At 41.1% G+C, this 243,793-nt stretch overlaps 1 protein-coding gene and 1 long non-coding RNA gene across 5 annotated transcripts; one reads left to right on the plus strand and one right to left on the minus strand.

The window, feature by feature from the left end:
• Nucleotides 1-103,123: 103,123 nt before the first annotated feature.
• Nucleotides 103,124-104,984, minus strand: LOC132252491 (uncharacterized). Its single transcript, XR_009464406.1, has 2 exons — nt 104,548-104,984; nt 103,124-103,897 (listed from the first exon to the last, which is right to left on the minus strand). It is a non-coding gene; the product is annotated as an uncharacterized LOC132252491 (long non-coding RNA).
• Nucleotides 104,985-105,042: 58 nt separating this feature from the next.
• On the plus strand, nt 105,043-241,881 carry NR3C1 (nuclear receptor subfamily 3 group C member 1). 4 transcript variants are annotated; one of them, XM_014597503.3, is made up of 9 exons: nt 105,043-105,168; nt 106,744-107,953; nt 193,694-193,857; nt 197,224-197,340; nt 215,189-215,467; nt 218,816-218,960; nt 231,327-231,457; nt 236,593-236,750; nt 237,463-241,881. In XM_014597503.3, exons 2-9 carry the CDS (start codon nt 106,758-106,760, stop codon nt 237,613-237,615), a joined length of 2,343 nt encoding a protein of 780 aa, XP_014452989.1. In that variant the 5' UTR covers nt 105,043-105,168; nt 106,744-106,757; the 3' UTR covers nt 237,616-241,881.
• Nucleotides 241,882-243,793: the final 1,912 nt, after the last annotated feature.

Here is a 243,793-nt window from a genome sequence, read left to right on the forward strand (position 1 = left end):
TAAGGACCTGAACCTGATTCAACCCACTCTTATTTAATCAGACAACCCAAGGACTAGTAAAGCATTTGTCCTGAGCTTAGAGTTCTGCAGTGCCCCTTTTCCTTGTTTCATAATCAAGTAAAACTGAAAAGTAAACCTTGCCAAATGATGGGATTTCTGCAAATGTTGACATGTTTTCACCAAATAATTAAATGTAAATATACCTTTTCATGATGTCGTTATTATAGGTCGATGAATAGCCCTGCAAATATGCTTGGTCAATTTTTATGCTTTTTTCAGTACAACTCAGAATCATTTCTCCATCATTCATTCTACTCAATTCACTTTATATTCTTTAAATACTTCATAGTGACTTTCTAACTATTAATATCCAATTCATAGTAAAAGGTATATGATTGGTGGAAATATAATGTAAAGGAAATAACAGGAAACAAAAATTCTTAAGGATGTCCCTATTTGGACCCATGTATTCCTCTCATTTTTGCATGCTTTTTCTTCCAGTCTTAGTGAGCATATCTATACATGCATTAAGACACTTTTTCTAATGAGCATTAAATTTAGTACCTCCAATGTGAGGTACTAATGAAATGTGCATTAGGCTGCCTTAATGCACAGTAACAAATGTGCACAATTTTTAAGTGACACTTACTGCGCAGTAGCCTATTTTACTGTGCATTGGCATAATCATATGTTTTTATGTGACACTTTAATACTCAGTAAAATAAGCTACTGAGCATTAAAGTGCACATGGAGACATTTCCAGTGTGAAATATTTATATTCTGAATACTCAATTTTGACACCAAACTTAAGAAAATGCAATTTTGCTGAATACACTAAGATTGTATAGTGCATATTTTCTTTCTCGCTCACTTTTGAGCCACCATAGTTTGAGGGACAGGAATCCAAAATTGCAATTGGAATAAACAATTAGAACAGGTGTCCATAACACAGTCACACGAAGGGGTTGTGGAACGACATGGAACACCTTGGAAAGGCCTAAAGAAAATAATATTGCAATGAGTTTTATTTGTGGGAAAATTAAGACATTTGTATTTAATGCAAACGTACTGAACATTTTTCCAATCTCTATAACTGACTGAAGGATATGACCAAGGGCTTATATTCATGCACTTTAGTTTGATTCCTAATTTTATGGTTTAAATAAAACCAAAAAGTTTTGTTTTTAATCGTTTTTCTTCATCAGTAGTTGGCATCTGATTTTCGTGAATGAAAGAAGACTGGCTGTTCTCCCTTAGTTAATTTATCTAGGCCAAGTCGAGACATCTGGTCATTATTATGAGTCCTTATAGATATATTTGTTAGAGGTTGCCTGAATAGTTGGAAGACAGAATTTTAATATCCTCTTCATCGGACACTTTCAGAGGAAAAAAATTACTTGTTTAGAAACTGAATCTAGGTCTTTCCATATTTTTACACTCAAACCATAGAACTGTCTTGCTTGGCCCTGACTTTAATCCTAAACTGTTGCAGGCAATCCTAAACTGACCACATACCTGGTTCAGTGATCACAAATATGTTGCATTTTGCATCAGTTGAATGCTCATACAATATGGGATTAGAACTGAAGAAAACAATTAGACTGCCCATTACAACTGAGCTATGTTTGTGCTTTTTCGGATGCAAGCATTTGTTTCTCTTGTTCACTGTATAATAGTCCCCTCCATCCTCCCCCTGCCCCCCCCATCTTGTGTTCTTGCCTCTTTTTCTTCTTAAATTGTCCTTACATATTGCAACTCGTTGCAAATCAACTGGAAACATTTTGAAAGCTCTCCAGCCTTGTTTTATGTATGCTAAAAGCACAAAATGAAAAGAAGTGCCTATGAAAGGGATCAAAAAATAACCATGATTGCATAAGTTATTGTTTCCTGACTTCTAAATATATACTACTGGAAACTGGATTTGCCTATTTACCGCCTCTGCTCTGCCTTCTTTTGAGATCATACGACTCTTTCACCATGGCTAGACTTATAATTCAAGTGGTTGTCAACTTCTGTGATCAGCTGTTTGATTTCAAGGTGCCTACATCTAAACATTTTTAGCAAAAGAGGTATTTAATCTACTCGGTTCATTTATATAAACATTCAGTGTGGACTCTGGATCTCCTTAGGCCCATAAAATATTTTCATTTAATCCCTTTATTGCATATATTTCTCGGTTAACCAAAGCAAAATGACTCACTATATTTATTTGTATTTGTGTATTACAATGTTGTAAGAAGGTTGTCTCTATTTCATGACAAAATAAGTCATTAATACTGAGGTAAATTTTTCTAATCCTGTGAGTTTACACCACAACTCTTCATTTTAGGGTTATCATAATTTTGCATTGCGCTGAACTGAAGTTATAGAAGGGACACCAGCCTCAACCTTCAATTTTGGCCAGTTCCCTTTCCTGCCAGGGTAGCATGTGCCTTAAATTTGTATATCAGGGGTGGGCAAAATACAGCCCGCGGGCCGGATGCGGCCCGCAAGGCCCATGGGGCCCCTAAAAAATTTAGAAAATTAATATTTATCTGCCCTTGGTTCCTGTCAAATATGACAGGAAACAAGGGCAGTAGGACCCAGGGGAAGCCCAGTGGGCTCCCACAACAGCAGGACCCATCCGGCCCCGCCCCACCAGCTGGAAGCCCGGGTGGGGGCTTCTGGCCTGGGACCACATGGCTACCCTGTGCCAGAATCATAGGTAAGGGGGAGGGAGAGGAAGGGCAGAGAAGGACCCCGGGCAGGAAAGGAGCCCAGGGAAAAGTGGCCTGGGGAAAAGCTGAGCGCAGGGGTTGGGAAAGTGGCCCCTCACCTGCCCCATGCCTGGCGCCCCATGCTGCAGCCACTCACAGCCCACCTGGAGCTGCCTGTGCCTGCTCCAGACAGCTCCACAGGCTGCGAGCAGCTGCAGCTGGAAGCGCTGGCCACGGGGTAGGTGAGGGGCCACTTTTTCCTGGGCTCCTTTCCTGCTCCTTCCTGGCATGGAGGAAAGCAGCCCATCCCCCACCCAGTGACCAGCGCTCCCTGCTGCAGTCGCTCACAGCTGATGCAGGGTTGTCCAGAGCAGGCACAGGCAGCCCCATGCGGGCTGCGAGCGGCTGCAGTGCAGGAGGCCAGCCACGAGGTGGGCGAGGGGCTGCTTTTCCCCCCACCCCACACTCAGCACCACCTTGTAACCCAGCCCCACTGCCAGCCTGGGCCCCACACGGCTCCAGGCTCGCCAGTCAGGGCTGCATGTGGTGACAGCCACTGTGGCCCCCCCTACTTGCTGCGCCGGGCAGTGTTTGCCACTGCCGCCTGTGGGCTGCCCAATGCGTGCTCCGGGCAGGCAGCAGCCAACACTGCCCAGCGTGGCAAGCAGGGGAGCCACAGCTGCTGCTGCCACATGCAGGCCCAACAGGCGGGCCCCGAGTCGCATGGGGCCCAAGCTGGCAGCGGGGCTGGGTTACAAGCTGGTGCGGAGCGTGGGGGGAAAGCAGCCTTTCACTTGCCCCATGCCCAACACCCCACACTGCAGTCACATGCAGCCCTCATGGGGCTGCCTGTGCCTGCTCCAGACAGCCCCGCGTGGGCTGTGAGCACCTACAGCAGGGAGCACTGGCCATGAGGTGGGTGAGGCACTGCTTTTCCCCACGCTCAGCAGCAGCTTCTTCCCTGCCGGTGAGCAGGTGGTCAGGGCTGTGCACTGCCCCTCGCCTGTACTGCAGGGCTGGGAGGCACTGGGAGTGAGTGGGCAGGGAGCCAATGGGAGCATGGGCTCTGCACCAATGTCCCGGGGCCAGTGCCGGTGGGGCCCAGAACAGGATGGCAGGAGCTCTATGGAGGCGAGCCAGCTCCCCTGTCTCCCTGCTGGTGCAGCCCAGCCCAGCTCCACAGACCCCTGCCAGCCTGTGCCCCACTTTGGGCCCCACTGGTGCTGGCCCTGGGACATGGACCAATGTCCCAATGTCTTGGGACCAAAGACATTGGGACAATGGTCCCAAGATGGTAAACAGGGGGCAGGGCACCTGTTAAGGGGTGGGCACCTGTCAAAATGGGCTGTGTTCAATTCAGATTTGGATTTAGATTCGGCCCAAATTGGAGACAGTGATTTGATTTGTTGATTCGGATCACTGTCATGATTTGATTCGGCTGAATCCAAATCTGACAATTTGATGCTGATTAGGAGAATCAGTGATTCAGCCATAGACACAGCTTTAAAAGTCTAAAGGTCGCTGAGCCGGGGGCAGGTCTCATCATCAAATCTCTCTGAATCAATTTGGAGGGTTCCAATTCGACTTGAAGAGATTAAAGGGTTTCCTGATTCAGTTCAGATTCAGAGATTCACCCACCGAATTGGCTGAATCGAATCAGTGACTGAAACTTCGCACAGCCCTACTAACCACCACATGCACATGCCTTGCCTTCTCTACCACCACAGTATCCCTCCCATTCCTTTACCCTTTTCCTACTATCCATCCCAAATGATCTTCTTCACCTCACAAAACCCTCTTTCACTATTCTCCCCTACTGCTTTGTTTCACAACCTCCCACTCCTTCATGCATTTTCATATGGAACTTTTTCTGAAAGTGTTTCATCACCTTCTGAATTTTCTGCTCTACTCAGATTATGTTAATTGGAAGAGGGAGACTATAACAGGAGATGATCCTGCTCTTTTCCAGCCCATAATCAACTTTGAAGCAACACTGGTTGGATATAAGGCAAGCTTAGAAACTATTCCATGACCACTTGATCTACTCAGTTCATGTAAAAATTGGAATGGTAAAAATCCTTTGGGTTACTCTGTTCATGTGTGTAACAGTGCAGTCCATATGGTTTGCAAATGAGGCTCCTGCCCACCTGGAAATGTTACCTCTTTCATGAATCACCTTCCTGTCATGGTTCTGCAAGAGGAGTGCCTGATATGCAGTAGATGGAGTGATTGTTGAGTGATTGTGACAGTGTTGGACACAGGAATATGTTCTGATGAGCACGCACATGCAATTTGCAGCACCACAAACCTATTTGAGGCACTGCAAACCACACATGATGCACATGCACGTGTTTGCTGCACTGCTAATTAGCCACGCAGCAGTTTTTTTGACAGCAGGAGATTCCAGTGTCAAAAAAAACTGCCACTAAAAAAAATGGCATGGCATAGCACACACAGCAGCAGTGTGCACAGCCAGAAACAGAGCCTGGCTGCCAGCCAGGCTCCAAGTGGCTGGGTCAGCAGTACTGCTGCCCCAGGAAGCCTCCAGACCCCAGGTAAGGCTGCTGCCTCCCCTACCTCACCCAGGGCGATTTGCTGCATGCCTAAGTGCACATGCAGGGACTTGCCCGGGAACAAATAGCAGCAGCACAATATGTGGCACTGCTGTTTGTCCCATGGGAAATGTGCACCCCTGCACATGTGTACTCATCAGGATGTGCCCAGGCAGTTTGATCTCTAAGTGTGGCCAAAAAGTTGATAGAATTTGTCAACCCTAAGGAAAGTGTGGGGTTTTCTATCTTAGCTTTGCTTTCATTTGGTGCTTTTTCAAGTTTTTTAGATCGATATATCTAGACTCCCTGGCTGAAATAACCCCACATGTATACTATTAGCTGAGCAATTCTAATTCTATCTAATAGGGAACAGTGGGATGTGGGTATTCTTGAAGCAAACAGTTATTGTTTGGAGAGCAGAAAACCCATCAGAGCTCACTTATATTGCTGAATCACCTAACACATCATCAGTTTTGCTAAGGTGTTATACTCCTTCATCTAATAATCATTTCCTCTTATGCCATTATGTTCTTTTTATTATTGCCCATAGCTTCCAGTGATCTCATATGAATTTAACTGACATTGTGTTTTTCCAGGTTTTTTTAATGCCTTTTAGAGTATCTTTATCGAATGGCTGCTGAAAAGGACTTGTAGACTTCCCAGACATGATCATATACAGAAAAAGTAAAAGGAAATAGGAGGCTGCATCATAGTAACTGCACAAACTTTGTATCAGTTAATGATTTTGAATAAAGCTCTATTGAGCAGTGGCCAAGACAACAAAGACCATTTTCTCCCTCGCACAGATCTTGTGCATAACTTTTGTATTAATGAAGAATGAAGACTTATAACAATAAAACTATACCCTCTACTCGAAGATCATGAAGTGCTTTCACACTTCAAAGTCACAAACAATTAATTTACTGACCTACTAGGGTTCTTATAGAGGCAGTATAGTCCAGATATGACACTAGAGTGGGAGCCATGAGATTTAAGTTCCACTCCTTTGTCTAGCCTATTGTGTGAATTTTTTGGACATGTCATGTCACTTCTCTTCCTCACTGTCCCCAGCTCTTACCTAGGGACAATGATACTCATATTTTTTCCTAAAGTGCTTTGCAATTTATATAAGTGGTTTTTCATTTCCCTCAATATCACAATACTTCAACATCTTGTGAATGTTACTGAAACTTCTTTGCATTATTTCCTGTATTTTACAGGTGAGGCAATTGAGATGCATTGAGGAACAAAGACTTGACTAAGGTTAGACAAGAACTCTATTATAGAGTCATAATCTGAATCCAGAAATTCTGGGTCCTATTCCAGTGATTGACCACAAGACAACTCTTCCTGTTGGCAGCCAGGTGTGAAAGACAAAGTCGGTTAGATAATATTTGTCAAGACAAAACTCGGGGAGGCCTTGTCTGGGTTCACACACCAAGTCTTTCCTGAATTCTTAGAATGTGTGTGGCACTAGTAAATATTTGATGAAGAACTGAGATAAATGTTGAGCAACCAAGGTCATTACTAGGATGATCAGAGCTACGAAGTGAATGTCAGGTGTGTACAAAATCACACTGCTCATGTCTACTGTTTTTAGGATTTTTTTTTTTCCCCAGGAAAACTTTACGTGAGGAACCCTTGTCCAAATGAACTCAAAACTGGATCGCTAACCCACCCCACACTGCCTTGAGACAATATGAGTAAGCGTGCGGGTTATTTGCAATATGCAAACTTCTAGACACTATGAGTAAGCGTGCGGGTTTCCAAGTGCTTGGGATGTTGACCTTTAGACAGAAAAGCCTTCTTGGTGAGCACTGACTCCTACAAGAAGCATTTTCCTTTCTGTTGAAAAAATGAGAAATTCACTGAAAAAAAATCCCTGTGTTAATGCTGAGTTAAGGCTTTTTGCCACTTTCTGGGATCTCTCCTGCTCAGGGAGGAAAGCCACAGCTTAAGCTTTTGAGAAGAGCCTGGAGATGCACAGAACAGGCACAGGTCAAGCAGCACGGCAGGTGCAGACGGCGCAGCTGGCTTTCCTTTGCTCTTGACCTCTGCCATACTGCAATCTGATGGGTTAGCTGGGACATACAGGGAGTCTTGTGACTATGAGGAGAAAGGGGTTCTCTGCTAACTACGAAAGATACTGAATTACTGATGGTGTAGAGATTTTCAAGAAACTTTCCCCTCTCTTTCTTTTTCTCCTTTACGTTTTGCAGCCCCGAGGGGTTCTTTTCCGCCGCTAAATGCAGGCTGGCCTGTCTTTAATGCAGGGATGCTATGCTGACAATCTGTGGATCTCTTATGACAAAATCTCTTACAACTAAAAATAGGAACATTTATCTGTGCCTTAAATGGCAGTTTCCTTTCTGGTCCACAGATCCAACTCTCCCTGTATAGACTGTTAACTGGGGTAATGGACACTCAGACTGGTAATTATTCACTGAATCTTTCCCTACAGGAGAATTGTTCTACTTAGTGTTAATCGGCATGTCTACACACAACGCTAACTGCGCAGTCACCAAATAATACTACTCGATAAGACATCACAGCACAGACAGTGTTAATATGCCACTGCACAGTATTATTAGGTGTCACTAAAAAGACATTTGTTGGCTGTATGGTGCAATAATTCCGGATACTGCGCGTTTACTCATATTTAGTATTTGATTATGCAAGTACCAAATAAATGTGCAATAGCCACTGCACGTTAGCATCTCATGTAGACACGCTCAGTCTTTAATTTTCCTTACAGATGGAGAGTGGTTAGAGATTTTCTGATTTATGGAAGTGTCTCAACCAGTGGTCTTTCAGCCATATCTCCCCAATCATTGGCTTTCAGGTCTGGTCAGCTTCCAAATGCCATGGATTTGTGTGTCCTTTGTTATGGAGAGTGGTTAGAGATTTTCTAACGTATGCATGTAAAGTAGTGGTCTTTGTTATGAATAAGAACAGAGATTTTTGTTCGAGTATTTACTATCCCTCCAAATTGACCTTTTCAGCTGTGAATAAAAATATTTGTAAATCTCAAAAAGACTTTGAAATTCCAGTCAGAATCAAGTGGCCCACTCCTTGCCAGCTTCCTATGAAAACATTTCAGTCGTCCAGTCAGGTTGTAGAGATAAAACTTAATGACCTGTTATATACTAGCAACCATGGATAATAAAAACAAGCTATTGCTTTGCTAGAATAGAAGAGACTATGGCTCTATAAGTAGCTATGAATTTGTGGATATGTTGTTCCAGATCCTTAGTGTAGCACGTTGAGGTCCCACGGGCAGCCGTGACATCCCCTGGTGGCTCCACAACCCATGCCCCGCTGTGCCTCTAGAGTACCATCACTTCCTTCTTGCCTGCCACACCTTGCTGTACCTATTGTTTGGAAAGGGAGGCAGCCTTGAGAGTCCTAGAGTAAGCCTTTCTTTGTCCAATAGCCAGCAGGTCCCTCCTGCATACCACTGGCCCTGACCTAGCTCTTGAGTTGCGTGCATGTTCTCCACCCTTCTATGCCTCCAGGCCACCTATAAGACTTGGAGGCTAATTGTGTGGCTCCATTCCTCCCCTACACTGCACCCCAAGCCTCATGGGTGTTGCTGTACTGTCACTCTCTCCTGCTGGGGCTTTGACCTCCTCAGCTTCTGCCCCTTTCCTCTAGCTGGGCCTTCTAGCCCAGGCCAACCATATTGGATCTGGCTTTGAGGCACCAGCCCTAGTCTTTCCCTTTCAAGCACTGGGTACCTGGCCTTTGTCTTCCGGGTGACAGGCCCCTGTCTCCCCGCCTCTTCAGCAACAGGCCCCTTGGCCCTGCTCTGAACTCTGCTGCCACATGCTCTGCCCTGCTCCAGGCTCAGCACTCCCTTTGCCCCACTGTAGGGTCAGAATTTACTCAGCCTTGAGCCTGTCCCTGGCAGGGCTCAAGGCAAATGCATGTCCCTAGGGCACAAAGAGGACCTTCCAATGCCACCCCTAACAGTCCCAACCCATGCCACCTGTTTTAAATGGCAACCACACAATAAGTCCCACCCCAGGCTATAACATAAACTCTCTCCTCTGGGCCCAGAAACATCAACAAAAGGGGAAGCAGCACACTGCCCCTTTTAAAAGGGCAAACTTTCCCTTACCTCTGGTACCAGAATAACCTCCCAGAGCCTCACTGGTGAGTCAAGGTAGTACCTCAGTCTCTCCAGCATTCCCTGATAGCTCTCCTGACCAGAAGCTCCTACCCCTGCAGCTTGCAGGCCTGGACTGCCTTGCTAGCTCAGGCCCTGGGCTTATATGTCTGCCAGGGCCCTTCCCCCTTCTGCTCAGGAAACCACCCTGTGCTGCCAGTAGGTGCCTGCTAATTAATCTTGTTGACCAGTTACTATAGCAACCTCTAGCATCTGCCCTTGCCTGGCCTCCAGTACTCCCTCTCTAGGCTGTTCCCAGGCTCTCTGTTACACTTAGGTAGTTAATATTTACAGTTGAGAAAAATGATCCTGTTTCAAAATAATTTGCTCCAAGTTACATTGTGAGTAGATAGCAGCACTGGAAATAGAACCTAGTTTTTTGCTAATTCCTAGTATTGTGCTTTGCTCCCTAGCCTATGCTACTTATTAGCAATTTAGTTTATTAAACCATTCCACCCTTGTTTCCTTCTTTTTATTTCCACAGTTCTTACCAGATGGCCAGTTTAAAACAAACTTTCAGAAATGCCTCTAGCCTTTCTTTGTTCTTCCGTCTTTCCAACTTTGCAAAACTTGTTGCTTGTAAACTTTCCAGGATTTGCTTTTTCTTGCTTTTTATCTTTTTTTTCTAAGCTCTCCCATAAATACTAATATGCTTCTCTCAAATACAGAAATGTTATGCCATATTAAACCTAATCTACAATTTGATATTCTTGATTTAATAACTTGGAGCATGCTTGAGGAAATGAGATTGAAATACTAGCATATTAGGTTTCATGACATCAGCCACATTATAGGTAACAATATGGCAATTATTTCTCTTGAATAAATTATCAGACGGTTTTATAGACTTTGTACAATCTCCTGCATCCCAGCTGACCTTTTAAAAATCTTCTATCAAATTCTAAAATGAATCATGCCGTGTAGGGAAGAAGGGGTATGTGTATGAGAGGCAAAAGAAAGGTTCTTGGATAATTATTATAATGATGCTACTTAAAATATTTAAATAAATGTCAAACATGTATTTGGTCATGCCATACTTTGATTCTGCATCTTGAATCTTTTCCACTTCAAAGCCTTTCCCTTATTTAGCACCATCCCTCATCTTTACATCATTTTTTAGAAGTGTTCCTCCTCTGCTGAGAGAGTTTCCTGAGTGGGCTTCTTTTTGCCATTGGCCTTGTTGAGCTGCATCATTATTCTGCTTCTTAACTACACTCCAATCTTCTTCCTAATTACATATAGTGAATATTTTGGAGTTGACAAAAGTACATGAAGACCTAATAATAAAGATAATGACTAAATCCAGTCTTCCCATTATACCCTATTAGCTCATCTGGTTGGCAACTATTGAATGTAAAAATAGCCATTATTACAAATATTCCATGCTATCAAAGCCTTTTTATCCTCCACCCAACTTTGTGTCTCAGCTGTTGCCTCAACTGTAGTTTCATCCACCACAGTCTTTGCTTAGGATTGAGCATTTAGGGGCAAATTCTTAACCTGTTAAAGTAATTGGAACCAGGATTTATTCCTTCATGGAAAAGTGCTAACTGAACTGCATATGGGCCTATTCTAGGGAGGTGCTCAGACAAGGACATTCTGTGGAATTTGACAGGAACTGAGGGTACTCGGCATTCCTTGGCATCAGAACCTGGGTTTCCATAATACATTTAAAAAGTATTATTCATTTGGGGATGGAAAGAGCTTGATTTCTTCAGTTACGGGGTTAGCATATTCTCCTTTACTTCTGTCATCTTCGAAAAGACTTTGTTACCATCTCTGTATAACACAGAAGATCACAGCCATAGCAAGATCTTGTTTTAGTGACTGAAATTCTCTGCCTTCTTACTTTCCAGCCACTTAGAACTTTCAAATTTAGACCTTTAATGTCAATTCTGGGTGTCACTTTAGGTAATGATTCTTGCATTACAGTATGTGCCCCTCAAAGGTGGGAAAAAGCTAAAGATTGCTAATGCCAAATTAAAAAGAATTTTGTCTTAAAGTTGGGCTTCAACCATTAGTTTTGAATCCAAACCCTACCAAACTTCAAGTGAATGCCTAGCAAGGAACAAAATCTGAACACAGAAAGCAGTAATACAGGTTTTTCTAATTACATAAGAATATGTAAGAACAGCCATTTACTGGATCAGACCCTAGGTCCATCTTACCCAGTATCCTGTGTCTCACAATTGCAAAAAGCAGATGCTGAAGGAGAGCGAACAGGGTATGACCAGGTGTTTGTCCACTGTTCCTCTCTTGCTTGTAGCCTCCAACATTTTGGATCTAGTAAGTTGTGATTCAGAGGCTGCACCCTAACTCCCATGATCCCTTAGTGCAGGGGGCTGGACCCAATGATCTTCCAAGGTCCCTTCCAGCCTTACAATCTATGAATAGCTATGAATGCACCTTTCCCCCAATTTTTTTCCAATCCCTTTTTGAATCTGGCTAAAATGTCAGCTTCTACAACATGTGGTGGTAGAGTTGCTAATAAAATGAGTTGATAAAGCGGGGTTTTTCAATTTTCCAGAAGGCACAGAACCCTTTCATATCACTTCTTCAGCCACAGAACCCTATGGGCCACGTGAGATGGCACAGAGCCAGGCAACCCAGCCTAGAAATGGTGGTGCACTGTCTCCTGGTCTTCTCCACCATTACCCCCAGTTTCTTTGTGGAACTCCTGATGATCCATCCCAGAACCCCCGAGCTCCGTGGAACACAGATTGAAAACTACTGGAATAAAGGGAAGCCTTACTATCCTCACCATTCCTGATCCCCTTCCTTGCTATTCCTTTGTTAGAAGGAGCCCTCCAGAATCTGAAGGAGATGGTTCAAAGGCACCCTCTAAGAAGAGGGAAACATTTGCTAAAGGGAACATACACAGCCAAACGACAATGCAACAAGTGAACCCAGCAGTCAGAAGTCACTGTCCACCCTCAAGCTGGATCAAGGGAACCAGTCCTCAAGTGGCCAAGAGAAATCCAGTGTAAAAGTGAATTCATTCCAACAACTGCCCATCTCAGGGTAGACCAGTAGCAACCAGTTTTAATCTAATTCTTTGTTCAAATCCAAATCTGGGGTGAGGAAACAGATTTATTATCCACTAAAAATTAAGTAGCCTTGCTTTCCATTTTCAGTGAATGACATTAAGTGCAGATGTTGAGTCTGAGCTCCTCATTCCCAGCAGACTGCATCATTCCCAGAATGGCTTCTCAGATTTAGCAACCCAGTTTACATTTAACTTCCAGCTTCTGGTTTGCCTCTCTCCCATCTCTCCACCACTGACCATAAACCCTACTGCCCAAAATCACTCTCCCTGCCCTGGAAAGAGATTTCCAGCCCCATGCTTGTATGGCCTGGGAAGCCATTTCCCATAGTAACACTAATAGGAAAATGTCAAATTAAAGGCACTCCCTTGTGAAGTGTATTTTGAAGCGTGAGTGTGATCAGACTGAGTGATCACAGATTAGTTGCTGAGTGGTGGAAATGAGACTTGTTAACAATTCTGCTGTTCCTCACAGGAAGAAAAAAATGGCCCTAGGAAGATTCAGCCCAGCTGATCTTTCCTAAAGACAATTATAGGATGCAAATATTTATAAGTCACACATTTATTTTGCACTGTTCGGTGTTTTAAAAACAAATTCTGAGTCTCTAATAAAGTTCAAACAAATCTGCTCATTAACTCCCTTACCCCAGCTGCTGCTGAGTAGGGAATCCAGCAGAAGCAGAGAGATGCTGTTTGTATTGAACTCCAATATGTTTCCTGAAATACCCCAGTTTTACATGTCACTTCTAAAGTGAGAGCAGTTGGGGTAGGCAGTTCCCTACCACAAACCTGCCACCTGTCCAATTTAGCGGTGGTAACGTTCACCACCGCCTGCATCTTTCTCTTCTGCCACATGTAGGCAGGAAGTCTGCTCTTAGGATGCAGGAAGAAAAAAAGAGATCTTTTTATACTGAGTAAACTGAGCGCTTTGTTGCAAGAGCAGTAATTATAATTGGCACTGAACAATCCCCCCAGGTCCATAAAGGATTATCAGGTGCCTCAACACAAATGAGAAACAAATATAAAACCACTGGCCAACTTCCAGTCTGATTAATAGCATTCTGCTTACCTCAAAGCCTCCCCCCAACAGTTCCTTGTGGAGTTTTTCTTTGCTTCCTGTCCTAAACCTATGTGTAGTGGTCCTGGGTGCTGCTGGAGAGCTGCTGCTTCTCTGCTTCTGCATATCAGAAGGGAATCAAATTGGCCGGGTTATGAATAGAGTTTGGAAAGTGATTTGTGAACCTGTGTGTGTTATGTAAATGGAGGCTTCCTTAATCCCATTCCCTAAGACTCATGAATGCATTTCAGTTGAAAAAATGCATAGCCGGCTTTCAAAACAATGGCACATTATTACAGACAACCAGTTCGGCTGCTTCACTGGAAATGTCAATTTATTTCCAGTCAGCCAGGAATGTCCTGAAGAGATCACCCATTTTAAGTATTACGGAGCTGCACAAGGAAAGCTTTCTTTGACTGACTGGTTTTATGTATTTGACTGACTGATCCTCTGCCTGAGCCTGCTGCTGCATTTTTATGGGCCCAAAATTCACATTGGTTTCTCTTTGTGGTGAGAAGTGCTGGATCAGACAAAGGAACAATAGAATAGTACAATTCATACAGCTACACGAGTTGAATAATCTGCCCAGAATAAACGGCAGTGCTTAGCCAAGGTGACCCAGGAGCAAAAGTACTGTGGCTATGGCAGAATCTCCTCCTTGCTTCTGAGGGAAGTTGACTATAGCACAGTATCATAAAGAGTGAGAGCCATATTTCTCTCTTCCCTGCCCAAGTTCTGCAAGGTTTCTATTCCAAAAGTTTTATATAAAAATGTACCTAGGTCTTCCAAGCGGAGACAGTCCAACACCCCACTATCCAAAGGTTGTTCTAATTATGTCCTTGGTTTACAGCCAATAGTGAAAAGCTTCCAGAATGAGAGCAGCTGGGGTAATACAGAAACGAACATAAAGCTGTCAAACCAGTGAGCAATGGGAGATTTGGCTAATGTCTAAGCAGTGTTTAGATGCTACTGTAACCAGCAGATAATACCTGGAGCAGATGACTTCACCCCTCAGCCCTTACTACCTTCCAGCTAGTTAGCTGCAAAGGTGACATCTTCATGAGTAATAGGAAACCAGTGTCAAACTCACCTCTCTCCCTGGGCCAGATCCTGAATGCAGGGTTCCTTGTAAGCTGGATCCAGATGCCACAACAGCAGGGCAAGGTTCAGTGGCACAGGAGCTAACACAGCCATCACTGTCCCCCTGCCACCGACATGCACTGCTAACAGGTCTCCATGTCCTGAATTTTAGCAGCAAGCCACACTTCCACTCCCCTGTCCTTGAATTCCTGAAAAGCAGAACTGGCCCATGGGCCAGAAAACACAGCTCATGAAAAGCTGTATGTCTCAGACCAACACGGCTACTGACTACAAGTACACTCTTAATCTGGCCGTGGCATTGGGAGCAAAAAGAAGGTACCGGGTAACGTGGGGCCTCTGCAGGACATGCTAGGAAACCTGGTCGTCACACCAGACAGCAAAGCTAACCTATTTAACAATTTCTTTGCCTCCATTTTTCTGAGTAGGGACCTGATCATCCCCACACTGGGACCCCCATAGGCCCCAGAGGCACACCCAGGCCGAGGGTCAGCGAGGAACTAGTCAGGGAAATTCTGGAGGGACTGGACGTATTTAAATCAGCAGGTCCTGACGATCTCCACCCCAGAGTGCTGAGGGAACTAGCAGAGGTCATTGCGAGACCCCTGGCACGGCTTTACGAGCACTCATGGTGTTCTGGCGATGTGCCGGAGGACTGGAAAAGGGCCGATGTGGTTCCCATTTTCAAAAAAGGGAGGAAGGAGGACCCAGGAAACTATAGGCCAGTTAGTCTTACCTCTATCCTGGGGAAGTTTTTTAAGAGAATTATCCTGGCGCATTTCCGCGAGGGGCCAGCAGGGGAGGTTATGCTTAGGGGCACCCAACATGGGTTCATTCGAGGCAGGTCCTCTCAGATCAACCTGGTGGCCTTCTATGGCCAGGTCACAAAATCCTTGGACGCAGGTGTCACAGTGGATATAGTCTTTCTGGACTTTAGGAAGGCCTTCAACACTGTCTCTCACTCCATTCTCATTAAAAAACTAGGGGACTGTGGCATTGATGCCTACACAGTCAGATGGTCACTAACTGGCTGGAGGGCCGCATCCAGAGAGCGGTGGTGGACGGGTCTTTTTCAACCTGGAGGGATGTGGGCAGTGGGGTCCCCCAGGGCTCGGTCTCAGGCCCACACTGTTCAACATCTTCATCAGCGACTTGGACAAGGGGATAATAAGCACCCTGTTCAAATTCGCAGATGACACTAAGATGTGGGGAGACGTGGGCATGCTAGAAGGGAGGAATAGGCTGCAATCGGACCTGGACAGGTTACAGGTATGGGCAGATGAGAACAGGTTGGGTTTCAACACTGGCAAGTGCCGGGTGCTGCACCTGGGGAGGAAGAACCAGCAGCATACCTACAGGCTGGGGAACTCCCTTCTTGTCAGTGCAGAGGCAGAAAAGGATCTTGGAGTCATTATTGATGCCAAAATGAGCATGGGCCGACAGTGTGGGGACACAGTCAGGAAGGCCAACCACGCCTTGTCATGCATCCACAGATGCATCTTGAGCAGGTCCAAGGAGGTGATCCTCCCCCTCTGTGCGACACTGGTCAGGCCGCAGTTGGAGTACTGCGTCCAGTTCTGGGCACCGCACTTCAGGAGTGATGTGGACAGCATTGAGAGGGTCCAGAGAAGGGCCACTCGCATGATTGGGGGCAGCAGGGCAAGCCCTACGAGGAGAGGCTAAGGGACCTGAACCTGTTCAGCCTCCACAAGAGAAGGCTGAGGGGGGATCTAGTGGCCATTTACAAACTGGTCAGGGGGACCAGCAGGCATTGGGAGAGTCCCTGTTCCCCCGAGCACTACCAGGAGTGACAAGTAATAACAGTCACAAGCTGGCAGAGGGTAGATTCAGACTAGACATCAGGCGGCGATACTTCACGGTCAGGGTGGCTAGGATCTGGAACCAACTTCCAAGGGAAGTGGTGCTGGCTCCTACCCTGGGGGTCTTTAAGAGGAGGCTGAATGAACACCTTGCTGGGGTCGTTTGACCCCAGTACTCTTTCCTGTCATGGCAAGGGATTGGACTTGATGATCTGCTCAGATCCCTTCTGACCCTACCAGCTATGAAACTATGAAACCCCTGGTCTAACTGATAGAAAGCTCTTCATGTTGGGGTAAACTAGAATAGCCTTTTTTGGCCATCAGGTGACTCAAGTATTGGTGCCAGAAAAGTACTTTCTATTCCTGAATCCTGCACCAAACACAACTCAGTTAAACCCAGGGATCTGGCCCATAACTCCCCTTGGGCCAGACAACACAGCTCCATGGGCCAGATCCAGCCCATGGGCTGTGCATTTGACAGGGCCAAATTAATGCATAGGCAAACTAGGTGCATGCCAGGGCCCTAAGTGAAGAAGGAGCCCAGTTGTGCTTATTTTACATCTAATAATTATTGAATGAAAAAGAGTAGAAGCCCACAAGTTTGTTTGCCTGGTGCCCCACTAAAGGGTTAATCCAGCCCTCTTGGTTCCAAAATGATACCTTTTATTAGACCAACTGGTTCTAGTTTTTTGTATGTCTCAGACCAACACGGCTACCAAGTACACCCTTAATACAGCCCTGGCATTGGACACCCCTGGTCTAACTATCCCCCTTTCCCTCCACCCCACTCACTGGCTGGTTTGGGGCTCCCGTTCTTCTTGCATGAAGTATCATGCTACAGTTTAGCAAAGTACCCCTCCCTGAACTCTCACAGAAACTTGCCCCAGGCTCTGCTATTTCATGCTGCCATATATTCTGGGGTCCAGTACAAGAGAGGCTCTCCATTGTAGCCATGTTTTGCAACAGAAAGCCAACATCGCCACTGCTGAGATTTCTCCTGGATTCCTATCCAGTTGTTAAGACAATATAAACTGGGACATATATTCTCCTAATGTCTTTTGCTTTGTTTTTACCCTGCCCTGTCTAAGGACTTGTCTGTAATGCTGAGCTCTCTCTTTTACTGCTACTGGCATGGCAACCTTTTGTTTATTGTTCATGTCATTAATTCAGGCATGGTTTAATAAATCCCGTTGACCACAGCCACTGAGTATGGCAATCTGCTGGCATTATTATTGCATTAGTATGGTTGGTATGCTAATGAAACCACCATTGTGCATTTTGATGGTTATAATTATTTCTAGCTACTGTCCACCATGTGCATCTCTTGTCATCTTGTCTCCTCAGAGGAGTGCTCATCTTCAGATCCCACTGCCAGGAACAGGCTCTTGGTACTCACCATTATCATCAAAATATCATCATTAGTTAATGTTTATCACACAGATAGCTACGATTCCAAAGAATTTCAATGTACTTAGCCCAGGGACGAACTGACAGCTGCTGACAAATATTGAAATTGTAATGGTCCATCGAGTAGAGGGCCATGGACTACTTAAGAACAATTTCTCTTCTGCATATATTTGGGGTCTGAGTTTGATACCAATTTTTTCACTGGTATAATTCATTCTAGTCATAATTTTCAGCAGCTTGGGTGATATCAAAATCTGGTCTATTCTGTGTTATAAAGAGTGACATTATGGGCCAGATCCCTGGGTTTGACTGAGTTGTGTTTGGTGCAGGATTCAGGAATAGAAAGTACCTTTCTGCCACCAATACTTGAGCCACCTGATGGCCACAAGGCTGTTCTAATTTACCCCAACATGAAGCGCTTTCTATCAGTTGGGAAATCACTTGAGGACAATACATCCTAGCTAGCAAGGGACGACATGCAGTGCGTTATACTAGCTTCAGGCCAGTTGCGCTTTCTCCGACAGCTTTCCATAGACCCAGTACTACTGAATAGGGGACTGCAGGTCTGACTTTCTAACTGGGCTATAAATCCAAGTCAAAACTATGCTAATGATATCCAAGGAGAGAGCGTTGATTTGTTCCTTTTAAACCCTAGTCAATTATCATTGATTTTCTTTTTAGTTCAGAATTTGATTGACCCTTCAGACTTTTAAATAAAAAACCTGGGTTGTTTTTTTTATTATTTCAAGGTGCTTCATAAATCACTGCTGTACTTTCAAACCATGGACATTTGATAAACACAGCTCTATTTTGTTTTCCTCCCTTGTTATCCATCCATCTTTTCTGTATTTTTATTACAGATGTGCCAGAGTACAAATGCACACTGTTTGTAGGCACTGCCAAAATATCTACAGACTGAATCATTCAGTCTGCCCTGAACCCAAAAAGTATTTGGGTTTTTTAAAAGATCACTGCTGGAATTAATAACCTAATTCCTCTGAGACTCACCATCATATATGGAGGCTGCCAGGCCATTTACTGTATGTACAGTACCTCCCACATGACACTGTTTGACCAGTCCAAGGACAATAGCAAACTGGGGCCTCATCTGGAACAAGAAGCAGAATTGGCATAGCAATCAATAGGTTGTGTCAGATTCAGCTCTTGACTTCTTACTCCTTGGAGTTGAAAGAGGTTACCATATACTTAGATGTTTGTTCTACTTGGTCAATAAAAGGCTGGAGGGAATAACTCGTTTCTGCTTATGTTGGAATTACCTTCCTGAGTTGTTATGGTTGAAAAGGGAAGTTGCTTCATATTTTTGTGGGAACCCTGATGATTCTTTTTCCCTTTCTCTTTTATAGCTGCACCTGCTAGGCACATGGCAGTCACTGTCCTTCCAAATGAAGATATTCAGAAGGATAGCCATTCAAGCCTCTTAGAGTTGCCTACTTAGTAGCTAGGGCACTGTTGAACAAAATAAAATGCTCCCTTTCAAGAAGTGCTGGGGATATCAGCAGCTGAGCATGATGCCACCACATTATTCCTGCCAGCCAGGGAGTTGATGACTATGCCCAGGGATAGAAATGCTGCTGCCTTTTCCTTTGATCTTTTGATGTTTTATTGAGTGTTGCTTAAGGTTTGAGGAGGATTGCTTAGAGAAGGTCTGTTTATTCAATGGACTTGTGTTTCAGAGGGTCTGTTCATGATCATGCTATGCTGGAAATCTTTGGGTGAACCTCTATTTAATTAAATCCCTGCAACCACTGCAAATATTTTGGAACTGTTTTGTTGGATTGAGGCACTTCAGTGTATTTGGGGCTTGGTTTATCATAAGTGCTTGCACATGTGTGCAAATGATATCTTAAAGTTGACCGTGTTTATAATATATTTGTCTCACACTGTATCTAAGTGGGTAATTAGCTGTCGATAATGTCTCAGAGGCAGCCTTAGGATGTGTAGATCATAATGCTTTGTTTCACAGGACACAAAATGCACACGAAACGTTGAGAAATAGGGTTATGGAGTCTTAAGAAAAATGAAAGGGTCATTCATCAGTGAGGCCCACAGTGACTGTGAATGTGTCACAGAGAGAGAAAGAGGAATCTGAGGTCCAAAAATCAAAGAGAGGAGCTGAGTAACCATGAACAAAGGAGTAAAGAGGCACTTTGAGCAGACTAGGAGGATGACAAAGCCTACAGTGAGCAGAGAGAGGTAGATAGCTGTGTCAGGCACAAAGCAGGGTAGATACCTTATAGACTAATTAATCAGAGATGTAAAGCCTACAATGACCAGGCTTAAGAGCTTGCCCCATGGGAATCTTTACCACAGTAGGGACAACTCTGCATCCAACGTGCATGTCTCTGGGGTGAGAGAAGGAGGATATGGGGCACCAGCGTCATCTACCAGGGAACCTAGCCACGAGGCTGTACCTTACCTGGGAAGGTAAGTCTTCCCTTCTCCTCACTTCCATCCCCGCACTCAGGGTTATAGTGGTTGGCATGGCCCCGCACTCCTCCCTGCCTCAGGCGCTACACATCTGTCTAACAGGGGTTTTGTAATGAACTGAAACAACCCAAGTGGTGGATTGCCAGCTGGGATACATCACAACAAAAATTGTCAGACTGTTAATGAAAGAAGAGGCAGATGTCCAAGTAGTCAAAGACTAACACAGTCAGAATTAGTACTACAAATGCAGGGAAGTAAATACAAATCACAGAGGCTAGTCCAGGAGAGCAGTTTTGGAAACACCACTATCTTCCTATTTATTCTTTACTGGAAGGTATAAACTATTGTGACATCTACTTAGTTGCACAGGGGGTGTTTATGACGCCCCAGACAAAATATCTACAATGACTTTAGGTGGGTAAGAAATAACAAGAGATCTTGAACTCTCAAAACAGAAAAATCTTATTTTCTTGCCAATATCCTCCTTAGCAGAAAGTGAAAAGGAAAACTGTTCCAGAAAAACTCTGTTGTATAAGCCACAATTCTTTCTTAAATAAAGAGAACTGGTCTTTAAAAAAAAATCTATGATGTATCATCTGCTCCTTAACAGCTCCTTGGAGAGAAGGAGGGTTATCAAGGGACTCAGGGGGAGCAAATATCTGACCCCAATCTTTAATAAAGAAACTGGAAGGGAGTCAGGAAATTATACAAAAGTAGGGTTGATCTCAGTGGTAAGCAAAAGTCTACAAAGATTAATAAAGGATGAAGTCATACAACAGCTGGAGAAGTTTGAGCTCCAGACTAGTCTGGATGGTTTTTTTTAAAAGTGGGAAATATTACCTGACGGATTTGCTCAAACTTTTCCTTGCAGAGCACTGAGCTGAAGCATAAATCAGTACAACAGCCTATTGTCCTCAAAGTGAATGAGTGAAAGGCAAAGTGCATAATCCTAGAATGGATAAAGAACCAGTAAGATGACTAGCCTCAGATGTCATGCAGACTTCAGCACTGCCATTAAAATTAATCCACCCAGAAACAGAACTTATTCACCTGCCCTGTTCATGATTAAGAAGAAATGGGCAATGTTGTAAAAACATTAAAAATACTTGTCCAGATGACATGGATTAATGTCATTTCAGTGAATGGCAAAACTTTAGGGGGTAGAGTAAGGAAATGATGACTCTGAATAGAGTTCTGCAAGGATCGTGCTTCTCGGTCTGTACATGAACTGATGTAGAGCAGTGTCTCCAACTGTGAGGCTGACCCTTCTAGAGAGGCCTGTGAGGTTCAAGCAAGGCCAGGGGAAATAAGATATATATTGAGGAGGAACTCCTGGCTTCTTTTCAGCAAACACAATAGCAGAATTTCCTCTTGTGTTCTGAATATTTTATAAACTGTTATGCAAAGTTAAGCCCTTACGGAAAATGAGTTTGCATTTAGGATTGGGGCCAGCTGATGTCTGTAGGGCTTCAGTAATAACTAAGTTTGGCTCCCAAATACATACATGGTTTAATCTGACAGATAAGCCTGGAGAAGGGCTATCATTGGTACCAAGAGGTCCAAAGAGTTAACATTAGGGTAACCCCAGGTCAAATTTCTCAGTTGGTGCTGGGATTTGGGTTGGGGTCACAACAGGTGTCTTTACACATGCTCTGGGAGTGAGTGGGGAGGGTGCTTTAATTAGGGCAGCTCTTGGGAGCTGCTCTAATTAAAGCGCCTGCAGCGTCTCTCGTATTCAGTGTGCTGTGCTTCAAAATGGAAGTGGAGGTGTTTTAACTAAAGCTCGTTCAATGAGCTTTAGTTAAAGCAGCCTCACCACCATTTTGAAGCATGGGGAGACTGAATACATGAGCCACCAAGGCTGCTGGAGCATGCTAGTTAGACTCAATTAATTAGCATCCTCCAGAAGACTCACTTAACTGAGTCTGCTTTGACATGCTGTAATTACATGTAAAAACATGGCCCATTCCAAGATTAGGTTTCAGCTGAGGCATGTGCAGATGCACGTGGTAAGATTTTAGAGCAAATTGAATTGGACTTTTAAAGTAGAAATCTGGTCTATGAGGCACTGGTACAGTGAAGAAAAGAATAGTTCAAGGAGCCCCCCTGTACCTGTATGGGATCAGAGCAGGACAAGGCAAGAAATCGGCTTTTTGAAATGTTAAACTGTAGCATCACTAACAACATTTTATTGCCTTCAGTATCAGTGTTGCCAAGTCTACAATTTTATTACAAATCATGGAACACATTTCTAAAAGTGCCAGCTCCAAAAGTCAGATGGTAACAAAATAATCTGCTCCCTTCCCCTTTTCTCTTTTTTTTAATGAACTGCACTATTTTACTAGTGTGACTCTAGTTTAGCCCTTAACTTCCAATAAAATGTGCAATTGTGAAATTCTTCAAAAAGGGAAGTCTCAGAAAGCTCTCGGATAGAGCTGGGTTAACTATTTGTAGCACAGAATTTGTAGCCCATTTCAACTTGCTAATCTATGGAGAAACTGATTTGGATAAATCCTTTCCACTGATTATAAAACTAAAGGTGCTTGGCCAGAGTGCTTTGTGAGCCCCGGTGAAGACAATGAGGTTCCACGCAGACCATGGATACCTCTAATGCAGAATAAGGTTCAGGATTCAGGACTTTACTAATGTTGCAAGGTTAAAGGGTTTAAATGCTTTCACCAGAGGGTGTCCTTAAGCTATGTTGTTTAGTTATGACTGGACATCCAGATCATATAGTATTACTTCTGTGCCATGAGTGGTAGAGAACAATTCTTAAAATCAAGTATCTCCTACAGTATTTCCAGTGGTGAGTTGACATTTTCTGTCTGTCAGTCTCCTTTGACACTTACCTACCATTTGCACTTGCTGCAGATATTCATGCCAGTGCACTCATTCATCAAGATATTTGCAAAACACTGTGCTACTGCGTACAGATACAGGTGAAGCAAATTCAGTTTTTCATTTAAGTGAATATTCATAACACCATATTTCCAACCTTGCTCGTTTGTCACCTACACTAACAACATGCTTTGGCAGGAGATTAAATAAATCTTTTGACCTGTTCTGTAATTATTGATATTATTGCAATTCACTGGTGAGTTTCAAATACTTAAATGCATTTAGTGGGCTTTGCAATTCAGTAGTGAACTGGTTCACTGGCACTATTCTTTTCTCTTAGCTAAAGGCAAACACAAGAACTGGTTTGCAAAAGTCAGCTCCACATGACATCTTCCTTATTGCCAAACCAGTAGCAGTGAACACTATCTCAAGTAGCGTTCTGTTTTCTGCCTCTGGTTGTTGTGTATTTTAGTTGTTTTACTTTATGAAGCCCGTGGAATGAAACTAATTTAATTTGGGAGGTAATTCTTTTCTCCATTTTCAGACAGTTCAAACAGAGATTCCTGAGACACACTGTATTTCTTCCCTGAATCATTTTCTGTTTCCTACTCCCTTTTCTCACTGCTTTGAACTATGCTCATTTTCACTCTATTTTCCATCATCCTTATTGTAAATTATTTTTACACTTTTGCTCCCTCTCTTCTCTTCATTGAGCTACGACAGATGTAAAAGGCTTTCTAACCCATTACTAATTTCTTAAACCATGTTGGTGATTTCTTAAAGAGATATATATATCTCTTTATATGTATATGTATATATCTCTTTAGATGTATATGTGTGTGTGTGTGTGTGTGCACGCACACACGTGTGTGGGTGTATGTATATGTGTATATACATATACATACACACACACACTGCTACAAATCTAACTGAGAGAAGAAATGATCCCATTTAGTAAAATATAAAGGGTGGGTTTTCTAGTCTTGAGTGATTAGATTCATTTACTAGTCTTTGAAGTTCTGAAGCTGACTAGTTTATCAATGCTGGTCTTTCTTCCCTGTTGAAATGAACAACCACAAAGAGTGACACAAAAAAGCCATTCTTCTCTCCCTAGGAAATTTTCTGTATTGCCAAATCAGTACGGTAAATATTGGCTCAGAAAAAGCTTTACTTCTCCTTCCAGTCATTGTGTGTTTTAGTTGTGAAATGGAATAGCTTTCAAGTGTGATTTCAATAAAGCTGGTTAAAAATAGAGAGAAAGGAGGAAAAGAGGATCAGCCAAGGGAAATGGTTAGTACTATTTCCTGTGGCTGTAAGTGTTTGTTTCTCCATGCATCTCCAGAATATTCAGTAGCATGGGAACTATTACAATAATGGCATGGTCATTGTGGGTAATATATCAATAAAATTACTTACTCTTCTTCAGCTTTTGGTTGTCTCCCTCTGACCTTTTTTTTTCCTCTTACCCCCTGCTCTCTTCCCCCTCCCACCCCTCTCCTGCTTTACCTTTTGTCTTGCTTATCTCTACCTAGTTACATTGTCTCATTCCTTGGAGTCTCATACCAGCAGAGACTTCCTATGCCTGACGAAGGGTGACTGAGCCCAAAAGCTTGCTAAGAACTTTTTTCCAACTATTCAGTTGGTCTGATAAAAGATATCACATCTAACCAGAGAACCTTGCCTTACTCTTCTTCACTCACATATCTTCTCTTATGTTATGCAGGACAAGCTTCTGAGCATACCAGCCAGGATTTTCAGTAAAGTGGCAGTAATGGCAGTACAGTGCAGTACAGCTAGTAGTAATGACATAAATAATTTATTAAGCTATTGTTTTTATTTTGAGGTGGGGTAAGTTCTTTTGCTCATTCCCTCTGAGTATGCAAAACGTTGAAAGGGAAAAGAGTCATACGTACACATTCATTTACGTATAATTTTGTGAATTTTGCTACAGGTGATCTGGTGCCTAGCAGCTTGACACAAGTGGCTTAGTGATTCTGGGTTACAAGTACCTCGAGTAACTTTAGGCAGAGCAGCTAAAAACTGCTACAAGTTTGGCGTTGGCTGTAAAATGGTTAACACTGGATTCTGCCCCTGCTGCTTGCTGGCTGAGAGAGAAGCAGCAGTCATTTTGCAGTACTGCCTTGCCATGAATCAAAGGCAGCTCTAGGCCACGACTACATTCTGCCTTCCAAAAACAAGGAGTGTGTCTTATTTGGGGGTGTATGGTAGGAGTGTGAGAAACGGGCCCTATTCATTTCGGATTCAGATTCGGCCTGAATCAGGAACACTGATTCAATTTATTGATTTGGATCACTGCCCCCAATTTGATGCCACCAAATCTAAATCTGAAGAGTCGATGCTGATTCAGAGAATCAGTGATTACACCATAGACACAGCTTTAAATTGTTTTTTTACATACCTCGGTGTACCAGGCTCGGCTCGTGATCGTTGCAATGCTGGGGCAGATGGAGCATCCCACAGAAGCATGGAAGGCTCTATGTTTGAATCACCAAATCTGTCCAAATCTCTCTGAAATATTCGGAGGGTTCCAATTCAATTTGGAGAGATTAAAGGGTCTTTTGATTTGATTTGGCTTTGGAGATTCAGCCAGCGAATCAGGCCAAATCTCTGCCAAATCGAATCAGGGACCAAAGCTTTGCACAGCCCTAGTGTATGGTATGTGAGAAAATATGACACATAAGACCAGAAGTTAGAACTAGAGCCAACTGAAACCCAGAATTCCTATTCCTTGGAGAATTCCAGCATTTCAAAGAACATTTTGTACTAACCAAGAAGGAAATCTTGAGTTTGCTAAACTTCCTGTGGAAAATGACTTTCATTCACTTTTTTGTGAAACAAAATGGGGCACCAGTTGCTCCAAACTCCCAGGGACATCCCAGAGTCCAAAGCACAGTGAGGAAAACTCTCCTTTAGAAATGGGAGAAGTCCAGAGTCCCTCTGAAATGAGGGGGAAATCCCTTGTTTCAAATTGGCCAGCCCAGAGGCCCTGTAAACCCGCTCTGGGGGCTGTCAGAACTGCTAGACCAGTGACAGCACAGCTGGGAGCCTGGAAGCTCCCAAAGCACTGACTTGAGCTAGTTCTCAGGGTTTCCGAAGCCCTAACGAGAGCCAGACATCTCAGGACTTCCAGGCTCCCAGTTTCAGGTTGGCCTGAAAATTCTGGCATCACTGATCCTGGAGCAGCCCACGTGAGGGTAACTTGAAACGCCAAGGCAGACCATGTAGTAGGGGTGCCCTAGATCTGAACCCTGGAAGCTCAGGCTCCCAAGCAACCCAGCAGATGAACTGGAAAGAGATTAGGCAGCTTTCCAACAAACCCCACTGCAAGTCTGTCAAAAGCCAAACTTTCTGCCAAATGTTTTGATTTGAGTGCATTAGCCTTGTCTGAAAATGTTTAATCAGAAAATTGCTGAGCAGCTGGAGTCATGGATCCTGAGGTCTAAACCGAGGTCTAACCATGCCTCTAGGTTCTGGTCCCCAGCCCCTCACTGTGGTAGCTGAGTACTTTCATTTCACCTCTAAAAATGCATCTCTCCGTCCCTAAAGTCCAGATTATTCTTGTTTATCTCACCAAGCCAGCACAAGATTACCATTTCCTTAGTATTTAAAATGACTAGATGCTGTCCATTATTAATGAGAAGCCTACTTACTAATAATAAAATATATTCTGAACTGAACACATAGAAATGGTAGGATCCACTGGCTTTATGCAGCATTTTCCTCTGCCATCCTTTTCTTTTTCTAAAGTGTGGCAAGACGCTATTGAAAATGTCTAATTCAGTTTGCTGGAGAGAATCTTGAATGTTGCCGGGGATAAAAACAAAACATGGAGCCTAAAGGATATGTGCTCTTTAATATTTATCCAGATATTAAAAAGCCAATGTGGTAGCTGAGATGAATGCTAAAAAGTTTAATTAAAAACAAAACAACAACGCTGTCTTTCAGTTACCGTAGCAGCGGAGAAAATGGAGGTAAACAGCCTCATTTCTGAAAAATGATCTTGTTCCGAGCAAATCCTACACCCTCCTTTCCCCAGATAAATGTATCTTTTTGTTGAAGTTTGTTTTTTAAAGCCATGTTTCCTGTTGATGAGTCACTTAAGCAGTTGGCTGAAAAATAAATTATTGACATCTAGAGTGCTGCAAAATTAGGGATTGCAGATGTACCACTGACGTAAGCAAACTAATAATGATAGGCTGAGAATTTAATAGGAACACAGGAATTTAATAGGTATGACTGTGTAACACTACAAACTGAGCTTATGACAGACGCTTCGTTACTCTGCTTAGTTATGGACAAACACCTGCTCTTCCAGCCTTCTTCAGTTGCCTGGCTAAAGAGAAGGTGCTCTGCCACTACTTTATTAAACCTTCAAACACATTTGATTGTGGTGAACTATAAAGTGACTTGATTCAAAATATATCAACATCACTGGAAGTCTTGCCATTGATTTTGATGGATTTTGGTTCAGGCTGTGATTGTAGGGAGGCAACATCATTTTATTTAATGAATTAGCAAGTTCACCGATGCATAAGCTTTTTATACAGGTTGCTCCTTTCTTGGCAAATATGTTCGAGTGTGATAGAGAGGCATGTACACCTTCATACAGGCATGGACACACACTCAAAATTGTAAAACTGGCAAACTTGTTGCAGCGACCTCTAGCTTTTAAGATTGCTGCTGTCATCAGGGAGGGGTCAATTTGTCATCCGCTAGAAGCAACAATGAAACAAATGGCAAAAACTAGCATGAAAATATCTGTGCAATTTTTGTTTAAAAATCTCACCATCCTATAACTAGCCAAAGGAAACACAACACAGTTAATTCTTCCTAGTTTACAATAACCACATTTCATCAAATTAAAATACTATTGATATTGATAATATAGTATAATATAAAAGAACTACCAAGCACCATTTCTTTCTTTATGGATTCAGATTTCTGGATGGCCCCCCCTCCTCCTCCCCCCCCCCCACACACACACACAGGTGTATAATATGCATGTACTTTCCTACACATTCTGAATGAAAGCCTGGCCCCACAGAAGTCAATGGTAAAAATCCCATTGGTTTCAGTAGAGCCAAGATTTCACCATGTGACTCTAGAAAGTGATCAAGAGACATGAACATGGGCCAGAGAATTCTGAGCTCCCAACCTTTAACATTGATTTTGATGCTAGGTCTGTGCAATATGTTCAGCCAGACCCACCTGGAGTAACATGTTGGCTAAATCTTTTTTAACAATCTGCTTGCTTACTGCTTTCTCCAACCTGAGCAGATGTCATCTGCATAATCCAAAATCCTCAGGCCCTCCTACACAGCTGCTGCCCAACTGTATGGCAACAGCAGAGATGGTCATAATGAAATTGTGAGGTTAGCTTTGTGCCTCACATGGATGCCATTAGATATCAGGGAATGCTTTTGCCTCCCCTATCTCTGCCTATGTTGACTATGGTTATTTTAGAATCTGGAGTGTCCTCTTGATTATTCATTATTGCCTCATTACACTAAATTTTGATTTTTATGCTGGACAAGCTCTCTCCTTTATGTCATCAACTACTGAACCCCACTTCAAATTCTCAAGGAAGAAAGTACACTCTTGTTCCTCTCATGCCCAAACAAGGGATTAGTCTAATATCAGAAACAAGGATATCTTGATGCAGATAACCACTAAAAATGTGCTTTATAGTGTGAGAAGTCTGAAGGGTAAAATGAAGGAAAAGGACCTGAAAGCAATTTCCAGGCATAGAATCACAGAAAATCAGGGTTGGAAGGGACCTCAGGAGGTCACATCTATTCCAACCCCTGCTCAAAACAGGACCAGCCCCAACTAGATCATCCCATCCCAGCATGCTGTATGAAAAGTGTAATTGCAGTCTGCCATCCTATGTTGATAAGAATTGATTTCCTGGAAAGCACAAGGGAAAGATGTATTGTGAGTATTTTTCATGTATACTTTGCCCATATATTCAGAAGCAGCCTCAAATTTTGGAGGACTTGCGTTTTGAAGCTCCAATTTTAGATGCTTTGATTCTTAAAAGTGCCGAAAACCTACCAGTCTCTTTGAAGTCAATTGTACTTTAAAATTCTCAGTGCCTCAAAAAAAGAAGCCACTAGCATCCCACGTTGGGCCCCCAAAATTAGAAGCCAATTTCAAGAGTTCAAACAATACCAGTATTTTAAATTTCATGAAAAATAACTTTATCCCAAGCATTCAAAAATACCATATGACCTAACACATTCCCCTTTATCTTCACCCAGTGCAAATTTTTAAGAAATTGCTTAACTCTACATAAAGACTTACTGATATAAAAACAATGAATGTTAATTTTCTTAATGAACAACTGCAATAGGAAAATACAGTATTTGCATTTCAACTTATTTCTTACTAAAGGGTTCTATTGTAGCAGGAGAATATTAGTCAAGTCATAGGCCTTGGCATTTCTCTTTCCAACTTGGCCTTCCTTTTATAGGAAATTCAGAGAACTGTAAAATTAAAAATTCTTTTCCAAGCTAAGACAATAAAAATAAATTTGTTAATACAGTACTCATTTCACTCAAGACGTTTGTATCTGAGATAACTGGGGCAATGTGACATATTACATGTTATATATGATGTGATATGTTAAACAGCACCTGGTAAAACACTTCTCAACTTACTTTAGCTCCAGATAAGAAAGAATTATCTACATCTTCCAAATATTCCCACTTAATCATCCATAGGCAAGCTTCTTTGGGTAGATGTGATATCTTTTATTAGATCAAGTGGGTACTTGGAAAAAAGTTCTTTGCAAGCTTTTGGGCACAAGCACCCTTCTTCAAACACAGGGAGTCTCTGCTGTTCTGAGATCTCCAAGGAATGAAAGAAGCTAAAAGTTTGACAGGATGTCAGCACTTAATCATCAGCACCATTAATTTCCTAATGCTCATTTCCTAAGTAATATATGCAATTTTCAACTCCATTTTATCACTCTGGATGTAGTAATGCTACAGGACAAAACAAACTGGGGACAAATTGAGGAGGGCCATGATTAAAGTTATCCAAATTATTGTATTTACCATTATATGATTTGATTAAAGATGAGTTTGCACTGTCTTTGCCCATGTAGTAGAAACCTACCACATAGAGCAGGTGAATGGGCCATTAGCACTTAAGAACATAATCTGTTCAACATGAAAGAAGAAGCTTGGAGAGGTAGTGTGGTGATGATGTTTACAGGGAAACATCTTCCACAGTATTGAGCAAGCAGTGACCTTAGAGCAGGGGCGGGCAATTATTTTGGGCAGAGAGCTGCTTACTGAGTTTTGGCAAGCCATTGTGGGCCACATGACAGGAAGCCCAGGGCAGATAAATATTAATTTTCTAAATTTTTTAGGGGCCCACGGGCCAGATAGAATGGCCTGGCAGGCTGCATCTGGCCCCCAGCCCACATTTTGCCCACCCCTGCCTTAGAGTCATCTGAATTGTTCTGGATGATCCATGTAGAAAATAAGTATAGGATCTCTAGAGAATAAGCTTAGGATCATGGCCACAATGCTACAGTCCATGATTTTTATGAATAACCATTTGGGATGGGAATTAGTGTTAGGCTTGCTTATCATGCTATTATTAATTCATTAACTCATCCAGTTTGAAGCCAACAAAAATCTAATTTGCAAATCTCTCCTGTGACAGGCATTGGAGAGTTGTGGGGGCCATTATTGTAAATGTCTCTATGAGGGACAGCAAAGAAACAGCTTCTCCCTCTTGATGCAAATCTCAACCCATTTCAAAGTCTTTCATTACTAATATCATAAGAAGTGTTTTCTTCTTTTCTTTCTTTTCTTCTTCATAACAGGTGTCATCACCTTTTCCTTTGATTACTTCCCCCCTTCTCATACCTGCTTGCCAGCTGAGGATCTTGTTTTTATAAATGATAGGTAAGTTGTAACACATCTCACCTCCGAGGGATAGGTTTAAGAGCAATTGTTTGGGACTAGTAGCGTGACATGCTTTTAGTGGCATGCACTAAACCAGCACGGAGAAATGTTGGGCAAAGCTATGGGAATGACAACCAGGAGCAATGGCAAAGAAGCTTTAATTCTCTCATTTCTTGGAAGCTTGACAGCAATGTAGATAGATGTCCACATTCAAAATAAAGGAGAGAATAACGTATGAGGTATATTTTCCCACTGGGCCTCATCTGTTCAGATTCTGAAATGGTGTTAAAAAAGCTTTCATATCAAGTAGTTTCACTAACCTATTATGAAACACTTAATTTCAGTGTCTTTGGAACTGTTTGTACGCAGCTTTCCACGGGGAGATGAAAACATTCAGAGCACATTTAAAAGTCAGCCCTTTGCTAAAGGACAATTATAAAGAAATTATTTGTGGCAGCAAGTGCCTACTGTTGACAGTCACTTACAGTCCTGTGGACAATGCTTTTTGATCTTATATTAATGGCGTTCATGCTTTTAAATGACCATAAGGATATGAGAAGTCTGAGATACTGAATATCAGATTAAAACTAGCTAAAAAAACAGCCCCCTGAAATTATGCAAATAAATGATTGAGAAGTATGATAAAAGATGGAGTTTTTTCATTTGAATATACTGAATAAGTTATATTTGCAGAATTATAGGATCTCTTGGGGCTTTTCTAACATTGTGGTTTGTATGTACTACACATGCATAACTAGTTGTCTCTGTGTCGGGAACATTTTTTTTTCTTGATAAATGACAAGATTTTGATTTCACACCATGATTGTGTTAATACTCCAGTCCTTGGAGAGCATTTTAATATGATAACAGCAGTTGTGGTACTAGCTTAGTCTGTCAATCCCATGGCTCCTACATTTTCTCTTCTCCTGTTCAGTCTCATTAGAATTATATTTACAATTGTGTTTATCTTAGTATCTATATCTAAATACCATTGATGAGCCTTTAGGAATGAAATTCAGGAAACAGTCAGCCTAAATGCAGTGTTTGCTGGTCCTACATTTTTATTTAGTTTATCCTTGGGTGAGGAGTTGCACAGTTAGTGTGATGTCACTGCTTTTATTCTTTTTCTGCGCTCATTTAATGTCTAACCGTGCTGGTGTTATCACAGACAAGCAGCCAATCTGTGTCCATTTCAGTGAAGGCTTTTCCAAATAAATGAAACCCTATGTACTACCCCTTGGGGATTTTACTTCTATTAATGTTTGGATTGATTATTCTTATTAGTCTAAATTAAAAGTAAATTCTGGCTGAAAGTGTCTCTTTTTCTTGGTTTTGGAAGAAAACTGATGAGGTTCTTGGCCTAGCAAGGGAACTGTTAACACTTCAGCCTAGGAAGAGTCAGCGCTCCCTACAAAAAATGGTAGTGATAGTCAAGTGGTCACATGACTGGCTAGGTCAGCTGATAAGAGGCTGAACAGCATCCTCAGAAGGAAAAAGACCTATTAGAGAGGACAATGTCTTTCCTACTAGAAAACCAGGTGGGTTACAGGAAGCATAGAAAAACTCTTTGCAGGGAGCCAGGCTGAGGGCCGTAACGAGGAAGGACTGGGGAGAATAGACTAGGAAAGCCTGGAAAGCCTCTAGGAGGACCTGGGAGGAGAGAGGTTACAGACTGGAAACATTGGACATACAGCTTGGAAGGAAAGGACCCTGGGAAGCTAGAGTCAGATGTTTAATGCCCAGGATACAAAGTTTGCATTTATTTATTTAATTAGATGTCAGATAACTTTAAGATGCCTGTCCCAGGCTCAGGGCACCATAACAAATCATTAGCCATACACGGACAGTGAAACCCCCATGCAGCATTAAAGCCATCATTTCAGCAGGATCCCAGATGAACCTCTAGAGAAATCCCTCCTTACGTGGAAGAGTACCCTTTCCAAAAACCCGGCTGTCAGATGTCTTGTGTAGAGTGTCCAGAGATTTGGTCTAATTCAGATTAAATCTGGGGGTGAAAGGAGACAATGTCAGAGAGTGCCCTGCCCACCAAACCTATTCTTTAATGAGGGGGATGCAACACAGGAGTCCACAGCTAGAAGGTTCCCTATCTTTTGTTGCCACCAAAGAAAGCTATCTGAAAAGGCTCTGCCCTTACAGGTGGAAGGATCCCTGACAATGAAGTTGGGCTGAAGAGCCAGCATAAAGCTATTCAAAGCCTGTGTTTTGTTGAACTTTTTGTTTCTCCTGGAAGAGGTGCAAACGTTCATTCAGCTAGAGGAGCAAATCATTTGTTAGCCCTGGATTCTGCCTATCCCAAAACAGAAAACCGATGTACCTGGAGATGGAAGAGGAGACAACGAGGCACAGAACACCAGGTACCAAGAATTATTGGTTTATGTTCTGTTTTAAATTTCTTGGGGCTGTGATTTTTAGTATATCTTTTTTCATGATGCTTGTCTACCTGTCTCATCTAGCTGATTGACTTTTTTTCACTAGTATTCCCAAAGCAGAGGATTCTTGCCTCTGGCAACTCTAGCATAACTATTCTAGAAGCCAGGAAATTTTTCATATTGAAACGGACACAAAACTCAGTATCATTACAGACCAGCCTAAATCGGACTGACCTTTTTGTGCGTGAATGTATATATTTAAAGCGGCCAAAGGTATTGCCTTAAGAAAAAAGAATGCCTTTTCTACTTGTATATATTTTCTGGATGTCAGCCTTATAAACTGGCAAGATATGAATATACTGGTATCTTGTGTTAGCACTGTCAGTGTCATCTGCTCTACAGAGTATCTTTTCAAATGAGAAATTGAAGGTCAGGAAGCTTGTTCTTATTTTTTTGTTCAAATATGAGCAGTAACATTGCAGATGAGAAGGAAGCAACTGCTTAGGATGGGGAAGGAAGACTTTCCCTGCAAGAGACAATTGTCTTCAGATAATTTTGTCAGGTAATACAATTAATCCGTTCCTGGCTCATTATTATTATTTATCGAGGGACTCGCGTGCACATCGCATGTTAGAAAATACATTAAGAGCTTGGGTTCCTATTTTGAACAGCTTTCAGTCTAACTCAAATATAATTCATGGAACAGCTGTCCAAATACAAGATCAGCGTTCAGATTGCATGGGTATACTGAGCCGTGACATACTCACATATTGTGGTTATTAATGCTGGCTTATATTAGCAAGTGAGAGGGAAAGCTGATGAGAGGGGATTTACCAATACTTTCTTTTCCTGTCTGTGGACTGTTGTGGAGGCAGCCTCAATGGAGAAGTTAATTTAGGAAATGGGTTTCAAAGAAGAGTGGTAGGCTCATTACCAAAGGCTGTTAAATGCTCTGTAAAGTGTTTAGGCCAAGTATACAAATTGCTCATTGAAACTGTCAAATATGTCATTTAAATATTAAATCCCATCTGGTCTTCCCTCTAATGTTGATGTTTTGACTTTCAAACTATTATGCCTTTTATCCAGGTATCTCAAATGGTATTACAAACAAAAAATAAATGTAAATTAAGATTCTCTCCTTTGTGATGAAGTAATTTCATTTCAGAACAAGGTAACAAAGGCAAAGAAGTTATGTGATGTGTTCAAAGCAGGATCTTGTCTTTCAGCCCCTGGTCTAACTACTAGATACATTTCCTCTGAGTTCCAAACTCTAGGGGAAATTAAACCCAATTTGAATTTCAATTTAGAAAGGATTAAGCAGTGTGTGGTGTGGTGTGGGTAGGGCATTAAGTAAACTTGAACCAATAATACAAACATCCAATAGGCTGAAAATGTCATGTCTCAAAATAAAACCCTGAAGAATAGTCAACTGTGAGGTTTCTATACTGTGCCAGTCTCCTTAAATGTCAACAGCTGAGCACCTGTGCTCTTTGGTATGATGTTACCTGGTAGAATAGGATGTGTGGAAGCTTCCTGAGCTCACCTTAAGAAAAGTGTCTTGAACTTATGGTTTATGAAGTGTTTAAGATGCAGTGAGGAGCTGCACACTTATAGAAGGAGGCAGCAACAGGGCTAGGAAAGGAACCTAATAATATGGATTCATACGGCTTCAACAAATTCAGGGCACTTGCTGCACCCTGGGGTGATTTGAGGTAGCTTGAACCCATTTTGACATAACTAACATCCTGTTTGCAGTATGTGGGGGGTGAGACCTAATGAATTAAGTATGTTTCTTCCCACCATAATTTACAAATGACTGGTCATGTCTACATGAGACATTTAGCTGTGCAGTCCACAGCAGGATAGTACTATCAAGTACTATCCTGCCGCACAGTAAAAAAACTCCACAGCAGCATATGTGTAGATACTGGAGGGACTGGCTGGGGCACCAGGGTGCTTGAATGTGGGGTCTGCCTGTTGGCTTGCCCTATGCTGAAGCTCCCTTGTGCTCCAGTGAGACCGTCCGCAGCACATTGAGCCAGGAGGAGCAGGCCCAGGCTGGCAGGCTAACCCCCAGAGCCCCCTACCAGCCAGGACTCCTCCAACCTAGCTCCACATGCTGTGCATGAATACACTGTAGAGCGTATTGCTCCAGAGTTAATTGCTCCTGAGCACACGTTCAAATGGCGCATCCAGGAGCAATGAACTGTGGAGCATATAAGCTCCACAGTTTATTCATGAGCCGTAAAAGCACGCATGAACGCACCCACCATCTCCTATCTCTGGCTGAGTGGGATGCTCAGGACTAGCACATGGACTAGCACATGGATTTATATGTACAATTTCTACATCCTTTACATTCCTGCATTGATAAACAAAAGACGGGATTTGATTGCTTCTCTCAGAGGCAAGACTTATTTGAATAGCTTTACACTTTTAGTTAATAATGCAACTTCTTCGCCCTCTCACTTTTAGACCAAAAATATTATAGTTTCATTCAATAGAGGAAAGTTTTGCAAGTGAGCCCAGGTCCCAAGTTCTCTTTCACTTGGAGAATTTGTCTATTGCTATCCCATCATGAGTGCACAGTAAAAGCCTATGGGGTGTAGAAAAGCAGAAGAAATATTTGCAAAGCTCTTCAAACCCTCTCTTTTGTCAAAGAATTTAAACATTCAGTCTCTGACCTGTAAATATTTTGGAAAATCTTCCCTGAGTAAATAAAATGCCTTCCAAAATGACCTCACCCTTTGGCAACTACACGCTTGTATATGCTTTCCCTACTGTACATCCTCCAGAGGATTCAGTTAGGGCTCAGTGCTAAGTGGTGCTATATCCCCCTTTGTTTTCTCAGCCCTTCTGTTGAGCCAATTGGAGCGTAGCAGACTTACATCCTTGACAAAGGGCCTGGAAAATGTCAGCATTCTTAGAGTGAGTTAAAAATCTTGCTGTAAAAATTCTTCTCATATCTTAATCCCTTCTTTCTTCCAGGAATGCCTCTCTGCCCAACACCCAGTCCCAATCATGTTTAGTTAAGCATGAAGCCTCAAGAAATCAGGGCCAGGTTGAGACTAGTAAACTAGATGCCTAAAACAACCTAAATACCAAAGCTGCAAAAAGTTGAAGACAGGAAGGCCAAATCACAATTGGATTTGCAGCTAGCAAGGGACATGAAGGGTAGCAAGAAGCGTTTCTACAAGTATGCTAGCAACAATTGGAAGGTCTTCTAAATGGGGGAGACAATCTAATGATGGGTGATGAGGAAAAGGCTGAAGTATGCAGTGCCTTTTAACCTTGGTCTTCACAGGCAAGGTCAGCTCCCAGACTGCTGCACCAGGCAGCGCAGTGTGGTGAGAAGGTCAACAGCCCTCAGTGGTGAAAGAACAGGTTAGGGACTATTTAGAAAAGCTGGAAGTGGACATGGGGCCAGATGCAATGCATCCAAGGGTGCTGAGGGAGTTGGCTGATGTGTTTGCAGAGCTTTTGGCCATTATCTTTGAAAAATCATGGCAATCATGGGCGGTCCTGGATGATTGGAAAAGGGCAAATATAGTGCTCATTTTAAGAAAGAGAAGAAAGAGATTCCAGGGAACGACAGTTCAGCCTCACTGCAGTCCCTGGAAAAATCATGGAGCAGGTCCTCAAAGAATCCATTTCTATGCACTGGGAGGAGAAGAAAGTGATTAGGAACAGCCAGCATGGATTCACCAAGGGCAAGTCGTGCCTGACCAACCTGTTTGCCTTCTATGATGAGATGACTGGCTCTGTGGATGTAGGGAAATTAGTGGATATGATATACCTTGACATTAGCAAGGCTTTTGACTCCATCTCCCACAGCATTCCTGCAGGCAAGCTGAGGAAGTATGGTTTGGATGAATAGACTGTAAGGTGGATAGAAAGCTGGCTGGATTGTCTGGTTCAATGGGCAGTAATCAATGGCTCAATGTCTAGCTGGCACCCACTATCAAGTAGAGTGCCCCAGGGGTTGGTCCTGGGGCCAGTTTTGTTCAATATTTTCATTAATGATCTGGAAGATGAGATAGATTGTATCCTCAGCAAGTCTGCAGATGACGCCACGCTGTGGGGAGTAGTAGATACACTGTAGGGGAGGGCTAGGATTCAGAGTGACCTTGGCAAATTGGAGAATTGGGCCAAAAGAAATCTCATGAGGTTCAACAAGGACAAGTGCTAAGTCCTGCACTTAGGACAGAAAGATCCCATGAACTGCTACAGCCTGGGGACTGACTGGCTAAGCAGCAGCTCTGCAGAAAAGGACCTGGGGGTTACAGTGGACAATAAGATGGATACGAGTCAGCAGCGTGCCCTAGTTGCCAAGAAGGCTAACAGTGTACTAGACTGTATTAGTAGAAGTGTTGCCAGCAGGTCAAGGGAAGTAATTATTCTATTCTATTCTGCACTGGTGAGGCCGCATCTGGAGTACTGTGTTCAGTTTTGGGTCCCCCACTCTAAAAAGGATGTGGACAAGTTGGAGAGAGTCCAGTAGAGGGCAACAAAATGGTTTGGGGGATGGAACACATGACTCGTGAAGAAAGGCTGAGGGAACTGGGCTTATTTAGTCTGGAGAAGAGAAGATTGAGGGGATTTAATAGTAGCCTTTAACTACCTGAAGGGAGGTTCCAACAAGGATGGAGCTGGACTGTTCTCAGTGGTGGCAGATGACAGACCAAGGAGCAAGAGACTTAAGTTGCAGCAAGGGAGGTTTAGGTTGGATATTAGGAAAAACTTTCTCACTAGGAAGGTGGTAAAGCACTGGAACAAGTTACCTACAGAGGTGGTAGAATCTCCATCCTTGGAGGTTTTTAAGGCCCAGCTTGACATAGCCTTGTCTGAGATGATCTAGTTGGGGATGGTCCTGCTTTGAGCAGGGGGTTGGACCAGATGACTTCCCAACCCTCATTTTTCTGATTCTGTGCTGGAGCGCAGCAATTGCCATGCTCCAGCAGGTTCAATTAATCGAGTCTGGTCTGACACACTGGAATTCCAGCACATTGGAGCAGCCTCGGTGCTCGTGTATAGGTACCCAAAGTGTTTTGAAAACAGTGGGCATCTAATGCCAGCCCCCCATCTGCTGTAATAATCCAGATACAAAGAAGTAGGGCAGATGTCATATCAAGGGAGTTTGCCTCCAAGTGGTTCCAAAAATGTGGTCCCTTCAACAACCTTTCACTCTAGAAATTGTTTCCTAGGTCAGTGACCCCTCCCTACTCAGCACACTTTAAGCACTGTTGGGCACAAACTCTTGCTTCCAGCTATGCTCCATTTTTCCAGGCACAGAGGCAACAGAAAACAGTAGCATAAAAGCTATTTTCCAGCTCTATGCTGCTACAGATAGTTTTTCCACTCGGCTATTTAAGCCAGCTTTAGGCCCAAACTGTGCTAGCTGTGAAAAATAAGGAAAACTGGTCCTTTAATTTCCCACTGATAATCTGCCGAAAGACTTTTGTAACAGGGACTTTTTTTCTGGTATTAGCCTTTGTACCCTGAGACGTGTACGTGTGTTAGCTGATGAAAAGCACTTCCACCTTCTCTAATATTTTTTTCATGAGAACATTAATGAATATTTCCTAATAAGCATCATAAAGTTCAGCTAAAAACTGTCTTCAATGTTTCCACAAAAGAGCTAGTTCTTTCTGCTAATCTAGTTATTAATCTATTCCTTTTTGTTCAAGTTTGAGAACAACATTAATAGTTTGAGAAAAGTGATGCTATTTTAGCAGTTTCCTGAAATGTGTTATTTTAAAACTGATTTTATTTCCCAGCTAGTTTATCCATTGTTGAACCCTGCCCCCTGGACCTCACTGTGCTATCTAAGCACTACAGGAACTGGCACAGTCAAGAACGGGGCAGAAAAGAAGATTTCTACCTTGTGAAAAAATGTTGAGGTTTGGAAATAGAATTAAAAGTTTTCAACATTTTTTATAAAAACCTTGAGACAAAACATCCCATCTGAGAACAGTCGGGGGATGTCCTGGATTCTGTGGAAGTCACAGCTCTCTTTCATTTTGAACCAGGACTTGAACCTGGGTATCCCATATCGCATCCACTGAGCTACAGTCAGTCTCTCTCTCCAAATATTCTGCTGGCTGTGTCCTACTTCGATTAAATTAATATTAATAAATTCAGTATAAATTAGATTTAAAAAAAAGACTGGTGAATATAGCTGTTACTGCAGATGTAGGGGTTGAGGTTCAAGTCCCTTTGCCGGATCAGACAGAACAGGGATTTGAATGCCAATCAACAGGCTATTGCTGGGGGCAGGAACAGCATCTCTTTTGTATAGCTCTATACTGGATTTATAAAAACCTCCTGTATGAAATGTCCTATGAAAATCTGGATTTGGCTAAATGGCATTTCCTGACAGAAAAAAAAATCCCATCCAGTCGTAGCATTGAGCGTTCCCCAAGAGTTATTCTAGGAGTCTCCCTCAGCTTCTGTTGCATGCGATTGTGTTAACGAGAGACTTCCTATTTAAAAATAACAACTTTGATTGTCAAGTGTACTGTTGCTACTAGTTACTTGCCCCTTCAAGGCCTTCACACTGCACTGTCAGACATTGAAGCCAGGTGCAGCCATTACACTTTCACTGCTATAAGTGATCAGAAACCAATCTATGCCCATAATAGAATATAAGTTTGGTGCATATAGACTGGTTTAAAAATGGTGTCACATGGTCTATGATTTGCCCCCTTACCAAAGGGCAAATGTGTATCCTTTTCACTACCGATCTAAACTACATTGCTTCCAGAAAACTGCATAACTGAGAGAAGTTCCGCCTCGGGCTTTTTGAATGTCTGTGCCTAGCCTACATGGAAATGATTTATTATAAACAAGCGTATTTACTGGGACTTTTGTTGAAGGAACATTTTTTTCTGGTATTAAGAGAAACTTTTTTGAGAGAAGAGAAAATTTAAATTTGTCTAATCAAGATGTCATTGTCCATTAAATTCATTTCCCAGCTGTTTGTTAATGGCACCCTACCATACAAGGTTATCCAAAGGATTCTCTGGATCCTTTCCCTCCACTGTGCCTCCCCACTAACTTCAATAGATTGGTTCCTCTTTTGACTTCCACTTTAGTCAGCTGCATTACTTGAAATACATTCCTGTGCTCCATAAGCCACTAATATTTGCACAATTAAAAAAATAAAAACAACAGCTAGCAGTTTATTGGAGAAAGATGTGTCCTTAACTCACCCAGTGTTGTCTACAGACTTAAGGTGGAATACTTAACATCACATGTTTGCATCTGAGTTCTGTAACATGGAGGTGTAAGTGGGCAATTTGCAGACAAGGTGACAGGCAGTTCAGGATAGAGACTCACCTTTTCTCAGTGAGTGCACTTCCTTTAGTTAGTGCCATGAACACAGCATTTTATTTGATAACTGTAGCTCTTTGTCTGTGAACAGGAATATTCAGGGGGTTGTAACTGTGTGCTATATTCTATTTTAATTGTTTGTGAGAACAATTTGTGCTCTGTAAACAAGAAGCATTACATAATAACCAGCAGGAAAGAAATAGCATGTAAATAGTCTCCTTCCCACTATGTATCTGAAGCAATAGAGTGAACCATCTTGAATTCCTGCTCCGTTTTCCTTTCTGGCAACCTCACTATGAATGGCTATTGTACTGGATGTAAAACCCTGGGACAAATCTTTGCCAGCTGTAAAAGGGACATAGATCTTAGTGGAGCCAACATGATCAATTCATCAGAAGGGAGCCACTGCTGAATATTAGTACATCTAAAATCTGGCTGTAGTGTGATACCTCTAGAAAAAAGAAACACATCTTGAGGCAAGAAGGTGAGGACAGGGTGCTTATGGAGACACAGGCTTCATTGTTTTATATGACTTCGTTCTGCCAACCAAGGCTGCTTTTTATCCTCTCTGGGGTTGAAGGAAAGGGTACAGATCATAATTTTTTAAAATCAGTTAGTGAATGTTCACGGTAGAATCCAACCGTAAGCAAACAAGACATAAACTGGAACATGAATGACCTGAATCAGTCTGTACATAAATTTGGCAAACTTGTCAGACACATGTTTTTAAAAATCTGATCTCCAAAACCATGGAGAATGGGTCCATATTGAGGTCTATTAAAGAAGAACTTACTTCCCATAAGCTCTGTTCACTGCTCACCCTGCCTTTTACCATCCTCTCTGGGGGCCCTGGTCTGCTTCCCTTAACCCTTCTTTCTCAGTCCTAGTGTTGAGAATATTATCAAAAATTAAATGAATGCATGAATGAGTGAATGAATATGGTATCAAGCATACCCAGTCTACTGAGAAAGCAGCCTTGAGAAGAACAAACAAACCATCTACAAGAAGATAAGGACCAAGCTCTCAAGAAGGGAGCTCCAAGACACCTTGTCTCCCCTGTCTCAGGATGTTGTAAGTCAAAGTAACTCCTTACCATTTTATCATCTGCATGTCTAAGCCATAAGGTATGTGACTAGAGCCAGTTCAACAGCAACAAGGGGCACTGCAGCAAAGTCTGCCTAAACTACAGTGAAGACCAGGCCCCGACGACATCGTATGCCATCCACATCAACTCGGGAGAAAATGACCAGAGTCCCTCCCATAAGATCATTGTGCCTGCCTCTGTTCTATCAGGCGTTCTCTTGCAGCCTTGGCCTGGACTAACGATCTTGTCTGTCCCGGGCCTGCGAGTGGACCCCAAAGGCTACCCCGGCTTACGTTCGGGGGTCCCCTTAACTCGTCTGCCACGACTTTGAATGGAACCTCAGTGGAGGGGTTCCCCTTTGAGGCAGCTTTCAGGGCTGTCACAGCTCTTAGCAGGCACTCACGGGGCTCCGACCTCCCCTACACCCCGGCCACTCGCCATCTTCGATCGTGGGTCTTCTGGCCCTTTAGCGTCCCTGGTTCCTCTCGGTTTCTACCCTGGCCTCCTGTGGCTCTCCAGCCACGGGCCCCCAGTGACCCTGGGTCACAGTTCAGGCGTGAAGGCTTCGAGGCCCTTTTGTCCTAGACTCATCTATCACTAGTCCCTAGCTGCCTATTCCACCCATATCGTGACTCAATGTGCAATCCCCACCACCGTGACTGCTGGAGAGATGTGACCAGCAGGCCAGGAGGCCCCGAAGGAATATAAAGTACCCCTCAGTCTATGGGTCCTGTGTTTTCCCAGTGCCTCAGTACCCAAACCTGGTTGCTTGCCCCACTCAGGGCTCCTATATGTCTCCTAGGCTTGACCCTACTCCAGGGATGGCGTCCCGGTTGACCCGGGTCCTATGGGCCGTGACTGATTCTTCTGGGAGATGCTGCAGGCCCGTCTGAAGGCTCCCTTACTCCATTAACCAGTCCCACTTGGGGTCTTCTGCCGCTCACCCCACAGCTATCCCAGTTGGGGTTCCTGTCGGCCCCACCCTCTTTACCTCTTCTCTGGGCTTCCCCGTAGATGCTCCGGCTTCCCCAGCACTCATCTCCACCTCTGCTCTCCCCACTCACCACTGCTCCCTTCATCAGCTTCTCTGCCAGCTTCTCTGTCCAAGTTTGTGGATGACACAAAGCTATGGGGAGAAGTGGACACGCCGAAGGGCAGGGAACAGCTGCAAGCAGACCTGGATAGGTTGGACAAGTGGGCAGAAAACAACAGAATGCAATTCAACAAGGAGAAATGCAAAGTGCTGCACCTAGGGAGGAAAAATGTCCAGCACACCTACTGCCTAGGGAATGACCTGCTGGGTGGCACGGAAGTGGAAAGGGATCTTGGAGTCCTAGTGGACTCCAAGATGAACATGAGTCGTCAGTGTGACGAAGCCATCAGAAAAGCTAATGGCACTTTATCATGCATCAGCAGATGCATGATGAACAGAATCAAGGAGGTGATACTTCCCCTCTATCGGGCGCTGGTCAGACTGCAGTTGGAGTACTGTATGCAATTCTGGGCACCGCACTTCAAGAGGGATGCGGATAACCTGGAGAGGGTCCAGAGAAGGGCCACTCGTATGGTTAAGGGCTTGCAGACCAAACCCTACAAGGAGAGACTAGAGAAACTGGACCTTTTCAGCCTCCGCAAGAGAAGGTTGAGAGGCGACCTAGTGGCTGCCTATAAGTTCATCACGGGGGCACAGAAGGGAATTGGTGAGGTTTTACTCACCAAGGCGCCCCTGGGGGTTACAAGAAATAATGGCCACAAGCTAGCAGAGAGCAGATTTAGATTGGACATTAGGAAGAACTTCTTCACAGTTAGAGTGGCCAAGGTCTGGAACGGGCTCCCAAGGGAGGTGGTGCTCTCCCCTACCCTGGGGGTCTTCAAGAGGAGGTTGGATATGCATCTAGCTGGGGTCATCTAGACCCAGCACTCTTTCCTGCCTATGCAGGGGGTCGGACTCGATGATCTATTGAGGTCCCTTCCGACCCTAACATCTATGCATCTATGAAACAATCTTGTTATAAGCTGATGCAGGATCTCCTACTGGGTGTCCCTGTCCTTCTGGTAGGTTTAATTGCAAGAAATGATTGGGCAGCATTGGCTTTGCTTAAGAAGACAGGGGCTTGAAAATAGTCTTTCACTAAATTCTTTATACTTGGAAGAAGCCAAAATGTATGAATTATAAACCAAAAATGGAACAACAAAAAGATGGACATAGCAACTTATGGTACAATTTAGACTGAGATTTCAGAGCCAGCAAAGGGCTTTAAATTTATTTGCATCTGAAAAACCTAATCTGATAGCTAAGATAATGTGGAAGTTTCTTCTCCATGTAGCTGCTGTCCTTCCATTTAATTCCTCTTTCCTCTCTTGTAGCAATGTTTATGAAGCTTTCTGACCAAGATGGCAGGAGGCAAGACCTCTTCCAAAGCTACCATTCAGAGTATTGGGAAAATCAGTTACTAGAGAACATTGAAAAGTATTTTTACACACATTCCCCATGAAACTAAACATGAGGTTCAACTGGAATATCACTGCATCATGAGTGAAATTCCCATTGCTGTCATGGGAACAAAGGCCAGACCTTAATTCCTAGGTAACAGTCTGATTTCTGCATTCTTAGATGCAAAAATATCCTAGAATATCTCAAAAGAAATTCCACCTATGTTTTGTCACAATCATTTTATTTAGAAATATGAAAGCCTTACTATATACAAGATCATAATATTAGCTACATTAATATTGTCAAATATAAATAGTTTCACGTTATAAGAAAAAAGACTGGAAATGCCTCTGTTTGCGTAAGTTTTACTACCAGGGTGATGCTACTAATTCATCAGCAGTGCATTTCTTAAAGTACTTGTTCTGCTATTTGAATAAAACATCGTCTGAGAAAAATAGGAACGCAGTTCAGAACAATTATAAAGATTAAAAGTGGGTCTGGCCAGACTTTTCCTTCAGTTTATTTTTCTAATGTCAAGACAAATGTCTACATGTTTCATCTGGTGACATTTTTCTCAATTTTTTTTTATTCATTAGAAAAGAAACCCACAAAAATGAGAACTTGGTTTGTCTAAAACCAACAAAACATTAATTATCTGACAAAATCCAAATTATTGATGGCAGAGTCATTTTCTATAACCTGTATATAAATTTCTGAATCCAGACCTAGTCACGCACTTGAGCTTCCCTAAAGCCCACTTGTGTTTAGATCCAGGCTGCATACACACATTCAAATGATCTAGGAGAATTCACCCAGGTTTCTTCCCCTGGTAGCAAAACTTACCCAGAGGCCTCATCTACATGAGCAGTGGACTGCACAGTTGTTACTGCTCATTTAGTATTTGCATAACCAAGTACTAAATGACTGCGCAGTTACATCGGTGTTACTGCGCAGTAGCATCCCTGCACGGTTTTCTTCTGACTGTACTGTGGAGTAGCAATGAGCTAATGCACAGTATTGTCTCACGTAGACATGGCCAGAGACACCTGAGCAAACATTTGATTGCTGAGCTCCTGAAGAGCAGAGATCTTGCAATGCCGACACAGCATAGCCAAGGGCAGGCGGGGGGCTGTGCACATGTCTCAGCGTGCTCTGCAAGCCCTTCCCTGGAGACCAAAAGAGAGCAGTGCATATGGCAGTCTGTGTCTGCCTGCAGTACAACGTGGGGATTGTGAAGGGGTAAAGGGGGTGGGGGATGGTCTACAGTATATGAACAAGGGTTAATGCAAGGAATTTTTTTCATTTTTCAAATATTTTCTTACATAATCATGAGTACTATCTCCATGTTAGTAATATTTTAACTTTTACAAAATTAATCAATAACATATATTTACAGGAAAATTTTATATGCAATTAAAAAAACAAATCCACATAAAAATAGAATTTATTCGTCTTCACTAAATCCATGGATATTCTTAACTGTATGCAAGTTCATGTACAGAGCCCATATTTTCTTTAATATTTCTGTATGTTCTTTCAAATAATACGTAATACATTCCAGTGGAATAAACCATTCATTTCTTCAGAATTTCTTAGAACTTTCCAACACTCATGGGATGGAGTTCTTTATCCAACTATTCTTCTGTAGTATTTTTTTTCTTCCCCTGCTAATTATTGCAATACTCTTAGCTCTGAAAAAATGAAATGCATTTAATATTGATTTATACTACAATAATCTCTTATGCATGTCCCAGTTGGAAAGATTTTTCTGGGCTGACTTATATACTCTATGGAATCCTGTTGGAATCAAATGGCATTTAAAAAAAAAAGTCAATGGAACTACACTGTAAGTCATTTGAGCTTTAAGAAAGTTCTTTTTTTTTAATGCGTAACTACTCCAGGCATCCCCACACAATTTTGGGATGAAGCAAAGAATTCTACGTCCTGATTCAGGGAAACAGGCCTGCTGAGGAATGCACTTCACCTTTTTTTAAGCACATGCTTGGATTAAGTATAGGCTTAGTGCCTTCTTGAATAGAGATGGAATTAGCATGTACTGAAGTGCTTTCCTGAATTTGGGCCCTTGTCTGACCCTGCTCTCTTAGTAACACAACTTTCATTTCCTGCAATGGGAATAGGAGCAAGGCCAAAGCCTAAAATAACTTTGGTCAATTAATGTTATATGTCAGTTGGGTTAAACATGTTTTCTTGCCAATAGTAAAACTGGATAAGACTTGTAAGCTTCCTATAGCTCTAGAGTAATAATTTATAGCAGTTATCTGTGTCTGGGAAACATTATATCCAGTAACAAATGTGTGATTTGAGAGGTGTTCTAATCTACCCACAAGCATCAAGATTATGGCAACAGAATGGCCACGCACGTATTGTTTCCCAGTGGGGAATCCGGAAACCACGTGAAAATTTCCAATTCGTCAAAATGCACAACAATATTGTCTCAAGCGGATATAAATTAAGGGACCTATTGTTTAGTTTGAAGTTGTCTCTAAATCTGGAGATTTGGTGGAATGCAAAATGTAATACATCCGTTCATGTGGCAAAATATTTTTCAAAACAGAGAGGGTGACATGCCTTAAACACTGACCACTTATAATCACTAACACAGAGCCAAATCAGCTTCTGGCTCTCTCAAGCTAGGTAAAAAGTTTCCTGCTGTTAATGGTGCTAGGGTATTTTAAATGAAATCTTTCTAAATAGGGGTCCTATCTATTTGGCACAGAAGTTAAAGATCCCAAGGCATGTTTCAGTATGACAAGAATTTCCCCCGTTGTCCTATATTTTTTTTAAATGCCCCCCCTTCCTCCCTCTACTCCTGCTGTTGGGTGGTCTCGTGTCATTTTCTGATTGTGTGATTCCTTTATGTTTCAATCCAAATGTTGCAGAATATGTTGGTCCAGTACCGTCATCCACCCTGGCGATCTTCAAAAAGCGTCTTGACACCCATCTTGCTGGGGTCATCTGATCCCAGCAGTCTTTCCTTCCCAAGTTCAGCGGAGCTGGACCCAGTGATTTGTAAGGTCCCTTCCAGCCCCTAACAACTATGAAAATATAGAGCGTATCATTGGGGTCTGTATCCATTTTATGACTTGCACAACAGTCTGCAAATGAACTAGTGGGACTCATAAAACAGTCAGACTCTTCTCTGAATCTGCCATCCCTGCCTACTAGGGCGGTGTGAAATTTCAGCAGCCATTTCATTTTGGAGGTTTTTCGGCCCATTTTGGAGCCCGAAACACTGAATCTGAAATGAAATGGAAGGCTCTGAAACATCTCTGAAACTAAACAAAACCATCCAAAATGTTTCGGAAATGTTTTGGATGTTTTGGAGGCACCCCCCAGGAATAGTCTGGCACAGCCCCACAGCCCTCTTTTTAAAGTGCCTGGGGGGATGGGGCCAGGCAGGAAGCTATGGGAGCTTCTCCTACAGCTCCCCTCACCCAGGGAGAGGCAGGCACAGCTGGAGGAGCTGCAAGAGATGCCCCCATGGCTGCCCTGCCTGGCCCCATTTTCCTGGCACTTAAAAAAAAAATGCCCTGCACTCACTGGCTGCAGCAGCAGTGATCAGAGATTCTGAGGGCTCGTGGCAGAGCCCGCTGGCACAGCACAGGGCAGTGGGGGGCAGCAGGTATGGCCCCCCCGCTTGGCACCTGTGTGACAGCTGTCACATCACGCAGGTGCAGCATGGCTCGTCAGGGTTCTGCATGCTGTCCAGGAGCTGGGGTGGCTCCAGCAGTCAGCCAGAGCCTGGCACCGCTCAGCCCCAGTGGCCTCAGCTCCCAGACAGCATGCGGTGCCCTGCCGAGGTGTACTAAACCTGCACCAAGGGGCAGCTGCTGCGCAGGTGCTAGATGGAAGGGGGATCCCTGCTGCCCCCCTCAGCCCCCACTACCCCACGCTGTGCTAGGGAGCTCTGCCACCAGCCCTCAGAGGCCTTGAACCTTGCTGCTGCATCTGGTCAGTGCAGGGCTTTTTTTTTTGCTTTTTTTTTTAAGCACTGGAAGGCTGGAGCCAGGCCAGGCAGGGCAGCCATGGGGGCTTCTCCCATGGCTCCCCCCACTGGGAGACAGGCACAGCCGGAGGAGCCGCAGGAGAACCTGTACCTGCCCAGCTGTGCCTGCCTCTCCCCAGCCAATCTGAATCTCCAAAAGAGCATGGGAACTCCAAAACAGATTCAGCCAAATCAAAATGGAACAGTGATCTGAAACACCAAAACGAATCACTGTCCTCTGAAACAGCCGAATCCAAAACCGAAACAAAGCATAGCCATTTTATACAGCCCTACTGCCTACCATTCAACAGTGTGCTAACAACAAGGGCTGCTTGCCTCCCTGATACAACTCTTCCCAAGAGCTATCAAATAGCTGTTGCACATGCTGGTTTGCACTGAATGCTGTAGTTATGAACAGTGGGGACCAAATTCTGTTCCACCTATTGGGTATGTGGCTGATCCTGTTCCACCTGCATTAGTCCCGGAAAGCATTAACATATCTATTTCTGTAACATGCCTTCATGTGAAACCTTAATATTAAAACAAGCAAGAGTTGCATTTGATCTAGTAGAAGCCATTTTATCCCAGGATAAATTGCGATGGTTCAGATGGTCATGTCCGTTGTCCTGGAACAAACCCTAAAAAGACTCATGGGACAAGAAGTGCTGGGCGCATCGGCATGTGCATTAATGCTCCTTTCCAAATGCTCATTAAATTTAGTACCACCACTGTGAAGTACTAAATAAATGCACGTTGGGCTGCCCTTATGTGCAGTGCCTAAAGTGCACAGTTTTTAACTGAGGCTTTAATGTGCAGTAAAACAGGCTACTGCGCATTAAAGTACATGTGTAGATGTGCTTACTAACAGTTTGTCTTGGGACATCACAAAGTGCATCTGAACAGTTGTCCTGAGATTTGCATTATTGAATCAGTGGCAGAAAAGTGGCAATACACTTAGCTGCTCACTAAATCCTGACTGGAAGGGCAATTCATGTACACACCAGTCCTGAGAGTTTTCTATTCCAGAACAAATACAGGCACAACTTGACCCAGGACAAATGCAATGTCTATCCCTAGCCTAAGTCATAAAAGAAGTCAGTGATGAAAGAGGAAAACCCACCCATCATGTTAGTGGCTTTTCAAGGACTGGAGAAAGGTGGGATTATACTTTGTCATTAAGACTCTGTCTCCTGGTGGAACAGGTATCTGACAACACTTATATTTCACGGCACTGGCTGGCATGAGATTTGTTTCATTTCTACCTGGGAAAATTGTAAAGAGTGGGAGGTATTACAGTAACAATCTAGAGACAGACTTGTGCTTATTCCACTTCAAACTCCCAAAAGTTTGGGGAGAGTTTATAAGAGATTTTTAATTTAGAGCCCCTACCAGTAATAGTCTGTTACAATATTTATTTGATCAAACAATTAGACCCTTCATCAATTGATACTGAGCCAGGGAAGAATTGTATTGATTTTTATAAAGGAATTAAATATAGGTAAAACCTCAGGAAGGATTTTAAGACTTGGCTCCGTACTACTGGAGGTGATCTCTGTACAGTTATATTAAAAACATGTGTTTAGTCTTATAGCTAACTTGAAAATGATTTTGACTAACATTTTCAGTTATGACTTTTAAACTGGAAAAAAAATAATTAAATCCCCCTAATTTCTGTGGTGTAGTGTTACCCCAATTTCAGTTGGTTTCCTCACCAGAAAGAATACTGAAGGAACCAAAATTTACTCAATCATATAAAGCATATGAACATCACATAGGTACCGTCATTAGAATTATACACAGCAACTCCACTTATGCAATATGAGAATATAATATAAATACCATGTCCTGTTAATCACACATCTGTATTCATTTTAACAGGAACAGCAATTATTCCTCTCTCACACACAGTTCTGTTTAATGACCTCCTAATGTGCCAGAGATAAATTACTCAATAAATGTTTAAATATACTGGCAGTGGTCAACAATATATTGCATTGCATGCCCCCCACCCCTTTAGCCCCTGTAGAACAGTTAATACATTTTGGACGTGTTCCAGTGAGCTAGCATTGGGAAAGTAGTAAATGCACTAAGGTTTGAATGTATGTAATACAGGAAGATCTAGTTACCCACCACTAGTACAGTACATCTGAAAGCACATGTTCATCTTGAATAAATTACTTCAGAATGTAAAAGGCATATGGGTAGGCTTGATAGAGTTCAATTTTTTAATTGGTAAACATCGATAAATGTTGGTTTTACCTCACTTTCACAGACCGATGAAAAAATATTTCCATCATTAATAATCAAAATTTATAGAAAGGGGTCATAAGAAAAATGATGGCTGATGGAGTATGCGATGACAGGGGGAGCAGTCCTATAGAACCGTGCTAAATGTAGTCTGGACTGCAACTCCTGGAAACCCCAGGGGACTGGGACCAAAGGAAGAGGAAGTGACAAAGCAGACAAGAGAGCTATGGGCAAGCAGAGCTGGGATTGATGGCAACTCTGCTGCTCAGCTGGCAGTCATCCTACAGTGGTTATGTTTGTCACAGCATGCAGTTAAGCTGCACTATAATAATAATATACTGTCATTAATAAATTGTCTGCCCCTCACACCCCTAATTTCATGCAATCCTGAAAATTTAAATTGATAAAAATTGAAATAAATATTTAGAAATAAACATTTAGGGTTGTTGGTTGTACCTGTGTTGGCCTAAGGCACAGGGGTGGGCAATTAGTCCAGGTGGAGGGCCGCTCACCAAGTTTTGGCAAGCTGTTGAGGGCCGCATGGGTAGTCCCACCCCTTGACAGGTACCCCGCCCCCTAGTGGCCATTTTGTGGCCAGAAGTCCCACCCCCTAACCTCCGGTCTTTGCCACCAGAAGTCCCTCCCTTTGCCCCCAGAAATACTCCTTTCAGAAAGGGGTTTTGCCATCTCAGAACCAGAAAAATACCAAATTATATTCTAAAAATCAAACATCTACAATATTCATGAATTCGATTTCAAAAAAATATTTTTGTCTTGATTTACATGCATTTGTGTAGTATACAGAGATGATCACACAATAGGTTAAAATGAAGTCTTACTGTGGGGGGGCATGGCTGGTGGGTATAGGTTTGTGGGGGGCTGTGGGTATGTGGGGTGTGGGGAGAGTGTGGGCTGTGTGGGGGGTTTTGTGGGGAGTGGATAGGTCTGGGGTGTGGGTGTGGGGTGAGGGAGCATGTGGTTATGTGTGTGGATGTGGGATATGGGTGGGTATGGGATTTGTGGGGGACTATGTGGGGGGATGGTGGCTGGGGTGCATGAGGAAGTGTGGGGATGGGGGCCTGCATTTATGGCAGTGCAAGGGGGGTTGTGGGTGCATGTGTATGGTGGGGTGGGGTGTGATGTGGGGCTTGCCCTATGAACACACTCACACACACACACACACACACACACACACACACACTCTCCCCGTCCCTCATTGCAGGGGCACAGACACACACTCGCTCTCCCTCATTGCATGGACACACACAAACACACACACACACTCCCACTTCTGGCCCCATGGTACCAGTGTGATCCTGTGCTACCATGGTCTGGGGATGCAGCCCAGGACCACATGGTGCTGGAGCAGGCGTGCAAGGAAGCAGTGAAAGCCGGGGCAGGTAGAGGGTTCCATGGGAGGGGACTGCAAAGGCACCTTTGACTAAACTTTAGTCCCAAATCAGTCCACACACCATTAATGTACTTTAATGCCTGCACGTGTAGATGCTGACCTATTCCTGCTTGCTGCATATTAACTTACTATGCAGTAAATTTAAGTCAGCGTAAATGCATGTGTAAACATGCCCACTAATGATTACTCTGCTGTCATGGTATTGCCTGATGGATACGACTGATTTTGTTCTGTATGAAAGATCTTCATGGGCTATCACCACAGGTCAGTAAACCAGACTCAGGCACGAAGGATCACATTTGTCTCCAGCTGAGCCAGCACACACAACTTTTCTCAGAATTATTTCTATCTAAGGTAGTGATCACTTGGCAGATAGGGGGATTCTTCCTGAAACAATAATACACTTGACAGTCACCAACGCATCATTCTTTTGGTATTTCCTATTCAAGTCAAATGCATTAAACACTCTGCATTGCATTGGTGGTACATGGCATGTAATTAATTGGTTTGAAACTCTAGCAGCATTTTAAAGAAAATCCATGTCACATACCTGATCTGTTCAATCCTATGCAAACCTTTCCAGAAGTGTTTTGGTGAAGTCTCTTCTTTTCAGTCACACACAGAAATCGAGTTATTGTACAGGTTCAGACAGAAAAAAATCCATCTGTTTGTTTATATATATAGCAGCTTACTTCTAGTGAGAAATGTTCCTGAATTGGCTTTGTGTTATGCTGAGCAAATGGATGCCATTTTTCTTTATAAGCACAATGTAAAATGCCTTTCAGAGAACTGCATGTAATATTGTACCCAAGGATGGTGACGGTGTCATTATTTAAAAGGACAATAAATTAATCACCAGGGCCAAAAATTAACCTTGGGTGTTTTTATCCATAAACCTATGATTAAAAAAGCACCTAAATAAATATATATCCTGTTACTGAGGTCCCGTCAGAGCAAGGTACATGCAAGAAACTCCACAATTACAAACCAGCATGTGTGCATAGAAGGGAAGACTGATTTCTAAGAAAATACGAGATGCCAGTAGCTGAGAGGGAAATATGCTGTAAAAAACAGATATTTTAAAAAAATACATTGAGTCCTCTTAACCAAATATACTTTGTAATCCACCCATTTACTCCAAGTAGGAAGCAGCAATTTTTGTTGGTTGTATTGTGCATCCATTTCCTTTTTAGATTTGATTTCTTTTCCCCCTACCTTTTCCCCTATACCATCTACATTACATACATGCTTTCTGGTAAATTCATATAGAAAATGATTGTTCTTGCTGCAGTCTAGGACTCGCCTGCTTATATCAGCTGCTTGACTAGTGTCACTCTTAAACAAGAAACTACCAGGTGACTTCAGCTCCTATCTAGATGCTCACTATCAGTTTGAAGTGACACTGCAAACAAACCAATCTGACACCCGTGAAAAATTCTTTCAGTGCAACAGCTTGTTGGATTGCTGCCCTATCAGCGCTTCTGTTTGTTTTCAAAAATACAAATCCTTGCCATAGTATTTATGAGATATTTTTTACAATTCTCCTTCAACTAAGTAGTTCCTTGTTCTGCCAGCTGTTCTTCTGAAATCAGTGGCTCAGTACTTAATTAACTAATGTTTGAATAGATAGGCAGTGGGCAGCCATACATTGCATTATGCGGTCACTCCTGTTGCGTCTTGTGGAATAGCTCATGCAATAAGATCCTGCTCAGCTTCAGCAAAAGTGGCACAATATGGCCCTACCTTTTTTAAGGGAAGTTCTACCTTTCATTAGTTTTCTTTTCCTCCCTTCTACATACACTTTATCTTTTACAAGTGCAAAGCATCTCACTTCACCAAGGTAGTTGCACTTCACCTGAAACAATCTAAAGCTATCAGTTAATGCCCAGTCTACATTTAGGCAAGATCCCTGTTGAAGTCTGTGAAACAACAGCTGGGACAGTGAAAGTCCTGTAGTTTTAGACTCTACCGTCGACCTCTCAGGAAGTTTCCTTCTGTATCAGTGACAGCTGGTGATGTGGAAGATTCACTGGTGACAATTTTACTTCTGTGATATTTTCAAGTGTTTGAATACAGGATGATTTACAAATAGAAGAAATATCTCCATATACCCAATGATTTTTCTTAAGTTTCCCTTTAAGTATCAGAGGCTATCATTATACCAATCTTTCAACTGCCATAATTATTTACTGTTTTCAATCCCCAGCAATATTGTTTTCAGATCTAAAGAATCTTTTTGGCACATACCTGTCTTGTCCCATCCTATGAATTCTGCTGGAAGACATGAATGATACATTGGTTGCTTTTTCCATTATCGTTAATATTTGTCTATCTCTGTTTAGCATCAAAATGTGATCACCCTGACACAGAAGTGTTTGTTTTACAAAGATGAAAAGCACAGAGTTTCCTTGGAAGCTTCTTATTAAATATCTAATCTTGCTGAGCAAAATCATTATTTAACAAGTCTAGTCTTCTATCATGGATTTGGTTACCTTTGATTTCAGTAGCATTTTTAGAGTTTTGTTTTAAACACTTGGTAAGTGGGAAAAGAGACATCTATATCTCACAGATTCTTTTCCTCGTGCTAATTGCCTTTGGAAAGTTAGAATTTGATTTTAAAAATTCCGATTACTTTGTTGTTCAGATATTCCTCACAAAGGATTTTGTGGAGCTTCCTGCTTAAAAAGTAAGATTTAACATGTTGTCATTATAACGAGGTCTTTGCACAGTAAAGTCTTTGCATATAACTTGCTTATATCACAGGATCTACAGTCTGAGAAACGAGTGGAGGAAGAGAGAGTCCGGAGATGCTGGAGTATATGCATTCCTCTAATCTCTTATTCAAACAAGGGTTGCATACAGACATTTGGGGAGGTTAGGGGGAGGTTAGCTCTATCTAAGTCTGCCTGATGTAAGGTAAGTTGGGGTGGGGGAACTAGCAGGGGGGGTTGGGGGGAGGGGGGGGTAAGCAGGCTCCGGGAGGAAATGAGGAATCAGGTGCAGTCTGAGGAAGCTTTGGGGGAGGCAGGGGGAGTCTGCAGGGCTGCTGGTAGGATCTGGGAGGATTGTGGAGTCTGCAGGGAGATGGGGCATTCTCTCTGCCACCTCACCCCCCCAGGACCAGGGGCTGTTTTTAGCCCCCCAACGTCCCACTCCACCTCTAGACAAGCTCCCCCAGGGCAAACCATTCTCCCAGGGAGAAACTCAGGACTCTAGGGGCATCCTATGACTCCCAGTGACACCTGGGAACAGCAGGGATTTACTTAATAGTGATTTTCTTTGTACTAGAACATAAGTGCCATGGTGGATTAGCTCAATGGCTGATGTTGCTCCGTGTCCCGTCTCTGAGAGTAGCAGGAAGCAGGGGCAGATCTCTCAAAGCTCACCAACATGTCAGTGCAGCTCCTTCTGGGAGCTCCCCATGTGTTGTGATCTCAGAGAGCTCACTGGCATCCAGGATCATAGCAAGGGGTTGGGGCCACAGCCCCTTCAGCTGTGTAGCATGTGCAGTGAGCCCTCTTCACTGCTTAAGACCCACACAACTGAAGGGGATGTAGCCACATCCCCGTCACCAAAATCCTGGATCCACATATGACAGGAGCAGATACCTGAGAGGGAGAATATATGAACAGGATACATCTAGAGTGATTTATGCCCTGTTATACCCACCATGATATCCACCATCATTGGTTTAGAGTAGCCAGAAGAAACATCTCCGGCTGTTCTGTTTAATATCTGTTAATGGATCTATTGTCCATGAAGTTATCGAGTCCCTTTCTGAACTCAACTATTCTAGCTGCCTTTACAACAGGGGTGGGCAAAATGCGGCCCACAGGCCAAATGCAGCCTGCCAGGCCACTCTATCCAGCCTGCGGCGCCCTAAAATATTTAGGAAATTAATATTTATCTGCCCCGGCTGCCTGTCATGTGGTCCTCAATGGCCTGCCAAAACTCAGTAAGTGGCCCTGCACCCAAAATAATTGCCTGCCCCTGCCCTACAACCTCCTGTGTTAATAAGTTCTACAAGTTAATTATGCAGCATATAAAAAAAGTACTTTCTCCTGATAGTTTTAAACCTGCATCTTGCTAACTTCAGTGAGGACTTCCCCGTTCTTTGTATCCTGAGACTTGGTCCACACCCTTTATGGTTTTATACAGACCTCTATCATACCCACCGTCTCCTTTCCAAACTAAAGAGCACCAGACTATTTAGTCTCTCCTGCAGGATTTTGTCCAGACTCTTCATATTATAAACACCACATATTACCCACATGCACTTTTTAATAGTAGTAATCCTTTAATTTCTCAAATCCTAAAATTGTGATTTCTTGTCTATAAAAGAATTATTTAAAAGTCATTATATTAAACTAAACACATAACTGTATTTAGGTTTTATAAACAATATCCATTGCAATTCATAATGATCACTCAAAGGGAACAGCAATGGGGAGGAAGGAGAATTATGCTGAAGTGTCCGTTGTTTGGGCAGTTAACCCAACTAATCTCTCTTATTCACTTATGTGCCTAGCAAATTATTCTATTGCTGTAGTAGTTAAGCACTCAATAGCAAAATTAAGAACAGCTCTTTTTCTTATGGAACCAAAAATCTTCTTCCTTTCCTCACTTTAATCTACTCCCCAAGTAAGACTTCCCATGATAGATCAGGGGTAGACAAGGTTTTTGGCCAGAGGGCTGAAAAAACTACAATGTCTTGTAGGGTGCTGGAGTGCCAGCTTTCCAGAAAAACAAACCAGGGAGGGGGTAGATGTCAGGACACACTGCATATTAATATAGTTAATAATCATAAATGTTGCCTCTTTTTACCAGTAAATATCAGGTTTGCTAACAAGTCTAAACCTTGAGGCAGTGCAACCCTGGCCCCTCCACCACCATCCACCCAGAGACATGCATACATGTGCTGCCTCAGGCCCCACATCACACATGCAGTTGCCACCAGTGTGGAGCTGATGTCGGGACTCCAGAGCCATGGCTCCAGCTGTGGAGGTGCTGGTGGTGACTGCACACGCACCTCAGAGTGGATGGTGGGGGAGGGGTCTGGGGTTGCATTCCTCAGGCCCCTCCCCCACTGTCTTCCTAGTGGGGTGTGTGCAGCTGCCCCTGGTACAAAGCCCAGCTGGGGCTCTGGAGCCTGATGCACAGGGCCAGCACTGGGGAGCTTGGGGGGGGGCTATAGCCAGCCTAAAATTTGCCTTAGTACCCCTGTAGCCACCCCTCCAGCACCACCCAGGCTGCCACCACCCACCCTGCACTGCTGAGCCCTCCCCTCCCAGTGCCGCCAGGGCTGCCACCACCACCCGCCCTGCGCAGCTGAGCCTGCTCCTCCCAGTGCCACCTGGACCACCACCACCCACCCTGTGCAGCTGAGCTCACCCCACTCCTGCCTGCAGTGCAGGCCCCCTTCAGCTCCCCTACCAGGAAGAGGCTAGCACCACCCCTGCAGCCGACCATGGAGCTTGGGCTGCTTGCAGCAGAGCTTGCAGCCTCCCAGCCACCTGCTGGGAGCAGCCTGGACCCTGTGGGCAGCTTGGGCAGGCAGTACTGTCCCAAGCAAAATGGACTTATGTGCCAGTGTGTGCAGGGGGGAGGAGGGACATGCCTCTTGCTGCTCCATACCCCCTGGGAAGGCTGTGGACTGGTGGGTTGTGTCAGGCTCTTCTGGGGGTGGTGCCCCCAGATCTGCACACAGGATGACAGCAGGCTGCCACTGCAGGCTGGAGCTGGTGGCGGCACCAGGCTGACTCTTCTCGGTGCTCAGGGTAGGCACACTGAGTGCCAAGAACAGCCCAGTGCCGACACCAACTGCCTGCACCATGGCATGGCATAGCCCAGGAGCTGGGGTGAGTGGGGACAGGTGGAGTCCAGGCACAGGGGGACAGACAGAGCACAGTGCAGCCCCGGGAACAGCACCCCTCCCCCCACCCCTTCCCTAGTTCCAGCCTCACTCCCTCCCTCCCTCACCACCTTGGCAATCTATTTGTAATTTGTTACATTATAAAATGAGTTCACTTTATGCAAGGGAAACCTGTATAGCCTATGGCCAAATCTCTGAACTGGCCCCAAATCTCTCCAAATTGATTTAGAGGCTTCCAATTCAATTCGGACCTCTTAATGGGTCTCCTGATTCTATTCAGATTCGGAGATTCAGCAGCTGAATCAGGCCAAATCTCCTCCAAATCAAATAGGCTACTGAAGCTTTGCACAGCCCTAATAACTACCCACTGCAGGTATTAATAAGTGTCTGAAAAAAATCTTATAAAAATATTTATAATAAGCATACCATGAACCTTTAAAAAAAAAACAAATATTTTTTTACCATCTCTTACATTCCATCACTAAAGATTTAGAAGCCCTAATGACCTTCAGGACTGTCTCTCCAGCAAAAGAGTTTTTTTATCTCAGAAATGGAAGACTGGCATGTAATAAGAGGGTTGCCATGGCAAATATGCATTTTTTATGAAATCACAAAGAAAATAAGTGAATAAAGTCATGCAAGTCACTGGTGCATAAGTTATTGCTGCTCAAGGCTGCAGTAACTTTTCCTCTTTCCTGAAATATGTTCAAAGTTCTTTTTGGTCAAAAAAGCATATTAGATTATGTGTTAAATATAGACAAGGTCCTTTTGAAACTGACTTCATTCCCTTTTTTCATAGTTTTGGAAATGAGAGGTGTCAGCCTACCCATGTTAGAAAAGAAAGATAATACTTTATCTATATAAATTTACAAACTCTATAAAAGTATTTACAGAAATAGCACTTCTATATTTTACTACTTTTTCCCCTTAAAGAACCATGCTATAGCACGTGTACAGTGGGAGTCCAAGAGTCTACATGAATATGCTTACATAATTCTTCTTTAACAACAGCAAATTGTTTTCCCAGTGATTTAAACTCTCATAACTCAGCCCTCACAGCCTACTTTAAAAATCTACTCACCCATCATACACTCAATTACAGCTTGTCAGACTTTTTCAAATGAAAATAGTTTTAATGAAATATGGCTTTTTAATGGACTCTTGCTCAAACTTCTTCTTTCAAAATATTCCAGTCTTAGAAATTGTCTAATTTACAATGCAAAAGTTAAACAAAACTTATTGTCATGATTCAAAAAATGTTTTATTTTGTTTTCTGGTTGTAATTTTGCTGGGGTGTAATTTGTAACGTAGTCACTTGATATTAAGTTATTTTACAACTTAACTTTTTTCATTTTGAAACTCTGCTCAGTGTCTCTACCCAGGTGTTGTGTCTGCATAGTAGAAATGGCTTAGATAATGAATTACTAGAACAATGTGAAGTGAGGTTGATAGAGCTGGTTAAGTAAGCATCTTGGATTTTTTGCTGCAGAAATTTTTGAGTCTGTATCAAAAAACAAAATTTTTCAGGCAGAAAGCAGTTTCCATGAATCTTTGTTTAATCAACACCAAATCTCCATTGGGAAATAATTTGACCGGATGGAACATATTCAACCAGAACTATTGATTATGGAAAAAGTTAGTATCAAAATTAGCAGTGGGGCATCCATGCTCATCAAAGCTGTATGAAAAACTGTGAGCACACAAAAATCTATCATAATTATAGGTTTAGGATCCAATTTAGGAGTTTAGTGGGACAGTTGCATGTTCAACTGATTCACTAATTTCATAAGCAAACTACCTATTTGTGTGTGTGCATATAGCAAGCTCTAATAATCTGTGAGTGTGTCCACACATGTCACTGTGGCAATGTTGCTACTGTGCCATGATTTAGTACTTTCTTTTGGAAGTACTAAATCACGGTGCAGTAACAGCCTGTACTGCACCATACGCACAGCACAGTTATTTTTAGCAGCTACTTTGCCATACCAGGGGACTACATCACCTGAGTAAAGTAGCTGCTGGTCACATATAGACAACCATGGATGCTAGATCACCGTAGTGCATTGCTACAGTGACATAGAACCACATGTAGACACACGCTGTGTGTAGTAACCTGATTTGTATATGAAATCATTATATACACAAATTAGGTGCTTAATTGTCCATGTTATGCTTCTTTGCATGTCTCAGTTCTAAAATATGGTCTGTACTATTTCCAAACACAGTACTAATATTCTCTAACAGACTCACATATAAGTTACCTTTTAAATTACCTTTTAAATCGGTGGTTCAGCCTGAGATACTTCAGTACATTTTGGAAAATAGAAAGTGTGCTTCTGCATTAATTGCCCAAGGAAAACCTAAGTTCCACTTCCAGGCAACCTGAAGTTTTGGGTTGCAGGCCAGCCCTTTTTTAAACTATTATTATTATTCTGAATTCTTCTGAATTTGTTCATGGTCACTGGATCTAAATAATTAACTTCTGATTTTGCATACCTGAGATTTAGAGATGAAGCCTCAAGTTTTATAACTCTACATGAATAGCATTTGAAGACTTTCCTGTCTTCATTAAAGAAAATTGTTTTTTCTATGCAGTAACCATGTGTTTTGTTATTGTCCTTTGATAGCTTTAGCAGTATCTGCTGGTTGCAGTATTGCTTATTCAAACCTGTCTATTTTTAGCTCATTCTTGAGAATTGTGCACACAGTCTCCTTAACTAGGCTTCAAATTTTCTTTTCTGCTTCATCATCAAGTCTAAATCATTGACTCCTTTTGGTGAACATACCTTTTGATGATTACATTTTTTCTATATCTGGCTCTAACAATATAGGTGTGTATTGCTTATCCTGCTCTTTTATTTGCTCTCTCCCTGCATTGTTTAAAAAGTCTCTGAAAGGGCAGCTAGACAATTAGCTTACTACTTACTGACAGACACTGTAACCTGTTTCATCTCTCATAAATAAATTGATTGTAATTTAATTTCTTCTTTGTGACCTAGAATCCATTCTCCCCTTTAACAGTTTATGGCAGGAAATACAATAAAGCCAGCAAAAGTAATTACTCTTTTCACCTTGGTTTCCAGTGCAGTGTAGTCACAATATGTTGCACGTCTATGGCACCTTCTGTCCAAGGATCCCCTAAGCACTATATACATAAGATACATGTTTAACAGGTTTTTTAATTATCATTACATAATTGGTGATCCTGCAGCACAGACACAGATGACATGCCTGTAGTACAGTGCTGGGGACCACTGCAATAAAGTATGCCGTGACAGCTCTCTGCATGCTAACTCCCAAAATGGAATTAATATAGTTGTCTTAGTGTGATGGTGGGCACACTCCAATAAGTACTTTTTTGAGAGAGCTTACTGTTAGTGCTATACTAATTCTCTTTTGAGAAAAAGCCCGCACCTTGCTGCAGTACTGCCTAGCAGGTACTAAGGCAGTAAGGACCTGATACTAATCTGGCTAATACATACCAAATTGAACTTAGACATCTAAATACAATCTTATTCGCCCTTTCTCAAGGGCCTGGACAAGTGTTACCATGCCTACTTTTTCAACCTGTTGTCATTATAGCCTTCAAACAGTCACATAGAGCCACAAGCAAGAGGAGAACCCAAGTTCACAGTTTGAACCAAAATGTATAACTTGTACAAATTCTCCAAATTGGCATAATAATGTATTGTACAATAATGGAGTTATGATCTGACCAACTCCAGCAATACTGCTTTGGATACTAGAAAAAAATAATTGAATATTCTTATAAATATGCAAACCTGCTTCCCCAACACACACAATACTACCTGAAGGTCATTTTGTAGCAGTACAGCTCTGTACAGACCCTTCCTGAGCGCTTTGCATTAATAGCATAGAGTCCAGCTCAAAATGAGGTAGAATGTACAAAGAGTCTGAGAGTATAAAGCATCTCAGTGCCTTTCGCAAGGCAAGATGAACAGAGCTGTTAGAATCATCATATAATGCTCTGCAGCCCAAAATGTGACACCATGCTTACTGCAAGAAGTTTTTCTTATAAGAAAATAAGTTACTCTGAAAAGATCAGAGGCTGGCCTCTCTAGACCCTGGTCCTTTTGAAGCTATTGCCTAAAATCCTGCTAACTTCAACAGGACAAGGATTTTGGCTCAGAGGTGAAAGTTTACCCTGTTATTATATAATTGATTGGAGCAGAGAGATTGGAGGGGGAAACAAACCTGTTGTAGTTTCATATTTTTGGCTGGTGAGAGAGAACTATTTGCATGAACGTTGGAGCATCCTCAAGAGAAGTAACTAAATAAATACTATTTACAAGTTCAGCACTCCAGATACTTACAACAGAGGAGTCCTTTAATGAACCTTAAGTATAATTCAAAGAGTAATATCTTCATGTTCATAAACATGAACAGTGGAAGCTCCTAGTTACCTACTTATAATGGAACATTGCAGCTAATAGAAATGTATTGAAAAATTACAGACCATGGAAAAAGGACCGTGTTCAAGCATCTTTAGCTCACTCTAAAACACATGAAACTGGTAAAGTGTAGAGATGGGCCCCAACTAAAGCCCCAGGTCTTCATAGTAGGTGGGAGAAATGTTAAAATCTGAATGCCAAGTGAATTTAACCATAGTGTTTGCATTGTGAAACCAGAATCAGGCCCAATATATCAGTTTGATCACAATTTCATTCACTCCTTACACAGGAGAGTGACTCTTGCAGTAGCCCAAAGACTTCTATGTTGGTTGTGTGGGGTAAAATATATTTGGTTTTAAAACACCACCTTACTATCTTGTTCCCTCTCTGAATAACTTTGGGGCCTTGCCTACAGTTGCTGTTGCTTTGCCTACGGAAGGGTTTATCTTGCTGAAACTCGGATGGGATTTCCTACAGTAATAAAAGTAAAGTACATCAATAGAAGTGTCTTATCAGGAAAGCTGCCTCTCTGGGGAAAAAAGGAGAAGGAAGACACCAAACAGAAGATCAAGACAGATTTTTTTAGTTTTATTTCTTTTCGGAACAGAGCTGAAAAAAAATGTCCAAGGAAAGAAATGAGGTAAGAAACAGCTTGTGATTTAGATAGACTTATTGGAGGGATGGGGCCTTAAAGGAGACATTTAACCTCATTAAGTAACTTCACTGTAATGAGGTGGAATAATGTTTCAGCTCCGTTATGCACAATAACGGGTTAGGAGACAAAAGTGACAACCCCAGCAGAGCTATTAAGAAAGCTCTTATCTTGTTAGTAGCAGATTGTTTCTGGAAACGAGGATATTATTGTGCAACGGGACCGGCAGGTCTTCCCAGAATCCTGGGTGCTGTACAAAAACACTTTTCTGGTTTAGATGCAAATGCGTGAGCAAAATAGAAGTGGATCTTTTGAGAACAGACAAATCCATTGGAAAGCTGCAGCAGTGTAATCATATGCACAATATTTTAGTAGCTTTTTGGTAGGGGATTTTTAAAATGCTCTCAGGGATACGCCTTGTCTTTGTAAATCAGAGGTGAAGGTGCACCATGTATGAAGTTGCTCAGGATTCCCAGCTGCAATGCCCTGGCACCCTGGGGTGACATGAAATCCTTTTATGTGTGCTGTGGCACCTGGCCCTGTGCAAGGAGAGAAGTGCTCCTCTCCCCCACCCCCATTTGATGGGGTGTTGCTAACCTCAAAAAAGTTATGGAGGATGTCTTGAGTCTAAAAAAAATGTTAAAACCGGTTGTCTATCAAACTTTCAAGGGAAAAAATAGATATGTGATTTACCTCTCAGCCACATGGATGGCTATTTCATTTTAGCTGTAGGACAAAGACAGCGATGGCATATAGAGTTAGTTGAGGGGAGTAGAGGAAAACCCTGGAGGTAAATAAATGCTTGAAATTAGGAGTGCATGCATGCATTTAACTAAGTACTTATGCTCCAAGGCAGAAGAATCATGCATCTCAACCATTCTCATATGTGACAAGTAATCCTGTTTAACACAATCAAGCAACAATTCATGGAGGCAAAGCTTACAAGAAGCTGAATTGAAAGTGAGGCAGACTTCATATGATTGTTATGGGTCAGGTTCAATATCACTGAAAAAGTGAGTAGTTGAATAAGAAATAGTTATTCTGCTGTATGGAACAGGCATTCCTTTCCCAAAAGCACGGGCACCTGTCACCACCCAGAAGAAAGACACATACCGGGCTCATAGGTGAAGGGTACAGGTCTGTGCATAAGAGGAGCAAGGAGTTAAACTGGTCTAGGAAGCCTGTCTGCATTACCTTAAGGGAAACAGAAGACATGCTAGAGATTTTTTAAAAATGGCAAGGAATAAAGTTTATTATTATCAGGTTTCTTAAACATTCACTTTCGGAAAACTTCTCTGGAGCATTGGACTCAGACCTTTCCATAAAGGTTTTATGGGATTAAGATTTATGGCAGAGTTTAGAATGAATCCTCTAATTTATTGGTAGTAACTGGAAGGGAAATAACACTCTCATCTCTGTTTTGTATGGCTGTATAAAATAAAGAAGTTGCTTGGTTTATCAAAATTTGTATCAAACCCTACCAAATATCTTTAAAATTATTGCTTTCCCCCTATCTACTTTGTAAATATTTGAGATATGAACTTAACAAATGATTTTCCAACATGTAGCCACAAAATCAGATGCATTACATTCCTGCAACCAATGTTTGCAGTGCTTTTTCTTTGTCTCCTATAAGGCATTATCTTTCTTAGATGCTAGTTTTAAGAGTTCTGCTTGCATAGTTGATACAAGAGGTTAACATATGTACAAGCCTGCTATATTAGGGCATGAAAACGCATAACTTCGAGTTGGTTTATAGAATTTTCACAGAACAGAACAGTCTTAATATGTCAACAATCACTTTACATAGATCAAAGGCGTTCTGAATGGTTCCTTCTGACTTATATGATTAATAGATCTATGTCATGTAGAATGAAATGTACAGCATTTCAAATGGTAAACTGATTTACCCGAATAATCTGAAGCTCTGATGACAGAGGCTCTTTAGTCTACCAGACAAAAGAATAAGAAGATCCAACGGCTGGAAGCTGAGGTTAAACTATATAAAATTAGAAATGTACAAACTCGTAAGAGCAGCTTGCCAAGGGTCACTGTGGATTCCCCATCAGTGGAGATTTTTAAATAAAGATAAGGTCCTTTCACATAAAAATGCTTTAATTCAAATAACAATTAAACTGGGGAGATCATATGGCCTGTATTCCATAGCAAATCAAACTAAATGATGACACTGGCCCTTTATGGCCTTATACCCTATATAGCACACAGTTATCATTTTAACTCTTTAAATTACCTGCTGAACACATACACTATACAACATGCTATTTGTAGCAGCCTTATAAATATTCATTCCCATTGACAGGGAGCCATTAAAATAAAGTGTGATTCCTTTTTAAGCAACACTCTCACAATGTGTCAATATGTTGATCCTATGTATCATTCCTGATGCATTAGACCTAGTTCTGCAGTGTTTTACTTCCTTTATAGTCATTTCTGACATTTTTATCTCCTTCAAAAAAAACAATTTTTGTGCTTGTTGATTCTTGCAAAATGAGATTGTATCTTGTACCTAAAAGGAGATCCACAATGGAAGAAAAGCAGGATTGTACCATGTATCTGTTTTCATTATATCTAAAGAAGGCCTGGAAAGACATTTTTCCCCTCTCCAAAAAGAATGTCTTTCCCCTTCCTTTTCTTGTTTTTTTTCATTGGAAATTTAGTCTGAAAATCTTGATGATGAAATAGCACCTTAATCAAGAGCGAACACAGTTAAAATTGCGGGAGAAAGAAATCAGCCAGACTGTTGGATGCTCTTTAGGGATTTTTTGGTTGTCTCTGCTGAGTTCCTGTTGTCCTGTCAGTGCACAGCCAAGGTTCGAATCTCCACTCCTAGAAGTGCCCCAGGATGAAACATTTTGGAGATGTTCAAATAATTGATTCCAGAAGCTCGTTCTAATTTTCTTTTCAGCCGGAACTATTCCGTTAGCTTGACCCAAATTTGCAAGCAGTTTTGACCATCTGAACACAGCAAAATTCGTTTCTGAAAAAAAAATTGTCTGGATCCATTTAGGATCTTTTGCATTCTTTCAATTGCAGTTTGTTGTTGTGGCTTTCTGCTGCAGTCACAAATCTGCTGCTGGTTGTCCAGCAATATGATATCTGCCCACTCATTCTCCTGTTGCATATACAGCAGATATTAATTCTACATTGGATTCTGTTACCTTCTTGAGTAAGTTAATGCAACACATGGTCCTGGACCCTGCCATATAGGTTGCATCATAGCCTGATTTCCCTTGATTGTAGCAGTGTGTCCTCAGACAGACATGATAAAGCCGGTTAAAACTCAGCTGTGTTACTGAGCTACTCCGAAGCACAGTGTTGTGCTGATATTTTTTCTCTTGCCCATTGCTCTATTTTAATGCCTCTGCCTGCCTGCAAGTACAGCTACTGTCTTAAGAAGCTAAAGAACGTTAGAGAGGGTCATCATGTCTTATGGTAGCTATATATTTTTTGCTCAGTTTGTTTTTCTTTAAAATGCAATCTCATCAATTTTCCTGTTGCTCTTTGTTGTGACAATACATTCATTAACGTGTGAAAGATGCTTATAGCCTTTTTTATGGTGCTTATTACTGTAGTAGCAAAATTTAAAATATATATACTTAACCTCATATACAAACTAAGGCTGGAATTTTCCAAGTAAAAAATGGAAATTAAATGCCCAACTCCTGCTATCTCTCAAAAGGCCCAGCCAAAAGAAACTAAATCTAGATTGAAGAGCGCGTTCACTCTATGAATAGGAAAATATAAAAACCTCCACATAGTCCCCTTTCCCTTCTACCTGCTCCACCAAGGTGTCTGTTTTAAGTTGTTTTTGCTTCTTTCCCCATTGTCCAGTTGTGGATAGCGTTCAATTCGGGAGGAAAAGAAAGTGTGCTGTTTTAGAGCTAATGTGCGATGCATGTACTGTGTAACTCCGTACTCTGTTCCATTTGTGCTTGTCAAATAGCATTGGGTAAGGTAAGTGGCAGATTGAAACGATTGCAATATTTTCCACTTGGAAAGCAGAGTTGCTTTAGCCAGATACATAAAAGAATGTATTTTCTTTACTATTAAACACATTCTAGTTTCATTTCAACCCAAAGAGAAGTCCCAGAGACAGCTCAATCAGCTTCTGTACAGCTGTCACAGCAAAGAACATGGCAGCCTTTCTTTTCAAAACTAGACAAGGAAGAAAAGAAAGCTCTTGTTAGCCTTCAGTTGATGATGAGTGCTGATTTCAAGCAGTTCTACACAAGTCAGAGGTGATTAAGAGAGGGCTTTAGGGGGAAGTGCATGGAGGGAAGAGAAGGACAGAGAATGCAGCACTGTGAAAAAGAAGTCATAGGTTTCCATAAAAAACATACTGCTTCAAAGTTACTGCTGGTTTTTTTACCCCATCAATTCCTGATAACACCAACAAATGGATGAACCATTCCTAACATATTTATCTGGGCATTTACACCATGCACATAGTATACAAGTGCTACTGTTTGCATTGGCTTGCATTAATGTAGCCTCTTATCATAGGATAAAGTCTATAGTTTGCATTTCTTGATTCTGTATTTATGGAAACAAGTTAGGGATGAGGGTTCCCTACAGTCTTCTGTAAGATGTATTAGAAGCCAAATCCGGACAAGCACAGATGTGCAGTATGTCACATCGCAGACCCATCTGCGGCACCACACACTATACATGCAGGCATTCCCCATGCTGGTACCTTGCAGTGAAGGGGGTTTTTTGACCCTGGGAGATCCCAGGGTCAAGAAAATCCATGCCTTAAAAAAAGTGGGGCAGTGCACATGGCAACAGTGCGGACTGCCCAAAACCGGAGCCTGGCCAGCTGGAGCCACATTTTGGCTGACAGCCAAGCTTCCTGCCATGGGCACCCCCAAAACCCCAGGTAAGGCTGCTGGAGCCAGCACAGTTGCTGGATCCAGCCTCCCCAACCCCACCTGGAATAACCTGCCGCGCACCAGAACACGTGGCACAGACATCCCCAGAGAAACAAACATCCACGCTCATCTGGATGCACCCAGAGTGTTCAAATATAAAGGTTGTTTTAGAATCATACTAAGTCATCCAAACAGAAGGAAGTGGGAGGATAAAGGTTTCCACCCTTATAGACAGATCTTCATCTGCTTAACAAAATATAATATGTACATTATTTATTTAAAATATCTTTCATTAAATGTATGCCCTAACAGCTTTATAAAATTGTGTGTCATGCTGTCTCTCATGATCACACATCGTTTTACACCTCCTCCAAAAAGAGCAGTTCAGAATCTCCTCTCAAGCTGGTGCACTGGGTCACTATTGGACTTGAAGGGATTAAACCCCTTTTGAACCAGCATCAACATCCCCTTCAAAATCTAGGTGTTCCCTAGAGCTCTGCCACCCAGCCCTTGTCACCTTGTTGCAAGACATAGGACTCCAGAATAATACAAGAATATATTAAAAAATAAGTAATTTTATTTGTGGACAGAGACATAGAACATAACAGCTATTTTCAACCATATCAAAATCTAACATTACTAAAAAATGAACCTGATTAACTCTTCTTAAAATAAAAACATTCAGGCAGGGTGGATCAATTCCATACACCTTCAATGGCACCAAATTAGTGGTAAAGTTCTTTATGAACCTCAACACTCCAGAATTCTGTTATTGAAACAGTAAATTTTTCAGGAACATATTACCTGACAAAGCTTTGTTTTGATACTTGTATTCACAGACATCACAATTCAGTTTATTTGCTTTTTAAAGACAAATTAAGGCTATGATGCTGCAAAAAAAAATATGCACGAAAGCAGTTGAACTTAATAAGGTTATCTATATGCAGAATATTACCCAAGTGTTATTTTTTTAAGGATGGGATTCTGACTTCATTTCTCTGGAAATACTTTGTTTAGTGTATTGTATCAAATAGCATGTATTGCAGATATGCTTATCAATAGGGCCGTGAGAAGCTTCGGTCCCTGATTCGATTTGGCGGAGATTCGGCTTGATTCAGTGGCCGAATCTCCAAATCTGAATTGAATCAGAGAACCCTTCAGTCTCTCCTAATTGAATCAGAACCCTCCGAATTGATTTGGAGAGATTCGGAACGATTCAGAGATTCAGGCATAGATACAGCTTTAAATGTTTTCCTACATTTAAAGGTAGCAGGGGCTCGTGAGTGCTGCAGTGCTGGGCAGCAGACGCGGAAGTGGACCAGAAGCACTTCCAGTCCATTTCTGGGTCTGCTGGGGAGCATGCACACTCCCACCCCCCATGCCTTCCCGGCTCAGGGACTGGTGCCTCCTGGGTCTGGCTGTGCTCCTTGCCACCATGTGCAGTGCTGGCTGGAGCCATGTGCTGCCAAGCAGCAGCTCCTGAGGGAGCCACAAGCACCCGCTGCCTGCTGCTGCTGCTGTTGGCAGCAGGGGTTTCATAGTTTCATAGTTACATAGTAGGTAGGGTCGGAAGGGACCTGAGCAGATCATCAAGTCTGACCCCCTGCCATGGGCAGGGAAGAGTACTGGGGTCAAATGACCCCAGCTAGGTGATTATCTAGCCTCCTTTTGAAGACTCCCAGGGTAGGAGCGAGCACCACTTCCCTTGGAAGTTGGTTCCAGATCCTAGCCACCCTGACAGTAAAGTAGTGCTTCCTGATGTCCATCCTGAATCTACTCTCGATCAACTTGTGGCCATTATTCCTTGTTACTCCCAGTAGTGCTCAGGGAGAACAGGGACTCTCCCATTCCCTGCTGGCCCCCCCTGGTAAGCTTATAGACAGCCACCAGATCCCTCTCAGCCTTCTCTTGTGGAGGCTAAACAGGTTCAGATCCTGTAGCCTCTCCTTGTAGGGCCTGCCCTGCTGCCCCCTAACCATGCGAGTGGCCCTCCTTTGGACCCTCTCCATGCTGTCCCCATCACTCCTGAAGTGTGGCACCCAGAACTGGATGCAGTACTCCAACCACGGCCTGACCAATGTCACATAGAGGGGAAGGATCACCTCCTTGGACCTGCTCGTGATGCATCTGTGGATGCATGGCACGGTGCGTTTACCCTTACTGACCACGTCCTCACATTGGCGGCCCATGTTCATCTTGGAATCAATAATGACTCCAAGATCCTTTTCTGCCTCTGTGCTGATGAGAAGGGAGTTCCCCAGCCTGTAGGTATGCTGCTGGTTCTTCCTCCCTAGGTGCAGTACCCTGCACTTGTCAGTATTGAATCCCATCCTATTCTCATCCACCCACCCCTGTAACCTGTTCAGGTCTAGTTATAGCCTGTCCCTCTCTTCTAGCATGCCCACTTCTCCCCACATCTTAGCGTCATCTGCAAACTTGAACAAGGTGCTTTTCACCCCCTCGTCCAAGTCACTGATGAAGATGTTAAACAGTGCGGGCCCGAGGACCAAGCCCCGGGGGACCCCACTTCCCACATCCCTCCAGATCGAAAATGACACCTCCACCACCACTCTCTGGGTGCGGCCCTCCAGCCAATTTGCAACCCATCTGACTGTGTAGGTATTGATGCCACAGTCACCTAGTTTTTTAATGAGATTGGGGTGAGAGAGAGTGTCAAAGGCTTTCCTAAAGTCCAGAAAGACTACATCCACGGCAACACCTGTGTCCAAGGATTCTGTGACCTGGTCAGAAGGCAACCAAGTTGGTCTGACAGGACCTGCCCCTAATGACCCCATGTTGGTTGCCCCTAAGCATAATCTCCGCTGCTGGTCCCTCGCAGATGTGCTCCTGGATAATTTTCTCAGAGAGCTTCCACAGGACCAAGGTAAGATTAACAGGTCTATAGTTTCCTGGGTCCTCTTTCCTCCCCTTTTTGAAAATGGGGACCACATTGGCCCTTTTCCAGTCCTCTGGCACCTGGCAAGAGCACCATGAGTGTTCATAAAGCCGTGCCAGGGGTCCCGCAATGACCTCTGCCAATTCCCTCAGCACCCTGGGGTGGAGATCATCTGGACCTTCTGATCTGAACACGTCCAGCCCCACCAGAAGTTCCGTAACTAGGTCCTCTCTGACCCTAAGCCTGGCAGTGCCTCTTCTGAGTCCGTCCAGAATCCCTGCTCAGAAAAATGGAGGCAAAGAATTTATTAAAAGACATCAGCTTTGTCATCTGGTGCAACTACCAGATTGCCAAGCATGTCCTGCAGGGGCCCCGTGTTACCCAGTGCTTTCTTTTTACTCCCTATGTATTTAAAAAATGACTTCTTGTTATCTCTAATCCTGGATGCTAGTCCTAGTTCTGTCTCCACCTTAGCCTTCCTAACAGTCCTCCTACAGTCTTGAGCACTGGAGGTATAATCCTCCTTGGTGACGGCCCCTCCCTTCCTTTGGGTGTACACCTCCTTTTTGCCTTTGAGACATTCCTGGATGCTTTTGGTGAGCCAGGGGGGCTTTTGAGCACTCTTGCCCCCTTTAACTCGTATTGGGACTGTCACCCTTTGGGCTCAGAGGATCATCTCCTTAAGGAACGACCACTCGTCTTGGACTCCCAACTCCCCTACCCTCCAGGACCTCAGTGCCTCCCTGACTAATCTCCTTAGCTCATTGAAATTGGCCCTTTTGAAGTCAAGGGCTGCTGCCTTGCTGCAAGCCTTTGACACCCTGCGCTGGATGGTGAATTCCAGTAGGCAATGATCGCTATTGCCCAGGTGGTCAAGAACCTGCAGTCCCCTCGCCCGGTTATCGCTTGTGGCCAGGACCAGGTCCAGCAAGACATTTCCCCTGATGGGACTGTGCACCCCTGTGGGTTAGGTGGAGGTCCTGTATCTTGGCTAGGGTTGTGCGCCATGAGGAGAGCATGGAGGGGGGTTCCCACAACCCCCCACCCTCCCTCACACCTCACAAACCTCACACACTCTGCCTGCATGCCCCCCATATATACACATATATAACATACCCTATTACCCCCCCCACACAGCCATACCCCCTTACAAAATTACCTTACAAAAGTACTTTTGAAAACATAGATTTTTCATATTTATATGCTGTATTATATGTTCTATAATATGCAAACTTTAATAAATGTATACTGAATGTTGTTGTTATGCTGCTTTATTGCTATCTTGTTTTCATTGGCATCTGGAGTCCTGTGAATGTTCAAGTGTTAAAATGTGGTTGTATTGGAAAACAGTTTGGGAAGCACTGGTTTATGCCCAGTTAGAACTTGATCAGGCATAGACTTAAGACTTCTGCAGTGCAGGGTTTCAATGGGCAATGGAAATTCCATATTACTACTGGAAGTAATACATTAGCTAGGGGCAGACATTCAAAAAGCCTGAGCCTGAATCAATACAACCTTTGCAGGTTAGCCTAACCTGGCTAGGCTGAACCGGTTGCCAACCATACAGACAATCCCTCTGGATTGAGGAAATTCAGGCACAAGTCTACAGTGGCTCAGGCTAGAAGCTGGGGGGCGGTACTAGAGCAGCCCTCCATTCTCTTGCACAAAGTTGAGCTGAGGGGAGGTTGTGGCCAGGCCCCAACAGGACTTTCTCATTAGGGAGGTCTGCCTGCAAGGTCCCAGGCTTTTCCCTTATGGCTGCTCAAGGGACAGGAGAGTTGTCAGCCCCCAGATGCTTGCTAGCACTCAGAGGCAAGGGGGTGTGTGCTGTGCATGCATCTGTTGATGATATGGAGCTTTTCAATCTCCCACCCTGCTTCTTCAGACTGTCTGCAGCAAACTGACAGGAGAGCAAGCCAGCCGGAGAGCTGATAAGAGTCTTTATCACCCTGATAAGAGTCTTTATCACCCGATTAGCAAAACAATAGCCTCTCTCCCATTACTGCAAACTTCTTAAACAGATTACCAGGCTTTTAATTAGCTCCAAAAGCCCTGTTCTGTCTGCCTGCCTGTCCCAGTGAACTTCGAGAGAGACGCACACAGACTAGCTAGCATACCATATGCCTAGGGTCCATGGGACTGGGGTCCGTGCTGTGGGAGATGGGAGAAAGGGAGGGGGGGATTTCCTGCTTGAGCAGCGACAGGGGATAGGGCAGGGGGAAGCCAGGCAGACCCTGCTGTGTCTGCTCTTTCTGCCGGAGTCTCACACAGCATTAGCTAGCATACCACACACTGGCTATGGTCCGTGTTGTGGGAGAGGAGAGGAAGGGATCCCTGCTTAAGCAGCAAGTGGTGACAGGGGAGGAGGAGGGGGGCATGGGGAAGCCAGCAGACCCTGCTGTGTCTGCAAGTTTGTGCCAGAGGAGCTCTGCTCAGGGAGCAGAGGGTGGGAATAAGCCCTGTTGTGAAACAGAGAGCCCCACCCAGCCCAGAGAGCATTCTGGGATGTTGGGGGAGTCTGGTTTATCTTAAACCACCAAGGGGTCTGGGACAGACATTGCATAAACTGGTTGGACCCAAATCAGTTAAGTCTGATACTACATTCAACCAGGCTTATCACAAACCAGTTTCAGCCATTTTCAGACTGGTTTATGTGCACTGAACATTTGTTCTGTTACAGGTTTAAACCAATGTCCGTCCCTAGCCATTATGTCTCCAATCTTCATTATTTGTCCTCATAATGGATAAGGCTTCAGTAGTTCGCAGATGGTGTCCTGAAGTTACTTTATGTGCATCTATTGCTCCACTATTTATTAATATGCAGAACTCCAAGAAAGCTAACTGAACTAGTGCTTTAATTAGGATTCAGAATAAATTGGAAGCACCATAACCTTGTTAGCTTTCTCTTGGCCTTCTAGTATGGTTAAACCAGGTTAAGAACAAGGACATTGGAAAAAAACAACAACAGCAACAAAAATGAACTTTACAGGAAGAAGCTGCATTTTACTTCGACCCGGCTCTGCAGCATCTGTATAGATTGGGAGTTTCAGCAGGGCTTTTTGGTGCTTTATTCTAAAGCTGAGTCAATCAGCTATCAGATAAAAGTGCTCAAAAAGCCTTGTGAAAGTGCCAATCTATACAGACATCAGGTGAGCCAGGTCCAACTAACACACTGCCTCTGCTGGGCATGTGGTAGGCTTGGCGCGGGAGCACATGTGGTTTAAAGCACCAGGGGATTTTTTAATGTCTGCAAGCAGACAGAATGGCCAAGGAGAATAGCAATATAGCAACCATGTACTGATATAGTCCTTCCCATGATTTTTATTTCAGTATAACTTTGTTCCTATTTTGGAATCATAGCAAGCTATACAATATAAAAAAGTGAAAGTATTATTGAAATAACATTCAGTACCAATGATACAAGAAATGGAAGACTTTGCTAGCTATGGGGATTTTACTCTTATTACTCTGTTACCAGTATTCTTGTCTACTTATCCCCATAGCAAAATGGAGTTAGAAAAAAGTATGTGGATATAGACTTCTTTTTTTTATTTGAACTTCTGCTCTCTGGTATAGTGAAATGTAACAGCTTATTTTCCTGGGCATTCAGGAAACGGTGAATGCATGGTTAATGATTGCATTAAAAGTGACATCTTGAAAATAGTTTTGTTTTGTGCAGACAATACAGTGTGCATATAACATCAATTTTAAAATGTTACTAACATCAACAAATTCTTCTATGCAGCTTTAAAAGCTCTGGCAAGGTTTCGTGAAGCAAATAAGCAAATACTTGCAGAAACTTTTCAAGGCAGGCAGTTAAAAGGATCTCTGAAAATTGATTACATCCATCTGGCACTAAATAAGCAAACAACATTCCCCTTTCACTCCACACTCCCCTTTCACCCTAAATTGAAGGATCCTAAAAAATACAGAACTAGGTTAACTAAAACTAAATGTGAAATTATTGGGATCAGTCTCCTCTTAGTTTATTAGCACAATCATATTTACAAGATAAAAACCAATGCCAGTTCCTTTTTACAACTGACTACAAACAATTCAATTTCTTAAACAAAATTCAATAGTATTATAATATTAGCAAATCTCTCTATATCTTACTGCATAGAATGCATCTAATTTCTGCAATAGGTATGAATAGTCAAAAAAATTAAACGACCACTAAAAAGATGCAAGATGTAAGATACCGTATTTACTCAAATATAATATGACCCTGAATATAAGAGGAAGAATAAGTAAGATATGTGTACTCTCACAAGGCATTACCATATAGCCCTGTCCCAGGCTATTTTTTCCCAGTTTGTGGTGTCAATGCCACACTTTTTAATGTTCACTGTGAGGGTGTCCTTGAAGCATTTCCTCTGCCCCCCATGTGTCCTCTGCCCTTGGCTGAGTTGAGAGTGTAGCAGTTGTTCTGGTGAACATGCATCAGGCTTGCACACGCAGTGCCCTGTCCACTGCAGCAGAAGTATAATTTTCCAGGTATAGATTCTAAGTATTGGAGGCTTGTCTTGAATTCCTCCTCCCCTGGTGCTACAGCAGAGACAGGAGTGGCTGTGGGGAGGGGATCAGGTGCCCCCCTTGCCCTCTGCCCTATCCCTTCTTCCCCCTGTAGCATTCCTGCACCCCTGCTACCTGTACCACCTCCCTTCACCTCCCCACAGCCTCTGCATCTCCCCCTGCTCCCCCCAGTCTCTGCCTCTTCTTCCCCAATTCCCTAGTCTTTGCTCCTTCCCACCCTTTGCCCCGCAAGTCTCTGCCCCTTCCCCCTGCTTCCTAGTCTTTGCATCTTCCCCTCCCCTCCTTACTGTCAGACTTTGCTTAGACTGCTCCATCCTGGAGCACAGCACATGGAAGTTCAGCCCTTCACTGCCTGAGTTTGTAGCAGTGTTGTTACTGCTGATTGGCCAGGCAGGGGAAGGACTTTCCATGTGCTCAGTGCCCATGAGAGACCCCAGCCCAAGCCAGAGCCAAGCTGTGCCTTAGAGGAAGGGAGAGGGAAGGGGGTGGGCAGAAGCTGCAGAAGGAAAGTGGAGCAGGAGGTTCCTGTGAGTGTGACTCTGGCCCCAGCCCAGGCTCAGGGCTAGAGTCCAAGCCATAACAGCCATCTGCTCCCCCTCCCGCTTATTATAAGATGAGGGGCTTTTCTCTCCATGCTGACCGGGGGGGGGGGGGGGGGACGACGACTTTGTCTTATATTTGAGTAAATATGGTATTAGCATACGTTCACAAAGATAGTCTTCACCAATGACACGCAAGATCTGAATTGCTACCAGATATTATAGGCTTATTTTCTGATATATGCAGGATTAGTTTCTCCCATAGACCCTAACAATAGCATGACATCTCACTTTAATCAGTGGTGTCCTGCATGAAATGGGTTCTTCTGAATGTATCTGACTACGCATCCAGGTGTATGATAAAACTGGGCACATCTACACATATGCCTGACTGTGCAGTTATTACTGCTCAGTCATTTAGTACTTGCTTTAGCACAGCAAGTACTAAATGGCTGTGCAATAACTACCGGTACTGCACAGTCCCCACGCTACACGGGTCGTTTCTGACTCTACTGCTCAGTAGCAACAAGCTATTGCACAGTAGTTCATTACTACTGTGCAGTAGCAGTGGTGTCACAGTTCGTGCCTGCCGACGCTATGTCACCATAGCTCGTTGTTACAGCGATGTAGCTTCTCATGTAAATGCACCCACTAGGAAGAAAAGGTGATGGCACTTGCACTCCCCCTCCCCCTCTCTACCTGCATAAGGCAATGAAATGAGATCCGGTTCACAGTACATTGTGTAGATGTTCATGCTTTGCTGAGCTCCTTCGTCTGGACTTCCCTTCAGTGGGGCTTGAAAATGGCTTATGGGCTTTGCCTTTTTTCTTCCACTTCATTTAGTAGGGCCTTAAGTCAGGGATGGAATCTTTCAAATGCCACCCGTTTGTGGCCCAACGACCCCATCAAGACCAGTAAATGGTGTGAAACTACGACAATCTTTCTTTTTTCTTATAAGAGGAATGCAATAGTTAAACATTCAGACTATGAAAACTATCACTGGGTTATCCCTCTTAATGCCTCACTGTGGTAAACAAGGCAGTTCACTCTTCTCGGACATAGTATTTCAAGCTCTCTACAGATTCTTCCCAATATTTCTATTTTATTGAGACTGTTCTTTTTGTCTGTTTGGGGGTTTTTTGCAAACATAACTAATACAGACTTAATTTTTGTAATGAAAGTTGAGTCCGCAGAACTGGAGAGCTTGTTAAGAGAGGCAGTGATACAGCATACTGCACATACTGGCTGAATCAAAGCACTGAGTAATGTAGAATCTACTGCAGCCAGAAGTATGTTCATTGGTATGTAGCCTCAAGGCCAAATTCAGCTTTTGGCTTCTAAGCTGTACTTAGTAGCCATGTAAATGCAGAGTGAGAACAAAGCTGATCATTTGAAAGCTCTTATTCTTAGCAAACAAGTAATTTCTGTTTAATGCTCTGATCAAAGAAGACAAAAGCAAGAATTTATGGCTATTTGCTTGTATTTGTTTTCTTTTTTAAAAAATGCTGATTTAAAGGCCAATTAAATACAGGCCCTAGGCTTCTGGAAAGTTGCCAGAAATGGCCTCTGAAATTGCAGAAGCTTCTGCATACTGCTGCATCATACACCACGACTGAGCCACGCCACGTAAACAAGTACTGATAATAATCATTTATCTAGTTATTATTGAGCTTCACTGGAACATAACAACACAACGAGCCTGAATTACGAAGCTTGATTCCAGCTCTGAAGTTTCACCAGGCTTCGGACCACTTGTATTTGAGATTTTTCCAACCATATTATAGATATGTCCAAGCCACAGAGCTCACATCCATCTCCCTCTTTGGAAGGGAATTTTTGGAAGTGTTTTAATGCTCCTTTTATTCTCTGAAAGGCCCCACTTTGCAACAACCAGCTGAGAGATTGGGGAGGGCAGGAGGGCAGTAAATGCCTCCTTCAGATCCCACCAGTGATGTGCGTGTTGGTTGGAAGGAAGGAACAAAAGACCCTCCTTCTGATAAGGGCTGAGTAAACAGGTGTGGAATTCAGTTGTATCTGTATATAGAGCAACCAATTCTGAATTAATTGGGAATCATAGAATCATAGAAGTAGGGTCGGAAGGGACCTTGTAGATCTTCAAGTCCGACCCCCGAATGAATGCAGCAAACAGCAGGTGCTGACAGATGTGCATGCAGCTCCCTGCTGTAACTGAGACCCCTTTGCAGGAAACATTCTGAGTTATAACGATCCCCCCAGACCAAACAGACGTTCATTGTTGGCTCTGTGGGGGGGATCTAGCTGCTGGCGGGGAGCCTGTAGCCAGTTTTCCTTAGCACAGGCCCCTCCTCCCTGTGACCGTGCACTGTTTGCAGAATGGGAGGAGGAAAGGGAGCAGAGGGACCTCATACTAGGAGTTGCCCAGCCAGTGCTGGAGGGCAGGTTGGGCGAGTTGGAGCCCTGCATCTCAGCAGGGGGAGGGACAACTCCAACACACCCACCCCACCATCCGGCAGGGGCTAAAAAAACCTAGACTTAACTCCCTCTCCTCCCTTTCCCCCCTCCCACTTTGAAAACAGCAACAGGCTGGCAGGCAGCACAGACAGAAGTTACAGAAGACGCTGTGTTTTGAAATGTCTTCATCTGACCCCTCATGCAATGAGGGTTCAGATTTTCACCCAATCAGACATTTTGAAGCAGTCCACAGCCATGCATTCGTGTTTGGTGACAGCAACAGAATGCTTTTTGTGACCAGATTGGGTGAAAACTGTCACTTCCATCTGCACCCAATGTGATTTCACGTTTCAAGCTACCATTTGCAAAGGCAATAGGCTCACACAAAGGATTGTGTGAACTGCACCTACCTATTCTTTTTTAGTCCTATCTACCTGCTCCTCCACCCTTTGCATCTGCCTCCCCGCACTCCCTTGACACTGTCTGTGGTTGATCCAAGAATCTTCATACCCCCCCCGCCCCCGTACTTCCTTTAATCTAAAATATTCTTCGATAATCTCCTTCCTTGACTCTCCATTTCTTTTTTAATCTCAACTAAAATCACTGGGTCAGCTTGTCAGGCAGTGTAAATCAACATAACCACATTTGCCACAGTAAAGCAATGTTGATTCATCCCACCTGAGGATTTGACTTATCTATCTCCTTTGCTTTTGCCTCTTTATGTATGTATGCCTCTAGTATTATTTACTATTTAGATATGCAGTCTTACTGTTTGACGTTGTGAAACTATTTTGTCTCGTTGTTTGTACAAAGTGACTTTGGCTGCAATGCAAAAAGAAAGTAAAACAGATCTCTAAGTCATGCCTGTATCCTTCAAATCTGAACTGAAAGGATAAAAATAGCTGTTTAGTAATGGTGGGAGATACAATTTAGGTGTCCAGTTAATTAATCTACCAAATTACTCAGCCTAATGTTTCTGAGTTTCTGAAGTACAAGTCAATAATTCAAGAGGTCAAAAGCTTTGGGCAAATCTATAAAGACAGCTCAACTATGCTGGCCCCGTTCCATTGCGTTTCCCATGTCCATGTCTTTTTCTTTCTCTTTTTGATGGACACGAGGAATAGACTTTTCTTCCCATATCAACACATTGTGTCACTTCAGAGATGCACAATGCCGAGAGCATTGTCCTGCAAGTTGTTGAGTGCCCCCTTCAGATGCTCATGGACTTTAATAGGGGTTGTGGTCACTCAGGACTTTGTGTGATTTGGCAATTGCGAGTAAGTTTGTCTCGCTGTTCAGGTAAGTAACATAGTTGGCATAGTCTTTGCATGTAAGTTATTGGTGTAGAATCAACTCCTGTTAAAGAATTACCCTAGCACGGTAGGTATTTTACCATTTGACAAAGGCAAATTACAAAACTCAGGGCCTGGTTAAAATGTGTATAAAGCAGGTAGGTAAAGTAGCATGGGGCTGAGATTGATGAGTTTTTTGTTTAGATTGATTGGCAGTAGTTCTTGTCTTATTCTCACTGAATAAGAATTTTTTTTAAAAAAGAAATCTTCATCTCCATCAGACAAGCTATAAACACACTGGATAAATTATTTTCATTCAACTCTCCTCTCCCACATCTAACCTTCATCACATAATCACGAATGAAAATCATTATCTATTTCATTCACATCTGTTATTAATTTTGTGGAGCCAGCTTAAATGTAATTGTAGCTTCTCATCTAAATCAAGCAAATTCTGAATTCAAGGCTAGAATATATTGACTAGCTTGGTAATTCAGATAATATTGTTATTTTGCCTCCATAATTGAATTTGTACATTGATTTGTGTTTCTGTATTACTGTCCAGTGATTATTATTAAGTGTTTATGTAATGCCAACAGCGTAGCATCTGCTTTGTAGACACTTGCAGTAAAGTGCTTTTCAAGTGAATATAATCCATATTTTCTGATTCTAGCACAAGTAGTTTACCTTGGGTATGTTGTATATCTTATTTGCAATGCAACTGTAATACGGCCCTTTTTTTTTTTTAGAACTAATCAGAAATGCTATTATAGCTCTTAACAACTGACTATCGTGTGACATGGAGTGACATGAGAAAGGTGTCTTTTCCTAATTTTGATAGCATAGCCTGTTTTGACCAAAAACAACAGTCATAAAAAAAATGCGATAATTGTAATATATCATACCTTTGCTTAATCCAAGTAACTTCATTAGTTTGGGTTGCCTGAAAACTCCTGAAACAATACACACATCCAGGCTAATACACAACTGCGATTCCCATTTTCTTTCTCAGTTATTTGGAAAGTTTGTTATAAAAGTGCTCAGCATAAAAGGTGTTTCTCTCCTAATTGGGAATGTCCCTTTTCATCAAACCCAGCACCCCAAATACAAGCCTACTGAGAGGTTTTCATACTCCCTTCTCTGAAGATTCAGTTCTTTTGGGCCTCAACACCTTTCATTCTCTTCCTGAATAGTTTTACCTGCACTCTTTGTAAGCTAAGGATGAGTTGACAAAGAGTAAATTAGCCACCTCTCAGTGTTGTTAAGGGTGAAGAGGAGACTCTCAAATACTGTGACAGCTGGGTACCCAAAATCAGCCTGGATAAATGTCATATTAAAACAAACCTTATTGAAAAAATGTCTACCAGCTGACTTCTGTGGAGCAGCACCACATTCATCATTTTAAGCATTATTATATAGAAAAGGTTAAAGGGATGCCTGTCTCATAATAGCTGCTATCATTAAGAGGCAATCGAAAGTCTTTGGAATCTATAGTTAGTTACTACTCAGATAAATATGAGATACAGGCTTTTGCCATCTTCAAGCCTTTAATTTTCTTGTTTCTTTATTCCTGGTCTTCAGGAGCAGCTATGGTTTTCTCATCAGGATATTTTTAACTATTTCCCTTTATTTCTACGCCTTGTCCCTGATTAGAAAGTCAGCTGGGGGTTATGTGGTTATCTTACATTCAACTATAAAGGCCATGTCCAGGTGAGTGCAGCCGTGCGGTATGTGGCACTGCAGACCCATCTGCGGTGCCACACACCGCACATTCAGGCATTTCCCTTGCTGCTACCTGGAGATCCAGGGGTCAAAAAAACCCACGCAGAAAAAAGGTAGGGAAGCACACGTGGGGACAGCGTACACCACCCAAAACTGTGTGGCTTGGGCTGGCCAGGCTCCAAGCTGCAGGAGCCACGTGGCTGCAGCTTCCTGGGCCCTGAGTACCCCAGGTAAGGCTCCTAGGACCAGCACAGTTGCTGGCCCCAGCCTCCCCTCCCCAACCTGGGGTAACCTGCCATATGCCAAAGGACGCATGGTGCAGATGTTCCCCATGGACAACTAGAAGCAGTACAAAGTTGTCCCTGAAGAACCAAATGTCCATGCTCATCTGGATACCACCAGAAAGGCCGTTTGTGGCAATATGGTCAAATCTAAAAATTCCTATGATTTATGTGCATAGTTCAGCTGTAGAAAAAAATGCAGCTTAGACACTGTTCTTCTAGAACTCTTTCTTCTTCACAAGAGCAAAACTGCTTCTGGCAGCTATTTATCTTCATCATTCATAATACTCTTCTGGTCTTAGAGATCTCAGAGCCTTACAAACATTAATGATGCAGGGGTAAGTTTAGGGACTTGCTACATTTTCAATGAAAAACTAACTGAAATACCTGAAGTCCTGCTTCTGCACATGCCCAGAAGTATTCCCATCTTGGCTGAGCCAAGCTTTTAGGCATCTGTCTAACACATACATCTGTTTGGGATTCACAGACTAGCTCTCCCTGTGTCAAATCTTTGGAGGGGTCTGATTAGTCGTGCTCTGATACTCGGAGCACAATACCAAATTGACAACATTGGGGTAGGCACCCACCTTGTAATATAGTAGTCCAATGTTTAGAACACTTGCCAGGAAGTGAGGGTCCTACTTGTAGACCCCATCACCCTGATGGAAACCCACATCTCCCTACAACATGCTGTAACCACTAGGCTATGGGATAGTCTGGCTGGGTCACGCTCTGACCCTCCTTTTGAAGCAAGGCACTGGGCTACCAGGAGCGCAAGACTGTTGGGATCAGAAAGAGAACAAGCAAGAAGGAGCCTGACTTTGTAGCCCAGAAATGTGGACTGTTCTGAGAGAGGGGAGACTTGGTTGTCGCTGTCCCCGCTCTCAACACTGCTTATGCACTGTATCCAATGCCTCTTTAATACGCAATGTAAAAAGTAGCTACAGGGGTATAGGTTGTAGCTGTGTTGGTCTAAGGTCATAGGCAGACAGGGTCCTTTGGGTAAATTCGATATCCTTTATTAGACCAACTAAAATAGTTGGAAAAATTCTTCTTTGCAAGATTTAGGTACAAACACCCTTCCTCAGCCTGATGAAGGGTGTTTGTATTCAAAAGCTTGCAAAGAAGAATATACATATTTTTAAGCTTGAGAAAATATCTTAATAGTTATTCCAAATGTTCCTGGACAGACAGAGAATTGTCCTCCACATTCATAACTTTACAGTATTCCCAATTCTGTTCATTCTTATGTATTCTCTTCTAACAAAGCTGGTTTCACTTCCCTTTCTTTGGTTTTATATTGCAGTCCACAAATTGATCAAATCTCTAATGGTCTGGATCGATAATATAAGGCAGTTAGCATTTCAGTCTGCATCTCTAGTGAAACCCAATACAAACTGAGAGTACTCGCTGAATAATTTGAAGTGACTGTCTCCATAGATCCAATGACAGAGGACAGATACTAACTAACATAACCATAAAGAGCAGTGCTATGAAAACAAGTGATTTTTAAATATTTTGTTTGGTTTGCAATGAATAATTTCCCATTTCATTCTGTTTTTATGTTATTTTGTCTTTCATTGTAAGCCACCCACCCTAAGCTTTTTAAGGGAAGGTGTCATATAAATCTAATAAGGAAATAAATAAGTAAAGAGTGATAGTATAGTTATAGATATTTTTTGTTCAGAGCATTAAACTTGTTCTACATGATCTGGTGGTCTCTGCAAGTTAGAAGAAATATGTGCTTCCATAGCCTCTTCTGAAATAATGGATACAGTAAACCTGTGGGTTTTATTAGTTGTTTTTCTTACCCCCATGTTAGATATGTAGCATTTGTATCCTAGAGAACTTTGTACAAGAAATGTTTGCAATAATTTACTGAAAGTAATATCTCTGGACCTTTCTCCTGCTACTGTAAGCTTCATAAATCATTCCCATGCATTGTACTTACATTACACTACCTTTCCCAGTGTGGCAGAACGGTTGCAACCTTCTGCTACGTTTATATTATCCAGTAGTTTCACATAATGCATGGAAAACAATGAAACAATGTTTTTTTTCATTGTAGAAACAGCTTTTTTTAGGGAAGTTTGTCTCTGACATCAAGAATGGAAGCCTACAAAATCTACATTAGTAAAATAATCCAAATGACTTCAATAGCACCACTACACCAAATCCTGTTGCCAGTGACAAAGGAGTTCAGAATGTGACATTTTTCATGTGTTATGAAATGCTGCTTTCATTTGTACCAGTGTAAAGCACAGAAAACCACTGAAGTCTGTGAAGTTACTCTGAATTCACCCGTGTGTAACACAGAGCAGAATTTGGCCTTCTGTGCACTTTAAATATACCCTTTATGTTTTAAAGTCAGATTTGTTCCCCTTTATTGCAGCCTTTAACTCTTGAATACTTTTGGTTTAGTGGTGGTAAAATATTTGGGACCAGATTCTCCATTGGTATAAATGTGTGTAGCTCTGGCTTCAATGATACTATGCAGATTTACATCATATGAACATCTGGTCCCTGATAATTTGCAATAATATATTTATAGAGAGGAGTGAACACACACACCCCAAACAAATTAAAAGCATACATCCATATGCTCTCGGCTTCCTTGCTATATCTTGAAAGTACAAGATAACTAGTACCTAAACATAACTGAATTATAGCATTACAAGTCAGTATAAACTAGGCTTGAATATTTGAACTGTCAAACAAAGTTTGGTCATTTGACCGATAAATGTTGGTCAAAAATTGTAAAAAAAAAAAAAAAAAAAAAGTGCCAATATGTCCAAATAATACACAGAAAAGGCACAATTGTCCATTAAGCAACAAAAATATTTCTGTCAAGAAAACTACAAAAATGTAGGGTCTTTTACTAATCAGAAAATAGGTAGTCAATTGACTGGTCAATTGACAATATTTGACCAGTCAATTGACCAACTTGCCACCCCCCATATAAAATGCTACCCACAAGTCAAAAAAACTCAGTGTGCAACTGCAACCTCCCCCAGGGTAAGACAGAAGTGCTGAAGCTTACTGGCTAGTCTGTGTTCAACCAAACGAAGAAGGGGTTTGGAGGAGGGAGTCTAAAACCATGGCTCTTTCGCAGAACGCCTGCTAGCAGAAGCCCCTTCCCATTGTTTGCAGCACAAGTACCTGTGCTGTTGTCCCATGGGAAGGTACAGAGTGGGGAGGAAGTGTTTAGGTTTTTTTTCTGGTTAAAAAAGATCTCAGAATCAGCAAGAAATCTCCAGAAGGAGCAATTCATTATAATGATATCAATTAAAACAAATGTAACGGAGCAAAAGGATACTCCAATTGGGCATACATCCCAGAACTCCAAATCACTTTTTTTAAGTTTCTTTCCAGACACATTCCAGGAGCACTTTCTGAGCAAGTAGGGGTGGGGAGAAATATTCCTTCAGGCGGCATTATACTGCCATACACATGCTAGTCTTAATGTTAATGTTAACACAGTAATTTTGATGTTCACTTTGGTCAGGTTACTTCCACTACACCACATGCAATAAAGCACCTTTCCCTTCCTTCCTTCTCAGCATTGTGCTGCATTGTTAGCTAACATTTGGCATAAAGATCACAGTGGGCAGTATTATCTCATGCAATTAAGTAAATAATCTTCTTGAGATATTCACCCAAGGATGTGCTACGTTCACCATAATAGTTTTGATAGTAGAAAAGGCTTCTGGTATTTCAGTTCAGTTTAGCTCAGGGGCTCTTCCTCTCTTCTTCCATATCTTTGCCTCATTACGCTTTCCAAGTTGCAAGCTTTAGTTAATTTTTGCATGCTTCTGTTTTCCTGGTATAAGTGTTAACCAAGGGAAACAACAGATATGGAAACCTTGGATTTCACAGACCTCTTTCTTTGCTCTGTGATTTGCAGTTACAATTTGAAATCTGTTATTTTATTCTTTTTTTTCTTGCTACAGCCAGTCACTAACACTTGTAGAATACTCATTTTTGTCAGTAGTTTCTTAGACTACTAGTTTTTGCTGCTGAAAATAGCTAGGCTGAAGGCCTAGCAGTTAAATTACCTATTTTCTTATTGGTTTTTCAAAAACTTACTCAGAACCAGAAACTATTCTGTCTTGCTGGGAAAAAAAGTCTCTAACGTGTCATAGCATAACAAGGATAGAAAGCTCAAATCTTTCAGCAACAGAGAGAAAGTGAAATATGCAATATTTTGAGCTGGAAGCTTTAATATTTTGTCCATGGAAATGATCTGCTCTTTCTGGTTTTTAACTTACTTTACTAATACATTCACTTTGTTTTTACTTTGTATTGATCTGATTGAAGATATGACTAGGTTGGTTGTTTCATGAAAAATATTTAAAAATTTTAGTTTTCTTCAAACATCTGAACAAAAGTTTTAAGAGTTTACTTTGGTCTGTGTGAAAGAATCTTTTTTTTCTAATTCCTCTCTCCCCAGCACTTTTCAGTGCCAAAAGCGGGGGTGAGGAGGGAAAATGAAGAAGGTCAAGCAATCCCTCTGAATAAAAACAGAACATTTTCCCTATTTTTGGGGTGTTGATTTTTTTCATTTAAAATAAGAAGCTTTTTGGAAGGGGAGGGAAAATAAATGTTTTCATTAATATTTTTGTTATCGAAGAAAAATGCCATTTTTCACCTTTTTTTAAATGTCTGGAAATAGAACTATTTGAAATGTTTCAATGTGGAACAATTTTTGTCTTGATGAGACAAGTTTTTACTTAAGCGATACTTTATTGGCCTGATGAAGCTATGACTAAGCATAATCAAAGTGCAAGAAACAAAACTCCCATATATCTCTGCTTATCAAATACTTATTGCTGTAGTATCCATTTATCACATCACTGTTTAATGAATCCATCCTTAAAACATTCCAGTGAGGAGGGGAAATAGTATTTCACTTGTACACATGGGACTGGAAGCAAAGAAGCTAGTTGACTGGTGTAAAAAGGAAATATTCTGGTGTGGATACAGATAATACTGACAAAGCTGTGAAATACAGTTTATTCCGCTGTCCTTCAACATAACAAACTACCAGTAAAATGAAGTTTCCCCAGTATGATGACTAAGATGACTCCTAGCTCAGTTGTGTCAGTCAGGGATCATGCTTTTTCATACTCCTCCTGACTGATGCCGCTATGTCAACAGAGCCTAAGCATCTTGAACAATTCTCACTTCTTTTTATTCCCCTTCCAGTATCTCCCAATGTGAATACAATCCACACAATAGTAGTTTCATTGTATATTTAGAGGTTCATTCCCCGATGTAAGTTCAGCCTTATTGTCCTTTTCCGATTTGGTGGAATTTGCTAGGTGGTGAATGGTGCCAATTCTGCAGTATCTTACTCTTCTCCTAGAGCAGAGGTGAGCAAAACATGGCCCCTGTGCTGGATCTGGCCCATGGTGGGTCTTTGTCTGGCCCATGGCAGGTCCCCTGCCCGGGCACAGTCCAGCTGTGGCATGTCCTGCCACCCCATGGGCATGTGGTGGGGCTGGGGCAGCTGCATGACTGCACTGTCTTGCTAGGTACCCCAGGTGGCATTTGGCTTCTTCTAGCTGCTGCCACTGCTGGCCCCAGCCCCGCAATACCAGTAGGGACTCATGCATACAGCCCCAACTCCTCACACCCCATGCCTGCTCCAGGTTTTCCTGCCCAGGCTCAGCAGCGGTGGCACAGGACAGAAGCTGTTGCTCAGTGCAGGGGGAAAGCAGCCCCTCCCCCCTGCTGCTGCTGGCAGTTCCCTGCTACAGCCACCCAGAGCCCAACCCTGGATTGCCCTGCATCTACACCACCATCACCGCTGCCCCTGGGCTGCCCCACAGAGCAGCAGTGGCAATGCAGAGCAGATGTAGGGCAACCCAGCAGGGGCTCTGGGCAGCTGCAGCAAGGAACTGCCAGCAGCAGAGAGGGAGGCACTGCTTTCCCCCTGCACTGAGCAACAGCTTCTATCCTGCACCACCACTGCTGAGCCTGGGCAGGTGAGCCCCAAGCAGGTGCGGGCAGGGTCAGGGCTGCACCCATGGGTCCCCACCGGTACCATGGGGCTGGGGCCAGTGGTAGCAGCAGCCAGAAGGAGCTGCCACCTGGGTTGCCTAAAAAAGGCAGTCCAGCCACAGAGCTGCCCCAGCCCCACTGTATGTCTAGGGTGGGTGGCGCAGGGTGGGCTGAGTTGGAGCTGTGCCCAGGGTCTGGCTGATCCAATCCAATGGGACTGAGTCCAGAGCAGGTGCCGGGTGCTCTGGGACTGCACATGGCTGGATGTGGTGGGGATGCACCACAGGGTGCGTGGGCTCTGGGCTGTTGCAGACTGAATGCCTCAGGGGTGTGTGCAAGACCTACCATGCACACCCCACCATACCCACAAACCTTCCCCCACAAACCGCACAACCACACCCTCCCCCCACACACACCCCACAAACACTGCACCCACCCACCCACATTCTCCTCCCCACAAACTCCACACGCACCCCCCCACACACACACACGAGTGCACTTCTGGAGGGAGCCCCACTCACTGCTATGTACACAAACCCTGTCACACATGCACCCACACTCCTCCACACACACCCCACATACCCCCCAGCCACCCTCCCCCTCCACACACCCCACAGACCCCATACCCATACCCACCCACACACCCACACATCCCCACAAACACTCCCCCCACAAGCCCCCATACCCACCCACCCACATCCTCACACACCCCCACACCTCACACACATACATAGCCCCCCATCCCTCCACACTCCCCTACAATGTACAAGAGTAAGACTTCATTTTGAACTATTATGGAATCACTTCTATATACACCGCACAAACGCATACAAATCAGGACAAAAATATATTTTTAATAAAATTAAAATATGTTATTGTGAATGTTTAATTTTTAGTATAACAATTTGGGGTTTTTTTGGGATACAAGATGACAGACCCCCTTCCCAAAAGGAGTACTTCTGGGGGCAAGGGGTGGGACTTCCAGTGGCAAAGGTCAGGGGTTAGGGGGTGGGACTTCCATTTCCAAGATAGTGACCAGAGGCAGCCTTTGACAGCTCGCCAAAACTTGTTAAGTGGCCCTCCACCTGAAATAATTGCCCACCCCTGTCCTAGAGCAAAGGCCTTCGTTCAGTATGACAATTAAACTTTTACCTAATTTTAAACAAAAAGTCAATGACAATACTCATGCATTTGAAGTTAGGCACATATTTAAGTACCTTGTTGATCAAGGCCTAAGTCAGGACAGAATTTGTCCTTCCTGCTCTATGTTGCTTCTGCGCTGTTCTTGTATTGAACATTCAAGAATTTGCTTACTTGTCTGGACAGTTATATAAAGATATTGCTTCTCCCATTGAACAGAGGAGTATGTGTTTGTGTTTCATGTACACAGCATTCCCCCTGCCCAAACAGTTCACACTGGTATCAGGAGGTCTCGAACTCACCCCAGAGCAAACATACTACATAAAACACTTACATTAATGAAGAATTTTTCCTCCTTTGGCAAAGAGGAGGAGGTTAAATGACTTAGTTCTCAGAGGGAACAGACATGCCAAGTTTCAGGTTTTTAAATGAAGAAATATTTGAGCCATCTGAGCCTAAGAAAGCATCAAAGCATCTTAAATTCAAAATTTGGCCAAAGAAATCACAGTAAGACTCATTGAGACCAAGATTGGAAATTTTCTTCCTGAAAGAATTATTTTGACAAATTTATTATCACTTAAAAAAATATATGTTTTGCTGAGAAATCCTCTCTCAACCTTGCTGTAACATTGCTGGTAGAACACTGTGATAAATATATAGAGCTAAATTCACCCTTGATGTAACTGCTTTGACGCCAGTGAAGCCACACAAAAACTGGTAATTTTATAAAGGTGGTGTTATCCATATGACCTAAAGAGGGCGAATGTTAAGAACTAGAGTCACCCCCCTCTACTGAGTTATGAATTTAGCCCTGAAAGGAAAAAAATAAATCAGTGAAGTTTTATGTCAAGTGAATTACATGCCTTGCAACTGCTGGGTTTACAACTAGAGGAGGAATACGGGCATTTTCTTGCAGTCATCATTGCTATCTCATGGAATCATGGCCTGTATTTTTTAATGCACCTTTACAAGAATCTACGTGTGTGGTATATTCTTTCAAGGTTACATGTCTCTCACAGAGAACAATAGCGCTATTCTATACTTAGCTTTGATGAAAGCCATTAGGTTAAGGGGTGGGCCTGTTACAAGGTTTGCTGCTGATGTCTGTAAAAGCCAGGCTTTCCAAGAACAATCTAGCCCATTAGATTCTGCTGTAGAATATCTGTAGTAGATAGTGTAGAACTAGTCTATCAAGGACTCCTTGCCAGAATAGGAGGGGTATTTTCAGGCAGTGCCAGTGTTTGTGAATTAATGAACCTCTGGACTAAGCATACTGCCAAGATGCTTTGGAATCAATTCGATTTTTATAAAAAATTTCAGGATGAATGGCTGTGGCCTGGCATGGTCTTTGTGCATCTTAGTTGATATTCTGCCACTCTCATTGCATAAAAGGCTCTAAAGCATCTTGCTCTACATTTTCAAGGCCTCATCTACCATAATCCCTTATCTTGAGGCAATTGTTGTGCACCTTGAGTATCTGAGAAGGGAAATGGAACATCTGTCCCTTTAGGCTAAATGCAGACATTCATGGAGATTAGGGAAAGGTTAGAGTATGTTAAAAATGGCCACCTGATCCAATTTAGTTCTCCCAGGTGTGGACATTACACTTTGACCCAGTCGCAGTGATTGGAAATTAATCTAAACCCCATAACAGAAGTTCCAAGCACATAGATCAGTCTAAAAATGGTGGGACCCAGTCTAAGATAAACCTGAATTGATGTAGACTCAAACTTAATGAGCCTAGGTTAGACTGGTGAATTGAACTTCAGTACAGTTATCTGTGCAGCCCCAGGGCTGGGAAAGCCTCGCCACTGGTCCTCAACCCAGGGCTGTGCTTTTTCTATGTACCCCACTGGCATCAGGCTATTTTTAGCCCCTCCAGCCCTTCAGCACCCCGTTTGCAGACCAGCCAGCGCCCCCCCACCCCAACCACCCATCCGCTGCCAGGAACCTAGGAAGTAAGCATCAGTGGGGAAAGAGGAAGGAGGGATGGCGGGGGTAGGTTTACCAAGGGGTGGATGGAGGGGCCAAAAATATTCCCTGCCCTCCAAGCCCTCCTGCAGACCCTGTCTGCTGCCCTCATCCCCCCCAATCCCTTCCACAGATCCTGCCTGCCCCTACATCATTTCTGTGGATCCCACCTGCATCTCGGATCCCCCTAATCACTCCCACAGATGTGGCCTGCCCTCCTGATCCCCCTGCTAATGCAGCCTGCTGCCCTATCTTCCAGTCACTCCCACAGATCCCACCTGTCCTCCCAATTCCCCCAGGGATCCCACTTTCCCCCTTTCGACCCCCTGTGGACCCCTGATTCCCCTTTGAGCCTGCTTGCCTCACCATCCCTCAACCTCCCCCACTAGCCCTTCCCATGCTGACTTACATTAGATCAGGTGGCTATTTTTAACGTGATCCAACTTCCCCAAATGCCCCCAAATAGCCCCACTTAGTTTTAGTGAGAAAGGAGTTCTTTACTTAGGCAGGCTTTACTTTTTTCCTAAAAAGCTTTCTACTTACATATACATGGTTATAGGTAGTTATTGAACAAATTTGTATTTCAGTTCTCATTCTGGGAATGATTCAATGCCACAGATATGGTATAAAACACAAAGGAGTAAATCAAGTCACTGGAATAAAAGAATCAATTAAAAATGTAGGAAGTATTAGACATGCTTGGACCCTGGTATTGCAAGACGCTGACTGTCCTTGAGTTCCAGGCAAATCAGTTGTAATTCTGCGTGCTCAGCATCGGACAGGGCCATGCCTCCTACCTTCTCTTATACTTTAAACGCCAATTGTGCTAAGTAGGAGAGTTGGAAGGTCCTAAAGGATACAGAACAGGGACTCTATATTCCATTATGAGTCTGCACAGAGAAAAATGCTGTTGACTGTGCTATTAAAAAAACAACTCCATAACTGTATTGCAGTTAAGGCCTAGGAACTGGGACTTCCGTGGAGTAAGCCCTGTACAAAATCAGGTCTTTGCTACAGGAGACTAACAATGTCAGCTTGTCTAAGTTTCTTTTCATTTCTTTTATTGCTTTTATTTTTAAGTATTGAGATTGCACTTTCCTCCTGTTTACTGGAGTTAATCCTTTTGATATCACAGAGGTTTCTGTTATCAAGCAATAGTGATGTCAGTTTGCAACACCAGATGGCATAATGGAAAGAGATGTAATCTTAAAGCCAAGAACTCTTCAAGCCACTAACCTTTTGGTACAGCTTCTCACTTATATTGCCAATGGCACCTGTTTTTTAAATTGACAGCCTATCAAAGCTTTTTTCTTGGAAGCATCCTAACAATAGTACACAGAAGAGGAGTAACACCAAAAAGGGGCATAAAGTTCCCTCTTTATACTCAGAGCCCATTGGATATAATAGAAACGTTTGCACTGATTCTGGCAGTGGTTAAATCAGGTCCTACGTCACTAGTTTACTGCAGTAAGTGTGTTACAATTTGGATTGTTTTTTAATATAAAGAGATTTTACAGTTCTTCCCAATTTGCGGTAGAGACGGCTGCTTTTAAAAGTTATGTGACATTTCAGAAAATGCACACTAATGATTACAACATTTTGTCTATACCTTTTTCCACACCTACATATTTTACCCTGAGCCTGAATTTAAAAGTTGCATGATGTTACTTTCTGGAATTCCTTTCAGTAGCAAGCAAACAACTCAGGTACTTATAACTCGAATGTTGACAGGCCCCAAATTGATTAAACTTCTCTTGAACTTACTAACGTAGGACAGTAGAACTTGCTTTAAAACAAAGCGAGTAAATACCTACTGGATTCTATATTTCTGAATTGTATCATTCACATGACGATTATATTGCAATGCACAAGTGTATATTTAATTCAGATTTCTATTGTGTTTACATCATAGCTGCTTTTGAATCTCATTTTATTTTCCCTTTACAATACTGTTCTTACTAAGCCATTCCAGGTCCTTCCATGGTAGCAAATAAAACAAAACTCAAATGCTATTTTTATCACTTGCACTGTATTAACTTCTAACACATGGCTTCACTTGTAACTCACCAAATCCAAATAAACAGACTAAGGCGTTGATCCCCCAATGGGATCACACTTTTAAAGTCTTGCACCCCATAGAAGGCAAGGGCACTCTGTCTGGGTTTCCCGTGTGGCTCTGATTGCATTATCAGAGTATATGTGCAACATGCCTGCTCTGAACTTCAAATACTGGTAACGCAGTTGTGCAGGTGCTATCTCCCGAACCACAAAGCTGCTCTAGACCATTGGCGTCTCCTCCACCAATTCTTTCTACACCAGCATGTTCAGAACCAGCACAGTGTGCAAGGGGTGTGAAAATCTCCATGCATAGCCAGTCTATTCCTTGCCCCACTACACCAGATATTGGCAGGTTTTTTGCAGCATAAAGAATCCTGTGCAGTCCCCTGCCAATAGCTCAGCGGCATCAGTAATGCCCTGCAATCCTAAGGGATACTTTTCCCATGTTCTCCACTGGCTGTTTTCCATAAGATGCCCTATCACAGAAAGCATTAAATGTGGACATAAAAGCGGCTACTCTTTTCCAGGCATCCTGTAATTAGTCAGAGTTTTCATCTCTTTGCAGCAAACTTTTATGCATAAAGCAGAAAAGTTTCCTCTTCACTGCAATGTTGTTGCCAGATGTTTCCACAAAACTTAAAAACAACAAAGTTATTTGTGTGTGCTTGTCTATGACTTCACCCACAGTGTCTGCTTCAAAATGCTGCTGCTTCTCCTCCTCCTCCTCAAGTAAACCAATTAGTTTTCATCCAATTTCTTTATAAAGGCTGTCTATTCTTGCATTTGTCATAGTGTCTTAGGATTTCACTGATGTGTTATTGTACCAGACCACAGTACTCAGAAATACTAGATAGAATTGAAACCTTTTCAGACTAATCTTCAGCAGTTCCGATATCTTGTATTTTTTACAAAACAAGAGTAAAGTCTACCCCAGTCATTAATGTTTTGACAATACAGACCCAGTGACAGCAGGATACGGCGTACAGAATTTTTCTTGCTGCTTCAATAAACTCGACAGGCCAAATTGTCTGCTGGTGTAATTGGACATAGCTGGAGCCGACTGCATCAGCAAAACATTTAACTAGATGCGATATTTTGTTAGCCACATATGAATTTAATTTTTTTCAAGGCTGTTATGATGAATTTGGGACACAGGTAAGTTTGGATTCAGGTTCTTGCCAGCACTTGCACTTTGTATTTGGTTATATCATTACATTTTAAGTTTCAACATGTTCATTTTCATGTCTCATGACCAATTCCCTTTTCCTATGGTTTTACTCCTTCAGGCCTAATGTCAGGAGGGGCCAACACTTTCATCTTCCATTTTTCAGTGTTCCACACTTAAGTCCCTTAGGGATGTATGCATATACACTCACATGTCCACACACACTCACACATTCTTCACTAACATATATGAAAGAGAGGTAGCAGAAAGGTAGAACAACTGAACTGATGCATGTGGGTGTAAGGAGTTGGAGAGGGGGGGAAAGAGTGATACACAGAAGAGAAGGATGGGTGAAAGCGAATGGAGACAGGGAAGACACGGAGAAAGTAGGAACACACCAAGTGTTATTAGCCTAAAGAAGGCAAGAGCCAGGGGTTGCCAGTCCTTCCTCTGTGTCTGGATAGTGTGATCCTGCTCTTCCAGACCCCTGAACCTCCCCAGAGCGCCCATGGAAGTTAGCGGGACTCAGCATGGGCTGAGAGGCCCGCTCATCACATATTCCTAAGGAAACTTGCTATTCTGCCTGCAACAACAGCAGCTGGAGAACATTCTTTTTCCATTCTAGCTTAGTTGGAAAACTACTGCTGGACTGCTGCGACTGACTGAATGACTTTTTTGATGTTTATTCAAGAGCTGAACAAAGTCACTTACAAACTGAAAGGAAGTAACACTGACCTCTTGGTAAGGCATCTGGGACCCTGAAGATTATTGCTTGTGTAGAGTGTTAGAAATTGTACAATTTAGATCCTTTTCTCAAGAGACAGAAAATTTGCATGACATTCATTCACATACTTTTTATTTTTACATTGTTTTCCATGCACTACCCCTTCCCCCCACCCCCATTGCAAAACCATAGTTCTATTCCTTGCTGTCCTTGGCACTCCACTAAATTTAGAGGGCTTGTTTTTTAAGTCATCTGCTAGGCAGGGCATCTTAACAGTGGCAGTATTTCCTTCTGTTTGGATGTATTATTAAGAGCCTAAGGAAAATGTGATTGATATATTATTTTTGCATATTACTGAGTAAAATGAATTAACAAGACTACAAGTTCAACTTTGTTGCTCTCTATTTATACCTCATTCCTGGCACTCTCAGAAAGGGACACTCCCAGACAAACCCAGTCACCAGCTCCCACTCACTCACGCCAAACCCAGAAATGAGGTGGTGAAGCTAAACTTGGGGCCACTTTTGGATCTTTGTCTCCAAAGGGCTCCAAGGGGGGAGCAGCCATCATTCCAGGTGTGGCAAATGTTAGTGGGAACAGGTGGGCAGGACAGGCAAGTATTTCATCAATAGGGCATTCTTACTGCTGTTGTTTCTGTTTAGTCAAAATGACCGGTACTGGGTGTTCAACTATCTTCTTTTCATTCCCTTTCTTTTTAGATAGGTCTTGGTCTCCAGCATCTGGTTTTGCATTCACCATATCTTTACTAATTGCTGAGGAAATCAAAGGTGTTGTCAGTAGCCTGTGCCTTTACCTTAAAACAGCCTCATATCTAACAAATTCTTCCATCCTATCCGACTAAAGTGGACCTCATCAACCTAAATTTAACCCCAATTAATTGCTAACCAGCTTCTGATTTCTTATAAGGCATATAAGGCAGTTGCTATTCCATTTCATGAGCATCTCAGTAAATGATTTATATGAAAAGGTTCAATCAGGTTTTTCTACCTTGCTGCTAGCAAATGTTTTACTTCAAATCTTCGGTGGCATATATATGTTTGCCAATAGGGACTCATGTGTCAATTTTATACTTATTGGACCTGTCATCAGCCTGTAACCAAAGAATTTTCCTTCAGTATTTAAACATATTTATATATGATCACTTTACTACTATTCGTTTCCATGCTTCTGGTGTGGGTTACATTTTTCCAGTCTGACTCAGGGCCTTCTTTTATACCTACACATTTCCTGTGGATGACATGATGCATTTTTAAACTTCAAAATCATGTGTATTGTGAATTATTTATCTTAGGGTTTTCTATAATGCCCATGATAATGATGAAATACACAAGCAGATAGACTGAAATGGCACTTTTGTAATTTCCAGTGTCCACAAGGGTCTCTCTCAGTGCTTCAGAATATTGTTATAATATTTGGGTTGAAACTTTATAAAAATACACACACATCTAATCTGGATTCTTGCTTTCAGTTCATCTCCCAAGTTCTTCCTCTGTATCCTTAATGATCAAAAGGGATCTAGACTATAGGGTAGCCAACATATCATACACTTCACAGTCAGATTTTTGCTTAATGACCATCAAGTGTGAAGTTCATCAATTACTCTCCTTGGAATATCGTTATATTGTGACTAATGTTGTCTCAAGGAATATCTAGTCAAGCTATTAGGCTTAAAAACTAAAGTATTAATCAGCGACAAATGCAAATCAGCCTTCTCAAATCTTCAAATTATCACTAGAACTTACACCAGAATGTTTCACTCTAAATATTAACCAGACTTGAGATCCCTGTGTGCATTAGGTCAGTTGTGACAGATTTTTAATGCTTTCTCAAAGCTATAGATTGATTTGCACGCTATAGGCCACATTTTTCAAAGATGTCAATGTAGTTACAAGATTGTAATTAGAAGTCAAATCTTAACTCTGTTCTTCGTTGGTTTATTTGTTTCATGATATTTATTAGGCCTGTGTAAAGCGGCTAGTATTCGCTTCGGATTCAGATTCAGCTGATTCGGGGGACAGTGATTTGATTCAGTGATTCGAATCAGTGTCCCGATTCAATTCAGCTGAATCAGCCCAGTCAGACCCATCCTGGGGCTTTTCTCGGCTGAGTTCCGGAGCTTTTCTCGGCTTTTTTTTTCTTAAAGGACTGGAGCTGGCCCAGGTGGGGCACCTGTGTGGGGGCTGGAGGAGCGAGGGGAGGTTGGGGGGTTGTGGCAGAGCCCCCCATGCAGCATGGGGCAGCGGGGGGCAGCAGGGATCGACCCCCTGCCCGGCAGCACCCAGTAAGCACTGGGGCTTTTTTTTAAAGTACCAGGAGCTGGGGTGGGCGGGGCAGCCATGGGGGGAGCTAGGGAAGTGGGCAGGGGTCGGGGGGCTGGGGGAGCAGGGAAGCTGGCAGGGAACCCCATGCTTCCATCCCCTGCCCCTTGTACTTACCAGCTCGGAGTCAACTGCAGCTCCCTGCTGCAGCCACTGGGGACTGTCCGAATCATCAAAGCTCTCTGAATTTTTTCGGGAGATTCAGAGAGCTTTGATTCGATTTGGACCTTTAAATTGATCCCCTGATTCGATTCGGATTCAGAAATTCGGCAAGCAAATCAGGCTGAATCTCCTCCAAATTGAATCACCAACCAAAGCTTTGCACAGCCCTACTATTTATTACCTTCCTCTCTGATTATCACTTCGAAACTTGAGAACAGAGCTTTTTTGTCCTGTGTTCTCCACATATATTGTACTGTATTTTACTACCTATTTTGCTCCACATATATTCTGTGTATTTGTTGTTCTGCTTCTTTGAAAAAGTGCTATGATAAAAAAATTCACTCTTGCAGTTTAAACTCTTTAATTCCTTTCACTTGTCATTTATTTATAAAATAAATCAAGATATTTGTATTTAGAATGTTATATTGTATACATTTTATATAATGAGCAAATGGGTTTAGAATGTTTGTTTTCCATATGAATGCCACAATTCAAATTAAATATATGAATACCAATAGCATCCATGTTGCTCAGGTTGAGTAGGTAAATGGAGGAGGATGATAGTAAATGGAGAGTTTGAGAGGATGGTTGTTCTGTGGTTTTTGTTAAAAGAATTTGTTGTTATATGACAATTGCTAACAGAAAGGTGTCCCTGTTGGAGAAGCTAGTATCACAAATGGAATTTACCAGCACTCATGTAGGCAATCTCAGCAGGACAAAGAAACGGTATATCGAATTGATACAGTATTGAACTGAAAACTGCCTACTCACTCTTTTCTTAAAATCTCCCAACATGGGAATTCCATCAGTACAGCTCTAGGTTGGTATCAGTGGTAGTAATACTAGTGTACTCAGTTCCCTTGACACAGTGTTGAGGTGCTTTGATAGAGTAATGTCAGGAAGTGGATCAACAGATGATTTAACTGACAGCCTTTGTAAGAGCACTACATTCAATTTTAAAATATAAGGATAGTTTTACTATAATCAGGAAGTCAGGTATTTAATCCAGTGATTTTTACCATGAACACTAATTGTTGGTGAAACCAAATTTAGATTTAAAAATTAATCCAGCCTAATTGAATCAATCTGTCTTTATAATCTAGTAAAGACAAGGTTTAAGCATGACCTGCTAACTTCTCTCTGCACAATTTTAAACATTTTACACTAGGATTTAAAATGTTAATTAAAATATACTGGCTAACAAGTTTTCAAAACTAGAATATATTTTCTAATCTAAAGCACTTTGAAGGAAAAGAGCTAAATCATACTGCATTTGCTCACCTACGTTGCTCAACTGTATATGATTCCTCACCTGTATATGAAGGATTTCTTGAAAACCAGGTTAGCAAAAAGGGGAGGTAGGGCTAAAAAGAGAATTTCCCACCCAGACACAGCCTTTTATTCTGGGATCCTACAGACTACAAGTCCAATGTCCTTGTCCTCCACTAAACACCTGTGAAATATCTGAATTAACACTTTGCCACGGGACAATCAAAACTAATTTGACTTAATTACCGTTCGGTCTGATAGTGTTTTCATGCAAGTCAAAACCAATGAGTCCGGATTTAACTGGTAGTCTGTTTTCACCTCAGGACAGTGTTATATCTCCTCCACTGCAGAGGATTTCCTGTGCATGAAACAGTGGGCTGTGCACCAGCCCAATTGCAGTAACACTTGTAGCTAACAACATAGCTAGTCAGTGACAATCTTTTCCCTGGAAGCAGGCGCAGACATATCTGAACCAAGATACAATAAATTTTTCATCTGCTTTACTGAATACAAAGCTATTAAGAATTAACTATTTGAAAAGCTAAATGCATGTGTACAGCAAGACAATGAACAAATAGGAACTTCATATTTTACCTGGGACAATATGGATTTTTGTTTTGCTACTGATTTGCAGCTTTCTGGTAAATTGCGAGCTTTACGAACCATGACCTTGTAACAAATGTTCTAATGTTTAAATAGTAAAAATCCCAGTAATGCATGATCTTCAGAAAACTAGGAATGTTAGTCTTACTATCCCGACCAAATCCAGTCTCAGAATATTACATTCTGGTCTACCTAAATGTCGTCTTCATTTTAAAATGGGTAAGATTTTTTTTGCTTTCTATCCGACACAGTTGTATAATGTTGCTGAGTGATGCTAGTATATATTCTGTAAAGGAATTTAAAGTCTGGTTCTACTGGATAAAAGGGGATTCCAGCAGATGAAATTATTATTCATATCAGAATGAAAGCTCTACATCTTAAAGTGCAAAAATAGCTGCAATAGAACATTTTAATGTATTTTATAAAATATATGCTTTGTTGGACAACCTGGAGAGATTAACCACTAGAATGAAAGTAACAGAGCCAATGTGCTATGCTCTCTCTCTCTTTCCTCAAGTCAACATATGCCTCTCCATACATGCTCTGTATATGAATAGCTGAGTACCCATTTCCCCGAATAGTCTTTCAATATTCATGCATATATATATTTTTTCCATTTCTACAAGACTTTTTGCATGATGAAAGAATGGAGTACCTGTATCTCTCTGGATTGCAAATCCATTACATCATTTTAAAAAAGTTTAAGGGCCCATATTGTAATGTCATTTCACATATGCCTGTTCAAAATTCCTCTGAATTAAGCAAGATTATACAGTAATGTTGCTAGGTTTTAGACTGCCTTTGTCTAATAAATGTGATGTCAATGAATTTGAAAATAAGACTTTCTGTTGCCTTTATTCTGAATCTTTAGATCTAATTAACATCCTCTTTGAAAATAACGTAACATTTCAAAAACATCTGAGAAAAAAATGGCTGTTAAGAAAAGAAGCCTTTATCTAATTGTCAATTTTTTGGCTAAGGAATAATACCCAAGTCAACAACTAAACACGTGGGAGAGACAAAAATGATTCTTTGTGTGGCTGTGTGTGCGTTAAATTCAACTGCTACTAGAACTAGCACTTCCAATGCCTGACACTTACGTATGTTAACAGCATGATTCAAATCCAAACATTATTTCAGAAAATCCTTTCAGTTTTTCTCTGTAAAAGAAAAATCATTAGTCAGAGATCCCTGCAGACTCAGCCATCACTTTTCTGGACAAATCAGGCTAGATTAAGATGGTTTTGTGACTTACTATGCATGCACAAATATTGCTACATCTTAGTTGATAGCCTATGGATGTGTACAAGCAAAATGTCCTGATTTTAGCTGATTGAAAGTCAGCCTCTGAAAGCAAATGCTAATGGCTTGTGCACTTCTTTACTTAAATGAAATAATTTTTAAAATATATGAAAATGATGGGCAGTTTTGTCACAAGCCATATGAGCCTACATACCTCTAGCTATGTTTTTAAAGTAACCTTTCTCAATGTTTTACAATAAACACTCCTTTTTATTTAAAATGTAACTAGGAAGGGGTTCTGACATTAATGAAGTGTGAATTACAAGAGGTCAAGATACCACAGTGGTTGGGGTCATCTAAGTGCCTAGACAGAATTACCAGCTAGATTTTCAAAGGTGACAAGTGATTGCTTGCCTAATCTAAAACACTTTAGAGGAACCTCATTATCAAAGGAAGCAGAGCACTCATTAGTCATTACCCACTTTTGAGGACTGTGGCCATTATCTGCATATTAGCTTGATTGCACCAAATTAGATTGATTATAGCATCTTCATAGTTGGACAGCTACTGCTTTTCATATAGCCACATTTCAATCATCCTCAGGAGCTATAAAAATTCTACAAGGAAAAGAATTACATGCTCGTATTATCACATTTCTAAAGGGCAACCTGTTTCCTAACAATTTTTACATACCTCCCAGGGGGCATTAGACTCTGAGGATACTGCTGAACTTCAGTTGGTTTTTTTTCTCTAGTTTTTCCTTTACTTTTGCTCTCTTTATCAGCCCGTTTCCTGCCTTACTAGAATGGATGATCTTGATAGGCTAGTTGGGCCCTTAATTTCTGTGATTCACATAACATGATTCATATATTTAACAGCAAGTTTGAAGGACATCCGAGTATGTGGTGCATGTGTTTTATCTGAGCAGTGTTGCTACCTTTCCCTCCTCTAGTTCCTCTCTTCAGAGTATGTTATTGCTTCAGTGAAAACACCATACTAAGGAACAAGCTATCCTTTCACATGGGAGGAGGACCCAGTTAAGTCAGAATTTCCCTTCTCCGAGATTCCAATTGACCCAACAGAGCCGAGACCTAAACATGCAGATTCAGATGATCTGAAGTGGATAAAAATGATACGTGTATGCACAGTTTTTCCTTTCCTGTTGCCACTGACTAAAACCTTCTACAAGTGCTTGGTAGCAGCCGCAAAACTCTCAAATGGCACAAGTGGATCAGAACCATCAACTCCCAGATGGGCTTCTAGGCAGAAATTTGTCCAGCCAACAAATTATCCAGGGGATACGTGCAATAATGAAAGAGGACAGTGTCCTACTTCATTCCAGCACTACCCCAAAATTCTCTAGAACCCCAACTCAACGCGTAACATCTGTTTAGTTCCCAAAATGAGAACTCTAAAGGTTTAGGAATTCCTAGCAGGGAGAAAGCATAAAAAATGTGTCCATGAAAAGGATGTTCTAGCCCCGACATTTTGCGTATTCACTGTATTTCATAGGAAGACTCTAGATGAAATGTGACACTTACCCCAGCAGCAGGACTGTTAGAAAAGATAGAAGTGAAAGAAACACTGGTGCACATGGACTGTTTTAGATGAAAAACAATCCATCAGAAGTGGTACTTGGAAGGAAAAAAACGTGGTTTCATCAAAGCTAATCTTCAAAGTTGCTACCAAATCACCAGAAGTGATAGCGGGCTGGTATGGAAAACAGCTCTCCTTATAGAAGAGAAAAATGTTGGGTAAGACTTTCCTTTCCAGTTTTATTTATCCTGTATTCTCTTCCCATCCTCAAGGCCTTCACAATGTTCATTTTAATTTTCACCATCTTGCTTCTTGATATGTAAAGCAACTTGGAAGTTTTGTTTTGGTTATATCTCATCTGTTTTCTGTACTACAAATTCAGGTACGCTCTAGCTGAGAAAATTTTGATAAAGTAAGGACCAGTAGACTGGAGACATCTCAAGAAAGTACAAAGCAGAGCAACTGTGGTGGAGAAGATTCTCTCTTAGACAGTTTGAAACCCTAAGAGATTGTAATGCTTTTTGCATATTGAAAAATAAGGCTTTGCTAAAGAACCAACACATTCACTCTGTCTTTTTTTGTGCTCCAAAACCAGGGAAAATCAGATCTTACATCTCTGTGGCTTAAGGTCTACACAGGTTCGGTACCAATTTAACTCTGTGTGTGTGTGTGCATGTGTGTGTGTGTGTGTACCAACATATTTAAGCCTATATAACCTCGTAATGGGATGCTGTTACACCTTACAGGAATACACTACCTGGCTAAAGGCAGCTTGTATATTGTTCTGAGTCTACACTAGGGAATTATTTGAAATCAGTAAAACAGACAAATGTTGTGCTGGAAAACAAGTGATAGAGAATTTTAGTAAGAAACAAAACAAACCTCTCAGGCCATCTTGATGTACCAGGGAAATGCCACTAATCTGTTTAAAATAATTCTTTCCACTTACTCTTCCATTTCTTTAACTGTGTTTTCCCTCTTCCTTTCATACTTGGCAAACATCTCATGAAGTGAGCTTGAGTTCACAAAAGCTTATTCTCTCTATATATATAATCTTATTTAGTCTATAAAATGCATAGCTACTGCGCCTTCAAGCTCTCTCATCAACCCAATCCTGCTTGAAAGAAATGGATAGCTATGCCCACTGCTTGTAATGGGTTGAGGGGGCTTTATTTTTCCCTCTCTCTACATCCTATCCACAACCTTGGTCTCTATTCTGCTCCAAATTATCTTCCTTCTTCCAAGATTTAGACGCTTGGAGTTTGTGCACCTTAAATTTGCCCAGGATTGTCTCTTAAGCCTGCTGCCTGACTGCAATGACTATTAAAGGCTGACTCTTTCTAACCAAGTGCATTGCCTTTCTTTACAGGGGTGTAGGTTGTAGCGGTGTTGGTCTAAAGACACAGGCAGACAAGTGGGTGAATCTGATATCTTTTATTAGACCAACTTAAATAGTTGGGGAAAAACATTTAAGCAAGTTTTCGGGTTTAAAAACCCTTCGTCAGGCAAAGGAAGTCTCTGCAGTTGATGTGTGCTCTTGCTGGATGGAAGGAATAGTAAAGAGGCCAGAGGCTGGGCTGCAGCAAGACAGGCAGTCAGTGAAGATGTAAATGGAGGAGTCAGTAGGTGAGAGACAGGGCTGGGGCAGGGGGGAAGGTGGATGAATGTAGCAGCTAAATAGTGGAGAAGTACCTGGGGAGTCAGATGTCAGGCAGGTTATACTGTATCATAAATCCAACGTCTAAATTTAGTCCATGATTTTTTGTATCCAGGAGGTTGATGAAGTGGAGTTCATAGGCTCGTCTCTGAGGAGTGTTTTGTAAGTTCCCTCGGAGGATTAGAACTGAGAGATTGGAGATAGGGTGGTTTTCTTGTGAGAAATGTGCCCCCACCGGTAATTGGGTATTTTTGTTTTTAATAAATTTCCAGTGTACGTTCATTCTGGTGCGCAGTTGTTGTTTGGTCTCTCCTACGTATTTTCCATCAGGGCATTTGGTGCATTGGATGAGATGTATTACATTTCCGGAGGTGCAGCTGTAAGATGCAGGGATGCTGACGGCTCTGTTGTGGGGCGTAGTAATTGTGGGGGTGGTGGGGATGTGTTGGCAGGTTTTGCATTTCTTGTCATGGCACGGTCTGGATCTGTTCGGTGTGTTCTGGGCTGTAGGAAGTTTAATTCTGGTGATCAACTTCCTGGATACAACAAATCATGGACTAAATATAGACACTGGATTTCTGACACATTATAACCTGCCTCACATCCGACTCCCTAGGTACCTCTCCACTATTTAACTGCTACTTTCATCCCCCTTTTCTCTCCCCCCCCCGCCACCACCCAGCCTGTCTCTCACCCATGGACTCCTCCATTTACATCTTCACTGACTGCCTGTCTCGCTGCAGCCCAGCCTCTGGCCTCTTTACTCTTCCTTCCCTCCAGAAAGAGAGCATGCCCAACCACAGAGCCTTCCTCCGCCTGACCAAGGGTTTTTCAAACCAGAAAGCTTGCTAAAAAAAAGTTTCCCCCCAACTATTTAAGTCGGCGTAAGAAAAGATATCAGATTCACCCGAAGAACCTCGTCCGCCTTTTCTTTACGCCTTCACTAGGCCGCCGACATGAGGCAGGCGGTCGGTGTGGCTCACTTCAGGCTCCCCTTCGTGCTACCCCCCATTCGCGCTCGCACGGCGTCCAGCAAAACGTGGGAGACGGGCTTCACGCGTGATCCCCGCTGGGCAACAGGAGGGTCGGCCACAAAGCACCCACCGACTTCGCCAAGCACAAACCCCTGCCAGCAAAGAGGGGCCGAGACTTGGGACAGGGGGTGGTGGACCGGGAGGGCACAAACCTCCTCCTCAGCGTGGACACGGCAGCAAAGAGGGCGGAAACGTGAGGGGCAGGGGGATGGCGACAGGGACTGGAGAGCAGGTGGCAGGGTCGGGACAAGAGCCCAGGCAGGAGCTGCGTGCGGGGGCGAGAAGGGCTGAGCCGGGCCGCAGCGAAGGGCCGCCCCGCTGCCCTCAGGCTGAGCGGGGGAAGCCCGGAGAAGTGACGGGAAGAGCCGGGAAGCGGCCTGCAGTTGCCCTCCTCAGCCAACAGGTTGCACCGTGCCCCCGCCCCGGCCCCGGCCGCTGCCCGAGCCCAGCCCGGCGCTGCCTCCGCCTCCTCCTCCGGCCGCCGCCGCTCCCTCTCCACAGCGGGGGGGGAGGAGGGAGGAGGCTGCCGCCGCCGTCCTCCATTTTGTGGCAGGCAGGGGCGGAGGCGCGGCGGGAGCCGCGGGCAGGACGCGTTGGGCGGGAGGGAAGGAGGGCGGGGGCCGGGGCCGGGGCCGAGCCCGCGGGGGCGCCCGCTCAGCTGCGCACGGGAGGCCGCCGCCCGCGTCCCGCCGCGCCGCACCGCGCCGCTCAGTCCTCGCCGCGGCCGCGCCATGGAGGGCGGCGGGTAGCGGAGCCCAGCGCCCCCGCACGCGGTAAGACGCGCGAAGTTTGGCTGGTGCGGGGCTGAGGGAGGGGGCGTGCCGGGCCGGGCCGGGCCGTGCCGGGGGCAGCGCAACAGGTCCAGGAGCCGGGGCTTTCTCATGAAAAAAAAAAAAAATCGGCTTTAAAAAGAAAAGGAAAACAAGGGCGATTTTTTTTTAAATTGGTTTTTAATGTGTTTTCCTTTCGTTTCCGTCGCGGCCCCCGCTGGAAATGGCCGCGCGGTGTTTGGGGCCCCCTTGCGCGGGGCGGGGAGGAGCCGGTCCCGCGGGGAAGTTGGGGCGGCCCCAGGCCGGGCCGGGGCCCGAGCGCCGGGACGCGGACGAGGGGCGCCGCCGGTTGTCCCCCGCGCCCGCCGCTGCCCGGAGCGAGTGGAGCCCCTTCCCTAGAGAGAATGAGATGACTGCTGCCACGACAGTACTCGTATCGCTCCCCGCTTACTCCTGATAGCGTTCCTCTTGCCATCTCCGCGATTATTTTCCTTACTAAATTGTTTCGTTAGCAAACCCGCACTTTGTTTGAGCACTTTTTGCTGTCATTTTTTGTTTGAGCATATGTCTGCCGTCACTTTTGTTTCTGCGTTTGTTATACTGTCACTTTTCTTTCGGCGTTTTTTATGCCGTCATTTTTCTGTCGGTGGTTTTTACGCTGCCGTCCTTCAGGCGCGCTGTCCTGGGGCTGTCTGTCGCGCGTGGCTCCTGGATTGCAGTTGTTGCAACCAGAAGGAAAGAGTTGAGAGAAGTCCTCGGTTCAAATGTGCGGCTGCTCCTAGGAGCTGAACGCAGATCGGCAGTACGTGGGCGCAGCCGGCGTTTGGGAAGCGGTCGGAGCTGAGCAGAATTAGATCTTGTTTTGGATTTGGGTGTTCGCCGGGGGGGATCCGGACTTTGAGTTTGGGTGCGGGGGGCACCGGTTCTGCTTGGAAAATGTGGGGTTGGCAGCCCGTGTCGTAGGAAGTTAACGGACTTCGATCCCGTCTTGTGTGTGTTTTCTTGGGGAAGAATTACAATAGATCAATGGGCAATAGCAAAACATTTGGGTAGCGTGCCTGTCTAGTCGGTGGGTGGGGAAATTTGTCTTGCGCTGCTCTTACCACACCAACTGATGCATCTGAACTGTCGAGAGAGAGACATTTGTAAAATTGTATTACAGCACTTTCAAAAAGGGAGTGTGTTTCAAGCTTTAATTAAGCTTACTTTTAGGAATATGTTGCACGGGTACTTGCAGCCTTTTTCATATTCCTTTGTTTGGCAAGAAAATTGTAGAGCCTGATGGTTCATTAAGGAAACTGGCTTGTTGTGTTGCAAATAGTTCTGTGGTGACAGGGGGTGATATGACTTACGATTTAACCCAAGTCTAGAAAAGCTTTTAAAAATAGTTCTCATTAGTTCCAAGCAACAACATGTATATTCAGTGACAGTGAGAAATGTCAGGCTTGTGTCTGGTTTTTAAATCCATCTGCTCTGCTGTCTCCCTTGGAGAAGCTGAACCAGGTTTGCCTTGTTGCTTATCAGGTTTTTTGTGCTGTTGTCATGCTATTGCTAACTTCAGATATTTTTCTTTTTTAGCCAATGTTGAAGGAATGGATCCCAAAGAATCGCTGAACTCCTCAGAGAGAGAGGAAGCAGGGAAAATTGTGCGCTTCAATGACAAAGGAGGGATTGTGATGGATTTTCATCCAACCTTTAGGGGTGGAGCTACCGTCAAGGCTTCTGCGTCTACATCTCCCCTGCCTGCGTCTACATCTCCCCTGCCTGCGTCTTCTCAGTCAGACTCCAAACAGCAACCTGTTTTGGGTGACTTTTCAAAAGGATTAGTAAGTAATGTGCCTCAGCCAGATCTTTCCAAGGCAGTGTCGCTCTCAATGGGACTGTACATGGGTGAGACAGATTCAAAAGTAATGGGAAATGACATTGGATTTCCGCAGCAGGGCCAAATCGGCATCTCTTCTGGAGAAACAGACTTCAGGCTCCTGGAAGAAAGCATTGCAAGCTTGAACAAGTCCTCTGGTCTGGCAGAGGGCACTAAGGGGACAGTGTCTTCTGGGTTGTCACTCAAGCAGGACTTCCCAGTCATGACTAACTGCAATGTCCCTTTAGAGCCAGGAACATTAATGCAGGGCCAGATTGGCTCTAGTGGTGGCAACATGAAGTTGTTCTCTGAGGACCAAAGCACCCTGGATATTCTGCAAGATTTAGAATTGCCACCAATCTCGCCGGGTAAAGAGCCAAATGGAAGCCCGTGGAGACTTGACCCATTACTAGATGAAGGTGGCTTGCTTTCCCCTCTAGCTGCAGATGAGGCATTTCTCCACGAAGGAAATTCAGGTGAAGACTGCAAGCCACTCATCTTACCAGACACTAAGCCTAAAATTAATGAGCGTGGAGATCTCTTGTCCAGTCCCCCAGTGCAGATGCCTCAAGTGAAGACGGAGAAGGAAGACTTCATTGAACTCTGTACCCCAGGCATAAAGCAAGAGAAAACAGGCCCAGTTTATTGTCAAGCTAATTTTCCTGGGTCTAGTGTACTGGGTACTAAAGTGTCTGCCATTTCTGTCCATGGTGTCAGTACCTCTGGAGGACAGATATATCACTATGACCTGAATACTGCCTCTCACTCACAGCAGCAGGATCAGAAACCAGTTTTTAATGTCATTCCATCTCTTACTGCCGGTACAGAAAATTGGAATAGGTGCCAGGGATCTGGGGATGACCCTCTATCTCCTATGGGAAATTTGAACTTTTCTGGCAGATCTTCTTTCTCTAATGGCTATTCAAGGTAATTAGATTTGCATTTTCTTATAATAAAACACTAGAAATATAGCTATTTAGCCTAGCAATGTACATGTCGATATTTTTTTTTTTACATTGGCTGTGTATTTGTATCGTGTTGTCATCTCACTTCATTTAATGTACCACTTTTACATGGTATAGTAGAAAAGTGACCAACCAAGTGTTTAGCTAGGGGGTTTGGACAACCTTGAATCATGTTTTAAAGGTATGACTTAAAGGGAAAATATGACCACTTGACAGAAAGATCAACGCCTAAAATACTTCAGACTGATTTACGCATATGCAAAAGCCATTATACTCTGAGAAGTTTAGGGGTTAATTCTATTCCCCCCAATATTACTACAGATGTTCTGTATAAAAATAACTTGGTGGTTGTGTACATTTTTTAGTTAGATTTTTAAGCTGAATTACAGCATCAGGTTTACCATGGAGCTTTATTGACTGTACATGGATAACAAGACTTCAAGCATGAAATCCCTAACTGCTTGTCTAACAACAACATTTACAAGAGATAAGAGCATTTGCAAAAAGATTTAACTGTACCTAAAAGTCTGTACTTACTGGCAAAATTTAACTCTTGAAATGAATCTGAGTGCCTGTTTTATAATAGATTTATTTTCTTAAAATGGACACCAGCTACCCAATATGTTTGGGATAGCACTTTAAAAAATAATTAAATAAAGTGAATATTGAGGAAATATAACTAACTCCTTTTACTCCCGGAGGAGAAAAATATTGTAGCACCAACTTTCTCAGTGAGCAGCCATCTATTTTTTCTTATTTGTCAGTCAGATCATAGATCCTTGACCTGATCTTAGTAGTGATACCTTTTGTAAACGGTTTAACTTTGTGATACCTTTTGTAAACGGTTTAACTTTAATAGGTCTCTAGTTGATTCCCGATCCCTCCCCCCCTCCATCTTTCAGTCAGTATTATGGTTAGATGAGCATTTCTTTTAATATTGACTGTTTCACTTAATCAGGGGCTCTCACTGAGCTTCTTTGTAGTCTGTTTCAGGAGATACATCTGTTGGCTTTATGCACAAAACACAACCAAACTTGGTTTTTCTTGGGATCTTTGCTTTTAATTTTTTTTTTAGTATCTTACAAGATACAAGTTAGTAGCTGGAGACTGGATTGATGGACAGAAAGAGTGTTACAGGCTACACCTTTTCTGTTTGAAGTGGGAGATGTTTATAATGTTAATTAATTTGTTTATAATGTTGAGTTTTTGCATTGTTTCAGTAAGTGAAGTTTTGCTAGTTTGTTTCTATATTTCCTTAGCAATGTTGGATTTGTAGTGTAAAAAAACCTGAAAGTTTTGGAGTAAACTACTAAAATTGTATCAAAATGGGCTTATTGCTGTATGAATATTTAGTGTACTCTGTAGTATTCCTTATGTTGAATTGGAAATCTATTTTGTTGTGACTGTTGAGAGAGCTTGTCAGTACTGTAATAGTAATGCCTTCAGTGGCAACTGGTGGAAAATCTATAACCTTGTATGAAAAAGAGTTTTCAAATTTAGGATACTAATGTCAGTGTGCGCACAGATTATTTGTATGGAGCCTGACGGTGAATATGTGTAAATAGTTATTAATATAGAATTAGTTTAAGGCCAACTGCTAGTTTTTTCTGAACCTGTAGTGGATTTTATCTTCTTTTTTTCATTTTGAAAGGGTGATTGTACTTGGTTTTGACTCTGATATGAATTGTTTATATTAAAATGTTTATAAACTGTACATGAACTGGATGAATTTCAGGCATGCGCCTATATTTTTGCATGTTAAATTTGTCACAACATGAGTCGCTTTTATAACATGTATAGAATGTTTTTAATCCAAAAGGGACAACATTTGACAGATTTTGTTGTTGCTTTTGTGAAGTCAAGCTGAGCAATTTGTTTAAAATATTTAATTTGGAAACAACTTTATGGTACTAATTAAACTCTTTACTAAGTGTGTAAGACAGCAGCCTGCAGGATTAGGCTTATACCAGACGGGTATGTCGGTCAAGGCCAATATTTGGCTACAATACCCACAGAGTAGAGCTAGCTGGTAATACTGTTCAGATGATGACAAGTTTTCTTTAAAGTGCTGACATCCTGGTCTTCCACAGGACTCCCATGTGTTGTTAACTATTTTCCGTGCATTGTTTCAGAGGATGGATTTTTTTCCTACGTGATTTTGTTTGAAATACAGACAGGAAAGTATTTTTTTAATACCCATAGCTGAATGTCAGTCAATAACATTCAGTTTCCAAATGGTCTATTTTGCAAGTGGCAGAGATAAAGAAAGTAGTTCTTGCTTTCCAACTTTGACTTTAAGTTGACCACAAAAATTGACAGTTCACAGCCAGAAATACTGTTCTGTGTCTAATTTTCTTCTCTTGAAATTGCGGCATTATAAGAAACTCAATTTTTTAAATACTTTTAGAAATCCTGTCCTTTGTTAACTGGTCTGTCATAGGTTTGCAGTCCCTGTCTAACTGGTTTAAACTGGTAAACAAACATAATTTGGCATGGCTGGTCATCTGTCTTAGAAATAAAGGACTAGTTGGCAAGAAGCCCATATCTCTCTATTTCTAGAGAAACTGGTTTGCTTAGGTCAAGGTTGGGATCTTGACTGTACTTAATCTGTCGAGGGGAGGAGAGGAAGAATTGCTACATCTGCATTTTTGACAAAACACTTTGCCAGTGTCTGGTTCCTTGTTTGAGCATAGATAAAATGTTAATTATATTTAAGCATATGGGAAGGAAAGCTAAGCTTTTGTTCTGCTGTTCAAATAATATTTAATCCTGGTTAATGAAAATGCCTAACATTGACTTGGTCCTTAGGTATTGCAGTTGTGAGCTAGTCATGCAGTTTTAAAAGTTTTTGTTTTTAACCTCTTTAAATGAGATATGGGATAATTGAGGCTTGGAAAAAAATGATTTGTCTGTGGAGAGTAGACGCTTTAATGTCACACACTTTGTAAATTCTACAGATTCTAGCTTTAATTTCACACACACTCACTCACTCTCTCTCTCTCTCTCTCAGCTGGAAATAACCTTCCAGTTCTGAAGTGGGCATAACTAATGTGGCACTGTCTCCCCAAGTCTGCAAACAGACCACTTCAGTACTTGTGCTGCCGCCCAAAGCTTTAAGGTGCAGCTTGACATTTTACTACTGATGGGCAAAAACATTGTTGGTAGCACTGAAACTTACAAAAATCACATCAGTTTCACCCTGCTGCTATTTATGAAAGCTCTTAGCAGGAGAAATCCACTTGAACTATTCACTGAGCAGGATGTGCCAGAAATGAAACAGACAGGGAGGTAGAGGGAAAAACTGAGAAGATATACTATTATTGATCTCTGTAAGCAAGGGTGTGGCAAAATCAGAGAGAAGAATATGGCTAGTCGAAAGTATTTGGTCAATTTTTTTCAGTTTCACTGAGTAGTTTGACATTTTGTGATTTGTCTATCTCAGGAGTTTTCAACCCGGGGTATGCATACCCCCAGCCCTAGGAGGTATGAACGGGCAGGCGAGGACGGAGCGCTGCCCCGCACTGCTGTGCAGGCGCTGCCCACCCAGCCAGACGCAGGGGGCAGGGGAAGTTCACACACAGCAGCTGCCACGGCTGTGTCCTGCTGCATGCCACCTCTCCTGTTCCCCCCCGCCCCACTCTGCAGCCGGGGGTACACTGCTCTGTGTCTGGCCGACGGGTACAATGATCCAAAAAGTTTGAAAACCCCCAGTCTAGCTCTGTAGCAAGTCAAATAGTATATGTCACTGTATTCTACAAATATCAGTGAAATTTTTTTAAATGGCTTCTTTGTAGGGGTTGTTTGGGGGTTTTTTAAAGTGAGAATAGTCTAATGCTAGACTTACTTGTGAGAGAAGTAGAGACAGCACAGGTATTTTTCATCTTGGTGTGGAGCTACCAATTGTGTGCATTGTTAGGCTTTCTGATGATATTGATGCACTGGTAGTGCTTCTAGCATTATAATCTGGAGTTGCCAGTAAATCCAAAGCTAGAAGAGGGTAAGGGGGAGAGTGGGAGATAATGCCAATAGCAACAGAGAGATCACAGAGACAGAAAAAATGTAAATATATTGCTTGTTAGAGAGTGCTCCTCTGGTCTATTGCCATCAAAAATGTTGCTTCCAGAATAAAAGTGACTTGGGTATTAATAAGATAAAAGGAACAAGTGTGAGAGGTGGGCCATTTTGTTAGGGGAGAAAAGAAACTGGAGTCCTAACTTTGTTTTTTTGATTTGTGGCCAGTTTTCTTAAATGAATTTTCTCTGCTTTCCTCATATAGTCCTATCAACTGTTTCTCCTCCTCCTCCTTGGTTCTCAGGTTCTGGCAGTCGCTGCCCTGGTTCCATAACTCTGATTGTTTCCAGAATTCAGTCTCCCAGGGTGACAGGGATTTTTAGAGTAATTAGTACTAAAGAGAGAACTGAGTACTTGGCGAATTACTGGTTTTCTGCATTTTATTTTTGTAGCCTCTTACACTGTTGGATATAAAGCAGTCTGCTCGATAATGGAAACTCTGACCCACCATACAATCTAAGTAATATCTTACAGGTTTCTTGTAGACTACATGAGTGGATACACTGTTCCTTTATGTGTATTGTGGGAGTTGTTAACCAGATGTGAATGCAGGCTGTTGGACAGAAACTTCAGCTTCTACTTGGGGGTCAGCATTTGCAATTACATAGGGAACTGCAGTGAGTTTGTCTTCGTTTCCTGTCCTGTAGTTTGTTCAAAACCGCAGTCTTCCATTCAGTCTCTGTCATCTTTCTCTCTCAGGGTAGCACCTGTTAGTCTTCAATTTTTAGTAACCCCTCCACTAGGAGTTGGTAGGGAATTCCAGGGAACCCATATAAAGCAAGTTGTGTCAGCTTCTCTATAGTCTGTAATTTGTTTCCTGCATCACATCCTGTAAGTGTCTTCCTTTCATCACTTCCCAAATCCTTCATCAGGTACACATGCAACTCTTCCAAAACCAGGCCACTGCAAGAGCCCCTTTTAGTGGTTCTTCCACTTCTCTGAGCTTAGCCCTTACACCCCCTTCTCTTTAGATGGACTCCAGTGGCAACATTTTCTCCAGCTGCCTGAACACCAAGTACTGGGCACTAGTCAACACAACTCAGAAAAGATGGTGCTCAACCTATCTGGACCTGCAGGCCACATAAGTGGCATGGGATCGGTCTGCGGTGTGATCAAGTGTGCCGACCCATCCCCACGCACCTGGATTTGGCTGCGCATTGAGATAAATTTGTTGAAAGAACAGATTATGGGAGCATATGTTTAGGATACCTGTTATGCAAATTTGGAATACAGTAGGATTTTTGGCCAAAGGGAATTAGATGTGGAGTGTTTTATGGCACATAATCTAAAAACCATTGTGCACGTAAGGGCTTTTCCATTAGTGATCAGATGCATAGTTTTAATCCATTTTTGTCTTCCAGTGTCCAGTTATAGCAGGATGGGAGCTAAACAGGTTTTTATGAAGTGCTGCATAGGCCTGATTTATAGTTGTATATTCTGTTAATGTTGCTTGCATTACAGTGATCTATGTTTAATTCTATCTTTTAATTATGGAGAACAAGTTGATTTTGTTCCATGCTGTGAGTTTACACTTTATCCATTTTTAAATAGTAATTGAACTTGATGTAGTGCTCAGTTATCTTTTTCCATTGGGGGATTGTCATAAAGGTACATTGTAAACAAATCCTATTTACTTGTAATGTTTTTCATAAGAGTAAAATGTGTGACGCAGCAGTTAAAATGTTGCATATAAAATTACTCTCAAATATTACTGGGTTTACAGTGTTTGACTTAATTGTATGATGAAGGCAGACAAGTTTCCACTTAGGCTTTTCCTGTCATTCTAATGTGTATTCTTTAGATGACATGTGGGTTTCTAAAAACATGAGCATGACTCATTTTCCTTTACTTAAGAGTAACTTAAACCAAGTTGTTAATTATTTAGAGGTATTTGCAAAGGATTGTAACTCATACAAAATAAGGATTTTAGATGTGATCTCTTTCAGCATCCACACTTTCTTTATGGGTTTCTGGATGTCTGTCTTCATGTAGATTTTAAATACCCATTAGGTGGAATCGTGTCCCTTACTTTCAAAGTAAATAAAATGGTAATCAGTATATCGCCACACCCAGCTTCACTTACACTAGGAAAATGAATGGAATTGCACTTTTTAAATTCTTTTGGGTTCATCTTTGGTTTTGTTTTACAAATGTTGTAAAATGCAAATAAAAACAGGTGTTTGAAATCAGTTTTGCTAGAGGTGAATATTTTGCAGCCTGAAAACAATGCTCCTCAACTTGGGTGGAATTTAGAGTATTACATTGAGAGAATATTTTGGCTAGGGACAGAAATTGCACATAAACCTGTATAAGTAATTGGAAACTGGTTCAGATCTGTAACATAACAGAAGTTCAGCGCACATAAAGCACTTTCACAATGGCTGAAACCAGTTTAAGATAAACCTGGATAGATGTAGTATCAGACCAAACTGATTTATTTTAAATTGGTTTATTGAACTTCTGTGTCAGATCCCCTCCTGATTCAAGTTAACTCACAGTCCCCCAGCACCCCAGGAAGCTTTACACCTCCCCCACAAACCCTGCCTCACAGAGTAGGCAGGCTAGCTATGGCCCAAGCTGTATGATCCAGCATAGCAGGGAGGTGTACTCTAGTGCCACTTGGCTTCTGGCCTGAGCCACAACAGGCATGTGACTGGCTGTCTGGAATCAAAAGTGAATGCCTGTTATCTTGCTTATTGGTTCAATCTGTGCAGTTTAAACTAACCTGCAAAGATTGAATCAATTCAGCCTCAGGCTTTTTGACTGTATTTATCCTTTATGTGCTGTGTAGTGTTGTTGCAAAAAATATGATTTTGAATTTATTCAGTCAATAGTATTGTTGCATTTTTTGCCTGAGTAACTTGGGGCCAAATTCTGTCACTTTTTTCACAGTGACTAGTCCCATATTCTGAGAGTAGTCTCATAAAAAAAAATGGCAAACGCCTAAGATACGCAGGGGTGGCAGAATCTGGCTCTTTGATCAATTCAGGAACAAACTCACCTATGTATTAGTAGGAAAGTATGTAGATTTATATTCTCAAATCAATTTAACTAGTTTTGGAAGCCATAGGTGAGATTCTGGCCCCAGAAATATCCCTATTTGATGGTCTTGAGGGCAGAAGGGCTGCAAAAATGGCACAATTTATTTCCAGGGTATTCACTTGGGGTAAGGCAATCCCATGTGGGATAAAGCTGCAGTTGCCATTTCTGGGTATCTCTGAAGTAGGTTATATGTGATAGTATGGCTGGGTTGGCTTTGTGTCTAGAGTTAATTGTAATCTGGCAATCCCCAGCTGCCCTAATGATCACATCTGGGTGTACATTAGAACAACTTTAAGATTGCTATATCTTATATGGTGGGGTACAAATTATAAAGCCAACATCCTCAAAAATTGGAAGGGAAATCAGCTACACTGGAAAATATCATCTTATAAGATATCTGTGATTTTTTCCATGACAGGAAGAGTGACTGTGCCTTTGATGCATTTTTATTATTTCTTTAGCTCCAACAGCATTGTTTTCACTAAGTAACAGAGAGAGTCCCCGACTCTCAGAACTTACTAAAATAACTTTTACGTTTTTAAGGAAAAGTGATGTCATGACCATACATTAGGTCAGGGGCGGGCAAAATGCGGCCTGGGGGCCGAATGCGGCCCGCCAGGCCATTCTATCCAGACTTCAGGGCCCCTGAAAAATTTAGAAAATGAATATTTATTTGCCCTGGGCTGCCTGTCATGTGGCCCTCAATGGCTTGCCAAAACTCACTAAACGGCCCTCTGCCCAAAATAATTGCCTGCCCCTGCATTAGGTGCTTGTCCCCCAGCATGGTAAAAAAAATTAAAAAATATGGAGAAGCAATCTCTGATTTCTAATTTTGGTTTTTGTTTTAGGTTAAAGTTGGTATGGGATATCTCTATCAAGTTAAGGGAGCGTGTGCATATGTTCAAAAAAATCATAGCAGGTGCAGTGAATAACTTTTAAAGAATCCAGAATTAAAGTTAATGGGTATTATATGCACGTATTTAAAGGAACACAAGCCAATAAGCGTCTTTTACAGACTGAAAAGTAAAGCTACGGTTTTATGAGAATAAGTAGCCGTTTGCTGCTGAGCATGGAGCATTAGTGTTTTTTTCATTGTAAGCTAGAAACATTCTGACAATGTTATCTCTGCCTAGATTCTTTTTCAGAGCATTGGCACAAAGTGACTATTCACGATCAAAATTAAAATAAAATTATGTATTTCTTGCACTGTTGTTAATCTTTTTTCTTTCAATGTCATATTACTTGAATTACGTTTATTATGTCAGGAAAAATACTGTAGGGTAGGGGTTGTCAACCGGGGGAAAGAGGCTAGGGGATATGCATGGATGGGCAGGGACACAGCACCGTCACCCACCATGCTGTGTTGCGGGGTGGAGGGTGGGGGGCAGCTCCCCTCCGAGGGCTATACAGGTGCCGGCCGGCCGTGGCTGGGGGGAGCTTGCACATGACAGCAGCTGCTGCTGCGGTCCACCACCCCATGGCACTGTGTGCAAACCCGCTCCGCTGCCACCCCCCCGCTGTGCGTCCAGCTGCTGCCACTCCCCCTGTCCTCTTTCCCGACCCCCACTCCTCCAGAAGTGTACCCAGAAGGGGTACACTCCTTAAAACAGGTTGAAAAACCCTGCTATAAAGAATGATAAAGATTGGTTCAATATCATTTTGCAATGAACACATTTTAGTCCTAATGTCTTTTGCATGTGTAAAGTTTGAGGCAGTACTGAAGATAACTAAAACCACTAGGGACTTTCAAAATTAGTTTATTATATTTCTATTACTTTTTCCATTAAAAGTAGAAATCAATTACATTGGAAAGGAAAGATGTCTATTCCATTTCAGAACGAGCCTGTTGGTTTAAATATAACTCTTAAGCCTGACCCAACTCTTGAATTCCAGGCATGTTATAAAAATTATTCTTTATTGCTACTTGAAACATTGTTTAAAGAAACAGCTTTTTAAAAATAAAGAGTTTTAGTTCTTTCATGTGCTGGCTACAGTTTTAAAATTATCAGCTAGATAGGATACCTGTTTATTGATCAAACTCTTATAACTCTTAAAAATAATGTTTTTTAATGCACTAGTGTTCTGTTTGTACATTGAGCAGGAAAAATATGAAAAAGAGAAAATTTATCTTCAAATATTTTGGCTATTTTGTCTTCACTATTTTTATGTGTCTTAAATATGTGTTTTTGTAACCTTAAAATACTTAAAAAGGTTTATCTTTCATTCTGTTTCATGATCTCTAGTATCACTTAAGATTAGAAAAGTTCATTTGATGACCAAGATTCAAAAGCTGATATGGAAATTGCTGCTTGTCCACAATTTGACTAATCACATTTTGGTTGGAAAGAAAACTCTGCTGATTATATTTTGAAACTAATATTATATTGGCTTGTGCTATAGGTCACAGGCTTTGAAACTTGGAACATCAAAAATTGACCCTGACAAGTTTTTCATTTATATAACATATTTGCCTACTATACCGTTAAATGTATGCATTGCTTTTATTATCCTTTTGGAGGCCAGGTATTCCCCTTAATAATTTTCTCCCCATTCTGATACAGTATTTAACACCCATAAACACGGTCCATGAAAGAGAGATAATTACCATAATCTAATTTTCAAGGTGCCTTATGTTGCTACTGTATCATTTACTAATTAACATGCCACATTTAGTCTGAGGTATAAAGGGGGAGAGATGTGTTTTTGCATCAATGATTTTGTATATTTAGCCAGTGACACCTTTCATTATTTAATTTAATTTGAAGAACTGGCTAATTCCCAAGATTTGGCCTAGAAAAGTGGAAAATGTTTACTGATTTGAATTTTCCCCCTCCTCAAATATGTTAGTCAGTTGACAAAATATTAACTGGACTCCTTTCAATTCTGTCTCCCTTAATGATGTATACTATTATTTACCTCTCTCCTGAAAAATCTGTTTATTACATTCACTTGTAAGCCAACTGGATTTACTCTTATTAGGAAGCTAAAATAAACTTTAAAAATAACCTGTAATAAATGGCCATATTTAGGATGCTTCTTGTCAGAAAACATGGAAATTAGGTGTTATCCTATACAGTAACTTTATTGGCAATGGTCAAAGGAGGCACATCTATGTTTGCACTCTTGAGTTTATCATAGCTAGGTCTTCAGGGGAATCTGTTACAAAGAACTGATGACTTGACTGCAAGATTTATCAAGAGTGAACAATGTAGCATTAGGTTCATTTCCTCTTGGACAAATTCCTGGATATCTTGCTGTGTAATGCCTCCTCTCCACCAAGAGCCCTCAACTGAGTCTTGTAAAGTATAATTCTATTTACACTCCATGTTAGCATAATTGAGACTGCCCGGAGATGCTCCAATGCCACCAGTATGTTACAACCATAATTTTCTCTTCCATAGGCTCATCCAGTTCCATCATTCATATAACAGGGTGTCTGAGATGATAAATAGCATGGGGAAAGAAGTAGCTGTTTAACCCATGTCCTAGGTAGAAGGAAAGTGGCACTTACAGAGTATCATAAATTGGAAGCATGGCTAAGTAGTTCTAAAGAAGAAGAATTTACAAGACATATACTGAAGATAATTGTTAGTCTGGAAAAAATTTAAAATGCACAGGGCAATTTTTATTGTAGGGAATTGTCATGCTGCTTAATACATGCTTCTGATGACCTTAAAATAGGGAAGAACAGCATACTAGAATAAAATTGGCCATGATCATTTGAAAAACTGTTGACTGTGGTTTAGATGAAAGTGATGCTGGTAAGATGCTGGTACTTTTCTGCCCTTTACCTTGCTGTAAAATTGTGCTGAAACGTCTTGATTTAGTTACAGGTGTCATAAATGACGAGGATTACTGTTCTTATAATTGAGTTTTCATAAAGCTTAATGCAGTGTTGTTACACCCCAAAGGCTATCAGAATTTCAGTTTTTCATTTAACTTTTGTAGAGTTTTTTTTAAACTTGGAGAAAGCAAATGGAAGTAATAATCCAGAAGATTAACTTCAAATTGAACCAATCTTTACATTAATTGTGTGTTCAAGGAAAAACTGTTCTTTCTTCTGATATTTAATAAGCTTTGCGCATGTTATGAGAATCAATCAACTCTGAATTCTATTCTAGCAAAAATATGAATATCTGCAAACAACATTTTAGTTATGGCTCAGTTTTAAACAAATTGTTCTGCCCATCTTAAACCAACCAAACAGTATTACCTAATTGCCTTGTACCTTCAGTGAAGCAGTGGACATTGGCAATTGTAGGAACCAGGAGAGTAGACTTGGATTTTTTCTACCTCCAGAGACCTGTGCTACTAGGAAATTATTTGCAGGAGTTGTTATCAAGAAGTATTTCCTGATCAGAAATATGTAAAAGAGCTGCCACCCCTTCTCTGCTTCTCTTGTGTCCTACCTTTTCATCCGGTTTTTAGTGCTTAGAGAGATAAATTGTCTTTATTCAACCTGCAGATTGGGTACATATACTGCCAGTGGTAGAATAGCCACTAATTTGAGGATTTCCTGAAGGGATGAACCAGAAGAGAGAGCAGAAGGATGCTTCCCAGTAATTAACTGTGGTTAAATGCATATGTAGACACTGACAACAGGCATAAATTGTGCCTGGTCGGCCCAGCCAGCAGGGACCCAGACTTCTGTCTGCCACCTAGCCACACAGCTCTGCATTTTCAGGACCCTTGTGCTCAGCTAGCCCCTCTGCCTATGTCCCCTGCTGGCCTGGGCCTGCTCTACCCCAGCTCAAATTTTGGCTGCCCTAAGTACATGTGTAGATGCTGAGCCTGCAAGTACTTTACTCCAACTCAAACTGCTCTGGAGTTTATTGCTTCAAATTAATTGCACTGTGTATGTTGGTTCTAATGCTTTGGAAAGATCAATGTCTACTTTTTGTGAAGACGGTGCACCCGGGAAGCTTTTTCCTTATACAGACTGCTGTCAGACTCTATATGCACAGTGAGTGCTCCCTGGGAAAAATGATGTCTTCTGAGCAGTACTAGGATTAGAATAGTAATGAGCCTATCCAAAATGGTGGGGAGGGAGAGAGAAACTCCAGCTTTGCTGTAGGTCTGGACTATGTATACCTTTCTATCGCTAGAGAAAGGTCATTCGTGAGCTTTTTGTTGTGCCTCGGGTGTTGAAGAAAGTCCAGTCAAAGGCCTTCTAATTCTGACAGCCCTAGACCACCTCTGAAGATTGTTGTATCAGATATTGATGGTGAATGCTTGGAAACTTGTTCTTCCCCTTCCTTTTCTGTATTATCAAGCTTTTGGCACTAGTAGCTTGTGGCATCCTGACTACCTGCACTTTAAAGCCTGGTTTGTAAGATAGCAATAGATTATTTAAATTAAACTTGTTGAAAACTTAGTTCCTGGGGTTTCCTTGTTTTCTCATGTTGGTCTTATCTTATTTCTCAAATACTGGGATTCTTTCACTAAGACTTTGAGAGAAATGCAGTACTTAGTATGTTTACAGGGTAAGGCTTTATAACACAGGCCAGTACCACTCCATATTACTCTTATCACTAGAGACTTTCCATTATGAGACTATGTTTCTGTTTGACTTGAATGTTGGTAAACTTTAATCACATGTATGTCTGCCTCAAGCTGAATTTCATTTTTGAAAAATTTGGTCAAAATGGTTCAGCTATTTCTGAGAACAAGGTTAGAGAAAATAACACTTTTCTGTATGAACAAAATTCTGGTGACCTTTTATATGCAAAGCTTAAGTGGACCTTTACTATGAAATAAGACTTCAAATACACACCTCTGTCAAATTTCATCTTGTGGATTCTGTATGTTTGTTATCTCTAAAAAATTGTCATTTCTAGATGAGTAGAACTACCTGTTAACAATCAAGGACGAGGTGCCACCATGTTTGATATCTAGTGGAGTTCTACAAAGAAGCTCTTCACAACCAACATCTTGTTTCAGTTGAACCACAGATTTAGAGATGGCTTGAGTTAAATATTGTTTCCTGCTAGTCTCTGTCTCCCAAATCCTGAAACTGTGGATATTAGAATTAAAGTTCTTTAGCGCACTGAAGTATTAATGTAATATCTTGTTTAATACATGGGTTATTCCAGCTGTTTTCATTCAGAGGTATCCTAATGTAATGCAAAATCTCTTGACACTACAGCATGGATTTAAACAGCTAAAATGTTCATGTGTTAGTCTAAAAATTGACATTCTGAGTTCCGGGAATAATAACGATTTTGTAAATGGATAACCACACCCCCGTTAGATAGAAGTGAACTGGTACAGCTAGAATGTCTGGCATATCAACCCTTTAAAACACCTCCTGAAACCCTTAAGTGTTTGTCTTCTGGATCACATTCTTTTGCCCTGACTCATCTGTACAGAAGCCTTAAAATGGCAGACTGAGAACCTCGTCCGTCTTACAGTGGGCAGATTACTGCAATGGGGTAATCAGCCCATGGGAATGGGTGTCATGGGTACCTGTTCTGCCTGGAGCAATCGCACATCCCAAGCAGATGCTTAATCAGTAAACCTAAACCCTAAGGACTTATTCCAGTCAAGTCTGCACTGTCCAATCTGTTGACTAGCCACTTGATACTGCGACTGTCCGCAGAGAAAGTGGCACAAACCAAAGATCTCATACTAAATTTGGTGTTGTTCCCAGAACTGGTGGGATCCTTTTGAAGACCTTACCCCAGTCCCTGAAACAAATGGGAAGGGGGATGCACCTAAGTTTGGGGCAGGAACTCAAGCAAGAGCTCAGGTCACCTTTGAACAGGAGACATCAAAAAACATTGATGGATAAAACCTCCACGTCTTACTGAGTACTGAAGACAAGCAAAAGAGGGTAGACAGCAAAGTAACAGGCTCCATCCTCTGGGCCGAGTCTAAGCTCTGCTGACACTGAACCTAGCACTGGAGGACTGAGCAAAGACCCATTGCAATGTGTCTTTTATTGTGATGACCTCTGATACTGAGACAGGTTGCTGCAGTGCTGGCTTCCTTACTATGCAAGAGATCCTTGCCCAGAGCAGAAAAAACTTCTTCCTAAGATTTATTCAGCATAATGGAAAAGATTTCCTATACGGGCAGCAAAAACAGTGTGTGAAACTGGCAGATGTTCTCATAACAAAAATCCTGGCCAGTCTGGGTAAGCTTTTAGCTCCTTTATGGTCCACCTGGCAGCAGTATTAGACTAGAAGACTTTTCAGTCCAATTGCATCTGGTTTTCTTACACCCTTCCATGCATAAGATTCCTCAACATTTATTAGTACATTGAGAAAGTTTGCCAAGTGCACTGCCTTGACAAGGATCATGACATTTAAGAGCAAAGTGCTCAACAACATAGCAAGTTTGGAAGGGCAGTATTACAGCCATTGTTTGACTGGCCAACTATGATGCCCTAATGTCCAATTCAGGGAAGTTATTGCTTGGTAGTCACAGTGTCAAGTATGCTGTCATTTACTTGAAGAAAGGTTACTTGCCTGAAGTTCTTCAAGATACCGTCAATGGTAATCCCACAAATTCTCCATCTATGAAATTGGAGTCCTGGGCTCTTGTGGGCTTTGAGTTGTGAAGAAGCTGTTGGGTACTTTTGGCTGCTCCACACTTTGTGCACTTGTATGGAAGCACAAGGAGGTGAAGGACACATGCATCTCCCATACAAGTTGCTGGTTTGAAGAATCTTGTCTTGGGGTTATGTACAGTTGCTGCGTTATGATTGCATCGTTTCCAAGATCTGCAGTTACTATAGGAAAAGTACACTGTACATTGAAAAAAACAGGCTTTTTGTGTTGACCACTCTCTCTCTCCTTCTGTTAAATCTTCTAGAAAAAAATCCCTACTTTGTGTTCTTTGGGAAGTTCCAGTATTGCAATATTCCTTTGGAGATTGGGAAAGATTATTTCACAGGTCATCAGTTTTGTTCTAACCTTTACTACAAAGATTTTCTTCTGTAGACAAGCCAGACACTGCTTAGTTTTATATACTGAGCTAACAGCCATGTCTTATTTGTTAGCATGTTGAATATACCAGAGGACTGCTCATTATTTCTTCAATGGAATCAGATTTCACTGCTGGAGAGTAGGCTGAATAAGGCATCTTCAGAAATTTGAAAGTAGCAGAGTCACGAACTAGTCCTTCACGGTCATTCTGTAGGAGTGGAAATGATTTAATCTTCCTTGGTGTTTAACAAACTGTTTCAACTAAGGTTTTAAATCACTTTTTGTAGGGATTATTTATTTTATTTCAGAACACATCTTTCCTGTCAGTTTGGCAGAAGTGTGCACAGCCTAATTAAAATGTGGTGGAGTGTAGATTTTTTTTTTTAAAGCTTTCAAAAGTAATCCATCAGATCCCAGGTAGAGTTAGCCCTTGAAACTACTCTGAGTGGGCATGCAGGGGTTGCCAAGACTCCCAAAATGTCACCCACCATTAATTTTATAACAAACTGTCTATGCCAAGCCAGCTGTCTCTTTCTTCCCCCCCCCCACATCTTTTTAAACTTTTTTATAGCCTCTTTTTTTTTCTAACTTCTCACTCTTTCTCCCTCTCCTGCCAACCTTTTTTTTTTTTTTTTTTTTTTTTTTTTTTTTTTTTTTTTAAATCCTTGTCTTTGGAGTTGGGAATAGATAAGACTTTCAAAGAACTGAAAACAGGAACTCTTCATAAATGATAAATTAGACCTGGGTATGTGTGATACACTAGATCATCGAGTGGTACAAGTGCTTTTAAAAAGGATATCTTGAATTTGTTTTTCCTACTATATATCTTCATAAATGTTTAGGTAGGTCAGATTGTGTACTTTAAACTACGTGAGTGTTCATTTCCTCTTTTTAGTTGGCTTTTCCAAATAAAGACTCTGGCTGTGCTTTAAGCAGTATGCCCTTCATGAATTAAGTTCTTTGCTACCATAATTTATTTAGGAAACTCAGTTCCAGAATTAGATTTTACAATAGTACATTCTTCATGCTATGTGATAGATTTTTACAGTTACTTTGTGTGTCAGACAACAGCTGGAGATCATGATCATATTTATGCATTATGGTCACAGAAGATTTAATGTGAAGCTGTTTAGCAGTATACAGGGAATAATTTACTATCCAGTTACTGTAGGTACTTGGATGTTGTGCTGCATTCCTTTTAATAACATTATAGATTTTGGGAAGGAGAAACAGTTGGCTTGCACTGTCTGACAGAATTCAGTCAAAAGTTGTTTTTCTTTTTTAAATGTGGTATAAACTTGGATCACAAATGAAAGGTGCCTACATCACAAAACCAGTGCACATCATTGATACTGTTCAATACACAATCGATTCCCATTGCTCCTCTGAATAGACTGTATAGTTACAATTTGATTGTTCAGTTATTCATTTATCAGATATTATTTTACTTTTTTCAGAGGTTCTGGACATCCACAGCTGTCACTGCTCACTATTTCTGAAAACTGGGCCAGCAACCTAATCCTTCACAAATTAACATTTTTCAAATTGTACTTTGTTAAACAGCTTATGCATAATTACATTATGGAGTTTTGTTTTTGAGTTATTTCACTAAACTTTCTTGTTTTCTGCCATTCTGTGTCTATTTTTGAGTATTTTAGTAGATGCCTCTAATGAAACTTTCACTGAGAACCAGACTTTTATAAATCTCAATACCCTCCTTGTTCACAAGAATGGAGTAGTCAGGCAGAGAGGAGGGAGAGTGCAGAATGCACATGCACATTTGTGATCACAAACACACTCAGTTCCCTTGGTTTGTAGTTGGCAGTTAGCCCAGCTGGGAAGCTGAGATTTTCTTCTGTGCTGTTTGCTCCTTTCAGGGTTCCTGTGGATTCCCCCTCTACCCCCACCCACAGATAGGAGGGAAAATAAATACTTCTGAGCTGGTAAATGTTGAAAACCCTTTTACCAAAAATTTTTATGATCTAAGCATGCTTGCAAATACTCTAATCACAGTTTTTATTTCTCAGCCCTATAAAGCAAACACATACCAAGCAAACTTGAGTGCTCAAGTTGGATGTGCACTTAAGCTGCTTACCCGGACAGAATCTAGATCCCCAAAAAGAGTGGGAGTCATTGCCTACAGATCCTTTGGCAAGATTAGGGCTGCTACAGATTTCATTTCTCAATGTATATACTGAATAGTTCTTACATATTAAAGGGATCTGACAAGTGCTTCAGGCCTAAAATGTCAGCTGTTAGGAGGACAGGGGTATAATTATGCTAAAAATTTGATGTTTTCATCTAGAAAAAAATTCTAAAAATACATGACATCTTTTGAATCTCTTCACCCATTGGCTTCATTGGGTAAGCTTTGGCAAGTGACTTTATTTGTCTGTGCCCCAGTTTTCCCATTCACATACAGAGAAAGGTACTTGCTGTTTTTCCTAAAATTATTGAATCTACAAATGAAAACAGCTATGTAAATGGGAGGCTGTGACTTTGTAAATGGTAAAGAGTAAATTGATCTTTCAAAAATTATTTTTACTACAAGAAATTTAGCCGGAGTTCAGTTATCCCACATGATCTGTCCCAACAAGAGTTGACGCACTGAATGCAATTGCTGAATTCCTTGTCCGTGATTCACTTATGCTGATATTGGATGTCTAGCCGCTATAAATGGCTACTAGTACTGTATGTCACTGTTTACTGCGTGTTGAAGGTTCAAAATAAACAAAGTTACGGGGGGGCGGGGAGAAGAGAGTAAGATGTAACTATTTTTAAATGCGTTGTCATTTAAGTCTTTTCAGTGTAAAAGGTGACACCAACACCCCGCTTCCCCAAGTACTGCATTGGTACTGGAGATTTTTTTTTCTGAGAAGAACTGACTGTCCTGTATTATTTGAAAATGCATGAAGCCAACAGTTTGTTGCAAACTGCTTTTTAATTTAAAAAAAAAAAGCTTTTTAGATTGTTTTCTGTACTAATTTCTATAATTATCTTACCGATTTAATGAGACCAGTGTGGCTTACTTAGGAACTATAGATAATTACAGGTTCTGCTGTGTAGCTACATAATTTTGTTTTGTTTTGCTTGCTTGTCCTGCCTTCCAGATCCAGTGCTTGAGAGCATTTAAATGCACTGGACATAATAAAAACTAAAAGTATCAAAACTATTCATAGGGTGCTGACAATATTTTAAGGCAGAAAAGTCTAAAATGTTTACTGGAATGTAAGTACAGACTTAAGTTTCAAAAGATGTGTTTGATATCCCAAGTTAAGGTGCCACCCTGCCCTGCCTTCTGCTAGCTGTTAATTGTCACTTCTATAAAGCTTTTCATTTTATAATCTTAGTTTGCCAGGCATTGGTGAGTTAAGCTTTTGAACTTTGGGAGAGAACTGTTTTTAGCAATATGTAAAAGAAGAGTGAGAGATTGTGATTTACCCATCACACAAGAATCCTGTGGCAGAGTTGGGAAAATAACTTCTTTTGAAATAGCTTTCCTAATAAAAAAACATATATTGCAAAACTAAAAGTTATTTTCAGAAAACACCTTTGAAAACCTCAAAATGCAATTTAAGTTTCCAGCTTTTTCATTTTATTTTTCTTTTGTAATATTCAGCACAGTATTAGTAGTGTTCATGATACAGTATTTCTAGTACTGTCATATATTATGACAGTAGTTGAGGTGTTTTTTTAAAAAATCATTAAGGTCAGTTATGTATCAGACTTTCATTATAGTACAAACAGGAGACATTTAAGAATAGAAAATTATGATGTTTCAATCATCACTAAGTAGCAGCTGCCTTAAATGGTATTAAAATATTCTCTTTTTTTAATAATATGCCAGAGTGATTTGGCAGTAGTGGTATAAATTGTATCTAACTGCTATTTTTGCCATATCATGAAAGGGGGAAGGGAATTAAAATTGAATTTTACCAAAACTCAATGCTGTTTGGAAGTTTCATTCCATGGGAAATTTCAAAAATATTTATTTCTGTAACACTTGGTTTCCTCTGAAACTGAACTTCAGAGCTGTTACCAGCTCTACCCCTATTTGAGGACTTTCATTTTCACGCTTTAACCACAAAAGTTATGTTGCTTCACATGTTGGCTTTGAAAATATGAAAATAATTTCCTTTTCAACTCGTCATTCTCTGACTGCATCGGTGGATTGCATCACTGACGAAGTTGTGCAGTGAATGTAGCTCCTCCGTGTGTGCTGTTTTAAATGTCAGTCAAGTCTGGCGCTTCAGGAGTATGATGGCGTGAGGAAACATCACAGGTCCGTAAATCCTGATACCAAATGGTGCATTCAGCCTAGACTGCAGCATTCACTGATGCAGAATGTTCAGAATTTAAAATGAACTGAAATTCATAGGTTGTACGTAGATCCCCCAAACAGGTATCACATGCGAACTGTAATCAAGAATATGTCTGCATAAGATATTTGGTGCAGCCTTGGTGCGAACTCCAGTGACTGTTACTTCTAATGTAATGTAATGTATAAATCAGTGTCTCTGTATATACTTCTAAACTTTGAACTTGGTATACTTCTAAACTTAGTATACTTTGAACATTAGGTTAGAAGTGATGAATTTTTAACTGTGTAATGATCTGTAACAAATGTGAGGTACGATGGGCATGTAACAATGTAGGAAATGAAAGAGGTGGTTTTGCCAGCATCTCAGCCTAAGTTGATCTATGTTTGTGAAAGCTAAATAAAGTTCTGCAAAGGAGAGAGAATTTTCCTCTAATTTAATTATTTTGGTGTCTTGGATGTCAGATGTCAGTGGAGGTTAACAACAAATTGGGAATTTCTTTGCTTTCTCATGTTTGACTTGCAGGATGAGATACTGTAGTGGATAGAGAAACACCCTCAAACTAAGGCACTTTGATACCAGCTGCAGGTGCCTAAGCCTGCTAGACAGGAACTCCTGCAACTGATTCACACTATACTAATAGGCATGCACTTACAAAGGCCTAGACAAGGCTACTGGCCAGAGATTTATAAAGAGGTAAGAGATGCCTCCTCATTTTCCCTGGTCGACAAAGGATGCCCCAAACAGCATAGATCAAGCCTTATTTTCAGTTCCTTCTCAGAAAGTAGGAATGGCTACAGTGTACCACTGAGAAAGGAGTGCCTGAAGACACAGATAGACCTTGGTGCTCAGGAACTATTCTATCTAGTATCCTAAAGATTCGAACATTTAAGCAAGCCACTTTGCTAGAGAGAACCTAATGTAGGCCGAGGCCCAGGCACAGCAGTGCGATAAAGGAACTGAGACTGTGGCGTTTCAACAAGCAGAGCAACCACTGCTTCCTGATAGAGAGAGCAAGCTCTTAGCTAAATGGCAGGGATATGCAAATTCTGTGTAAATTTGCTAAAACTCTTGAATAGTACAGTAGGGCCTATTCATTCAGTGTGAGGAAGAGGAAGGGTATATGAAGCTTTGAGTGGGGGTAAGAGATAACATGGTAGAAACTGAAATGAAAACAAACTGAGAAACCTCCTGACGGTCGGACAAGAACACATTTTAATAGTGGCCTAGAAGTCCTATTGAATTGGCACCTTTTTAGGTTACTTTGTAAGTGGTCTCATTATTTGAATGTTCTTGTCTTTAGCAGCTTCCTGAATTTCACTGTTTTGAAAGATATCTTCCTAAAACTTCTCAGTCATTTGAGTCCCCACAGAGTTTGTGGATCTATGATTGGATTCTGTACTTTTAAACTATATTTTAAACCTGGACAGAGCACTGGAAAATGCTGTAGAGGGCAGTTCTGTGTGATGGGAGGATAGATTCAGTTTCCTAAGCTCTTTGCCATCTCTGATTTCTGTAAAATGAGTTTATTTCTCTGCTCTTCAGCTTGCTCTGCATTTCTCAGATTTTTAGTCTTAAACTTAATGATTGCTCTGAGTTCTAAAACTGTTCCACCGAAGTAAGTGAAATATCATTTCAGTTTCATTGTTATATTTTTTTTAATTTTTTTTATTTGTCTATCATAAGGTCGAGGTTTGTCAGCAGTATGCGTTAAAGTAACATATTACATCTCATGAGTGAAGATAGTAAAACTACACCCATAAAACCAAGTAGACGTTTAATTAATTAGAACTTTTATTCTGACCAAATTGTTTTTCTTGATTGTGCTCTGCTAGTAACTTAAAGATGAACAGCATCAATGATAACACCTGGGGAGGGAAGAGGAGAAATGAAAAAAGAGAATGAGAGAAAGATAAATTAATTTGCTCCAAGACAGCAGAGCTAAACTAATTTGTTTTCAGATGTATAATGAATACCAGTATGATGGAATAGAACATGTTTGTATATATGCTTGCACAAATGTGTTGGAATGAGTAATCTTATTCTCTGTTAAGTTTCAAAAAGCCAGCAAAACTATATATAGTTCTTTCACCAGATGACATAATCTCATTTTAATCCAAAATATCCAGAAGATGCAGTTTCCAGTTTTTACCATTATTATGTTGGCCCAGTTGCTATGACCATTGAAAGACACATTTTTTAATGATGAAGTTAGAAAAGTTTGTCTCCTGTTCTTAAAAAGTATCAAATTCAGTCTGTAAAAGTGGATGGCACCAGGAGGGTCAATTACCTTTTCATTGCATTCCCCTCTACAGGAGAGGAATGATTACCGGTATTACTTTGGGACCACATGGTAGTCATTACATATTAATTGTCCAGATTGCTTGATAGAACAGGGCTGTAAAAACAATTATTACTACTTCTTGTTTGGTTGTCTACCAAGGTAAACTGAAATCAATAAGAGTTATTATACCATGGTGTTCCATGTATGAACTTGGTCCTGGATTATCTTGAATCAGCTGTTAGCTAACTTAAATTAATTTGTAGATAAGAGCAGAGGATATGCAGTATGCTTTTATTGGAAAAAATCAGTAATTGAAGAATTTGGCTATCATATTAATGAGTCTGCAGAAAAGGGTGATGCAATATTATATCATCTCTGAGATACCATTTAAGAACCAACTATGTATTTATAATGCCTTTGCTATCATAAATATTAAATGAGGTGCTTTGTGCTTTGCATTTCTGCTTGATAACTTTTTGGTGAACCAGAAGATCAGCCACCTGCATCTTCACACAGCTAAGCTGTGATCTTACTCACTTCTTCTACAGGGGGTTCTTTTTTCTCTAGAGACAATTAGTCTGACTGACAAAAAAAGATTACAAAAATGGTTCTTCCTTAAACAGAGAATTTAATACTGGAAAACATGTGCTTTCTTAAACTGGGTGTCCAAAAGACTGTTTTGAACATTGCAGATTAGGGAAGAGAGAATTACATTGAGGAGTTAATTTCCAACTTACATTAAAATATTATCAGGGTGTATAGTGAATAACTATATGGCTAAGTACAGATATTCAAAAAGCCTAAGTGTGAATCTTTTCAATCTTTGCAGGTTAGTCGAACCTGCGTAGATTGAATTGAGAAGCAAGTGAATAGACATTCACTTTTAATTCTGGAAATTCAGCCACATGCCTGCAGTGGCTGAGGCTAGAAGCTGGGGCAGGGGGTAGGGTTAGAGCAAATCCTCCCTTCCCTTCAGCAGTGGCCACAAGGCTGGAGGGGAACTGAGTTGTGGGGGGGAGGGTGTGGCCACCCCCCAGCAGGCCGCTGAGTATGATTGGGGAGGGGCTTAAACCACCACCCTGGCCTAAATGGTCCCCAGCTGGGGTGTCCCTGGAGGGGGGAGGGAAAGCAATCCCTGCCAGGCTTTCCTCCTGCTTGTCACTCAAGTGGCCAGATGCTGGTTCCTTACTAGCATGCTGAGGTGAGAGGGAGAGGGATTTAATTCCCCCACCTTCTCCTCTGCCACTGTCACAGGATCCCAGCCAGGCTTTGTCTGGCAGGGCTGCAGCAGCCCCTGCCAAGCTTCCCCCTCCCACTTACCGCTCAAGTGGCAGGAGCAGAAGGCGTGGCCAGATGCCAGTAGCCTAAGGCTAAGGAGAGGGGTTGTTTAATCCCCATCCCTCCCCTCTCCCACTGGCACAGGACCCTAGCCAGGACCCCAGCTGGGGTCCTGAGCCAGTGGGGGATGGGAGGGAGGGGGCATTAACCCCCCCACCCTTTCACCTCAGGTTACCAGTGTCTGGCCATGTCCCCCGCTCCTGCTGCTTAAGCAGTGACCAGGGGTGGGGAAGCCTGGCAGGGTCTGCTGCTGCACCCCACCAGGCAGACCCTGGCTGGGGTCCCATGCCAGTGGGAGGGGGAGGGTGGGGGGATTAACTCCCCCACCTCACATCGGGCTACCACTGTCTGGCCAGACCCTCTGCTCAACCGGGAGGAGGGGAGGGTGGAAACCTGGCAGGGGCTGCCTTGCAGTGATAGTGCTCCAGCTAGGGAAGAGAGGGGTAGGGCCAACCCTGCTCTGCTGGAGCAGACAGCACAGTCCAGCCTAGGGCTGCAAAGCATCCTGGATGCTGGGGTTCTGTGAGTTAACTTAAACCAGGAAGTGGGTCTGAGGAGGGGGGTCTGGGACAGAAGTTCGTAAACCAGTTTGACCTAAATCTGTTAAGTCTGAAACTACATTCAACCAGGTTCATCTTAAACCAGTTTCAGCCATTTTGAAAACGGTTTATGTGAACTGAACTTCTGTTCTGGTACAGGTTTAAACTGTTTTTTGATCTCTTAAATCAGTTTATGTGTAACTTGTGTCTCTAGCCTATGTGATTTTTTTTTCTTTTTTCTCTTCCTTTTTTTGTGAATTTGGAATTTGTAAAATGAAAAGCCTATTGATTCATGTATTTTGATCAAGTTGTAAGTAATACTCAGTGTTGCCTTATAACACATTGCCAAAATGTTATCATTTACATTACAATTTGTTTTTCTCTGAGCAGATTTATTGAACGCAAGAATGTTGTAAGACTTTTATTTTGAACAAGTAGATTTAAGTTAAAAGGGGATCTGATGTCTGTGATGTACACTTCAGCAGTGAGAGATGCATACTGCACTCTAAAACTAGTTGAATTAACAGGCAGTCTATTTCCCACTGTCCATAAATACAGTTTTTTGGAACCTCAGAAAAATTATTGGCTTGTGGTAAGGAAAGGGCTCTAATCTTGAAGTGAAAGAAGCTGTGTCAGCCTCAAGGAGGAAAGTAACATAAATGATAGGGTTGGAAAGGACCTCCTGGGTCATCTAGTCCACCCCTCTGTGCCTGCTGTCTTCCTAATAAACACAAGTCCCACAGTCATTTAAAGAGAAGTTATTTTGTAGGAACAAGACACTGTACAGTACTCTTTCTCTGCTTTCTAAAGTGGAGAGTAGAAATGGAATAATAATTATGTAACTTCCATCTTTAAATCTTCCCTTTCCTTGTTCACGGTGCCCACTGAGTCAGATTTAGACCCTTGTCCTTTCCCTCAAAGCCCTGCAAAAAACATCTTGGATCTCTTCTCTTGCGTTCCTTCACACCTCTTCTTAGCTTTGCCAGTGAATGCCAGTCTTGATATCCTGTGTGCTTTGGGGGGTTGTTTTGTTTTTTAAATCCTTCTGTGCTCTTTGTGTTGTCTTCTGTACTAACCTTTGTGCATTAATTAGCCTCCTCTCTGAAGTCATCTTTTCTCTTACTTTCACCAACTATCCTCTCACTGGTATTCCTACTTCACTTCTGGGAGGCCCGTAGCATTAGTGTGTATCAGCTAATAATAAAAATTATACCAGGATAACATCTTTCTTTTGTTATTTCCAGAGCTTTTAGTATGTCTGTTCTTTAGACTGCATGGTCTATTGGATGGTGTTTGCTGTTATCTCTTGTTGGAGCATGTTGACATGTAATAAATGTTATTAATAAAAACCGACAAACTGGAAAGTTGGTATTTTAATATATTGTTTTGATCTGACATACCAGCTTTATTAATTCTGTTGTGGTTGGTATTTGGATTTACCACAATTTCTAGTTGATCAAGAACTGTGATTAGATATCACAGAATTACTTTTTTTCTTTCAGTTTTGATAGATTTTAATTTTGCCTAGAAAATTTGGCATAACTAGCTTTCCAAAAGCTTCTCATAACAAGATTATCCCGATCTAATCTGTTTTAATTTTCTTTTTGAATGAACCATTTGGCTAAGATATTCAGAGGAAAATATGTTTCTGTACAGTTTTTACGGTAGGGCAGGAGTTGATCCTCCAGGACCTGATAGCCACGCTATTAAACTACCTGCCAAAACTACTTTCCTTTTGTTTTTTCTTCTTTTAGGTGCGCCAAAATTACATAAGGTTGAAATTTCTTATTGGGAGAGACAGACAAGATAGGTTGGGTTTTGAGCAGTACTGTCCAAAGGCACAGTAGAGAGTTTTTCTGAGCTAAAGTTGAAAGCTGTATGCCTCTTCCTTCTGCCTTTCCCCAGTCCCCACAAAGGAGCCTAACTTTTAGTAGACTTAGAAACAGGGTCTCCTATAAAATGTCATGCACCATTTGTTTAAAAACTAGTAATTGATTGATAGGTTGTCATCCATTTGAGGCACCCATAGAGTTAGAATGGCGGGGTGTATGAAGTGTTTTGAATATGGGATCTCCATCTTGAAAGGGAGGTCTGAGTAGATTGATTTAATAATGGACTTTCCATTGACTTCAACAAGATTTGGATTAGACCCTATAAGAACGTTACAGTCTTACTTGCCATGAAGGCAATAATGGTTTTAAACTAAGAACAAAATAAAAGAAGAAAACTTAGAATAGTATTAAGCAGTAATGCTTATTGAAAGACAGAGTAAATTATTCCTAAGACTTCTCCCCAGATTGCTGAGCAAGCAGAGATCAAATTCAGGTTTATGGGAAAACAATAATACGCTTCCTTTATGATGGCCGTTATTCTATCATTCTTCATATTATTGGATATTATTTGAAAAATAGTTTTAACTTATGGTTTGTATCTGACTTTATTTACTGTGAATCAGTAATAAAGGAACCTGGTTTTCTCTGTTTAAAAATCCAAAATTCTCTGATAAAAATGCCAAAATCCGCATTTCCCCGTGATTAAAGTGAAACGCCACTATATATGTAGGTCTCTGTTGAACACAACACTTTATTGATATATTCACAATTTTAGAGCAGTTCAGAAGCCTACCAGTGCCTCAGTCATTACCTAAAATTGCTTAATTAAACTGTATAAAAGATGGAAGAGACTTCTCTTCTTCCATGAACAGCACTGAAGGAGAGTGTTTTAATAAGCAACATGCTGCCTCTCTTCATCCCAAAAAAGCATAATACCTAACCCTTTTTCAGTTACAGTTTGGGCCCAAACTTCTAAAAGGGTAGTTAGGCACTGCAACTGATTAAAAATCTGGATTGTTGCATCAGCTCTTCAAACTGCCATTTTCTCATCAGGGTTACTAACCCTGAGAGGTTACCTATTTCCAGTCACACCTACGCTGGGGCAGATCCAGAGAGGGTGTAGTAGCATGCTCACACCTCACTTTTGGACCATACCATGGGAGCAGCAGCCAGTGACTTTTTTTGAAATCTCCAAAGCAGATAATAATTGCTCACCTGCTCCCTTCCCTTCCATACTTGGCAGCATGCTCCCTCCCTTCACATCCCCGTACCTCCCACCTACTGCTGCCAAGGCCGTCTGTCTCTGGCTGACCTGCATGTATGGGGAGCTCCAAAACTGCTCCTGCCCTGCTCCATACCAACACTGTCTTTATCTCCCCAAAAGAATAAGCAATCATCTAATTCTAGTGTTGCAACCTATAGCCAGTGTCCAGTTTCAAAATATCATCTACCCAAAAATTAGGAGGCTAAAAGATTTCTTATGAGTTAACTCCCTACCTTTCAAAGCAGGCAAGAATGTTCAGATAGCCCCTAACTAAACATTCGGTACATAACTACATATAAATTAACTTCACTGCCAACTCTTGCAATGAAATGTAAAGGTTACAAAAATGCTTATGCTTGTCATCCAATATAAAAATCTTGATATTTCCAGTAGCAAAGTTAAATTTTGTCTCTTGTTTGTGCAAATCTATTTATTAAATGGGCAATTATGCTGAGGATGCCTGTGAGGTTACATGCTTAGTTGGAGTAGACTTTTTGGTAGCTGCTGTCAGCCAAGTAAGAGTTCAGATGCGTGTGGAAACAGTGAACTGTCTTAAAGGTTTTTCAAATGTTTGTAATGCTTTTTTTAATTATTTGGATGACATTTTATTAAGTTTCCAAAGAAAAGTCAAAATACAGTAATATCAGTGGGCTTGTCCAAATGAGTGCACACCTGCATTTTGCAGCACAGCAGACCCGGTCTGCAGTGCCACAAACTGCACATGCAGGCATTTGCTGCGTTGCTGATTTGCAGCACAGTGGGTTTTTTTTTGACACCAGGAGATCCCACTGTCAAAAAAAAACCTGCACCAGAAAAAAAACGGGTCAGTGCATGTGGTGACAGCAAACACCACCCGAAACCAGAGCCATGCTCAATTTGCCAGCCAGGCTCTGTGCACCTGCATCAATGTTGCTAGAGCCCCGGAAGGCCCTTAGGACTCCAGGTAGGGCTGCGGCCTTTCCTGCCACACCTGGGGTAATTTGCTACGTGCCAGAGCATGTGTGAAGGGACATTCCCCAGAGACAGGTAGCAGCAGCACAAATATGTGCCGCTGCTATTTGTCCCCGAGGAAGTGTACATACCAACTCAGGACATGCCCAGTAGTCACAAAAGCGAGTTCATTTAGTCTGTCAGTCTATAGACCAGACTGTATGCTTAACATGCAGAAAGGCATGAAAGAAGGAAGAAGTGTGATGAGTCCAGCTATCTGCCAGCCAGTGAAGAATGGTAGAGGTCTAGTCAAATTAGAACACTCTTACAGTTTAAAGAGAGGATTGAATATTGCCATCGGCCTCGTTACACTAGCCAAAAGTTAGGTCTCCATCACCTCAAAATTCTTTTTCCATCTGAAGGGGCCAAAAAGGAATCCTCCCCCCAACCTTCCTCCCCATGGGTTTTTTAGTGGCTTGCTTTGAAGCATTACATATGGTCCACAGCTAAAAGTGGAAGTTTTCCCTGGGGCATAACCTCTCGGGTTGAAGGGCTTGTGTTTCAGGGTGAAAACAATCACCAGAGTTGGGGTCAGAAAAGCATTTTCCACCTAGGTCATACTAGCAGGGAGCACAGGTGGAGGTGGATGGGAAGCTACCTTCCTCTGTAGCTTGAGACATAGTCCTTGATCCTCTGAGCATATGTTAACCAAATTACCTCTCTCAACCCTTACTGTGACAGGACATTAGTGGTGTCCTTGTTTCCCTTGCTTTTTGCATGTGGCAGACTTGCAGGGTATTTTTGGTTCAGTGTTTGTATTCTGCTTTATGACTGTGTGTGAGAAGTAGGAGTGGACGATTTTTAGGACACTCGACGAACGGCTGCTTGCAAATGCAGGGGACTGGACATAGGCCTCTTCCTGTTTTATGTTCCTAAATAAAAATCCTGCATTCTTTCCACATTAGAGAACACCTAAAATTTATTGGAAATGGATAGCACAGTTTGTGTTTTTGAAGTTGTGTAACTGATTTACATACTGTGCTTTAAGAATCATGTTGACATCTCTATTTCACAAGCCATTACTTTCTGCATACTGATGATGTTCAGCATTTTCTGGCTTGGAATGCACTATACTTGTTCTTAGTTTGGGCACAAATCTTGTTTCTTTTTGGATAAGAGAAGTCCCTTTCACCAGTTTCTAATTAGGCTTGGTAGAATGTATTTTCTCTCTTCTTTCTCCAATTCACTCCAGCGTCACAAAGAACTGTTTGCACAGATTCTGCTTTTAGAAATGAAAAGGACATAAATTCCTGCCTGCACTTTAGAAGGTAAAATATGGATGGGAGGGTCCTGAAAACATCATGTTAAGCTAGCTGGAAGCAGCTATAGTTCAATTGGCTTTCAGCAAAAATAATGCTTGTTGCTAGACTCAATGTTGGGATTTTTGAAACTTTTAGGTGGGGGCAGGGGGGAGTTCATGCAGATATGCACTTAAAGACACAGGCTGTGTCCAGATGTGCAGAGGCGTGCGCTTCCAGCAGCCAAAAATAGTAATGGCACAAATTTGTGCTGCTACCTTTTGCTACCACACATGCCCCTCTACACGTGCTTGAGGGAAAAATTGTCCCACTTCAGGCAAACTGCGTTTGCCCAGCTTCTCCTGGCATGCTGGAGGAGCTGAGCCACAACTGAAGGTGTTGAGATGCTTTGGCCAGAAGGCAAAGTGACTCCCTGGAGGACCAAACCTCCATATCCGACAGCACACATTCCTGTTACGTGCACCACACTGCGTTTTTTCCCAGCGCTTTTTTTTGCTACCAGGATTTCTTGGTAGTAAATTTTGGCCCTGCACTGCGAAGCTGCAATGCGGGGCAGGTTTGAACTTTTCCTGCATGCAGTTTGTGGCAGCACAAACTGTATGCTCCTGCTGATCTGGACATGGCCTCAAGGGTAATTAGGCACTCACCTCATGTTTGCCTTGGAAATCTCCTATCTATATTCTTGAAGTTTATTTATTGAAGAGTGATTGGCTTTTGCAACTAAATGAAATATTTTTTTCTTGAGCTTTGACTGACTGTTTAGATCTTAGTAACAATTCATCATTAACAACTTCCCAGGTCATAATATAAGACGTCCTTGGTTTATAATTTAGGTAAGTAGAATTTCATAACTAAAGTCCAGGCTGTTTGGGAAATGGGGCATGTTTAGTAATCAACATGTTCAAGGAAACAAGAATTCTGTCATACTCTAGTCTAAGTAGATTTATTTCTGCAGAATGGAAACAAATATGTTTCTGTCTGTCTCTGTCAGTTTGTTATCCTGTATAAACATCCCGATTTTGAAATTTGCAATATCAGGGTCTTCGTTTGAATGCTAGATGCATGGGTAGGAAAGATTCTAGAGTAATTTCCATGGTCATTCGCAGTAATCGTTGAAGGAAAAACAATATTTGCACATGGGTTTTAATGTTTGACTCAGTAAATCAGTATTTTCCTATTGAGTATTTCCTGTACCTCAGAAGCCATCTCTCACAGAAGGCTGACATAGATGAAGAAATCCAGTATCACCTTAAAAGTGGAAGTGCAGCCTTTGCAGGGGTGTAGGTGGCACCTGAGGAAACTGGTATTCAAAGATTGCAACATCAGATTCAAAACCAAGATCATGGTTTATCAGGTAGTCGTGATCCCTAACTTACTGTATGGAGCTGAGACATACAGGAGACACCTTAAGTTGCTAGAGAAATACCATCAGTGCTGCCTGAAGAAGATCCTTGAAAGCCAGTGGGAAGACAGACGCACCAACATTAGCATCCTCTTGCAAGCAAACACCATGAGCATTGAGGTGATGATCATCTGACCAACTTCGTTGGGCATGCCATGTCATACAGATGTCTGAGTCCAAACTCCAAAAGCAAGTTTTATAATCCCACCTCAGTCAATATGTATTCTCAAGAGGAGGGCAGAGACAGTGTTTCAAGGCCATCCTCAAGGCCACCTTGAAAAAATGCAGCGTTGACATCAACTTATGCGAGACTCTCACTCAGGAGCTCCACAAATGGAGGAGGAGTCTGCTGCAAGGATCTCAGTACTTTGAAACCTTATGACAACAACAGGAGACAGAAAAGCGGGAGAAACAGCATGTCGCGGACTGAATCACGAATCTGGTGCCACCCACCCTGCACGGAAACACGTGCCTGAATTGCAACAGAATCTGCTGATCCTGGATTGGCCTCAGCAGCCATCTTCAGACCCACAGAGAAAACATTCATGAAAGACAATTGTCCTCAACTGTGAGGGATTGCCAATGATGAGTTGCACATGGGTTTAATGTCTGACTCAGTAAAAATGCTAATCCTTTTTGTTCAGTGCAAGACTAAAGACTGGCATGAAAAGACTCTGAAGACTGGCATGAAAAGTATTTGAAAAAAAAAAGGTAAATAAAATCATATTTTCTGTACTTACTCCTTGGTTGCAGTTATGAGGAAAAATAATATGGAAACTCAGTAGTCTGTCTGCAAGCTTCTTTGTCACTTTGCATTAAAACTCAAGTGTGAACCTTTACAGTTTCCTTTAAAAAATATAAGCCTATAAGCCTAACTTCAACAGTCGTATTTCCAATATATTGAGTATCTGTAGCACCCATTGACTTCAGTGGAAGCTGTAATATGGATTTAGAACCATTGAAAGTTAAGACCTTAGAAAATCTGTTATTCTTGATTTTTGAAAAATTTGGCCTCTTATTTGGGGACCTGAAGTAATTTCCTTTGAATTTGTAGTGAAATTTGTAATCAGGATGTACGCATCTTTAGGGAAGCAAGTAAAAAAATCTCTATAAAGATGGTAATAGAAAAATACATCCTAAAGTTTATAGCATGATTTCAAAGTTAAAAGCTAGGAACTGTTTTGTAGGGAGCAAAATAAGTTGGGGCAGATAAAGAACTGCATTGGAGCTTTCAGGACGTTCAAAAAACCCCCTGTATTTAGCTTTTTATTAAAGTGTTGTGGTTTCATGGTAGGTGTACTGTTTAATTTGCTGTGTTAAGTTCTTGCCACAAAGGAGGGTGGGGGTAGAACCCAACAAAACAGCTAGTGGAAAATTTAAATAAAATCAAGATGCTGCTTTAGGTTTTAAAGTTTGAGACAAAGCTGCAAAAATAAAGCTAGTGGGAAACAAGTTAATTGTTTGGGGTCAACTTAATTTAAGAAGGTTGTGTTAGGTGTTGAAGCCTTTAATTCATATGTCTTGATTCTGCCCTGCTGCCCCTCCCAACTGTAGCAATGATCGCAGACTTCTCAGAGGCAGGTAGATGTCAAACAAAGAGCACTCCTCACGAAGATGGGCCATCACAGGACCCTTAAAAATAGACTTACAAGCTAAATACAGATGGTCAAAAAGCCTGAGACGGAATCAGTTCAATCTTTGCCTGTTAATCTAAGATGCATAGATTGAACCAATTAGCTAGTGAGCAGATATTCACTTTTGATTCAGGAAATGCAACCACATGCCTGCAGTGGCCCAGGCCAGAAGCTGGGGGGTGCGAGAGCATGCCTTCCTGCTTGGCTGGAGCAGACAGCCTGGGCAAGTCTAGCCCACCCACCCTGTGAGGGAGGGGGGATTGCAGGGGAGATTCAAAGCATCCTGGGATGCTTGGAGACTGTGAGTTAACTTGGATCTGGAAGGGATCTGGGACAGAAGTTCAATAAAATGATTTAACCTAAATCAGTTAAGTCTGATACTATATCCAGCTTTATCTTAAACCAGTTTCAGCCATTTTTATAGCAGTTTATGTGCATTGAACTTCTGTTGTGTTACAGATTTGATCACTTACACAGTTTCTGATCACTTATACTGGTTTATGTGTAATTTCTGTCTCTAGCCAGAAGGTTAGAGAAACCAAAGGTGTTATCTATGCAGGAAAACCAAGTCAGGATAGTTATCACAGAAGAGATTATTCTGGAATAGTTCCCCATGTGGACATTTTGTTTTAAGAACATTTTATTCTAAAATAATTAGTTTACTGATAAAATGTTCACAATTTGCTTTTCATTCTGCAGTTAGCTGTGGCATATTGCATTTTAGTTGTAGCTTTTAAAGGAGTGTTTTACTAATCTTTTTCTTGGAACCTCTTTGGTTTTCACTAAACCAACATGAAAGCCTTAGTGCATATGCACCAAGAAGTAAGTAAAAACAGTACATGTATTATGTGTTGCACCACAACAAGCATTACTCAAGTTCATATCAACTGTTCATAAAACATGTTAAATGATTTTGGGTTTTTTGATAACTGAATTTCTTATTACATAACACTTATTTATGCCAGTTAGGTCTTGAGGCCCTATTGAGTTTAGATACTTACATAAACACTTATTAATAAATGATCCTTGCCCCAGAGCTTTTATAGTCTAGCTAGACTAGCAGTTGACACCCTTTTCAGAGTAGCCGGCTGAAGTAATGCAATTCGGTTTGAGGCACTTCTGACCCAGCTTCTACTGCTGCTTCTCCCCTGTGCTAAATTGCCCCTTTGCCAAAATGTTGCTAATATTCAGGTTTTGTGGGCTGGATGGAATTGCTTGATGGGCCCGATCTAGCTCACTGCTTATAGGTTGCTGACCCCTTAACTACACAGACTGGGGGGAAAGGGGTCAAAAGGGATACAAGCAAAGTGATCAGAGTATTTAGGAGAAAAAATTTGTTCTTTGCAGTTAACTCATTAGCGTAAACAGTAAATTATTAATGAAGGAATTTTTCAATTTTTGAGATTTTTTTTTACATAGCCTTTTCCATCAATCATAATATAACTTTCTGTTTCTTATTTTAATATAGCTCACCAAATACTTATTATTGCTTAAAAATGGCTTTCTGCCATTTGCCTATACATCCATTTTTTAAATCTTTCCTCAGCTTTGCTGATCTGTTCTTTCTTTGGTATTTATACTAGAATGAATTTTAGTAAACGTTTTTAAAGGGTTCCCCCCCCCCTTTAAATTACCACTGCAATAACTTCAGTAAAAAATAGGATTCAAGTCAAAATGCTTAGGAAAGTTTTGCATTTACCCATAATACAGTTTTATAATTCACATGACCATTGTGAGGGTTTCAATACAATAAAATAACTATTACTAGATTCACTAAACGCCACAACTTTTTTATCTTTTTTATATATAGTGAATTGCATTTAAGTTTAGGTGATCTGTTGATTACAGAGGGTTCAAAACTCTGCATAGAAAATACTTTTTGTTTTGAAGGGTATGCCTTACTGCTACTTTTTTATGTAATAGCTATGGTTCCAAACAGATCTAAATAATTAAAGTTCTCCTTGATCATAGTCCTGGCCATGTCTATCCTGATTTTTTTTCTTCAGTTTCTGCCTTAGATGGCTGAACCAGTATTAAAGAATCTTTATTGTTCTTAACTTCTGTCTGCCTGGGCAGTGTCAGCCAAAAAAGTCATATCACACTTCTCCAGATTTTAATACCTTCCTTTGCTGATGTTGCTGCCCCTCTTCAACTCTTCTGTGCCATTTCCTTTTCAACATATACTGTGTCCTGGCCCTTTTATTCAAGAAAAATAATTTATGAGTTTAAACAATGTTGAGGTAATCCTAACAATCTCATTAACTTCATTTTTTCCCTCCCAAAGTAAATAAAAGGAAAGAGATTCAATTTGATATTAAAAACTGCTCTCTCTTTTGTGAAGCTGATTACAAGTTAGATTTTTTTGAAGCAGGGAGGATGACGAGATGGTTGTTAGGATTTTTTTTTTAATGTAGCCAAACGGGCCCCTGGTATCCAAATAATTAGTTAATAGACATGTTACACTGTGATCCAGAGAGTTCCTGTGTAAATCCTCTTCTCTCATCACTAATCTAAGAAAACTGGCCAGATAATTTTCCATATGTGCAGCCAATATACAGTAGTTTACATTACATATCTAGCTTCTCCACATTCATGCACCTAAATCAGATTTCCCACAACTGGAATTCATACAGTAGAGCTGCCTGATACATGCACGTGGGACATAGGCTTGAATTTCTCTGCTTCACTTTCACTGGGGCTTTGTTTGTTTGTTTCTAGATGAGGGTGTTTTCCTAATTCTTATTGAGGTGAAAAGGGAAACTGAGTAGTAAACATGCTACATTTTTATAAGCAAATTAGCAAGCACTTGCTTCCTATTTGCTGCCACCTTCAAGTAGGCTTGGCAGGACTTGATTTTTATTGCTAAACATCAATAAACACCGTTTTCACCTCACACTCATAGACCGATGAAAACATATTTCCATTGGTAATAATCAAAATTTATAGAAAAGGGACATAGAAAAAAAATCAGAGATGGGACTAAGGAAATCTGGGACACAGGAGCACAGGCGTGCGCACACGCATGCACACATACATGCATGCAGGCACAGACATAGGCGCACATGGGATGGGGAGAGCTCCTCAGGCGGCCAGTGCAGGAGCTGGGAGCTGTGCTGGGGGGGGGTTGGTTGGATGGATGGATGCACACTGCTGTGGGGTCCTGCCGCTGAGGGGCAAGGGCTGTTGGTAACCAATGCCCAGTGCCACTGCCCATTCGCGTTGTCCCAGTCCCAACTGGGGGATCAGGAACCACACTCCTGCTGAGCCTGGCCTGATACCTATGTGTTTGGGGCAGGATGAGCAGGAGTACCACTGCAGCTCAGCTGCTGCCTCTGCAGCACTCGGAGAAGCGGGAAGCTGTGGCCATCAAGGAGCCGGGCCACACCCTCCATTGGGACCTGCCAGGCGGGGCTTGCCCCTTAAGGGTCTGCTGAGAACTGCTTCCCTCCAGGAGTCCCCTGACAAGCCTCCTCCTGCAGCGAGCACCAGCCTGTAGCCCCTTGCCCCCATGCTCTGCTCGGTGAAAGCAAAGGCTCCAGCCTGGTATGAATGTACTACTGAATGAACAGAATGATTTAAAGCAGGAATACTTTATTGATTTATGGATATTTACTTTTTATCTTTTTGACATGTGGTTTTTATAAAGCTTTTAACAGTATACTGTCATTACTAAATTGTCTGCTGCCCACACCCATAATTCCGTGCAATGCTGAAAATTTAAATCAATAAAAATTTAAATCTATGCTTAAAAATAAACACTGATTTTAGCTGTTGAATTTTTAAAAAAAATAAAAATCGGATTCTGCAAAGCCAATTCTCAAGTAACAGCTACATCTCTGCATACTCTCCAGAAGTTTTTAAAAATCTTACCAACTGTCAAGCACAGTATCTGAAGTTTACCAATTAAATCAGTTAAAAAGGAAAAAAAAAAAAAAAGATGCTTGCACATGGAGAACTTAGGTTGTTAGCCCAACCACCTCCCTTTGTTCATTCAAACCCTCCTGAAACTCCTCTCCTTTGCTGGAGGTTAACAAAAAAAAATTAATCTCATGAGCAATATTTGTGCATGTGTTCATGCATATATTGTGTGTATGTTTATGAAAAATAATGTGGCATAATCTATTAAAAATAAATCCTTGATTCACGTATCCTTTGTATTTTGGTCTGAGTGAATTAAATAACATGCACAAGCGTAGTAACCTTCAAAATATGGGTTTTACCCATTTGCAGGGTCATCTTTGGAATGGGATGTTGACACTTCTGAAAATGTTACCTTTTATCTCTTCCTTGGGTTTTGTGGGCAACCTAAAATTAGAGAGGATAAATGGTCCATCCAGGAGCTAAGGTAGTCTGAGACCCAGATTGAATTCCTTGCTCTACCACAGGCTTCCTGCTTGATCTGGGCAACTCAAGGTCAGGAAAATAGTCCTTTCTGATCATAAAGAAAAGTTCATTACAGATATATTAGGCACATGTATACCATGGTAAAATGAGCCATACATGCAACTCAAATAATGCTCAGGGAATATTTATAATGAGAACAAATACAGGAAACTTAAGAACGTGGCTTTAAAGTGTACCTTCAAGGGGTCTTATTATTAGGCTTAATCTTGTTATTGATTTATGAGAAAGAAATACATAGGTAATATCCTGCATGAATTTCATTGGGATTGCTTACAGAGCTATGTAAAAACAACTCAGTACAAAATGAAGGCAATGGTATTAGATGTGCTTTTACTATCATGCATACAGTGCAAGTGTAGCGCTTCAGAGTTTTCCTAAGGAAAGTTGCTGTATAAACATCCTTTCTTGAATATGTAGGTTTATTCTGCAAAGACGGCCAATTATTTACCTGCACACTTGGGAAATACTAGAATTAATTCATTTCCTAAAATAGAATTAATCATTTCAAAATCCAGGACTAGGGCCATAGTCTTAACTTTGTTAGACGACAGCAGATAAATTTTGGGGCTAGATTAAAAAAAAAAAAAAAGGCTCAAGTGAGAAATAAATGAACCATAGGACCATAGGTTCAGAGTTGCAAAACTGCTTGGTTTCTATTATGCATGAGATACCTACATATCACAGACACCTTATTTTTAAACTGTTAAGTCTCCCAAGGTCCTGGCTATGTGCCTAGATGTGAACAGCTCAGTGCCTGCTTGACACCAAAGCTCAGACAGAATCACCAGATTAGTTGTTTCCGCACCTAATTCCCTGTGGGGCTTGGTACAGTTAGTATTCTCAGAGCATATCTCATTCACCTGCATAGGACTGAGCTCTACACAAAATATAGTTAAGTCCCAAGCTGTCGGTTCTTCTGGAGCAGCACTGCTCTCCACCCCACTTCTGAAGCTATGCTGATGCGAAGAAAGGAAGTCAGTGCGTGCATTTGTATAAATGGCAAAATGTACATCAGCACTGAGAAAATGGTTGCAGCGCACTTTTGAACTAAAACACCTAAAACACATCAAAGGTGTTTTAGTTAAAAAAAAGTCCCATTTTCTCAGCACTAATGTGCATTTTGCCATTTATACAAATTCATGAAACGTAGTGCCACCATCAGCTGGCATGTGGAGCAGACTTGATTAATTGAGTCTGCTGCAAAACACGGATGTCCAGCGCTTCAGAGCAGACAAATGTATGTGTATAAACGCCTGAGGTGTTTAACACAGAGTTCTGGATTTTCCTGGAGGCGCCAAGCACCTGACTTTAAAGTATCTGGACTCTTTGTTCCATTTTAGGCCTTAGTCTTTAGTTAGAGAGTTCTGAGCAGTGATGATATTTCTTAAAAATACACTTTTTCACTTCGGACAAAATAGCGAATGATGTGGATTTCTCTAGATATTCTCAGATAAATGTGAATACATGGATACATGACATTTAATATTTATCTATGAAGTAGATGAATTCAGCATTTTTACTTCATGGATTTTATGACCTATATAGAAGCAATCGTTGATATAAATGTTTGTTTGCAAAAGCATGTCAAGTACATTTGACATTTTTGCTTTTTAAGTTAATGTGGTGTTTAATTTATTTGACTCATCATATTTTCAAGAAATGGCTGTAATTACAAATGAGACTGGGCCCATCAATCACTAGTGCCAATGTTATCCTGATGTTATGCTTAACTGTGGCACAAAATATCACCTGATATGGTATTTGAGTGAATAATGCAAAAAACCTTTTTCCAGAGTACAGTATTTTAATGAACTCTCACTTTAGACACTGCCAGTTCATGTTTGTGCAGCTGGTATCTTGCAAAATGTATTGCATGTTATGTGTGTTTATATTTATATGCATATACATTTAAAAATATCAGAAAAGTGCTTTATTATCCTTGTAATTCTGTTTATAAATGCTTGAGTTCTGAACTTTGGGAAAGGGGTTATAATTCTTTATTTGTTCATCTTTTCAGTTATGGTCTGTTAAGGTTTTCCTTTGTTCTGTGTATTTACAGAATTCTTTTCCGTTTCTTTCAATTTTTGTAGCTATGCCCTCATTATTTAAAGTCTGATTTTTTAACTAGTTTATATCTGTTTCAGTCTTTCTCATTTCTCATTTAAAATTATTTTGTTTTAATTTCTTTCACTATCCTTTCTACCTTCCATATTGCTTTAAAGAAATCTTCCAGGTATGATGTAGTTGTCTGTGTATTATTTCCTGTGACTGTATGCATTATGTAGAATATGGATTTGATCTCATAGGTTTGCAAATGGATGATTTGTAGCAGTTTTAAATTGACTATACTGTATTAACCTGATGGTGGTTTCTGACTTTTTAGTGTTTTGCTGCTGTTAATATTGCAGCTGTAGAGGAAGTAGGGTCACTTCTTAGCTGTAAGTGGAGTTATCTCCCTAGGCTCTCTCTGCTGTATTTATTGGCACTTCCCTTATCCAGAATTTTATTTTTAGTGCTTTAGAAACATTCTTTGAGACAATCTTGGAGTAAAAGTAGTTCTACATAATGCAACTGGGGAGAGAACAGAAATACTCTGGATCTGCAGGCAGCCTAACTCTGCCTCATCCCACTCCCAGGGTATGTCGTTATGCACTGATATTCCTGAGCCGTGCTAACACCACAAGAACTGCTCTACAATTCTTACATAACCCAGCGACATCATCCCTCATTATGTGCACTAACAAATAAACTACTTAGCCATTACATAAGAGTTATCCATCTAGTCTCAGACCTTTCTCTGGTTCATCTTCCCTTTTGTATTCCATAGAGAGGTCATCTCTCTTATCTCCTTTCTCTATTTTAGCTGAAACTGAAAGTTTTCCACATCTTAGCTTTCTGCACGTAATTTGATAGCCTAAACATATACCTTTCCACCATAAGCTAAAAACCCTGTTATAGTGACAGTTCTCTATGTAAGAGAGTAGTGGTTGTCTTGGTCACCAATCTGACTTCTGTCTAGCCTATTTAGAAAGGCCATGTATCAGAATATTCTGCTGAACATCCCGTGTTGCTGACTGATCAGATAGTTGTCATAGTTGTCACAATCCCACTACCAAATACCAGGATGGTATAAGCATATGGAGTCTAATCAGAATCCGGGCATGACTGTGATCTTGGTCTCTAAGCATGTTCAGTTAGTATCCATCACCTTCTCCCTGAGATCTCCTGTATCTGTCCGTAGGATCTAGATATGACTCTTTTAGGCTCCCATTGTAAAAATAACCCTTTCCTGCAATCTATCTGAAGATGTGAATCTCAAGGAGACATAGATGTAAGTAAACTCAAATGAAGCTACAAATAAGTTTTTCAAAGTTACTACATATACCAAAACTTTATTTACAGTGCATACGATTACAGACTGTTACAAAACTTTAATGCAAGTGCCCCTTAATCTAGTTCATCTTTCCCTTAGTAAACATGGGCTGTCCATTGTTTTTTAGGAAACCATGAACTGTCTGCCTGCCTTGTTTTGATCAACAGCTCAGTTACACCCATCCCCATCCTTCTTCACTTGCACTTAAAAAAAAAAAAAAAAGGCTCAGCCTTTTCCCCTTCTGCCCAGAACTTCCTGTGTGAATCTTCCCCTGAGAGCTTTTAACCTACTCTTTCATCACTGCTGTCTCTTTGTCTTGTGCCTGTTAACTTTCCACTGCTCCAAACTTCAGCTGTCTGAAGACAAACCTGGCAGATGTGGTTCACTTGGGCCTTGGGGAGCATATTGCCCCAAGCTGTTTCCACCTCATTAAGATTTAACAACTAACGGTTGTCCATAGTCTTACAGGTACAGAAGGCCTTGTATACTACATAAACACATTGACGGTTACAGCTATTTTCATGTAAAAAACAAAAACTATTCTCTCCATAATATATTAACCAGAATAGATACGTTGTGCTGATTCCCCAGATTGTTACAACATCGGCAGATTGGAATTTTTTGCGCTTGAGTGATAAACTCTTAGTGTCCTTACGGGACTGCAGATGTCAACAGGGAAACTAGCAAGAGGCTCGAGCATAGGAAAGGGTTGTACTATTTTCAAGAATTCATATAATTCTAAGAAGGTCTTTAAAAGCTATACTAGTCTTGGTCTTTGATAAAAATATGTGTTTCTCCCATCAGTATTTGTTTACAACAAAACTTTTGTTGTGAAAATATTATCAATTTACTGGAATTAGCATAAGTTTGGGTGACTAATGCCAGCCTACAGTTCTGTGTAGTCTGTGGCCTATGTCCAAATTTGTCTTCAGCAAACATGTAAAATACTACATTTGAAACTTAATCAGCATTATTTTGAATGTATTAAAGACAGTAGTTCTTACCGCTGCATTGACTTTTCTGTGGTGCTTTCTATTATAATTGTGATTTATGTTGCAAAATTACATTCTTAATGTATTCTTAAAATAGATTTTAATTATAACCATTGTGAGAGCAGCTTTGTATTTTTCAAACTTAGAATGGTTGCTATAACTTGATCTTGCACAATATGGTTATAAACATAGATTATGAACAATTACATGCCTTATTAGTTGAGTAAATGGGTCAAATCCAATTTACTAATACAGTTTTTGTATGCTCTCTAGGGTATTGCTTTTCATTCCAAAATGTGGCATAATTTCAGAATTAAAGAGTTTTTCTTGTCTACGCTCCTCTGTAATTAAACACAAGTCAGCAGTAACCAAAGGACACACAACATGAGGAAGTAAATGACACATTCATATTTTCAGATTTTACACAGAATTTTCTTATGCTCAGTTTTATCCTAGCAATAGAGTTAACCTCTCCCTAACACTGAAGTAAAATGGTTGCTTCCATATTTAAATTAGTTCCTGTTAAGAGTATTGTTTCAAAGGCCCATTTTTTAAATCCCCTTTTCAGAATGCAGGTATCTTGCAGTTATTAGCTTCTGTGGGGCATCCCAGACAAACTGAAACCATGTAAATTTCCCTTAATTTTCACAAATGTAAAAATTAGGTTTGAAATCATTTTAAATCTTGTTGGAGCTGGCTTTGACAGCCTCCGTGTTACCATAGAGGCAGAAGGTTCTATTTTATAGTACTTTTATTAATACTTTATTTTGAAAAAATCAACTAGAAATCCCAGGACCCCTCCTTCCGCAATGTGGAATGTAACTTGACTAGTATTGGAATGTTTCAAGATGGTTTTATGAAGATGGCACTGATACAGGTAGAATAAGATTTCTGGCATTGCCACTTTTAAATATGTTTTTCCCTACTGAGTTGCTCTGCTGCTTTTGGACACCTCGTAAGAAATCTAGAACTCAAGAGTTTCGAAACATGACATGGGCACATAAATTACTAAGAGGTAAAGGAGACCAGGAGTACATTTTTCTTCTACAATAACTGCCTATGTGCACACTCATGCCCCTGTGGTAGGTAAAAAGGTAGGTAAAAAGAAAGGACATTTAGAAGTCTGGGTACAGAGGAGGTGAGGCACTGGAAATCCCTTTACAGTAACTTGTTTGGTATCCATGCCTCTCTGCTCTCAGCAGGGTGATAATTACACTTATTAAGGTTTAGCAGATGTGGCACCTATACACATGATGGACCTCTGTTAATTAGCACGTGTTGGAGCAGACTTGATTAATTGAGTCTACTGCCAGTCTGCCAGAGAGTATTAATTGCCGTGCTCCAGCAGCCTCTGCATCACGTGTATTCAGCATACCAACGTTTGAAAATGGCATTGAACAAGCTTTAGTTAAAGCATCTGTGCCACCATTTTGAAGCGCAGGATGCTGAATACACGTGACACTGTGGGCATTAATTAGAGCGGTTCTCAGAGCTGTTCTAATTAAAGTGCCCCCTTCTCAACCCCCAGAGCACATGTATTGATGCCCATTGTGTTAGTCACTTATTCTTCAAAGTGAAAAGAAATGCTCCAAGAGAAACTCACTGAAGAATGCTTGTACCTTTTAAATCTTTCTAGTTGTAAAAAATGTATTGTGAATATTACTATATGAGTATCTGTAATCTTCACATCATAACATATGCCCCAAAAGGCTTGTGGTCTATGAATTAGGTGGCATGCCTAATGTTTAATAGTAGCAAACAATTACTATGCCGTCATTTTCCTGGTACACAGAGACTCCAGCTAAAATCTGGAAACTTGCATATGAAATGATGGTGCTGTCCCCTACCTTGGGTGTCTTCAAGAGGAGGTTGGATAGATATCTGCCTGGGGTATTATGAGCCCAGCGCTCATTCCTGCCCAGGGCAGGGGGTCGGACTTGATCTGTTCAGGTCCCTTCTGACCCTAGAAACTATGAACCCGTGGTAAAATGTTGTTGTTTCATCCACTGACCAGCTCATGGTTGGTCCATGGACAGACCTGGCACACTGGGCCCAACCCAGCACACAGTCCACGGAGCCAGTGCACAGGGTTGAAACCAGCATGTGGTCCAAGTGCTGGTGCTCTGAATTGAACCCTACTATGAGGCCTTGGTGTGACAGGTTGGATTTCGCCCCAACCCCAGGGACCCCAAATCTGTGGCACTTACCTGTACTTCAGGGTAAGATTTTTTTTTCTTTCTTGGGACCTTCCAAAAGTAGGGCATGTGTTACATGCGTGAGAAAATCTGGTATGTATTATGTACAAACAGCGCAGCTATGAGTGAACTGAAGGACTTCGGTACATATCCAGGCTTAAGGTTAGGGTATGGCATTTTTCTTGTAGCAGTCTATGGCCAAACTAACAGCTAGGCAATAGTGTTACCAACTGCAGGCCCTCAAAAAATACTATGTTTGTAAAAAGCATGGCTCTTTTGATTTGCCATCTAGCATTTGGAATGCTTATGACTTGACATTTTCAATCTTTTTTTTTTCTGCAGCCATACGGTCTAAATTATTTTTTAATGAAACTTGAGAATCTTGGATAACCATATTCTACTTGTTGGGCCTCTAGGAAAACACCAAATGTTGTGAGACTTGGAAAAAAAAAAAAAAAAAAAATCTGTGATAAATTATCAGCACTGAGGGAGGTATATACTGAATTCTAGCAGTTTACCCACTCCTGCTCAGAGAACTGCCTTGCATTCAGGGATCAGAAGAGTAGGCCTTCTAATTCACTAACCTGCAGAAAATGCAAAGGAAAATCTTTTAATATTGAGAGAACAAAATTACCCTTAAAATCACAAGTATATGTTAAAGAATTACTGTTACTCTTTAAGGAAAACCCCATACACAGCAGAGTGTCTCTGATTAACAAAACATTTCCTACTTGAACCAAAATATTTATGCTTTTTTTAGAACCAGATTCCCTATTCTTGCTTGGTTGACATAGCAGCTTGCTATACATCATTAAAATGTGCCTAACCACATCAGCTAAGTACAGACATTCAAAAAGCCTCTGGTGCAAGTGCTATAACTATAACACTTTAGGTAAAGTGCTATACGTTAGAGCAGGAATGAAATGAACAGACATTTGCCAAGGCCAGCAGGTGGGAGGCATTCCTGCATGCTTTCCAGGAGGCTGCCAGAGCCAGTCCCTACCGCCCCCTCCACCAGCTGGCGACTGTCAGCAGCGGCTGAGATGGGAGAAGAGTAGAAATGGAGTCCCCCCACATTGCAAAGGCCCCTCCCACAGCCTGGCCTCCAAGACCCCAGCCAGCAAGCTGTGGGGGCCCTTGCAGCACAGGGCTCTTTGCCCCCCACCTCCACTCCAGCCTCTTGACAGCTGCAGTCAGAATCTGCAGCATGGGGCTGACCTGCTAGCTTTTTGCAGCACCGGGAACTGGGACAGGGTGGGGAAAGTGGGAACAGAGCCTTTCTGCTGCATGGACCTGGCTCGGCCCCCACCAAGACTTGAGCCTGCAAGCTTGGGAGGAGATCTGTGTAGCAGAGAGGCTCAGTTCCCCTACTCACCTGCCCCACTGTGTAGGGAGGAGATCTGTCTGTCTTTTCTTTCTCTTCTGTATGGCAGCCTGGGGGCAGGGCTAGGCCAGTACTTGCCCAGAGCAGACGAGCACTAGACAAAGTTAGGAAGCCACCCAGTGAGGGATCTTTGGGATGGCAGCAGAATGCAACTTACATTGCAGTGTGATGAATGTGGTACAGATATTAAAAAAAAGGGCTCTAGGCTAATGCCACATCCATCAAGGGTTAACTTAGAGCAGAATCTACCATTCTTAAAGCACTTCAAGTGTCATGAACATCTGTTCTGTTATGGTTTTAAAGCACTTTCTGTGTGATTAACATGCGTTAAGTGTAACATTTGTACCTAGCCATTAACACAGAATGAATTGTGGTGAAGTCTGTGGTGCTACAGCCCCCAAATGCTAATTACTTGTGAAAGTTTAAATCGTTGTCTGCTTTGTTCCTTTCCTTTTTTATCCAAAACTGTGATTCTTCTTGGACTTGAGCATTCATTCTCTGTAGCTGTTATTGCTGGATTGCAAGTAAATAACTTACTGTAAATAGGCACCTTGCCAGCTGGCATCCAGTTATTCTGAAGCTTGTGACTTGCACTCAGGGTTAGGAAAATGCCTTTAACTTGTTCATTTCCTTTCCTTTCAAATGCAAAAGAATAAAACCGACTCTGTGTCTTGGTCAAACTTACTGGATGGCTTCTCTGGCATAAACCCGAGAGAGAGAGCTGGTTAGCCATGTTAGTCTGAATTCAGGCAGAAGTCAGGGTAGATTTGCACCTTCATAGACTAACTAAATCAGAGCTATAGCATAGGTTTTTATAAGCTGGGGTCCTAGTTGCTGTGAGCACCTGATGAAGTAAACCCTCTGCATGTGAAAGCTTATGATAAGCACGAAAATCATGGGAGAAATACATTACTACTCCATTTACTCTAGTTGGAACTTGAATACTTACAATATTTAGAAATCTTTGGTGGGCAGTATTAAAGTTATTAGGTCTAGAACATATCTTGTTTTAAAACTGAGTTCCTGATTGGTTTTTATTTTTGTATGATTCCAAGGATATAATTCCCTCTATCTCCTTCTCCTTTTGATATGGAACCATTTTGCTCTTAGCGAAAGTTGTCTAAAAAGTCTTGATTTACTGAATGATTACACTAATAACTGATGCACGTGGGCTATAGTGCATACATGATGTATGTGTTTCTTGGAGCTTGGCTGCAGAGAAAAGCGTGCAATGCAGTAAGCTGGAACGTGAGTTTCTGTTGTATTAGCCACTGTTTAAAGGCCCTTTGTTTGAATACGCTCTACCAATGTAGCTTATTCCACCCTGAGAGTGACCTTTCCCAAAGCACTTTTAGTGCAACCTGCAAATTATAATGTACAGTAGGGATACCTGAGCTACCTTTCAGCAAGTTAGCTAAGGGACTAGAAGCGGTCTGGTCATTGCAGCAGCGAGAAGTGGGATAAATTAGTTCACATTGAGCTCTGGACTGCTTTGGCTAGACTCCAAGTACCTGTGCTTATCTCATTTTAGAGGTAGCTGCTTTAGTGTAGCGCGCGCCCCCATCCCCCGCATACTTTGAATTCATGCCATCACTTATGCTAAATACAGACCGTCAAAAGGCCCAAGGCTGAATCGATTCAATCTTTGCAAGTTAGTCCAAGCTGTGTAGATTGTACCAGTAAGCAAGTGAACAAGACGTCCACTTTTGATTCCAGAAATGCAGCCACATGCCTGCAGTGGCTCAGGCTAGAAACAGACTTCCCTAGAGCACGCTTCCCTGCTCAGCTGGAGCAGACAGCTTTGACCAAGGCTAGCCTGCCCACCTGGGGGGGGCGGGTTGCAAGCAAGGTGCAAAGTGTCTTGGGATGCTGGGGGACTGTTAGTTGACTTGAATCTGGAGGGGATCTGGGACAGAAGTTCAATAAACCGATTTAACCTAAATCAGTGAAGGATCCATTCAGGTTTATCTAAAACTGGTTTCAGCCATTTTGAAAACGGTTTATGTACAACGGAACTTCTGTTGTGGTACGGATTTGAACTGGTTTCCGACCGGCTTATGTATAATTTCTGTTCCTAGCCTTACTGTTATTTAACTTTCCCATATAGACAAGACCCAGTCTCAGACACTGTCTTCTTGAGAAAATGTTTTCTAGAATAGCTAAATCGAAACAGTTGTACTGACAAAGACTCTTGATGGTTATACCAGTGAAAGAAATCTTTTGTCAATATAGTTTACACCAGTTAAATAAGATATATTGGCCAGCATATCTATCTATTTGGTGTTATGATGCTTTGGTGGACTTTGTCAGCATAGCTGTGTCTGCTAGGTTTGTGATTTGTTGCTGTTTTTTCCCATTCCTTTCTTTGCCAGTGTATGCAATCTGGGAAAACTTTTACATCACAGCTGTGCCCTCTTGCCTTTTCTCAGTGCAGTGGAGACTTTTGTGTATGCATGTGTGGATATATTCCAAATCATGACTTCTTTAGGTTAGGACAACCAGTAAGGATAGGCCAAGTTATTTTATGATTATAGGCCTTAAACCTTCTATTGCATACCTGGGAGTTAAATCTGTTAGGATGCTGAAAAAACCCACTCCCAAACTAAGCTAAATATGTAAGTGTTGCTTGAACAGAAATCTTAATGTCATCTCTCTCTTAGCCCCTTTGCTTCCAGTAAGCATTATGTGAAAACTAGGGTCAGCAGGAAATACATAAATGCCTTGGCAATAAAATTAAAACAAAAAATGCAACATATTTCTTGGTTTACTTCTTCCTCCTATAAAAGTTATGTTTTCAATTTAACTCAATTCCTGTTTATAAACTGAAAAAAATCTACATTTGTTTAAATAGCGTTGTTATTATCTAAGCAATGCTAGTTTTACAACAGTATGCATTGCCTACCAGTATTATGCCTGTTTTGCATTTTTACTGTAATGGAACCAAATAGTATAAAAGAGCGAGATTGATAGAAATGATATTTGCTTGGTATTAACTATCAGTGAAATTAAGCATTTTACATTCTGGAAAAGCAGACGTTTTAATAAATAGGTGAGCATTTTTTGATAGTAAAAAGAGAACAGAAGAAGCTTTTTTATTACTGATCCTCTCAAACATTACAGAATTAAATGCTTCCCATTTTTCATGTGGCAGGAATAAAGTGCCTCTTCTCTAAACTCACTTGAGAAAAAGATTTTTTCATGCTTTAATTCAGGATTGAATTAAAAGTCTACCACTGAGAGGAATAATAGAGTAATTTACTAGGCATTTTTATTTGGGAGAGAGAAATTTCTACACATTTTAAATGTTTGTTTCCCTTTCATGTTAAATACTTACATGTTTCTGTAAAAACAAGACTGTTTCAGGTTTAACTAACAACTGCTTAATGTAAAATGCATAAACAGCTTCGTAGGATAATAGAAAAGTAAGGCTGGAAGGGACCTACAAGGGACATCTGGTCCAGCCTCTGCCAGGGGGAGGATCATCTCTATCCAAACTGTTCGATACAGGTTCTTGTCTAACTTGCTAGTAAAACTACATGGTCAGCCCTGGCATACAGCCATAAGGCATAGCACCCTAACTTGCCACAATTAAAGCAGAGGCACAATTACAGCCAATGCCATTCAGTTGTGAGGGTTGTTAAAATACACTCGAGAGATCCAATAGGTAAAACTCCTTCCTGACTTCAAATATGGTGATCATCAGTCTGACCCTGAGTGGAAGGGCAAGACCCTCTAGCCAGGAAATTCCAAGTTCAAGTCCCAGCAGGACCAGTCTTGGCTACAGCCAACTCCCAGTGCTTCTGAGGAAGGAAAAAAATTGCTCTGACATACAGCAAAAGGAGGGAAAAAATTCCTTTTCAGCCATGTGTGGCAACCAGCGAAACCCAGAAGCATGAGAAATACCTATTGTAGATCATGGATACTTCTCCTGGGAAGCAAGGAGCAGGGATTGCAACCTAGATTTACTCCTCCCAGGGAGGCTTGCAGTCTCCACTGCCTCTTAATTGTCTCTTTCAGAGAGCAATGTAAGAATCATAAGCCAGAACAGTAGCAACAGCGTCAAATAGCCAAGTCCATAGGCTGGTGGTTATGACAGTCTGCTGAGAGGGAGTAGATCTGGGTTTGAATCCTTTCATGCTGAAGACTTGAAATCCAGGTTGGCACACTGTAGTCACCAGGCTATCCCTCTCCTTCAAAACAGTTTCTGATATGATCACAAAAATCCATAAGCAGGACATTTAAGAAAAATGGAAAATCCTGCAAGATTTGAGATTAAGACACTTACTAGATATTAGGCAAAAACTGGATTACTTATCTTTAGGATTTGGCTCCACTCACATAACCCATCTTCAACTAATATAAACTATGAAACTTTGACTCTGGCATGCTGTTCTGTCTCAACGCAAAAGAAAAATCGTTGGAAATCAGTTGCAGGTTTCCATTTCAGATTTCTCATTCAGGGGTTAGATGCCCCAATTTACCTTTCATTTCTACAAATAAAAGAAGATAGACAGGTACTGATGAGCAACTATTTTTAAGTAAAATTCCTTCCCCCTCCCCCCCAGGGATGCTTTAATTTATTGTACTAAGTTTATAACCTTAGTACATATCACATCTGTAGCTGATGTTTGTAGCTTTAATAGTGTCATTATGGACTTTCTCATTTTAGTATTAAGTTAAGCAGGCAAGGTAGGGAAGTTGGTTGTTTTTCTGATTTATTTGATGTCTTCTGGAACTCAGGTGGATAGTGTGCAGTTGCATTGCTAATTCTCTTAACTGTGCCACAAGTGTGATTTTGCATCTTGTGTGAACCCATAGCATTTTAAGTCTCTTTAATAAGCTTGAACATGTCTTAGCACCTTGTAGGACCAGCCCTTTTATGATTGGTTCCTAAATATAAAACATGAAATAAATGCAAATGAAGTATGTGAAAAACCATCTGGTTACTAGGCATGTATAATACACATGAAAGTGCACTAAAATATTTCCAGGGTACTTAAATGTTCACATCTGAAGTTCATTACTGTTTGTTAGACAAGGTTCTTTGGGTAGATGTGATATCTTTTATTAGACCAACTGAGTAGTTGGAAAAAGTTTTCTTTGCAAGCTTGTGAGCACAAACACCCTAGAATGGCTTCTGTTCTACCCAAGAGAGTGCACAACTCACCAGCAGACTATATGCCTGAAAAAAGGTGTTTGTGCCCAAAAGCTTGCATGAACATTTTTCTAACTATTTAGTTGGTCTAATAAAAGACATCACATCTACCCAAAGAACCTTGTCTGCCTATGTCCTTAAACCAACACGGCACCAACCCTAAGTCTTGGAAGATATCAAAGTTTACTGTTTGTTAATGCCTAAACATAGCATTGGTTGATGCTGATAAATTAGTTAATGCTCAGTTAGATTTTTTTTAATATCAGGCTAGTATTCATATAAAAATTGTGCTATTTAAAATGACTGTATGTGCAGCATTCTTGTAGAATCTACTTTTAGAGAATTGAAATGTTTGTGGTCAAAGTAATTTTTCTATTTTCATCTTAAAGCATGTAACTTCTTGTCTGTTTCTTTGCATTTTCAGTACAGTCGATTTGCTGATTACATCTCTAACTATATTTAGAGATGTAAAGGTTGCACTTTTTTGTAATTTTACTGTTAAAAACCAGGGTGCAACCTTTACCCATATCCTAGAAGAAAACTAGAGAAGATTGAGTGCTAAATAGAACATGTAATGCTAAGTTCAGGTATCTGTCCATGTTTCCCTAGGGACATGACTGGATAAAGAGTTGAACTTTTATACCATGTGATGTGGGTTTTCTACACAGGTTTGTTCTATTCTTCAGCAATTTGTGGTATTTCAGATAAATTTCTTTCAAGGCTGCTTATTGTTTTGGAAATTACATAATTTTCCCCCCAGAATTTTGTGGCAGTATTCTGGGTATGACTATTCCAAGTGTATGGCTGTTAAGCGAGTAACTACAGTTTGTAACCCTGGAAAGTGAGTCACACAAGACTTTGAGTCCTAAATCCCAAACTGAATTTTACATAGATCAGACATCACTTTAAGACTTACGATTTAATTTATTTCTTTCCTTTCTCAGCTAGACTCTCTAGTTTAGTAATACATAACTAAGAGGTTAAATGTATGAAATGCTGCTTTTAACAAGTTGTGTATCAAAAAGGTTCTGTGTATTTGTTGTGACATGGTTCTATAAAGATGAAAGGCCATATGTGGCTTGTGGGTGCAAGCAGGGTGAGGATACTACTGATTTACAAGTAATGCCTAATTGCATAACTACCATTCCACTGCATGTAGAACCATAAATTTGTTTTAAGTTGATCCCTCTTAAAACATACACGTAACCACAGGTTTTAAGAAGAGCTTACTCAAACAAGAAGTCAAGTCTGGGACCACTGCTCACTTTGTTCCTTGCCTGCAAAATTTCTTGTTTATCAGTTTGACCTTTTTTAATGTTTCTCAAATGGAACGTACAGTTAGTGATGTAACTGAAGTATCAGACCTATGCCTTAAAATCATTACTTCAAAGGCTCTGCATTGTAACAGAGTTGAACACACAAATCACGTAGCTAATATGTGATGCTTTGTCGTCTTGGAGCTGTTCAAAAAATAGAACTATGGAGATCTGTCTGAAGCTAACAGTCTTCAGAAAGAATAAGAGGCATGCCTTATTGTTGTGGGGGCCATCTCTTTTGGTAGACTTGGCACAAAGTAGCCACACATATTCCCAAGTGCCACTCCAAGGCCCATCCCCTGCCTGATTTCCTGCTCTGCCTTCTACTCACTGCCCTGTGTTCCCTGCCTGATCTGCTGATCTGGTTCCTGCCATGTACTCCCTGCACTACCTACTGCTTTTTTGTGCTTCCTGTCCTAGCTGCCACTGTGCTACTTATCTGAAATAACCTCACCAGTCTGCCATGTATCACACAATGAGGCTGTCCATGCCACTGGACTGCAGGTTGTCCACCCCTGAAGTCAGGAAATCAGTATGAAGTAGTATTTCTTAATAGCCTTGGGCATATCACTTAACTTTTTATCAGTATCCACATCAGATAAAAATATATAATTTACTTACATTCCAAAATCATGGGAACGTTTTCAGTAGTAATTCAAATATAATCTTCTTTTGACATATTCAAAAGTATTTTTGTTAAAATAGACTACTGGCTTTCAGGACAACGACTTTTCCAATTAGACACAGAACCTGTTCTTCTAAGAAATTTGCTGACTGATGATACTTAAATCTCTAGATATGTTCAGTTTACCTAGAACAGTCTAGGGAATATTTACCATTCTCTACAACATCACATCTCTGTGGTGGAGGAATACATTGAAGCCACAAAACACACTTAATCCCTGTATATTTGTTTTGCTTCACACAACTTGCTGGATAGTTCTGCAGTGTTCCCAAAATGGACTTGATTTTAATATCCTATTCATATATGTGGAAGCAGTTCATATTTTACTTCAACTATTGCTTCAGGTTCTCTGCAGCTTCTCTCCTGACAATAATTGCTTCACATTTGGAAGAATTTCTCTGCCACCATAATGGCCTCAACTTATCCATCAGATGAAAGTTTAAATAGGATAAGCCTCTGAAAGAAGCAGAAGGTTAAATTCAGGTATATCAGAGCCATTTATAGTTTGTTTAATGAGCTACGGTGCTTCCAGGAAATACCCAATATGAAGTCAATAAGGAAGACCTGACTTAAGACCAGTTTAATTCTGAACAAGTGTGTCCACACAGGATTTAATGCTACTTTAATGACTCTGCTTTAAATTCACAGTTTTAGTTAATTCAGGTAAATTTTCCTGAGAGACAGCATGTACCAAAAGGGTCAAAACCATAGTCAGATTTTTAGGACATTCACTTTGGGGGGTGGGCAGGAGGGGCAGAAAGAAGTGAACCTGGGATCTGATCCCTTTTAACAGGACTTCTTTTTAGCTCTGTGTTGATTGTGAAGCCTTCAGGGCAGGCGCTTTCCTTCCAAGCCTGGGTATTTTTATTGGGTTATTATGCAGGTTTTAACTTGAATGTCCATATCATCTATAGAGAAAAACCTTTGACACTGGTATGAAGATGTTTTAAGCCCCAAGGGTAGCTGTGGTATGGCTTAGAAGTTTGGCTTTACCTGAACTTACTCTGGAATCTGACTGTTTGGTGGAGATTGCTTGAATATCGATAATCTTCCAATGATGCCCTTCCTGTGCTTTGTGTAAAGGACAGGTAAGCTTTTCACCACCTGGCTGGTAAAGAATCCTAGAATATCTCAGTACACAGACCACGCAATGCGGCTGTGGACACATGTAGGCAAGCCTCAGTTAGAAGCCTAACAAAGGGTTAGATAGCAGCCAGGCAGGGATTTTTAGCAGCACAATTGTTTAGAGTTTTAGATGTCTAAATCCTTCAAAGATTCACTTCAAGCTCCTAAAGAGGCCCAAAATGGCTCTGGAAACACATTACGCGTCTTCATTATTTATATTAGACTGAGTAAGTACTTACTTCAAAATATCCAAGTTGAAAATAAAATTTTATTTTTCAGGTCAGTAGAAGAATATAAATATCATAATACTCTTTTCCACCTTAAAATCATCAAGAAAATCAGGTATCAAAATCTTGTTGCCATTTAAATCAATGAACCATACGTTAGCTATTTTTATTATTGCAGTAGTGAATCTCCCTCCCCCCCCAATTGTATTAATATAAATGTTGAAGAGCAGCAGGCCCTTAATTTAGTTGGTTGTATTTTCAATAATTGCTGATACTGTTTAAAATACAAAGATTATGCAGATCTTTTGAAGTAGGTTACTTCAGTTTTTACTACCCTTTCTTTTAAATGACTCCCATATCTGTCAAGTATTATTTGGGGAAAGCTTGTGTAGATGCATCTGCTTACTTTCCTGATGATATCCAAAAATATGCAAAGCAGTTTGCTAATGAAAAAAAGGAAGAGGGGTAAGGATTAACGACTGTAATTTATTACCTAATTTAAACTTAAAGAGAAGTCCTGGATCATTTGACCATTGTGGGTCCTGGGTCAGTTGACCATTGTGGTTCACCACATATCATCAAGAAGCCTATTAAATGGGTTTGGCTGCCCGTAGTTCCTCCTGTAGTTTGTCACTTTCCCCTTCCTTCCCCAATACTTGGCATTGGCCTGGAGCAAGGGTTGGCCCATTGTTGTGCTGCTCTTAGGGCACCTGGGAAGGAGATTGCAATGAAGAATCGCAGCCTTTGATTTCCCTTGTTCTGAATGGATCCAAGCTGTGTTTTACTGCGTAAAAAGGAGAATGACATAGAAGCCACCTGGATGCTGGACTCCTCCTGGTTCAGGTGTCTACCTGTGATCCAAGTAGCTGTGATGATAAGGAAGGCCTCATATTCTTTCTGTCTTATACTACCACACAAATTACCTTTTAACCCTTAACCTAATTTGCTGTTTTCTGTGTTTTCCTGTGTCGAATTTTCTCATTTTTGTAATTTTTTTTATTCCTGAATGTGGATTCTTCAACATTTCAAGCTCATTTTTAAAGTCTATCCACTTGTGCATGCTGACTTGTCTGTAGTGTGTGTACTGCCTTATTCCCCGTGTGTGTACATCTGTTAAAATAATTACATGCTTTCTTAACTTCCAACCACATGAAAACCCATTATAATGGTGTGTTGGCTCTTTGATTCTTAGTTGGCGTTCCATATTAAACACTTGCTTCTTAACAAGGAAAGGAATTTGACCTTTGCTGAAGGAGGAAAGGTAAAAACACCTACCATAAATCTCTTTAGTGTGCTATGGACAAAAGTCTCTCTGCATCTTCGCTCAGAGCACCTGAACAAAAGCTACCCATGGAGATTTCTTTGGAAAAACTGTCATGAACTAAGTCCGTAGATCAGTGTATTAGATCCTCATTAGCACCCGTGGATATATCTTCTTAGCCTTTTTTTCCTTAAAATGCTAAATTTCAGGAAATAGCATGGTCTGGTAGAATAGTGTAAGAGAGAAAATAGTATGCATCATGTACATTAAAGGTTTTGTGATGTGGGTTTAATAGTATGAAAAGAAAGAGGGAAAAATCAGTTTACAGACCAGCAGTATCAAATCCTTCTGAACATGAGATGTATTAGATGGGGAATAATTTCCCAAAGGAATTTTGGAAGCTCCACAACTTAAAGCCTTTCAACTTTTGAAAGTACATATATATATACCAAAGATTTTTTAATTGGCATGGGACGATGGGTCTTTACCTCTCTCTTATGACTTTGTAGAGACAAACGTACAGATGCAACGAGTACTAGGATTGGGGGTTTTTTTACACACCCTTATTAAAACTCGCAGAGAGGGGGTAAACAGCCTGTTGATGAAATTCACAGATGGTGCTAAAGTAGGTGGGGTTATGAACACCTTTTGGGAAGAGAGTAAATACAGAAGAGCGTAAATTAACAGCATGATTAGGAAATTGTCAAGTTAAACACTGGGAAAGTGAATGGCCCTGTATTTTAAGGGGGGGAAAAAGTAATCCAAAGCATCCAGCATACATCTGAAAAACAATACCTAGGAGATAATGGTAGATAGGAGAATAGACGAGATCACAGTACAAAAAGGACCAATGCAGTTTTAGGCTGCATATTCTTCTCCGGAGCAGGGAGACAGTAGTTCATGGCTTATGTCACAGTATATTAGGTTGTGAAATAATCGCCTAAGGGAAGAAGTATAGGCCCCATTATTTGGGAGTCTTAAAAATAGACCAGAAATCACACTAGAAAATATATCACATTGCCCATATACTGTAGTACCCACAAAAACAAAACTGGCATGCTCCCTGACAGAGCTAATGCATGGTTCTGGAGAACACATATATATTTTGTAGGCCTTGGGACATAAAGATTGATGCAGCAGCGGATTGGGTGGTGCATTTCCAGAAGTTGGGAGCATTGCAAAAGGCACTGTGTGGTTTTTCAAACTATCAAATGTGCAGCGGGGCAGGGCTGGAATTCTGGCCCTCCTGAAGATGCTGAGTTGTGTAACTCCTAGAATTCTTCATTTAAGGGAAGGGCATGAAGTTCCTTCACTTAAAAACAACAACAACAAAACCTTTAGAAATCTGCATTGGAAATAGGAGAGAATTATTCTGGGTAGGAATCTCTGTATCTGTTTTATTTTTTCCTGATCCCCCACAACTATTGTACTGTACTTCATAGTGTGCGCAAAACATTTTATTTGCAGTCTATTAAAAAAGAAAAGCACAATTCTAAACTTTAGAGTTTATGGAGGCTGCCATTCCAACAGATCTTGACTTTTAACTTTGTAGGCATTTGAACTTGTCAGTTCTATTCAGTCAATTCAAATTCTCAATTTATTCTGACAAGTGTTAAAGATCATATCACAAGCACGTCCCAGCCTGTACTGCTATAAAAATCTAACTCTTTAGAGTTTTTCCATAACTGTATGCTTACACGAGATACTGTCTCAGGTTAACTCTCTCCCTTCTTGCCATTAGTTGATATGAGTTGTGCTGTGTGCACCGTGGAAGTATCAACATCTGTCTTGGTTACTAGCTCAGAAAATTTTCCGCATCGCTGTGGCAACACTTTATATCTATACTGTAAGGTCTTTCGGGCAAAAGCTGCTTTCTCTTTCAGGCTTTGTAAAGTGCTGTATTTATTTAGCGCATTGTGTAAAGAATTCTCTGTGCCACAGTCGAAATTAAATAATCAGCCTCCTCATCGTGTGTGGCTCCTACCCTGTTTTCGGAGGAAAAGGTGGCAATACAGATAATTTAGAGGATTCATTAAAATGTGAGAGGCAAGATGAAAAACACCCCAGTTTTAATACCAAATTGATTTTCACCTGTGCTTTTTTAAAAACATTAATATTGATTTTATGTACAAAAAAAGTTAAAATGGCAGTAATATAATTTTTTGTACTGTTTTGCACAAAGAAGTAGAAACGCCTGGACAAGTTATCTTTCAAAGCAGCTTACAAGTAGACACTCAAATCACAGCTTATATTTTCTGAGAGAGGCAAAGAAGGATTTAAGTTTCCTCGGACACTATCTATAAACATCACTACCTAGATATATGCATGCCATTAGAGCACCTTACAAGTACTCGATATAGAAATAGCGTTATCTTTCTCCATTTCCAGTGTGTAGAAGAGACAGCTTGTTGTGTATTAGGTCTTGGAATTTGTCTGTTTGTATGTTAGAGGTTGTATGTATGGAGGCTGAGCCATAAAGGTAAGTTTTAGATTTCGTTTTAATAGATTCAATAGACATTGGGGCTGGAAGGGACCTTGCAAGATCATTGGGTCCAGCCCCCTGCCCCAGGGGCAGGAAATCTGCTGGGGTCAAATGATCAGGTGCACCAATATATCGGTTGGCTTTTTTTTCCATCATTGTAGCTGATAATTACAGACGCATGCCTGCAACACCCTGGTGAGCATAGTCCGGTCCCTGCACCCTGCTGCTGGCCTGAACCTGTGGCAGACTACGGGTCCTAGCGAGCAGCAGGAGGGGCCACATAGGTGTGCACAGGGGCCATTGCACTCTACCAGGCACTGGGCGCCTTTGCAAAAGCAGCTTCTTCCTGGGGGCTCGGCTGTACGGGACCCACCAGTGCTGAGGTAGCAGCGTGCTTTGGGGCTCCAAACACACCTGGAACTGCTGTTTGCACAAGGGTCCACCCTGCCCGCCCAGGATGGTAGCATGAGCTGCGTGGGGAGTAGGGCTGTGGGTTGGAGCCATGGGCAAGGGGGCAATTTGTGTGGAAATAAGGTGGTCACTGTCTTCCTCATTGAGGGCCACAGCAGGCAGAAGGCATGTGTGTGTGTGTGCGTGTGTGTGTGTAAGTGCAAAACAAAAAACCAGAAGGTTTATTTTTGTCAGTAGTTTAAAATGCTTTGCACTGTTACTAAATATCGGTTATGGGATCGGTATTGGCTGATGTGGTCGGTTAAGTATCGGCTATCAGTATCAGCCAAGAAAATCTTTGCCTGTGTTCATGTGAAACTGTTTTCTGCCTAAGTATTTTTGCACCGGGGTGGGCAATTATTTCAGGTGGAGGGCTGCTTGCTGAGTTTTGGCAAGCCATCAAGGGCTGCGTGACAGGCAGCCAGGGGCAGATAAATATTAATTTTCTAATTTTTTAAGGGGCCCCACGGATAGAGTGGCCTGGCAGGCTGCATCTGGCCCATGGGCTGCATTTTGCCCACCCCTGCTTTACACTGTAGCTATCTGTTGGGTTTGATAGCCTGTTTTAATGTCATAAAGCATAGAATCCTCATGGGTTCCCTGAAGCTTTGTTATGTTGGATTTACTAATTTTGAGACTTTATTAGTTATTTGAGTCTCTAAACGATCTGAATTTACTAACTGTATAGAGTTTATTTTTGATTTTGTTTATATTTTTAGACATGTAGTAGCTACTCCCTAATAACAGCAATACCATAATAATTAAAATGTACAGAAGTAGTATTTTAAAAGGAGGACAGCTATATAAAGTGAGTGTTTTGCATGGTAGGTCACAGATCCAAAATTAATGTTAAGCTTGGCAGCTTCCCATACTATAGGCAAGTGGATTCTGGAAAAACCATTTGTCTGCAGTCCAAGAGTAGATAACAACAGATATGTGGTGAATTGTGATTGCAGTCTGACCTTTTCGCTGTATGCCAAATGGAAATAAAAGCACATGAATAATCTACTAAGCATAGATGTTGTAATAGAAATGATACTTTTTACTGTAACCATTTTAACAAGTTCGATCAGAACACTCCTCTGCACACAACGCTGAATTTGACCTATAAGTACGTACATTAGACACAAAAATAACGGCTGTGCTTTACAAGTAATTTCTGGTAGTATAGTTTTTCTTTTTCAGGCTATGACACCAGATTGTATAGATGATTTTGTTGCAATCTACTGCAGGTTTTCATGCTGTTAACTAAATATATATATAGCTCACTGACTTTCTCAGACATGAAGGTGAAAAGATTTTTTTTTCTTTATACTTCAATTTGGAGAATAACTTTTGGGGTATCTTAAAAGAAAATAAAGATCGAAGCTGACTTTCAGTGTATAACAGGTTTGAAATAGTATTGAATAAATATCTTTCAAAGACGATGATTTTTATCTGTACCTGTTCAAAAGTAAATACTATTTAAACAAGTGTGCCTACATGTGAACCTTCTTTAAACTGTCCTCTCACCTTTTTTGGGGGAGTATTTTAGCTCTGAGACCTTGTGGGGATTTCTGAGCTTCTGGACTCCAGTTCAAAATTTGGAAAACAAATTAGTCAAATATAACATAGTGGGTGCATCCACATGAGACACTTTACTGCACATTAAACTAATCTAATGCTCATTAAAGCATCAGCGCCTACATGTATATAGCAATTACTGTGCACTAATTTCATAGTTTCATAGTAGATTAGTCTAATGCACTGTTTTCTAGGACTTGTAGCTACAGGTACTAGAAATCAGCACATTACACTAATTCACCAAAGTGCACACGTAGGTGGTGACTGGGAACAGGAAGAGCTGTCCTGGCTGCCAGGCAGCTGCCTCCCTTCCCAAGCTGGGCCGCTTCTGTCAGGCACAATTTGTTACCAATGTGGGCACATGTGTAGAGAAAATTAATTGCGTGCATAGATGCGGCCAGTGTCAGTTAAACACCATCTGACTCCAGTTGACAACCTAGTCCTCCTGCTCTTGCATCAAGTGGATTTAAATCAAAATCTAAAATTATGACACACATTCTGTATCTTTTCCTCATTGCCTTTTTTCTTATAGCTCAACTAAAGTGGAGCCTAGGATGGTAACACATAAATTGATGTTCTATAATTAAACTAGTTCACTTGTAAATTTATTTATTGTACTGCAGTTGCCAAAAAGCTCCACCAAGATCAAAGTTTTATTGGCGAAAGCTTTGTACAAACAGAAAATTTTGCTTTTATTTTTCTGTCCCTGAAGAACTCGCAATTCTGACTCAAATCCTATTTTTGTATTGTTTCCAATTTCACGCAGAGTACTCCTTAAGTATTATAGCCTAAATTAAGGGGAAAGAATCCTTAAAAACACAAATAAAGGTTTTTCTGCTCCCTCATTTGCATATATTAGTCTTTTCAGTAAAGTAACTATATACACAGTGCTGACAAAGACACAGTAAACAGACTGAAAAAATAGCCATTGTAGACATATTTTTAAAAAATGAATTGTAATGCTAGGGGGAACCTAATAACCTGCTATTTTTAAATAGCAGACAGGACTGAGTTTTCAAGTTGACAGTATCCCTTTTAAAATGTCTCCTTATACAACAGCAGTAAAATAAACAATTTATAAAGCAGATTTAGTTTGCCCTTATAATCTCCTCCTGTCTATGACGAATGTGACCTTTATAGGCTTTTATTTTCATTGTACAGGTACCTAATGCCACTTAAGGGATTTTTTTTTTGTTCTTTTTTAACAAGTCACTAGTCTCAGAATATCACTAGTTGCATTTTAACTTTTTATACCTCATATTATATACATGAGAATTGAACTCTGCATCTGTGTATGTGGAAATGTCCTTTCACAAAAGTAGGTGGGTACTTTTATGGGCAGTTATTCCTTAACTCATGGTTATCATTGGAACAGGATTCTAGGCTGGTTCTTTGAAAGGGCACACAGGGAGGGAGGAGCAGGTTTTAAAATTTTCCTTTCAAAAGACTCTCTCTCCGTTCTTCCAGCGTGTATAATGGCTTAGTTCTGCTATTGCTGTCAGCTAGGTTCCTCACAAGTTCAGGGATGGCCTTGCCAGATCCCATGTTGCTAATTCTAGAAATTTTATCATGAGTCTCATGATACTGTGTTTGGTGTGTGCTTTAAATAAGTTGCTAGTTTCTAGTTCTCCTGGTGGCAGTGGGAGGCTTAGCATTGTGACCCAAGTGCACTCTACAGGCTCAAGACCGAGGTACCAAATAAAAAGAATCTCTCTTTTATTTTTTGTAATTCTGGGGAAGGAAGAGGAGACTGACAATACTAAAAATATGTTTGTCTTTTTATATCTTCCTGCTAAACCAGCTTGCTTTTGGTTATAATAACCAGTGAACCCAGTGAACATGAGGATACATAAACCTCTGTTAGATCATAGTGAATGTAGACAAGGTAAAATATTTTCCCACAACAAACAGAAATGAGAACTGATGTGTCAGGGTGCCATACTTATTTTTACTTACTATCAAAACTAAATTTTAAGTCCAGTCAGTAACAATAGAAAGTTATTTTACATGTTACACTTTTAATTAATTTGTTGTATTCCTCATCCTGTATAGTAGGGTTTATCAACACTGTGGGATAGACTTTCATAAACTACATATCTAACAAATGTCAGGAAGGAAGGGTACTGTAAAGTAAAAATAAAATGTCCTATATCTGATTGCAAGGATATTTGGCAAATAGAAAAAACATTTACTTCTGGTAGTGTTAAAAAACATAGGCATTCAATCAATCTGAATGATCTTTTTCAAAAAGGAATTCTACTTACGAATATGTGCTATACTTCAGCTCGAGACTCCACGCATAAATCAGCTATGGGAATTTTCTAACAAGTAGAGAAATATATATCTGTAACACACAGCTAAAAAAAAGTCTTCATAGATTAAAATAATAACACAGTAAACCTAATTATTGTAAATCTTATTTTATTCTTGATGTAGCATGTTCTCAGTTTCAAGACTCATTATATAATCCTGTCAAACAGTGGGTAGGTTGGCAGGTACGTTAGTTAGTTAAAACATGCTATTGAATTGATTAAACCTAGATTTTTTTGGTTTTAGGGGGGAAAATATGTTGCTAAAAAGAAGGGGCAGTTTAAGTTCCTATCTCTATAAACTGTATATAAAAACCCAAGAGCCACAGTCATGCCAAATTAAATTGGAGAAAATCAGTTTAAGAAAATGTATTCTTTTTATTGCAGATCCTCAAAATTGAATCGAAAGAATTTAAAATAAGTTAGTTGATTTGTTGCGGGGGGGGGAGGGGAGTGACATTTCAGCTAAATAAGATGACAAAATAAAAGAAGACAAAGTTTCCATTTTGTAATCTGTAAATCTGTACGCTTTTGATTGTGTCAGTTTCCAGAATGCATGCTCACAATTTTTTTGCTGAACTCCGAAAGTAGTGACACAAGAGGTTTGTGCAGGACTGATATACAGCTAAACTACTGGAAGGCCTAGAGACAGTTGTATGTAAGCACATACAGTTAGAAAACGATGCTCTTCAAATGAGTCGGGAAGTAGTTTTCTTTTTGCATTTATTTACTTCTTATTGTTCTGCACATGACTTTTTTGGCATTTTTCTTAGCTTGCTAATAGATTGCTACTTTGTTTGGCTTAATCTATCATTTTAAATAGATGTAAAACATATCTTTCTGTACACAGGGCTACCCTGTGGGCTCATTCATGTAAATCAGCCCCTTGGAGAGAAGGGGATTATTTGCAGAATTTGGCAGTTTTGTTATTTCTACCAGTTTGAGTTCTCTGCGGGATCAAGCAAAATTTTTTAAAAACAGTAGAAAGATGAACTACATGTTCTTTGTCCGCTTCTCTTCTGGTCCTCCGATTATAAACTCTTGCAGGAACCAGGTCTTTCTAGGTATTTGAATAGCAGCTAGAAAATGAGCCCTTTTCATAACTCTGTGCTAACTCCATAGAAATAATTGGTGGTGAAAATGCAAAACAAGAACAATCAACCAGATAGTCTGAACCCTCAGCCTTGTAGTAGGATTTATTCTGCCCTTCTAAGATGTCATTGAGTTTTGACTTTTTTGTTTTGAATTCTTAAGATTTTATGTAAACGGTCAGGAATGCAAGGGGCCATCTTTTTCTACCTTGGATATTTCCTTGCAATGAGGGTATAAATTTAATTTCATGGTAACAGCCTGGATGCATTAGAGGTCTAACTGCTGCCACAAGGTGGTTCCAGTTCTGATAGATGATTCCTGCTGGTATAGCAACCAAGTAGGATTGGTGCACCCTTGCGCTGTTCTCCTTTCTTGAGAACCTTTCACCCAGATCTGATCTCGTGCATTCAGACCTCTCAAGGGTTAGACTCAAAGTTGCCTGTCAGAGTGCTCCTTCGGATGATTTTTATGTTGATCTCTTTTTTTCTTCTATAAAAGTGGTCAGCAGAGTCTAAATGGGAAGATATAGTTGAGATAATGTATCTCAGCCTCTTTCCCATAAACAGGTCTACAAATTTTAGTCTGTTTACTAAGGATGTTCACCAGTTTGCCAGCTGTGTAAGGTAAGGATCAGAACATTTTCAAAAGTTGTTTCCATTGTCTTTATCATACATTTAGCTTTACCATTATGCTGGGGGAAATGGTGGCTGGACGGGACATGAGGATAACCATAAGTATCCACAAGTGTCTTCATAGTAGTGAAATAAAATTGAGTACCATTTCCTGACACTTAACTCTAGATTCCCAAAATGGAAAGAGGGTGGCTTTTTCCTTCCTGTAACTGCTTTTGATGTAGTATGGAGCATGTATCTTTAGTGAAGCTTTAGTGACAGGCATCAAAATATAGCTTGTATTATTCAGATTGCAGAGATCTGTCTTTACTTTCTGCCATGGCCTATCTAGTAGACTGTCTGGTTGTTGCTGTGTATTTATTCGCAGGTAGACACACATGACTCATTTCTGACCACTCTGTTGTAGTTGTTTACTAGGCCACTAAACAGACAGTGTTTTTTGCCATTTTGTAACTTCTTGTTGTCAGTTAATGAAGTTTGTTAAAGATTTATTGTTGCATTGACGTAAGAATTATCAGTCTACAACCTTTCAACAACTGATTTTGATGTATGGTAGGAGATTGCTGACTGTCCTTTTCGTGAAACCAGCTGTCTTTACAGGGAATTATGACTTGACTTGTTTCATCATGCCTATTGCATTTCCTTTACTTCTTACACCTGTTTTTCCTGTGTTAGGTAGGTAAGGTAGAAAGTAATATGCTCTAAGTTAGGACTATGAAACTGGGGGCCCATAGGGGTAAACTGTGCCCCCTAGACTCTCACCAAGCCCCCCTCCCCCCCCCCCCCCGCTCTGACATCAAGAGCAGACGAGGGCTCCAGACTCCCCCTCCCTCCACCCAGCTTCCCCTTCCTGCCTCTGCCCTTGCTTCAGGGGGTGGGATGGTATAGCCTGTGGTCTGCAGCCTAGGGTGCCTGAGTGACATGGTACAGCAGGTAAGCTAATGGCCAAGGATGAGTCAGGGCACCTGGTGAGTGGTGCAGCAGGGGGGCCTAGAGTGTGTGTGTGTTGCTGGGGGGGGGTGCCCAGGAAAACAGTGCAGCAGGGGGTTGTCTGCCACATGGTGAAACAGTGGGAATACCTGGGTGTGCGGTGTAGTAAGGAGGCACCCATTGCACTGCGGGGAAGGCGTGTAGTCCCTGTTGGTGTAACAGAGGGGCATGCAGCCCTGCCCACAGAAATTGGACAGCCCTGTTCTAAGTTATGGTCATTCTATTCAGTTAAAATATAGGAAATATAGAGAGATGCTAGTTTTACTTTTGGTGTATGGTATAGGCACCATTTACGACGATTAAAAATTTAGTTATCTGTCTGGCTTGTCAATATTTAGTTGGTGTAGCTTTTAGAAAATATTTATATTTAGGAATACTTCTCTTCTGGAATCCAGTGTTGTAAGATATTTATGGAACAAAATTAGTGGCATGTCCTTAAAGTATTAGCGTTTTGGCAGGTGGCTAACTTTGTATATGTTTATGAAGTATAACAGGTAAAACAGATAACTAAAGAACTGATTCCCAAAATGCTACACACACACAAACACACGCACACTATCTACTGCAATAGTTATTGTTATCAATTCCAAGTATTCTCTGTTCATTATCAATATTTTATATTGATATCAAATGTAAGCATTATCAGTCTGTAACCTTTTAACAACTGATGTGTTAATCAATCTTTTAACATCTTGAAGTGTGGTAGGAAGTCTTACTAATTATATTTTCTGAGCCTGCAGAGAATGTCTTATATGATTAATTTTATGCATATAGGATCTGATACCAGTTATCAGAGAAACTACATGTGTATATAACTTCGGAAGCCCCTGTAAGATTGAGACTCAGATATTTGGTCCTTTAAGACATGTCTACACTGCCATACAGCGACATTCCTACACTGCCATGCTTTAGTACTTCCTTTTGGAAGTAATAAAGCATAGTGCATTACAGGTGGTTACTGTGCCGTGCACACGGCACACAGTTAGATTTTACTGCTACATCACCATAACAGCATGCTATGGTGTATGCTAGGGGATGTGTGCCGCCACGGTGACATAGCTGCTGCTCATGTGTAGACCCATGTTATCACTATGTTACCATAGCATGCCGTACTGTGATGTAGCACATCACTTTGTCATCATAGGGTGACGTGTAGATGCGCCCTCAGTGTATCAAACCATGATCTCTAACCAAACACCGTAGATGTAGGACACTGTAATGGTTTGAGTCCATATTTTAATTTAAAAGCATTAAATATAGGAAGCTCATTTCCACTGTGCTTATTCCTATGCTAACCATTACGTTAAGGAAGGACACAGTGGAAAAAATTAAAAAGATTTTCGGAATAGTATGAGAAGACTGATTTAGATATATAGAAACTGAGTTGAAATATAATGTTTTTTGCTACTTTACTGCAATAGAGATTAATAAAAGTAGATGATTAAATATATAATTGAATTATTATATTCTGATTGTAAGTACTGTATGGCTGTAGTATGTTTGAAATCTCTGGAGCTCTAAAGTTGCAGCTGCAACAGCAATTACCATTTATCCATTCCAAGAACGCTCTGCCTGTGCCCTTGAAACCTTTACATTCTGGAGAGTATCCAAAAAAAAAAAATCACGTCACTCACTTGCTTTAGATGTTTCTTTTCCACTCCTGTGTGAACTCTAAAATGGTAGCAGACGCCATTTTAAAGAAATGCAAACTAATTTTTCTGATGCAAGTGGTTCACAGAAGTGAACGGTGGTAATGTACAGTTTGGGGAGTGTAAACAAACTATAACCTTTTTCAATTCCTGGGCTTGGCAAACTAATTAAAGGCAAAGCTTGAGATACTATGTGGTAAGTGATGATTCTCATCCTCGTTAGCAAAGAAGTGTAATGCCAATGAAAAGCTATTCATTCAACACCAAATAAAGTGGATATATGAACATAAATTGGCTCTTAAGAAAAAATTGCTTTTCAGAAACAAGTGCACATTTTAAAGCAAATTTCTCACAGTCCTGTGATGGGGAAAGGGAACAAAACAGCCTTAAATTCATGGGGAAGTTGCAGCTCTTGTAATACATATTTTGCTTTTACTCTTCTAGTAGGATCTTCTGCATAGAAAAATAATTCTCTTCAATGTAACTTGTATTTTGCCTGTGATCAGCACACTGTAGAAGAGAGGAGTCCTTGAAGACCTTCTGCCTTGTCATAATAAAAACCATTTGTGAAACTTTCCTTAGTAACATTTAATTTGATGTCCAACTCTACTAACTATATCTGATTAGTACCTGAAGTTCCAGAAGGTTGGAAATCTTGTAATTTGGTAAACTATTTTATGTTAGTATGCCATCTCTACACTGTGGTGTTCACATATCACTCCCCTCTTCATCCTGTTCTATCTAGGTGCCATGTTAATGCCATCATGATAGCCCTAATTGCTTTAAGCAGGACCATTTTCTCTTCTATCCCCAGAGAAAAAAAGTAGATCTGTGCTAATTTTTCATACCTTTTTTAGATGTCTGATCTTCATATATATTATAAAGGTTAGTGAGGCAAGTATCAATTATTAAGAAAACATTATTGTTACAGTATCACTTATTGGTTTCAGCATATATTGAGAATCCTTATGGAGGACAGTTATTCCCTTCAGATTTCAAGAGAGCTCTGAATTATAGAGAATTCAAGATCATATCTGTATCAAGAATCTAATAGGTTTGTTATCCAACAAAAAACATTACAGAAAGCATACTCGTTTAATCAGAAGTTTTTGTCTTTATGTATAGAAGCACTTTGACCGCTCTGAAATCTGAGGATCTAAAATGCTTAAGCTCTACATAAGGGAAAATAATTTTAAAAAACCCTACCTAACCACAGCATTATCTGTTTGAACTTTAGGTTTGTTTATTTTACTCAAAGTGTGCCTTTCCCCTGTATCTCCATATTGTTCAATTACTTATGATATACCATACTGATATGGGATAAGTAAATATTTAGTTTACATATGACCGATAAAAGTGTAGTATATGATATGGATTACACTGGAGTGTTTTTTATAAACCCTTACAGCAAGAAAACAAATGTATGTGTTTATATATTCAAACTTGACGGCAGAGTTTAGTTTGAAATTCCCTGTGTCACAGTTTAAGGAGTGTTTCTGTGTGCAGCTTATGAATTCTGGCTGAAGTTATGAAATCACTGTAGCTTTTAATACCTCCGTATATATGGAATCACCATATGATGTTAATACTATCTCACTCATCTCCTGCATCAGGGTGCCTTAGTGGGGGGGGGGGGGGGGGGCGCAGCATGCGGAGACAATATTAGTCCATCTCCATTGGTCCACCTCCGCATTAGTCCTGGCACACAGCACTTTGGCATGATTTCTGCCATGCTATTTTTTTTCAGGGCTTTTTTTGCTACCAGGAAATCTTGGCAGCAAATTGGCTATGCATGGTTTAACATGCAACGCATGGTTTGTGGCAGTGCAAAGAAGTTTGCGACACCGCAGACTGCACATCTGGATCCAACCCCAGAGTGCTTATGAGGCTGAAATTTGTAAAAGTGCATTTTAACCTATTGGAGGCCTGAGGTGTCATCACAGATTCCTGGAGGCCTGTGATAAGTGAGCCACGGGGTAATGATTTTGTGAAGTGGTAGCAGAGAGCATGTTTCCAGGAATGGGCCAGAGAGGCCCAAGAAAGGCCATTGTTACAGCTTCCTTGCTAAGCATCCCTTGTGCAGGATAGCCAAGAGTACAGAGTAGGTCTGGTGTTTTGAGACCCAAATGCAGTGGCTGGGTGAACATATACACTGCATATAACCCTTCCAGGTATGTTAAATTAATAGGTTGGAGGAGAAGTGGTATGATTAAAACTCAGATTTTAAAAAATGACAAAACTTCAGCAACTTCTTTACACTGAAGGAGATTAAGGACTTTTCAAGCTCAGCCACCAGCTCTAGTATTCTAGCAACACCTAACCTGGCCAATGTCACTTGGCTTTTATTGTGGAAGGAGATCATAGCCATTGCATAATTTAACCACTTGTTCAATATAAGCCATTTTGTTAGTATGGTATATCAGAGCTGTTGGAAACATAAGGAAAAGGTGCTTAAGATATTCCAGGCTATCTAATACCAACAATGATTCAGAATGCAAAGGTATTATTATAAGCAGATTAAAAGAGAATGTGAAGAGGAGATGTGGACTGTTACATAGACAAAGTAATTGGATTATGTGACAGTGAGGTATAAATTCCACTTCAACCATCATACCATTAAAATAATTCATGCTATTAAAAATGTAATTTTAAATTAGTTGCAAACCATATTCTGTTTGGTTTCCATAAGAAAGTGTGTGTTGATCTAGAATGTGTTTCTCTATTCAGCAATGTTTCGAAGTGCAAATCTGGAAATGGCATTTCCTTTTTTACTTACTCTGGGTATCAGTATCAATAACACTTCTAATAAATTAGCTATTTGCTTATGGGTGTGTGCACAAAATAAAAATCTTAATAAAAAAATTGCTAGGTTATTGTTGATGAAGACTTACTGACAATTCCTGTAGGAGACTGATGGAGGAATGATACTGTTCCTCTAAACTTAGGTCTCTAAAAAAGGTAGTACACTGCCCTTGTTCAGAGATGTTGGTTAAGTAAAATGATGTGCTTAAAAAATGTTGTAGTCTTATTGGAAGTGCCTTTGAAATGTAAAAGTATGCATTTTACCAAAGTAATTTATCCTGCTTTTAAAAATATTAAAACCCCCTGAGATTTTACATGTGGGCTTTCTTTTACTTCTGTAGAGCCAGGTGATCAATAGAGGGAACCAAATAAAGTATCCCCCTCCCCCAGTTTATAGGAAACCATTGAAGAAAATAGCTATGTATTTTGCCTCCACTAAAAATATTGAAATATTGCAGACACTTGACATTTACCAAATGGAAAACAGCAGATGGCATATTCCACAGCTAGTCTTACTGATTCGTATGGAGCTGGCATTCACAAAGCATCTGTTATCAAAGCAAAGGTGAGTCTTACTGGCCCCAGCCAGCCTTGCCTGTCAGCTATAGTGGCCGTGTTATAAGAAACCACTGCAACACAGAGCTCCCTAGAATGTTTGGTGGGCAAGTAACTACCTAATGCTTGCCATTTTGCAGTCGTCATTGATACATGAGTGAGATCTGAGTACATTTGGTAAGGAGCCCTGTATTCATTATAATATAAGTAGGCAGGGAGTTCCTAGCTAGTTCTGGGAATTTGTTTAACCCAGAACTCAAACACTGACTGGTTTAAAATGTTCAGTCAATTTTCACCTCTGTTTTTGCTATTATGACAACCCTTTTTAAGATAAAAAAATAAAGAAAATTGTGGCTATTCAGACTTGTATCACTTAGGTGCCCAAAGTATCCAAATAACTATAAAGCACCCCTTCAACTCACAAGGTCTATTTTTCTCAATTTCCCTGGCATCCCCTGCTCCTTCCATTTCTTTTTCTGGATGCCTGCACTCCCATCACCACTGTAGTGTGTCGCCTCACATTATCCCTTGTTCAGCAGGCAGCATGCTTGCATAGAGATTCGGTTGTCACCACAAACTCAGGCAGATTCCAAAATCTTAATTTCTTGTGAAGTGCCTAATCTGAGGGATTGCAAAATTCTTGCCAAAACCCATGTCCCTATGTGCTAGTTCAGTGCAGTGACACTTGGAGAACTTTTGATCCATTAAAAGAGAAAAAATGACATCCAGAAAAACACATTACCAAGTTGGAGAATAAGCAACAAGGACCCACAGCTTGTTAGAGTTTTAAGTGGCGGTGACCTGTGAAGTCCAGTATCTAATCTGACTATAATGTGTGTTCCCAATGATAAAATAAAATTCTTTAATGTAGGTAGCAGTTTGTCAGCAAGCTAATGAGCAACCAATGAGATAGCTCTTAATAATGAAGCAGGAAGATGATTTATTTTAAAATGTTTATTGGACAGATGCAACAAATTGAAGATGGAGTGTATTATCCACCATGGTCACAACTTTCAGAATGGGATTTCCAAAGTTAGTTTCCTTGTTCAAACGAACAAAAAGTTGCATTAAGAGGTACAAACGATCTTCAGCTTCTAATGAAGTCCCAGGCAGTTGTGTATTCACAGCATTTCTGAAAATCTGCCACTCATTATATAATTGCTTAGAAAGACACATACAAGTTGGAACTGTGTCTTTCTGTGTATGTAGGCATGTCTTAAGTACACGCAAAAATAACTTCTGTTTAGAACTATTTTAGGTTGTTTGGTTAAGCACACAAAAGCTAGCCAATATAAGAATTAAAAGTTGCCTGTACAATTTCATAGACATTAGGGCTGGAAGGGACCTCGGAAGAACATTGAGTCCAGTCCCCTGCCCCAGGGGCAGGAAGTCAGCTGGGGTCATAGGATCCCAGCAAGAAAAACATCCAGGTTTCTCTTGAAGGCATTCAAAGTAGGTGCTTGAACCATCTCCGGCGGCAGGCTCTCCTAGACCTTGGGGGCTCGGACAGTAAAGAAGTTCTTCCTTATGTCTAGCCTGAAATGGTCTTGCAGGAGTTTATAACCGTTTGACCTTGTCATCCCTTGGGGCGCTCTGGTGAACAAACGTTCCCCCAGATCCTGGTGAACGCCCCTTATAAACTTATAGGTGGCCATCAGATCACCCCTGAGCCTGTGCTTTTCCAGGCTGAAGAGTCCCATAGCTCTCAGCCTCTCCTCATAAGGCCTGTTTTCCTGACCTCTGATCATGTGCGTGGCTCTCCTGTGCACTCTCTCAAGCTTCTCCACATTGCCACACATATTTATTTTGGCCCACTTGTGCCAACACATTATTATATAGTCTTAAATTACATGATTTCTGTGGGATGCCAGCTTCATCTAGTGCATAGTTTCATAGTAGCTAGGGTCAGGAGGGACCTGAACAGATCATCTAGCCTGACCCCCTGCCACAGGCAGGAATGAATGCTGGGTTCACAAGACCCCAGACAGGTGATCATCCAACCTCCTCTTGAATTTGCCTAAGGTAGGGGCGAGGACCACTTCCCTGGGAACTGGTTTCAGATTTTGGCCACCCTAACTGTAAAATATTGCCTTCTGATCTCTAACCTAAACCTATTCTCCATCAGCTTATTACCATTGTTCCTTTTCACCCCAGGTGGTGCTGGGGAGAAAAGGGCTCTACCTGTTTGCTGTTGATCTCCCCTGATGAGTTTGTAGGCAGCCACCAAGTCCCCCCTCAGCCTCCTCTTGCTGAGGCTGAACAGGTTCAGGTCCTTCAGTCTCTCCTCATAGGGCCTGTCCTGCTGCCCTCTCACCAAGCGGGTGGTCCTCCTCTGAACCCTCTCCAGGCTGGCCACATCCCTTTTGAAGTGCGGCGCCCAGTACTGGACGCAGTACTCCAACTGCAGCCTGACCAATGTCACACAGAGGGAGAGTATCACCTCTCTGGACCGGCTTGAGATGCACCTTTGGACGCATGACAAGGTATGGCTGGCCTTGTTGGCTGCGGTCTGGCATTGGCAGCTCATGTTCATCTTGGAGTCAATAATGACTCCAAGATCCCTTTCCGCCTCTGTGTTTTCAAGAAGGGAAATCCACAGCCTATATGTAGGCTGTGGATTCCTTCTTTCAAGGTGCAGCACCCTGCATTTTTCTACGTTGAACCCCATCCTATTCTCATCTGCCCACTTCTGTAGTCCATCTAAATCTAGTTGCAGCCTCTTTCTCCCTTCAAGTGTGTCCACCTCGCCCCACATCTTAGTGTCATTAGCAAACTTGGACAGTGTGCTTTCCACCCCCTTGTCCCAAGTAGCTGATGAAGATGTTAATTAGTGCGGGCCCAAGGACCGAGCCCTGGGGTACCCCACTGCTCACATCTCACCATTTTGAGTACAACCTATCCACCACTACTCTCTGGGTGCGCCTCATCAGCCAATTTTTTACCCATCCAACTGTGCAAGCATTAATGCCACAGTCACTTAATTTATTGATGAGGATGGGGTGAGAGACAGTGTCAAAGGCCTTGTTAAAGTCCAGAAAGACTATGGCCACGGTGACACCATCATCCAAGAATTTAGTTACTTGGTCATAAAAGGCAATCAGGTTGGTCAGGCAGGACCTGCCTTTGATGAACCCATGCTGATTGCCCCTGAGCATCATCTCCCCTGCTGGCCCCCCACAGATGTGCTCCTTGATGATTCTCTCCAAGATCTTCCCGAGCACCGAGGTGAGGCTTACAGGCCTGTAGTTACTTGGGTCCTCCTTCCTCTCTTTCTTGAAAATTGGGACCACTTCAGCCAGTTTCCAATCCCCCAGCACCTGACTAGATGACCATGAATGCTCATACAGCCAGGTCAAGGGCTCCGCGATGACCCCTGCCAGCTCCCTCAACACCTTTGGGTGGAGGGCATCTGGACCTGCAGATTTAAAAATGTCCAGCCCTTCCAGAAGATCCCTAACTACATCTGCACTGACTGAAGGTCTGATAGAGCTATCCCCAAGATTGTCCCTACCTCTGGTAGGTGTGATGTCCCGGTCCCTGTTCAAGAAAACAGAGGCAAAGAAACTGTTAAAAATATCAGCTTTCTTGTCTGGCGTAGCTACAAGGTTACTGTTTGCGTCTTGCAGGGGCCCTGCATTGCCTGGTGTCCTCTTCTCCTCTTCTTGCTCCCAATGTACTTGAAAAAGGATTTTTTGTTGTCCTTAATCCTGGACGCTAGCCTGAGTTCCATCTCTGCCTTGGCCTTCCTAATAGCCCTCCTACACTCCCGGGCTGAGGAGGAGTACTCCTCCTTGGTGATAGCTCCTCCCTTCCACTGGTTGCATGCCCCCCTTTTAGTCCTCAGGCATTCCATAGGATGGAGCCACTTTGAAGATTTAAGTCACTGTCCCCATTCGATTCGGCCGACTCAGAATCGGAGATTTGGCGCTGAGTTGGAGATTCAGATCGGCCGAGGAGAGGCAAGCACAGCTGGGCAGCTGCAGGTTCTCCTGCGGCTCCTCTGGTGCATGCCGCTCCTCGGGTGGGGGGAGCTGCAGGAGAAGCCCCCCCCCTCCCCCCCCATGGCTGCCCTGCCCAGCCTCCCGGCAGTTTAAAAAAAAAAAAAAAAAAAGCCCCACACTCGGCAGCTGCAGTAGTGGGGATCAGGACCTCTAGCATGGCAGAGCCACTCCCCCCCCCCGCCCCACACAGCACGGGGCAGCGGGGATCACCACCTCCCCGCCTGGCACCGTCCTGGCAGCTGTCTCATGGTGTGGGTGCAGTGGAGCTTGGCAGGGCTCTGCGCGTTGTCTGGGAGTTGGGGCCATGAGCTGATCAGTGCCTGGCTCTGGGTGATTGCTGTAGCTGCCCCACCTCCCAGACAGTGCACAGTGCCGTGCTGTACCCCACCCGCACAGTGTGGGGAAAGGCGATCCCCGCTGTCCCATGCTGCACGGGGGGGGCTCTGCAACGAGCCCTCAGAGCCCTGATCACCACTGCCAGAGCTGGTGAGTGTGTGAGGCTTTTTTTGAAGTGCTCAGAGGCTGGGCCAGGTGGGGAATGGGGAATGGCAGGAGCAGCCCCCATGGAGGCTTCTCGTGTGACTCCTCCGGGTGTGCCTGCCTCTGCCCCAATGCGGGGAGCCATAGGGGCTATGCCCTGCTGCCGCTTGCACAGCTGATGCGGGGGGTGGGGGGAGGGGGTGATGCAGGCACGGCTTGTTTCGGGTGGCAGCAGGGCATAGCTTCGCATCAGTGCTGGGAGCAGGGGCTCTGCCCTGTTGCTGCTTGCCAGCCAGCGCAACAGGGTGCAGGATGCGGTGGCACTGGGAGCGGAGGCTATGCCTGGCTGCTGCTTGCCCCCTCCTGCCTGGAGCAAGCTGCACCCACATCCTGCCCCAGCTGGGCAAGTGGCAGCAGGGCAGATCCCCAGCTCCCAGTGGTGTCACACCCACATCCCACACCCCCCAATCCCCCTCCCCAAGTAACGCCCCCCCCGGCTGAGCACCTTGTCCCACCCCCAGCCCCAATCCCTTCCTCTCCCATGCCTCTTCCCTCCCCCCTCCCGCAACCCCAACAGATTTACCAGTTGGAGGCTGCTGTCTGTTTAGTCCGTGGCCAAATCTTTTCCGAAGCTTTTCCGAATCGATTCAGATGCTTCAAATCAGTCTCCCAATTTGATTTGGATTTGGAGATTCGGTCCCCAAATCAGACCAAATGGAATCAGCTACCAACACTTCGCACAGCCCTACTAGTCAAGTCACATAAGCCTAACTGTCATTTGAGGTTACTGAATAAATGATAGCAATCAAAGGTGGTTGTCCTTTATGTGGACCAGCACTTTGGGATACTTTGCCAGTAGTTTTTATAGGTGTTTTGAGGAATAATGAAACTTTAGAGTAACCTGACACTGTATACCACCATTCATAAAAGTTCTAAGCATAATTTTTAATTAAAAATACTTTGTGTGCTTATATTTAAATTGGTAAAGAAAAACAGGTTTGTTTTCAAAAGAAATATAATATTTTTAGTAAGTATAACCTGTTCCAGGGACTTTTTTTCTATTTGATTTGAAAACTGTTTTACTACTTAGTGGGTATCAAGTAAATAATCAGCAATTATTTTGTTAATGTATGAAAAAGCAGGCAATCCAAAAAAATGTAATAAACTGATATGTGGAATTGAATATTGACATTTTTTTCATTTTCTGAAAGATAAGATGGTGGTAGTGATGAACAAAATTGTTCTCCAGGGTTAAGTCTAAAGGTATAGCTTATGGGGGATCTATAACTTAGTTTAGATTAACATAATTTTGAAATCAAACTGGTTTATGCTGGAGAAACAGTCCTTTGTAAAGTTGATAATGTTTTGTGTTTTGGATTTCAAGTGGAAACAGTGAAACTCTTGTGTGTAAAGTATTAGCTCAGTAGGAACTTGATGGCTGATCTTCCTTGCAATGTCCTAAACTCAAGAAATCTTAGCAAATCTCTAAACTATTTTCTTGTTGTACTTTGATCCATCAGAACTGATAATCCAGTGCTAAGAAAATTTCCCTTGACTTTCCATCTGCCAGTTATAAGCATTTTGCCTTCACATTATAGTAGTAGCAATAAGGGTTTGCCATTTTTTTCTCACAATTGCAGTAATTTTAAGGAAATATGTTTGTTATATATTTCCAATAACTTTTTTCTTTCTTCCAGAAAACTGAAAAGTTGAAATCTTGTACTGTATCTAGATCCCTTAGATACATTGCTCTGTTGGTGATAGCTATTTGCCTTACATTTCTCGCTAGTCTTAAATCTGTTAAGGCCGTTGTCTCTGCTTCTTGCCCACATGAACTATCCTTAATGGCTTGATTTTCATGTGGATTTTGAGATGGCAATATGCTTTAAAATTGAACACTGTCATTTGTATTTCATGGATTACAATATGTCTTTAGAATGCAGACTTATAGTAAAATGGGTTTTATTCTAAGATGTTCTTTATTTAGTGGTTCATATATACTGCTGTGTTTTCCCATATACAAATTTAAAATGATCTGGCCAGAAGGTTGGACTTTGGACACACTAAATTTGGTTGATGTTTTCAATTCTGACCCTCCATATAGATATATCTATATATGAGTAATTATTTTATAGAATCATTATAAATAATTCTTAAGGGTAGGAATTGAAGACGTGTTTTCATTCAACCTCAATAATGATTTGTATATTTTTTTAAAAATTAGAAGTCACAGAAGTATTTTAATTTTTTTAAAGCAAATATAATGTGCAAATATAATTTCACATGGTTTAATACTCCTGGCTCTGTAACTATGTACTATCAAGAGGTTTTATAATTAAGACTTGAAAGAACAAATGTTGAACTATACTTAAAAAAACACTATTTTTTGTCATTTAGCTTGAATTGAAGAAAAGTTTCTTCAGGAGATTGGATAACCTTGTGTCACACATTTCTGTTAGTTTTCATGGTTCTTTATAGGGCTTTCATTTTTATGATGATCCATATCTGATATCCCTATTTTAATAATCTAGCCAGAAGATGTTCTTGTTTGTAACACTGACTCACCCTAATGTTTTTTCCTCACGAGTATTCCTCAGCCTGCTGGGAGCTCTGGACCAGACTGACTACACTTAGAACCATACGGATGATTTTCTAGTTGGAAAACTAGAATTATTCAATCCTTTTTTTGCAAGAGACCCATTAGTCGCAGTTAGCATTATGCAGTTAAAGTCTAGTTCACAGCACCAAGAGCATTACCACACCTTTCCTTGTTAAGGTTTGAACCTTGAGCTTGCTTTGAAAGATTCTGGTTAATCATTAACAACGAAATTGCTGCTAGTTAAACAACTTGATTTCTAAAGAGCTAATTACTTTACACATGCCTCTTTTGAGTTTTTTAGGTAGCCTTTACTTTTTGCCTTCAAGCTTTTCCTTGGCTTTGTGTTTGAAGAGAAGCAAATAAAATCTACACATCATGTTCATGTCGCACGAATAGCCCAGTAGGAAGGCATTTACTATTTAGTTTATATGAACTATACATAAAATGTATGTATTACATGATATATAAATAGAGAAGACTTGTGAAAAGAGTTCACAATAGATCCTTGAAATCTTAAAAAAATAATAATTACAGGGTTTGCAAATTAGACAACCATACAGCCTAGAACACTTTTTGCTTGTACATTCCTGTCTCCATAGTGCCTCCTTTTCTTCTTTATTTAAGGGGGAAAAGGACGTAGTTAATTGTTTTTTTCTGAATAACTAGTAGATGGTAAATGAATAAGATTCTTCAAAGAAGTAAAGGATAATTTTTAATAATGAATAGACCTGGAATCCCGCTTTTGCCAATAAGAAGGCATTTCCTTTTGTGCAGCTTTAAATTAAGAGATTACAGTATAAGTAAAGGATTTTTATTAAATATGCTAGCTGTTTGCTAGATTTTAGATATTTAAAAATCTGTTTTGTTAAACATGCACTTGGATATGTAGAATTCTTGATTCTGTCTCAATCACTGTGATCCATGCTAGTCTCCATATTTGTGTGGCAAACAATATTTAATTTCACACAACCAGGGACAGACAGCCCCTGGCAGCTTTCCATACAGTCAGTAAATATTGTCCTTATCAGATTTAGCCTAGCCTGTGAGAGATGCCAGAAGTCCAGATTAGACTCTAGACTGTCGGCTACCAATCAGTTTAATAATTTATTTTTAGTTTTGTAAGGCTTATAATCTGTTTTCTGTCTCATGTTGCATTTGACATAGTATTCATGTAGCAAATGGCCTTATTAAAAATTAAAGCTAACTCAGGGAATCAGCTTGGCATAGCCTTAGTTTCTGTTATAATGGGAAATTTTTTCTTTGAAAAGATGTTTTGCTGTAAACTGATATGGTGTAACTAATTTAATCTTTGCAGCTGAAATAATTGTCTAAACAAAACTGTTATAACCATAGTAGATGTTGTCACCCTTACTCAAGTTTTAAACTACTGACCTATTTCTCAGAAATGCTTAGCACACATAATTGCCATTGAAAAGTGAAAATCTGCCCTTATATTTATTTTTAAATATGAAATATGAATACATGCTTCTCTCTTCTTGGATTGCTGTATTTCATACTATAAATCAGTGTATATGAATGTATATTATAAATCCAGAGTTGACAGTTTTTTGGGGAAAATTATTTAGTATAAATGAATAGATGAGAATGGAAGCCTTTTCTTTTAACAAGGCCAACTTTGTAGTTTAATTTTGTTTTCTGGGTAGCAGCGATGACTGTTACTTATAACAAAAAATATATATTGGTGGAAGCACAGAATAGAAAGAGCAGTTTTTGATTTGGCTGGCACCACATAGGACTCCATGACAAAGGCTGAAATAAAATCCAGTTCTCTGGAACAGCATTCAACTGGCATAATTTTGAGGTGCTCCTTTCTCTTCATGCAGTCCCTTTCTCTTTCACCATGTACCTCCAATTTTTTCAGCAAATGGGTCCAACATATGACAGTCTCCTTTACTTATATAACCTGGTTCATCCTGAGAACAGTTCCTCTTCACTTAATAAAGCAGAAATGCTTTCAGAAATACTGTATGATTTTGTAACTGAAATTAGCAAATTGCATGCACTTGAGCGTGACAGTTGATTGTTCAGTCAACCTTATTTCTGGCGTTACTTAAATTTTGAGTGCTTGTCTCTGTAGCCTGTAAAAATCTCTTAACGTAGCTTCCATTGTGGACTTCCTAGGTTTTTAAAACAGCAAATTGGAAAAAAAAACAAAAAAACCAAAAACCCAAATTCTATCAGATGGCATGAAATTGACACACAGGGTCAGCCGGATCGGAAATTTTAGATCTGCTGCACAGACAACAACAGTCTGCTAATGGCAGTCATGCATCATCATAGGACAGCAATCATAGGTTGTCATCTGCTGTAACAGTGCTACTTGTGGATGCAACTTGGTCAATAGATTTTACAGCATTGTGTGAATATACACTGTTTCTACTTCAGGATGTAGCGTAGACAGGGGAGAAGGATAGATGTGAGGGTTTGGAAGCTGTTGCCTGCTTGTGGGATAAATATCATCTCCTTACCTAATCAGTCCCAGCCTCTCCTTTGTCCTTCATCCCATCTGATTCCTTCCTGTGGCCAGTACAAGTGTCTCTCTTCTACCTACTTCAGCTATCTCCTAGTGTCAATCGGGGTTAGAGCAGTCTCACTCCACTCCTTTTTCCTTGTCTTGCTTTTATCCTGTTACAGCTTCCTCTTCTTTGTTGTCCGGTGTCAGCAGTCACATCACAGGCTCATGCTCTCAGTTTCAATTTCCAACTCCAACCTAGTTCTGAGCAACCATTACAGGGAGAGACCTGCTCTGTAGAATTGGGCCAGAGCATTCTTGATTTGCTTCATGAGGATGACTTGTGCATAATCTGTTCAGCACAGGGAACAGTGAGAGCAAATTTCAACTGTCTACTTCAAAAAATAGTTGAGGGACTAGGACATGTCAAAGAGAAGTTCTCCAGCTTCCTTATAGAACTTGTCTTTCACTATTCTAATCTTAAAAATAGGAGAACCTTTTATATTTATATTATCTATACAGATAACCACTTCAGAGAGAAAATTTAGACCCAACTTAGACCCAGTGCCTGCATATGTTGATGATATGGAACTTTCCTATCTCCCTCCCTGCTTCTTTATACTGTCTGCAGCAAACTGACAGGCAAGCAAGCCAGCAGAAGGCTGATAACAGTGTTTATCAACCCATCATCAGCAAAACAATGGCCTCTCTCCATTACTTCAGACTCTTTTTAAACAGCTTACCAGCTGACCTGTTGATTACCTCCAAAAAGCCCTAAGCAGTCACTGTTCTGTCTGCCTGTCCCAGTGAAATTGAAGACACAGACACCTCTTGGCATTAGCTAGCATACCACATGCCTAGGGTCCATGGGGCTGGGGTCTGTGCTGTGGCAGATAGGAGGGAGGGAGGGATTCCTGCTTGAGCAGCGAGGGGAGATAGGGCAGGGAGAAGCCAGGCAGACCCTGCTGTGCCTGCAGTCTCTGCTGGAGCTCCAGCCCGGGAGCAGAGGAGAGGGGCCAGCCCTGCTGTGGAGCAGAGAGCCCTGCCAAGCCCAGAATGCATGCCAGGATGCTGGGGGTGTCTAGTTTATCTTAAACCAGCAAGGGGTCTGAGACAGACATTGCATAAACTGGTTTGAGCCAAATCAGTTAAGTCTGATACTACATTTAACCAGGTTTATCTCAAACCAGTTTCAGCCATTTTCAAACTAGTTTATGTGCATTGAATAGCTGTTCTGTTACAGGTTTAAACCAGTTTCCGATCACTTAAACCAGTTCATGTGTAATGTCTGTCCCTAGCCTGATTGACAACAGCCTCAAGGGTGTTTGTGATCTCTCTTCTTCCTGCTATACTAAGCTCTTCTGAAGAACCACCCAATCATTTGTGTGTAGTAAAGGACAGGAGTATGAAATGATGAATATGTGTTCTCTAAAATCAGTGCTGGGAATAGAGATTTTATGTCTTAAGACTTCAGGTTATGGCTTCTTGAATAAATAGAGCTCTTTAGGAAAAATTCAATAGGAGGATGTTGTCAGGGAAGTTCTTGAAGGATTGTTGTCCTAGCAGCAGAGAACAACAATGGCAACAATGCAGAATGAAGAGTGCATTTTTAGTGGATTAGTGCATACTCTCCTAATCATGTGGGAATTCCAGCTTCCAAAACCGGTAAGAGAAGTAATCGTGACTCATAAAGTTGAAAGTATTATGGAGCTTCCATGCAGTTTTAGTCATTACAAAGCGTATTGGTTAATGATTACAAAATTTAATGAGCTTAAGTTTTCTGGAAATGAAGGCAGGTCATCTGACATAATCTTACACCTATTCAAGGTGTACGTGCAACAGTATATTCTGGCATTAGGAGCTCACTGCATGGGTGGGCCTTGTTAGAATTATGGCAAGAAAAGGCAAATTTTTAATGTAATAAGAGATTATTAACATAAGCAAACAAGGCCTGGGTTCTTTGATCTTGCTTGTGTTCAGAGACAGTGGCTCCTTTGAACTGGGATGGAATTGAGTAGTTCACGTAAGAAAGATCTAAATATAAAAGCAAATTGAAGGTACAGTCAACCAAGGCATGAAAATAGCTGTACTTGCACTTTTACCAGCACATGCCCCTAAAATACTGGGATGCCCCTAAAATGCTTAAGAAAGCATTCTCTTCTCTGGACAGCACTAAACATTAAATAGATGCCATTCATTTCTTTACATGTTTCCTTTCCTCCAACTCTTCTCTTCCCTTCTCTCTGGCCCCTCCAGTTCCCCCTCCCCAGAGGACGAATGGTTGTGTAGTTTAGGCAGTGATAATCTCTATTCGCTTCCCAGCTCTGGCACAGGCTTCCTATATGATTTTGAAAAAGAAACTTGATCTCCCTGTGCCTATAATAATACCTCACTGTCTTATGCTGATTTATGGATAGCATTTTAAAGTCCATTCATATGCTGTAGTGGTGGCACCATGAAGTTACACTAGCTGTTATCTGTAATAATGTAAAATGGAATAAACTGTAAAGTGGTTAAGACCCTCTGATCTCTTGATTCCACTGGTAGTTTCTTTGGCTCTCAGTGGCACTCTGGATTAGATGCAACTTGCTCTTGATTATTACTTATCAACTTGTTATATTCCATTTGCCTATAAATTGACTGATTGACGTGTTCCAGTATCTTTCAAAGTTGGATGGACCAGTCTGTAATTCTCTGGGTTCCCTTTTTTAAAGATGGGAGCTATGATTGCACTTTTCCAGTCTTCTGAAATGTCACCAGACCTCCCTAAGTTCTACACAATAGGAATCAGTGCCTCTGCTATTACTTCAGCCGATTGTGTACTCTAGGCTGAATTTCAGCAGGCCATGCTGACTTGAAGATAGATACCTGTCTTACCTAAGCAATCTCTAACTCATTCTAGACTGTCTCCCCTTTTGATGTGAATTGTGTGAGTCATCTGACAATTGATCTTTCTTTTGTGCAGACTGAAGTAAAAAAGACAATTTAGTTTTTCTTTGTATTATCCATTAGCTTGCCTTCCCTCTGTAGGAAGGGAGCTTTGCTTTCTTTGGTTGTCCTTTTACTTCTGACATGTAGGTAGAATGGTTTTTGTTACCCTTTATAGCTGAAGTTATCTGTACCACAACTTCTGCCTTGGACTTTTTAATTGTGTCCCTCCATGCTCTTAATATACCCTTATATTCATCTTAGTAATGGGGACAGATTTCCACTCTTTGTTAAGAATCCTTTTAAGTTTTAAGTTGAAGAGTTCAGATTTATCCAAGTAGCCCTTTTAATACACTTCCTTCCTCCATGCCAGGATAGAATGGTCTTGCACCCTTTATTTTGCCCTTTAGCAGCTCTTTTTCTATTCTTTTTTTCTCCCCCTTAGACTTGGCTTCCAAAAAGAGAATCTGCCTGCCAGTCTCTGAGTTTAACGTCTTCTTTTCTGAAGTTCACTGTTTTTATCCTGCTGTTATTCTTTCTTCCTTGCCTTAGGATTGTGAACTCTTATTTTAAGATCACTGTCACCTAGTGGGAAGCCTCCCACTTTCAGCTTCTCAACTAACTCCTCCCTATTTAGTAAGAAGCAAATTGAGAAGATCATTCCCCAGCCAGGTTTTTTTTTCCTACAAAAAAGAGATAAAATCCACATAAAGAAGTAAGCATGGTTAGCTGAATATGGTGGGAAAGGTTAATAAGGGCAGAGTTTAAGATGCTTGATAATCTCATGTGACACAAGGTTCTCAATGCAGCTTCAAAGTTTTCTTTGTCCCTATTCCCTATTCAGTTCTCAGAGCTGGTTCAGTATAACAAGATTTGCAGTTTTTATACAGTTGGTATGTCCATTTAAGCTCAAATGTTAAATTTCCATTAGCACTGGAGACATTAGCATTTCCATGATATTCTGTTCATTTAGCAGCCATCTCAGTTGTTCTCATTGGGTTAAATATTAGGTAATGCTGTCTCCTGGGTGTTTGGGGAAGTAGGTGAGGATGAGTTAAATCCTAAGTACTGCATGCATACTTTAGTATTTAAATTATCTTCCATTATCCACAAACCTGAATTTTGGAGCTTTCTAGACTTGTTTCTTAAGCAACTGATTTCCTAACATCACCTGTTCTTATTAACACAACTATATATCACATATTATGTGCTGTTACAAATCACATAATATTTGGAATTTGAATGGTATACTTTGTTTCCTTTTAAAACTTGGGAGAAATGTTTGTGTATCATACATAAAAAGGTTACTTTTGCTGTTAGTCATATTGTAAATCTCAGAGGTGAATTCTCTAGAAGGACAATATAGCATCTCTCTCAAAAAACTTTTCACATCCTTCTGAAATTACTCCTAAAGTAAGTTTTTCCTTATTGTCTTCTTATATTGTTTGTCACCATTGGTATGTCTTAACCCCAACTGTATAAAGGCAGAGTCATGGCAGACACTGGATATTAAACCTTAAGAACTTGTAGGTATTTGAAATACTAAGGTATTTGAAAAATCTGTTCCTCTCTTACCTTCTTAGATACAGAGGCAGACAAACTTCAAAGTTTCTGACTTTGAGGTGGCTAAGACCCTCTCTCAGGGACTTACTTGTATCTTAAAGACTTCAACCACAATGAAGATTCAAAGTATGCTTCAGAAAGCCAAGCAAAGAAAAACCTCTAACCCTAATACTGAAGAAGTAGAAAGCAGAGAAAGGTAGTTAGCCACGTTAGTCTGATGTCAGGTAGAAGCCAGGGTAGAGTTGCTGCCTTTGGGCAAGTAAATTATTCAGGCTAGAAAGTGCCAAATAGCTATCTGGTAATCTGTCCAGTTTCAGGAAGTAAGAGAGTTTGGATGTTTCTGTAGATGACAGCTATATTAGCTTGCTGCTATCATCTATGCTTTTATATTCAGGCACCTTCCTGTGTATTAAATTGTCTGCTTTTATCTGTTTATCTTACTGTTAGGAAAAATAGTTACCCATAGTTACATTTGTCAGAAAAGATCAAATATTAAAGGAGTTTTCAAAAATAGCTCCTTTGTGTGTGTGTTCCTTCATGATCCTGGATTTATGAATGGATAGTTTTACAGTCAACTGTGGAGAGTTTGTGTGGATAGGTTCCCCAGCCTTCAAAAAGATGAGGGTTTGTGAACAAGCTGAGGAGTGTAACAGCTCCACGGGACCACTATGACATTCCAGCTGATTGCTGTCGGTTTGATTGCAGATGACACCAGTTTTCCAGTCAGTTGTACAGTTGAGGGGAGAAATGGTGCTCATTGAAGTAAAAGCTGCAGCAAGCAGCTGTCTGGCTCATCCTTTATTCAGCAACCCACTGTGAATTCAGTGGATTGTGAACCATTTGGATATGAATGATCCAGGTTCCTACCATGCTAATGCTACCTTGGCTTATTGTTAATGATGTTGAAGATGATTTTCTCCATGTTGAGAAAGGGAATGGAATATCTGATCATGAAGATCTTTGGTTCCAGATACAATGTCTGGACAAGCATTGAGTAGCTTGCCTAGAAACATCTTTCCATTTCAGAATTAAAATAAATGCTTTAGATTAAATTTAGAAAATGCCTCCCATATTTGATTTTCATGTGTTGGTGAGGCATGGTTTGTAGGTAAGGAACAGAAAATAAATTAGTTTTAACCAACCATTTAAAACTGAGAAAAAAGTAAATTTATGAGAACTCGTTGTTTGAGATGGTGTAAAACTATACGCAATATGTTGTACATCTTTTTTTTTTTCATGCTGAAAGAGTGACTCCAACAACAAAAAAGTCATCTTCTTGATGTTCAGTAAATGAAATTGTGGTTTTTCTCCACATTCAAAGGGATATCCTGGTTTATCCTACTCCCATTGAAATCAATGGCATAGCTCCCATTGACTTCAAAGATTTTAGTCCAGCCCTTGGATAAACTTCTTCTATGCATAAAGGTTGCCAAAACAGTCATTTTACATTTTCTATGTTATTGAGAGAGAAGTTATGATATGAAGCTAGGAATCAAGGAACCAGATAGGGAGAAAAAAAAATGTGATTAAGAAGTCTCTTTTTTTTTTTTTTTTGCTTCCTACTGGTTATTTATCTCCAGGGTTATATTAGTTTTTTAATGCTAATTTGTTTCTGATTATTAAATCACACTGCTAATGATATTGCTTGTGTTCTTGTCTTTCGAGTTGTTATATGGTGATATCAAGATAATAATTGTGCTTTATTTTTTAATTTTTTTAAGCCTTTTTACTCTTTTAAAAAAATAATCATGGCAAAACAGACTTGACTGTTTGATAATTCTGTCCTATTTTCTGTAGCAGGGGATTCAGTTTGTCTTTATTAATCTTTGGTTGAGCAAGCACAGAGGTTTACCTCTACTTGTTTTGGGTTTTTGGAAGTGGGAGGTGAGATTGTTTTCTGTGTTTGCAGAGGTCCAATTAGTTTTTTCGATGTCCTGGGCCAAGTGGTGGAGTTGGAGTGGGAGGGATGCCAAATGTTGGGGAGCAGGTGGGTAGAGAATGGTCAAAGTCTTTCCTGACATGTCGTCGGCTCATGGCACACTTACTTCTGCAGTGACGTGGGCTCTGGCTTTTGAAGGTGCAAGATGGGCTTCCCACATACTAGCTGTAGCACCTCATGCACAGGGACTGCCATTCCGGTGCCCCCCTCCATCTGTGTATAGGGGCAATTCCCTGCTTCTCCACCCCTACTTGCACTGCTGTGCTTTTGTTTTTATTACTCAATATTTAGGCAAACTAAGTTATTCCATGAAAGAAGGTTCCTTTTTTCTCAGTCCACATAGCAATAGTGTGCTTCAAAGTTTAAAGTAAATCTACCCTTTGATGCGTTGTATTTTTTCTCTAGAAATCATTTCACTTCATACTTTGTCTGTTCATGGACTTGAATCTTCTCAGTTAAATTTCCAGATGTTCATCCCACAAAAGTAAAATTTTGTCAAATGCTTTCTAAGCCTATCATCATTCTTCCTCTTTTTTTTCCTTTTTATAGTACATTGCATAGATTAGAAATCTTGCAAATAACTCTAGGGCAAACCATCTTTGTTTTTGGTTAAACACATTAAGTCTGTCATCAAAATTCATCAGATTGAATTTTACAAGACAATTCCTGTTAACTACAAGTTATTTTCTAACCCCCCCCCCCCACCTTGCATCAGGCACATCTAAAGCAGTGCTCCAAAAGTGTGGTGGGCAGTGGAAGGGTTATTTTTCACTTTGCCTAGAAGCCTAGTAAGCTGTAGGAATTCCCTCCTACTGATTTCTTTGTTTTATGGAGCCCTAGTGCATAATGAATTCAAGATGTAAACTCCCATCCTGAATTTCTATGATAATTAGGGAGCCGGAGAAGGAATGTTGTTTTAATAATGAATCTCTGAAATAAGCAGGTATAATATTTCAGTGTTGTGCATACACATAATTAACATTTCAGTGTTGCACATACATAATCTAATGACGATAGATTTTACTGATCTAACAATTGATGTGTTACAGATTTTTTTTCTGGGGAAGACTGTAATTATTGAACATAAATGAGATCTTGTATAACTGTACATGAAATGTATGTATGACAAGATTTTACCAGAGTTGTAAATGAAATGTATTCCCTTTTCTTTTTTAGCCCTGGTATGAGATCTGATGTAAGCTCTTCTCCGTCCACCACCTCAGCAACTACAGGACCGCCTCCCAAGCTGTGTCTTGTTTGCTCTGATGAGGCTTCTGGGTGTCATTATGGTGTTCTAACTTGTGGCAGCTGCAAAGTGTTCTTCAAAAGAGCTGTAGAAGGTAGGATATGTTTTGAAGAATGTATCATTTATTAGGAATTACAAATTTTGTATACATGGGTGATCTAGTTAAGAACAGTTTGATAGATCTCCCGGGACTCTTGCTGCTCTGTAGAATTCAGTAGGAAACCCCCAAGAACTGTATCTCTAGACTTTTTTTTTTTTTTTTGTAGTAAATAAAATTGATAGTGGTGTGATTACCTAAAGCATGGATTACATTTACATTTACATAATGCACCCATTCACTTGCAGTGTCAAAGGGTTTATTGTTCTCTTGGCTTGGTTTCATTTGTTTTTCTTTGCTTTTCTTTCTTTGGGTTGTGTTGTTTATTCGTGTCATTTATATGCAGATGGGGGGGTGTGCTGTATGGGGGAGGGGGAGGAGGAGAGATGGCTAAAACTCTTTAAGGTTCTAAGCTAAAGTAATATGGCACAGTCAATAATTTTCTATCCATTATATCCTAACTATATCTTAAATAATCATGTAGCAATGTAAAAGCAATTTTCCAGTATTTGTTGTAAATAATAATAATAGTCATTCTGTTTCTGTACTGTATAAATGTATATTTTATGTATATAATTATGTACAATAGAGATAATTGGATAACAGCTTTGTGATAAATGACTTTGGATTGTCATTAGACTAGTCTAATATCAGGAAGGCGCAGCAGTGCCCCAAAAGAAAGACGGGATCGGTAGCAGGTAGCAAAAACAATCATTGAGCCTGCAGTGTGTAAGGCCACAAAAATAAGATATGATGTTGGGGTTGCCAGAATAAGTATTGCATAGCATACCCAGTTGTAGGCTCCTCTGTCTTATTCTTTGGAGATTGTCTCATAACCAGAAGTGTGTGGGTAAATTGCAGATGCCAGAGAAGTTTGGGGCTTTTTTAAGCACTGTAATTGTCACACCCTAAATCAGATTTGTCAGTCTTACTTTTGAAGTATTAGGCTGCTACTTCTGAGGTGAATCAAATTCATTGGCTACCATCTGTCTTTTACAACCAATGCTAACACAGCATTGCAAGTAAAAAAAAAAAAATAACCTAACACCTTTACCCCTAGAAAACAACAGGATACAAATCATCTTCACAGAAGCTCATGTGGCAGTCAGATAAATCAGTTCCCAGGTTTCTTATAGTTGAAAGCTGCGGCAAGTCAGAGCAGAAAATTTAACGGATAGTCCTTGTTCCTGACCAACAGCATAGAAAACAATGCAGAATATGTGGCAAGTTGAACCAGCCTTTAAAGTATAACAGGAAAAAATACAAGGACAATTGAAGAGTGCAGTGCTGATTTTAGTGGCAGCTCTCAGTTGCCTCAACAGACTTTGAACCCCAGCTGCAGGGCCATCTATAAAAGCTGACCTCACCTAACTCTCTTAATGAGACTTTTTTTTTGCTATTGATCAAGTAGTTTTGACAGCTCAAATACAAAAGTTGAAAACATATTCCTGCGCTAGAAATTTTTCAGACTCCCTTTGATAAGTGAACCATCTTTTTCCTAGAAACTTGGGTATAGAATCAGCAGACATGTAATAGCAACCAATTAAACGAGCATGCAAATTTCTCTTAACTTTCTGATTTGTTCTTGAAGAAAGCTGCAAAGAATGTTTGTGAAACAATATTTATGTTAATAAACACATTGGAATATCATTTGCCTATTTTATGGATGATTACATGACATGATATAGCAAGAAATGTTAATTTTTCAAGCATTATAGGTAAGCCTGTAGAATTTAAAATTATTTTCCCCCTGTAACAGGGTAGTCTGCTCCTTTAAGAGGGAACAGACAGCCCTGTTGCAGAAGCCCAGGTATGCAGTTAGCAGTTACTAACCCAGAGCAGAGCGCCAGGAGCTGGGTGATAGAGCCCTTTGTGGGCAGGAGGTGAACTGGAACTGGAACCAGAACCAGAACCCAGATAACATTGCTTGCTACAAAGGAGGGTTGTGCTTCTGTACGGGGCCAGAGCTAAAGGGCACCTTACAGGCTCTTATTTCTGTTACTTACTTCTGCCATCAACCTGTGTCAAAAAAGTATCACCTGAAGAGACACCTGGCTTCTGTTTGGTTTTCTTACTGGAGAACAAGCTGTCCTTTTCCTAATAATACTTCATTCTTAACAGAAAAACATCTCTTTACAAACTAGTTCAGACAGTTAAGATTCATTATTCACAGTTATGGGAGGGGCAGGAATAGAGAAAAAATTGAACTAAAAACTAACTACTGAGAAATGACATAGAGAAAAACAGCTCTTTAATTTATGTAGTTCAATTTGCTATGCTTCCAAGGTCATCTTAGCTTTGGATCCATAGATCCATAAAAATACCAAAGGATTTAGTCTGTCCACTTTACAGATTCCAAAAACCAAGTTGTTTTCCTCCCTGTTTTTAAAGTGGTAAAATCAGTATATCCCCAAGAAGACTTTCAGAAAGAACTCTCTCAAACTGGGCTTTCTAGCAGTTGGCTCTGCTGTTATCTGGTTTCTTTTAACCTCAGAAATGCAGAGTCTACATACTTTTGCTTCAAAGGATATGGACTATGTAGTACGTTTTAGCTGTTTCAAAATGGAAGGGGGGACCTACTTCCCAGTAGTGTGGATCAGCTTTTATGATCTAACTGTTACATCTCCATGGTCCTAAAGCAATGCAAATTAGCTAAATCAGCCTAATGTTGACCCTGAATGAAGTAGGGTTCAAGTAGTAGCAGTTTTGCTACATTTGTATTACTACAGAATCATGCAGACATTGTAACAGCTTACACTGGTACGTTTGGATACAGATACAATTGTTATATCTGTCCAGACCAAAAACGTTGTTTTCCTGTGTCATACAGTTAATGAATTATTCTAAAGTAAAATGTGTTTACTAGTATTTTAAAGGCTTATATTTTCTTTTTTACTTTAATTTATCATTTTTTTCCATGAAAGTAAGGACATTCAGACGGATTGCTATTTTGCTTTTTGCCCCCAACATTTCTTACGATCATCTGACACTTCTGATTTTTACAAATTACCATGCCTATTTAATAAGTACTTTTAACATGGTGAAAAATTCAGTATTTACACAAAAAATTAAGAAAAACATAGCTTAAAAACAAAACGTATCCAAGGTTACCATTAAGAAAAAGAATTTTTCTGTACATTTATTGATGTAAGTTCTTAGAATAATCTATAAAGAAAATATGTGGGGTGTAAATGAGCAGCAATTATATGGATGAAATATTAGTGTAACAAAAAATGAAGAATGGTATTTCAGGACATTACACATCTCTTACCCTAAAACCAAAATGAATTTAAACAAAGTTATCTACTATCTTAACTATATCCTTTTTTTGTTCTTTTGTTTTTGCCTCTTTTGTAAATGCAGGACAACACAATTACCTGTGTGCTGGAAGAAATGATTGTATCATTGACAAAATCCGGAGAAAAAACTGTCCCGCATGCCGCTACCGGAAATGTCTGCAAGCTGGCATGAACTTAGAAGGTAACTTTAAAAGAACTATATGATTTGTTTATCTCTAGATCCCAGACACTGTGAAATCAGCCATGTAAGAAGTGCCTTAATATGTTAGAAATAGTTATTCATTCCATGTTTTAAGATGTACACCCACATTTTTATTGGCAAAAATTAGACATTTTTTGCCTCTCCTAATCTTTGTTTTGCTCCTGTAACAGCTGCATGTTTTACCATGTTCTTTAGCCTTTTATTCTAACAATCCACTGTTATGCTCCTGAACTAGTGCATATGTGCAAAATGAGGACATTTCATTTTCTGTGCCAGCACACATAGATATTCCTCTCTCTCACTCCTTCACTAAACTTGAGACGGCGGCAGCAGCAGCTTGTATGCCTGGGATCACTTAAGAAAATGTGATACTCAAAAAGGCAAATGAAGAAAAGCCCAGGGCACAGAACTGTGAGGGAAAAGAGCTTATATTTTTCATCTGGAGAAAAGAAGCAGGATTTGTATAAACCGTTGAAACTAAATACAAATTATAGTCTGTAATAACCTTGTATCACATTATACGGGAAAAATTATGGAAAACACATTTGTTTTACACACATACCGTGTGATAAAGTTTTCAATCCATAGTGATCCTAAAACTTGGCTATTTAGCTTTTAAGTAAATTTGTTCCCTTGATATTTATTTACATTTAAGGATCTCAGTATACCGATTCTTAAATCCATATGAAGTCCCGATGTAATTATTGTGAAATATCAGCATCCAAAATACAGAAATTAAGTGTGCCCATAAACTGCATTGTTTTTAAATTGCCAGCTTAGGTTCATATTCAGGATTGTCTCTCAGTATTTAAATCATTATTTTCAAAATCCTAAAATGTGTTTCTAGTATGTTAAGTTAAAGTAAACTCCTGGTGTAATGTGTGAACCGGGTATTTGTCTTTCCTTAAAAGATACATTTGGTTTACATCTTGTTGAAAAATAGAAATTAAAAGATGCATTTACTAGATGAAAAGATTTCAAACGCAGATTGGAAGATACAAACTATTTCCTGGTAAAATAATGTAATGTGTATTTTAAAACTGATTTATAGATGCAAATAAAATACTTGCAAATAATCCTGTGGAGGTGCGTGTGCAAACCAAAATAACTCGTATGTGTTCTAATAAACCCGGCATGATAAGTTTGTAGTGAAACAGCTTTGACAACAAGTATGAGAAGCTCATGCAGCCAAATTCACATTTTAACCCTTTTCCTCAAAGTTTTTATAGCGATTGTAGCTGACAGAGCCAGTTGTTTAGGAGAATACTTCACAGTTTGCTATCTCTGTTAGATTAACTTGTACACGTACTTAAATGAATAGCTATTAAAAGAATGTGTATTTTCTTCTTGCAATAAGGGAAGTGCCATGCCCATAAGATAGAACGTTAAACATTGGTACTACCCTGATTTGGGTATGAAGTGAATGCATCTCCCAGAGAAGCAGAAAAGAAAGAAAACTCTGTGGAGTTCAGATCTAGTTTGTACAAGCCGAGTCAGCTAATTCACTGATGTATTTAGCTTCATCCTTTTTTTAGGAGACTAATCATGGAAATTAGAACATGTAACTTTTTGAATGTTATTGAGTTAAGCTTTGCTTTCCAAACTTAATGCCCTTTTTATGCATAGGGACCTACTGAAATTACCATTTTGCAGAAATCGTGAAATCTAGTGTTGCCCACAAAAGCAGGCAATGTCCATGAATCCACAAAAAAAGAAAACTTACTGAAAATAAAATGCTGACTCCTCAGAGGGATCCAGGAGTCCTCACAGCACTGCAGCATGAAGAGGCCAAGATGGCTGCCACCCCCTCCCCTTTGCCACTGATTGGCTGAGAGGGCTGCCTGTCATGTGGCCCCACCCACCAATTGGTGGAGAGGAGTAGGGCTACATGATGGACAGCTCTCACAACCAATCAGCAGCAAGGGGTGGGGTTGTAGGATGCTAAGCCCTCAGCCAATCAGCAGCAAGGGGCATGGCCATCTGGCCCCTTGAACAATCAGGGGCATGGGGGAGGAGAGGATGCCATAATCAGCTCATAAAAATGGTAGCTCACCCTGTGATCTCCCTGCAAAATCGGCCAGCCACCTCCTCCATTAGGTAGACCCTTATTTATGCATCTTCATTTGACTCTTGTGGTCACTGACAGGCAGAAATGAGAGGTGTAAAATAAAGGAATTGTTGAAACAGATAATTTCTGTAGATTACAGTTTTAATATGTATAGGTTACCACCGGCACATTGACCAGTCTAGGAGCTTTAGACTAAAAATAACTACTGGATGGGAAGCCAAACTACTTGCTTTTCACACCTTTTATTCCTAAACAGTTTTTCCACTTAAGCAGCAGGATGTGATAATGGTTGAATTATGAATCATCCAGATTTGTTATTAAGTTTCTAATATTCATGTAGAAATGCCATGAATGTTTAAGGTGCATGGGCACAGCTTTTTCTTGAGGTTTAACTACATACAGTCAGACTTTTCAAGCCATATGATAATAATTTGCTTGCCAGTTTTCTTTGACAGGTTTCTATTTCCAGAGATTTATTCTTTGATCCATAATTCATTCTGGGTTTAAACTGGAGCAGGGGTGACTGGCAAGCACCCGCAGAAGCCGCCGGCGATGTCAGCGGCAGGGTCGGGGCTGGCAAGCTCCCGCAGAAGCCAGCAGCGGCAGGGACAGCCTTGTCTGGGGGGGGCACATATCCCTCCTACCAGTCGCCTATGAACTGGAGTTATACACTGTCCACTCTTGGGTTTTTCCCCTAACTTTGTAGTATCTCAGACTTGTTGGAAAAAAAAATCAGTAGCTACAAAATTTGAATCTAGCTTACCTAGCCCTTGTATACAGTGATTCATGTGTTATTTCTTTACTAGGGTTTCTAGGGGCCCAGCAGCTAATAAAGTAAAGCTCATCTTAAAGATGATATAGGACTATATTGCAGAAGCACTATATTCACTTTGGAATGGAAGATAAAATTACATTTTGTTTTTCATCTTTTTTTCACGTCTGCCAGTATAGGAAAACTTTTGGTTTATAAAAAGTAATCTGAGCGTTTTTCCACAAGGCAAAATATTACCAGTGGAAAATTAGAGTTATTTATACTCCAAGCAATTCAGTCAAGAAAAGAGACTAATCCAGACGAAGAAGCTACTTTATTTTACATTTTTCTTATGTACCTGTAGGGATAAGACTTTTCAAGTGCACATTACAGTCATAGGGCAAGTTCCATTCTCGTATTATTCTAATATGCACTGTGTTAAAAGTACAGTTACATACAGTTGTGGGCTACAGAGACTTCAAGGAGTTTTGCACCAGTTGTCTTCCTGTCCCAGCAAAAAGTATTTCTCTAAATCAGTGGTTTTCAACTTTTTTTCATTTGCAGGCCTCTAAAAAATTGTGACTGGAGGTACGGACCCCTTTGAATTGTAAATGTGGGGACTCACGTACTTTGGGTTTATCATAGTCATCTTTCACGGACCCCTTAAACATAGTCTGTGGATCTCCAGGGGTCTGTGGACCACAGATTGAAAACCACTGCTTTAAATAATGTCCTAGAGAGGTGCTGCTCAGTCACGTATAGCATGGGTTCCCTGAACTATAGTTTGTTTCTCTGAATTTTGAGCATCGGCTGCATTGTTGTTTGAAAAGAAACTCTGTGGTTGTTGGTAAAGAGAATGATGGGGAGCACTGGTTATCTGGAGGCTCATTGGGAAACACTCAGACTAGTTGTATCACTGCGCTGGCTGGAAGGCAAAATAAATTTGTTATCTAAAATGGACTTTGCGACCAGTGGAAAACATGGAAGGTGAGAGGAGGTATGAAAGAAAGTGCAAGGAAGCATGAAACAAGGCAGAATATGAACAGCAGTAGCCATAAGATACTTTAAATGAAGTGGAAAGGGAGAGAAACTAACAGAAAGGGGAGAGAAAATCAGTACTTGTGGAAAGGAACCTGGAAGTTTCTTTTAATCTGGGTAGTTTTCCTAGAATTACCTTTGCTAATCTGTCTAAACAAGCAGGCTTTTTACACAGTAACTTACTTTTGAGAAGTTACAGGATCTGTTTTAGACGTATAAAAGCACATCATGATGATTGTTTAGTCACTGTTTACAATCAGCCTGGCACCGAGTGTTAAAACACTGTGTTACACTGACTGCCATACTGGAATCCTGACCTAGTACTCTGAATACATTTAAAGGATAACAATCTAGTCTGGCACTTTGCTTATGTGAGGTATACTACCAACAGGAGCTTTGGGTATGCTACCATGGTTTTTGGAGCTAGTAGATTGTTTTTACAGCCTTTCCATAAAGAATCCAAGGCAATGCCTGTTAACTTTTGGGCTCCAGGTGTGATTGTCTCATGGGCCTTTTTCCTGCAATAAATAGACACTGCCCATGGTTGGAAGAAACTCAAGTAAAATGGAATATCCTGATGTGATCACGGATGCACCAGTTTTCCCATACTCCACCTTCGCAAGCTATAAAATACAAATTATAAAATGCAGCCTCAGTAGAAAGTTTTCTGAATTCCATTGAAATTGCATCTGAACTAAGTGTCTTATAAAATTGCAGTATCAGGATTACAATATCATAGTGAAATGATAGATTTTGATGAGTTCTATTGAATATAGTATTTTGTGTTTTACTACTTTTTACAAATATACAGTGTATAACAACATTAAGATTCATAGATTGTAAGGCCAGAAGGGACCTTGGAAGATCATCAGGTCCAGCCCCCTGCACCAGGCAGGAAAGATAACTGGGCTGTATTAAGGCTATAAAATTAACAAGGTTTTATGGATTTAAGTTAGTTTAGGGCAGGAGTGTCAAACTCATCCTGCCTCCCCCAAGCCATGTCCGGGCTGGGGCTCCTCATTGGCTGGATCCATAGGCAGCTATTAGGGCAGGTGAAGCAGTTATAGGGGGTTAATGTAGCTGTCGCTTGCCGTCCACCGTCGACCTACCTCATCAGTGGGGCTGTATGCTGTGGATTTCAGCATGTACATTTGATACTTCTGGTTTAAGGGATTCTCATTTCCTCTTTTAAATATTTTAATCCTAACTACTGTTTGCATCTGAGGTATAACATTGAGGTGGCCCCACTGATGCCAGTGGGAGGTCTGCCATTAACTTCAGCAGAACACGCATTTCATTGGACATTTATGGCTTGAACACAGGTCGAGAAAATAGACACATTTCTAGTTCTGTTGTTGGCTCTCTTTGTGGCCCTGAGTACATTTTTTTAAAATTCTTTATGCCTGGATTTCCTTACATGTATCATTAGGATCAAAGGTGAAAGTTTTTTTCACAAGAGTGTTGTAGAGCTTAATCAGAGCATGTCTATGACATACTTTGAATCTGAGACATGCTACGTCAGGCTTGTCCAACATACAGCCCGCGGGCCGCCATGCAGCCCGCCAAGCCATTTTATCTGGCCCGCGGCAGCGGCGTGGAGTGCAGAGCCACCACTGTGGAGCGTGGGGCGGCAGTGGCGGGGCCACAGCAAGGAGAGCGGGGCTGACCCACAGGCCCCAGCTGGCAGCGAGGGGAGGGGAGCTGCTTACCCCCGCGGGGGCTGCGGAAGCGGCCCCGCGCAGGAGGCCAAGCAGCGGCTGCTGGCACTGCCGGCCTGTGCCTGCCTCCTCACCCGCTCGGGACAGGACAAGCCTGCACTGGTCTGTCCCAAGCGGCACGCGGCTCCGCCACCACTTCTGCTGGCTGGTGCAGACCTGGCCGGCCTCCTCCCGTCCCCAGCAGTACATGGAAAGCTGGCTTCAGCTGCATGCTGCTTTTCCTGGCCGGTGCCAACCCGGTTCTGCCCAGGCGTGTCCTGCAGCACCCTGTCAACCTGGGCATGGCACTGGCAGGCCGGGTGGGCCCCAGGTTAACCCCAGCCTGGCCCCGTGGCTTCTCCAGCACCAGGTCAACCCGGTTGTAGCCAAGTGGCTCCTGCAGCACCATGTCAACCCAGGCATGCATGCCATGTCAACCAGCACCATGTCAATCCCTGCAACTTCATTGGTGTCAGAGGTCACGTGACATCACTTCCTGATATGATACCACTTCCTGTGACATCTTTGAATATGGCTCGTTGGCCCACTGGGTGATAAAAAGTTTGTGATCTGGCCCCACATTCAAAAAGGTTGGACCCCCCCCTGTGCTACATGAATGCAAAATACGATTAAATATATTGTGTATTAACATGTTACCTATGCATAAGTTATAGCATAGCAAGAAACTTTTATTACTGTTTTCTTGTGATTAGGATAAAACTTGCAGGGGTTTTTTCAAACTCTCTTTCAACTTAGATCTAAATTACCATATTTACTCGACCCTAAGAGGAAGGGTTTTCCCCTTATGGGAAAGCATCTTAGATTTGAACACAGAGTGGAGTGGGGTGCAGGTGGCTACTGCGGCTCTGACTGGCGGGGTTAGGGCCAGAGTCAGATCCACAGCAGCTGCCTCCCCTTACCTCCACTTGCTCGCTGCAGCTTCTCCCCCCCTGCCCCTTTCCCTCCACTTACTGTTAAGTGCAGCTTGGCTCTGACTTGGGCTGGGTTCCTTCCTGGGCATAGAGCACATGGTAACTCTGTTCCTGCCCCCGCTGATCAGCAGTGCTGACACTGTTGCATTGCCTGCCCAGCCGGTCAGCAGCACCAACACTGCTGTATGGCCTGGCAGGGGCTGAGCTTCCACAGGAGGGAACTAGAGTCTGGCAGCATCTGACAGTAAGTGATAGGAGGCAGAGAATGGGGAGTTGGAGGCAGGAAAGGGGAAAAGACTGGGGAGTGCATGGGGGAGATAGAGTCTATGTGAAGTTGGGGTGGGGGTACAAGTGGCAGGGGCGGCAGGAAGGCTGCAGGGAAGAAGTAGGGGACACAGAGGGCAAGGGGGACACCTGATTTCCACCCCCCGTCCAGCCACCTTACCCTCCCAGTCACTGATTTCCCTGCTGAAGCAGTGGGGAAGATGAGTTTAATTAGATTGTATACCTGGAAAAGTATAACAAATTTATAAACTTTCTATATATAGAATCTAATTATTGGGGAGAATAAGTTTAAGGGTCATCTTAGATTGAGTAAGTATGGTACCAGAGTAGTTAAAAATGGGTAACACTAATTTTTTGTGCTTGAGCAAAGTTGCTGCCTTGAATGTTGGAGAGAAATGTTGTGAAGCAAATGTTTTATATTTCTTATTATTTTAATCTTATTTTTCCCCTTGGAATTAATCAGTAGTATTGTAAGGTAACAGATTCAAAATTAGAGCGCAAGATGCGCAAAAGATTTGCAAGGCCCATAAACATGTTGTTGCTACTTTAGTATTACTCTAGTTAAAAGTACAGGGTATTTTTTGTACATTCTTGAATTTGAAAAATGTACTTTTATGCCATAGGCGTTTAGCAGCAATGCTTCATTTTTGCTGCTCAAAGGGAGAAACAGAAGAGGGAAAAATAGGTTAATGGAAGCTAACTGTCCCATAAAACTAAAAGTTTTTCTTAAACGCTTGCAGAAGACTTTTGAAATTAAATGTGTTGTGGATTCAGCAAAGAGATCAAGCAAAATTAATCAGCTTTTCTTTACTTTAAATAAAGGTTTACCAGTAAACAATATTTAAATATAATATTTATTTGTGTATTAACTTTGTTCAAGTTTTCTTTTTTTCCTCAGTTTGGAAAAAATGGAATTACAAACACGCAAAATTCTGCTCTGCTTGGATTTGCAGCCAGATGAATAACAGAAATTAAAAGAAAGTTGCAGAATGTTTTGCATTCAAGAATTTTTCTAGTATGGCAGTACATAATCTAGTTTTGATTTTGCTGGGTTTTAAAATAAACTTTCCATTTTAGTTTTAAATTGCGCTTATTAGCAGGAAGTGAAATTCAGTGTGACCAAAGACAGACAAAGAAAACTGGCATTGCATATCCAGAAATTAAAGAAATCATTTGTGTGAAGATACTGGTTAATTCAGAGTGAGATTTTTTTTTTCATTTAATACGTGACAGATTTGCCGTGGAAACCTAGGAAATAATTACATGATGGGTTTCTGATTACTTTTGTTCTAGCACTTTCAAGTCTGATCAAGGTTGTCTTCTCCCACCATATTACTCAGCTGCTTATATGGATGAAGTTACATGTTACTCTTAGGCCATACTAAGTCTGTAGAATGTTAAGTAGTTTTAAATGTTGTGAGTAGTTGCACGCCAGGCATTAATCTAGTGTCATGCCTGCATAGCTCTGACTTGCAACTAGATGGCTCGCAAGCAGGGGCGTGACTAGGAGGCAGGACATCTGGGCTTTATCTATGTTTGGGAAGCGGTGAGGGGGTTTGGGAGTGGTGCATCCTGGGATGCTGGAGGACTACAGATTGCTCAGTTTATCTCTATGGAGCAGACTGAAGTTATCCTAACATGAGCTAGGTAGTGTAGCCCAGAGTTAACCATTGCCTGAAGTGGTTTAACTTTGAGATGCTCAGAGGGCACTTAGCATGGTTCTGTATGTTTTAAATGCCCTTAGTATGTCAAGGTGCTGTCACACATTCACCTGCAACAGTTGTAAATCATTGAAATGTAGTAACCTCTCAAACTTCATACATGTTAGGAGAAACCCGTAACTCAAAAGGGAATAGCTTTGCCAGTCCACTTGAGGGCACTTAAGTTGTGTTTAAACTGCTTGAACATACATCTGCTTACATTTTAACTACACTTAATAAGTGTTAAGTTGAACATATAACACCATCCTAACTTCACTCTCTGTGAAACGTTTCAGAGAATTATAAAATGCTAGTGGAAAGAAAAGAGCACCAAGTTCTAGATCCTTCTCTCCCACACAGAAAAGCATGATCTTGCCTTTCTTTCAGTGCCTAACCAGAACCAGCACCAGGAGTTCAGCTGGGTGTTGCTGAACTCAGGAAAGACTTGAAGTACTCTTTTAAAGAAAGGGGCACTTTGAAGAATTTGTTTCTTTTGTAATGCTCTTTAGCATGAGAGGCACTTATGACTTAATTTAAGTCATTTCCCACCTTTGGCATCCTTCTCAAATCCTTAGCAGTACTGGGTACCCAAATAACCATTGTGGAAAAACAATATTAAATTGAAATTGGTCATTTTCATCATCAGTCTGATCTGTGCAAAATAGGCCATAGAATTTCACCCAGTAATTCTGAAATTAGTTTTGTAGTTATTGTCAAGTTAAGGCACATCTTTTAGACAAAACTTCCAAATGTCTTATTATGCTGTCTCAAATGGCAACGGCAAATTTTGTGGCTACATTTGTGTACCAACAGCTAGATCTCTGAACTTTAGTTTTCTGTGTGTGGCAAACAAAGACATTTTTCTTCCAAATCAGAGGTCATTTCAAATCAGAGACAGGGTATATTTATTTGTGTATCAATACAAAGAGGAAATGACAGCTCCAAGATTTTAGACCTAACTAGTTATTTCAGGTGGCTCAATTTCCCAGAGTCCAATCTGACCCATCTTCCATTAGCCTGATTTTCAGGGCACGCTTAAATTTTTTAAAACATTGACCCTTTTAAAAGGTATCTGCAGCCAGCATGCAGAAACTGAGGAACCTAGTCACCCTGGAAAAGATTTCTTAAGTCAAATTTCCATGCACATGGCAACTTACAAATAAAATTTCAATGCAGGAGTGTTCTGGTATAAAAAAATTAGGTTACTTTTTGCAGTTGGCAGCATGACGTTTTCTGATACACAATGTTTTGGTCAGTTTTACTGTTTATTCTATTCAGGTTAGTTTCCCCTGCTTATTGGGATCTTCTAAATACCAACAGGAAAGAAAATATTTCTTTTAAAGAGACAAATTACTTTAAAACCCCCCAATTTGAAAGCAGAGCTTCAGAAGCAGAAGTATTTTTTATTCATTTTCTAAAGCAAACAGATTTGAAACTGACAGTATCCTTTTAATGGCTCTAGCCTATAAAATTTAATGCCAGTTTTTCAAGATATAATTTGATAGTACAGAATCTCTCCAAATATAAGTAGGTGCAAATTCAAATCTATCATTTTAAAAAGAAAAACTGCTAGATCATTTCTGTCTTCAATTTTACTTCCTTGAGATACTGATTCCTGCCCCCCTCTTTCACCTCCCATCATTTTCCATTTATTTTTACAACTTACTAGTACTTTTTAAAAACATATTTTCTGGGATCTTTATAGCATGGTTGTGACATGCAGAAAAGTAAAGTCCAGAGTTCCAGCTTTTGGTACACAGATGTAGCCACAAAATTTTGCCATTACCATTTGAGACAGAATTATATTAGAAGCAGAAAAAACAATTAAAATGTATCCACCTATAAATGCAAGATATAGTATTCTATTAGATACTATATTTGTGGATTTTTATTAAGTTTACTATTTAAAAAACTATTGTAATTATTTTTTTTTCCTCTAGAAGTTTCTGAGCAGGGGAATCAAGACTTGCAGTTTACTTTTAAGTCTACTATGTTATGTTTCTCAGAAGAAATTCTTCATGTTAACATCTGTGTTAGCCTGGAAAAACCTTCCATGCTAACAAAGTATTTACATTTTGATTAGTCTGCCACAACTAGTTGATCAGTTCACATTAAAATCCATAGCCACCTAGCTAAAATTTTAATGTAGTGGCAGCATTCATTCTAAAACAGACAAAAGATGTAAGAGAGGGCATGGGCAGATCTGGAATTTTGAAAAGGGGGGTACAGATAGTGGGCACAACTACATGTGCTATTAATGTACAGTAATAAATTCTGGAGCATAGATAGCATGCTGGAGTTTATTGCTCCCAGAGACTGTGTTTGAACATGTGCCAGGGACCATAGCACCCTGAGCTGGGTCAGAGCAGCCCTGCCTGGCAGGAGATCCAGGGAATTAGTCTGCCTGCCCGGGGCTGCTCCGTCCGAACTCACCATGCTGCATAGGGGCTGTCTGGGGCACAAGGGTGCGCCATTGCGGGGCTAGCCAACGGGCAGCCCTCACACTGAAGCATTCTCATGCCCCAGCCAGCCCCATCAGCGTCTACACGTGCATTGTTGTGGAGTAAAAAACTCTGCCACATGTATTTACAAGTACTAACCTGTGGTGGGGTTAATTAGTTTCCTGCAGATCAATAGCACTGCATGGGTAGATGCTGACATGTCTATTGTGGAGCTAATTAGGCAACTCAGCAGTAAGCATCTCATGCACACATGCCCAGTGTGGCACATCATCACATATAACAACCCTTTTTTTCTAGTTAAACAAACTACAAGCTTTACCAATATGCCATGGGTCTAACTCAGTATTATTCAGCTTAAGATCAAAGCAAAAAGAAATATACATTTTTTGAATTGTGCACTAAATTTCTAGATTATATCTAAAATTTAAAAAAGACTGGGTCCATGAGTAAATGAATGTTGTGGTTTGAAGAAGTAAACAGGTCCCAAAGGTCTCCCAGTTCCTTCCACTCTTACAACTCCTCCAGCTTTATTTCTATTCCACAGTTCTTGGTTTGTAATTTTTTTTAGCTTTTGCTATTGTCACAACTGTTTGTCAGCTTTAATAGTCAATTAAGGCAGGAAAAATTACAGGATATGAAAGGGAACAATAGTGGTAGTGGTAGTATTATTTCGACTAGTAGAATTAGACTTAGACTAATAACATAAATTATAGTATTGGTGATTTGTTAAAGAATTCAGACTTCAGACTAAAAATTAAGTTCAGACCATCATCACCTATTTAACAGTTGTATGGGCAGTATAAACTGCAGGAAAAACTGCCCATTCAGGAAGGCTGAATTTAGTAGTTTTGTTATTCCCAGGTGGGAAAACTGTACAACGTATCACAGGTTACAGGTTATTACTATAGGTCTGATCCTAAGAAATGTTAAACTCCCAAAACGTGCATTGATGAGCATTGTAGGAGCTCAGTACTTCATGAAATGAAATGCAAAGAAAGCTATGGTAAGGCATCCACTACAAGATAAGTTTTTAACCCAATTTGGCATTTCAACTGAAAATTTTCCATATTGCTGTCTCCATGCAAACCATAATTTTTTTAATGTATCTTTAAATTTAAGCCAAGACAATTAATTTGTTTCCAGCATCAAGTGTTAGAAAAGGTATGTTAATAGCCACCCTCTACCTGGCTCTGTCAATCAGCTGATTAGCAGAACTGGGCAGAGGGAAGCACACAGCCTTGAGAGCTCGCTGCTGGGTGGGCTATCATGGAGCCAGCCGCTGTTCCTCCCTCCTTTCCCCTTGGATAGTTGTGGACAGGAATACCTGTGCACATGTTACATTTGTTCCTGGAAAGCCTCCCCATGACAAACAGGCTGTTGTTTTTGTCATAGATCTGTGATTTTGGGGCCAGATCAGCCATTGTTTGACACATAAAAAGCTTAAATGTGTGTCCCCAGGCTTTTTGTCACAGTAAAACAGCAGATAAAGCACAACAAAAGAAATGTCTTTGTCTGAGCTCTGTTTTGCTGTCAGTGACACTCTGGTAGCACTCAGATGATATGGAGGAGGAAGCCATCTGAATTTAATGCAGAAGGAACAATAGCCAGGCCAGTGTGAGGAAAATGAGTACATTGGAAAAAAATCAAACATGGGTGGATCTAAGATTTTGAAAGGTGATGTACGGATTGTGTGGTACATCATCAGATATAGCACAACACACATTTTTCGCCAGGTAAAAAGAAACTTGAAGCTTTACTAATTTGCTAGGGCAGTATTAATCCATTTAAAATCAAAACAAATACAACAAATACAACATTGGAATGTGCATTAATTTGCTCTATCATATATATATAATATATATTATATATATATAATATATAATATATATTAATACACATTCCAATGTTGTATTTGTTGTATTTGTTTTGATTTTAAATGGATTAATATATATATACACAAGAAACTAAGCAAAAATAATCAAAAGATGTTGTTTCTTTAGTTCAGTTATCATTAGAATTAAATCTACCTCTTAGATTCATAAAACAAAATGTAGCCTTGAGCATGTTGTAATGCAATGCTTTGGTGAAAGTTATTTCCACGCCCAGGTTAATGGGTTTAGCTGGCGGTTAAAAAAAAATTCTGCAGGGCTGTGAAATCTCATCAGCAATCCCTCACAGTTGAGGATGATTGTTTTCCATGAATGTCTTGTCTGTGGGTCTGAAGATGGCTTACAAGGCCGATCTGGGATTAACAGACTGTTGCAACTAAGGTGCATGTTTCCATGTGGGGCTCCAGATTCTTGATTTGATCTGCAACATGCGGTTTCTGTTGCTTCCACATTTCCATCTCCCACTGTCATAAGGTTTCAAAGTACTGAGATCCTTGCAGCAGACTCTTCTTCCATTTGAGGCAGTCCTGGGTAATAGCTCCCCACAAGTTGATGTTAATATTGCATTTTTTCAAGTTGGCTTTGAGGGCGTCTTTGAAGTGCTTCTCTGCCCTTTTCTGGAGTGTACACCTTGACTGAGGTGGGAGAATACAATTTGCTTTGGGAATCTGAATTCAGACATCCAGGTGACGTGACCTGTCCAGTGAAGTTAATGATGATCATTGCCTCAATGCTTGTGGTGTTTGCTTGCAAGAGGACGCTAACATTGGTACATCTGTCACACCACTAGATTCAAAGGATCTTCCACATACAGCGTCCATGTCTCAGCTCTGTACATTAAGGTGTAGATCACAACTGATTGATAAACAGTGAGCTTGGTTTTGGTTCTAATTTCGCGATCTTTGAACACCCATTTTCCAGGAGTCTGAAGCCTGTACTTGCACTTTTAAGGCAGTGTTGGATTTCTTTGTCAGTGTCAACCTTCTGCAAGAGGTGGCAAGGTTATTTGAGTAGATGTGATATCTTTTATCAGTGGCAGTGTGTAGGGGGTATATGTGCACCCCCTGATAGCCAGTGTTCCTGGGCAGGGGGGTAGGCAAGAGCACTGGTGCCCTCCGTGAGAGCACCAGCCAAAGAGCGGTGTGCCAGGAGAAGTGATCCCCGCAGTCCTGTCTCTCCCCCCCCCCCCCCCCCCCCCCCGGTGTCTGATCATGCTCACCCAGAAGTGCCAACAGTATGCCCAGTGGGTCGGTGGGATTGGCCACAGGGGAACCCCCTGCCCCAGTCAGCAGGATTGGGGGGGGGGGGGCACCAGTTGCCCATGGAGGGAGTGATTACCCTGTGAGAAATGTGCCCCCACAGGTAGTTGGGTATTCTTGTCTTTGATAGATTTTAAAGTTTGGGTGAGGCAGGAATCAGAAGGGGGTGCAACTGCACCCCACTGGAACTGCCACTGAAGTCAAATGACAATGGGACAATCCTTAATCCTGGAATTTCCTATCATTGGTGTGTTTGGTTTTGCTACCTAAATAATGCCCTTTTAACATAGAGGGGGGATGCATGCACACGCACTTGTGTGAAATGCTTTCAGATTAGAACAGGATAAATGGCTTGAAAATTGTCAGTGGAGGCCATTTCTGAAATTTTTCAACTTTAAAAGGAATTAATATTTTTGATAGTATCAAGTACTAATTTTGCAAAATAATTTAAGTTCTATTTTTCCTGCCTGGTTTTATATTAAAAGATGCATATAAATATGTGTATATATAAGTACTATTTCTTATTCATCCTGTTACTGTACAAAAAATATATTTCTGAGGTAGAAGTGTCAATTATTGAAGCTCAGCTGAAAATTTGCTTTTTTTTTAATTTTGGGAAAGGTTGAAGAAAATATGCTAAATCATTCCTCAGAGATTAAAGAGTTTGAAAAAATGTATTTTTTCTCACTGATAAAATGTTATTGTGACATTTTTCTCCAAAAATTGTTAAGTGGCTTTAAAAAGTTGGCATATAAATGCTATTTATTGAGGAGCATGTCCATGACAGGTTTGGAAAAAATTTAGTTGGATCAACAGGTAAGTGAGGGAGAGCAAATCAGTGCTCAGGAATGTGCTCTTTCCCTAAATGAAGTACCTGTGTTCTTGTTGTTGTATCATTACACAGTTTAATTGGTTAGCCTGATGAATTATATAAAGTTGCTGCTGGAACATTTTGAGTGAGGGAGCTTGTAAATGTAGTCTTGAAATGGAAATGGATAAGCACTGCCTCTGCAGCTGGAGCAATAAGAAATCATGATATGAAAAACAGTTGTTGAATTTGTTATGGTAAAATGCATCTAACACTCATTCTAAATTTTTATGTAACTAGTCTAAATTTTTATCTAACTAGACACAGTTAACTTAGAAATCCCTGGTCAGAACATTTTATTACTCTCCCATGCTAATAAGAAACATGTAGGAGTATAGGCAACCTCTGCTTAGCGGTCTTAGTTGGTTCCGGAAAAACCAAGCGTTAAGCGGAACTGCCTTAAGTGAAAACCACTTTCCCATAGAAATTAATGTAAATAAATATAATTCGTCCTGCACTGCCCTGGGTTGGCACTGGAACTGGCGCCAGCCCTGTGCTCAAGCCTGCCCTCCCACTCGCTTCTACTCACTGTTTCTCACCACTGCTGCCGCGACCACTTCACCCCACTCCCCTGCCTGCCTGCCAGCTGCTCCAGCAGCATGTGCCAGCTCGGGCCCCACGCTCCTGCCGCCCTGCTCTGGGCCCCTACCGGCCCTGGCCCCAGGTCACCGGCATGGGCCCAGCATTCCACACCTGCCTGCCCACTCGCTGCCACTTACCACTTCTCCCCACCCCCCAGCCCACCCACCGAAACTTGCTCATTCCACTGAGTGCTGTAATGGAACTGACTGAGTGCTTAGTGGAATCAGTTATGAATTTTAAATGAGCGCTATAATGAAATAGTGCTAAGTGAAACCACGTTAAGTGGGTGTTGCCTGTATTGGAAATGAAAGACTGTAGAAAAGGATATAGTCCTCTTGTTACTTGACTTTGTACAATTCGTATTTTACATATAGTCAGTTTCATTAAATGATGACCTTTCTATTTACTTGAAGACTTTCATCCTCATATCGAGGGACTGCCAGCAGCGATAGTCAATATAACTTTATTAATCAGATTATCAGTATGGGCCTAATCTGTAAACATTTGCACTTATTCAAGTTTAAATTCCTTGCTCATTCTTGATGAGCATACCAAAGTAGTACTGCTGGGGGATGTATTCAGATAAGCAGTCCTTCACCAGTGCTAATACCCTCAATTTCTCCTCTTTTTTGGGGGAACTTTTAGATAACAGGAAAGATGTCTTTTTTTTTTTAAACCACAAGAAATAAGCAAGGGGATTCTGAGCCATGTATAGTAGTTTCATAACCTACTTGTAATCTGTTTTAAAAATACTTTTTTTCCATTGCCAAGATGTAACCATCACATTGTAAATCTAAGCATTCACATTTTTTCCTATTTTTATGACATTATAACTGCCAGCTTTGGGTGCAACTGATATTTTTAATGTCCTAAAGGGTACTTTATCCTCCAGAACATCAAAACTGTCAAATCACTGGGTTATGTGATACCTTTTCTGATCATGTATTAATTGCAATCAAGACACCTAGTTATGCTGTAAGCATGGTAACATAACTGAATTGTACACCAATAGAATTCCTTAAATCCTTAAATTGGATTTTGTTCCTTATGGGAGTGATGTGTTTTTAAATGTAATATTAGTTTACTTCTGATAGAGACACTCTGAGAAACTTACCTGTGTTCTTGAGAAACACAAATTACTAAAAGTTGAAAGAGAAGCAAACTAATTAAAAAATTACTGAAGTTAAAACTTCGAGACTCTTATAGCAAGGAGGTAGATAATCTAATGCATTAATTTGTCGTTCATACCTCATCAGATCTGAGCATGTTTAAACTTTTTCTGTTATTGCAGTTTCAAAATAACAATTGAGATTATCACGAGCAAACCATTAATTCAGAATTATCTAGATCATGAAGCTAGCACAATTAAATAAGAAGTCTCATGTTTCATCTAGGTTGTATTTCTATGTTAATCTGCATTGGTTGTGAATCTCTGATAATTAGAGACTCTAATTACCAGTAATTAGAGCAGTAAAAAATGTCCTATTCTCTCCACAAAATTGCATTAAGTAGCTATGCTGCCTCCACGGGATGCCAACATCAGTGACAACATGTAAGGAAAAGGAATCTATGTATCAGTTCAGTCCAGCATTGCAAAAATAATAATAAATAATCTACCCACTTAGCAGGCTACGTTAAGGAGTGTCAAAAGGCAAAAAACAGATTCAGTTACTGCTGGTATTATAGTAAAACAGTCTCTCAGAATTATAATTTGCATCTCTGGCAAGTGTGATGCTTGTGCTTTGTCTATCTGGCATATGAAATTTATAGTTTAATTATTACAACAGTGATTTCTTTGAAAAGTTGTTGCCAGACAAAATTCTCTTTCCTGCCCAGCACTTTCCAAAAAATGGTTTCCCTGTCTCTGAACTGTCAGTATTTTCCCATTCATGAAATGCATTTTTCCTCTCTCCGACCTGGTTTCTGTACTCCACTTGTCTAGCACATCCTAATATACCCGACCCTGCAGACGGTTTCTAGTAGGTGTCATGCTCATTGAGCACTCATTGAAATCCATTGGTTCTCAGTCAGTGGTGTTTACAAGATGAGTCCTTGTATTACCTGGTTCTGTATTTTTGAAATGTTAATGTGGCTTCTCCTTTCATAGAAATCTCTAAAATCATTTTAGCTTTCTCTGAAAAGCTATGAAAAAATGTTTACAAAGTTGCAGTTGACTTGCATAAAAATACAAGATATTCCAATGGTAAACAGCATTTACTAGGCTATGTTCATGTTATTCTCTGAGTTCCTTGCTTTACTAAATTTAGAAATTTGTATTTTCTAAAAACTTACTTAGCTCGAAAAACAAAGAAGAAGATAAAAGGAATTCAGCAGTCCAACGTGTCATCAGTGAGAGATACTCCTGAAAGTCCTGGAAATAAGTCTATAGTTCCTGCATCACTGCCACAGCTAACCCCTACCCTGGTTTCCCTGCTGGAAGTCATTGAACCGGAAGTTTTGTATTCAGGCTATGACAGTACGCTACCTGACTCAAGTTGGCGTATATTGTCAACTCTCAACATGTTAGGAGGACGACAAGTGGTAGCTGCAGTAAAGTGGGCAAAGGCAATACCAGGTAATATACAAGTATGTTCGATAAAAATGCCTTTATTTTTTCACAGGTTTAATGTGAAATAATTAGTCTGCCTCTTTTAATTTGGTGGTTTTCTTTCAGTTTCTTAAAGAACAAATTCCTACTAATTTCCATGTTAAATGATGTTTCAAATGCTTATCTTTGAGAAGGGCAAGACAAAATACAGACCCAAAATCTGTTTCTGATTTATTATGATTACAAAATGAGGTCATTCTAAGTGAACCCTTCAGTCCCTGTGTGCAGAAAACAATATTTTGAAAACAGAAAGAAAAATAGTCTTGGTTCTGTTTCCACATCACTTTATGATGCAGTACTTTATTATTATTTTTAGAAATAGGGTTCTCGTGACTTGTGGACTAACTTCTGCTTATGTAATTCCTTTCTTTTTTACTGATTCGTCTTGCATCTGTCTTTCTCCATACCCATTTTCTCTTCTTTCCCTCCACTGTATCCATCCTTCTTGCCTGAGGTATTTCCAGCTTTGGACTAGAAACTGCTAAGTTGGTTATTTCTTTCTTCTTTTTTTTTTCAGGAACAGTAGCTGTTAATTCAAAGTTGGGTATATTATATGGGGAATCTTGAAGGAGTCTTGTAGTAAGCCTCCCATTTATACATTCAGAAAGAGTGCCATACTTACATTTTCTTTTAGTTTCCAATTATTTTTAAGAGTAGGTTACTAAAATAAAACCTCGGGTTCAAATATTATGTGCAGCATATTGTTGCATGGACTTGGGAAAGACCTGTGATATTTAAAGGTAGAGTATCAATGTGCATTGATAGAGCTATGAAAAGGAAGTTTTTCAAACCTGTAGAGGCTTTTTTCAGTATCATTAGTCATCTGCTTTCATAAGCAAGTGGCCAACTAGAGTTACATAAATTGCCCAAGAATGTTCTAGGCACAATATACAGGTCTACCACCCAAATGGCATACAGTCTTCAGATGGCATGTCGTTTCCTATATTACATAGGAAAGAGGCAGAGACCATGTGAATTATCCTTTCCTTAAAAATGGTAGATTTATCTTCTGGGTGGGAAGCGGAGGGGGAAATAAACATATTTGGAGTTACAAAGAAGACTCAAATGTATATGCTCAGCATACATGAAAATAGGGCATATGGAAATCCCTCTTTCCTAATGGCAATCTGGTGATAGCGGTGTTCTGTAAGACCCTGTGTCCCTTTATAATGTTTTCAGTTAAAAGCTATTAGGATAAGGGTGTGGGGGACCATAAGAAATTCCATGAATTGACAGTGGTTTGTTGGTCCAGAAATTTTAGGAACCACTGCTAGGTTAGTCTGCCTAGAGAATTTAATCTGATTATCTAACGGCATTTGGTCAACCAGATTCACCACTTAGGTTTCCTTCCAAATGAGCAATATGGATTTTTTTTTAATCTATAAAGATGGCTGCTTTATTTTGAAGTAGATTAGGTTGAGAGGATTTGATTTTGCAGGTATTAATTCACCAGACATCAATTTAAACATGCTTGGGAAAATTGAGGGAAAGTGACCTCTTTGTATGTCAAGGGTCTGAACAAGAAGAATAAATTCATCTTGAATTCAAATGTAATAAGGACTTGACATGGAAGAAAATCTTCTTAAATATACCCAAGACTTCACATAAATTACTCCTACAACTTAAGGGCTGCCTACATTTTGATTGTGCTCAACGGAGCAGTTTTAGGACATGCACCATTTTTTCATTATCTTCATTGTTTCTGATCATTCTCTATATTGCTATAAGGTTACAGGCAGTTGATGTTGATGAGTAATGTGGTCTGTGTTCTGCGATTGGTAAATACTGTGTAAAACTACTGTTGAATAAGAATGAAGTTTGAAGTCAAGACATTTATTGGCCAGTGGATTTCACCTAGAAGTAAAAAATGTATCACGTTATTTACACAAGACAGTTGAACCAGTTATAGTCTAACGTCTAATTAGGGCAGCCGTTCCTAAACTGGGGGTTGTGAGCCCAAATGGGGTTGCAACGTCAATGGATGTGGTCATGGTACGGCACTCTCCTCCACTTCAGAGACCTGAGGGAAGAGCAGCAGGGCAGGGAGCCCCAAGCCTTCAGTGGGCAGCCCACATCCCCCCCAGGGGGTCCACTCTGGCTGTCACCCATGGAGGAGGGGACGGGCGTGGGAGGGAGGGGGGACAGGGATCCAGGCTCTGCACTCCGGCCTCAGCAGCTGCTGCTTCCTGTGGGCATCAGCTGGGGCTCAGGTGCTGCTGGGTTGGGGGACAGGGGGCTGAGGGTCCTGGCCCTGGGGCACCTGGGGAGAGTGGGAAGTTGCGGATTGGGAGTGAAGGGCACCAGCAGGGCCAGGGGGCTGTGGGTGGGTAGTGAGGAACACTTGGGGTTGTGGGTGGCTGCGAGTTCAAAGTGAGGAGTCATGCTGAGGAAATGGGGTCATAAATAGGGTCATGCTAAGGAAAAGTTTGGGAAGCACTGCATTAGGGAATACATTAACTGCAGTATTGTCTTTTGCAGGCTGTCTTTAATTGACTGACTTTCAGTGACACAAAAATGTTGTCTGAACGTTTAACATTAAACTATCATCTGTAGTTCTCTACATTTTTCACGCCAGACTGACATGCACCTTGATTTTAGGGGGTGGGAGATGAGCACATTATTTATTTCTAAAGGTGCAAGTATAACCCCTTCTGCTACTTCCTTTTAATGAGTTCCTGCATTACGTATACTTTAAAATGTGGAAGGCTACCAGTTCAAACCAGCTCAATAATTTAATGATGTTCAAAATTTCCATGACAGTCTGAGGACTTACTTGTATTACGGAGTTGGTAATCCTGGCAAAGGAGTTAGCTTGGATCTTGTGGCTTTACTATTGCATTTCTTCATGTAGAAAAATTTGTGTAGCCTCTTTAAAGTATGCCAAATAGCTGAACAGCATCTTGGTAAAATTTGCTGGTTTTGCAGTTCTTTAAAAAAATGCATTTTATTTTGATCAACAGCAAGAATTTGCAGATAGCGCATACAGCATCCTTCCAGTCTCTTCTCTTTTTCCCCCCATCACCAAAAATACATTTTGTACTTTCTCATCATACAGATGTACTTTTAGTTTGATCAGATTATTTAACATGTAACAGAAATACAATGCAGAATTTCATTGCATCTGATCATTGCATTTTGACACCATTTTGCTGTTTCTTCAAATTTTTATTTAATCTTTGTACAGTAATCATAGTTTTATATTTTAAGGTAATGCTGCGCATTAGTAACATGTTCATTTTGATGATTATCTGGCTGATAAGAAGTGTTCTTTTTCAACTCAAAGCGGTGGTTTTTCACCCCTCTGCATTTTTTCAGGTTTCCGAAATCTACATCTGGATGACCAAATGACCCTTTTGCAGTACTCCTGGATGTTCCTGATGTCTTTTGCTTTAGGATGGAGATCATACAAACAGTCAAATGGAAATCTGCTGTGCTTTGCACCAGATCTGATTATTAATGAGTGAGTAGTGTAAAAGCTATTTTTCCTATATTGAGTTCTCTATTTGAGCTCTCGGTAACATTTTCCTAAAGTAAGAGTGTGTTGTTTTAAAATCCTAACTAATGGAAATCACCAGGTAGCAAAATGGAAATCACCAGGTAGCAGTCTTACTCCTACACTGATAAGTCATATGCAAAGCCAGTTTCCTTTAAGCAGATGATGTGTATTTGATAGTTAAGCAAATGAAAGTATATATTTGGGGGGAATAAAATATTTTGTATTTAATATTACAGGTTCTGCATCACTTGTTTAAAATCATTGATATTATTGGTTCAAACAAAACTGATTCTAAAAAGATGTTTGACTTAAAACTGTTCCTGGAGGATAAAAAAGAGTTGGGCAAATGATGTAAAATTCTGATTGTTCCAATGCCTTCACAGTATGAAAATAGTAATAGACTAATTCTTGATCAATTAAATTAGTTTCTGGCATTTCTGATACTGTTTATCAGGGTCCTGATGTGTTGAAGCACTGAGCACCTATAATTGAAGTTAGCCTCTGCAAACCAGCCCCTTAAACACATGGTTTTAAAGTTGATATCACTGCCTAGGATGTCCAGGATGATTGTGAGGTCAGGATGAGCCTATTGAATTACTAAAAGAAAATGATCTTAGTCAGATTTAACCAAATGACCCTGAGGCTGAAAAATGTAGGGTGCTGATTCATTCATTAGCTTTTTTTTCATGTTGTGTACTCTGGTAGTTTGTTGGTTTGATTTTTTGTGGGGGAGGGGGTTGGTTGCCTTTTAACAGATAAATAATTGTCTCCTATGTCCAGGAAATAACTTATAATAGGTCTCCTTTTATTATCAATCACTTTAGCTGACAAATTATTTGTGCTGCTCTACTGGCTTTTTCTTATTCTTACGGGTTTCTACCTGTGTATTTGTATATTCTACAGTGTATTTTATGGCATTTTAACGAAAAATCTCTTGACTGACTTGATAGCACAAAACAGTGTATAAAATCTAACACTCTGATGTTGCTGACCAAAGTCATTTGAGAGACAACCTAACCATCTCTAGACTTAAATAAATGCAAGGATTTAGCTATGAAAAATGTGGAATTGCCTTCCCTCATATTCATGAACTAGAATACGATCCCTGTGGTGTCATATAAACTGTGAAATAGTGTTATTTAGAGTGAGTCCAAAATATATGGCCATTAAATTATTTTATCTTAATAATTTTACTGGCAGTATCTTGCAAAGTTCTAGAAATGCCAGCAAATGTCTGAAAGTCAGTATCCTTGCTCATTGGCATTTGCTGTTGTTTCTGAAGTTATAGGTACAGAAATAAGTTACTGCGAGGTAACCTAAGGTGTGAACTTGCATGTCAGATACTCTGTGGTAACTGCTGATATTCACATTTACCTGCAGTAAATGTAAGATAGTTTACAGTACTTTCATTGAAGGGTGAGAATGTGCATATGAGCGGTTACCATCAATACAGTGCATAATTTAATTGCATCTGATCGTTGCAGTTTGACACCATTTTGATGTTCCTTCAAATTTTTGCACTTGAATTTCACATTTGCTTGCCTAACTAACATTTTCATGTGCCCATACCCTGAGATCTGATTTCTTATCTTGATCTTATGGTTGGAAATTGTTTGTATTACATAAAGGGATGCTGCTACTGCTTTACAGGAAATCTGAATCTTGCATGTGGCTATGGCACGTGTTTGTTATGTAAGCTTAAACCAGTGGTCTCAACATTTTTTGAACCACAAGGCGGCCACTAACTCTCAACATTTTGCAGAGACCTCCTTATGCAAACTTGCCATCAAAGTTCTAATTCAAACCACCGTGGAGGCATGCCCGGCCTGGTGCTATCCAGGGCCAAGTTATAGACCACCTGCCATGGCCTCCTGGACCACACCATGGGAATCAGTGCCTTAGACAAGATAATTAGGACCAGTTCTTGCAACATGGCTTTTGATTTTTTGTGAGAGCAGAACTTTGTGTCAATTTTTCCATCATCAAATTAGGGATGTCCCTGGGTGGTTTGAGACTTTAGTCTTTGGAAAGTACTATAGAATTGAAAACTAACATGCCAAAAAAATCTTTTTCATTCCATTTCATTGTTTGTCTAAATATTTGTCTTGCCCATTGTGAACTTCATTTGGTTTTTTAGAGCAGCGTTTCCTAACCTTTTTCACCCCACAGCACACTTACCTAATAAAAAAGCACCGCAGGACACCGGACGTGTGGGGGGGGGGGTGGACACCGACAGGGAGGGGTGGTGCACAGCTAGCCGGACAGCCTTTTTGGGTTGGAGCCATGCTCCCCGTCTGTCTGTGTCCACAGCAGCAGCAGTTGGGGGGCGTGGCTCCAGCCAGGCAGGGGGCGTGGCACAAAATGCTGTGGCACACCTGAATGTGCCTAACAACACACCAGTTGGGAAGCGCTGCTTTAGAGTAATAACATAGCAAAAGCATTGGATTTTTACTCTTCTCAGGTCTTTCATGCATTAAACGTTTAGAATATGTCTTTGTGGAATAGCTAATGCCTTCATGTGGCAGAAATAGTAAAAATTAATTATTCTGGCTGTGCTAATAGGATTTATGATTCCTAATGTGCTAAGTTGGGGCATAGAATTTTTTACCTCAGAAGTCTGCTATTACTTATAACAGTGCTTTAAATATACATAAAGCTTTATAAGTAAGACCATGTCATTGCTCCAAGGAGCTAACAGTCTAAGAGCAATACTTTTGCAACCTGATTCTTAAACATTATTAATCTAGGTGCGTATTCTATTTTAATTATGGAATTTTTTTTGTCCAAGTTAGATGTCATTAACTCTAAGTAAAGCCTTTGTATTGAGAAATTAATATTGGGTTAGTGGCATTGTGCTTAAGGTTTATTTAGCACTTACATTCTAACTTACTGTTTTTCAGTGTGTTTTACGTTCCTCTAAATTACCTTCCTAGCTGTAATTTCCCATGTTTCACTCACCAGTTAAATACAGCTAATTCTGAGTAAAATATAGCAACTCATAGCTCATAAAAGCAACAAAAAATTATAAAACAAAAAATTGAGAATATTGTATTGAAACTAGAAGGGCAATTTTGTGCCCTGTAGACGCAATATAATAACTATACCAGAATAATTGCAGTGATGGGATTTTGGCAACAATACTGTAAGTAATACCTCAATACCTGCACAAAGTGCTTTTGGATTTTGAATTGTTACAGTTGATCAGGGACACTTCTTTACAAGTCATACGCAAATGGTATCTCCAGGAACACAGCATCCTCAAATGCTACTGTAGGCCTTTAGTTCAATACTAAGCCAAAGGAAAGAATTCTGTCTTCTGCATGACTAACTCTACCTTCTTGGTTATCCCCAGTCCAACCACTAAAAAGGTCCAAACATACTTAAAGTATGAACCATGGCAGAATCAAAGTCCAGCATAAGGGTTTGAGTGTCATCTGTTGGGAGAACCAGATGTTAAAATTTCTGGATATTTCTGCATTTTAAGCTTCCAGTACGTGATCCTTTGAAAGTAAAACTTGCTAAGTAACTGAAACATTTTTTGTGTCACCAAATCTCTCTCATAGTATTATGTTGACTTTGCTTTTTCAGTATAAACAGGAAAAAATATGAGTTATCCTTTATAAATGCAACAGTTTAATATCTGATGCTACTAAATACTGCAAAGGATAGCTCCATGACCTGCCAAATCAGGCCCTTAGTTATTGGCTAAAATGTAGTATCAGGATCATGTACGCAGCATGTACAGTCATTTCACTGTCTCCTCTCAGACCCAAAAGCATTTGGAATGGATTTATATCAGTGCAAGAGAGCAAGCACTGGACTTCTGCAGCAGATCTCTGACTTCCCCTGTAATAATTTCATAACTCTAACGTTAAAGGGAAGACAAAGATACAGCAATACAAGTTGCATGATCTTTTTATCTGGTGAGATGTGCATAAAGTATGCAAACATTTTCATACCCCACTCCCTCCCCCATTCCTTACTCACACATTTCCCAGTGACAGCAACAGAGTTAATCTTTCTTTGGTCTCATATTTTTTAATTTAACTTACATGGACAAATTTCTGCCTGCTTCACTTTTTCGTCCAATTAAAATAGAATTGTCCATTCTTCTCCATATCCATATTACTTCAAGTGAAAGTCTTTCCTTTTCTTTAACCCGGTGACTTGCATTGCATAAATGAGGATAAAAATCACTAGAATTGGCAAGACCTTGCTGAGTTACACATGCTACCCCATGTACAGTTATAGCAGTTCAGTTGTACAAAGCTAGAAAAAAAGGTTCATCCCATGGATTTAAAGATTTATTATATAATAAACTTTGTATTTATGTCACATGCAATGATCATCTTGGAATAGCTATGAAAGTAATAAATACTTTTCTTAGTGTATGTATGCTGCCTCTCACCTAAATAATACTTTACAGATGGTTAATTTTACCCTCCCCTTTGAATAAAATTAGTATTCCAGTTTTCTTAATGGGAAGTAATAAAGTTACTTGACTTAACTGAGGGCACAGAGGGAAACTGTGGCAAAACAAGTTATTTCTACTGACTCTCAATTCACAGTCCTAACAACTCAATTCCCTTCATTCAATTATTTTTTCAACTTTACAGTCACTGGAACAACAGTAAATAGAGCTGGAATAGAGCAGGGATCCAATTGATTGTCTGGCTCTCAAGGGAGAAAGCCTGCTTTTATGCAAAACTACACCATAGAAATAATTTATGATATTGTAAAGGTATCTGCATAGCTGCAGTTTCTAGACATGTCTGGCTTGAGAGTAATTTTTTACATATATTTTGCTAAAATTAATTCTAGTGTATGAAAACCTGAGAAATCTGAAGTACATGTTAACATATTTTCTCCTTCTGTTTGAAGTCAGCCAGCATTTTAAAATAGTTTATTGGCAGTGAACATTGTTAAGAGTCACACTATTACAGTTAAGTAATTTGGAGATACTTGATTGGGTGAGGGAGGAGTCTGCAGAGAGCAGTTCTGGCCAGAAATGACACGCTGCTTTTAGACTATTTGTAAAAGGCTTTATTACTGACCACTTCAATTAGGGAGCCAGACAGACACACATCTTCTGATCATATTTCTTTATTGTCACTTCCTTTCCTTTGTGCCTTCCTTACAGTAAGATGATGGTGCTAGTAGCAAACCACTTCCTGGGTTAGTCAGTGTCATAGCTTGCTGCAAAACACAACATGAGAGAGGTTATTAAGAATGTTATTTTAAAACTGTAAGGTTATTAAGAACCAAAGGAAGATTATTTTAAAATGGCAGAAAAGAAATTAGCAACATTTTGATTTTTTTGTATTTTGCACTGCGAATCGGCTGTAGGATCAATTGCAATGTATTATCAACTGTGTGACTTGTGGACAAAAATAATATAAGGTATAAAGTGAGAACATGACACTGTCTCCATTAAATAGTCACAGACTGCTTCATCATAAGTGAAATATTTTTTATGTATGATTAAGGATCATGTATAAGTAAACATTTTAGTTCCAAAGATTGATCAGTAGCAGTAACTGGAGCTCTGAGAATAAAAACTGCTGTTCCAAAAACTAAGGATTTTTTTTACAAAACTTTAATAAAAGTAGAAAATAGTACGCTCAGATATTCCATGTGTGCATACATGTAATTTATTTCTATCTGTAAAATATGCTTTTTAAAATTTTTGCTTCGTTGTTTTCTGGTGGAGGGGTTCTATCTTTATCTTCTTAAAAAAAGAAAACCCAAAACTTCCCCTGTACCCAGCCTTCATCAGCTAAACAACTGTATCTAGATTCTGTAGCCAGGCTAGCATACTGTTTGTTTGGTAAGGCAGAACAAGGAAGTCAGTAGCTTCTCATTCAGGCAGTGCTCCATTTGTGCACGAGTGCAGTAGGGCCAAAGACTTTCACCTAAGCTCCTGATTTTTAGAGATCCCATTCAAGCTGATGGTGGTGAATTTTAAGCAAAAGAGAAAGGAAGCTCTAAGCGACAAGCTGGTTACATTGTAGCCTGATCCAGTTTTCTGTGAAGTCAACAGAGATCATATAGAGACATTCAGTTCCTCCTGGCAGAGTCATTGTTCACCCAGGGGAAGCCATGAGTTTACAGATGTTCAGGATTTTTCTCCCAGAGTAAAAATGTCTGTTCCAGAATTAACAAATTTTGGAAACAACCAGGATTAAGTCACTCCCAGGAGAGTTTCTCCTGGGAGAGTGAACATCTATGAACATTTGAGTAGATTCACAGCATAGTTCTCCAGCATCCCAGAGTGCTTTGCTCTCAAGCCCCTCCTCTCCTCCCCCTCCTTCCAGGAAGACACACCCCTGGCTGTGTAGCATCTCTACTCTTCAAGAGCTCAGCATTCAAAAGTCTGTTCAGGCGTCTCTGGATAAGTTTTTCTACCAGAAGAACAAAACTGGGAGAATACTTCCAGACTATTTGAACTCATGTACACAGCAAGAGAAATTCCCATTAAATTGAATAAACATGGGTTAGTCTCCTAGTGCATAAAGTAGCCATTTCTTCCCACTCACACTTATTCCCATGTGGGAGCTGTACTCTTTGCCAGATTAATATTTTAATTTTCAGTTTCCATCATTTTACATCCTGAAACCTGAAAAAAACAAAAGGTGGAAGGAAGCTTGGAAGCCCAATGTATCTAAAACTCGAGGCCTTATTTTAGTATTTTGGGGACTGTAAAAGCCTTTATTGAATAATACTGCATCATAATTGCCACAATTTTTTATAGACATTTTATATTAGAGCCAGCATTAATGGATTTCAGCTCTTATCTCTGAGAAAAGGCATTCCAGTTGTACATCAACAGTTGCAAACCATGTTGTTCCCAGAAACTGGTGTATAGCACACCTGCTGCAAGTCTTCTCTTACCAAGCTCACCACCTCAGTAGTTCTCTCTGCATAGGTCTGAGGCTACACCTCTTTTTCATTTGTCCCTACAGTGTTGTTATATGCACTAAGACGCATTGGTACTGCCTTTAAGTGAAAAAAAGAGTAAACATGTATTATGTTTGAGAGGAAATGCTTTTAACAGTTTTCTTTTTCCTAAAACTATTTCTCTTAAAAATATATATTTTCAACTCCAGCTGTGGGATCAGCAGACTCTGTTGTTCAGAGTCACTGGTACTTTGTTTACTGATTTTAATCTTTCATAGATTTAATAGAACCAAGTGACTCATACCAGAGTCTGAAAAGCACATGCTTTTATCACCTTCTTGCATCCCATGAAAACCTTATGTGCCTTTGAAGTATAAATTTTTATAGCCTTTAACTCAATTTGTATTTTCTGTGCAAAGGTGATTTCCAGAATGCTAAATAATTTTTAAAAGAGAACATTATAGTCTGAGTAACTAAGTTATCTTATTATTAGGAGCACATATGTTTTTATTAGACATAGTAAATATGACATCCAGATGCTACGACCTCATACAGGAAAGTAGGTATATAATTTAGTACTCACTGGATAGCTGTATGTATAATGAGAGCTGGGGTTTCCTACTGGTATTAATGTATTTTATGTTAATGATCACGTTGGGCAGTCAGTAGCTGTAGTCCTCCACCGGTTAATATCCCATTTTTGCTTTTGGAGATTGGCCCATCATTTTGTTGTTTGAAGCATACAGCATACTACTTTTCTGGGCTAATTGGTGAACAACATGAGATTGGCAGCTGACTATAAACACTGTGATGCTTGATTGTTAAGGAACATCCCAGTGTGTTCCTTTATACTGTAGCTGATCGAAAGGTTAAGGAATATTTGATTCATAAGAAACAGGAAAGTGACCCAACCCAGGCTAACTTTAAAATCTCCACCAAAGCAAGAATATTGTCCAAGGGATAAGTGAATCAGCTGTCTAGTTAACCCTCCACTTATAGAATGGTGCTAATTGCACATTGCAAAGTAAAACTACAATTTAATTACACTGTAATCGCAGAGCAACCAACCTGTAGTTATTCTGCCATATGCTGTGGACTTCTCTACTTCTAGTCTGACTGGGATGATATACTTTGTCAGACCTCTGCCTTTCTGTGTGTCCATTATAATATAATCCATCCTTTTCTGACTGGTGCTGCTTTTCAAGAATTTTCAAAAATTAAAACATGCGACTCTTGTTAAGAATAAAATCCAGGTTAATTGCGGATAAATGAACTCATAACTCTGTTAAATGGCTTACATAGAGCCACACAGCAAATAAAGGTAGAGCTAGTGAAGAACTCAGGAGTCCTGACTTCACATTGGTTCCTTTCTGTATCACTTGAAGGCAGCCCTTTTTTTACCACCTTCCCTCCCCCATGCATCAATGTGGCAGCTGAGATCATCTGATGCGCTCTTGCCAGGAGCTCTCTGAGTGGAATGTCTGGGACCCGTTCCCAGACTGTTTTCTAGTTTTGTGGACTATCCACTGAATTAGCTTCGCTGTTATTCTGACACAGCCTGAGTTGTTGCCCTTCAGGACAGTGCAGAGCTCATCTGTTTACTCAGACCTGTGTGAAGGAAGGTGGGGTGTGTTTTTGGGGGACTGCATTTTGCTTCATTTTGGCAATATTAGATTTTGTGTATGGCTTTGTACACTCATTCAGCCATGTATTGATGGGTGCATTTATAATAGATGGAAATAAATAACATGCCCATTTCATAATATTTATTTTAACCGTCTGCCCAGAAATGGTAATATTTTACATGAGGAAAACTGCTGAGCCTTGTCATGGAATGAGTTTAAATTACTGTTTAAAATGCCTTTTGATACAACCTGAAGGGCACAGCAGAAAATTAGCCAAATAGAGTACGCTTAGTTTTATGCCAAGTGTCTGCAGAACAGCTGAACGTCCTAATGTTTATTTCCTGTCCTAATGTGGCCTGTTGCATTTTAAGTGTACTGTGTATTCTTTCAGCTCCTGCTGGGTCATTACATTCTGGCATTATGCTAGAGCAGGGCTGTCCAATGGATTGGCCTACGTACCACATGCGGCCCACAGTGGGTGGGTAACATGTTGCTCTTAGGCTCCTGCCTGGCCGCCACTGCCCTTCTTACTCTGGCTTCAGCAGCAGCCAGGGGCTCAGGACTCCCTGGTCCTCCCCCAGCTTCTGCTGCATGCCCCAGGGGCCAGGACAGCCCTGCACAGCACAATACAGGCCATAGTGCTGGGGGAACTGGCACCCTGCAGCACACTGCCACAGGGGATATGACAGAGAGAAAAGGGTGAGGTGGAGATGTAGGGGAGCACCTCCCTGTGTGCTTGGTAAAGCAGGGTGGAGGGCACCCACATGCATGGGTGGTGCAGTAGAGGGGAGCGCCCACACATGCACCCGCAGTACAATGGTGTGGAAGGAGCCTGCCTGCATGTGCATGGGGCATGCAGCCTAGGAGAGCTGTGGCTGCTGCTGGTGCTGTTCATGTGGTGTGTGGCCCTTGCTGGTGCTGCCTGGACCCTTAGAAGTTGGGCAGCCCTGTGCTAGAGTTTCCAGGGCTATACAGGCTTCCAGCAATATAGTAGCCTTATTCTTTGAAAGACATTGTATAACAATGTGCATTTGAAACCAAAGATTTTCCTAGGCTTTTATACAGATTTGTTCGTACTAAGTTTAAAACAGAATTGTGTTTCTTTCTATCAGCTACATCATCCTATTGCTCATCTCACTTCATGTTCTTCCTGCGTTGTTGGTTGTCTCTTTATGGAACACGCTTCCTCGGATTAATCCATTTCTAAGTACACACTGTGTAATTCCCTTTTAGAGGATAGCTGAAAAAATGCTATCTTTGAAGAAAATGGGACAACTTCCTATCCATGTCCTGTTTTTGTTTTATGCTGAGAATTAGCAGTTCTTCAATAAAAATTGAAGAACAGTTGAAAAAGAGCTGTGTTGAAAGAGACAAGTGTTGAAAGAAAAAAGAATAAACTAATACCTTGTGGAAAATTTTGAAGCCATATTTGAAACAATTTTCCACGAGCACTATTTTCTATTGGTCTTTTCACAAATGGCACACATGAATTTTTTCTCTTCTCTACCCCTTGCTAAAATTCATTATCTCAGTGGTTGGGCCACACTTCAGATTGTGTTCCTGTGAATGCCATATTCATAGCAAATGTTTGTAATCATGCATCTAAAAAGGATTATTTATGTAGGTTAAGAGACTAAACAGCAGCACAGTTAGGAACTGTCTTGATGCAATGTTTATTAAAAATAGAGAATATGGGGAAAGTTAAATATGTAAATATTGATCACCACTTAGTGATTCCTATTCAGTGGTTTTTCAAGATTTTCCTCCAGTTGCCCAGCACCACCTGCAAAACCATTATTAAAAACCAGATTATGTCTTATTTATTTTTAAAATAATGTTAAGATAATACTGCTTAATGTAATCACTATTACCATAGTATCATTTACTTGGTATCTTGGGCATCTTTGCAAACTTTCAAAGAACATAGGATTAGTAATAAGGGGTCTCCAAAAGATGATTATGATCAGTCAAAAGTATGTGAATACCCACACTTACAATTCAGAGGGGTCTGCACCTCTATTCAAAATTTCCAAAGGTGCCTGCACCTCCATCTGAAATTTTTTAGGGGTCTGCAAATGAAAGACTAAACTAAGCAGTAGCTGAAGGAGTTACCCTAAAGAGACAGCGGTGACATAATACTAGTGATCAAATAAGAAGTGTTGGTTGAGCTTTTCAAAGGTATGAGAGGAAGATACAGTTGGAAATGTCCTTCTTTTGGGCCCCTTGAAAAATCTCAGTATTAATATGTTGTTTCACTTGTAGTCCACTGAATGATAATTGCAAATGCTTTAGGACTGCTGAAGATCTGATAAATCTGTCAAATAACTTCAGAACCGAATTGTTACCTTGAGTTTGTGGGGAGCTCTCAAAAGTTGTCTTTTGGCAACTAGTAGGTCTGGCATACTACTGATTGGGTGCCCCAGCTTACCCTAAATACCTGTTGTGAAACCACATTTGCCTCCCACAATACCAAGTGAGACTTTAAAAATTAATTTCCCTTTCACTCCCAGACCACTCTTTACGTTCAGTGAGGGGGATATTGGGGCTGTGCAAAGCTTCGGTAGCCGATTCGATTCAGAGGAGATTTGGCCATTTTGGCGGCCAAACATCTGAATCCAAATTGAATCAGGAGACCCATTAATTTCTCTGAATTAAATCGGAAGCCTCAGACTGTACAGGCAGGCACTAGGCAGTACCGGTGGGAGCAGCTGAGAGAAACTGGCTCATTCAGCTTCTGCCTTGGCTGTTCTCTCTCTCCCACCCCCCCGGGACGAGGCAGACAGTGCTGGCAGCCCCAGGAGAAGCTGCTGGGGCTGGGGGAATGCTTGGGAGCTGGGAAGAATGATTGGGGAGCTGGGGAATTGAACTGGGAGCTGGGGGGAATGATTGGGGGCTTGCCCAGGCTCCTGGTTCGATCCCCCAGCTCCCTGATCATTTCCCCCAACCCCCCAATCATTTCCCCCAGCCCCCCTGGCTTCTCCCAGGGCTCCCAGCCCTGCCTGCCTCATCCCGGCAAGGTGGGGCAACCAGGGCAGCAGCCAAACGAGCCGCAGCTTCTCCCAGCTACTCCTGCCGGTACTGCCTAGTGCCTCTCCCCAGTGGGGGGGGGTTGTGCAACCGGGGGAGCAGCCGGACAAGCTGCAGCTTGAGCCAGCAGCCCCAGAAGCCATGGGGGCTGTGGGAAATGATTGGGAGCTGTGGGGTTGAACCTGAAACTGGGGAATCAAACCAGGAGCTGGAGAGAAGTCACTGATCATTCCTCACAGCTCCCAGTTCAATTCCCTATCTCCCAGTTCCATCCCTCAGCTCCCAGTCATTCCCTCCAGCTCCCCAATCATTCCCCCTAGCCCTCACAACTTCTCCCAGAGCTGCCAACACTGCCTGCCTCGCCCCGGCAGGAGCCAGCCAGGGGAACAGCCGGACGACCCACAGCTTCTCCTGAGGTTGCCGGCTCAAGCTGGGGCTCATCCAGCTGCTCCCACCAACACTGCCTGCCTGTATAGTCTATGGCCAAGTAAGATTCAGTGCCGAATATCTTCAGATTCGGCCAAATTGAATTGGGACAGAGATTTGAATCACTGTCCTTGCAAATCGCCGAATCCGAATCTGAAGTGAATACTTTCTGCTTCACACAGGCCTACGGGATATCAGTCCCACATGAATTCAGCAATTGAAAGCAAAGTCTTTTGCTGAGTGTTTAGTATGGACAATAGTATTTCAGCCCTTCTCTCAGTGCCCATCTTCCTCATGAAAATATGGGAAGCTAGACATCTTACTTACTTGATTTTTTTATGTTTTAATTTCTAAGACAGAGAATGAGCCTGCCATGTATGTATGAACAGTGCAAAAATATGCTTATGGTTGCTGGGGAGTTATCACGGCTTCAAGTTTCATATGAAGAATATCTCTGCATGAAAACCTTGCTGCTTCTTTCTACAAGTAAGTAGACAATTACAATATATATGTGAAGGATGCCACTTTCTAACTTGAGATTGGGGCTGTGGGGGGAGTGTATTACTTTAATATTATTACCCAGAGCTAAAGCCAAAACAATGAGTACCTCGCTGAATTAAAGTACCATACTTGCAGCATTGTTAGTTTGGCACCATTGAGGGGACTGCTTCTGACCTATATAACTGAATACATCATCAGATTGAATCTGCCTTGTGCTAAATTGCAAACTGTATATTCAGAAGGTTGCATGCAGGCAGTTTTGTTTCAAGATTCAAAATTGTAACTCTTTGAAAAGTATGCTGATCTGCAAGCCTGGAATTCCATAACTACTGGGTGCAGCTAGGTATGTGTTAAGAAAATCCTTGGAAAAAATTGTGCAAGCAAGTGCCAATCCAGTAGGGCAACTCTAGATGAATGAAAGCTAGATGGGAAAAGTGATTAACTAAGTTTAGCTGAAATGCTTTGGTTCCTTCAAATTGCCTCCAGAGAGCTGGATTAGGAAGAATATTTTTTCGTAAATAAAGAAGGTCAAAATGGTGGGTGGGGTTGGGGGGAGAAGCAGGAGTGGAATCAGGTGGGAATACATTTGCAAGTCCTACTTGGGTACTGGAAAGGTGCAGATTTTTAACAGCAAAAGGGATTTAACCACTGGGACAACTTACCTAGAAAACGTAGGAGATTTATCTTCACTTGAAGTCATTAAATCCTACTTTTGGATCTTTCTAAAGGGGGTGCTAAGAAATAGGCTGGGTTAAATTTATGGTCTGCATTATGCAGGAGATTAAATTAAGGAATAAAATTATATTAATATAAAGCAGCACACATGCATTCTTAACCATGGTCACTTTCTGTGCTGTATCCCTATCGATCACCGTGCTTCTATCATCCATTTTCATGGGCTGATCATGGTGGCGCCCCCATGCCTCTGGTCAAAGGGCCCCGGTGGCCCTGCCCCTCACTGCTGATTGGCTATAGCCCCACCTCTTGTCGCTGATTGGTGGAGAGGGGCAGTGCCACACAACAGGCAGCCCTTTCAGTCATCAGATACAAGCTATTTGATGTTACAGCTTGTAACCAGTCATCTTGCTGGCATCCCTTCATGCTGGCAACCGCCCTCCCCCTCGACATAACATTTCACCTGCATAATCCTGTAAACTTGATCATACCGTGTATACTGAAACAATACACACTGCAAGACAATGGCAGGGATTTCGTATAAGTGATGACAAGATTTGAGAGAACATTTGTCTGAAACCACCAGCTAGAAAAATTAAAAGTCGAATAAAACTGAAGCAAAAAGAAATGCCTTTTAAGTAATGAAAATAGAATTGAAAATCTAAATAAACCCATCACTTTTTTCATGCTAACTGCATGATTGGAGGTTGTGACACTACTTCATTATGTTTAGTTATGCATCTCTTGCATGGTATAGTCAGGCCGAAAGATTTTTCTTATAATTCCCAGGCCCATGCACGTGACCCATTTCCAGATGAGCTGAATATTCATGATAAATTGAGACATGATGGGAGTAGCTTTTCTGGAGCAAAATAAGGCATTTTTTACTCTAATGCCTAAAAACATCATTGTGGATGGCTTACAAGTAATGATAAGATAAAAATAGAGATTTCTTCAACAACCAGTTTATATGGGCGCATCTACACGTGACGTTATGTCACTGTAGCTAAGCAGTATGGTGATATAACGTCCGATATAGCACGCCACTACGGCGAAGTAGCTGCTAAAAATAACTATGCATTGCGTGTATGGAGCAGCATGAGTTGTTACTGCGCCATGATTTCATACTTCCAAAAGTACTAAATCATGGTGCAGAAACATCACCCTAATGACACGTTTAGACGCACCTTGTATGACTAAATTTAACTTCCTGCTCAGCAAGGGTTAAATGTCAGTATTACAGGAGTGGCTGAACTATTCATTACGTTTTTTGTGTTTTGCTTAGTTGATGATAAATCTTGTAAGCAAATAGTAATGCTGTAGTCTTAGGCTTTTTGCCCTGTAAATACAGGAAGATTTTATAACAGAGCACTGTGTCTACTGTGATGTAGTGAGGTAATAAATTTACTTAGCAGAAGTATCAAGCAGAGGTAAGTTGCCATTATTAGCACCTCGCTATTCCGTTGGAGAGCGCACAGATATTCCATGAGCAGTTCACCTCGGCATATTGGCAGCAGACCCAGCGCAGACTTTGCTTTCAAATCCAAAAACTGGGACAAAGGTTCTTATGAAAGGAAGCATTCACAGTCTCTGAGCTCCACACTTCTGTGTGTTTTTTGAGGCCTGAATTCATGAGACAGCTGCCAGCAAACTCTTTAAGTGTTATAGCAACCATTTCCAGGATCATCATATACCATCCTATAAATGATATACATACTGCTGCTGGAATTCATGTGCCCATGTGTGTAAGGAAGCTAGGCCAGACTGTAATATAAACTCATACAGTACTATATAGAATGGGACTTAACTGGGACCTTTGGATGCTACTATACTGTAATGTGTGCTTAATGATACTGTGTGTAAGCCTGCAGAGCCTCAGTCTAGTACACTGGATCAGACAGAGGTTCTGTGGAAAAAATAAAAAACAACTATGGAATTAATGCCAGTATCATCATAAAGGGGGGCCGATGTAGGCTGCACAGGAAATACTGGCATTTCCTGGCTTTTGAGTGCTTCACTTTACAACCTGAAAAGAGAGAAGGGAGTGTGCTTGTGTGTGACATATATTTTTTTAAGTATCAACTGACTCCCCTTTGGATTATCAAAAGAATTCAGACTTTTAGATCTCTTGCACAGGCCTTTTCACTTGCGTTAATAGGGCAGCTGACATCAGGACTTAGGTGCCATCCTTGATCTATATCCCTTTATACGCCATCCTTTATATGGACTGATGATATATAGGCCAGAGGAGTTTATAGTTGTTTGCTGACACCGTAGGAACAGCCACGCAAGGAATCATGAGTTCCAATCAAGGCTCTGGATGAGATTTTGTTTTCAGGCTAAGTACAGATATTTGGGGAGGTTAAATCAGGTTCAAACTGGCCACCCAACTTAAACTTAGCTCATCTTAGTGCCGACCTTACACTTACAGACCCAATCCTAGTGACCAGCAATCAGTCTAAACCTGTAATTGTGTACAAGTTCCATGGACACAAACTGGTCTAAAAATTGGAGAGCCCAGTTTAGGAAAAACCTGAATCTACGTAGTACCAGACTCATTTGATTTAGGTCAGACTGGTGCGTGGAAATTCTGTCCATTTTCCCTGCGCAGCCCCGGGGCTGTGAAAACCCAACCACTGCTGGCCCCAGCTCCAGGGCTGCTCTTTTCACTCTGCCCTCCCCCCGCACTGGTCTATTTTTGCACCCCCCCCTCTTCTGACCAACCAGTCCTCTCAACACCCATGCCACAAACTGCTCTGGGTGCAGCTGATTTTATCGGCATTCGCTGGTGCCGGACCCAAGCAAGTCTGTTCTGTTGGCGGAGGAGCAGGAGGGATGGGGTGTAGGTTTGCTGGGGGGGACCCCACCTCACCCACAGATGGTGCCTGCCCCCCTTTGAAGGTTGCACCTCCCCTCCCCCATACCCGCCGCACGTCATGCCTGCCCCCCTTACCCCACCTACAAGTCATGCCTTCCCCCTACCTCACCTGCAGGTCACACCTTCCCCCTACCCCTCATGGGTTGCACCTACCCCCCACCCCCCAGTGGACCCCCGATCTCCTCCAGTCTTCTGGACTCTCAGCCACCTGGCTTTCCCTCTCCACCCTGATTTACCCGATATTGGGCAGCCATTTTGAATCAATTTAACCTTCCCCTAACACCCCTGAATGTCAGTACTTAGCTTTAGTGTCTAAGATTTGATGCCTTTTCCTCCAGTCTGTCTCTGAGTCCTGTCACTTCCCTGCCTGCAGCTCCTTGTCCCGTTCCCGTTTCTGTAATCTAATCAGACTGAGTCTGCATGCTGCCGACTTTTGTGCTCAGTCCCCTTGTTTAGCCAGTCCCAGTCTCTCCTCTCAGTCTCTCAGCTAGCTCGTTTCCTTGCCCAAGTCTACATTAAATTGGTCTTTCTTGTACCCCTTCTCAGGGTGCTTGTCCAATCTCAGTCCGTTCTAGTTTCTCCTCCCCTCCCCTACCTCCATATCAGATCTTTCTCCTCTACCATGCCCACCTTTCCCTGGTTCCTCTGGTTCCTGGTCCATGTAGTTCCCATTCCCTGCTTCCTCATCTGGTCTGTCTCCTACTCCAGAAGCTCAGGTTCTTGTGTCAGCCTTCTTGCCCAACTATTGCAAGTCTCCTCTGCCTCTCCACAGGTCCCAGCCTGGGTGTCCTTGTCCAGCTAGTCATAGTCTCTCTCCCCTACTTCAGCTTCCAGTATCAGTCTGACTTTCCATCTGAGACTTTATCCCTGTCTTCTCCCACCTCCTGTCCAGGTCCAGATCCAGATCCTCCTCCTCCACATTTAATTCAGGCAGCTTCTTCATCTGGTCTGAGCCATGGAAGGAGAGGGAGAGTGGATATCGGGAGCAATAAAAGAGTTACATTTGTTATTTGCTTTCAGTTCAGAAATGCAGTAACAAATGCAGGAAAGTTCTGCTTAGCTGAAACTTGCCCAATTCAAAAGAAGCCTTTGGGGACCTAAGCTGCAAATCTATCAGGCCTCCATTGCACACGTGAATTGTAACTTTTTCTTCAAAGGCTTATAACTCAACAAAGTCTGGGCAGATTTTTACAGAAATGGTGAAATACCCACTCCTGATAAAAAGGCCACCCCCAGCCATCTGTGCTTCAAGGCATGGGAGCGCTAGAGCTTTTAAAAATTCAGATGGCAGCAGGCCTTCATCACAAATAGTTTTATAGAAATGAAAAATGTCAGACAACCTTAATAACTGGTGGGGCTGCCAATCTGTGGAGTCTGCGCAACATACTTGTCACAGTGACCCAAATTTTAATATCTAAATATGGGGTTTTAGACTGCCAAGCTCTGTTCCCCTTCAGGGTTTTTTGTGTAACTAATGCAAAGGGGGCTTTTCTGTAACAACACGTAACACAAGCATCAGCCCAGGATTGCTAAATGGGAATGTTACAGCTACATTTCAATGTTTCAGTTCCTAAGGAGGGCCTGAAAAGTCAAGCTTTGTTTGAAGAAATTCGTATGACATACATTAAAGAGCTGGGGAAAGCCATAGTGAAGAGAGAAGGGAACTCGAGCCAGAACTGGCAGCGGTTTTATCAACTGACTAAGCTTTTGGATTCCATGCATGAAGTAAGTTTAAAAATGTTCACTTTTAAACGTTCTTCATAGAAAAGCTTGTGCAGAGACACTCTGCTGTTGAAACCTGATTGGAGCTGTTGAAGTAAAAAGTTTGCATTTGCTGAAGCAGTTATAAAAAGAAACTTTTCAAGGAACCCATCCATCGAGAAGACACGTTTTTGTGTTCGAACTTTCAGGGTGGTAGAAATTGCTTTTAACCTTCTGTTTTGAAGTTCAGTAGATCAAAAGCTGTTTGTTCCCCTTTAAAAGGGAATCATGCAACAATTAGATTTTTAGTTTTAAGAGTCTACGTACTAGTAGTGGGAGGTGTGAAGTGACCTTGTGGGTAGAAAGCAAATGTCAGATTTATGGAAAACATACTTTTAATTATCTTAAAAACTTCACGTAATACCTACATTCAAGTCATTTTGATGTCAGTAGTTTTCATAGCGTAAGGCAAAAGAAACCTGTTATAGTTTTATAAACCCTGTAACAGTCTAGTCACAGTAGCATGGAGCAATTTACCCTTCAGTGGGGTGCTCAGTGGTGCTGTGGCTAAATTGAGTTTATGGGGGAGAGACCCAAGCAGGCTTCAAGCAGGTTAGTTCTGGCACCAGTAGCAGTCTTTTCTTGACAGCAGCTTAGACTGATGAAATGCTACACTAAGTCAATGTTGCTTCACTGTGCTTTCGTGTGAGACTAACTTCTCTTTTATCACTTGTAGGTGGTTGAAAATCTTCTGAACTTTTGCTTCCAAACGTTTTTGGATAAATCCATGAGTATTGAATTCCCCGAGATGTTGGCCGAAATCATCAGCAATCAGATACCAAAATATTCAAATGGAAATATCAAGAAGCTCTTATTTCATCAAAAGTGACTGCCTTAACAAAAAAAGGGTTGCCTTAAGAAAAAGTCAAATTATAGCTTTTTTTTGTACAAACTATCAGATTTGTTAATTTTGTCCTTGCAATGGTGTTTCTTTTGTAATTATGCACTACATGTGGTTTACAGAGGGCCAAGATTTAGGCTATAGAAGCAGCAGATTTCTCACATTGAATGCTTAGAAGAGTTGGGGGAGGGAGGGGAAAGGAAATGAACTGCTATTGTCAGGCATTGTGTTTCTCCTCCAGTGCAACATTCGTGGATGCATCCAAGCCACCAGTGCCAAGTTCAGAGCCTGTGTTTTGAACATTTTGCTAGGACTTTCTGCAGTTGGTGGGATAACATTTTCTAGATTTTTTTTTTTCAGTAAAGTGTTTTGGGGTTTCTTTTCCCTGTATTTCCCCTTCCCTCCCCCTCTCTTCTTTTCCTTTTTTTTTTTTTTTAAATTAAGGTAGCGTTTTGGTTTATGCATGTAACCTGAAGAAAGTTTACAAGTGTATATCAGAAAAGGGAAGTTGTGCCTTTTATAGCTATTACTGTCTGGTTTTAGCAATTTCCTTTAACTTTATATACCGTGAACTAGGCTTGCTCATTTTTTCTTACATGATTTTTTTGTAATACTTCAAGATGCCTAATGTACAGCTGTTTTTTTAAGGTGGGGCAGCTCTTAGCTTTCCTAAATGACCTCTAGACATTAATCCTTGAGTATATTCACACAAAAATGGGTTGGCTTTTCTAACCTGATTGCTTTCAACTGTCGAGATGACCGTAAAAATTTGGCATTTTTTTAGGGTGGGAGGATGGGGGGGATAAGAACTGTCAAATGTAACCTAGATAGATATGAATGAAACATACTTTTGGTATATGCGACAATGTGTTGGATATGCAGATTCATAGAAAAGTAGCTGAGGCCTAACTGGATGTAAATGAGCAGGTTATTTTATACAAAAGCAAACCTGATTTTTGCATATAACGCAACAGCCATAACTATAAGAGTCTGGGCTGCATTGACGCCAAGATCAGTCCTGACTGCCCATCAGGAAACTTTCAGGAAAATATGCATAGCTTAAAAAACAAGTTTACTTCTGTGTGGAGAAACTCACATTTTCTATACACTTAAATTTCTCATTATACAAAACTATATAGAAAAGAAATTGTTGACTTGAGAGAGAGATTTGCAATTATGCCCTATATTTTTTTTTGTTGTATTGGTTCTAGAAGTGTTTTCTTCAATTAGATGTTTATCTTCATGCAGGCAGTAAAACAGACCAACCGCACTAACAAATTGTAACTCTCTGGATATGCAGACCCCATACTTGTGCAGTTAGACACCTATTGTCACATGTTCATCTGTCACTGATCGGTTCATCTTCTTTCCTGGAGAGCAGGAAGGTTCTGCTACTGATTTTGTGGTTTAGAGTTGTATGTCAAACTTGTCTTTGTAAGGCTACATCCCTTCATATCGAATACTAGTGTGCCATAAAATTACTATAGGTCTTGTGAATTTCTCCTTGTTGCCATTGATAATTATATTTTAAACAATTTAGAAGCTGTAGTAGCCTTTTCTACGCGCACCTTACAACTTTCTGTAAACAGAAAAATAAAATATTTCCTAAGCCACTCTAAAATTTGATTTTTATTCAAAGTGGCCAGATTATTTGTGTAATAGAAATGAAATAAATCCTCTAAATGATAAACTATGAAACGTCTAATATATTTTTATATTTAGTTATAGTTTCAAATATGTATAATTGGTATATACATTCACTAATCTGAGAAGGGAAGGGCTACTGCAGCTTTAAAAGCAATTTATGAAATGATTGTAAAATAGCTTGTATAGTGTATAATAAGAATGATTTTTAGATGACAGATCGCTTTATCATGACACATGTAATTATATTTTTTGTAGGGGTCACAAATATGCTGAATGGTAACCCATACAAGTTGTGGTTTGTCTGGAAGTATTAGTCCTGGCAGTAGTGATGTTAGGTATCCAAAGAGGTACTCGGTTTAAAAGGAAGAAGCTGATACTTAGTGGGTTTTCCTAGGGCTGGATTTTCTATCCATCAAATCACCGTATAAAAGCGCAGGCTGGAACATGGGTGTTATACTTCCACCTGCTATTTTTGGTTACCCTTCACATTCCAGTAGTAAATTTGCAAACTTTGTGGATTTACTTGACCTCCACTGCAAAAAATGTAAAGTAAAAAGGGGTGTTTATGCCCGCATGCATGCACCACCGAACATATGGGGTTAATTTCATATACAGCCTCACACATCATAGCAAAAACAGCTTAAAAATTGGCAATAATACGCATACAGGTACCAGCAATATGTAAATATAGAGCATAGGTTGTTCACAATACACTAATACATTTCTATAGTGCAACAAAAGTTTGTTTCCAAGTGAAATAGGAAACTAAATTTTCATCCTTTCTTAAATCTCTTTTTGAATATTATACCTATTAAAAAAGATATTGTATTCAGTACTTTTGGAGTAAAATATCACATTTAATAAAAAAAGTAATTCTGTTCTCTTTCAATGATCTATAAAGAGTTATGTACATTTTGTAACAGTTAAGCTAGACTTCAGCAAGTATTTTAACTTCAGTTTTCAACCGAATTGGATGAAAATATTTATGCTACCTGTTTGGAATACGGTTAGGAAAATCCTAGTGTTTGGTTTTAAAACAGCTCTTTAAAAAAAAGAAAAAGAGCTCTAAAAATGTTCTTATTTCAGAGAATGTTTTAAAACTTAAACTGAGAAGCTCCGTGCATTAATCTTTCATTTTTATCCCAGATACCTCAATTTGAGCTCTCAAGAAATCTGTGTGTATGTGTGTGTGGACAAAGGTATGTGCTGTTGTTTGCCAACCGAAATGTACATGAACAAAATAGTCTGACCTTGGGAGAATTAAGAACTTGGCAGGAAAGAGGCTTTCACTCTTGGTTGCTATGCCTGTATGTTCATTCTTTGGTTATGGGTCTAAGGAAAGAAGAAAACTGGGATGTTGGGAGAGAGATTCATTCTGTTTGTGCTGTTATAAAGTTTTCAACTTGCTCCATTTTAAATGTAGAAGCATAGCAAGCAGCGGGCAGTACATGTTTAATGTAGAATTAGTCCTTTCAGCGCTGGGAAAAATCTGCACTTTGGATAAAGCAGGAAGAATCCTGACTTCTGTCTCTTCAGTGCCTTATCGCATAGTGCGGGAGACACGTGGATGTTTCTAGAGATGCACGTGAATGGTCCTGGAGACATACTATATTTTGTTATTGCACATGAAAACCGATAGGAATGGCCTTACATAAGATAAGCCAGGGCATGAAGAAGATGCAGAGGGGAGGTACCATCACCTTATACAATATGGTTGTCACCCAAAGTACAACACAAATCCACTTGGAATCTATTAAGAGTTTTGCAACTAGTAAGAGAGGGAGCACGTCTGAGAGTAAGTGCCAACCTGGAAGTAGCCTCTTTAGTCTCTCAAAGGTTTTGAGAACAGGTGAGGAGGAGATGCCTAGACAAGTCCACAAAATCCTGCTTCCCTTCATCACGCTTCAGTGAAATCACGTGTGTGCGTGAGGACTGCAGGACCAGGCCCTAGGAGAGAAATTGTAAGAGGATCGTATGTATAATATATTACTTGAGCTTCATCATTTGTCCAGTCTGCAGCCAGGCATTGGCAAGCCAACATAGGAACCACATTTTCAGGAAGGAATAAAGCCTCCTTAAAAAAAAATTCTTAAAAAAAATGCAAAGAGGCTTCTATTTTCTGATGAAAGGCTGTGTGTATGAAAATATCCCCCACCTCCAAACTAACTTGCTAACAGCATAGATTCAAGTGTGTCATTATTCTATTTTGTATATTAAACAAAAGATATATAATGGGGACAAATCCTATATCATACTGGTGTATGGCATTATTAAAAAAAAGCTTTTTTCATTATTTTTTATCACAGTAATTTTAAACAGTGTAAAATTAAAACCAGTGACTCCTGTTTAAAAAATAAAAGTTGTAGTTTTTTATTCATGCCGAATAATTCTGTAGTAACAATTCTGTAGTTTTCACCTACTCAGTGAAATGTTGGACTGTAAAATCTTGTGTGGAATTGTTGAACATTTATTTTTTCATTTAAATTTGCTGTGCTGGTGATACAAAGCCACACATCTGTACAGAAGTTGCAGTAAATGTGAGCCATTTACAGCAATGCCGAATAATGGACAGAAATCACATAATAAAACTCTGCTTTTTTCATTAAATGGTTCCTGTTTTTCTAAAGTTTGTCGTGTCCCTGACCAGGATAATGGGAGACAGTTGAGTCAGTGCCTCTATTCTTTGCTATTCATCATGAATGTGAAAGTTAACATTTTACTAGGTGTGTCTATATGTGTTGTGGGAAGTGGTGGGTTTACTCTACAGCAGTGGTCACCAACCAGTCCATCTTGATCGTAGAGTGACAGTCGATCTCAGTCTGTCAGGCTTCACGATCAGGAGCAGCAGGACACACATGGCTGGGCTGAGCCATGCCCCCTGTCACCCGGGCTGGGCTGGGTGAGTGGGGTCAGAGCCCAGGCAGCTTATCTGGGAGGGGAGGTGGGGACGTAGATCCTAGGGTGCCTTTTACTTACAAAAAGTGATCTTCACCATAAAAAGGTTGGAGACCACTGCTCTAGAGTAAATTACTCATAAACCTACCCTTGACAGACATCTACATGTGCAGGATGCGGGAGCAAATTTGCTAGCAGCAATCTGCTCCCATCCCCTCTGGGCCTATAGCACCCAGAGGGAGCTGGAGGAGCTGGGTGCATGTGTCTGCAGACAGTGGCCATCTTTAAAAGGCAGCCCTGCATGCTGTTCCCTGGTCACCTACCTCCTTGGCCCGGAGTAGCGCGCAGAGCACGGTAGCAGCATGTGGCTGCTCCACCCCCCAGGCCCCGGGCGTGACATTCAGCACCCCAGGCTCCTCACCATGCGGCCCATGATGCTGGCTCACCACCTGGCCCACGTCAGTCTCAGCCCTAACGTCCTCCCCCCGCCTCCAACCCAGTGCAGCTGCCTGGCCTGGTTCACTGCTATCCCAGGCCTCCTGCCCTTGTGCTGCTGCCCAGACCCCAGCAGGGATGCTGACGACATGCTCCTGGATGCTGCCACTGCTGCTGTCTATGTGCTGGGCCTCCAGCCCTGCTGCCTGTGAGCCCGCTCAGCTAGGCAGGACTTGTGGCTGCACGTCGTCCAGATCACCTGCGACACCAAGCAGTTGCTGGAGGTGTTCCAGATGGCCTAGGCCACCTTCCTGGAGCTCCTTGACCAGTTCCACCCACACCTGGGGTGGCAGGTCACTGCCCCTTCCCAGAGACACTTGGCTGGCCACCACCCTGCTCGAGCTGGCTGTACCTGCCAGCCTCCGCTATGTTGGCCACCTCTTCAGCATGGGAAAGGCTACCACTGGGGAGGCTATCCTGAAGGTCTGCAGCGCTTTCCAGGACATTCTGGCACATCATGATCTGGCTGTATGAACCCCTGGAGGTGGTGGGGTTCTGCACCCTGCACTTCCACCAATGCATTGGGACCCTGGACAGGACCCACATCCCTGTTACCTGCCCACCCTGCAGTGACTACCCTACTACAGCTGGTGTGGATTCCACTCTGCCATGCAATCTGGTGGTTGCGCCAGAGGAGAAGGCAGACCTCTATAACAAATTCTTCATCTGTTTTCTTGTGCAGGGACCGGGACTCCCCCACCGTGTTTCAAGATGGACTCGAGGGGAACGCCTCAAGACCTAAGGTTGAGGAGGACCAGGTTAGAGTGCTTCTGGAGGGGCTGGACGTGTTCACGTCAGTAGGTCCAGATGCTCTCCACCCCAGGGTATTGAGGGAACTAGCAGGGGTTATTGCTGAGCCCTTGGCATGGCTTTACGAGTGCTCATGGTGCTTGGGCCAGGTGCCAGATGATTGGAAGATAGCCAATGTGGTCCCCCTCTTTAAGAAAGGGAGGAGGGAGGACCCGGGCAACTATAGGCCCGTCAGTCTTACCTCAATCCTGGGGACACTCTTTGAGAAGATCATCAAGGAGCACATCTGTGATGGGCCGGCATCGGGGACAATGCTCAAGGGCAACCGGCACAGTTTCATTAGGGGCAGGTCATGTCAGACCAACCTGATTGCCTTTTA

This window comes from Alligator mississippiensis, chromosome 9 (genome assembly GCF_030867095.1).
Source record: "Alligator mississippiensis isolate rAllMis1 chromosome 9, rAllMis1, whole genome shotgun sequence".
Taxonomy (NCBI): Eukaryota; Metazoa; Chordata; order Crocodylia; family Alligatoridae; genus Alligator; species Alligator mississippiensis.

Coding starts and splice junctions, on each gene's coding strand:
- NR3C1 (XM_014597503.3), top strand. CDS start 106,758: ATGGATCCCAAAGAATCGCTGAACTCCTCAGAGAGAGAGGAAGCAGGG. Junction 215,468..218,815: donor GTGGGCAAAGGCAATACCAG/GTAATATACAAG, acceptor GCATTTTTTCAG/GTTTCCGAAATCTACATCTG. Junction 231,458..236,592: donor CTTGCTGCTTCTTTCTACAA/GTAAGTAGACAA, acceptor TCAATGTTTCAG/TTCCTAAGGAGGGCCTGAAA.